The sequence below is a fragment of the Syzygium oleosum genome, unplaced genomic scaffold, assembly GCF_021117445.2.
Source record: "Syzygium oleosum isolate NSW1041296 unplaced genomic scaffold, Sole_v2.1 Sole_v2.14, whole genome shotgun sequence".
NCBI classification, from domain to species: domain Eukaryota; kingdom Viridiplantae; phylum Streptophyta; class Magnoliopsida; order Myrtales; family Myrtaceae; genus Syzygium; species Syzygium oleosum.
In genome coordinates this window covers 10,027,899-10,271,691 of record NW_026607498.1, presented here as the reverse complement: position 1 = coordinate 10,271,691, position 243,793 = coordinate 10,027,899, and the positions used below count along the sequence as shown (strand labels likewise).

Sequence of the window (243,793 nt, the reverse complement as noted above, 5' to 3'; positions counted from 1 at the left end):
ATTCAAAAAAGCTTTACGAGGCGTTCACACGAATAAGGCCCCGAGACAATGTGATCTACACAATAAAACAGCTTGGATCCCCCTGTTCACATCTCAAATCATGCAAATACCACCATCATTTGCCATCAAAGGCAGAGGGAAATAGAGAGGCCATAATGGATCCAGCCTTCGATATAGAATTTGACTCTTGAGGTTTGCAGTTCAAATTGAGTATGATGAGAGAGGAAAAAACGAACAAATAAAGGAGCACAAGCAAGGCAAAGGCGAGGCAGAGAGTGCAAAGATGCCAATGGGCCACCAAGCTCTAAGCAGAGAGAGAATACCCTAGACCTAGTGATGGCAAAAAACCCACTCTGACATACACACACCTTTTTTATCAACCTGAACCTTGAACTGTTGCAATCGCCATCCTCCACCTATGCTATGCGTGTATAGTAATAATTTCATGTTGACAACAACCGATTGAGGAGCATCATCTCTCTCTCTCTCTCACGCGCCCGCGCGTGCGCGCACGCACATTTATTGTCTGCGTGATTCCTGTGCCCAGGTGCACTTGCCGGCATTACTAGAAAGTCACTGCATTTCACCCTTGGAGCTAGAAACATTTCCAGAATTGTGCAATTGCCGAGGATAGAGAACCCCGAGGCATCTGCTGGAAGCTGCAACGATAGTTGACAGTTGCCGTGACAGAGTCACGCAGAAATTTTTTCTCTCTCGCAAAGACAATCAAGTGACAGAATTCGGCGGGTTTTCGTGATAATGCTAGAGCAAGACCAATTTGATACAGTAGACCACAACAAACTAATTGAAGACTCAAACTTAATCCTCCAGCAGATAACAGATGTTCCCAAACTACTACCTATCAATGAATGGATGCTAAAGGCTGGAGATGACGGCTCGACCTAATTTTACACAAAACATACTCACAAGAATCGCTGGTAACTCCTGAAACGGGGTTTCCTCGTCATTAAAAAATATAAAAATAAAAAAAACTAAGGAGAGAGACGTGGTAGTACAGGTAGCCCCAATAACATGGATAGAACCTCAGTACACTTGGTGAGAGCACTGACGACAATGTTTTCTATGTGCCCTTTTTCAGTATGCCACAGAGTCGTAGGGTTACCAACCTGTGGATTGGGACACTGCACCAAGGAGATGAACACTGCAATCCAATTTGTGGGACAACAGGAGCTGGTTGAGATGGATATCATCCTCATGAAATTGCAAATATGCATCAAGAGCTTCACAATGAATATCACCAGACAGCTTTTCACTATCACAGTCTAATGATAAGTCTCTTGCAGAGCTTATTTTAGTATGATGTCACAGCCATTCTACTTTCTATATCACGACCAACAGCACCAATAGGGTGAAAATCTCCATAAGGTCACCTGTAATCAGGTGATGAATTCTCAGTGAACTACAACAAACATGCATAAAGATAGTGCTAGAGATAAATTGACCAACAAATTCAACTTTTAAGCCTGATAGTGCTAGAGATACATTGACTGCTTTAAAAATTAACTTACACAGATATGGCAACTCATTTGTTGTCTTGAAATCACGGCTCGTCTAAAAACCCACTTAGAATTCATCACATCAGAATGTAAACCAGCCATTGTACCTTTAACATTGCTCTCTGTGTCATTCTCCCAAAGCAACAGCTGTATTTTTTAACCTGAACCTGTCATTTGGAGAAAATCCAAGGAGAAGAACAGCTACAAAAGGCTCTTTCTTCCCTTAAGAAGAGAAGAATATATGAGGTTGCCTTTCTCTACTGCCATCATTGCCCAAGAAAGAAAATGTTGAGCAGCCAAGTCCAGACCCTCTCTCTCTCTCTCTCTCTCTCTCTCTCTCTCTCTCTCTCACATACAAACACACAGAGACAGCCTGCCACGTCAGCACACGAGCTCTCCTTTAAATAAGAGCTTATATTCCAAGATTGATTCCGTTCACCATACCCTCTCAATTCATCTAAAAAAATCATCTACTTCGGAACATGTCTAGCGAAAAAATGTGTTCTAACAATGAAGAAATGATGCCTTCTCATTCCTTCCACTCTTTTGACAAAAGGCGACAACCGAGAAGATCGAAAATTCAAGTTCACAGGTTAGCAAGGTATGTTTCAAGTTTAACCATTCTCACAATAGTGTTATATCTTCCTCTTAAACCAACACTATTTGTGCCTTTTTATTAGTCCAGCACTCAAATCTCCCTCTACTGGTTAATGCGGAAACTTACTTGTTTAGCCCTTTCATCAGGAGGAGAGGTGAGCAAAACGTGGAGAAGGACATGGAACTACAGAACTGGAAGCTGTACTTTGTGAACCGAACTATCATTGAAGAGAATGAGAAGTTGAGGAAGAAAGCTAATCTTCTCCATCAGGAGAACTTGGCCTTAATGCTGGAATTCCAGAAAAAGTTCCCTCATCTACGTCACAACCCAGCAGTTGATTTCACATGTGCAATCGAGGGCTGATATTGAAGGATGCACCCTATTATGATAATTAAGCATGGTAGAGGCTGATAAAAATGAAAGATTATGCTATAAAGCAAGTGAGTTAGTGTAATTGTTCAAGGTAGATATGTTATCCAGTCATTGCCGTATGTATGAACCCCTCCCCTTATGCTGGATGCTGCCTCCTGAACTTATAAACTACTCTTAGAGATGGACTTTCACCATAGTCAGAATCTATGCAGCTTGATGTGCAGACAACTGAGTTCGTTGCAGTTTCAATCTGGGGTAATCATGATATAGTTCAGTTTTTCAATTTTCTAATTCATAGATAGAATTTCCATTGAGAAGATATTGAGAAAGATCAAGAATTGTCGCTATCTCCCAAATTGACAGACTCAAATCAATTTAATCAACTGAATAATCAGCCTTAGGAAAATATTCTGATATAATATCATTCAGCAACTACATCAGCGATCATATATCAATCTTTACTATCTTTATCTACTTTCTGCTTTCCATTCATGGCTTTCTGTCAGAAGGTCAGCAATCATGAAAACATAAGCTCGTAACAAGAAATATATATGGAGAAAACACTCGCGAAGGAATTTCAATGTGTGCTAATTTGACGAACAATGCTTCAAAACCTTATAAAAAGAGAGTACTCGCGTACAAGATCAATTGCTATGTAGGTAGATTCCAGATTCCAGTGACGCCTGACATTATCTGAAATGGAAGCTGCTAGTGACAAATATATTAGAAGAAACTCAGAGACCAGTTGTTCCTACTTCGAGACCAGCTAAAGATAATGTGAATTTCAAGCAAATTTCGTGAAGAAGTTTTTGGTACAGAAATGTTGGTTCTAGCCTTGTCATGCAAGTGATTTTTGCTGTCAAAATTTTTTCCATTACTCACCTCAGTTCAAGATTCATAATTTTCCCTATTGTATCTGGAAAGATTTTCTTACTTTAAAACACATGAGGTCATAAGAACACCCAAAAGTCTTATATTACTAGAGTTGTGTAAAAATGAATGAACATATTCAGGCATCCTCCCCACCACAAGCCTTATCTTACTAGAGTTCTATGACATGTAACAATGAACAAACATATTCATGGACATGCTCTTTAAATTAAAGGTCTGGCCAGAGATTATGCGCACACGGCAAGAGCAGACCAGGTGGCTTGTGGATGTGCCTCAGTGAAACAAATAGATGCTAATTACCTATCTCACTTAAAATAAGTATCGCAAACACATGCATCGAACGATACGCAGGATGGGGAAAAAAACATTTCAGGAATTTTCAGCAGTAGGAGTACGCATTTTGTGCCAAATTCCTTCAGTTTACTTCAGTCACTTTCATTTGAGCACATACGTGCAGGAAGTCAACATAATGCTGTTATTGCAAGAACATAATATTCTCTTCTCCCCACCATCCACAAATCTAGTGTAACAAATCTTCCGGCACTGCATTTATGAGGAACAAGACATACTGGACACAGTTGAATTTCTCGCAAGCAAGGTCCAAAATACTCCAAACATATTTGACTAGGATGAACAAATGCATTACAGCATTAACCAGATTATGATTTATTAAGCAAGGTAATCACACGAGACAATGAAGAAGAAATTAGTCAACTAGGATTTATTAACAAGGTAAAAGCAAAACATATTTCCAGATTTACATAGATGTCATGTTACAAGCTGAACCTGATCACACACCGATTGGGAAATGGATTTTTCTCCAATAAGAAATTGGTAAGTCCACAGATGAGGCAACCAGATGACAAATCCAGACTCCAGAGATGCATTTGAATGAAGCCTATTGGAAAGCTGGCACCAATCAATTGATCTATACAAACTTATCAGAAACTTTGAATTAATTTCACTGTTATGAATAAATACGAATACATCATATAAATCAACTCAAGGAAATTTCGAAGGGTCCAGCTTTTCCAGCATCTCTTGCATGATGATTAATTCTATATCAATGTAATCCGTCAAGGACCATCGAACTCAACCTCCACCAGTGAGACGGCTCCTAGCATCATGAAAACTCATGGTCATTCCTGCCAAAGAAGGGTCGTCACACATTCTGCACGTCATCATATCTATCCTTTATAGAAGATTTAAGATGCTCAATAAGAATTCAAAGTTAGAGAATCTAATTATTTATCAGGAGAAGGTTAGAAATCTACTTAGCATGAATGGACCCCCCAAAAAAAGGTCTTATCCAGTAGAGTATGTGATGAAAGGATATGGAATATAGGCAGAAGACCACATTAGGCACATAGGATGTGAAGGTACCATGAAAACTTCACAATTTTCCAGAGCGCTCCTCTGATGCTCTGTATATGCGGAATGCCGCAAAGCACATTGTTGCATTTCCTATCACAGTCAATGCTGCTTGAAGGGCCACCAATACCTATAGAAAATAGAGACAACGTATACTCAGTAATGACATCCTCTAGCAATGTTTAGACAAATTCAACATGAACACCGAGATAATACCTCCAGGGATTCAGAGTTATAAAAGAAATGCCATGTGCATGCACAAAATGCTCCGCCAAGCAACGGTACCTAAATCAACAAAGCAAAAGATATTACAATTACATGGTAAATACAGATGAAATAAGAAACCAGATTATTGCAGAAGTAAGATATTTTGTACAAGAGGAGATGATATTGTGTAGCCACTATCCAAGCAAGTTGATTGACTGTAAGTAGACTATTCAAGAATCTCAACTCCAATCAAAGAACAAAGTGATGTAAATATACTAAAGATGTTCATTAACAAATACAATTAAGAAGTATGATGATAATGTGGTATAGACAAATAGACCAAAATCTCAACATGGAAAAAGAAAAAGAAGATAGCGAGTGGAAAAGTACATCAGATTTTGGTAGCTACAAAGAACAAGGTTAACGAAAATGAAAAAAAGCAAGTTCCTTGATATAGATAAAATATTTCAAACCTTTCTTGTATCGTGTTCATAACCCTGAGACAAAATCTGTACGGCATATGGTTGCTACAATAAGGACCACACCTCATGACACTTTTAGTGACCACTTGAACTTGGCTAATGAAAATTCGTCTAGGTTCATATTAACAGCAGGTCTTTCAGTAGATACACCGCAAAAGACAATCCAGCACAGGGTATCAAAGTCACTCACCATACCCCATGAAAGACCTTTCCAGGACTCATATCCAGACACTTCTCCATATTGCCACACCAATGCCATAGCTGTGATCCTAGAGACAGATTGAACGAAATATCATCGCAACAAATTTGTCCACATAAACAGACGGTATTTCAGTTCAGTTAAGTTGCATCCTCGTCGTATCTCCTATAAATACTAAGGATTAACGGCAATGATGACAAAGCATTCAATTCCAAGAGTAGGCAAACAAGACAACTTAGAATAATGATAAGAAATATCGTGTTTTGAAATCTCGAGCTTCGAAAATTCTCTTCTTTGCTTTGCGTACAGATGGGCAGAAGTATGTCGTAATTACACATTGCACGATCAAAGACAATTTCAACATTCTTTACGATTATGCCGAGTCGCTGCCTCCAAAAAGCTCGAAGCTTTAGCTGCCTCTATTCATAGCATTTGCTTCCAAGTTCCAATGCTGGCCAAGAGCTCGTCATGTCAATTTCGAAAGCCAGAAGCCAGAAATCTGACTAGCGACCAGAGGCCTCCCCAAAACCGAAAAGCTCTTAAGCAGATCCGAACTCGGCACGAAACGCACGAACTCTCTCTACGCTCGATCGAAAAAAATCGCCACGAAATCGATACAGCACGACACGATGCACGCACGTACCATTCGGCGACGCTGGAGACGTGCACGGCCCAAGTAGGCAAGGACAGCGCATTGGCGGGCTCGGCGAGCTGGAGAGAAGGAACGACGAGGAGCGAGGCCGGCTCGGCGGCAGCGGCGGCCGACGCGGCGCTCGCCAGCGCCAGGGCCAAGCAGCCGGCGCCGAGCAGACTCGCCGCGGCCAGCGAGCCCCTCGCGGCGGCGGCCCGGGGGGAGCTCGGCGAGGGGGCGGCTCCGGCGCGGAGGCGAGGAGGCGGCGAAGGAGAACGCGATGAGAGGACGGGACGCGTGCGGCGGAGAGAGGGTAGGCAGGCGAGAGATGCAGCGGTTGATCCCGCCATTATCGCGCTTCGGTGGAAGCTGAAGAAGAAGAGTGCAGGGAAGTTTTCTAGTTCTGCGACGTCGGGAACTGTACGGATGCTCTTCTTTCTTCTGTTTTCTTTTTTTGTTATTTTATTTTTATTCATCGTTAAAAGATTATTAGATATTTGAAATTGAAAAATAACAAAAATACGTGCACCCCAAAATTTAGATTAAATAAAAAAATAAAAGTCTGTCCAAACAGGCCGTTAACTTATCAAAGTTTGAAAAATTTTCTACGAATGATTCATTTTTGCAACTATAACTAATATTCTTGCTCTCTTATACTTCGTCGTTGGAACTTTTTACCTTATAGGTTATTGTGCGTATTCATCCTACTCGATTAAAATTAAAGACCTATTAATAAACACAAAGACACTTTTATCATATACAAGAACATAAATTTCCATATATTTTCTATATTGCTGTTAATTTTACTTGTCTATTATGATCTTAATCGCAAAGAATGAGATTTGAATCTGACACCAGTGAGAGAGAATTATGACGCGTTATTCTATGACCTTAGGCTCTCCTGCCGGATTTTGGGAAGTGGCTCTTCTAAGGTCCATATCATTTGGTATTGGAATCATCCGCCATCTCTCCTAGTTGCAATCAAGCAAGCACCCTGTATTGCAAAGTTCGTTAGGGACTAGCAAAAGGCTAGTGCAAAGCCACCATGACCCGACTTATTGACTTTATCTTGCCGGCGAGCCCCTATAATAAATAAATCCCATGTTGGATTTCCGGAGAGAGAAATCGTCGATGGCACTCGAGTGAACGATCTTTAAGAAATGCAACACTCAAGCGAATGAAAAAGAGTCAAAACACTCAAATAAGTATCATACGAAAAATATGACACTTGAGATATTCTTACCCTTAAATTAAACTTTATTGACTAAACTCGAACATCTCTAGTAAGCATCCGAGGCATAGCCAAACATTCCTACAACGGCAGTCTGCAACCATACATAGGTTTTCGACAATATATCAGTATCAAAGTTGGAAGAGAATATCGAAATCAGATTTCACATAAAGGAACATTGCCATCTCTACGTCATTTTCCTATGCGTAACCTCCAAAAGTCAATGAGCTTGCCATCCAAGCCTGCAAACTGGAGGATCGAAGTCGAAATCATGGTGAGCATTTCCCAGGAGGATCTGCTTCACTGGCCGGTCGCTCTTCTCCGAGCCCAAAGCATGACGAGGGAGAAGCCCATCAAAGACATCATCACAGTCTGCACATCATAGGAAAAAAAGAAAGGCCACTCCTCAAATATCTGCATGTGTCATCAGAAACGCAGGCTGCAGGAATTCTTTGATCAAAGAGGGACGCGACAATGCAGGAACATTGACTTATCATACTCCACTTTCTTCAGGAATCAATACAGAAGTTAGCTCGCATTTGCTATGAGATGAGTGACATTAACTTATCAAAAAGGATAGAAATAAACTTCCGTTGACATGTTCACTTACAGAGATAGCTGGAGGCACAGCCACAAGTGGATCTTGAAAGAATCTGTTAGCTAGAGCGAGCGCAAGAAGGCTGCTCTGCATTCCTGCAAACGATACTTGCTATTAAGCGGGAGAAAAAAGAAACCCCTCTCCTTATTTCGGATGGATAAAGGAGGCACCTGTCTCAAAGGATAGTGTTCTTTGCAATGCCTTTACGTCAGGAGCCTTCTGGAAGATGAAACCGGGAAGGAAGTATCCAATGACGAATGCAGACAGATGAAATGCTATAATGAGTGACAAGATCATCAAACCAAATGAAGACATGATGGAATGAACGTTTATTGCAAGAGGTGCTCCAACGCATAGAGCCGTCACAAAGACGGAGAGTGGCGGCAAAAGTGGCCGTATGGCATTACAAATCCAAGGGACGAACCTAAAAGCAAACTATGAGAAATTAAACTACTGAAACTCCCTAGCAAATGTCCATATAGCAAAGCTGAGTGTTTAACCTATTCAGGAGCAACCCTGCAGTGATGGGTGCAATGACAATCTGCAAAATGCTGGAAACCATTCCTTTCACATCGACCGGCAATCTTTTGCCAATGAGAAGAAGTGACAACAAAGGGGTCACAAAAACAGCCGTAGCGGTAGATAATGATGTCATGACAATACTCAGAGGAGCCATTGATGGGTCAGTCAGAAAAGTAGCATAATTAGAAAGCTGAGCCCCACTCACACAAGACACCAGCATAATCCCAGCACCTGAAGTTTAGGTTCAAAGAAAGTCAATTACCAGTTCACTGGCTTTAGAGAGGGAATGGAGACTAGTACTTACCAACGGATGTTGGGAGCGAAAACATTGTTACAGACATCATGCCAAAGAAATAACCAAGAAGAGGCTTCACAATGAACTGGCCAATATAGCCAGCAAAAATAGCAGCGGGTCTCTTAAACGCTTCAAGAAAGTCCCTCTCGCTGGAATTAACCCCCACAGCAAACATCAGAAACCCTAGTGCAGGTGCATAGTACCTGAATGCAGATTCGATAACACCCATTGAGCATCTAGATATAAATTTATAGCCAAGCAACATATCTGGAGAAGATCTAGCAACCTGTTGGTGAACCAAGTGAAGGACGGCGGATATATAAGAGCCAGCAACGTACTTGCAAGAACAACATGAGGCAGAAAAGAATTTGCTTTCTTTAAGATCTCCACGATAGAAAACTGCTCCGTTGGCACAGATGGCTTAAAAAAAGACACCGAGCATCTGTTGTTATTGAGGGTTTCACATCTGCCTCAAAAGAACTACATAACACATGATCGTACTAACAGCCGCTGAACAAATAAGTAAACCGAATCTGCATTAAATATGAGGTTCGCAGACTCTTTTGGATGATGCAATTAAAATAAACAAGCCCTTCACTTGCTGTTCACATCACTCCAATATGAGGGGCGTTTAGAGAAGAACTAAATGCACCTGCATTGATTCAGATGACGACTCCCGACCCAGCTCCAGCTCGAGAGACTCCGAGAAATCCCCTGACTTACATTTGCTCGAGCCGTGTCTTCTGCTATGAACTACCAATTAGCACAAAAGAGGCTCACGCAACAATCCACAAAACTAACCACCAAGTAGAAAAAAAAAACCAAGACCCAAGAACCCAAAAACAAACGAAACAGCTTGTGATGTCGGAAGCAAATGAGGAGAACACCACCAACCTGAACAAACCGGATTCAGTGACGCCGCAAACCCTAGGCGACCCAAAAAACAAGAATCGAATCAGACCATCGCCATCACGGACCCAGAAACAACAGACGAGCGTACACCGCAAAAACACGGAAGAACACTCGAAAGAGCGCTTACTTGAGGACGAAACAGGCGAGTTTCGCGGCAAGATTGGGACTTGACAGCGCGTTCGCGTGCGGAGCGAGTCTGGGCAAGAGTCAAGGGAGGCGAAGAGCGAGGATGGGGTCTGTAAGTGCCTCGAGATCGAGTTCATGGCTTCGTCCTCGAGAGTTTTTCAAGAACGCAGACGGGACCACGATCAAGAACAACCTTAAAGCTTCCGGAGATATTTGGGAACAGAGAGAGAGAGAGAGAGAGAGAGAGGTTGTGGGTTTGACTTTGGACTCCAGTGGCAGTTCCTCGTTGGTTGGTTGGTTGGTGCTGCCGGCCTGCTTAGGAGTGAGATTATCTTTGCTTAATTTTTTTCTTAATCATTTGACTAACCAGTGAATTCTTCGGAACCTTAATTTGTCGTTTCAGTTGTTTGGAAAAAAAAAAAATGATCATTAAAAATCCTAAAACTTGTCACAAAAATATAATTGAATCATAAAATTTACAAAAAATATAATTAAATTCTAAAATTTGTCAAATTAGTTTAAATGAGTCCTAAAATTAACACTGTCAAATTTACTAATGGAAAACGCTGACATGGCGCTGACGTGACTTATTTTAATATTTTCCCTCTCCTACGTGGCTAAAACAACGTTGTATAGCTCAAATTTAATTTTTAATACTAAATTTATTTAAATTAAATATAAAAATAAGCAAAATTAAAAAAAAAAAAAAGGGAGGAGGACAAGCGGAGAAGGAGGGCTTGCCCTCCCTGCCGCCACCCCACCATCGCCAGGAGGGGCCGGTGGAGGGACAGCAGGTGGGGGTCACCGATGAGGCTTGCTTGATCTGAAGGTCATGTGTTCGTTTAATTTTTCAAACTATTCTCGCCCCAAAAAAAATCCAACATCCACCTGCACCTTCCCCCTTGACCCCGAGAGGCTTGCTCGATCTGAAGGTCTTGCGTTCGTTCCACGCTCATCGCACCATGATAGAATAATCAAAGTTTGAACCATGCTTTTATTGGAAAAAGTATCAAAAAAATCTTAAACATATTATATTAGTATCAATTTAGTTCTAAACCTTTCAATTAGATCAATTTAATCCTAAACCTTTTCACATTTGTACCAATTTAGTCCATTCGGCTAATTTAGGTAAAAAATTGCTCACGTGGACGCCGGCGTTCTTACATGGCACTGCCGACGCTGACATGAACAAATTTTATAATTTTTTTATATTTTTTTAATGTTTTTTATTTTTTCCTTTCCCAAAACTAGTTGCCGTCGGGCACGGGTGAGGGATGGCAACCCTCGCCTGGTCTAGTTGAGGGCCCCCACGCCCTCGCCCAAATCCATGCGAGGGTCGCCGCGCCCTTGCCGGCCATGGGGGAGGGCATCAAGCCCTCGCCAAGACTAGCCTGTGGCCGACAATGGTCAGTCGGTAACCTCGCCGGCCAACCAGTTCTGGGAAAAGAGAAAAAAACATTTAAAAAATCTGAAAAAATTATAAAATTTGTCTACATCAGCGTCGGTAGTCCTATGCCAGCGATTTCTGGTCTAAATTGATTGGATGGACTGAATTGATACCAATGTAAAAATGTTTAGGAGTAAATTGGTCTAATTGAAAGGTTTAAGACTGAATTCGTACTAATACAATAGATTTAAGACTTTTTTGGTACTTTTCCCGAATTTAAATCTCTTTAAGCCCCATTTGTCTCCCCAATTAAATATATCTAGCTTAGTATTATACTTAAATTTTTTAAACAATTGGCAGTGATCCTACTTATCCCACAAAATCTCACACTGTCGATCATCGTGCTCGCCCAAGTCTAGACCAACTCGAGGTCAACAATCTCAATTTTGGCAACAATCGTGGTCGAGCTTTTGCTAAATAGCTTGCGGCTAGCCGCACCCCTCATGAGCTTGAGCTTAACCTCCTCCATGATTGCAAGCTACGGGCTCAGACCGAACTCGCATGGCCTTGTCATTGTGAGCTATGAACGATCTCGTCCATTGCACTCATCACTTTTTAGCACTGGACAAGCTAATAATGTTAGTATAATAAGGGGTGATTGATTTCCGGACGGTTTGGTTTCCACCCAAGAACCGAACCGAACCTGGTGGGCCTATGAAATGTTTAATTTTTTGTTATTTGTCGTTAATGTTTAAGACGAAATTGGATAATTAAGGCGTCTTTACAATCGGCAAGTTACGTGTAACATTGTAAGTTTTACAGAAATTTTTCCAATTCATGGTAAAATTTGGTTGGAATGAGTAGCTACTGCTGTGTTTTGATTTGCTCTTATCATCTTTACTAAAGTGCATAAGTAAACATAATTGCTCCACCCTCGAAGGGCTTTCCTTTTTGAAATGAGTATATTAGGATTTCTTTTTACAGATTTTTAAGAAATAAAAAAGTTAAAAAAAGATGGTCCAAGTGGGCAATTCCACATCGAAAGCCAAAAAATCGCACCGAAATTCACCGGTTCCAATTTTATGAAAACGTGTACTGAACCGGTGCTCCCAAGAACCACTCAGAATTAGCCGATTTCAATTTTATGGAATTGGAAACTGGACCGATTTCCCTAGGAACTACTCATAACAGGCCCTTTTTTAGGCGGTCCCCCACCCCCATTATTCCTTTTTGGTCTGGCCCCACCCCCATTTGCACTTGACACCCTCACCCATGGTCAGTGACGGCGCGGCGGTCCTCACCCAGACCAGGCAAGGGTTGCTAGCCCTCACCTGTGGTCGGTGACCTCGCCGGCCAACCAGTTATGGGAAAAGAAAAAAAGAGAGAAAAAAAAGAAAAAAACATTAAAAAAATCTAAGAAAATTATAAAATTTGTCCACGTTAGTGCCGCGCGATCTTACGTTAGCGATTTTCTGCTTAAATTGGCCGAATGGACTAAATTTGCATCAATGTGAAAATGTTTAGGATTAAATTGGTCCAATTGAAAAATTTAGGACTAAATTGGTACCAATACAATATGTTTAAGACTTTTTTTGTACTTTTCCGTCTTTTATCTGATGGCTTAATTTTTTTAAACAGTTGACAGTGGCTCCACAAAATCTCACATAATAACATAGCAAGATTCCCGAGTTCAACTCTCTCTAAACCTCATTTGCCTTTTCGATTAAATATATCAACGCTTAGTATTATACTTAAATTTTTAGAACAATTAGCAGCGATCCTACTGATCCCATAAAATGTTACACCGTTGATCATCACGCTCGCCCAAGTCTAGACCAACTCGAGGTCAACGATCTTGATTTTGGCAACAATCGTGGTTGAGTTTTTGCTAAATAGCTTACGTTGCTCGCGACAGCCGCAACCCTCATGAGCTTGAGCTTAACCTCGCACGGCCTCCACGATTGCAAGCCGCGGGCTCAGACCGAACTTGCGTGACCTCGTCATCTTGTCCATTGCACTCATCACTTTTTAGCACTGGACAAACTAATAATGTTAGTATAATTAGGGGTGGTTGATTTCCAGGCGGTTTGGTTTCCACCCAAGAACCGAACTGGATCGAGTGGGCCTATGAAATGTTTAGTTTTTTTTTTTCGTTAATGTTCAAGGCGAAATTGAAGATGTTTTTGATAATCAAGGCATCTCTACAATCAGAAATTATGTGTAACAATTTAGGTTTCACAGAGATTTTTTCAATTTGTGGTAAAATTTGATTGGAATGAGCAGCTGCTGTTGTGTTTTGATTTGTTCTTATCATCTTTACTAAAGTGCATAAGTAAACATAATTGCTCCAAGCTTGAAGGGCTTTTCTTTGTGAAATGAGTATATTAGGATTTCTTTTTACATATTTTTAAGAAATAAACAAAATAAAAAAAATGGTCCGAGTGGGCAATTTCACACCTAAAGCCGGAAAATCGCATCGAAATTCACCGGTTCCAATTTTATGAAAACGTGTGCTGAACCGGTGCTCCCAAGAACCACTCAAAACTAGCCGGTTCCAATTTTATGGAATCGGAAACTGGGTCAGAACCGGCCCTTTTTTAGGCGGACCCCACCCTCATTTTTCTTTTGTGGTCCATCCCCATCCCCATTTGCACTTGTCACTTTCTACTAGCACGGGGACAAACTACTAAAACGGCTAGTGGCAACCTCGCCAATATCCTCGTGCGCACAAAAGCCCCCCCTCTACCTGTCGGACGCCGGAATTTGTCCCCCCTCCGAAATCGAGCTCGGAACCCGACGCCGTTGCCCCTCCCGTCAACGACACCGGTGGAAGATTCCGAAAAGTATTCTCCACCCCACCGTATCGCATCGCATTTTGACTTTTCCGTCCCCGGACGCCCATTTGAATTTCAAATGGGCGAACGGTGGGGATCGAGGGCCAGTTTAGTCATTACGGCGGGGAAATTAAAGGGCTATTTTTTAATTTTAATCTGGGGAGTTCGAGAAATGACGATGGTTTCGAGAACCCGCGATGAGAAGCGGGACGCTTCCACGTGTCCGATCCGACGGTGACGGTGTCCCCCGTCCCGATGCGTTACGGGAAAAAAAAGGGTGGATTGGCGACACTTGAAGGGTGTTCTTGGGCAAGAATTGAGGTTTATGAGGAATGTTGCGATCACGTAACCGATTGTTGTGTCAAACTTTCTTAATTTCCAACACAAAATTGGATTTTCAAATCTCAAAAGGGAGGGCGAAAAAAGATGTTCGTTTGATTTGTTGGACTTAAATCTAGGCATCGAACGTGCTGGTCTGCGATCGTATAGCATATTGAAACGAGACCTGCCAAACTGATTGGCCCTTTTTTTGATTGCTTGTGGTTTGCGCTTTTTACGTACTTTTATGTTTTATAGTTTTGAAATATATGATAAGACGGACGACCATCGTAATAAAATTGAAATGAGATTCGCTAAAGTAATCGACCCATTTCAATTGCTTGTGATTTGGGCATATTTTTATATTCTGCCGTAATAAAATATAGGCAATGTGTTAGAATTGGCATATCGTACGTGATGTGCTTTTATTTGTTTTTCCCTTGATAAATGGAAAAATGCTTGTATAGGCTTATCCCACATTTATGTGCACTGGATTCACTAACTTGTATAGCCCTCATTTAACATTTCATTATTTTCTTAGGATTGGAGTATTAACACGTGCATGTGGACACGTGTTGCCCGTATGCAAGGAATTGATATTTGAAAGATTAAGCAGAATCACTTTACGAAATAGCCGAATCATTAAATTATGAAAAAGAGCTATTTACAAAACTACACGATACATAACGAAAAAACCGTTGTAATTACACGTGGCGCGAGCAAAAAATACCACAAAACTTGAACATTTTCAGGAAGGACGATATCAAACAGAAAATGTCTGGATAATCGAAATATGCGAGAGATATAATAGAATTATCAGCTCACATATATGGTAATCGTGGTCTCTTGAAAATAGAAAAGTTCATTTTATTTTCCGCAACAAAATAGACAGTATAGTAGACATGGCCACGGGCCGGTTTTGGCCCGGGACCGGCCCGTTGACCGGGCCCGCGGTTCAAAACCGGAACCGGCCCGTGGCCTACGGGCCCGATTCCGGTTCAAAAAAAAAAAAAAAAAAACTGCTGCTGCAGCCCCACGTTCCCACGCCCACCTCCTCCTCCAAATCCCTCCTTCCCCCCTCTCTCCTGCGCCTCCTCCGGTCCTCCCCTTTTCTCCTCCGCCCGCCCCCCGTCTTCCCAAATCTGACCGTCGCCGCCGTCGCCCCCGCCCATGGCCGCAGCTGCCGACGCCGACGCCCCCTCCTCCTCCCCCCTCGCTACCTTGTGCCTCCTCCCCTTTTCTCCTCTGCCCGCCCCCTGTCTCCTCAGATCTGATCCCCGCCGCCGCCGCCCATGGCCGCAGCTGCCGAAGCCGACGCCCCCTCCTCCTCCCCTCCTCCCGACCCCGCCCAGCACCCGGAGGAGGAGGACCCCCCGCTCCTCCTCCCCGTCCCCGTCCCCGTCCCCGTCCCCCTCCCGGCCCCCTCCTTCTCCCCCTCGCCGCCGCCCCCGTCTCCCGCTTCATCTCCTCGCCGCCTTAAACCCCGCCTCCGCCACCGTGGCCAAGGCCGCGAAGCTCGAGCGACGACCGACGGAGGACCAGGCCTCTAATTTTTATTTTATAATTTATTTTATTAATTTTTAAATTATGAACCGGAACCTGTCGGAACCGGAACCGGCCCGGAACCGTCGGTTCCGAACAGGAACCGGAATCGGCAGTTCCTGAACCGTGGCCATGTCTACAGTATAGATCCGTTTTCCGAATTATGAACAAGAAAAGATTATAAATTAAAAAGGGATAAATTAATTCAGGGCCCCCCGAAAATTCCCATCGTTACATAGATCGATTGAGCGCCCTCCCTCCTCGGAATACGCAAGCCGGGGATCGCGAAATACCGAGAAAGCCCCTGGCCCGGGCCGTTGCTGCTTCCCCCATCTGCGTCGTCTCCTCCGTCGAACTCCTCAGAACAGAAACCCGCATTTCCAGGTTAGGGTTGTCTCCATCACAGTCGCAGAGAGAGAGAGAGAAAGCTAGAGAGAGAGAGAGAGAGAGAGAGGAGAGAGAGTGGCCTCTTTTTGAACCAGAACGGCTTCTTCTTCCATAGAGGGAGAGGGAGGGGGGCGAAATGGAGGAGGAGGAGGGCGTGGAGATGGAGATGGAGGTGGAGATGGCGGAGGAGGAGGAGGGGGAGGTGTTCGTGGTGCGCGAGATCGACCCCGACTACGAGTACGATGCCCCCCAGCACTTCGACTTCTCCCGCGAGGAGTCCGCGGCGGAGGCGCGCGACGCCGAGCTCTGGTTCGAGTCCGCCGGGAGCTACCCGCCTTCCCGTGAGTCCGCCGCTCGAAATCCCCGCCGACCGAACCGTGCGGCGTTTCGGATTTTTTACTCGCTCGTTTTGCTCCGCCTGTGATTTCCGCCACCGAACTGTCTGATCGCGCCGAATGTGGGGCGCGGGGAAGATGAGTGTGAATGTTCCCTTTGAGCTTTCGTGGCATATACTCTCTCTCTCAACAATGTAGAATTTCTGCTGGAAAGTTTGCGGCTTTATTCGATTTCGAGCATTTTAGCAGCTGCTTAGTTCTTTTCTCGTGCTTTGCTTGGGGAAAAGAACAGCCTTTTCCCTTTTCCTTTTACCGTTTTTCTGTTGTTATCATACTGCCTGGAACTACTCGGCCCACTGTTGCTTGTTCGGGAACTGAGACCGTTGATTTATATTGTCCGGGTGTAAACTTCGTCGGAAATGGAATGATGCCAAGTTGAGGTTTTGTCGACATTCGGAGAGTCTAATTATAGGCGAAAAAGATTTGTAACAGCTCTGAATCTGGGTCCTCTGGGCTTGGTTCATACTATTCGCAGCATGCGACGTGGAAAGGAGGGCAAACTTTGCTTTTGATTGCCTTCTTTTAGTAGCGACGGCAAATTTATCGGCTGCTCTATGGGATTCGTTACCCCTGCCGTAATTTGTATCGCGAATTAATGATACGAGTGGATTCTCTTTGCTTGTGTGATTTGTCATGTTAAGGCGTGGTCATAGTTGTTGTTGTTTGTATATTGTTGATATACTACTACAATTAGGAGCTTTTTACTCTTCTTCTTATTTCCGTACACAGATTTGAACTGTGTAATGAAGTCCTTACATGTTCCATCTTTCTTTTTGTTCTTCCTCCGAAATAGCTTTTGTGGTGAAATTGATTCTGAGAGATGAAATCCTGTCAAAGAATGTGAACATCTCTCCGAAATCCAAAATGATGGAGACTGATTCTCATGTCCGATTCGGCGAAATTGATGCTGGCACTGAAGAACTCGAAGCTGTTCAACCAAATAGCAAAGGTACGGTGAAGAATCTTTCCTTTGATGGTTTTTTTAAAAAAATCAATATTTTTTATAAAGCTCAGTCTTTCTTGTGTCGCATATCATCAATTATATTCTGATCCCCGATACCCCTAAAAAAAGTTGGTTCTGTCTTATATATTTAATTTAGCCGTAATTCGGGAACTATTCATTATCATCTACTCTGGTCGAGAAATGCCAATGTAGACCATAATTAATCTGCCCAAATCATGACACGTGCTGCGAGATAATTTCTCAGAAACAATGATCTTGATTCTTTTCACATTTTCTTTATTTGGCAAGTTTCCTAGTTTTCAAAAAGCTGACACTTCATGTTGTTTGGTTGTGTCTTCTTGTTCTTGTGACATGCATTTGGGATCTAATGAAAGTCTCTAGGCACGATCCATTTTTAGGCTATCTCATACCATACTGAATGTGACAGACTCTGGCTTTTTTTTTTTTTTTGCTAAGAACAGATTCTTTTCATGTGAAGTGATGCTCGAAGCATTTTTCTCAAACATTGTACTGAATCCTTAATATTACTTAGTTTTGGATAACTAAAAAAATTATAGTTTGTTATCAAGGGGTTACAGCCCCTGTTACAAAAAAGGTTTCTACAGCTTCGGTGATAATCATGGAATTGGGGATTTTTTGAAGTCAATTATTTTCTGCAGTTGCAGACTTGCGTTTTTATCCTGCACCTGTCATAGCAAGTCCTGTTGTTGATGCTGAAGAGAAAAATCTCAATTCAAGATTGTTCATGTTTTTCTCCCATGAAATCTGATATACAAATGTATTCTTAATAGCTCGAATGCGGAAGATACACATAAAAGAATCATGTTAAATCTAGAGCAATCTGTGCTGACAGTAAATCGGCTTTATTGTCGTCTAGATTGCGATGCGATGGCTAAAGGAAAAGGAATATTCACCAAGTTTCAGATTGAAAATCTACAGAAACCTGAGAGGCAGCCGCTAGGATTTTCTGAAGGTGATCAAAGACCCACAATGAATTTATTCTTGCAGGCTTAAAGTTGAACTATATGAGGTTCTCAAGTACTCGGTACTTTGTGCTTTACTGGGTTCGTCTGACTGATGTGTATATGCAACAAACTGTTCCCCAAGTCTTTTGAGGTCTTTTAAGTGGAGAACCGGTGTTATTATTTAGAAGCATGTATCTGTCTTTCATCTCCATAAAGATTCAGAATTTGGTTCTTCAACTAGTTGAAATATCCAAAATATGTTTTTTAAGGAACTTCCAGATGAAAACTCTCAAAATTTTGTTAAGTTTGGGCAAATTACCGACAGTTTTTTTTTTAACTGTAACCCCCTGAAATGTTTGTACTTATATGTGTATTAGTGCTTCATGCATGCAACATGATACCTCTCTTTTTTCTTATAATTATTTATTGCAGGACTGAGATCTTATAATCACATATCATGCAACACGATAAAAGCTAAATCCAGGACATCAGTCAAGCCTTGTCTACCAAGGAGCTCAACATTAATGAAGCCAACTGCAAGTATGTTGGCCAAGCAAAATCAGCCATCTCAAGTTGCGAGCTCCAGGTAAATGCTATTTTTATATAAGTTTCTTATACTCTTGTTTGCTTTGCCATGATTTTACCACCTTATTTATAAGTTAAGAAACTGATGACTAATTGAAGACCTTTAATTTCCACTTACTGTGTAAGATTGTAAGCTCCTAAGGTGACTTGGTCAAATTTATTCCTGAAAAGATTGTCCTCTGTCTTTGCAAACTACATGTTTCTCCAAATGTTGGCATTTGGTATTTTAGCTAGCTACGTTGTTTACATGCACATTTATGTTAATGTTGTAGAAAGTAAATGTGCTATTGCTTTCAGTATGAGTAATTTTTGATAACTTTCTTTCATTGGTTCTTAGATTTCAGGTGCAAACAAGTCAGATCAGTGGGAAGAGCTTGGGTGGTTCTTCTGCTGGTGAGGGTCAAGCAACTAAGAGACAGAAGTTAGATGGGGGTCATTCGCGGAAGGTCAGGCTACATCATCTTTGTGTTCTTGGTCTGCTTAAAGCCTTCATTGTGATTAATTCGAGTTAATGAAAATATAGGTGACTGTTGTAAAGTGCAGATTTTTGTGCTTAAGTATAAAGTAATCTTTTTAGAAAACGAGCTGTTTTGCTAGAATCAGATCATGAGTGGTTGCTTCTGAACTAGATCATTAGAGGACTTTGGTTAGATAATCAACTTCAATGAGGCAACATTTTGGTTCTGGGCAATTTTCAATGATAGTAAATTGACATAGGCCTAGCTTAGAGCTGGAAACTCCTCTTGTCTGGAGTTTATATGCTATCTAGTTGTTTAAGAAGACTAAATTCAGCCTCATCATCTTGTGACAGGTTGGTGAAGTAAAGCAGCAGACTGATTTTGTCCACAAGGCACCTAAAAAGGTACCGTCATGCTTGACATTGCTCTTGAAACCTGATGCGGAGATTTACATTTTAATATTGCCAAGCGCTGGACAGCAGTAATAAGCATTTAGAATTTTGGCGGGTGTTGCAGTAGTATGTGATGTGGCATGAATCTCTGGATGAATTTGCAGGATGCAATAGTCGAGAAGAACCCTCATTCAAAGCTGAGGCTTACCATTCCTCGGGAGCCGGAGCTTGAAACAGCTCAAAGGGCACAAAGGGCGAGGTTCAATATCACTGTGGATCTATCTACTGATTTCTGGCGTTTGACATTGGTAATGTGTATACGCATTTGAAATCTTTTGAATTGCAGGCCAAGAAACACAAGTGATGAGGAACAATCAACAGTGACTGTACGCAAATTCAAAGCAAGACCTTTGAATAGAAAAGTCAGTGCGCCTTTCTGAAGTGAACTCCAGTCTGTTCCTTATTGTTCTCCCCTTTGACTGGAATTTGCTTCTGTAATATTCAGATTTTCGAGGCTCCTTCTCTGCCACTTCCAAAAAAGAGCATTCCGAGAATGCCGGAGTTTCAAGTATTCTTTGGCTCTTCTAATTTTTGTACTTCTATGTACTGTGTGCTTGATAATTGATTCACACACTCATTTTTCTCGACTTTTATTTGTCATTTTCTTCAGGTTTTCCACCTGAAGACCCTGGAAAGAGCTATGGAGCATAATTTAGGTGCTACATCGTCCTTGTTGCATGAATCTGATAAGGTAATGACATTGTCCTTGGAATAGAATGCTATTCTATCTAAAGTTACCCGTTTCTTCAAACCGTTAAAGAAATACTTGATGTGATCACATGATTGTCAGGTTTGCCAGTTTCCTGTTCTAATTCAACTTTTTCCTCGTAGGAATTGCTGAAATCCTGTCCAGTTGCAGAAAAAGAACCCAGGAGTCCTCGAAGGTAATTGTTACAAAATCTTTTGATCAGTTTCTCCCATAAACTGGTTGGAAGTGAAGTTCGTATCAAATATCCCTGGTCACCCTTTTGGTCTCATGCATGATCTGTTTATCCTGACGACCTCTAGGATTACTTGGTTGGATTTGTATAGTACTAGTGTTTTATATTACGTGTCTTAATCTGATAGAAAAATCTTTATTTCATGTATCCCTTGTTGGGGGACCCAGTAGTTCTCTTTTTTTCTGGCTCTCTTTTACCTGCATTTTCTTTTGTTCTTTCCTTTTGGGGTTTGGGCCAGGGGGAATCACCTAATATGAGTTTGCCTTGCTAAAAAAAACTGCCGCCACCAAGGAGTAAAAATGCTTTCATGTTCGGTTGTGTAGTAAGAGCTGCCAACTCTGGGTGATTGTTGGGAGCAAAAAGTTCCAGCATCAATGTTCAGATTCCGGATTGTACACGCTAACGTTTCTCCTGATAAATAGCTTAAGGCATCAAAGAAGTAGCGTATGCTGATATTGCCTCATTTTGATTATTGTAGTACAAAGAGAGAACATTGGAAGCATTTAATTATCAAGATAGAAAAGCTAAGATGACTCTGGTGTTGCTTTGGTAATTTACAGAACCACTGGTGTGGATGCTTCCAGGCTGGATGGAACCTGCTCAATGTATGCTTTTAAGGCTCATCCGCTCAATAAAAAGGTGAATATAGTCAGTTGTTATCTGCCAGGAATGTCATGTTAAATTTTCAGATACATAATCTGTATGAGGTCTGCAGATTCTTTCAAGTAAAGGAGACATTGGGGTCTTCAGAAATAAAAAGCGGGAAGCAACGGTGCCTATGGTATTCATTACAAGCCTTGAATGTTTCTACCACCTATGTTGTTTCTCTTACACAAACTAAAACCAAATGTCAATACAGGAATTTAAGTTCAATAATGAGAAAAGGATTCAGCATAATCCGCCGACGGAACTTTTTAGCAAGGTAGAGAATGCTGAGTTGTGTTTGCGAAGCATCTCTGGAAGCTGAAACTTATGATATCAATAAATTTCTTCAGTTATTATTCAATTTGTGCTTTGTCATCTCTTTTAAGAATAATTCCTTGGTTTTTTGTCAGCTGTCCCTAAAACCTGAACTCCAGCCCAGTAATGGATCTTATTCTCAGCGAAAATCATGTCAGCCCCCCCGTGTCTCCATGAAGGTTCTTGCGCCTTTTAATTGATTACACACTGCTTTTCGGCCTCTATGATGTTTGACCTTCGTTATTATTGTATTGAGTTACTCACTTCTCTTTGTTAGGGTCCGAAAGAAAATAGATTCCATACTCTACAGCAAAACCTTGAGGTAAAAAGGGAACTTACGCTATTTGGTCCCTTGATGTTGTGCTGCTGCTTCTGCTCAGTCTTATTGCATGTCTTGCAGGTGACAAATTTGGTGAAGGAGAGAACTCCCTTTGGGGAAAAGCAATCCCAATATGGAAATGGAATTGCCACTACTGAAGCAGGCACCAGATTTAGTGCGAGGTACTGAAGGTTGTAAACGTGCTAGCTTATATTGTTTGACCTTTTGATGTTTACTGTAAGACTTTTGCTGCAGGAGTTTGGGCATTCGCTGATGGCTGAGAGGATGTTGCCACATTGGTTATTTGTTGATTCTTGCGCCGTTGAAGGATGGTTACATATTGGTCCATGTTAATGCTCATCTTCATTATTCAACTCCCATAGGAAGTTTACTCACGATACAGCTGACCTCGACATCAAAGAGATGCACTCCCAAAAATTGAGCTAACCCCTGTTTTACCTGAAGTAAGCCTGAGTCAGCCATACCCGAAATAAACACAGCAGCAGGTACTGACTGTACAGAATTTCATAAAAACCTTCTCACAGTCTGAACCATCCTTGTCCACACTGTCCTGTGGCAGTTGTTATTACCCATCTTGGGCTACTAGATTTGTGAGAAGCATGTACAAAACATCATCATATTGAGGGTGATGATCAAGTATATTACAGGATACTTTCTAGAGCTACATCTGTACTTTCGCAGCATGAGCTGCTATTTTTTGTAAGTTCGTTATGCGGTGGAAAGAAGCTATTATATTTCCAATTGCACACTTGTGCTTCTGCTTCACTTTTCGTTGGCTATATCAAGATCAATCAAAATTTGTGCCAGACCGAGACACCAAGAATTGCTTCCTGCACGGTTGCGGCTTTTCCTTCAATGAGCTCTGCATATGCGAAAGTCCCACTTTATTTTGCGTGGGAACCCCAAGATCACCAATCCTTTTCTATCCCAGTTAACTTTCACAGCTCCTCTATTTGTGTCAGAAGTAATTCGTTCCGGGAATGTAAGGTCCTAAGCAATAGTCACACTGCCTAGTTTTCCTATTTCGAAATCAGGAAACGCTTACATGGCTGGTCAGTGTTAGGTTTTGATGGCTTCGCCCAATCTCTCTTCAAATGGTTCCACCAGCAAGTCTAGCTTTTGCCTTATTCGAACCCATTTTCGTAGCTTCCATATGTCTGGCAGCTAAATTCTAAGATGGCGGATTTGTCGTCACATGATTATTTGAATTAGTCCTAAGCATTCCATCTTTCATTCTCTAAATGTTGTTAAGTTATTTTATCCGTTCTTAATTTTTTATGCACCTGTTGAATCAGTTTGGCCGTCTTCGGCCGAATTGCATTTCATTGACTTGCGTTGACATCAGTCTTAACTTGATACTATAAATAGCCTGAGAGCCTGCACTTCATTGCAAGCCCAATAGTTCCTACGAAATCTCTACTGCCTCAAGAAAAATTTCTGAAGTGTTCCTTTGTCTTCTTTCTTTTTTGCCCACCTGAAGCATAAGAGAGCATCGTCAACTTTTTCAACCATGGCATCGTCCATTATCTTCATGACCTTAGCCTTAGTTGCAGCATCTGTTCCTGCATCGGTGATGGGCACTGATTTCATGGTCGGAGATGACAAGGGCTGGACCCTCAACTTCGACTACCAAGCCTGGGCCGAGGGGAAGCAGTTCTACGTTGGCGACAAGCTCGGTACGAACCATACTCCTCCCGTTTTTATCGCCCATGCCACTCGAAGCGTGCGGCGCATTTGAGCAAACATGCGTACTTGTCCCACAATGTTACTGTGAAAACCTGCACAAGGTTGCCCTAGAGAAATTTTGATAGGTTAAATCAATTGAAATGCAATACTTCTTCCTCTTTGTTGCAGTTTTCATGTATGCGGAGGGCGTGCACAATGTCTTGAAAGTCAATGGGACTGGTTTCCAGCAGTGCGCGGCGCCGGCGGGCACCGTGGCTCTCACCACCGGGAATGACGTCATTCCCCTAGAAACCCCTGGAAGGAAGTGGTACATCTGTGGCGTCGGCAATCATTGTGCGGTTCGCAACATGAAGTTCGCCATAACCGTGCTGCCCAAAACGGCATCGCCCGCGCCCGTGCCCGTGCCTACAGCACCTGAAGTCTCGGCAGCCGGAGGAAGCGTCGTGCCTCGATATTATGCCTTGATCACGGCCGTTGTCAGCGTTATTGCAATGGTCATCGTTTGATGTACATTAAATCAGTCATTCATCCTGTTCGTCCTTTCACTCGGTGTTTGATTTATTCGTTTGTAATCTTTGCATTAATTTTCAAAGTCTGGTCTGTGAAGGTATTCTTTCATTACGACATAGAAAATACATTTGTTTTAGCCATTTATGCTGTTATTACTCAAAGGCGTATCTATTCCAACCGATATCGCAATTCGAAACTCTACACGATTTGTCATTTGGGTTCTCTCCTCATTTTCGGAGGCTTGTGTTTGAGGTATTAGCCGCCTAGACATGTCTTCTTCATAACATGTCGTACCTCACAAAAACTTAATGATTTTCGATGAACGATCAAGATTTGTTCTTCCGTGACCCAACGGTTGCCGATCTTCGAAGAACGGATTCTTGTGGTAGGAGATAGAAGAAGAGAGAAGAGGACATGGAAGAACCAAAGAACAAATGTGCATTGATATTGCAGGTTGGCAGCAACAAAATCTTTCCCATCAGCATGTCCATGCATCAACTAACGATTATGCATTGGAATGGACTTGATCCATGGATGAATCTTGGCAATACTTGTGTCTATGTGGCCATGAGAATCGTCTGAAATTTCTTGAAATGTAACTTGAAGAGCCACATGCCAAGTAATTTTAACTTCCTAAAACGACTAGACGTTGATCCACGCGTTGCGCGGATTGTCATACAAAAGTATAATTATGATGGAGCTCGAAACATTTCGGCATAAATATAACATTATTTTAACGTATCATTACTTGTAAAAGGTGCACGAAAAACTAAACAATCAAAGTAAAAAAAAACAACTAATTAGTATAAAAATAAAAGCTCACAAAAATTATATTAAATATTACATCATGAATATTATACTAAACTCTTAAATGCATATAAGCAATAGGCACTTCTGTTTACTAACTTATATTAAAAAAATTTAAATTATGTTATTATGCTAAAATAATTTTTTTTCTTAGATGCAAATATATATTACCATTAAATAATGTAATAATGAAGAGAGAAGAGAAAAATGAGGGTAAAAAATTAGTATGTAAGGTTTGCTATTTTGCGGAGAAAGCACCAAAACCTTTTCTTGCAACGAGGAGAGTCCATTTATAACGATCTACAGTTCCAGTTCTAGGCAGCAAACTTAGAGGCAACATTGGTTTTCCCTTATAGATATCATCAATGAGGTTGTGGTCATCACATTGCGTTATCCAAATGGTTTTCCTTTCGTAAACGGTTGCTCCTATCGATTTGTTATTGAAACACAAGCGTAAATTGTATCAGAAACAGTCCAATATCGAAGAAATGATGTGCCGCGGAGTAGTTAATATATCTAAACCGACCCACAATTCACGATTTCGAAAAAATCACGGCGTAAACAAAATGAGCGCCGGTAGCGTCATTTCCCCGTACTAGCACGGCAACTTCCACAGGTGAAATCTAGCCTTTCGCCTTATTCAAACACATTTCCGCGGCCTCCATATGTTCGGTAGCTAAACATCGGACGGACGGTACCGCGGACGTCCGCGGAGAATTCCAAGATGGCAATGGGGTCAGTCACAAAAATTTCTTTGAATTAGTCCTAAGCATTCCATTTTGTCATTTTTCCAAATCATATTACACAACATTTCATTCGTTTTTATGTATTATTTTTCTCATGCACCTGTCGAATCTGTTTGGCCTGTCTTCAGCCGGATCGCATTCACTTGATCCTATAAATGTAGCTCGAGAGAGCCGAGTCTCTCCTCATTGCAACCCTAATAGTTTCCCAAGGAATCTCTTCCACCTCGAGAAAATCTCTTGAACTGTTGCTGTGTCTCCTATCTTTTCTGCCCTCTGAAGCGTTAAAGAGCGTTCTTAAACTTTTTAAAACCATGGCATCGTCCATTATCTTCGTGACCTTGGCTCTAGTTGCAGCAGCATCTGTTCCTGCGTCGGTGATGGGTACTGATTTCATGGTTGGAGATGACAAGGGCTGGACCCTCAACTTCGACTACCAAACCTGGGCCGGCGGGAAGCAGTTCTACGTCGGCGACCGGCTCGGTATGACTTGTGCTCCTCCCTATTTTTCTCGCCCGTGCCGCTCGAAGCGTGCCGCGCATTCGAGCAAACATGCTTGCTTGTCCCACAATTTTGCACCAAAGAAATTTTTATAGGTCAAATCAATGAAAATGCAATGATGTAAATGACTTTTCGTACCGTGACGGGGGCATCGCCTCGATTAGTATGGGCATGAAAATTTGTCTAGAATGGGTGTCATGCTTAGCTGATGCTAAGAGGGCTATACTTCCTCTTTGTTGCAGTTTTCAAGTATCCGGAGAGCGTCCACAACGTCTTGAAAGTCAACGGGACCGGCTTCCAACAGTGCGCGGCGCCGGTGGGCACTGTGCCTCTGGCCACCGGGAACGACGTCATTCCTCTTTTGGCCCCTGGAAGAAAGTGGTACATCTGCGGCGTCGGCAAGCATTGTGCAATCGGCATGAAACTTGTCATAACCGTGCTGCCAAAAACAGAGTCGCCTGCACCCGCGCCCGTAGCAGGTGAAGCCTCGGCTGCCGGAGGAAGCATTGCGCCTCGATATTGCGCCTCGATCATGGCTGTCTTCGGCATTATTGCAATGGTAATGGTTTGATGTATCTTATGTTAGTCGTTCATCCCGTTCGTCCTTTCACTTGATGTTGTTTAATTATTTCGTTTGTAATCTTTGCATTAATTTCAAAGTAGAGTTTGTTGAGGTACTCTTTCATTACGACTTGGAAAGTACATCTGATTTAGCCATTTACGCTTGTACACTATTATTCAAGGGCGTGTCTATACCAACCAGTATTGCTGCTGGGAATGTCCTCGATCGATTGCTAGCTATACAAAATTTATGACGAATGTATCGATGGTTGAGATTCATTAAGGTATTAACTCATCGCATGTGGCGGGGCTGGGCGGATGACGCCAGAAGGAGAGTTTCTGTGGCCTCTCGAGAGAGCGACTCACCTTTCTAAGCGCGTCGTACTGCCAAGTATATTGTCCTACTTTCTGCCTCAAATGTCGTATCTCAAAAAGACTTCAAAAAATTTCAATGCCCGAAGAACGGATCTTCGAAAATTTCTCGAAGATAGAAGAAGAGAGAAGAGGAGACGGAAGAAAGATATATGACTAATGGGGGCCAAAGGCCAATGTGCATTGATATTGCAGGTTGGCAGCTACAAAATCTTTGCAATTAGCATGACTTGTATCAATTAACGATGATGTAAAATAAGTTTGGATCGAATGTGATCAATGGATGGATATGACCAATAAAGCTGTGATTTGTGAAATTCCTCGTGAATTGGTGGGGAAAAAACTTTTAATTGAAGGCACAGTTTATTTCGTGGAAAATGAATGATTTAAAAAATGTTTTCTAACAAATGATCGCTTATATTCCTCGCAAAGATGAATAAACGAAAAGTATTTTTATTGTCCACGAAAATATTTAGACATAAATTTCTATCGATAACGAAAATATTTTTTGTTGGCTGATTATTTAAGCGATACAACCAATAACTTTTAAGAAATATTTTTCTAATAATTTATTTTCCGTAAAACAACGAAGCCAAAGAGCCACATTAGCCTACATAACTTCCTAACGGACTAGATGTTTATCTGTCCCTAGGCCCAAAAATACTTCATAAAATTTGGTAATTTTTGAAAATATATAGGCCTAATACCCTAAAAAATTTCGAACTTTAGCTTTTGTCTCAATTTTACCTTTTGTCTCATAAAAAACCTCCAACTTTAGGTCCTGTCCCAATTCTACCATAAACTTTTTTTTGTTCTATGAAAAACCCCTCTAACTTTAGGTTTTGTCTCAATTTTAACACCCAGTCTCCATTTTACCCTAAAATTTTTACAGTCTTATAAAAATTCACAAACTTTTACTTGAATCACAAATCTGTCCACGTTAACTCTCATTCCAAAATTTCTTGTTGGAAACTGAGAGATGGAAAACTCTCAAGCACAAGCTGTTCAAGTGTCCCAAGCATGAGCTATTCGAGCGTCCCGGGTGTGAGCTCTCCGACCACCAGAGATGGAACATTCCCAAGCATGAGACACCAACGAGCGCAAAATCACTATGGACGATTTTGACGAAGGGTCAATGAAGAGTAAATTTGGGACTCAAGTAAAAGTTGATGATCTTTTTATAAGACAAAAAATAATTAGAGTGAAATTAAAACTTGACCTAAAGCTGAAAATTTTTACTAGACAAATAAAAAGTTTAGGATAAAATTGGTACCGAATCCAAAATTGAGGGTTTTTTATTATACAAAAAAGGTAGGGTAGAATTGGGACTGTATCTAAAGTTGTGGGTTTTTTAAGGGACAAAAAAAGTTTAAGGTAGAATTGGGACATAACCTAAAGTTAGAGGTTTTTTTTACAAGACAAAAGGTAAAATTGGGACAAAAGCTAAAGTTTGAGGTTTTTTAGGGTATTAGGCCAAATATATATGATATATATCAATTTGAATATTTTGTCGTGCCCCAAACTTTTAAATTGGGACAAAAGCTAAAGTTTGAGGTTTTTTAGGGTATTAGGCCAAATATATATGATATATATCAATTTGAATATTTTGTCGTGCCCCAAACTTTTAAATTCTCGGCCTACATGCAATAAAGAGAAGAGGGGCTTTGCTGTCGTAACCGTTTTTGGGCTACTGTTATCCTAACAACATGTTGTGAGTCATAAATTTTTGAATGAGTGGATCCCACAATATTTTCTAATTATTTGTTATTTATTTATTTATGACTCAAAACAAGCTGCTATTCTCACTATAAATTCAGGATAGTCACATAAGTATTTCTCAAGAGAATATATTATGAGATGGCAACAATGAACTTGTCCTATCAAGAATAGCTCGTGGCCACACGACAAAAAAAAGTAAGAAAGTGGATTCCTCTTAGCCGAACTACGCAAGTCCACACTCAACATAAATTGCTCCTGGCATCGATAAAATTAATGATCCTAGTTCATGTGACAAAATATATATAGATTGGAAACAATGACGATTACAACCATCTCTTCATCAAAGCTATAGCTTTTACGTAAACGTTCCTCTTATCATAGAGACGCATACATGGCTCTCTTTTGGAGAACTCTAGTCGTCGTGACTTGGTTTCTTTGCATTTGCATCAACGTGATGGGCGATTCCGATACGACTATCATGTACAGAATAGGTAACGGGATCAAGTTCAGATTCGGAAGCACCTACGGCGATCAAGTAGATAGCGTCCTTCAGGATTTGGTGTATAAGATGGCAGATAACGGTTTCAATTACTATAGACAATCGACGATCCGGGATCAAGGCTGCTATGGCCACGCGGCTTGCAACGGAGCTCTTTCGCACTATGACTGCTTTACATGATTAATATCGGCTAGGTACGATATAAGAGATGGTTGTCCTGAAAACACCGGCTCCCAAGTGCAACTTAAGGATTGTAGGATTAGGTACGAAAACTATTATTTCATTGAGGATTAATTGAAGCGTCAAGAATGTCGTCTATTTGGATTAAGAATTCCTTGTCTGTTGACTATACTTAAAGGTATTAATCTTTTCTTTATGACATGCCCTATTCGGATACTCGGACCAACCAATCTCTACACAAGTGCCTATTAATTTCGGGATTTTTTATGATACAATATTGTATTGCGCGGCTCTTTTATTTGGTTTATGGCATTTTATACAGACTATGAGGAAATGCCACAATCTCGTAAAAATTTAAAAAAATCGAAGTTACAATGAAATGACATATCGAGACCAAAAAGCATGTATATGATAAGTTATTCGAACCATTATTTATGGCTCAAAAAGATACATGAGAAGTACATTCATATCAAAGCACATCGAAGTAGAGTAAAAGCTCAAAATGCTGCAAACCAAAATCAAATCTAGAAAACAAGGAGGATCAATAAAGCATTAGTAGAGTTAAGCACATGCTCGTTGTACACAAACGAATTTGTCAAGCAACATAATCGGCGGTCGATCACTGAATCTTGTTTCCTTGTAAGTGATGAGCATATACCGCAAATTTCTTCTCCAGTAAATACGGTGTTATCAATTGGCCTTGCGGGTTTAGGTTTGGCTTTCTCTACACCATCGCCATACGAAGATAACCAAAATAGGTTGAACGAACGCAGATCTAACATTTGGGAGAACAAATCTCTATGGTTTAGCAAAACGTTAGAGCTCTAACGATTACCATTGAAGCTGGAGGTAGATGACTTATATACGGACAGAGCATAGGGGCATCGAATTCCAGAAAGCATATTCATTAAACTCCCAGATTTAGATCGGAGAGGATAACTCTCAAATCTAGAATTAAATCGGAAGAGTTCAAATTTCAGATCTAGAACTATATTGAGAGAAGAGAGCTCCCGGATCTAAATGGGAAGAGAAGAAAAAACAAGAAAAAAATATAAAATTACAAACAAAATCAACAAGAGAGGGAGGGAAGGGTGAGACTAGTTTAAAACCTCCCCCATGGCTACATGTTGGAGAAGACGATGGAGAGAGAAGAGAGAGTAGAACATATATATGTACAATTAAATATATACATATATAATATTTCAATTTGAGTATTCTGTCGTGCCTCAAAATTTGAATTCTGGGTTTGGATGCAATAATGAGAATATGCTACGAGAAGGCAACAATGGAATTGTGCTATGAAAGTGGATTCCTCTTAGCCGAACTATGGAAGTCCATACTCAACACAAAATGCTCGTAATATCGATCATTGACAAAATTCGTGACAAAAACTAGGTAAAAACAACACGCACACACACAAATCGATATAAGCTAGGACATCGTAACATATAAATAAATCGGAAACAACGAGGATTTGTAAGTTATAAATTACCGCCTCCTCTTTGTCAAAGTTATATATTTTATGTAAGTCATTTCTCTAATCATAGAGAGGCATACATGGCTCTCGTTCGGAGAACTCTTGTCATTTTAATGTGGTTCTCTTGCATCTGCATCAACGTGATAGCCGACTCCGATACGACGATTGTATACAAAATATGTAATGGGATTAAGGTCGGATTCGGAAGCATCTACGATGCGGAAGTGAACGACGTCCTTCAAGATCTGGTGTCCAGGACGGCAGATAACGGTTTTAATTTTTACAGGCAATCGACCGACTTGGGTCAAACTTGCTACGGCCACGCGGCTTGCAATGGAGCTATTTCGCATTACGACTGCTTCACATGCTTACAGGCGGCTAGATATGATTTAACAGATGGTTGTCCGCAGAACACCGGCGCTCAAGTGCAGCTTAAGGATTGCAGGATGAGGTACGAGAATTACCCTTTCACTGAATGAAAGGGCATCGATTGCAGCATCAAGAGTGTTGCTAGTTTGGATCAAGAATCGTTGGAGCTCATTGCCAGCGTCCCAAAAAATTTTCCCTTCATGCTCAGTTTGGTGAAATAAATGCTTGTGGAACTAAAAGCTCGATCAGAGGGTCCTCTTAGTACAGATACCCAACGCATCTATTTTCTTCTATGACATGCTATGTACGAATACTCGGATTGACCAATCTCTATGCATGTACCTATTACGTTTGGGATTTTATACGACACAGTGTTGTATTACATGACTCTTTTGTTTGGTTTATGGCTTTTTATACTTGACTATAAGAAAATGCTATGGTCTCATGTGGAAAAATCGAAGTTACAACGAAATGGCGTATCGAGACAATTTTTTTTTTTTAAAGTTTACAATGATTTCAACGAGTGGCTACGATAAAAGGATGTAATGTTGGAACATAAAATTATACTCATTGTATGATTTCGCACTTGGTTTCGACGAAAGATTGTACATAAGAAGGTCACATTTTATGACATCTTCTTGTTTAAGTCATACCAAATAGAAAAAAAATATCACAAAAATATAAATTTTCTTAATTTTTATGATGTTATGATGTAAGGGAAAAATTCCATATTTTTTTTTTCATTTTACCACTTTACGAAACTTTTTGGTTGATATTGAACTTCATATGATGTTTTTTTTTTTTTGGTAACCGAGGTGTCCGGGCCAGCTTTTATCACGACCAAATACAAAAAGCGTTTTGGTTGAAGGTACAATAGTGTACCATAAAGATTAAACTCCCGTTCGATTCAGTTACATCAATACTAAATAATCCAACAATTTGTGATAGACAAGGAAATATATTATGGTAAACAAATGGGTTGTACTGTAAAGATAATTAAACAATGTTAAAATAAAGAGACCTGATCATGAACCGAGCGGCTCGATGGAGATTTCTCGAGCCTGTGAAGTCTTGTGCAATTGGTGAAAAATAATCCATAAACCACATTCTATGAAGTTAGTGTTTGAGCCGTGAATTCTTGTGGTAATTCTATATTACTCACCTAGTGAAGTAGGTTACATTGAAGCGAATCACTTAAATTCGATGTCCGATTTATTTTCTTGTCTTGCTTATTATTGTATTCGATTCTTCTTTTCAACATACTTATTAAATTCGAGATTCTCCATTATATAACATTGTATTTCACGACATAACTGTTAAATTTGGGATTTTCCATGACACTATTTTAGATGATTGTGAGGAAATACAGTAACCTTGTAAGTTTTCAAAAGTTCCAAGTTACACCGAAAATGTCATATCGCAACAATTTTATTTTATTCACAATGTTTCCAATTAGGGATGAGTGGCTTCTGGGTGGGTAGATTTCAGATCTTGAACTTGGAACCTACCCTATCGGGATTGGAATCTAGTATTCGAAACTTAGAACTTACCTTATAAACCTTGAAATCGACTTGTCGATTCGATCTAGTTTTAGAGTTTTTTTTTATTCCTTGAAAAGACAAACTTGAACAAACATTACTCATTTTCAATCGAGACAAATATGAGTTACAACAAAATAGTATAGCAACAAAAAGCGAGAAGTACAGTAAAAAAATTATAGATATATAAAGCAATTGGGAAGTGTCCTACTCATCTCTTAGCCAAGCAAAACGAAAGTTAAAATAATGACAGAAATTCTCATCCGTCAAAAGCAACACGTAGCATAAAAAATGAACACGTAACACAAAAACGTGAACTATAAAACTTCATTCTGGCCTCATGCCTGTATAATATGGATTTTCTGATCCTATTTGCTCAAAATATAGATCTCGCTTGTGGTCGTGGCGCAAGTACTTGAGTCTTGTGGTCCATAAATATGATAAAACGATTGGCTCTTGACTGTGTTCAATTATCCTTCTTTTGCCGTGACTAATGCTTGATATTGGAAGTGACGTCTCGCTACGGTATTGATGAACAACTTACCCCGAAGTTCCACTCAAAATACAATAATTAGGGTTTCTCGGTTAGGACTGGTTTCCCGGTTTGGTCTGGTTCCGCACCCAAAAACAGGAACCGGATTGGTAATAGCCGGTTTCAAAAAAAATTGAAATCGAGAACCGGATTAAAATCAGCTGGGTAAGGTCGGTCCGATCCAATTCCAAGGTCTATCATAAATCAGTGCTCAACCTTATTTTCAGCATGTCAAAATGTTGTAATTTCAAAACGTAAAAAATTCGCATCATATGACTCTATACTTGGTTTTAACCAAACATTGTAGATAAAAAAAATCACATCTTATGCCATCTTCTTGTTTAAGTCACAAACAAATATAAAAATGTCATAAATATGTAATTTTTTAATAGTCTCTACGACATTACGATGTAAGTGAAAAATTCCATAAATTGGATTTTTTTTTTCATATTAGGGCCTTACGAATTTCTTCGTCCATATGACGTTTTGTCACGACCAAACACAAAAAGCCATTTTGGTTGTAGGTACAATAGCGTACAATATATATTAGAAAAAATTCCTTTAAATTCAATTATATTGATGCAAAGTAGTCAAACAATTTGTGATAGACAGCATTCAAGTGTTGTACTGGATATATGGGTTGTCATGTAAAGATAATTAAACAACATTAAAGCAAAGAGACCTTTTCATAAAGTGGGCGACTCGATGAGCCGCTTTTAGTCTTTGGCTATTAGCCCGAAATTTCCGTTTTGGATCGTCTCCGCTTGACCCAAAAGTTTGGTATTTTTTAAATTATGGATAGGTCCGAACAATGACTTTTGAGTTCGGTATACAACCTAGCCCGTCAAGGCTCGCCATTAGTATGGTCTATTAACAAATTCAATTATATAGCTATTATAAGTTCCAAGTCCTCAGTTCTAGAAACAGAAGTTATATCAAAAGAGAAGGAAGGGAGTATTTTTGATCTGTTGTTATTTTCTAAATTTGATCAAAAACAGAAAAAAAGCAAAGTAATTACTTCCCAAGCAATCAAATAGACTATATATAATAAGAAAAATGTCATTTCGCAAAAGGAATAATGACATAAATGGTCCCTAAACTTTGGCACAATATTCAATACGGTCACTGAACTTTTAATTTGTTCAACGTTATTTCTTAACTTTGGTCAAATGTGTAATTGGTTTTTGAACTTTTAATGTGTTTAATATGGTTCCTGAAATTTTAATATCTACTTCCCTGAACTTTTAATACACATTTAATTTAGTCTCTGAATTATATGAAAATGTCTTATTCAATTTAGTCCATAAATTATACGATAATGTTATAAAAAATTCAACGACCATATCGAATAATTTAACAATTTAAAGATTACGTTATAAATTAGGTTAAAGGATAATATTAAGAAAAGTAAATTTTTATGGTCGACATTGTATATGGAATTAAAATTGAGGGACCTCTCGTTCTCCCTTACGCAAAAACACTCGTCCACTGCCTAAAAAGTTCCACTTCGACGAGGACCAGTGCAGCGTCCCCTAGAAATACGAAAAAATGACTCATCTTCATCTTCATCTTCTTCAACCTTCTCGCACTCTGATCTCTTTCGCCAAGAAAATCACTTCCCCATCGTCGTCGCCCCACTGGAGGAGACCTCCGTGTTGCAGAATGTCGAGCGGCTCAAACCCATCATCGTCACTCTCTCGCACCCTCGCTCTGCCTGTTCAGCCCAGCGAACCCGTCCACATTGTCGCTGCCCCCGGAATCTCTGATTCCCAGTTCAGGTCAAAAGACTTTCCTTTGGTGTTTCTTCCTTCAGTTTTGCAGCGAATCCCATGTTGGGTTTTGGCCGTTCGCCTTAATTGTCTCGGTGGGTTTCTGCAGAAGTGCCGTTGACTCGTCTCTGTTCAAGCAGTGGCTCAAGAACTTGCAGAGCGAAACTGGGATTTTGTCTAGCGGCGCTGCGACGCTGAAGCGAGTGCTTATCCAGGTAGTGTTTTTGCCTAATTCTTGTTCCTTTCTTTGCTTCGCGTTGCAGACGGAGAGCTTTGCCCTATTTTGTGGTCAACTGTAGTGAGTCGAGCAAGAGCTACTTGGTTTTAGGAGTTGCTTTGAAGAGTTTTGTAAAAATGGAGACTTTCTATGGGGAAATTTTTTTTTGGAATCATGCTTGGATGTGTAATTTTCCAACATTTAAAGAGAGATATGTGAAAACCATTAAGCATGTTTTGCTCCCCACAACCCTATGCCCACAAGATGTTATTTCTTCTCATCTGTAAATGTTATAAACCGGCAAAAAACATTGAAGAATTCCTTGGCAACGATCATGGATATTTCGTTTGATGGTCATTACGAAATTGAATTATGTTTTACAATGACTCTTACCGAAACACCAATCTGTATTGATGAAGGCCATAGAACTCTTAAGGAAGTGTGTTTTCTTATTGTGTTATCGTATGTCCGCTATTTTCTCTGGACTCGAGAAGTAATGATCTTTATAATAGGGCGTGGATATGTTTGGAAGCCGCATTGGGTTTCTCAAATTCAAGGCAGATATTTTTGACAAAGAAACTGGGAAAAAGGTATGTTAATCAGTTCTAAGCATCGATATCATTCATGTGGAATCTCTCTCTTTCTAATTAAACATGTGGCCTGTAGAGGAGGTGATTCAAGGAAGTACTTTTGCATCGCATTGTGCTTGTGCTCTAAAACACTTTAATTTTCTTTAGAGTCATGGAAATAAAATATTATTAGGTGCCAGGTATAGTTTTTGCTCGAGGACCAGCTGTAGCTGTGCTGATACTGTTGGATTCGGATGGAGTAACTTATGCTGTTCTTACTGAGCAGGTATACATTCTGCATTGATGTCTCAGGTGGTATTTTTTCCTTGATTTTTTCCTTCTAAACATCTTATTTAAACGCTGAAAATTAAATTTTAAGCTGAAAAGTACAAATGATGAAAAGTATTATTGAATCCAAAAATGATCTTATAACTGTTTCTTCAAGCTGAATATTTGTGCACCTCGCAGGCTAGAGTTCCTGTGGGGAGGTTTGTTTTGGAATTGCCTGCTGGAATGTTGGATGATGACAAAGGCGATTTTGTTGGCACAGCAGTTCGTGAGGTCTTGATCCTCTTCATTTCTCTTTCCTTGAATTTCAATTTTTCTACACATTCAATTTTCATATTCTCTGATTCTGTAAGTGCTCTTGTAGATTATTACCCTGGATTTTGATTCTTGTCGTGATGGTACCGAATGAATCCTGGCTTATATAGTAAACCAACTAGGCACCACCAATACTGACTGCAGCACTTGCACTCTTGCTTTTTGTTTTTTTGGCTTTTTACTGATCACGATGACTCGTTAATGTAACAGGTCGAAGAGGAGACAGGCATCCAGCTGAATCTGGAAGACATGGTTGACCTGACAGCTTTTCTCGATCCATCTACTGGATGCAGGGTGATTCCTTCTCCGGTATGGCGACCTTTCAACATTTGAAGTTTTTCTGATTAAACATTCATTTAATGTGAATAATATGTAGAAGTTGCTCTAGTAAAGAAAAAGAGGAAGAAAGATAAGTGTGTCTGAGAAACGTGCTGCATTAGGTTGACGTTCAGGAGCAAATTTTCTTTTGTGGCCTAGGATATGCTTAAAATCTGCCTTTGATGTCTTGGACCTGTGCTTCTCATTTTCTACGAGGAGCTTTTGCAAGAAGTTGTCATCTGTGAACTCTCTCTTACAATTCTTTGAAGGGTGCATTCATATCTATCTTATCCCATCTCAATTAAACCAAGCCATGGTCCTCTTAACGGCTTGTGATTTCATCAGGTAAGGCAAGGAAGAGTAGGGGGTTTCGCTAATAGAACTATGCAAGCATAACAATTTTTTCATTGCTGGTTGACTTCTTTCATATGCTAAAAGAGCACCTCATGTCCTTTCGTACTTGGGGACATGTACGTGGTGATTTTGTCATCATAAGGGTGGAAAAAAATGAATCAACATCTTAGATATGATAAAGGCTTGCACATCATGGAACTAAGTCGATCTACATTTGAAGTGTATCTTTAGTTATTTTGATATTTTATAGGCATGAAGTTCATGCTTGGATGCTAATCCATGTGTAGGGAGGTTGCGATGAAGAAATAGGCATCTTCCTATTCAGAGGGAATGTGGACTCAGAGATCATCAAGCAGCTGCAAGGCAAGGATACTGGTCTTCAAGAGCATGGCGAGCTCATTAAGGTTCGTGTCGTACCTTATGAGAAACTGTGGCGTGCAACCGGTGATGCGAAGGTTCTAATGGCGATCGGGCTCTACGAGATGGCCAAGCGAGAAGGTCTCCTTCCTTTGAAAAGTCAACCTGCTTCTTCAGCGAGACACTGAAGCTTTCTCTCGTTCCATGAAAGGGCTGGTCAATCGGTTCAATTATGTCATGTTTACACTTTAGAGCCAGATTTTGCACATCAACATTGCATTTTTAGGGTGGTTAAAGCTGGTCATCCATGTTGGATCAGGAGATTTGCACGAAATTGTTTTTTTGACCTGACATCAACCGATGCAGCTGAAAAGCATACGAAGGGCTAAGTAACTTGTCTGTTCATTTCTTATCAATAGTAACAAATTGAACCCTCGTGTCGATACATGCCTCTCTAATAATATTTTATGACTTCTGAGATCTCATATGAATTTAGAATTTGCTGTTGACGAAATCACTATTACTCAACTCCCATATGGTGGTCCCGTCGCATGAACAGAGCTTCTTGTAGTTCTCTCCCACACCGGCGCTTCTCGCAATTACAGCAGCTGCAGTGCCTGTGTCCGATTTATCTTCACTTTCATAGACTGCTACAGAGCGTCCGATGAGATCAGCAACTCGTAGCTTTGCCTTGACACCGGAGAAGAAAGCCTCACCCTTCTCATCAGCATCTAGTGTTCCCAGGTCGCCAAGGGGCTGGAACACAAGAATTGGAACAGCAGCTCAATGCGAACCACATTAAAGAAATGGAACAACAGCTCAATCCGAATCACATTAAACAATCAGCGAGACAGACCGCAGGTGATATCACAACAAAAACACCTCGGCAGACTCATGCTAGGACACCCAGAAACACAAAAAGGTTTCATGTGATATTAAATTATGCCGGGATGAAATGCATGAAATGTAAAGCAAGAGCAAAAGTTACAGATAATCAAGTAGCAAATCAGCAAAAGCACATTATATAAACCTTTGACTGGTCAACAAGCATATGTAACATAACTATGTACGAAGCACTTATGCAATCCAGGATGAACAGAGGACACCAAGACAAAGTTCATGCTTAAAACACTCAGACTATCAACTCTAGACACATGCAGTAGGAGGACGGACACGTAACCTGTGAATCCAAAATTACATGCAAAGAAATGAAGCTTGAAAAAAATCGCAGCTAATTTCGAGACCCGCTCTCTCGCCAAAGCCTCTTAGCATTCATTATTCCAAGCACTAAGTATTCCTTGTCTGCTCAGATGCATCAATCCGTGATGTACCAGAAAATACAACATTATACAACGGGTACACAGATAGGGCTCAATAAATCTATTTATGTTACGACATAAGATGCATTGCATGCAAGTCACATATTGTGCACTTACTTCACCACTTGTTTTTTATTTTAGAAATCTTATTTAAGCTAGTCTTAGGCTTTATTAACAGAAAATATGAAGCAAAAGCAAAAACAACCCGTCATCATCCCCCATACAATATGCTCATAGTGAGAAAATGGGTCATTAGAACGAGCAAACTTGAAAGGAAGTATAGGTGAGCAAACCTGATCTGCAGTTGCTTCGGCAGTCGGATTGAAAATCTTCCCAGTGCTTGCTGCCCCTTGGGTCAAATCACCATATTCGTTGATAGACCAACCATGTTTCCCGGGAGACAACCCACTAAAATTGGCTTCAATCCTAGCCAATTCCATGCTCACTTGAGCTAAGCGAACTACTCCAAAAACATCTGGACCTTTGAATTCCGCTACAGCGGCAGATATTAGAAAATCTGCACAAGAGCAAGAACAAATTACCACCACATGTAGGCTGAAAAAAGTGTGCCCTGGTTCTTTTCACATTGTCGAATAATCGACCATCTTTCACATGGATATGTGCAATGCAGAAACTCTTTACCAAGACATGGAATAATGAGCTTGAACAGATGCAGGTCTTGTAAAAATCGAATTCAACTTTTTGTAAGATTGGACGGTCCGTGACCATCATCAATGCGAATACAACCTTTGATTTGCAAGATGAAGATATTTCAATTTTATCAGCATCCATTTGTAAAAGCATTAAAAATTCTATTGTCAACCAGCTATGAGCAAGAGATAACATTATTTCAGCAAAAGAAGCTCGGTTGTGATGGCATCAATAACCTAATTATCCATTCAACTGTCATAGAGGCGACTTTACCCCTAAATCGTTTTCCAGACAATTAGGTTTTGAAAGAAGATGAATGACAAGAGGAACCATAAAAATCAATGACCTTATCGTATATGTAGATAATAATCACCAAACCGGACACAGAGGTTTTAGAGACAGGATAAGGTATGCAGCAGACGATGGCTTTATATATCAATAGCCAAATGACTAGCTAGATTGCACACTTAGTGCTGTAGCAGGCCACCCAACAGCAATTAGAACAAAGCACTCACAAATTGTACTTTTCATTCTGTAAATTCATGAAAATGAGAACTATCCTACCTTGTTAATTTACTCATCTACCTCAAATTTTCAGACTGCATTGCATTTCATGGATGGTGCTTACTTATGCACCGTTTCTTCACATTTGAAGTTCAATCTACTTTCAGGCATCCCTATCAATCATCACTTGCAATTCTGATCTACAATGGACTCAAAATCAATAATAAGCATTTATAACCTGTTGGAGCTTCTAATTAGACTGTCACAGTAAAGCAACATACTTTCTATATGCGGTTAAAGTCTCCAAAAAAGAGAATCGCACAGTGGAACTGCATCAATCATAGTAGAATAGTCGACCCACCTTCTGGTACACCTTGGCCTATCAAGCGGGCTTTACGACCTGTCTGCTCCAATGCTTCAGTCAAAGTCTTGACAGGTGAATTACCCAAAACCCTAACCACTTGATTGCTCAAGTCCACCTCGATGTTCTTCACTCCTAGATGAGTTTCCATCAGAAGAACAGCACAACAATTCAGTAAAAATAAAGAAAGATAAGAAATTAGAGAAGGCAAGATGATGAACATAATGAACCGCCCTGAACGAAACAATTAATGGACTATAAGCACTTACCCTCGACAGTCTGCAACTTGTTCTTCACAGCATTAACACAGCCTTCACACTTCATATCAACCATAAACTCAGTCTGTAGGGGAAAAATTTAACAACATGTAAGCTTCAAAATTAAATCGGATGAAACTATTAAACCCAGCAACACCAACCAAAAAACGATGTAAAATCATATCAACCTCCATTACCAGCGACAGAAAAGCTCTTATTTCACAAATCATTGAAGGGTGGCAATGTGAACTTCTCTAGTTACATAGACCAAGAGCTAAACCATCATACAGATGCCATTGATAAAAGAAGGGATCAATTCAATCCCATATTTCCAGCAACACCAACCAAAACCAAATACCTATAATCGACAAAAAGAAAAAGAAATTCATGAGAAGGAGGATTGAAGGACTCACAAGTAGCTCCGGCAGGACAGCACCATTCTGCAAAGATCGAAAACCACCGGAAAATCAAGAACCGCCCAGAAATCATATGAAAAAGAGAAACAACTTCAAAACAGACGACCCAGATCAAGAGCATCCGAAATCAAGAACCTGGGAGGTGGGTTTGATATCGGAGGTGGGCACGTCCATGTGAAGAGCCGAGGGAGCGGGATCGAGGCCTCTGACAGTCGCCGGAGAGCCCAAGTGGCTCGAAGAATGGGAGAGAGACAAGAAGCCCGGATTCTGAAACTTGGGGAAGCGGATACAGCAAGAACAGGTGGAAGAACTAGAAGAGGGAGAGCGACGATGGGAAGACAGGGCGAAAGCCGCAGGGACAGCAGAAGCCGCGACGGCTGCTTTGATGGTGGTCGCTGACCTTAGCAAGAAGAACCCCATTTGTTTTTCCTCCTCCTTCCTCTCCTTCTTATTATTTTTCTTTTTCCGCTTTTCTTGTTCCTATTGCAACCACGGACGAATGCAAAAAAGAGTCTTCAGTTACTCCTCAGTGTCTCGTCAAACCAGGGTGGACAGTTCGCTCGTTCGTTCGCACTTTCGTTCTTCCATCTGCGACGACGAAGTCCTGACCGGGCCACTCGCGGTGAACGTATTTTCACGGCGGGAGGAGCATCGTGTCTGTTTTTTACTGGCTTTATGAACTGGTTTAACATGATCATTCGTCATCCAATCTTGTCGGCTGCGTTTTCTTTTGTACCACCTTCGCTCCCACCGACTCGCCATCTGACTATTGATTCTTCGAGTTTGAGCAAGCAGCTGATGCCAAAGTGACGTGCGGAGAGATTCTGGAGCATCGGGAAACCTGCTCTCATTCTTTACGGGGATTATAATACAAATAGTCCATGAATTTTGATTTAATGTATAATTTAATCTATAAATTTTTAATTTATTCAATGCAGTCTCTGAACTTTAGTATAATGTTTAATTTGATCCATAAATTTTTAATTTGTTTAATGTTGTCCATGAACTTTTTGGTATATATTCAATTTAATCCTTGAATTATATGAAAATATTCAATGTAGTCCAAGAACTAAATTGAACATCTACCAAAAGTTCAAGGATTATATTGAATAATTAAAAATTCAGGGACCAGATTGCACATTGGATTAAATTTCAACGACTGCATTGAACAAATTAAAAGTTCAGAGACCATATTGTACATTGAGTCAAAGTTCAGGGACTGTTTGTGTCATTTTCCTTTCTTTGCAACTTCCAAGAGAAATAGGTGAAGTGAGAACCAAAGTAAAGTCATGCTAACCAGTGCCTCCATTATTTGCTAAGCACTAGTTCCAAGAGTTTGGTGTTCAATAAGGTTACATATAACTAGTGTTTTTTGATGATTTTAGGAGTGTCTAGATCCATATGAAAAACTATATTCAATAAGTGTTTCGTGAGTATTTATTTGCAAACTTCATATAGGGAATGACCGATGACTTCACAAATTTTTTAAATTTCTATCTTTTGCTTAATGTTGCGCTTAAACTTTTCTTTTGTTCACTTTGAACGTTTAGATTATGGTGTGTTTGTGGCTCCTATGTTAATATCTTGCCTTTAAGTGTCATGTTAGTACCGACCGGATCAATTTACATTGACATCGACATACAAAGACTTAAAAAAAAATCTAGTACAAGACAAAAAAGCACATAAGATCCCTGGTTTCTTTTAGAATGTGGCGACTCGTGGATTCGACACAGCTTTGGCAAGGGATTTTGGGCCTTTAAAGGCCTTTGTACCAAAGTTGAGGTATTTGGCAAAGACAATTCCAAAGGCTAACTAAAGGTAGCATTTCCAAAGTCTTTAAGTTCAATGTAAGTCTCATCCAGCAGGCTTTGAACATTTTTAGAATGTTATTATAGGGGTTAATGAAAATTTTCCCCCAAATTTGCCATATATAAACTAATAAATTCCAGTTTTGCCTCACCACCTTTACTATGCATATCTAATTGGCATCCCGCCGTTGCTGGTAAGCCCATATCTAACTATCGGTGAGCTAGATCTTGCACCGATGGCCCTCGCTTGAGGTCGCATGGTCTTTGGCGAGGCTCAAGGTGTTATGACCTTGGGGTGGCGTTGCTAGAGGTTGTGTGACCTCCAGCGGCCCTTGCCGGAGCTGGGTGGCCTGATCCGTGGCCCTCAGGCGAGTCATCACGTCTCCCTCTCTATGTATCTCTCTCTTTTTAATTTTGGTTTTGGATACGGAAGTTCGTGAAAAAGTGTTCACCGAACACTATTTACATATCGTGAAAACTCATTGATCTAAAATTCTTTGCATTTATACAAAGACTTTTCCCAAATGCTCTTCCGCACACACCCGACCTCTCGTAGCTCAAGCTTCAAGTTCTCGGCGTCGCTTCCATCGCATCCTTGTGATGCCAAGACTTTCAAGAATGACATTGACCCCAGAAACGAAAATCTCTAAATGCACATTTAAGCTCATCTCATTTGTTTATATGTCCATTTAATTGTCGAGACACAACTCTAAAATCAATTTTGAATCGTTGTCTTTTATAGTCTCTTCAATAGTACAGAAAACACAATTATCTAAAGCTCAAAAAATATTTAGGAGTTCCCAATATATTAAGGATGATTGATTTTACGATGAGTTGATTTCTACCCTGAAGCTGGAATCGGACTAGTAAGATCGGTTCCTAGTTTGTGGAATTGGAAATCAGCCCACCTGGTTCTGGAACCGGACCGGATCGACCGGTCCGATTCTAGGAGGCAAAGGCTTATTTTTGTTTTCTTTTTTCTCTATTCATTGAATGACGAGTGTCTCTTCTCTATGCATGTTGTTTTTGTTCTCTTCTCCAGCATTTTGGCAACCGAACAACAGCCAATATGACATGAAATAGATAGGAAAGTTGGAGAGAGCGCTTTACACTTGTCCTTGAAATTTGCACCAAAAGTGACGCTTAAATAGGTTAAAGGGTAAAGAACCCGTATGCTATCCCAAACTAGAAGGTATCGAGCTGCTATTAGTTGGCTCATAACTTATTAACTTAAACTTTTAAGTGATTGTGATGAATGTGATTCCAACTAGATATGTTGACGGACTTAGGCTCTTTTGGTGATATCCTTGCTCGAAGGTATCGAGCTTTTATTGCATGCTCCCAACGTGATGGACATTGTGGTATAACAGCGTGGTCATGATGACATATTACCTAACACTGAGCTCACACGTGAGGAGCACGCTCCTAACACTTTGTTCATAAAAAATTGCACACTTGTATAGTTTGAGACAAACCAAGAAAGGAGATGATGGAGCGTAAAACAATGCACAATCTGTCTAATCGATCTAAACTATAAAAGCTAATCTCAACCTGTTCTCCTTGTAATATCATTGCGGTCAAGGAAAGCCGGACAGACGATAGTTTCCAGAATGTCAGCATTAATATATACAATTGTCCCGATCAATGTGGGTAAAAACTTAACATTGTCCTCGACGCCATAAACGGAAGCTTCGCATCCGATTTCTTCTTCTTGAGTCTTCACATAACTCCAATGATTGAATGATAAACCAACATTTGGTTGAGTACATAATCTAGTTGTTTTGTTTGAAACTAGTGAAATCTACACATACATTCGTTTGGTCGAATGGAATAGATTTGCGGAGATCGCCATGACCCAGTTCCTTCTCTTGGACTCTTGCAACCAAGCTTACAGTTGAAATTCAAAGAAGCCGCGACAAACTGAGCTTAACTACCTTGATTATCATGATTCCACCGCCGAATGCCGGTTAGCGTCCATCGAAACCTGTAATTTCCCAATGTAGTTCACCGTCTCGCTTCTGCTATATAAGTGCGCTACAAGTTCGACACGGTCCACACAGAAGCACAAAGCGTTCTTCTGTTTCTTCTGCCAATTCGAGATGGAAGACCGGAAATGCAGATTGTCTCCAAACACCACGGTGATTTTCATTCTCGGTCTCTCTAGCATTCTAAGCACTCTACTTGCTAATGCTGCTATCGCAGTAGCTGATACAAGTAGCTCGTTGTCGACTTATATTATCCAAGTGCGGAAGCCGACCGACAAAGATCTCGCTACTTTGGAGGATCTCGATACTCTGTATCGCTCATTTTTACCTACCTCAGCAGCCAGCTCCGACCAAGAACAAAGAATGGTTCACTCATACAGAAATGTACTATCCGGGTTCGCAGCCAAATTGACCGCTGAGGAAGCTAAAGCCATTCGAGAAAAGGACCGTGTTCTGCACGTGCGTCCGGAGAAGGCGCTCTCTCTACACACAACTCACACCCCCAACTTCTTGGGATTGCACCAAGGAGTCGGGCTCTGGAATGACTCGAACTTGGGGAAGGGTGTGATAATTGGAGTATTGGACACAGGGATTTTCCCCGACCACCCTTCCTTCAGCGATGAGGGGATGCCTCCGCCCCCGGCCAAATGGAAGGGCAGGTGTGACTTCAACGGCACATCCTGCAACAACAAGCTCATCGGTGCGAGGACGTTCATCAGATCGAGCACGACTCCTGTGCAGGTCGTTCCGCCGTATGATGATGAGGGCCATGGCACGCACACTTCCAGCACGGCTGCCGGTGCTTTTGTGAGGGGTGCCAGCGCGCTAGGTCATGCCAAAGGCACGGCTGCAGGCATGGCGCCCCTTGCGCATTTGGCAATGTACAAGGTTTGTGAGGCAAAAGGATGCCTCGAGACCGACATATTAGCTGGAGAAAATATTAGGTGGTCCGGGACCTCCACGTCAGCGTGGTCCCGAACCACTCATGAAGCGCCACGTGATCCACGTGGCGCTTGTGGGGCCGACTCGTTAGGAGGAACTTTTTGCACAAAAATTAATATTATTTCTCTCTCATTAGCCATTAGCCCTGCACGCTAATTGCTCCTTCTCTTCAAATTTTTGCCTCTTTTCTCTCTCTTCATTAATTGCTGGCCTTCTTCTCCCTTCGTTCGCACCAAAGCCCTCTCGCTCCCTCTTCAATTATATGACACTCTCTCTCCTCTCTCTTCTGCATCTTCTGAGAAATAGAAGAAGCCCGCTCTCTTTTTTTCCAAAATACTTTCCCCGCCTCTCTCTCTCTCTCTCTCCCTCTCTCGCTAACAAGAGCCCCGCGGTCGCATCCCGAGCCCAGACCCAGCGCCTCGGCACGGCGCCTCCGCCTCTGCATCCGCCGTCGCCTCCAGAGCCACTCCCTCTTTGTCGCTTCGAAGAGCCCTCGTCGATGGCATCCCGTGCTCATATCCGACTGCGGAGCCCAGACTCGGCGCCTCCGGCACGTCGCCTCCGCCTCCGCATACGCCGTCGCCTCTAGGAGCCACTCCCTCCCTCTCTCTCGCTCCCAAGAGCCTCTTCCGGTCGCATCTTGAGCTCAGCTCCGCCTCCGCCATCCCCTGCCGATTGTCGCTGCCGAGTCTCGAGCTCATATCCGCCTCCGGCACGTCGCCTCAGCCTCCGCCCTCCTTTTGCATTATTCTCTTAGATTTCCCGAGCAGAGGGCCCGAGATTTGGAAAATCCCGTCGTGTAATTGTGTAATAGTTTGAGGTTGATCCTCATGATCATTTTGGTTTTTTGCGAGGAATTCTCAGTTTCTTTTGATGGTTTATGTCGTGCTCTTGTTGGTCGGAATGTGATACTTTGAAGAGAGAAGATATATTTGCGCAGTTATTGTTTCTGGGCTTTTTTCTCTTATCAAGGTTTGTTCTACTTGTCATTGCCATCTTATTTTCAAGTTTGATCTTTAATATTGAAGGAAGCTCGGGACAAGCAACTGGATTCTTTGATGTTATAAGGATATCCAATGCAAATAACTAGGCTGTCAAAGTTATTCAAGAGTGGGTTGCGATTTTTTATTTCGTCATACTGAACCCGCTAAAATTTACAAAGAAAGGGGACAAAAAGAGCCAGTGAACTTTATCCTGCTTATAATTGGTTCTGCTAGTACAAGAAGCAGCAGGAGTCAACATGCTCTTTACAATGCTTTCCAAATATCATAACATCAAAAGTTTTCCAGTTTTAGCTTAGCCTTTTAGTTTTACAAGGGCAGCCAAGGCCTCATCTATGTGTGGTCGGTTTGCTAGATCTGGAGAAGTGCACTAATGAGCCAGTTGGAAAAGCTTTTCTATGTTTTTTTGCTGTTCCTTGGAAACATTCGAAGATAGCAAAGGGTCCGAGATTTGGCACATCCAGGGGCTGCCTTGCAGAGGACAGCGCACCAAGATCGATTGCCGGACACTGAAGGGCAATGAAGCAAAGCAAAACAAACACAAGTTAACAGTGATAATGCTTGATTAAAAAACAAACAATGTACAGCCTACCTAAACTGAAGGAGAACTTTTCGACCAAAAAAAAAAAACTGAAGGAAAACTTCGACAAAAAAACAACTGACGAGAACCGGTTGCACTCCGGCACATCCTACATATAGGTAGGTTACAAACACCACACTCATAAACCCAAGTAGAACAAACGATACACTATTTTCTTGCAAAACTAGACTAAACTGCAAATACAAATGAAAGTTCCCAAGTCCATGCGCTTCCATTTCACCTAGACTTCGTCTCATCTGCCGCCGGGGAGAAAACGAACACACGAGAAGGAGAACGCTCAGCTCAGTTATGTGCTAAACCCAAAATGCCATGGCGGAGACGGATCTGAGCTTGGGATGCGACCGGCGGGGCTCTTGGGAGCGAGCAAGAGGGAGGGAGTGGCTCCTGGAGCAGAGAGCGAGCGAGCGAGCGTCGGATTTTTTCAAACGAGCGCCGGAGCGAGCGTCGGAGCAGGGGCGGCTTAACGTGCTTCGTCGGCGACGGCGGGGAGCAAGGAACGCCGAAGCAGCAACAACGCCATGGAGCAAGGGCCGGAGCAACCAGGAACGCCGAAGCCGAGAGTGAAATTTGAGAGCGAAATTACAAATTCAAAATAATTTGAAAGCCTGGAGAGAGGAAATGCGTTGGTTTTCTTCTGATAATGAGTAGGAAAGAACGAAAGAGTGGAGCGAGGAGAGAAAAGAGGTGAGGGGCTAGCCTGCAGGCCTAAGGAGGGAGAAATAAATTAATTTTTGTGCAAAAATTCCACCTCAGTTGAATGGGCCCCCACATACCCACGTGGCGTTTCATGATTGGTCCGGGACCACGCTGACGTGGAGGTCCCGGACCACCTAATATTTTCTCCAAGAACAGAAGTCCACTAGTAGGGATCTTGGCTTCTCTATGTGTTTGTGTCCTGAATAATCATTGGAGCTTTTATAGTACCAGTTATCGTAAAACCACGTCTTGGTCCGGTTCATGATGGACTTAACGGGTTAAATCGTTGAATCTGAAAAGCAATTCACACATTCGAAACTCGAATTTCGCTATATCTTCACCAGAGTTAATCTAGAATTTCGTTCGGTCAAAGTAATTCGATCAAGCTTTGATTTATGGACATTGCCACGGTGGAGTAGAAACATTGGATGGCCATGCTTGAGATTATCTTGTATCCCCATCATATGGAAAAACCTAACCTAATTCTTCTAATCTAGAGTTAGACAAATTCACCGCCGCCTCCTCCTAGTTAAGAGTGTTCGGGATAAGATTAATCATATATATATATATATATATGTATGTATGTGTGTGTACGCACCTATAATAAATGTGTCATGAACAATTTACCTTTTTAATTCATTTAGGACATGTTTAAATTTAAGTAAACCGGTTGATCACAACACAAAACGTTTTGTTAAGTTTAGAGTCAATTTGGTATTATTATGGTTAAAATTTAGTTTATGATGTGCTGTGATTGCATTGTGAAGAGATATAACTTGTATGTTTGCTCATTGGTATGTTCTAGAGTAGGGCGAGGCAACTTTTTAGTTGCGACTTTGGAGGTGCTTGCAAAAGACCTTATAGATGCTGCGGCACGGCTTTTCACAATTAAAGTTGCCGCGGGAAAATTATATCGAACAATTGCTTAAATCAGTTAGCTATTATGCAAGGGGAGGAATGACATTTTGAATATTTACTTATTTAAAAATCCTTATTTGCAAATTAAAGTGTGTTCTCATTTGCATATTTAGGCATATTTAAGAGGAAAATTGTCCATCTTAAATCTAAACCTTTAGTCGTAAAACTTTCAATTATGCCAATTTAATCCTAAATTTTTTGACGATTTGCTAATGTTGTCCTTCCGACTATCTTGGCAGGAAATTACTAACGTGGTGATCTAGTCATGTTAGCTGTCCTACGTGGCATGACCGGTGCTAACGTGGACAATTTTTGCATTTTTTAGAAATTTTCTAAATTTTTCTTCTTCTTTTTCCTTTTCTTTCTCTCTTTTTTTTTTTCTATTTCCCTTCGCCGGTTGCGAGACGAGAGCCACGATGCCCTCACTAGGCATAGGCGAGGGTCTCGCTAGAGGCAGCAAGGGTGGCCCTCACCAAACCTGGCAAGGTCGAGTGCCATATCCAGCGTAGGCAGGCCTTGCCTATGATTGATACGCGGCCATGGCCGAGTACTAACCATAGGCAAAAGGAAAAGATACAGGGAAAAAAAAGGGGACAAAAATAGAAAAATTTCAAATTGTCATGTCACGTAGGACGGATGGCATTCACATCAGTAATTTCCGGAAGGACTAAATTAAAAAATCATAAAAAATTTAGAATTAAATTCACACAATTGAAAGGTTGGTGATTGAATTGACCGTTGTACAATATATGTTTAGAACATTTTGGACAATTGTCCACAGATCTAAGGTTTTGCATATTAGAAGTGGGTGGTGTATTATATTTGCATCATCATAAATGCCAAGTTAAAAAATTTGGAGTGTTGCAAGCTTGGCGATTATCACTTTGGCTTATTATCTTATTTTATAGTCTTATCATGCTTGGGAAAGAGGGGTTTCTTCTTCTTTTGGCATAAGCGTACTAAATTTCTATCTTTTGTAATCAAAGATATTTGACATACAAATGATAGGACACCCCTTGTAAAATTGTCTACTGTGTTGATCTCAGTCATTTCTCGTTAAAGAATAAGGTTAAAGTACGTGAATAGCAATATGCAGCATGCTGATGATATTTCTCATGGCTCGGTTTTGCAAATGTCCAGCCATATGTAAACAATTTGGCCTCGCTGAGTATGACGAACTAAAATTAGGTTAGAATGAATCTCTGACACATGAACGTGAATTAAATCGAATTGCGAATCTCGTTCTTTCACTCTAAGCGATGAGCGTTGACGAAGTGAAAATGGGAATGGTTATCATTTTATGATCGTAGGATTTTTGAACTTTTTGTCAAGTGGTTTTTTTGTACGTGTTGTTTTGATCTTCAAGGTGTTAAGACTCGAGTCAGCCCATGCACAAGCATTAGGGCTTCGGCTCAAAGAAATTAATTGAACAAAATATGTTTAAGCTTTCCAAAAGACGGTCAACCATTCTGCCTTTGCATGGAATGGTTTAATTAAGGAAAGCAGATTGTGCTTTAATCGTGTTTTAATTACATAGTCAAAATTGTACCCTACCTCATAAACGCAAACTTCGCATCTGATTTCCTTCTTCAATGTCGTCAACGCAATGGAGTTCTTCGTTTTGCTTCTCCTACCTATGTATATGCGCCCTTCAAGTTCAAGTTTTAACACAGAACTCAGAAGCACAAACCGTTTCTCTGTTTCTTCTGGTAATTCGAGATGGAAGACCAGAAATGCAGATCGTCTCCGACCACCGTGATGATTTTCATTCTCGGTCTGGCTTGCCTTCGAAGCATTCACCTGCTGATGCTGCTATTGCAGATGTTGACACAAGTAGCCCTTTATCCAGTCATATCGTCCAGGTCCAGGTACGAAAGCCGACCAACAAAGATTTCGCTACTCCGGAGGATCTCGATGCTTTCCATCGGTCATTTTTACCAACCACAGCAGCCAGCTCAAACGAAGAGCACAGAATAGTTCACTCATACCAAAATGTAGTATCTGGGTTCGCGGCCAAATTGACCGCTGAGGAAGCTGAAGCTATACGAGAGAAGGACGGTGTTTTGTACGTGCGTCCGGAGAAGGTGCTCTCTCTGCACAGAAACCACACCCCCGACTTTTTGGGATTGCACCAAGGAGTCGGGCTCTGGAAGGACTCGAACCTCGGTAAGGGCGTGATCATCGGAGTTTTGGACTCGGGGATTTCTCCCGACCACCCTTCCTTCAGCGACAAGGGGGTGCCTCCGCCCCCGGCCAAATGGAAGGGCAGGTGCGACTTCAACGGCATGTCCTGCAACAGCAAGCTCATCGGTGCGAGGTCGTATACCGGTTCGCCGCATGATGATGTCGGCCATGGCACACACACTTCCAGCACGGCTGCCGGTGCTTTCGTGAGGCGTGCCAGTGCGCTCGATAATGCCAATGGCACGGCCGTGGGCATGGCGTCTCTTGGGCATTTGGCAATATACAAGGTTTGCGATGTCTACGGGTGCCTTGAGAGCGACATATTAGCTGGGTTTGAGGCAGCCATCGAGGACGGTGTGGATGTGCTTTCCCTCTCTCTAGGAAGAACATCCCGACCGTTCTACATTGACGTGATCGCAAAGGGTGCATTTGCCGCCACCCAAAAGGGCATCTTCGTCAGCTGCTCCGCGGGGAATAGCGGGCCGTCCAGTACACGTTGTCAAACGAGGCACCATGGATTCTCACCGTGGGAGCGAGCAGCATCAACCGCAACATAACGGCCTCGGTGCAGCTTGGGAACAGGCAAGAGTTCGATGGGGAGACCCTATACCAACCCAACGACTTCCCTCCGAAGCTACTTCCCCTTGTTTATGCGGGAAAAAAAGGGAGATCCATCCTCGGCTCTCTGCCTCCCCGGATCACTACGAGGTCGCTCAGACCTCATAGGGAAAGTGGTTGTGTGTGAGATCGGTGACGGAAGAGGGCGAGTCAACAAAGGTCAAGAGGTCAAGGATGCGGGCCGCGCGGCCATGATCCTCGTGAACGGTCCCCCGGAGGGATACACCACATTGGTCGATGCACATGTCCTACCCGCAGTCCATGTGACCTACGTCGCGGGGACGGTGATCAAGAGCTACCTAAGCACGGTGCCAGCGCCGATGGCCACGATCCTATTCAGAGGCACCATGTCGGGGGATTGGCTGCCCCGGCTGTATCATTCTTCTCTTCCCGCGGCCCCAACATCCAAAGCCCCGGCATCCTCAAACCGGACATCATTGGCCCGGGCGTGAACATCCTTGCCGGTTGGCCATTTCCTTTAGATAAATCCACAAGCAAGGAGAACCCATTCAACGTGATCTCCGGGACCTCTATGTCCTGCCCCCACCTCAGTGGCGTGGCTGCGCTGCTCAAGAGTGCAAACCCCGACTGGTCGCCGGCTGCCATCAAGTCTGCCATCATGACCACCGCCGCCACCTCCAACATGGAGCACCATCCCATCGTCGACCAGATGCTCCATCCGGCGGACATTTTTGCCACCGGCTCAGGACACGTCAACCCATCAAAAGCCGTCGACCCGGATCTCATTTATGACTTTGGACCGCAAGATTACGTCGCTTATCTTTGTGGGCTTGGCTACACTGACTCGGAAATCGAGATCATAGTTCCAAAGAAAGTCACATGCTCGAGCATAAAAAGCATACCCGATTACCAGCTCAACTATCCGTCGATCAGCGTGATGTTCGAGGGTTCGGTGACGAAGGTGAACATGACAAGGACGGTGAGGAACGTTGGACCCGCGAAGTCGCATTACCGGTCGGTCATCGACCCGATCAAGGGTCTGGACTCAATTGGCGTGTACCCGGGTGATCTGGTGTTCACGGAGGCGAACCAGACAGCGAGTTACAGGGTTGACTTTACAAGGAGAGTTGGCTGGAAGGCGACGGCGACGACCCCGTTCGCTCAGGGGGCGATCACGTGGGTCTCTGCTCGGCATTCGGTTCGAACGCCTGTCGTTGTTGTGTTTTAATTGCAGGGAGTGTCTGAGAATTCTATGGTTCAAGAACTGAAGTTGACGAGGAGGGAGCTTGTGGAGTGATATGATGTGTGATTACTTTGGCTTCTCTCGTGTATTTTGTGTCCTGAATAATCTGTAGCTTGGTTAATCTTAAAATCAAAAAGGAAAATAAATATTCATTAGAGAGTTTACGGTGGTTTTCATTGTGGCTTTACTAGTATATCTGTATTTTAGCCGCCGTAAGAGTAATAATATGTTGTGAACCAAAAATTAATGAAAGAGTGAACCCCACAACCATTTATAATTATTTGTGATTTATTTTTTGTGATTAGGAACATGCTGTTAATCTCATAGTATATTAAGGACCGTTGCTTAACCAATTTTTGGCATACTCATCATATGCAAAATTCAACCTGATTCTTTTGATCTACAGTATATACATATCAACTCGATTACCTAGTTAAGAGTGTTTATTGTACGGTGGTCAATTTAGTTCTAAATCTTTCAATTATTCCAATTTTATTTCGAACATTTTGACAATTTACCAATATAGTCATTCTAACCAATTTTGGCAAGAAATTATTGATGTGGTATGGCCGGCGCTGACGTAGACAAGTTTTGTATTTTTTTTAAATACAAAATTTTTCTTTTTTCCTTTTTTTTTATTTCTCTCTGCCGGTTGTGGGCCGAGGGCCACGACGCCCTCGCCAGATCTGGCAAAGTCGAGTGTTGCCAGATTCAGTGAGGGCAACCCTCACCTGTGGATGGTCGCCGGCCACATGACTTGGAAAAGAAAAAGGAAAAAGAAAATAAAGGAGAAAATTATGAAAAACAGAAAAATTTAAAGAATTCCAAAAATCCTCCATGTCAATATTGATCATGTCGCGTAGGATGGACGGTGTCCGTGTTAGCAATTTTCAGCCAAAATTGGATGGAATGATTAAATTGACAAATTATCAAAAGGTTTAGACTAAATTGACACAATTGAAATGTTCACTTCTAAGGGCGTGAATGATAACCATTCTATCATGGAATATATTTCTGGCTAGAAATAGATTTTTCTATTTCTATTTCCTGGACGAGATTTTGAATAAAGATACGCGTTTGATAATGATACAAAATTTCTTTTCCTGAAACAAAATTTTGTTTGATAGACCTTTTTAAATATCTCTCTTATGCTTTTTTCCATTCATCGATGGGTGGCGGGTGGTCGGCAGGGCTGGCAGTGGTCGGTGGGAGGTGGCGGTAGGCGATGCAAGGTGAGGTATGAGAAGACAAAAACCTAGAATATTGTAGAAGGACATAAAAAAATGTATTTTGAAACATGCATTAATGACCAATTTCGAGGCTCAAACAAAGCAAGAATGTGCATATCATGTATACATTATGCTGGCACTCCCACTCTACGATTTTGAACTCTCTAGAAATGCAACAGAGACCTCTGATTTGACCATTGACGAGACAACTATCTATATATTGATAAAATTTATAGCCATTTACTCAAGAGAGTAGGGTTGATCAGTTTTAGAGTGAATAGGTTTTAGACCTGAAACCTGAAACCTATCTTATTAGAATTGGAACCTACCCTGTTTCTCCGGTCTAGTTCAAAGGTCCACTCGAGAACTGTTTTTCTTTTGTTCCTTTTTTATTTTATTTTTACAGCAAAATAATATGAGTAACAAAATAATTCAAAATAAAATATGAATGATGGCAAGCGAGCAAAGGCGAGTTAGGTACGAGTGATAGTCGTGAGGCTTGAATGAGCAAGGGCAAGCCACAAGCGAGTGAGGAGGAGGGTGAGTTGTGAGCAAGAGATAGAGAGTAGTGAAGTGTGTAAGTGAGATCAAAGAAAAGAGAGAAAAAGAGAGATATAAAGAAAAAGATGTCAAGAGAAAAATTAAGGTTTTTAGGCTTTATAAAACTAGTTTCAAATTCGTTCTGGTTCTCAGGTGGCTCTTCACTTGGAATCGGGAATCGGACCGATTCCCACCAGTTCCAACTTTTGGAATTGGGAACTTGGAACTGAATCGGTTTTTAGGGCAGTCCGGTCTGGTTCGTGGATAGAACCGGTTTGGTTGCACAACCCTACAAGAGATGATTTGGAAATAGTTAGTCATTGCTCAATTGCAAAGATAGTCTAGAGTTAGCCCAAAGTTATGGATGAAACATAACACAAATGTCCAATATCTCGAGTTCATCTTGTGATGCTTTCGAACGTCACACGCGACACAAATTTTTTTGGCTAAAACTATTATTACTATTAAGCATGCATAAGCATAATAAGCACATCGCATAAGAAAGGTAAGTTTGACAAATGTGAATTCATTTTAGCTTTATCTTCCCTCTTCCAAATATTAATACAAGTACAAAATGAAGCATAATACAACGCATTAACTCTGGGAAGGAGGTTTCGACCCAAAAAAAACAAAACCTTTGGGATGTAGGTCAGGTCTTGTCGATACTACTCCATAGTCAAGAACCCAAAAACTTTCTTATACAAAGTCACGCTACTAAACTATGAATTGACAATCTCACCCATCGACATGCCATTACTATAGAAACCAAGGGGACCATCGAAGCCTCCAAGTGGTCCAACCAACTCCCCGTCAATGTTGAAGTACCAAGCAACAAATTGATGAGATCTACCATGGTATCCCCACATCGATTCATATCACAAAACTACACCTAGTATAAACTATCGTTGATTCAGGTTCGAATACGTCTTAGTATTTCACAGTCAAAATATAAAAGAACTCCAAATCGTAGTGGTGGAGGGTGATCCATTCTACAAATCCAAAAAAAGGAAAAGAAAAGAAAAGGGATGAGTCAAAGCCCAGTAAATGAAATATCTAAGTTTAAGGTAAGAGATCATCTTACCACTTAACTTGATATCTACAAAACAATGTTAAATCAAGACTAGTACAAAACTGCTATAAGAGGTAATTTGATGAATAAATGCACTATTTTTCCTATTATAATATGCCATTGAAAATCGATGAATAATGTTGCATAAGATTATTCACTTCATTGCAAGAGGATGACATCATATATTATGATGCACAGTTACCATTAATTAGTTTATTAATAGATAGGTTTGAATATATGTGTTTATATATGCACATATACATGTATCATATTTGTTACTTCATTTCATCCCGAACACTCTCGGGCATCCGAACACACGGAGTATCTCCCATCTGAGGTATTTTGAACACTCCTGGGATATCCCAACTCATGGGGCATCTCGACTCCCGAGAAATGCCAAACACTCTCAAGGTATCCCGACTCACGGGACATCCCGACACACGGGGTATCATAACCACTAATATATGGGTTACGGAAATATAACATAATACTTTCCATATATAATAATATAGTAGCAGTGCATATGATAATATTATAATTATATAATCTCCATTGCATCAACAACAAAATCAATGTTAAGATGATCTCCTACTATAATCATATAGTATGAGATCACCTTACCAATTAACTTGGTATCCACAAAATAATGTTAAAATGAAGACGAGTACTAAATTTTTATAAGAGGCAATCGGATGAATAAATGCATAATTTTTCCTATCATAATATGCCTATGAAAATCGATGAACATTGTTGCATAAGATTATTAACTTCATTGCAAGAGGATGGCATCATATAATGTGATGCATGACTACAACTAATTAGTTCATTAATAGACAAGTGCGAACATATGTGTTTATATATGTACATATACATGTATCATATTCGTTATTTCATCTCATCTCGAACACTCTCGACGCATGCTAACACACAAAACATCTTCACTCTGAGGCATCCTGAACACTCATTGGGCATTCTGACTCATGGAGCATCTCGACTCCCGAGGCATCCCAAACACTCCAAAGTTATCCCGACTCGTGAGACATCCCAACACACAGGGTATCATTACCACTAATATATGGGTTACGAAAATATATGACATAATACTTTCATATATAATCATATAGTAGCATTGCACATAATAATATTATGATCATATGATTTCCCTAGCATCAACAATGAAATCAACTCTCATTTTGGAGAATTGACATCCAGTACACAACATCTTTTCATGCAAATCATTTCCAAAATACAATTGCCTTGCCCTTTAAATGATCACATGTGTGGGTAATGATAAAGACATGATTACCTCATTTCATTTCTCATGCAAACAATGTTAACATACTCATAAATGGGTAATTCATATTGAAAATCAAAAAGTTATATGATCAATAACTCAGAGAATCGGCAACATGCACACCAACAATCGACAACGTGAACATCGATAACGCAAACAATCGACAACGCGAATATTGACAACTTCAGAATATTTGCATTTGCTTTCTATTTACCTTAAAACCGGGGATTGTTTAATTGTTTCAAGTTATTATTTTCTTGCCTTTTACTATTCAATTATTTACTGCTTAACATACATTTTATGAAATCGGTAACGTTTTAAATGTTTGATTTATTACAAAAAATGCATGAACATTTAGATGCATGTTTAGGAAATAAAAACCACATGAAAAGTTTTCCTTATAAGAGGAAAAGGTACCAGTCTATGAATTAATATTTGCATTGCATGTTTAATACGTTACACAAAAGTCATAGATAGCATGTTGTAAGCATTAATTATATTCAAGACTTGCTTGATCGGGACATGTTTAATAAAGTTACATGTTTACATTAATGAGGTTTTTCTGTGTAAGGAATTGCATTTTGAATGTTTACTTACCTAGAAAAGTTCATATATGTGAATTTAAGCGTGTTCTCATTTGCATATTTTGGCATATCTAAGAATTTGCATAGTTTTTGGCAAATTAGGGAAAATTACCAATACAGTCCTAAACATATTGCCCTTGTGTCAATTCAGTGTTAAACTTTTCAATTTAGCTAATTTAGACCTAAACCTTTTGACAATTTATCAATTGAGTCATTATAGTCAATTTTGATCGGAAATCGCTGATATGGATGCTAGAAGTCCTACGTGACACAGCCGGCGATGACTTGGACAATTTTTGTAAATTTTTTAAAAGAAAATTGAATTTTGAATTTTTCTCTTTGCTGTTTTTTTTTCATTTTGCCGGCAAGGTTCATTGGCGACCCTCGCTGGCTACAGGTGAGGTGGCCCTCACCCAGTCTGGGTAAGGCCTCTTGCCAGCCACAATGAAAAAAAAGCAAGAAAAAATAGTAAAAAATAGTAATTCAAAAAACAATTAAAAAATCATAATTTTTTTTTTAAATTATCTACTTTAGTGCTAGTCATGCCATAGAGGACGATCGGCATCCACATTAGTGATTTCCTATCAAAATTGGCCGGAAGGATTTAATTGATAAATTATCAAAATGTTTAGAACTAAATTGGCCAAATTAAAAGGTTTGGTATTGAATTGGCACAAGTGCAAAGTTTTAGTTATTTTTTGGTAATCGAATTACATTTGCATCATCAAAGATGTCATTTTACAAAAAGTAGAAACTTTCATGAATTAATATTTCACTATTACAGGTAGATCGTTTAGATTGTATTTTAGTTTACATGCCTTAGGTCCATGTCATAACAGTAGAAAAAAAAATATAATCTCTTTCATATTAGTAGTTTTACATTGCATCTTCATAGAAGATCACATAAAAATAAATTTAAGGTTGCATTTTTATTAAAGTTAAATCTACATCATTATGAGTTGATTTACTTTCCTCTTGTGCACAATTTGAGAGTCATAAAAAAGCATAATTACCATTTTACGTTAGAAAATTTGGATTGCATTACCCGTAGGAATTTGGTCCGATTTTATCTTCATGTTCAGAGGTTTATTTGAGGAAAGTAATTTATTTATGGCGCGTTTTTGTACAGCACGTTCAATCTGCATGTTTATATTTACGTTGATACAATAGTCTATTTTAGTAAATTTGCGTGGACGGTGCCCTGTCCTTGAGGGTTATAACAGGTCTTATTCAATTCTTACATGGAAATGCATACGCAAGTTAGGAAATAAAGATGCAAAATCAAATTGCACTACCGTTAGGATTTTGGTTTGATTTTATTTTCATGTTTAACAGCTCATTTGAAGAAAGTAATTTACTTAGGGTACTTTTTATGGATCACATTACAGTGTGACATTCAAATTTTTTATCTAAATATTTGTAGAGCTTTGTATTAGACATTAGGTTGGTTTTTCTACCTATAAAGAATTTTATTTAGGATTTACAAAGCTAATTCGATATTTGGCCTCAATTGAATATTTTGTCTAACAAAAAGCTTTTTTTTTTTGTAATTTTAACCATTTATTATGATATGACAGATAAGTGCATCGATGAGGAAGGTAAGAATCCCCGTATAATAAAAGCATATTAAAAAAAAAATTCTTTGTATAGCATGTAAGATACATATAATCACGTATTAAATAGGCCACCAATAAGTTTGCTCGATTTATTATTAGGGGATTGGATCGTATCACGTTTTATTAGGAAAACATGAAATTCTGCCCCTTTTCTGACCCAAATAAATCTGCATATTTATATTTCCTTTAATGAATTAGTCTGTTTTTAGAAAATCTGCATGGACAGTGCCCAGGTCTTATTCAATTATTACACGGAAATGCATATGCAAGTTAGGAAATAAAAATATTTTCCTTCAAAAGAGAAAAAGCGTACCAATGTTCGCTTCCGGAGGGTCATATATAAACGCTACTAGTTCTACTATCAACACACAACTCGGAAGCGAAAAGCATTTCTTCTCTGTTTCTTCCGCAAATTCGAGATGGAAGACCAGAAATGCAGATTGTCTCCGACCACTTCGACGATTTTCATTCTCTGTCTCGTTTACATTCTAAGCATTTCCACTGCTAATGCTGCTCTTGCAGAAGCCGATACAAGTAGTTCATTGTCCACTTATATTATCCAAGTACGAAGGCCAACAGACAAACATTTCTCAGCTTCAGAGGATCTCGATACTTTGTATCGGTCTTTTTTACCTACCACAGCAACCAGCTCTAACCAGGAGCAAAGACTGGTTCGCTCGTACCGACATGTGATATCCGGGTTCGCGGCCAAATTGACGGCCAAGGAAGCTAAAGCCATTGGGGAGAAGGACGGTGTTTTGTACATGCGTCCGGAGAAGGTGCTCTCTCTACACACAACTCACACCCCCGACTTCTTGGGATTGCCCCAAGGAGTCGGGCTCTGGAAGGACTCGAACTTCGGTAAGGGCGTGATCATTGGAGTATTGGACAGTGGGGTTTTCCCCGACCATCCTTCCTTCAGTGGCGAGGGGGTGCCTCCGCCCCCGGCCAAATGGAAGGGCAAGTGCGACTTCAACGCCACGTCCTGCAACAACAAGCTCATTGGTGCGAGGTCTTTCATGGACGATGGACCGCCATATGATAGTGTGGGCCATGGCACACACACTGCCAGCACAGCTGCTGGTGCTTCTGTGAAGGATGCTAATGTGCTCGGTAATGCCAATGGCACGGCCACAGGCATGGCGCCTCTTGCGCATTTGGCAATTTACCAGGTTTGCAATAATATTGGGTGCAGTGAGAGCAACATATTAGCTGCGTTTGACTTGGCCATCGAGGATGGCGTCGATGTGCTTTCCCTCTCTTTAGGAGGAATTTCCCAAGCGTTCTCTGTGGACTTTCTTGCAATGGGTGCATATACCGCCACCGAAAAGGGTATCTTTGTCAGCTGCTCAGCGGGGAATTCTGGGCCAATTACCAAGACATCTTCAAACGAGGCACCGTGGATTTTCACCGTTGGAGCGAGCAGCACCGACCGCAGCATAAAGGCCACGGCACGGCTTGGAAATGGGCAGGAGTTCGATGGGGAGACCTTGTACCAACCGCACGACTCCCGTCTGGGGCTACTTCCCCTTGTTTATCCAGGAGCAAATGGAGATACAGCCTCGGCCCGCTGCAAACCTGGTTCACTAAAACAGCGCTCGGACATCCGTGGGAAAGTGGTTGTCTGCGACAATGGAGGTGTGCGAGTTGCGGAAGGTCGAGAGGTCAAGGATGCAGGTGGTGTGGCCATGATCCTCGTGAACGGTCCCACTTCGGGAGACACCACATTGGCCGATCCACATGTCCTACCCGCTGTCCATGTGACATATGAGGCGGGGAAAGCGATCAAGAAATACCTAAGCACGGCGTCAGCACCAACGGCCACGGTTTTATTCAAAGGCACGCAGATCATCGGGAGATCGGTCGCCCCGGCTGTAGCATACTTCTCTTCCCGAGGCCCCAACAACCAAAGCCCAGGCATCCTGAAACCGGACATCATTGGCCCGGGCGTGAACATCCTTGCCGCTTGGCCACTTCCTCTGGACAATTCTACAAGCAAGGAGCCCCCATTCAACATGATCTCTGGGACCTCCATGTCCTGCCCCCACCTCAGTGGCGTGGCTGCGCTGCTCAAGAGTGCACACCCGGACTGGTCGCCGGCCGCCATCAAGTCTGCCATCATGACCACCGCCGCCACCTCCAACAAGGAGGGCGGACCCATCGTGGACCAGACGCTCCATCCAGCGGACATTTTCGCCACCGGCGCGGGGCATGTCAACCCATCGAAAGCTGTTGACCCGGGTCTCATTTACGACATCGCACCGCAAGATTACCTTCCTTACCTTTGTGGGCTCAAGTACCCCGACTCCGCAATCGAGCTCATAGTTCAGAAAAAAGTCAAATGCTCGAGCATAAAGAGCATACCCGATTACCAGCTCAACTATCCATCGATCAGCTTGAGGTTCAAAGGTTCGTTGACGACGCTGAGTGTGACGAGGACGGTGAGAAACGTAGGACCTGCAAATTCACGTTATAAGTCGGTCATCGACCCCGTCGTGGGTCTCGACTCAATTGTCGTGTCTCCGCGTGATCTGGTGTTCACCAAGGCGAACCAGACAGCGAGTTACCGGGTTGACTTTACACTGAAAGCGAGGTCGGCGACCCTGTATGGTCAGGGGGCGATCACATGGGTCTCTGCTCAACATTCGGTTCGAACCCCTGTCTCTGTCGAGTTCCAGTAATCGCAGGGAGTGTCCGCGATTTCTGTGGTTCAGAAAACGAATTCGACAAAGAGGGCGCTTGGGGAGTGAAGTGACGGGTGTTTTGTTTGGCTTTTCTCCCTATGTTTGCGTCCCGAATAATCTCGAGGGCAATGAATGATACATTTCACCCCTTGAATTTGCCTTCGAGAACTCTGTCATTTTTCACCTCGAATTTATCTTCCTCCGCGAATAGGGAGAGGAAGGGAGAACAGCTAGTAGGGATAAGAGGAATTAGTAGAGAGAGAGAAATTGGGTCTACAAGTAGAGGAGAATTAGCGACGAATAACAATTCGTCGATAATTCCGTCGCAAAATAACCACGGATTTTTTTCTTGGTAAATTTCGTCGCAAATTAGCGACGACATTTATTTTTTGTCGCAAATTAGAAACGGAAAAACATTCGTCAGCAATTTCGTCGCAAATTAGCCACGAATTTTTTTTCGTGGCAAATTCCGTCGCAAATTAGCGACGAATGTTTTTTCGTGGCATATTCTGTCGCAAATTAGCGACGAATTTTTTTTTGTGGCAAATTCCGTCGCAAATTAGCCACGAATTTTTTTTCGTAGCAAATTCCGTCGCAAATTAGCCACGAATTGTTTTTCGTGGCAAATTCCGTCGCAAATTAGCCACGAATTTTTTTCGTGGCAAAATCCGTCGCAAATTTTCCACGAATTTTGTTTCCGTGGCAGATTCCGTCGCAAATTAGCCACGAATTTTTTTTCGTCGCAAAATTCGTCGGAAATTTGCGACGAATTATTTTTCGTGGCTAATTTGCGACGGAAAATATATTCGTTGCAAATTGCGTCGCAATTAGCCACGAAAAATAATTCGTGGCTAATTTCCGTGGCTAAATCTTTGTTTTTTTGTAGTGGCGGATTGTCATACAAAAGTATAATTATGATGGAGCTCGAAACATTTCGGCATAAATATAACATTATTTTAACGTATCATTACTTGTAAAAGGTGCACGAAAAACTAAACAATCAAAGTAAAAAAACAACAACTAATTAGTATAAAAATAAAAGCTCACAAAAATTATATTAAATATTACATCATGAATATTATACTAAACTCTTAAATGCATATAAGCAATAGGCACTTCTGTTTACTAACTTATATTAAAAAAATTTAAATTATGTTATTATGCTAAAATAATTTTTTTTCTTAGATGCAAATGTTACCATTAAATAATGTAATAATGAAGAGAGAAGAGAAAAATGAGGGTAAAAAATTAGTATGTAAGGTTTGCTATTTTGCGGAGAAAGCACCAAAACCTTTTCTTGCAACGAGGAGAGTCCATTATAACAATCTACAGTTCCAGTTCTAGGCAGCAAACTTAGAGGCAACATTGGTTTTCCCTTATAGATATCATCAATGAGGTTGTGGTCAATCACATTGTGTTATCTAAATGGTTTTCCTTTCGTAAACGGTTGCTCCTATCAATTTGTTATTGAAACACACGCGTAAATTGTATCAGAAACAGTCCAATATCGAAGAAATGATGTGCTGCGGAGTAGTTAATATATCTAAACCGACCCGCAACTCATGATTTCGAAAAAATCACGGCCTAAACAAAATGAGCGCCGGTAGCGTCATTTCCCCGTACTAGCACGGCAACTTCCACAGGTGAAATCTAGCCTTTCGCCTTATTCAAATGCATTTCCGCGGCCTCCATATGTTCGGTAGCTAAACATCGGCCGGACGGTACCGCGGACGTCCGTGGAGAATTCCAAGATGGCAATGGTGTCAGTCACAAAAATTTCTTTGAATTAGTCCTAAGCATTCCATTTTGTCATTTTTCCAAATCATATTACACAACATTTCATTCGTTTTTATGTATTATTTTTCTCATGCACCTGTCGAATCTGTTTGGCCTGTCTTCAGCCGGATCGCATTCACTTGATCCTATAAATATAGCTCGAGAGAGCCGAGTCTCTCCTCATTGCAACCCTAATAGTTTCCCAAGGATTCTCTTCCACCTCGAGAAAATCTCTTGAACTGTTGCTGTGTCTCCTATCTTTTCTGCCCTCTGAAGCGTGAAAGAGCGTTCTTAACTTTTTTAAAACCATGGCATCGTCCATTATCTTCGTGACCTTGGCTCTAGTTGCAGCAGCATCTGTTCCTGCATCGGTGATGGGTACTGATTTCATGGTTGGAGATGACAAGGGCTGGACCCTCAACTTCGACTACCAAACCTGGGCCGACGGGAAGCAGTTCTACGTCGGCGACCGGCTCGGTATGACTTGTGCTCCTCCCTATTTTTCTCGCCCGTGCCACTCGAAGCGTGCCGCGCATTCGAGCAAACATGCTTGCTTGTCCCACAATTTTGCACCAAAGAAATTTTTATAGGTCAAATCAATGAAAATGCAATGATGTAAATGACTTTTCGTACCGTGACGGGGGCATCGCCTCGATTAGTATGGGCATGAAAATTTGTCTAGAATGGGTGTCATACTTAGCTGATGCTAAGAGGGCTATACTTCCTCTGTGTTGCAGTTTTCAAGTATCCGGAGAGCGTCCACAACGTCTTGAAAGTCAACGGGACCGGCTTCCAACAGTGCGCGGCGCCGGTGGGCACTGTGCCTCTGGCCACCGGGAACGACGTCATTCCTCTTTTGGCCCCTGGAAGAAAGTGGTACATCTGCGGCGTCGGCAAGCATTGTGCAATCGGCATGAAACTTGTCATAACCGTGCTGCCAAAAACAGAGTCGCCTGCACCCGCGCCCGTAGCAGGTGAAGCCTCGGCTGCCGGAGGAAGCATTGCGCCTCGATATTGCGCCTCGATCATGGCTGTCTTCGGCATTATTGCAATGGTTATGGTTTGATGTATCTTATGTTAGTCGTTCATCCCGTTCGTCCTTTCACTTGGTGTTGTTTATTTCGTTTGTAATCTTTGCATTAATTTCAAAGTAGAGTTTGTTGAGGTACTCTTTCATTACGACTTGGAAAGTACATCTGATTTAGCCATTTACGCTTGTACACTATTATTCAAGGGCGTGTCTATACCAACCAGTATTGCTGCTGGGAATGTCCTCGATCGATTGCTAGCTATACAAAATTTATGACGAATGTATCGATGGTTGAGATTCATTAAGGTATTAACTCATCGCATGTGGCGGGGCTGGGCGGATGACGCCAGAAGGAGAGTTTCTATGACCTCTCGAGAGAGCGACTCACCTTTCTAAGCGCGTCGTACTGCCAAGTGTATTGTCCTACTTTCTGCCTCAAATGTCGTATCTCAAAAAGACTTCAAAAAATTTCAATGCCCGAAGAACGGATCTTCGAAAATTTCTCGAAGATAGAAGAAGAGAGAAGAGGAGACGGAAGAAAGATATATGACTAATGGGGGCCAAAGGCCAATGTGCATTGATATTGCAGGTTGGCAGCTGCAAAATCTTTGCAATTAGCATGACTTGTATCAATTAACGATGATGTAAAATAAGTTTGGATCGAACGTGATCAATGGATGGATATGACCAATAAAGCTGTGATTTGTGAAATTCCTCGTGAATTGGTGGGGAAAAAACTTTTAATTGAAGGCACAGTTAATTATTTCGTGAAAAATGAATGATTTAAAAAATGTTTTCTAACAAATGATCGCTTATATTCCTCGCAAAGATGAATAAACGAAAAGTATTTTTATTGTCCACGAAAATATTTAGACATAAATTTCTATCGATAACGAAAATATTTTTCGTTGGCTGATTATTTAAGCGATACAACCAATAACTTTTAAGAAATATTTTTCGAATAATTTATTTTCCGTAAAACAACGAAGCCGAAGAGCCACATTAGCCTACATAACTTCCTAACGGACTAGATGTTTATCTGTCCCTAGGCCCAAAAATACTTCATAAAATTTGGTAATTTTTGAAAATATATAGGCCTAATACCCTAAAAAATTTCGAACTTTAGCTTTTGTCTCAATTTTACCTTTTATCTCATAAAAAACCTCCAATTTTAGGTCATGTCCCAGTTCTACCATAAACTTTTTTTTGTTCTATGAAAAACCCCTCTAATTTTAGGTCCTGTCTCAAATTTAATGCGCAGTCTCAATTTTACCCTAAAATTTTTACAGTCTTATAAAAAATCACAAACTTTTACTTGAGTCACAATTCTGCTCACATTAACTCTCATTCCAAAATTTCTTGTTGGAAACCGAGAGATGGAAAACTCCCAAACACAAGCTGTTCAAGCGTCCCAAGCATGAGCTATTCAAGCATCCTGGGTGCGAGCTCTCCGACCACCAAAGATGGAACATTCCTAAGCATAAGACACCAATGAGCTCAAAATCACTTGACCTAAAGCTGATGATTAGGAATGTTCCATCTTTGGTGATTTTGAGCTCGTTGGTGTCTTATGCTTAGGAATGTTCCATCTTTGGTGGTCGGAGAGCTCGCACTCGGGACGCTTGAACAGCTCATGCTTGGGACGCTTGAACAGCTTGTGTTTGGGAGTTTTCCATCTCTCAGTTTCCAACAAGAAATTTTGGGACTCTCCATCTTTGGTAGGAAAACTTCACTCTAATTATTTTGACGAAGGGTCAATGGAGAGTAAATTTGGGACTCAAGTAAAAGTTGATGATTTTTTATAAGAAAAAAAATAATTAGAGTGAAATTAAAACTTGACCTAAAGCTGAAAATTTTTACGAGACAAATAAAAAGTAGGGTAGAATTGGTATCGAATCCAAAATTGAGGGTTTTTTATGATACAAAAAAGGTAGGGTAGAATTGGGACTGTATCTAAAGTTGTGGGTTTTTTAAGGAATAAAAAACAGTTTAAGGTAGAATTGGGACATAAAGTTGGAGGTTTTTTTACAAGAGAAAAGGTAAAATTGGGACAAAAGCTAAAGTTTGAGGTTTTTTTGGGTATTAGGCCAAATATATATGATATATATCAATTTGAATATTTTGTCGTGCCCCAAACTTTTAAATTCTCGGCCTACATGCAATAAAGAGAAGATGGGCTTTGCTATCATAACAGTTTTTGGGCTACTGTTATCTTGGCAACATGTTGTGAGTCACAAATTCTTGAATGAGTGGACCCCATAATATTTTCTAATTATTTATTATTTATGACCCAAAACAAGCTGCTATTCTTACTATAAATTCAGGATAGACACGTGAGTATTTCTCAAGAGAATATATTATGAGATGGCAACAATGAACTTGTCCTATCAAGATAGCTCGTGGCCACACGACAAAAAAAAGTAAGAAAGTGGATTCCTCTTAGCCGAACTACGCAAGTCCACACTCAACATAAATTGCTGCTGGCATCGATAAAATTAATGATCCTAGTTTATGTGACAAATATATATAGATTGGAAACAATGACGATTACAACCATCGCTTCATCAAAGCTATAGCTTTTACGTAAACGTTTCTCTTATCATAGAGATGCATACATGGCTCTCTTTTGGAGAACTCTAGCCGTCGTAACTTGGTTTCTTTGCATTTGCATCAACGTGATGGGCGATTCCGATACGACTATCATGTACAGAATAGGTAACGGGGTCAAGTTCAGATTCGGAAGCACCGACCTCGATCAAGTACGTAGCGTCCTTCAGGATTTGGTGTATAAGACGGCAGATAACGGTTTCAATTACTATAGACAATCGACGGTCCCGGATCAAGGTTGCTATGGCCACGCGACTTGCAACGGAGCTCTTTCGCACTATGACTGCTTTACATGATTAATATCAGCTAGGTACGATATAAGAGATGGTTGTCCTGAAAACACCGGCGCCCAAGTGCAACTTAAGGATTGTAGGATTAGGTACGAAAACTATTATTTCATTGAGGATTAATTGAAGCGTCAAGAATGTCGTCTATTTGGATTAAGAATTCACTGTCTGTTGACTATACCTAAAGTTATTGATTTTTTCTTTATGACATGCTCTATTCGGATACTCGGACCAACCAATCTCTACACAAGTGCCTATTAATTTCGGGATTTTTTATGATACAATATTGTATTGCGCGACTCTTTTATTTGGTTTATGGCATTTTATACAGACTATGAGGAAATGCCACAATCTCGTAAAGTTTTAAAAAAATCGAAGTTACAATGAAATGACATATTGAGACCAAAAAGCATGTATATGATTAGTTATTCAAACCATTATTTATGGCTAAAAAAGATACATGGGAAGTACATTCATATCAAAGCACATCGAAGTAGAGTAAAAGCTCAAAATGCTGCAAAACAAAATCAAATCTAGAAAACAAGGACGATCAATAAAGTATTAGTAGAGTTAAGCACACGCTCGTTGTACACAAATGAATTTGTCAAGCAACATAATCGGCGGTCGATTACTGAATCTTGTTTCCTTGTAAGTGATGAGCATACGCCGCAAATTCCTTCTCCAGTAAGTACAGTTTTATCAATTGGCCTTGCGGGTTTAGGTTTGGCTTTCTCTACACCATCGCCATACGAAGACAACCAAAATAGGTTGAACGAATGCAGATCTAACATTTGGGGGAACAAATCTCTATGGTTCAGCGAGACGTTAATTCGAGCTCTAACGATTATCATTGAAGCTGGAGGTAGATGACTTATATACGGACAGAGCGTAGGGGCATCGAATTCCCGAAAGCATATTTATTAAACTCCCAGATTTAGATCGGAGAGGATAACTCTCAAATCTAGAATTAGATCGGAAGAGTTCAAATTTCAGATCTAGAACTATATTGAGAGAAGAGAGCTCCCGGATCTAAATGGGAAGAGAAGAAAAAACAAGAAAAAAATATAAAATTACAAACAAAATCAACAAGAGAGGGAGGGGAGGGTGAGACTAGTTTAAAACCTCCCCCATGGCTACATGTTGGAGAAGACGATGGAGAGAGAAGAGAGAGTAGAACATATATATGTACAATTAAATATATACATATATAATATTTCAATTTGAGTATTCTGTCGTGCCTCAAAATTTGAATTCTGGGTTTGGATGCAATAATGAGAATATGCTACGAGAAGGCAACAATGGAATTGTGCTATGAAAGTGGATTCCTCTTAGCCGAACTATGGAAGTCCATACTCAACACAAAATGCTCGTAATATCGACCATTGACAAAATTCGTGACAAAAACTAGGTAAAAACAACACGCACACACACAAATCGATATAAGCTAGGACATCGTAACATATAAATAAATCGGAAACAACGAGGATTTGTAAGTTATAAATTACCGTCTCCTCTTTGTCAAAGTTATATATTTTATGTAAGTCATTTCTCTAATCATAGAGAGGCATACATGGCTCTCGTTCGGAGAACTCTTGTCATTTTAATGTGGTTCTCTTGCATCTGCATCAACGTGACAGCCGACTCCGATACGACGATTGTATACAAAATATGTAACGGGATTAAGGTCGGATTCGGAAGCATCTACGATGCGGAAGTGAATGACGTCCTTCAAGATCTGGTGTCCAAGACGGCAGATAACGGTTTTAATTTTTACAGGCAATCGACCGACTTGGGTCAAAGTTGCTACGGCCACGCGGCTTGCAATGGAGCTATTTCGCATTACGACTGCTTCACATGCTTACAGGCGGCTAGATACGATTTAACAGATGGTTGTCCGCAGAACACCGGCGCTCAAGTGCAGCTTAAGGATTGCAGGATGAGGTACGAGAATTACCCTTTCACTGAATCAGTGAAAGGGCATCGATTGCAGCATCAAGAGTGTTGCTAGTTTGGATCAAGAATCGCTGGAGCTCATTGCCAGCGTCCCAAAAAATTTTCCCTTCATGCTCAGTTTGGTGAAATAAATGCTTGTGGAACTAAAAGCTCGATCAGAGGGTCCTTTTAGTACAGATACCCAACGCATCTATTTTCTTCTATGACATGCTATGTACGAATACTCGGATTGACCAATCTCTATGCATGTACCTATTACGTTTGGGATTTTATACGACACAGTGTTGTATTACATGACTCTTTTGTTTGGTTTATGGCTTTTTATACTTGACTATAAGAAAATGCTATGGTCTCATGTGGAAAAATCGAAGTTACAACGAAATGGCGTATCGAGACAATTTTGTTTTTTAAAAGTTTACAATGATTTCAACGAGTGGCTACGATAAAAGGATGTAATGTTGGAACATAAAATTATACTCATTGTATGATTTCGCACTTGGTTTCGACGAAAGATTGTACATAAGAAGGTCACATTTTATGACATCTTCTTGTTTAAGTCATACCAAATAGAAAAAAAATATCACAAAAATATAAATTTTCTTAATTTTTATGATGTTATGATGTAAGGGAAAAATTCCATATTTTTTTTTCATTTTACCACTTTACGAAACTTTTTGGTTGATATTGAACTTCATATGATGTTTTTTTTTTTGGTAACCGAGGTGTCCGGGCCAGCTTTTGTCACGACCAAATACAAAAAGCGTTTTGGTTGAAGGTACAATAGTGTACCATAAAGATTAAACTCCCGTTCGATTCAGTTACATCAATACTAAATAATCCAACAATTTGTGATAGACAAGGAAATATATTATGGTAAACAAATGGGTTGTACTGTAAAGATAATTAAACAATGTTAAAATAAAGAGACCTGATCATGAACCGAGCGGCTCGATGGAGATTTCTCGAGCCTGTGAAGTCTTGTGCAATTGGTGAAAAATAATCCATAAACCACATTCTATGAAGTTAGTGTTTGAGCCGTGAATTCTTGTGGCAATTCTATATTACTCACCTAGTGAAGTAGGTTACATTGAAGCGAATCACTTAAATTCGATGTCCGATTTATTTTCTTGTCTTGCTTATTATTGTATTCGATTCTTCTTTTCAACATACTTATTAAATTCGAGATTCTCCATTATATAACATTGTATTTCACGACATAACTGTTAAATTTGGGATTTTCCATGACACTATTTTAGATGATTGTGAGGAAATACAGTAACCTTGTAAGTTTTCAAAAGTTCCAAGTTACACCGAAAATGTCATATCGCAACAATTTTATTTTATTCACAATGTTTCCAATTAGGGATGAGTGGCTTCTGGGTGGGTAGATTTCAGATCTTGAACTTGGAACCTACCCTATCGGGATTGGAACCTAGTATCCGAAACTTAGAACCTACCTTATAAACCTTGAAATCGACTTGTCGATTCGATCTAGTTTTTGTCACGCCCCGTACCCCACGAAGCGTGAGCATCCCACCTGCGGTCGATAAGTTGGCTGCGACGTCCCAGGAAGCGTCGCCGACCCAAACCCAAACAGAGATCAAGCACAAGCGGAAGTACGTATATAAATATATATATACACCCTGACAATAAAATACATGAGGCCAAGGTAGCACAACTAGCAAACAACACCTCTGAAAGTATGTATACTAGTAGTACCAAAGAAAACTTTTTACACAATTCATTTAGACAATAGCAGAGGAAACACACAGTCAGTAGCCACTCAGTCAAAAGGGGTCAATGAAAAACACTTCGGCTCCTCAGCTTCCTCGACCATGGCTGCAGGTCCGTCCCCACAAGGGTGCACACTAGATGACCGCTGGATGAACTGCGGTATACCAAAAAGAGGCGCTCTCCTCGGCATCCTACGGCTGGGGGTCTGAAAAGTTTCGGTTTACACAACCGTGAGACGAATCTCAGTGAGTTCAACCCCTAAACCTAGGCTAGGCTAGCATGCAATCTCCTGACCGGAAAATAAATAAGTGAAACCATAGTGCAACAATAATCAATTAATCCTCCGACCCTGCAGGTTAGGCAGTTCAATATATAATAATCACGGCACGTACGTGGCACATATTATCACACGTACGCCAATCACATGCTCATGCACCGAGGCTCACACACTCGCATGCCAGTCCATGCATGTTCATGCATGCAAATGTCGTCGACATGTCACGTGTATTTCCCGGCCCACTGGCCCACACTGGCACACTGACAATCGCCCAATTTATTATTTATTACGACTCGAGTCAACAACATTCACGGCCCGGTGCGTCTAGCCTCGCTTCAAAGTGCATGAGGCGCAAAGAACCGATCTCGGCCCAGTGTCTCTAGCCTCGCTTCAAAGTGCATGAGGCGCAACACTGTTTCTCCTTGCGAACCGTAGCCCGCTTCAAAGTGCATGAGGATGGTCGCCTTCCGGACGTACCGGGCATCGTCCTGCTTCAAAGTGCATGAGGACGGTATCGACCCGAAGGTCATGACCCAACGGTCCTTAGGTGATCACACAACTCATTATTATCTGAACCCAGCGTATAACGCTTCAGGGTATTTTAGGTGATCACATGCTCATGGCAGACACGCATTCTCACGCAAGTTCATCACATGCCTCACTCTTGGCATACGCAATGCGTGTCCATGTTATGCAATGCAATGCACCACGAGCACCAATATAACTCAGACACCCAATGTCACAACACGTGCTTAATTGGCCCAATTAATACCGTGTGGCCTAACGTGCGATTCACCAATCAGTAAATCATTGTAAACCAAACAATGGCCAATCGCACTCCATAAAATCAGCCACACCACATACGACATAGCAGTACGAAATCAATCACAATTAAGCACAATTGACGTACAATCAGTCAATCCGGACATACCCGGTAATTTTCCAACGGGCTCCTAAATTGGTCATTTAATCCAATTAATCTCCCCAATTAATTCTCATTAATCCACTAAATTTCCCAATGATAATTTCTACCAATCCGTCCTCAACCCAGTCTGAAATACACACTGATACCATCTAAGCCAGTCTAAATTGTACCGATAATACCTAAACCAGTCCAGAAAAACGCACTAACAGTCCTAATCCGGGTTTAGGAATTTTACTCACTTAATTTCTGGACCACGACGACGGGGAACGGCGGCCGATCACTGATGAACAGTGAAACCGGCGGCGGAATTCCCGGGCGCGTACTGTTCACGCTGCACTGTTCACTCGGCACTGTTCACGGTGGTACTGTTCACAGGAGTACTGTTCACATCGACTGTTCACCGCGGTAAGGACTTGTACGGACGGGAGGAAAACGGTGGCCGGCGAAGTGCCGGTGACGGCCGCGACGGCGTACGGTCGATATGAACAGTGATCCGTACGGACGCGATGAACAGTACCGTACGGACGAAGTACGGACAGGGCTGGATGGCGACGCACGGCGAGGCTGGACGGCTGGGTGGTGACGGAACAGCGATCCGAGCTCCGGCGAAGCTCCGGCGACCCTTTTTGCCGGACGGGAAAGAGAAAAAGAGGGAGAAAGAGAGAGAAAGGGAGAGAGAAAAGGGCTGGATAGGGGCGAGGCTGAAGCTGGGGGACTATGTGGTCGACGGCGGGGCACGGCGGTCGGCGGCGGCACTCCGGTGGCCGGCGGCAAACTCCGGCGAAGCCAAAACCAAGAGAGAAAATGGAGAAAAAGAGAGGAAAATGGAAGAGAAGCTGCTGGTGGGGGCTGGTTCTGCCGTGAGGGAGGGCTGAGGAGAGAGAAAACAGTCCAACTTGGTCAAATAAAGCAGCCCAAAGTGCCACGTGTCGCCGATCCGTGAAAAATGACCAAAACGCCCCTAATCTAACGGTTCTAAAGAGATAGGCTTAAATAATTGAGAGGCAATTGAGTCTTTGGTGCCAATAATGCAGCTGATAACCACAGTTACTTATCCCAAAAATTTCCCAAAAATTCGGACCCGAAAACGGCCCAGGGGCAAAACCGTCATTTTTCCGGTCCCGGGGCGAAATTCCAATTTTCGCACATACGTGTTTCATATGTGCGTGGACAACATAATATGGCGTCGGATTCGTGAAATTCACTTTCTAAGCTCTCGAAAATCGACTGCGAAGTTTCGGGAATAAAATAATATTATTTTTCCAATTTTTGTCGAAATTCCAATTTTTGGCCAAAACCACTCTAAATGTGCCTGGCCACCCCAAAATGATCTTGGCCGCGAAAAATAACCTCAAACGGCCTCCGAATCCAGCCTCGGTGCCCACAGGGGCAAAACCGTAAATTTTCACCCCTGGACCGAAATTCCACTTTTTGCTCGTACTAACTCCAAACGTGTGTGGCCAGCGTAATATGACGTCAGATTCCCAAAATAGTCTCTTAAGCCTTCGAAAATCAACATCGAAATCCGGGCCCAATTTCGTGATCAAAACTTGCTCAATTTCCAATTTCAGGGTCTCTCACTAACGGGCGGCTGTTTAGGACATACGCGTATCGACCTAGGGTTATTCGAATTACGACGGTCCCGATCATTGAGAGAATGAGAAATTATCATTAGTTCCAAAGATCACGATCGTTAGGTTCAGGTTCAGGACTGGTTGGCCACGTGCACTTTCGGTCTTGCAGAATCACCTGCGATCCGATTGTACATCGTTGGCCTTGGCCAAACCAAATCCATCACCTTTCCTAAGATCGGCCCACGTTGGCCCAAAATATTCACTCATCGTATCTCGAGATCGGTGTCCCGTTCACTATCGAGTCCCTAGTCCACGTACCGTTTCTTAGTTAGCTATACCCCATTGGTTAGTATCCCGAGAGTGATCAGCTCTGGGCGAGACTTACTAAAATGAAATGCGAAATATTGTCAATTTTATTGATCCCGGAATTACGTCGAAATTCGGGCTGTTACAGTTTTAGAGTTTTTTTTTATTCCTTGAAAAGACAAACTTGAACAAACATTACTTATTTTCAATCGAGACAAATATGAGTTACAACAAAATAGTATAGCAACAAAAAGCGAGAAGTACAGTAAAAAAATTATAGATATATAAAGCAATTGGGAAGTGTCCTACTCATCTCTTAGCCAAGCAAAACGAAAGTTAAAATAATGACAGAAATTCTCATCCGTCAAAAGCAACACGTAGCATAAAAAATGACACGTAACACAAAAACGTGAACTATAAAACTTCATTCTGGCCTCATGCCTGTATAATATGGATTTTCTGATCCTATTTGCTCAAAATATAGATCTCGCTTGTGGTCGTGGCGCAAGTACTTGAGTCTTGTGGTCCATAAATATGATAAAACGATTGGCTCTTGACTGTGTTCAATTATCCTTCTTTTGCCGTGACTAATGCTTGATATTGGAAGTGACGTCTCGCTACGGTATTGATGAACAACTTACCCCGAAGTTCCACTCAAAATACAATAATTAGGGTTTCTCGGTTAGGACTGGTTTCCCGGTTTGGTCTGGTTCCGCACCCAAAAACAGGAACCGGATTGGTAATAGCCGGTTTCAAAAAAAATTGAAATCGAGAACCGGATTAAAATCAGCTGGGTAAGGTCGGTCCGATCCAATTCCAAGGTCTATCATAAATCAGTGCTCAACCTTATTTTCAGCATGTCAAAATGTTGTAATTTCAAAACGTAAAAAATTCGCATCATATGACTCTATACTTGGTTTTAACCAAACATTGTAGATAAAAAAATCACATCTTATGCCATCTTCTTGTTTAAGTCACAAACAAATATAAAAATGTCATAAATATGTAATTTTTTATAGTCTCTACGACATTACGATGTAAGTGAAAAATTCCATAAATTGGATTTTTTTTTTCATATTAGGGCCTTACGAATTTCTTCGTCCATATGACGTTTTGTCACGACCAAATACAAAAAGCCATTTTGGTTGTAGGTACAATAGCGTACAATATATATTAGAAAAAATTCCTTTAAATTCAATTATATTGATGCAAAGTAGTCAAACAATTTGTGATAGACAGCATTCAAGTGTTGTAATGGATATATGGGTTGTCATGTAAAGATAATTAAACAACATTAAAGCAAAGTGACCTTTTCATAAAGTGGGCGACTCGATGAGCCGCTTTAGTCTTTGGCTATTAGCCCGAAATTTCCGTTTTGGATCGTCTCCGCTTGACCCAAAAGTTTGGTATTTTTTAAATTATGGATAGGTCTGAACAATGACTTTTAAGTTCGGTATACAACCTAGCCCGTCAAGGCTCGCCATTAGTATGGTCTATTAACAAATTCAATTATATAGCTATTATAAGTTCCAAGTCCTCAGTTCTAGAAACAGAAGTTATATCAAAAGAGAAGGAAGGGAGTATTTTTGATCTGTTGTTATTTTCTAAATTTGATCAAAAACAGAAAAAAAGCAAAGTAATTACTTCCCAAGCAATCAAATAGACTATATATAATAAGAAAAATGTCATTTCGCAAAAGGAATAATGACATAAATGGTCCCTAAACTTTGGCACAATATTCAATACGGTCACTGAACTTTTAATTTGTTCAACGTTATTTCTTAACTTTGGTCAAATGTGTAATTGGTTTTTGAACTTTTAATGTGTTTAATGTGGTTCCTGAAATTTTAATATCTACTTCCCTGAACTTTTAATACACATTTAATTTAGTCTCTGAATTATATGAAAATGTCTTGTTCAATTTAGTCCATAAATTATACGATAATGTTATAAAAAATTCAACGACCATATCGAATAATTTAACAATTTAAGGATTACGTTATAAATTAGGTTAAAGGATAATATTAAGAAAAGTAAATTTTTATGGTCGACATTGTATATGGAATTAAAATTGAGGGACCTCTCGTTCTCCCTTACGCAAAAACACTCGTCCACTGCCTAAAAAGTTCCACTTCGAGGAGGACCAGTGCAGCGTCCCCTAGAAATACGAAAAAATGACTCATCTTCATCTTCATCTTCTTCAACCTTCTCGCACTCTGATCTCTTTCGCCAAGAAAATCACTTCCCCATCGTCGTCGCCCCACTGGAGGAGACCTCCGTGTTGCAGAATGTCGAGCGGCTCAAACCCATCATCGTCACTCTCTCGCACCCTCGCTCTGCCTGTTCAGCCCAGCGAACCCGTCCACATTGTCGCTGCCCCCGGAATCTCTGATTCCCAGTTCAGGTCAAAAGACTTTCCTTTGGTGTTTCTTCCTTCAGTTTTGCAGCGAATCCCATGTTGGGTTTTGGCCGTTCGCCTTAATTGTCTCGGTGGGTTTCTGCAGAAGTGCCGTTGACTCGTCTCTGTTCAAGCAGTGGCTCAAGAACTTGCAGAGCGAAACTGGGATTTTGTCTAGCGGCGCTGCGACGCTGAAGCGAGTGCTTATCCAGGTAGTGTTTTTGCCTAATTCTTGTTCCTTTCTTTGCTTCGCGTTGCAGACGGAGAGCTTTGCCCTATTTTGTGGTCAACTGTAGTGAGTCGAGCAAGAGCTGCTTGGTTTTAGGAGTTGCTTTGAAGAGTTTTGTAAAAATGGAGACTTTCTATGGGGAAATTTTTTTTTGGAATCATGCTTGGATGTGTAATTTTCCAACATTTAAAGAGAGATATGTGAAAACCATTAAGCATGTTTTGCTCCCCACAACCCTATGCCCACAAGATGTTATTTCTTCTCATCTGTAAATGTTATAAACCGGCAAAAAACATTGAAGAATTCCTTGGCAACGATCATGGATATTTCGTTTGATGGTCATTACGAAATTGAATTATGTTTTACAATGACTCTTACCGAAACACCAATCTGTATTGATGAAGGCCATAGAACTCTTAAGGAAGTGTGTTTTCTTATTTGTGTTATCGTATGTCCGCTATTTTCTCTGGACTCGAGAAGTAATGATCTTTATAATAGGGCGTGGATATGTTTGGAAGCCGCATTGGGTTTCTCAAATTCAAGGCAGATATTTTTGACAAAGAAACTGGGAAAAAGGTATGTTAATCAGTTCTAAGCATCGATATCATTCATGTGGAATCTCTCTCTTTCTAATTAAACATGTGGCCTGTAGAGGAGGTGATTCAAGGAAGTACTTTTGCATCGCATTGTGCTTGTGCTCTAAAACACTTTAATTTTCTTTAGAGTCATGGAAATAAAATATTATTAGGTGCCAGGTATAGTTTTTGCTCGAGGACCAGCTGTAGCTGTGCTGATACTGTTGGATTCGGATGGAGTAACTTATGCTGTTCTTACTGAGCAGGTATACATTCTGCATTGATGTCTCAGGTGGTATTTTTTCCTTGATTTTTTCCTTCTAAACATCTTATTTAAACGCTGAAAATTAAATTTTAAGCTGAAAAGTACAAATGATGAAAAGTATTATTGAATCCAAAAATGATCTTATAACTGTTTCTTCAAGCTGAATATTTGTGCACCTCGCAGGCTAGAGTTCCTGTGGGGAGGTTTGTTTTGGAATTGCCTGCTGGAATGTTGGATGATGACAAAGGCGATTTTGTTGGCACAGCAGTTCGTGAGGTCTTGATCCTCTTCATTTCTCTTTCCTTGAATTTCAATTTTTCTACACATTCAATTTTCATATTCTCTGATTCTGTAAGTGCTCTTGTAGATTATTACCCTGGATTTTGATTCTTGTCGTGATGGTACCGAATGAATCCTGGCTTATATAGTAAACCAACTAGGCACCACCAATACTGACTGCAGCACTTGCACTCTTGCTTTTTGTTTTTTTGGCTTTTTACTGATCACGATGACTCGTTAATGTAACAGGTCGAAGAGGAGACAGGCATCCAGCTGAATCTGGAAGACATGGTTGACCTGACAGCTTTTCTCGATCCATCTACTGGATGCAGGGTGATTCCTTCTCCGGTATGGCGACCTTTCAACATTTGAAGTTTTTCTGATTAAACATTCATTTAATGTGAATAATATGTAGAAGTTGCTCTAGTAAAGAAAAAGAGGAAGAAAGATAAGTGTGTCTGAGAAACGTGCTGCATTAGGTTGACGTTCAGGAGCAAATTTTCTTTTGTGGCCTAGGATATGCTTAAAATCTGCCTTTGATGTCTTGGACCTGTGCTTCTCATTTTCTACGAGGAGCTTTTGCAAGAAGTTGTCATCTGTGAACTCTCTCTTACAATTCTTTGAAGGGTGCATTCATATCTATCTTATCCCATCTCAATTAAACCAAGCCATGGTCCTCTTAACGGCTTGTGATTTCATCAGGTAAGGCAAGGAAGAGTAGGGGGTTTCGCTAATAGAACTATGCAAGCATAACAATTTTTTCATTGCTGGTTGACTTCTTTCATATGCTAAAAGAGCACCTCATGTCCTTTCGTACTTGGGGACATGTACGTGGTGATTTTGTCATCATAAGGGTGGAAAAAAATGAATCAACATCTTAGATATGATAAAGGCTTGCACATCATGGAACTAAGTCGATCTACATTTGAAGTGTATCTTTAGTTATTTTGATATTTTATAGGCATGAAGTTCATGCTTGGATGCTAATCCATGTGTAGGGAGGTTGCGATGAAGAAATAGGCATCTTCCTATTCAGAGGGAATGTGGACTCAGAGATCATCAAGCAGCTGCAAGGCAAGGATACTGGTCTTCAAGAGCATGGCGAGCTCATTAAGGTTCGTGGTCGTACCTTATGAGAAACTGTGGCGTGCAACCGGTGATGCGAAGGTTCTAATGGCGATCGGGCTCTACGAGATGGCCAAGCGAGAAGGTCTCCTTCCTTTGAAAAGTCAACCTGCTTCTTCAGCGAGACACTGAAGCTTTCTCTCGTTCCATGAAAGGGCTGGTCAATCGGTTCAATTATGTCATGTTTACACTTTAGAGCCAGATTTTGCACATCAACATTGCATTTTTAGGGTGGTTAAAGCTGGTCATCCATGTTGGATCAGGAGATTTGCACGAAATTGTTTTTTTGACCTGACATCAACCGATGCAGCTGAAAAGCATACGAAGGGCTAAGTAACTTGTCTGTTCATTTCTTATCAATAGTAACAAATTGAACCCTCGTGTCGATACATGCCTCTCTAATAATATTTTATGACTTCTGAGATCTCATATGAATTTAGAATTTGCTGTTGACGAAATCACTATTACTCAACTCCCATATGGTGGTCCCGTCGCATGAACAGAGCTTCTTGTAGTTCTCTCCCACACCGGCGCTTCTCGCAATTACAGCAGCTGCAGTGCCTGTGTCCGATTTATCTTCACTTTCATAGACTGCTACAGAGCGTCCGATGAGATCAGCAACTCGTAGCTTTGCCTTGACACCGGAGAAGAAAGCCTCACCCTTCTCATCAGCATCTAGTGTTCCCAGGTCGCCAAGGGGCTGGAACACAAGAATTGGAACAGCAGCTCAATGCGAACCACATTAAAGAAATGGAACAACAGCTCAATCCGAATCACATTAAACAATCAGCGAGACAGACCGCAGGTGATATCACAACAAAAACACCTCGGCAGACTCATGCTAGGACACCCAGAAACACAAAAAGGTTTCATGTGATATTAAATTATGCCGGGATGAAATGCATGAAATGTAAAGCAAGAGCAAAAGTTACAGATAATCAAGTAGCAAATCAGCAAAAGCACATTATATAAACCTTTGACTGGTCAACAAGCATATGTAACATAACTATGTACGAAGCACTTATGCAATCCAGGATGAACAGAGGACACCAAGACAAAGTTCATGCTTAAAACACTCAGACTATCAACTCTAGACACATGCAGTAGGAGGACGGACACGTAACCTGTGAATCCAAAATTACATGCAAAGAAATGAAGCTTGAAAAAAATCGCAGCTAATTTCGAGACCCGCTCTCTCGCCAAAGCCTCTTAGCATTCATTATTCCAAGCACTAAGTATTCCTTGTCTGCTCAGATGCATCAATCCGTGATGTACCAGAAAATACAACATTATACAACGGGTACACAGATAGGGCTCAATAAATCTATTTATGTTACGACATAAGATGCATTGCATGCAAGTCACATATTGTGCACTTACTTCACCACTTGTTTTTTATTTTAGAAATCTTATTTAAGCTAGTCTTAGGCTTTATTAACAGAAAATATGAAGCAAAAGCAAAAACAACCCGTCATCATCCCCCATACAATATGCTCATAGTGAGAAAATGGGTCATTAGAACGAGCAAACTTGAAAGGAAGTATAGGTGAGCAAACCTGATCTGCAGTTGCTTCGGCAGTCGGATTGAAAATCTTCCCAGTGCTTGCTGCCCCTTGGGTCAAATCACCATATTCGTTGATAGACCAACCATGTTTCCCGGGAGACAACCCACTAAAATTGGCTTCAATCCTAGCCAATTCCATGCTCACTTGAGCTAAGCGAACTACTCCAAAAACATCTGGACCTTTGAATTCCGCTACAGCGGCAGATATTAGAAAATCTGCACAAGAGCAAGAACAAATTACCACCACATGTAGGCTGAAAAAAGTGTGCCCTGGTTCTTTTCACATTGTCGAATAATCGACCATCTTTCACATGGATATGTGCAATGCAGAAACTCTTTACCAAGACATGGAATAATGAGCTTGAACAGATGCAGGTCTTGTAAAAATCGAATTCAACTTTTTGTAAGATTGGACGGTCCGTGACCATCATCAATGCGAATACAACCTTTGATTTGCAAGATGAAGATATTTCAATTTTATCAGCATCCATTTGTAAAAGCATTAAAAATTCTATTGTCAACCAGCTATGAGCAAGAGATAACATTATTTCAGCAAAAGAAGCTCGGTTGTGATGGCATCAATAACCTAATTATCCATTCAACTGTCATAGAGGCGACTTTACCCCTAAATCGTTTTCCAGACAATTAGGTTTTGAAAGAAGATGAATGACAAGAGGAACCATAAAAATCAATGACCTTATCGTATATGTAGATAATAATCACCAAACCGGACACAGAGGTTTTAGAGACAGGATAAGGTATGCAGCAGACGATGGCTTTATATATCAATAGCCAAATGACTAGCTAGATTGCACACTTAGTGCTGTAGCAGGCCACCCAACAGCAATTAGAACAAAGCACTCACAAATTGTACTTTTCATTCTGTAAATTCATGAAAATGAGAACTATCCTACCTTGTTAATTTACTCATCTACCTCAAATTTTCAGACTGCATTGCATTTCATGGATGGTGCTTACTTATGCACCGTTTCTTCACATTTGAAGTTCAATCTACTTTCAGGCATCCCTATCAATCATCACTTGCAATTCTGATCTACAATGGACTCAAAATCAATAATAAGCATTTATAACCTGTTGGAGCTTCTAATTAGACTGTCACAGTAAAGCAACATACTTTCTATATGCGGTTAAAGTCTCCAAAAAGAGAATCGCACAGTGGAACTGCATCAATCATAGTAGAATAGTCGACCCACCTTCTGGTACACCTTGGCCTATCAAGCGGGCTTTACGACCTGTCTGCTCCAATGCTTCAGTCAAAGTCTTGACAGGTGAATTACCCAAAACCCTAACCACTTGATTGCTCAAGTCCACCTCGATGTTCTTCACTCCTAGATGAGTTTCCATCAGAAGAACAGCACAACAATTCAGTAAAAATAAAGAAAGATAAGAAATTAGAGAAGGCAAGATGATGAACATAATGAACCGCCCTGAACGAAACAATTAATGGACTATAAGCACTTACCCTCGACAGTCTGCAACTTGTTCTTCACAGCATTAACACAGCCTTCACACTTCATATCAACCATAAACTCAGTCTGTAGGGGAAAAATTTAACAACATGTAAGCTTCAAAATTAAATCGGATGAAACTATTAAACCCAGCAACACCAACCAAAAAACGATGTAAAATCATATCAACCTCCATTACCAGCGACAGAAAAGCTCTTATTTCACAAATCATTGAAGGGTGGCAATGTGAACTTCTCTAGTTACATAGACCAAGAGCTAAACCATCATACAGATGCCATTGATAAAAGAAGGGATCAATTCAATCCCATATTTCCAGCAACACCAACCAAAACCAAATACCTATAATCGACAAAAAGAAAAAGAAATTCATGAGAAGGAGGATTGAAGGACTCACAAGTAGCTCCGGCAGGACAGCACCATTCTGCAAAGATCGAAAACCACCGGAAAATCAAGAACCGCCCAGAAATCATATGAAAAAGAGAAACAACTTCAAAACAGACGACCCAGATCAAGAGCATCCGAAATCAAGAACCTGGGAGGTGGGTTTGATATCGGAGGTGGGCACGTCCATGTGAAGAGCCGAGGGAGCGGGATCGAGGCCTCTGACAGTCGCCGGAGAGCCCAAGTGGCTCGAAGAATGGGAGAGAGACAAGAAGCCCGGATTCTGAAACTTGGGGAAGCGGATACAGCAAGAACAGGTGGAAGAACTAGAAGAGGGAGAGCGACGATGGGAAGACAGGGCGAAAGCCGCAGGGACAGCAGAAGCCGCGACGGCTGCTTTGATGGTGGTCGCTGACCTTAGCAAGAAGAACCCCATTTGTTTTTCCTCCTCCTTCCTCTCCTTCTTATTATTTTTCTTTTTCCGCTTTTCTTGTTCCTATTGCAACCACGGACGAATGCAAAAAAGAGTCTTCAGTTACTCCTCAGTGTCTCGTCAAACCAGGGTGGACAGTTCGCTCGTTCGTTCGCACTTTCGTTCTTCCATCTGCGACGACGAAGTCCTGACCGGGCCACTCGCGGTGAACGTATTTTCACGGCGGGAGGAGCATCGTGTCTGTTTTTTACTGGCTTTATGAACTGGTTTAACATGATCATTCGTCATCCAATCTTGTCGGCTGCGTTTTCTTTTGTACCACCTTCGCTCCCACCGACTCGCCATCTGACTATTGATTCTTCGAGTTTGAGCAAGCAGCTGATGCCAAAGTGACGTGCGGAGAGATTCTGGAGCATCGGGAAACCTGCTCTCATTCTTTACGGGAATTATGACACAAATAGTTCATGAATTTTGATTTAATCTATAAATTTTTAATTTATTCAATACAGTCCCTGAACTTTAGTATAATGTTCAATTTGGTCCATAAATTTTTAATTTGTTTAATGCTGTCCATGAACTTTTGGTATATATTCAATTTAATCCTTGAATTATATGAAAATATTCAATGTAGTCCAAGAACTAAATTGAACATCTACCAAAAGTTCAAGAATTATATTAAACAATTAAAAATTCAGGGACCAGATTACACATTGGATTAAAGTTCAAGGACTGCATTGAACAAATTAAAAGTTCAGATACCATATTGCACATTGAGTCAAAGTTCAGGGACTGTTTGTGTCATTTTCTTTTTTTTGCAACTTCCAAGAGAAATAGGTGAAGTGAGAACCAAAGTAAAGTCATGCTAACCAGTGCCTCCATTATTTGCTAAGCACTAGTTCCAAGAGTTTGGTGTTCAATAAGGTTACATATAACTAGTGTTTTTTGATGATTTTACGAGTGTCTAGATCCATATGAAAAACTATATTCAATAAGTGTTTCGTGAGTATTTATTTGCAAACTTCATATAGGGAATGACCGATGACTACATAAAATTTTTAAATTTCTATCTTTTGCTTAATGTTGCGCTTAAACTTTTCTTTTGTTCACTTTGAACGTTTAGATTATGGTGTGTTTGTGGCTCCTATGTTAATATCTTGCCTTTAAGTGTCATGTTAGTACCGACCGGATCAATTTACATTGACATCGACATACAAAGACTTAAAAAAAAATCTAGTACAAGACAAAAAAGCACATAAGATCCCCGGTTTCTTTTAGAATGTGGCGACTCGTGGATTCGACACAGCTTTGGCAAGGGATTTTGGGCCTTTAAAGGCCTTTGTACCAAAGTTGAGGTATTTGGCAAAGACAATTCCAAAGGCTACCTAAAGGTAGCTTTTCCAAAGTCTTTAAGTTCAATGTAAGTCTCATCCAGCAGGCTTTGAACATTTTTAGAATGTTATTATAGGGGTTAATGAAAATTTTCCCCCAAATTTGCCATATATAAACTAATAAATTCCAGTTTTGCCTCACCACCTTTACTATGCATATCTAATTGGCATCCCTCCGTTGCTGGTAAGCCCATATCTAACTATCGGTGAGCCAGATCTTGCATCGATGGCCCTCGCTTGAGGTCGCATGGTCTTTGGCGAGGCTCAAGGTGTTATGACCTTGGGGTGGCGTTGCTAGAGGTTGTGTGACCTCTAGCGGCCCTTGCTGGAGCTGGGTGGCCTGATCCGTGGCCCTCAGGCGAGTCATCACGTCTCCCTCTCTCTATGTATCTCTCTCTTTTTAATTTTGGTTTTGGATACGGAAGTTCGTGAAAAAGTGTTCACCGAACACTATTTACATATCGTGAAAACTCATTGATCTAAAATTCTTTGCATTTATACAAAGACTTTTCCCAAATGCTCTTCCGCACACACCCGACCTCTCGTAGCTCAAGCTTCAAGTTCTCGGCGTCGCTTCCATCGCATCCTTGTGATGCCAAGACTTTCAAGAATGACATTGACCCCAGAAAAGAAAATCTCTAAATGCACATTTAAGCTCGTCTCATTTGTTTATATGTCCATTTAATTGTCGAGACACAACTCTAAAATCAATTTTGAATCGTTGTCTTTTATAGTCTCTTCAATAGTACCGAAAACACAATTATCTAAAGCTCAAAAAATATTTAGGAGTTCCCAATATATTAAGGATGATTGATTTTACGATGAGTTGATTTCTACCCTGAAGCTGGAATCGGACTAGTAAGATCGGTTCCCAGTTTGTGGAATTGGAAATCAGCCCACCTGGTTCTGGAACCGGACCGGATCGACCAGTCCGATTCTAGGAGGCATAGGCTTATTTTTTTTTTCTTTTTTCTCTATTCATTGAATGACGAGTGTCTCTTCTCTATGCATGTTGTTTTTGTTCTCTTCTCCAGCATTTTGGCAACCGAACAACAGCCAATATGACATGAAATAGATAGGAAAGTTGGAGAGAGCGCTTTTCACTTGTCCTTGAAATTAGCACCAAAAGTAACGCTTAAATAGGTTAAAGGGTAAAGAACCCGTAATCCCAAACTAGAAGGTATCGAGCTGCTATTAGTTGGCTCATAACTTATTAGCTTAAACTTTTGAGTGATTGTGGTGAATATGGTTCCAACTAGATATGTTGACAGGCTTGGGCTCTTTTGGTGATATCCTTGCTCGAAGGTATCGAGCTTTTATTGCATGCTCCCAACGTGATGGACATTGTGGTATAACAACGTGGTCATGATGACATGTTACCTAACACTGAGCTCCCATGTGAGGAGCACGCTCCTGACACTTTGTTCATAAACAATTGCACACTTGTATAGTTTGAGACAAACCAAGAAAGGAGATGATGGAGCGTAAAACAATGCACAATCTGTCTAATCGATCTAAACTATAAAAGCTAATCTCAACCTGTTCTCCTTGTAATATCATTGCGGTCAAGGAAAGCTGGACAGACGATAGTTTCCAGAATGTCAGCATTAATATATACAATTGTCCCGATCAATGTGGGCAAAAACTTAACATTGTCCTCGACGCCATAAACGGAAGCTTCGCATCCGATTTCTTCTTCTTGAGTCTTCACATAACTCCAATGATTGAATGATAAACCAACATTTAGTTGAGTACATAATCTAGTTGTTTTGTTTGAAACTAGTGAAATCTACACATACATTCGTTTGGTCGAATGGAATAGATTTCCGGAGATCGCCATGACCCAGTTCCTTCTCTTGGACTCTTGCAACCAAGCTTACAGTTGAAATTCAAAGAAGCCGCGACAAACTGAGCTTAACTACCTTGATTATCATGATTCCACCGCCGAATGCCGGTTAGCGTCCATTGAAACCTGTAATTTCCCAATGTAGTTCACCGTCTCGCTTCTGCTATATAAGTGCGCTACAAGTTCGACACGGTCCACGCAGAAGCACAAAGCGTTCTTCTGTTTCTTCTGCCAATTCGAGATGGAAGACCGGAAATGCAGATTGTCTCCAAACACCACGGTGATTTTCATTCTCGGTCTCTCTAGCATTCTAAGCACTCTACTTGCTAATGCTGCTATCGCAGTAGCTGATACAAGTAGCTCGTTGTCGACTTATATTATCCAAGTGCGGAAGCCGACCGACAAAGATCTCGCTACTTTGGAGGATCTCGATACTCTGTATCGCTCATTTTTACCTACCTCAGCAGCCAGCTCCGACCAAGAACAAAGAATGGTTCACTCATACCGAAATGTACTATCCGGGTTCGCAGCCAAATTGACCGCTGAGGAAGCTAAAGCCATTCGAGAAAAGGACCGTGTTCTGCACGTGCGTCCGGAGAAGGCGCTCTCTCTACACACAACTCACACCCCCAACTTCTTGGGATTGCACCATGGAGTCGGGCTCTGGAATGACTCGAACTTGGGGAAGGGTGTGATAATTGGAGTATTGGACACAGGGATTTTCCCCGACCACCCTTCCTTCAGCGATGAGGGGATGCCTCCGCCCCCGGCCAAATGGAAGGGCAGGTGTGACTTCAACGGCACATCCTGCAACTGTAAAGTATGGATTTTAAAGGTCAAAAAGTCAAAGGGAAAAAGGAAAAGAAAAGAGAAGAAAAAGTTTGAAAAGTCAAAAAGAATAAAAAGAAGTATTATAAAAGGGGAATATTGAGACCATCGGCTGAGAGAAGCAAGAGCTCACCGAGAAGAAGAAAGAGAGGAAAGAAAGAAGAAAGAAGGGAGAAAGAAAGGGTTTTTGCACGTGCTCGCCACAGGAGTCTCGCCAAGCCGGAGTTCGTTCGTATCGCCGCGCTCGGTAAGTATTCGCGCCCATTGTTTGTTCAATCGGAATATTTTTCGGGGTTAGGGCTTATATTTTGGAGTTATGAGTTATTCGAGCGGCGAAGTCTGATTTTTGAGTCGTTGAGCTGTGAATATATATAGAATTGGTAGTTTAGGGTGCTGCAAGGCTGTGAGATCTTACGGAACTCGATTTGGACTTTCGGTTTGCCGGATATGAATTTTTGAAGTTGAGCGCGTGCAATGAACAGTGCGCGACTAGAGGTTTTTAGGCTGATTTTCGTCCGTTTTTGGCTCGATTTTGGGACGGCCAAGTTGGGGCTTTTGTAATACTCTGAACGGGCTTTCTTTTGACTATATGTTTGCTAGGATCAGAGTTCGATGGAGAAAGTTATGGCGCGATCAAGTTTCGCGTTCAAGTTTTGCGTTGCGGACGGTTTGGATAATCGTTTTGGATGAGCAATTTGTGAACGCCTTAAAGTTGTCCTATTAGCGTTTAAGCATCGTTTGGCCGTTTTGTAGTTGTCGTAGTATTTTACTTGATTTTGACGTCGATTCTCGTTTAATTGTTAGGGTTACGAGATCGTCGGTTCGAGTGAGTGTCGTTGTGTGATTTTTGGGGATTCCAGGTGAGTGGTGCTATCTCTTCTTCGGTTTTGTAAAACCCATGCCTTGAAATATATATAGAACTTAAAATAGTATTGTTATTGCATAAAAGTTCGGATCGGGCATTTACTACCCTGTTGATTATTTGAAATGTTATGGTAAAGCAATTCTAGAAATGGCTTATATATTGATTATCGTGAAATGAATTGAGAAAATTCTTTATGAAAAGAATTCTTTTGTTGAAGGTTATACATATTGATTTATGAAGAATTATGAAATGGTTATGGAAACATATTATGAAATGTGTCGTGAAAGTTTATATATATGTATTGTCTTGTGAAGCTGGTTTATGAATGATTTGAGAAATGGTATGAGAAAATAGCAGATGGGCTATGTTGTGAAAAGTTAATTGTTTGGTTTATGAGATTGATTTGTAGATTGGATTTCTGGTATTGGAAAATGATTGTTTGATGCTCAATATCGCTGTGAGCCCATTGAGGGGCTTGGGGGTATGCATACTGGGTTTAGGATATCCTTCTGGGCCGAGCCACCGGCTTTGTAGGTGGAGACCTTGCCAAGGGGGAATCTTGGTAGCCTTGTCACAAGGCTTTGTGTCGTGACCATGGTTAGATATTGAGCAATAGATTAGTCGATGGAATGGACCATCGATGTGTGATGTGATATGAGATTAGCCAATGGAATGGACCATCGGCATGTGCTTTTGATGAGATTCATTAATGGAATAGACCATTGATGTGTGATTTGAGATTAGTCAATGGAATGGACCATTGATGTGGTTTTTATAGAGATTGATCAATGGACTTGACCATTGATAGTTTGAATTGTGATGATGGATTTAAACGTATATTTGGGACTTGTATAAAGCTTTGATGAAATAAAATAACTCGTATTTGATTGATGTATATATTATATCTTTGGATTGAAGTACGAGTTTCTGGTATGGCTTTATGTATACATGCATAGTGGTTGCTCGATCTGCTTAGAAGAGATACGCACTGCTTACTGAGCTGTGGTTGCTCACCCCTCTCTTTCCCCAATCTTTTCAGGTTCCTTGGTTAGTAGCCAATAGAGCGAGAGCGATGTCGTTGGGACTTTTTGGGAGTCGGATTCCTTATGGTTTGAGGCTGCGTCCTTCGGGTGGAAGGACGGCCGTGTCATCCCTCATCTTGGTAGGTTTTGGGGTGTGACAGCAACAACAAGCTCATCAGTGCGAGGACGTTCATCAGATCGAGCACGACTCCTGTGCAGGTCGTTCCGCCGTATGATGATGAGGGCCATGGCACGCACACTTCCAGCACGGCTGCCGGTGCTTTTGTGAGGGGTGCCAGCGCGCTAGGTCATGCCAAAGGCACGGCTGCAGGCATGGCGCCCCTTGCGCATTTGGCAATGTACAAGGTTTGTGAGGCAAAAGGATGCCTCGAGACCGACATATTAGCTGGGCTCGACGCGGCCATCGAGGATGGTGTCGATGTGCTTTCCCTCTCCATAGGAGGACCATCCGTACCGTTCTTTGATGACTCGATCGCAAAGGGTGCATTTGCTGCTACCCAAAAGGGAATCTTCGTCAGCTGCTCTGCGGGGAATAACGGGCCGTCCGACGGCACATTGGCAAACGAGGCACTGTGGATTCTCACCGTGGGAGCAAGCAGCATCGACCGCACCATAGCAGCCACGGCGCAGCTCGGAAACGGGCAAGAGTTTGATGGGGAGACCCTCTACCAACCACACGACTTCTCTCCGACGCTGCTTCCCCTCGTTTATGCGGGAGTAAACGGAGATCCATCCTCGGCCCTCTGCCTCCCTGGATCACTAGTAGGCCGCTCGACCATCCAAGGGAAAGTGGTTGTGTGCGAGATAGGCGACGGAAGAGGGCGAGTAGCAAAAGGTCAAGAGGTCAAAGATGCGGGCGGCATGGCCATGATCCTCGTGAACGGTCCCATTGAGGGATATACCACATTGGTTGATGCGCATGTCCTACCCGCAGTCCACGTGAGCTACGTTGCAGGGAAGGCGATCAAGGGCTACTTAAGCACGGCGCCGGCGCCGACAGCCACGATCCTATTCAAAGGCACCCTCATCGGGAGATCAGCTGTCCCAGCTGTATCGTTCTTCTCTTCCCGCGGCCCCAACATCCAAAGCCCCGGCATCCTCAAACCGGACATCATCGGCCCGGGTGTGAACATCATTGCTGGTTGGCCATTTTCCTTAGACAATTCCACAAACTTGAAGCACGCATTCAACGTGATTTCCGGGACCTCCATGTCCTGCCCCCACCTCAGCGGCGTGGTAGCGCTGCTCAAGAGTGCGCACCCCGACTGGTCGCCGGCTGCCATCAAGTCCGCCATAGTAACCACCGCCACCACCTCCAACATGGAACGCCAACCCATCGTTGACCAGACGCTCCATCCGGCGGACATTTTCGCCACCGGCGCAGGACATGTCAACCCATCAAAGGCTGTCAACCCGGGTCTCATATACGATGTTCGACCGCAAGATTACATTGCTTACCTTTGCGGGCTCGGCTACACCGACTCTGAAATCGAGACCATAGTTCAAGAAACAGTCGCATGCTCGAGCATAACGAGCATACCTGATTACCAACTCAACTATCCATCGATCAGCGTGAGGTTCGGGGGTTGGGTAAGGGAGGTGAGCGTGATGAGGACGGTGAGGAACGTCGGACCTGCGAAGTCGCGTTACAGGTCGGTCATCGACTCGATCATGGGTCTTGACTTAATTGGCGTGTCCCCGGGTGATCTGGAGTTCACCGAGACGAACCAGACAGCGAGCTACAGGGTCGACTTCGTGAGGAGAGTTGACTGGAACGCGACGGCAGCGCCGTTTGCTCGGGGGGCGATCACGTGGGTCTCTGTTCAGCATTCGGTTCGAACCCCTGTCGCTGTTGTGTTCGAGTAATCGCAGGGAGTGTCTGAGATTTCTATGGTTCAAGAACAGAAGTCCACTAGTAGGGGTCTTGGTTTCTCTATGTGTTTGTGTCCTGAATAATCATTGGAGCTTTTATAGTACCAGTTATCGTAAAACCACGTCTTGGTCCGGTTCATGATGGACTTAACGGGTTGAATCGTTGAATCTGAAAAGCAATTCACACATTCGAAACTCGAATTTCGCTATATCTTCACGAGAGTTAATCTAGAATTTCGTTCGGTCAAAGTAATTCGATCAAGCTTTGATTTATGGACATTGCCACGGTGGAGTAGAAACATTGGATGGCCATGCTTGAGATTATCTTGTATCCCCATCATATGGAAAAACCTAACCTAATTCTTCTAATCTAGAGTTAGACAAATTCACCGCCGCCTCCTCCTAGTTAAGAGTGTTTGGGATAAGATTAATCATATATATATATATATATATGTATGTATGTATGTGTGTGTACGCACCTATAATAAATGTGTCATGAACAATTTACCTTTTTAATTCATTTAGGACATGTTTAAATTTAAGTAAACCGGTTGATCACAACACAAAACGTTTTGTTAAGTTTAGAGTCAATTTGGTATAATTATGGTTAAAATTTAGTTTATGATGTGCTGTGATTGCATTGTGAAGAGATATAACTTGTATGTTTGCTCATTGGTATGTTCTAGAGTAGGGTGAGGCAACTTTTTAGTTGCGACTTTGGAGGTGCTTGCAGAAGACCTTATAGATGCTGCGGCACGGCTTTTCACAATTAAAGTTGCCGCGGGAAAATTATATCGAACAATTGCTTAAATCAGTTAGCTATTATGCAAGGGGGGGAATGACATTTTGAATATTTACTTATTTAAAAATCCTTATTTGCAAATTAAAGTGTGTTCTCATTTGCATATTTAGGCATATTTAAGAGGAAAATTGTCCATCTTAAATCTAAACCTTTAGTCGTAAAACTTTTAATTATGCCAATTTAATCTTAAACCTTTTGACGATTTGCTAATGTTGTCCTTATGATTATCTTGGCAGGAAATTACTAACGTGGTGATCCAGTCATGTTAGCTGTCCTACGTGGCATGGCCGGTGCTAACGTGGGCAAATTTTGCATTTTTTAGAAATTTTCTCAAATTTTCTTATTCTTTTTCCTTTCCTTTCCCTTTTTTTTTTTTTTTTTTTTTTTTATTTTCCCTTACCCCGGTTGTGAGACGAGAGCCACGATGCCCTCACTAGGCACAGGCGAGGGTCTCGCTAGAGGCAGCAAGGGTGGCCCTCACCAAACCTGGCAAGGTCGAGCACCAGATCCAGCGAAGGCAGGCCTTGCCTATGATCGATACACGGCCATGGCCAAGTACTAACCATAGGCAAAAGGAAAAGAAATAGGGAAACAAAAGGGGACAAAAATAGAAAAATTTTAAAATTGTCATGTCACGTAAGACGGATGGCATTCACATCAGCAATTTCCGGAAGGACTAAATTAAAAAATCATCAAAATGTTTAGAATTAAATTCACACAATTGAAAGGTTGGTGATTGAATTGACCGTTGTACATTATATGTTTAGAACATTTTGGACAATTGTCCACAGATCTAAGGTTTTGCATATTAGAAGTGGGTGGTGTATTATATTTGCATCATCATAAATGCCAAGTTAAAAAATTTGAAGTGTTGCAAGCTTGGCGATTACTACTTTGGTTTATTTTCTTATTTTATAGTCTTATCATGCTTGGGAAACAGGGGTTTCTTCTTCTTTTGGCATAAGCGTACTAAATTTCTATCTTTTGTAATCAAAGATATTTAACGTACAAATGATAGGACACCCCTTGTAAAATTGTCTACTGTGTTGATCTCAGTCATTTCTCGTTAAAGAATAAGGTTAAAGTACGTGAATAGCAATATGCAGCATGCTGATGACATTTCTCATGGCTCAGTTTTGCAAATGTACAGCCATATGTAAACAATTTGGCCTCGCTGAGTATGACGAACTAAAATTAGGTTAGAATGAATCTCTGCCACATGAACGTGAATTAAATCGAATTGCGAATCTCGTTCTTTCACTCTAAGCGATGAGCGTTAACGAAGTGAAAATGGGAATGGTTATCATTTTATGATCATAGGATTTTTAAACTTTTTGTCAAGTGGTTTTTTTGTACGTGTTGTTTTGATCTTCAAGGTGTTAAGACTCGAGTCAGCCCATGCACAAACATTAGGGCTTCGGCTCAAAGAAATTAATTCAACAAAATATGTTTAAGCTTTCCAAAAGACGGTCAACCATTCTGCCTTTGCATGGAATGGTTTAATTAAGGAAATCAGATTGTGCTCTAATCGTGTTTTAATTACATAGTCAAAATTGTACTCTACCTCATGACGCAAGCTTCGCATCTGATTTCCTTCTTCAATGTCGTCAAACGCATGGAGCTCTTCGTTTTGCTTCTCCTACCTATATATATGCGCGCTTCAAGTGCAAGTTTTAACACAGAACTCAGAAGCACAAATCGTTTCTCTGTTTCTTCTGGTAATTCGAGATGGAAGACCAGAAATGCAGATCGTCTCCGACCACCGTGATGATTTTCTTTCTCGGTCTCGCTTGCCTTCTAAGCATTTCACCTGCTGATGCTGCTATTGCAGATGTTGACACAAGTAGCCCTTTATCCAGTCATATCGTCCAGGTACGAAAGCCGACCGACAAAGATTTCGCTACTCGGGAGGATCTCGATGCTTTCCATCGGTCATTTTTACCAACCACAGCAGCCAGCTCAAACGAAGAGCACAGAATAGTTCACTCATACCAAAATGTAGTATCCGGGTTCGCGGCCAAATTGACCGCTGAGGAAGCTGAAGTTATACGAGAGAAGGACGGTGTTTTGTACGTGCGTCCGGAGAAGGTGCTCTCTCTGCACACAACCCACACCCCCGACTTTTTGGGATTGCACCAAGGAGTCGGGCTCTGGAAGGACTCGAACCTCGGTAAGGGCGTGATCATCGGAGTTTTAGACTCGGGGATTTCTCCCGACCACCCTTCCTTCAGCGACAAGGGGGTGCCTCCGCCCCCGGCCAAATGGAAGGGCAGGTGCGACTTCAACGGCATGTCCTGCAACAGCAAGCTCATTGGTGCGAGGTCGTATACCGGTTCGCCGCATGATGATGTCGGCCACGGCACACACACTTCCAGCACGGCTGCCGGTGCTTTCGTGAGGCGTGCCAGTGCGCTCGATAATGCCAATGGCACGGCCGTGGGCATGGCGCCTCTTGCGCATTTGGCAATATACAAGGTTTGCGATGTCTACGGGTGCCTTGAGAGCGACATATTAGCTGGGTTTGAGGCAGCCATCGAGGACGGTGTGGATGTGCTTTCCCTCTCTCTAGGAAGAACATCCCGACCGTTCTACGATGACGTGATCGCCAAGGGTGCATTTGCCGCCACCCAAAAGGGCATCTTCGTCAGCTGCTCCGCGGGGAATAGCGGGCCGTCCAATGGCACGTTGTCAAACGAGGCACCATGGATTCTCACCGTGGGAGCGAGCAGCATCAACCGCAACATAACGGCCTCGGTGCAGCTTGGGAACAGGCAAGAGTTCGATGGGGAGACCCTATACCAACCCAACGACTTCCCTCCGAAGCTACTTCCCCTTGTTTATGCGGGAAAAAAGGGAGATCCATCCTCGGCTCTCTGCCTCCCCGGATCACTACGAGGTCGCTCAGACCTCATAGGGAAAGTGGTTGTGTGTGAGATCAGTGATGGAAGAGGGCGAGTCAACAAAGGTCAAGAGGTCAAGGATGCGGGCCGCGCGGCCATGATCCTCGTGAACGGTCCCCCGGAGGGATACACCACATTGGTCGATGCACATGTCCTACCCGCAGTCCATGTGACCTACGTCGCGGGGACGGTGATCAAGAGCTACCTAAGCACGGTGCCGGCGCCGATGACCACGATCCTATTCAGAGGCACCCATGTCGGGGGATTGGCTGCCCCGGCTGTATCATTCTTCTCTTCCCGCGGCCCCAACATCCAAAGCCCCAGCATCCTCAAACCGGGCATCATTGGCCCAGGCGTGAACATCCTTGCCGGTTGGCCATTTCCTTTAGATAAATCCACAAGCAAGGAGAACCCATTCAACGTGATCTCCGGGACCTCTATGTCCTGCCCCCACCTCAGTGGCGTGGCTGCGCTGCTCAAGAGTGCAAACCCCGACTGGTCTTCGGCTGCCATCAAGTCTGCCATCATGACCACCGCCGCCACCTCCAACATGGCGCACCATCCCATCGTCGACCAGATGCTCCATCTGGCGGACATTTTTGCCACCAGCGCAGGACACGTCAACCCATCAAAAGCCGTCGACCCGGGTCTCATTTATGACTTTGGACCGCAAGATTACATCGCTTATCTTTGTGGGCTTGACTACACTGACTCGGAAATCGAGATCATAGTTCCAAAGAAAGTCACATACTCGAGCATAAAAAGCATACCCGATTACCAGCTCAACTATCCGTCGATCAGCGTGATGTTCGAGGGTTCGGTGACGAAGGTGAGCGTGACAAGGACGGTGAGGAACGTTGGACCCGCGAAGTCGCATTACCGGTCGGTCATCGACCCGATCAAGGGTCTGGACTCAATTGGCGTGTACCCGGGTGATCTGGTGTTCACGGAGGCGAACCAGACAGCGAGTTACAGGGTTGACTTTACAAGGAGAGTTGGCTGGAAGGCGACGGCGACGACCCCGTTCGCCCAGGGGGCGATCACGTGGGTCTCTGCTCGGCATTCGGTTCGAACGCCTGTCGTTGTTGTGTTTTAATTGCAGGGAGTGTCTGAGAATTCTATGGTTCAAGAACTGAAGTTGACGAGGAGGGAGCTTGTGGAGTGATATGATGTGTGATTACTTTGGCTTCTCTCGTGTATTTTGTGTCCTGAATAATCTGTAGCTTGGTTAATCTTAAAATCAAAAAGGAAAATAAATATTCATTAGAGAGTTTACGGTGGTTTTCATTGTGGCTTTACTAGTATATCTGTCTTTTAGCCACCTTAAGAGTAATAATATGTTGAGAACCAAAAATTAATAAAAGAGTGAACCCCACAACCATTTATAATTATTTGTGATTTATTTTTTGTGATTAGGAACACGCTGTTAATCTCATAGTATATTAAGGACCGTTGCTTAACCAATTTTTGGCATACTCATCATATGCAAAATTCAACCTGATTCTTTTGATCTACAGTAAATACATATTAACTCGATTACCTAGTTAAGAGTGTTTATTGTACGGCGGTCAATTTAGTTCTAAATCTTTCAATTATTCCAATTTTATTTCGAACCTTTTGACAATTTACCAATATAGTCCTTCTAACCAATTTTGGCAAGAAATTATTGATGTGGTATGGCCGGCGCTGACGTGGACAAGGTTTGTATATTTTTTTTTAAAATACAAAAATTTTCTTTTTTCCTTTTTTTCCTTTTTTTTATTTCTCTCTGCCGGTTGTGGGGCGAGGGCCACGACGCCCTCGCCAAATCTGGCAAAGTCGAGTGTTGCCAGATTCAGTGAGGGCAACCCTCGCCTATGGACGGTCGCCGGCCACATGACTTGGAAAAAAAAAAGGAAAAAGCAAATAAAGGAGAAAATTATGAAAAACAGAAAAATTTAAAGAATTCCAAAAATCCTCCATGTCAATATTGATCATGTCGCGTAGGATGGACGGTGTCCGTGTTAGCGATTTTTAGCCAAAATTGGATGGAATGATTAAATTGGCAAATTATCAAAAGGTTTAGACTAAATTGGCACAATTGAAATGTTCACTTCTAAGGGCGTGAATGATAACCATTCTATCATGGAATATATTTCTGGCTAGAAATGGATTTTTCTATTTCTATTGCCTGGACGAGATTTTGAATAAAGATACGCGTTTGATAATGATACAAAATTTCTTTTCCCGAAACAAAATTTTATTTGATAGACCTTTTTAAATATCTCTCTCTTATGCTTTTTTCCATTCATCGATGGGTGGCGGGTGGTCGGCAGGGCTGGCAGTGGTCGGTGGGAGGTGGCGGCAGGCGATGCAAGGTGAGGGCGAGCTATGAGAAGACAAAAGCCTAGAATATTGTAGAAGGACATAAAAAAATGTATTTTGAAACATGCATAAATGACCAATTTCGAGGTTCAAACAAAGCAAGAATGTGCATATCATGTATACATTATGCTGGCACTCCCACTCTACGATTTTGAACTCTCTAGAAATGCAACAAAGACCTCAGATTTGACCATTGACAAGACAACTATCTATATATTGATAAAATTTATAGCCATTTACTCAAGAGAGTAGGGTTGATTAGTTTTAGAGTGAATAGGTTCTAGACCTGAAATCTGAAACCTATCCTATTAGAATTGGAACCTACCCTGTTTCTCCGGTCTGGTTCAAAGGTCCACTCGAGAACTGTTTTTCTTTTGTTCCTTTTTTATTTTATTTTTACAGCAAAATAATATGAGTAACAAAACAATTCAAAATAAAATATGAATGATGGCAAGCGAGCAAAGGCGAGTCAGGTACGAGTGATAGTCGTGAGGCTCGAACGAGCGAGGGCAAGCCACAAGCGAGTGAGGAGGAGGGTGAGTTGTGAGCAAGAGATAGAGAGTAGTGAAGTGTGTAAGTGAGATCAAAGAAAATAGATAAAAAGAGAGATATAGAGAAAAAGATGTCAAGAAAAAAATTAAGGTTTTTAGGCTTTATAAAACTAGTTCCAAATTCGTTCTGGTTCCCAGATGGCTCTTCACTTGGAATCGGGAATCGGACCGATTCCCACCAGTTCCAACTTTTGGAATTGGGAACCTGGAACTGAACCGGTTTTTAGGGTAGTCCGGTCTGGTTTGTGGATAGAACCGGTTTGGTTGCACAACCCTACAAGAGATGGTTTGGAAATAGTTAGTCATTGCTCAATTGCAACGGTAGTCCAGAGTTAGTCCAGAGTTATGGATGAAACATAACACAAATGTCCAATATCTCGAGTTCATCTTGTGATGCTTTCGAATGTCACGCGTGACACAAATTTTTTTGGCTAAAACTATTATTACTATTAAGCATGCGGAAACATAATAAGCACATCGCATAAGAAAGGTAAGTTTGACAAATGTGAATTCATTTTAGCTTTATCTTCCCTCTTCCAAATATTAATACAAGTACAAAATGAAGCATAATACAACGCATTAACTCTGGGAAGGAGGTTTCGACCCAAAAAAAACAAAACCTTTGGGATGTAGGTCAGGTCTTGTCGATACTACTCCATAGTCAAGAACCCAAAAACTTTCTTATACAAAGTCACACTACTAAACTATGAATTGACAATCTCACCCATCGACATGCCATTACTATAGAAACCAAGGGGACCATCGAAGCCTCCAAGTGGTCCAACCAACTCCCCGTCAATGTTGAAGTACCGGGCAACAAATTGATGAGGGATCTACCATGGTATCCCCACATCGATTCATATCACAGAACTACACCTAGTATAAATTATCGTTGATTCGGGTTCTAATACGTCTTAGTATTTCACAGTCAAAATATACAGGAACTCCAAATCGTAGTAGTGGAGGGTGATCCATTCTACAAATCCAAAAAAAGGAAAAGAAAAGAAAAGGGATGAGTCAAAGCCCAGTAAATGAAATATCTCAGTTTAAGGTAGGAGATCATCTTACCACTTAACTTGGTATCTACAAAACAATGTTAAATCAAGACGAGTACAAAATTGCTGTAAGAGGTAATTTGATGAATAAATGCACTATTTTTCCTATCATAATATGCCATTGAAAATCGATGAATAATGTTGCATAAGATTATTCACTTCATTGCAAGAGGATGAAATCATATATTGTGATGCACGGTTACCATTAATTAGTTTATTAATAGATAGGTTTGAATATATGTGTTTATATATGCACATATACATGTATCATATTTGTTACTTCATTTCATCCCGAACACTCTCGGGCATCCGAACACATGGAGTATCTCCCATCTGAGGTATTTTGAACACTCCCGGGATATCCCAACTCATGGGACATCTCGACTCCCGAGAAATGCCAAACACTCTCAAGGTATCCCGACTCACGGGACATCCCGACAGACGGGGTATCATAAACACTAATATATGGGTTATGGAAATATAACATAATACTTTCCATATATAATAATATAGTAGCAGTGCATATGATAATATTATAATTATATAATCTCCATTGCATCAACAACAAAATCAATGTTAAGATGATCTCCTACTATAATCATACAGTATGAGATCACCTTACCAATTAACTTGGTATCCACAAAACAATGTTAAAATGAAGAGGAGTACTAAATTTTTAGAAGAGGCAATTGGATGAATAAATGCATAATTTTTCCTATCATAATATGCCTATGAAAATCGATGAACATTGTTGCATAAGATTATTAACTTCATTGCAAGAGGATGGCATCATATAATGTGATGCATGACTACAACTAATTAGTTCATTAATAGACAAGTGCGAATATATGTGTTTATATATGTACATATACATGTATCATATTCGTTATTTCATCTCATCTCGAACACTCTCGACGCATGCTAACACACAAAACATCTTCACTCTGAGGCATCCTGAACACTCATTGGGCATCCTGACTCATGGAGCATCTCGATTCCCAAGGCATCCCAAACACTCCAGAGTTATCCCGACTCGTGAGACATCCCAATACACGGGGTATCGTTACCACTAATATATGGGTTACGAAAATATATGACATAATACTTTCATATATAATCATATAGTAGCATTGCACATAATAATATTATGATCATATGATTTCCCTAGCATCAACAATGAAATCAACTCTCATTTTGGAGAATCGACATCCAGTACACAACATCTTTTCATGCAAATCATTTCCAAAATACAATTGCCTTGCCCTTTAAATGATCACATATGTGGGTAATGATAAAGAATGATTACCTCATTTCATTTCTCATGCAAGCAATGTTAACATACTCAAATCGGTAATTCATATTGAAAATCAAAAAGTTATATGATCAATAACTCAGAGAATCGGCAACATGCACACCAACAATCGACAACGTGAACATCGATAACTCAAACAATCGACAACGCGAATATTGACAACTTCAGAATATTTGCATTTGCTTTCTATTTACCTTAAAACCGGGGATTGTTTAATTGTTTCAAGTTATTATTTTCTTGCCTTTTACTATTCAATTATTTACTGCTTAACATACATTTTATGAAATTGGTAACGTTTTAAATGTTTGATTTATTACCAAAAATGCATGGACATTTAGATGCATGTTTAGGAAATAAAAACCACATGAAAAGTTTTCCTTATAAGAGGAAAAGGTACCAGTCTATGAATTAATATTTGCATTGCATGTTTAATACGTTACACAAAAGTCATAGATAGCATGTTGTAAGCATTAATTATATTCAAGACTTGCTTGAGGTTTTCTGTGTAAGGAATTGCATTTTGAATGTTTACTTACCTAGAAAAGTTCATATATGTGAATTTAAGCGTGTTCTCATTTGCATATTTTGGCATATCTAAGAATTTGCATAGTTTTTGGCAAATTAGGGAAAATTACCAATACAGTCCTAAACATATTGCCCTTGTGTCAATTCAGTGTTAAACTTTTCAATTTAGCTAATTTAGACCTAAACCTTTTGACAATTTATCAATTGAGTCATTATAGTCAATTTTGATCGGAAATCGCTGATATGGACGCTAGAAGTCCTACGTGACACAGCCGGTGATGACTTGGACAATTTTTGTAAATTTTTTAAAAGAAAATTGAATTTTGAATTTTTCTCTTTGCTGTTTTTTTTTCATTTTGCCGGCAAGGTTCATTGGCGACCCTCGCTGGCTACAGGTGAGGTGGCCCTCACCCAGTCTGGGTAAGGCCTCTTGCCAGCCACAATGAAAAAAAAGCAAGAAAAAATAGTAAAAAATTGTAATTCAAAAAACAATTAAAAAATCATAAATTTTTAAAAAAAATTGTGCACGTCAGTGCTAGTCATGCCATATAGGACGATCGGCATCCACATCAGTGATTTCCTATCAAAATTGGCCGGAAGGATTTAATTGATAAATTATCAAAATGTTTAGAATTAAATTGGCCAAATTAAAAGGTTTGGTACCCAATTGGCACAAGTGGAAAGTTTTAATTATTTTTCGGTAATCGAATTACATTTGCATCATCAAAGATGTCATTTTACAAAAAGTAGAAACTTTCATGAATTAATATTTCACTATTACAAGTAGATCGTTTAGATTGTATTTTAGTTTACATGCCTTAGGTCCATGTCATAACAGTAGAAAAAAAAATATAATCTCTTTCATATTAGTAGTTTTACATTGCATCTTCATAGAAGATCACATAAAAATAAATTTAAGGTTGCATTTTTATTAAAGTTAAATCTACATCATTATGAGTTGATTTACTTTCCTCTTGTGCACAATTTGAGAGTCATACAAAAGCATAATTACCATTTTACGTTAGAAAATTTGGATTGCATTACCCGTAGGAATTTGGTCCGATTTTATCTTCATGTTCAGAAGTTTATTTGAGGAAAGTAATTTATTTAGGGCGCGTTTTTGTACAGCACGTTCAATCTGCATGTTTATATTTAGGTTGATACAATAGTCTATTTTAGTAAATTTGCGTGGACGGTGCCCTGTCCTTGAGGGTTATAACAGGTCTTATTCAATTCTTACATGGAAATGCATACGCAAGTTAGGAAATAAAGATGCAAAATCACATTGCACTACCGTTAGGATTTTGGTTTGATTTTATTTTCATGTTTAAAAGCTCATTTGAAGAAAGTAATTTACTTAGGGTACTTTTTATGGATCACATTACAGTGTGACATTCAAATTTTTTTTATCTAAATATTTGTAGAGCTTTGTATTAGACATTAGGTTGGTTTTTCTACCTATAAAGAATTTTACTTAGGATTTACAAAGCTAATTCGATATTTGGCCTCAATTGAATATTTTGTCTAACAAAAAGCTTTTTTTTGTAATTTTAACCATTTATTATGATATGACAGATAAGTGCATCGATGAGGAAAGTAAGAATCCCCATATAATAAAAGCAGATTAAAAAAAAAAGTCTTTGTATAGCATGTAATATACATATAATCACGTATTAAATAGGCCACCAATAAGTTTGCTCGATTTATTATTAGGGGATTGGATCGTATCACGTTTTATTAGGAAAACATGAAATTCTGCCCCTTTTCTGACCCAAATAAATCTGCATATTTATATTTCCTTTAATGAATTAGTCTGTTTTTAGAAAATCTGCATGGACAGTGCCCAGGTCTTATTCAATTATTACACGGAAATGCATATGCAAGTTAGGAAATAAAAATATTTTCCTTCAAAAGAGAAAAAGCGTACCAATGTTCGCTTCCGGAGGGTCATATATAAACGCTACTAGTTCTACTATCAACACACAACTCGGAAGCGAAAAGCATTTCTTCTCTGTTTCTTCCGCAAATTCGAGATGGAAGACCAGAAATGCAGATTGTCTCCGACCACCTCGACGATTTTCATTCTCTGTCTCGTTTACATTCTAAGCATTTCCACTGCTAATGCTGCTCTTGCAGAAGCCGATACAAGTAGTTCATTGTCCACTTATATTATCCAAGTACGAAGGCCAACAGACAAACATTTCTCAGCTTCAGAGGATCTCGATACTTTGTATCGGTCTTTTTTACCTACCACAGCAACCAGCTCTAACCAGGAGCAAAGACTGGTTCGCTCGTACCGACATGTGATATCCGGGTTCGCGGCCAAATTGACGGCCAAGGAAGCTAAAGCCATTGGGGAGAAGGACGGTGTTTTGTACATGCGTCCGGAGAAGGTGCTCTCTCTACACACAACTCACACCCCGACTTCTTGGGATTGCCCCAAGGAGTCGGGCTCTGAAGGACTCGAACCGGTAAGGGCGTGATCATTGGAGTATTGGACACTGGGGTTTTCCCCGACCATCCTTCCTTCAGTGGCGAGGGGGTGCCTCCGCCCCCGGCCAAATGGAAGGGCAAGTGCGACTTCAACGCCACGTCCTGCAACAACAAGCTCATTGGTGCGAGGTCTTTCATGGACGATGGACCGCCATATGATAGTGTGGGCCATGGCACACACACTGCCAGCACAGCTGCTGGTGCTTCTGTGAAGGATGCTAATGTGCTCGGTAATGCCAATGGCACGGCCACAGGCATGGCGCCTCTTGCGCATTTGGCAATTTACCAGGTTTGCAATAATATTGGCTGCAGTGAGAGCAACATATTAGCTGCGTTTGACTTGGCCATCGAGGATGGCGTCGATGTGCTTTCCCTCTCTTTAGGAGGAATTTCCCAAGCGTTCTCTGTGGACTTTCTTGCAATGGGTGCATATACCGCCACCGAAAAGGGTATCTTTGTCAGCTGCTCAGCGGGGAATTCTGGGCCAATTACCAAGACATCTTCAAACGAGGCACCGTGGATTTTCACCGTTGGAGCGAGCAGCACCGACCGCAGCATAAAGGCCACGGCACGGCTTGGAAATGGGCAGGAGTTCGATGGGGAGACCTTGTACCAACCGCACGACTCCCGTGCTGGGGCTACTTCCCCTTGTTTATCCAGGAGCAAATGGAGATACAGCCTCGGCCCGCTGCAATCCTGGTTCACTAAAACAGCGCTCGGACATCCGTGGGAAAGTGGTTGTCTGCGACAATGGAGGTGTGCGAGTTGCGGAAGGTCGAGAGGTCAAGGATGCAGGTGGTGTGGCCATGATCCTCGTGAACGGTCCCACTTCGGGAGACACCACATTGGCCGATCCACATGTCCTACCCGCTGTCCATGTGACATATGAGGCGGGGAAAGCGATCAAGAAATACCTAAGCACGGCGTCAGCACCAACGGCCACGGTTTTATTCAAAGGCACGCAGATCATCGGGAGATCGGTCGCCCCGGCTGTAGCATACTTCTCTTCCCGAGGCCCCAACAACCAAAGCCCAGGCATCCTGAAACCGGACATCATTGGCCCGGGCGTGAACATCCTTGCCGCTTGGCCACTTCCTCTGGACAATTCTACAAGCAAGGAGCCCCCATTCAACATGATCTCTGGGACCTCCATGTCCTGCCCCCACCTCAGTGGCGTGGCTGCGCTGCTCAAGAGTGCACACCCGGACTGGTCGCCGGCCGCCATCAAGTCTGCCATCATGACCACCGCCGCCACCTCCAACAAGGAGGGCCGACCCATCGTGGACCAGACGCTCCATCCAGCGGACATTTTCGCCACCGGCGCAGGGCATGTCAACCCATCGAAAGCTGTTGACCCGGGTCTCATTTACGACATCGCACCGCAAGATTACCTTCCTTACCTTTGTGGGCTCAAGTACCCCGACTCCGCAATCGAGCTCATAGTTCAGAAAAAAGTCAAATGCTCGAGCATAAGGAGCATACCCGATTACCAGCTCAACTATCCATCGATCAGCTTGAGGTTCAAAGGTTTGTTGACGACGCTGAGTGTGACGAGGACGGTGAGAAACGTAGGACCTGCAAATTCACGTTATAAGTCGGTCATCGACCCCGTCGTGGGTCTCGACTCAATTGTCGTGTCCCCGCGTGATCTGGTGTTCACCAAGGCAAACCAGACAGCGAGTTACCGGGTTGACTTTACACTGAAAGCGAGGTCGGCGACCCTGTATGGTCAGGGGGCGATCACATGGGTCTCTGCTCAACATTCGGTTCGAACCCCTGTCTCTGTCGAGTTCCAGTAATCGCAGGGAGTGTCCGCGATTTCTATGGTTCAGAAAACGAATTCGACAAAGAGGGCGCTTGGGGAGTGAAGTGACGGGTGTTTTGTTTGGCTTTTCTCCCTATGTTTGCGTCCCGAATAATCTGGAGAGCAATGAATGATACATTTCACCCCTTGAATTTGCCTTCGAGAACTTTGTCATTTTTCACCTCGAATTTATCTTCCTCCGCGATTTCACTATTTCTTTACGATGGTTAACTTAGATTTTCGCTCCGTCTAGGAAATTCGATCAAATTTTAAATTTTAGACATGGCCACGGAGAAGTACTAAAATTTGGGTCGTTATCCTCGTCATATGAAAATTTTGAAAAGTTTAACATGATTCTTATTATGTAGAGTTGATAATTTTGAACACCACGACCTAGTTAAGAGCTTTAAGTGTACGATTCATAATGTATGTATTAGAAACAGATCAACTCGTCTACACATGAATAGTAAATAAATGTGTCATGCACACTTCATTCTTTTTAACCCATTTATGACATACTTAAAGATATTTGCGTAGCAACTGTGGTTAAAATGTAGCGTATTTGTTGTTCTGTAAGTTGGGTATGGGTGAGGCAACTTCTTGGCTACAACTTTTGAGGTATTTGCACAAGATCTTATAAAAGCCGTTGTACCCATATTTACGGGAAAGGTTATTACGGAAAAGTTGTACCAAATATATTTAATCCATTTCTGCATATTTATACCTGAGAGCTCTTTTTGTAAATTGCCTTGTCGTACAATAAGGAGTTCAATTTTGAGTTCCAATGTTGTGATGATTAATGAATGTGTCGGGTTTGATCAACCAGAGGAAATTGACAAGACGATAAGGTTTATATAAAGAGCTCCTCTTTCATATATATACACTCATGCTACATATGAACTTAATTGCCTTAATCTGGCTTCTAAAGTAATCTTAAATCATATAAACCAACGACTAACTCCTTGGATAAATGGTAATATAATTGGGGTGCACGTCAAGAAGCATGAAGTCTCTCAATTGCGATTTTTACTATGCGACCACAAAGAGCTAGGCAACAAAAAGAAAAAGGAAAAAGTAGCTTCTTGTGAATCTCCGTTGTCATCGGAGGTGGTGCACCTTTCTTCGATTTGGGAAGGTGGATTTAGTCTTACCTATAAAGGCTGGATAAAGAAAAAGCAAGGCTCAAACCCGACGAGTCGTGCAAGAGTCTTCATCTAATTATGTAAGCAACAATTTTAGTCTCCTCTGAAAATATTCACCTCTTGGGAAAGAAGGTGCATGCAAGCAATATTATTATCGTCCGATGGATCAATGTCGAAGTGATCTATACCAGTCCAAGAGAAATATACGAATGCATCACTCCTTTCTATCTGTAATGAAGTTGAAGCAAAGTGATCTATACCAGTCCCTCTTGATTTGTAATTAATCCTGATTAGATGACCATTGTCGAGTAAATATTCCAATAATGAAAGATTAAGAAATATTCTCACATATGTTAACAATAAAACACTAAGTACCAACACTACCAAAAAACATGATTTTTGCGATGAATTTTGCGACGAAAAATTTGGAAAAATCTGTCGCAAATCGAATTTGCGGCGAATTTAGCGACGGAAAAAATTCCGTCGCTAATAGGTCGTCGCAAAATTTTGCGACGGAAAATTTCAATTTCCGTCGCAAATTTGCGACGGAATAAAATTCGTCGCAAAATTTGTCGCAAATAATTCGTTTCAAAATTCGTCGCAAATTAGCCACGAACACTATCCGTTGCAAAATTCGTCGCAAATTAGCCACGAACACTATCCATCGCAAATTTCGTCGCAAATTTCGTCGCGAAATTCGTAGAGAAATTCGTAACGAAATTCGTCGCAAATTTCATCCCAAATAATTCGTCGCAAAATTCGTTGCAAATTTCTTCGCAAATTTCGTCGCAAAATTCGTCACAAAATTCATCGCAAATAATTCGTAGCAAAATTCGTCGCAAATTAACCACGAACTTTATTCGTCGCAAATTTCGTCGCAAAATTCGTCACAAATTTCGTCACAAATTTAATCGCACATTTCGTCGCAAAATTCGTCGCAAATTTCATCGCTAATTAGTCGTCGCAAAATTCGTCGCTAATTTGCCAAAAAAAAATTTTTGGTCAATAATTTGCGACGAACTTATTCGTGGCAAAATTTGTTGCTAATTTGCCACCAAATTTTTTGACATTTGCCAACAACATTATTTATGAACGAATTTAGTGACGATTTTTTATTAATTCTTTAGCAACGAACTCTGCGACGATTATCGTTTAGGGACGAAATTAGCGACGAAATTTTATTTTTGCAACGAACTTTTGTAATTTGTGATCGCACGATAAAATCATTTATTTTATTTTTTGATTTTAAACCTAATTAAAAGAGAAATTAATTTTTGGAATTTATATTTAACATTGATTAAGCACTTAATAACATCAAAATATTATAATAATATGAAAATGAAATACATTCATCTACATTTTCCACAAGAATGACATAAATATTTTTCTTTATAGTACACATAATGAGAGAATAAATAATCTTGCACAATAAATAATGACAGATTTGAGTCAAAAAAGAATATCCTGCTTTTAGCGACAATCCCCATCATATAAAATACTGAACAAAACTAAAGACACGGTCCATGTGAGATGCTCACTTCCTGCTCCAGTTTTAACAAATGCCGGTTGAAATGTTGTTGCAACCTCTCATTTGCATAACTTATGCAGAATTGCTCAAAGCTGTTCTTCTACAAAACATAAATTGTCTGGAATTAGACACAAAATTAGTGACATTGTTTCCACATTAAATGTTAATATATTCAGCTTCTAAAGGATACATAATGACTGTGAAGCAAGCAATCTTAATTAAGTAAAGCAACGAAGGTAAATGAAATATAGAGGAAAAATGTTGAAGTTCACTTCCAGTGATAAATCTAATAGAAGTAAAGAAACAAAGGTGCAACCTAGGTGTTCCAAATTGGTTCACTGTCCACAACTGCACACTTCCACCACAAAAAAAAAACATTTATGTAAGTGAGATGAACAAAATAAAGAATGATATTGGATGCTATTTATCTTTTAGCTACCACAAAATACCTGACAACACTGCACACTTCCACCACAAGCGGCATAATGAAGTGGAGTGCTTCCAGCATCTGCAACGTGCAAAGAACAATACACATGACTTTCCACAAATGCATGATTCTAAGCAGGTATCACTGCATTCAAATAACTAGCTTTTTCAATGGCTCAAGTAGAGGGGACGTAGACAGCACGAGTAAAAGAGACGTAGAGGGGGCATAGGAATACAATCTGTTCAAAAAAGTACCAAAGAGTGAAAGTGAAGTCCAATACAAAGTCAGTTAGGCAAGTAGCACCTCCACTCCCCACAGAAGACAAGGATGATTAAAAGGTAAACTCAAAACAACATTTCCTTTTGTGCTGTTTCAAGGATAAAAAGCAGTCTAAGATAGATAAGCGACAATAATGTTAATACCAAAACATCTCCTAAGATGGTATTGACTAGGAGATGAATACATTGCGAAAAGAAACATTAGCATAGCTTTTTACCTGCTTTTGAACCATCGAACTGCATGACAAGAAAAGCCAACAAATCGACCAGAGATATCAGATTCGAACTGAGTAAAGCAGCTGGAGAGATCATGAAAGAAAATGAAGTTCCATTAGAGAGGCAAGTAGTAACATTATAAGAAACCCCTGGGGGAATCATGTTCATCATGATAACCCACTCAAAGCAAACACCGACTTGTTGTGCGGTTTCTCTACTCCTACTTCTCTGAGTGAAGTGTTAAATAAATTACATGCACAACCAATTACTCCAGAAACTTAGCTTGTTAGAGTACAGCGCAATATTAAACTCACATCTTGAATTATTAAAGGTTGCTGCATCATGCGTACAATTGACCAAAACCTAAAACATTTAGGATCCCATCGACCAAAATAGATCATTAATAACTCAATCTCAGGACCTTTATTTTGCTTATTCCTTCAATACCATACTATATATGTGCAGCATGATCGAAATGACAGCCTAAAACAACCGAGTCACACGGAACAGATACACTGTCCATCATCACACCGAACAGATACATTACTATACCTATGCATAAGCACACAACGATTAATAACTAATCCCCCGTATAACCAAAAACGATCTCAGTGAATCTCTGTTAGTGAACACAACTACGTCGCCATAACCTTGACCTTGTCATCCCAGAGCTGCCATGCACCATCACCATCAAAATTCTCGGGTAAACTTCGACAAGACGGTACCTGTCAAAAGAAGCATCGGCAACACAAGTCCATTCGTGATCTTCCCCATTGCCAAACCCCTCTCAGTCCGCAGCCCGTCCGGCCGAAGAAGTCAGCAGAGGAGATGAACGAATCACCACCGCAATCAAATGTTGCAATCAGTGTCGGACCTGAAGGCTAATCAGGACCACCCCGTGCGAACCGAAGGTCCACGACGGACATGATTTCACGAATAACGATCAAATCGAATCAATCGGCAAGTAACGGATCCGAAAGGCCACGCCAATCAATCGGGGGAGGGGGAGGTACGTACGAATTCGCGGACGATGCCCTTGTAGATGAGGAGGGGGAGGGCGACGCCGAAGATGCCGACGAGGGCGAGGTTCTGGCGAGTCCACCGGAAGTTGTGCTCTAGGTTCTCGCGCGCCGTGCTCCAGTCCTCCTTGCCCTCGACGGGGGGAGGAGCCGCCGCCCCTTCGGGCTCCGCGGCCTCTAGGGCTCCGGAGGCCATGGGCGAGGAGGAGTCGCGGGAGGAAAAGGAGAAGGAGAAGCGGAAGCAGATCTGATACGATCGAGAAAGAGGGAGAGAGAGAGGGAGAACAGTGAGCGAGAGAGAGAAGAGAAATTGGGGGTGAGGGCGCGGCTTTGGGGCGCTCTTTTTTTAATTAAATTTGCGACGAACTTTATATTTCGTCGCAAATTTTAGCGACCAACCTTTTAAGTTCGTCGCTAATTTGTGACGGATTTTGTTTTCATCGCAAATTTGCGACGGATTTTTTTTTCCGTCGCAAATTTGCGACGGATTTTTTTTTCCGTCGCAGATTTTGTTTCCATCGCATTTATTTTTCCGTCGCAAATTTGCGACGGAAGTGATCTTCGCGGCACATGGTGCCCATTTTTTCAAATCCGTTGCTAATTTGCAACGGAATTAGCGACGGAAATGTTTATACTGACCAATTTTTCAAATCCGTCGCTAATTTCGTCGGAACCTTGAGTAGATATGCTTCTACACTTTTACATATAATGACACATTACTCATATTTAACGAATTAGTAAATGTCATGATCTAATTCGTCTAAGGGCGGCAAGTCTGGTAATGTTTTTTTTTTTTTTCATTAGAGCAGCAGAGGAATGTCAAATAACTACGGGAGGTTGTTGCAAAATGGGCCGATGTGACTAGCATTACGAACACTGTGGAGAAACATGACTGATGTGGATGTCGTTGTTACAAACAGACTCGATTGACGCTTTCTCAAATAACAATAGGGCTCTGATACCAAGTCAAGAATGTGATAAAAAAAATTAAGAGCAATATATATATATATCATTGTCAAATGAAGAGTACACGAACCTATTTATCGGTTTTATAGGATGACTATCTAAAAGGGAAAATATCAATTACAATCAATTAAAGGAAATATAGGGAATCTTCTAAATATTTCTCTAATAGAATGCATGCCCTCTATTCACTCATCATTCCGATGTAACCCTTTAGGAGTAATTCATCTAATTGGTTAGATCAAATTGGTTAGGTCTAAATAAGAATATCTCTTTTATATGATCTCCTATAGATATCCCCATATAGATACATTGACTTTACATTTCATACATCCACCCGATTCCGATCTATTTGAAAATTGCTATAATTTATTTACCCATATATTTACGCATACATAAGAGCTACGTGCGGAGGAAATCGCCATATTCAACTAAATAGATATCTGTGTTATCTATATCTAAGTCTTGAAAAAAAATAAGATAAGATTTGCACCTATTGAATCTAAAAAAGCTTATTTGAGACGAGAACATTTTAAGAGATTATCTAATATCTTGAGTTTATAATAGATCTTCTTATCTAATTTGAATTTGTAATATATAATCTCTCTTAGAATTGGACGTGTAGCAAATTGTCCAATCTCTATTGAATTTGAACTTGTGACAATCATACAATTTAGTTTGAATTTCAATTAATAATTGTTAGTTTGCATTAGATTGATTTCATTAGGCAATATTTAGTTTGTCTTGTGATGGAGTATATTCCTTATGTAGTCCTCATCTTTATCACCAGAGATTGAGACATGGTAATCATCGTGATTAGACTTAGAAGAACTTAGGTTTAGTTTTAGAACACTACAAAAAAACAAGGTTTTAGCGACAAATTTTGCGACGAAAAATTTGGCAAAATTCGTCGCTAAACGAATTTGCGACGGAAAATAAATCCGTCGCAAATTTGCGACGGATTGGAAAATGCAATACAATTTTTGGAATCCGTCGTAAAATCCGTCGCAAATTTGCGACGGAAAATCAATCCGTCACAAATTTGCGACAAAAAATAAATCCATCGCAAATTTGCGACGGAAAATAAATCTGTCGCAATTGCGACGGATTGGAAAGTGCAATATAATTTTTGGAATCCGTCGTAAATTTGCGACGGAAAATAAATCCGTCGCAAATTTGCGACGGATTGGAAAATGCAATACAATTTTTGGAATCCGTCGCAAATTTGCGACGAATTTTTATTTCGTGGCAAATTCCGTCGCAAATTAGCGACAAATAATTTTCGTCACTAATTTGCGACGGAAAAAAAATTCCGTCACAAATTTCGTCGCAAATTAGCGACGAAAAATTTCCCGTCGCAAATTTTCGTGGCAAAATCCATGTTTTTTTGTAGTGCAAATACTAGATGACATTCTCGAAATATTAAAAAAAGCATCTCTCTCATTCGCTCACACACACACAACAAATAGACATCTATTACAAATTTAAAATATTGCCAAATTTCCTCTCTTTTTTCTCCTTTCCTTTTCTTTCCTTTTTCTTTTCTATTTTTCCCCTATTCCCTTTGGCTAGCTATCGCCGAGAAAAAATAAAAAAAATTCATAAAATATTGTAATAACATTCACGTCAGTACCGACCGTGCAACGTAGGATGGCTAGTGCTAACCAAATCGTCATATTAGTGATTGTTGACAAAAATTAACTGGAATAGATACATTGGTAAATCGTTTATAGCTTTAGGACTAAATTACAAAATTGAAAAGTTTAAGACTGAATTGGCCGTACTAAATAAGTATGACTTTTTGGACAATTTTTCCCATCATTTGAGTAGAATAAATTTCCTCTTGCTCACAAATTGAGAGTCATAATATTACTAAGGGCGTAAATAATAACAATTCTATTTCTATAAACAATTTCTAGCCATAAATAGAATTTTATATCCATTCCCTAAACGAGTTTCTGAGCAGAGGAACGCGTTTGATAACTACACAAAATCTATGTTCCCGGAATAGAAATTCGTTTGATAATTACATAAAATTTCTATTTTCTAGAAGAGTAATTAGTTTGACAACAACACAAAATTTCTATTTTCAAGTCTTCTGCATCACCACCACCATTGTCATCTCCTTCCGACACTACATAGTATTCTGCATTTTCTGTTGCATACTACTCGGTAGTATATGTATCACCAAATAAAATACACAAATCAGGATACTGAGGAAACCCACCTTCCTGAGTTTAGCCTATTTGCTATTATCCTGCAATTTTCACAATAATGACATACGTCAGTAACATAATCAAAGCTTACATTCATAATAAGAACAAAATGACCCAATTAAAGTGATACCTTCATGTGAGACTTCCATACACTTAGATCTTCCACAGGAACCGTTTTGTTTATATTATCCCATCCAAATGTAGATTGTGAAAGAAGATTTTTAAAACTACTAGACTGTCTCTTCAATTTGTTTACCCTGTTCTTCAACTGAACTAGACTAAAGTGGAGTCATGCCGATTTATTGAATTTGGCATGTATGTTATTCCATCTTGCTTTGTTTTAGGTAGAGGTGGTGCGATTTCCCTTTTTTTACCTCTTCTACTAACAAATTTAGGCAAAAGGACACCGGAAGTGTCAAAAGTTGGGGAAATTGTCAAATCAGTCCTAAACCTATTGTACGGCGGCCAATTCAGTCCTAAACCTTTTAATTTTGCCAATTCAGTCCTAAACCTTTCTAATTCTTGCCAATTCAGTCCTTTTGATCAATTTTGGCCAGCCGGCGCTGACGTGGCAATTTTTTATTATTTTTTTAAAATTTTTTAATCTTTTTTTTTTTTTTCTGATTTCTTCCTCTGGCCGGTCCGGCGACCGGCAGCCGGCCAGAGGGAGGGCCGGCAATGTCGACCTCACCGCTCCTGAGGCGAGGCCGACCTCGCCGTCGCCTGGTTCGCGACGGCGAGGTCGAGCCTTGCCCGGTCTGGCGAGGCTCGACCTCGCCCGTCGCGACCTAGACGACGGCGAGGTCGGCCTCGCCGGCTGCCGGACCTCGCCTCGCCCGGCGGCGGCGAGGCCGACCTCGCCCGACGCTTGGGTCGCGACGGCGAGGTCGAGCCTCACCCAGATCTGGCGAGGCTCGACCTCGCCGTCGCAACCCAGGCGATGGCGAGGTCGGCCTCGCCGCTACTGGGCCTCGCCTCGCCGTCGCCTGGTTCATGACGGCGAGGTCGAGCCTCGCCAGGGTTGCGACGGCAAGGTCGAGCCTCGCCGCTGCTGGGCCTCGCCTCGCCCAGCAGCGGCAAGGCTAGACCTCGCCGTCGCGAACCAGGCGACGACAAGGTCGGCCTCGCCTCAGCAGCAGCGAGGCCGGCGAGGTCGACCTCGCCGGTCCTCCCCTCTGGCCGGCCGCCGGACCGGCCAGAGGAAGAAATCAGAAAAAAAAGATTAAAAAATTGAAAAAAAAAATAAAAAAATTGCCACGTCAGCGTTGGCCGGACAGCCGGCGCCGCCCGGCGACCACGTCAGCGCCGACCGGCCAAAATTGGCCGGAAGGACTGAATTGGCAAGAATTAGAAAGGTTTAGGACTGAATTGGCCGCCGTACAATAGGTTTAGGACTGATTTGACAATTTCCCCGTCAAAAGTTATATACGACGCTCACTTTAGTGCCAAAAGTTTTTACTGGCTCACTTAGGTGTCAAATCGGAGAAAAATGATCACTTAAGTGCTTCCGATGATAAATTCCAGCGATTTATCTGATGTGGCATTTTTGATAAAATTTTAATTCTTACTTGACTTTTCTTATGAAAAAAGAAGGCCAACATGGAGATGACTTGGCCCTCATGTTAAACTTATCTTCTCTCTCTATCTTTCTATCTTTAGACTTAGTGGCTCTCTTCTTCTCTCTCTTTCATACCCATAACGATTCATTCAAACTCAAAACCCAGTTGAAGAAATTTTCAATCGGGCAACTGATGCACCTCAAATATTTTTTAATTTTTCAAAATAGAAAAGTTGGATAGAATCGTTTTGTCCAAAACAGAAAAGTTAAGAGTTGGTGAAATTCAAAAAAGAAAAATTCCTCGCCAAACTTGATAAACATAAACTTTCCAAGGTAGAGATAGATGATAATGACCCAGCTGAAAACTTGATCAAAGGTTTAAAATTTCAGAGAAACGAAGTGGCAATTCGTGTGAACACAAAAACCCATGACAATCAGCAAAGAGGGAAAAGAAGAGGGACAATAGCATACCTTAGTGCTCGAGCAAATTGGCAGCATTATGATAGTACGTGATCTTTTTGTTTTTGGGTTTTTCTCTTAAATGGCATCCACACCCTCCTACAAATCAAATCAATCGTACACATACTTCAAAACCCCTCAAATCGAGCATCACCTCCACTTCAATGGACTCAAATTTGCACAACCTGAGTAGAGAGCACTCAGTCGAAGTTAATGGCCAAATCCGCGGCTAATTGAATCGCGAAGAGAAATCTATTTCGTCTTGCATATTGACCCGGACAAGCAAACTTTTTGGTCCGCATGGAGTTTGGGTACTGCGACTTCAACCTTGATGGGGTCACTCTGTCCAAAGAGCAAGATCTCGACGTGTTCTACAAGAAGTTCGTGGAGTCAAGGATCAATGGGGTAAAGTTGGGGGTGAGCCCTTATTTGGGAGGTCGGAGCCTAGATTTGGCTTCACTTGGGGCGGCGGCACAAGAATGGGAGTTGACGACGATGGCAGCACTACGGGAATCGGGATAGAGGTCGGCATGACCAAAGATGGAGGAGGAGAGAGAAAGATTGAGGGATTAGGGTTTGAAAAACAAAACGAATTTATCCCAAATTCATTAATTTAGGGCAAATAAATGAGAGAAGACGATGTTTAGCTTTTAAAAATTCATCTTCATCTTCATCTTCAACCTCTACTTCCAAGTCTTCATTGCCTTCCTCATCTTCATCAGCACCTCATCATCTTCAACTTTCTTCTTCTTTAATTGTAATTATCTGCAAAATGCAAAAGGAAAAAAAATTGACATCCATTGTGGACAAAAATAAAGTCCATCATAATATTTAGGTATGACGTGGCTCTCTCCGGCTAGCACATCAGACTATTTATTATAAAATAATAACACGTTGGATTTTCCGACTACTTAGATCAGCGTCAACACTTAAGTGATCATTTTTTTTCACAAAAGTGGCACTTAAATGATTGCTTGAAAACTTTTGGCATTAAAGTGAGTGTCGTATGAAACTTTGAACACTTTTAGTGTCCTTATGCCAACAAACTTACAAACAAATTGGTCAAATGCTCAGTCCACTTTGCCATAAATGCCTCTTTGTGGGATATTAATTAACCTTAAGTGGTTGAGCATCAAATGAGCCAACTCATCAAATGCAATTACAATAACATCAAAGGCAATCAAAATGACCATAAAGTATCACCAAAGTATATCAAATTCATCTGTAATCAACAAAGGTCAGCCCCCATTGCAGCGAATATAGGCACAAATAACTCACTCTTTGATCATATAAATGATAGACCAATGTTGAAATGAATAGAAGAATTGTCACCAATTAGCACAATTAACCAATTAGCAATTTCCGTCAGCGCCGGTCATGCCATGTAAGATGGCTGATGTCCAAGTTAGTTATTTCCAACCGAAATTGGCTAGAATGACTCAATTGGCAAATTGTCAAAATGTTTAAGACTAAATTGATCAATTAAAAGGTTTATGACTAAATTAGCATAAGTGCAATAGTTTTAGGAATTTTTTGGTAATCATATTATAATTGCATCATCATAAACGCCATGTTACAAAATGTAGAAACTTCCATGAATTAATATTTTAGTGTTATAGATAGTTTGTTTAGATAGTATTTTGGTTTACATGCCTCATTTCCATGTCATGAAAATAGAATCTTCATAGAAATTCTCATAGAAGTAACTTTAAGATTGCATTTGCATTAAAGGTAAACTTGTATATCTACATCATTTTGAGTAAATTTACTTTTCTCTCTTGCACAATTTGAGAGTCATAAAATGCAAAATTACATTGCATTACTTGTGGGATTTTTGGTTATATTTTATTTTCATGTTTAGAAGCTCATTTGAAGAACGTAATTTATTTAGGGTGCGTCTTTGTGTAGCATGTTAAATCAATATATATATTTCCTTTAAAGAATTAGTCTACTTTAGTAATTTTACATGGACGGTGCCCTGTCGTTGAGGGTTATAACAGGTCTTATTGAATTTTTGCATGTAATTGCGTATGCATGTTAGGAAATAAAAATCAATATGGATAGTTTTCTTCAAAAGAGAAAAAGTACCAATATTGGCTTCTGGAGGATCATAAGAACAATGCATTTGTTCATTTCGCTTCTCCTACATGTATATGCGCTACATGTTCAACTATCAACACATAACTCAGAAGCAAAAAGCATTTCTCGGTTTCTTCTGCAAATTCGAGATGGAAGACCAGAAAATAGAAAATAAAAAATACATAATCTCTTTCATATTAGCAGTTTTAAATTCCATTTTCATAGAAAATCACATAAAAATAACTTTAAGATTGCATTTGCATGTAAGGTAAAGTTGTATATCTACATCATTTTGAGTAGATTTACTTTCCTTTTGTGCACAATTTGAGAGTCATAAAAATGCAAAATTACATTGCACTACCCGTAGGATTTTGGTTAGATTTTATTTTCATGTTTAGAAGCTCATTTGAGGAAAGTAATTTACTTAGTGTACTTTTTATGGATCACATTACAGTGTGACATTAAAAAAAAAAATTATTTAACTATTTGTAGAACTTTGTATTAACCCTTACACCTTAGGTTGGTTTTTCGTCTTGTAAAGAATTTTATTTAGGATTTAGAAAGCTAATTCAATATTGGCCTGAATTGACCATTTTGTCTAAAAAAAGATTTTTTTTTTCAATTTAACTATTTATTATGTACGATATAACTTGAGTGTACCCATGAGGAAAATAAGAATTCCTATTGGATAAAAAATATAAAAAAAAATTCTTTATATAGCATGTAATCTGCATATAATCATGTATTAAATAGGCCACAAATAAGTTTGCTTCATTTGATATTAGGGGATAAGATTGTATCACGTTTTATTAGGAGGGTAACAACGTAATTTTCGGGCTCTATCCGTTATCCTACCAAAAAATAAATCTGCATATTTATATTTCCTTTAATGAATTGTCTATTTTAGAAAATTCGCATGGACGGTGCCCTGTCCTTGAGGGTTATAATAGGTCTTATTCAATTCATACATGGAAATGCATATGCAAGTCAGGAAATAAAAATCCTTTCCTTCTAAAGAAATAAAGTACCAATGTTCGCTTCCAGAGGATCATGAGACCAACGCCATTTCTTCATTTCTCAACAAACAAATTTCTCTGTTTTCTTCAGCAAATTCGAGATGGAAGACCAGAAATGCAGATTGTCTCCGACCACCTTGACGATTTTCATTCTTGGTCTCATTTGCATTCTAAGCATTTGCCCCGCTAATTCTGCTATTGCAGTAGCTGATACAAGTAGCTCATTGTCAACTTATATCATCCAAGTACAAAAGCCGACCGACAAACATACCTCTACTTCAGAGGATCTCGATACTTTGTATCGGTCATTTTTACCTACCACAGCAACCGGCTCTAACCAAGAGCAAAGAATGGTTCACTCGTACAGACATGTGCTATCCGGGTTCACGGCCAAATTGACCGCCGAGGAAGCTAAAGCCATTGGGGAGAAGGACGGTGTTTTGTACGTGCGTCCGGAGAAGGCGCTCTCTCTACACACAACTCACACCCCCGCCTTCTTGGGCTTGCACCAAGGAGTCGGGCTCTGGAAGAACTCGAACCTCGGCAAGGGCGTGATCATTGGAGTATTGGACTCGGGGATTTTACCCCACCACTCTTCCTTCAGCGACAAGGGGATGCCTCCGCCTCCGACCAAATGGAAGGGCAGGTGCGACTTCAACGGCACATCCTGCAACAACAAGGTCATTGGTGCGAGGTCTTTCATCGGCTCGAGCAACACTGTTGTGCGGGCCGTTCCGCCATATGATGATGACGGCCATGGCACACACACTTCCAGCACAGCTGCCGGTGCTTTTGTGAGGGATGCAGGCGCACTCGGTAATGCCAAAGGCACGGCCATAGGCATGGCGCCTATTGCGCATTTGGCAATTTACAAGGTTTGCAGTGCTTCCGGGTGCCTTCAGGGCGACATATTAGCTGGGTTCGACGCGGCCATCGAGGATGGTGTTGATGTGATTTCCGTCTCTATAGGAGGACCATCTTTTCCGTTCTACAATGACGTGATCGCATTGGGTGCATTTGCCGCCACCCAAAAGGGCATCTTCGTCAGCTGCTCTGCGGGGAATTATGGGCCATCCAACAGCACATTGGCAAACGAGGCACCGTGGATTCTCACTGTGGGAGCGAGCAGCATCGACCGCAGCATAAAGGCCACGGCGCGGCTTGGGAACGGGCAAGAGTTCGATGGGGAGACCTTGTACCAACCGCACGACTTCCGTCCGACGCTACTTCCCCTAGTTTATCCGGGAGTAGACGGATATGAATTCTCGGCCTTCTGCGATCCTGGATCACTACAAAACCGCTCGGACCTCCGGGGGAAAGTGGTTGTGTGCGACTGGGGCGATGGAAGTGGGGCAGTCGGGAAAGGTCAAGAGGTCAAGGATGCCGGTGGTGCGGCCATGATCCTTGTGAACGGTCTCATTGAGGGATACACCACATTGGTCGATAAGCATGTCCTACCCGCCGTCCACGTGAGATATGTCGCAGGGAGAGAGATCAAGAGCTACATAAGCACGGAGTCGGTGCCAATGGCCACGATTCTATTCAAAGGCACTCACATCAGGAGATCGGTCGCCCCGGCTGTAGCATACTTCTCTTCTCGTGGCCCCAACATCCAAAGCCCAGGCATCCTAAAACCGGACATCATCGGCCCGGGCGTGAACATTCTCGCCGGTTGGGCATTTCCTTTAGACAATTCTACGGACAAGAAGAACGCATTCAATGTGATCTCCGGGACCTCCATGTCCTGCCCCCACCTCAGTGGTGTGGCGGCCCTGCTCAAGAGCGCGCACCCTGACTGGTCGCCAGCGGCCATCAAGTCCGCCATCATGACCACTGCCGCCACCTCCAACATGGAAGGCCGACCCATCGTGGACCAGACGCTCCATCCAGCGGATATTTTTGCCACCGGTGCAGGACATATCAACCCATCGAAGGCTGTCGACCCGGGTCTCATCTACGACATCGAACTTCGAGATTACGTTCCTTACCTTTGTGGGCTCAACTTCAACGACTTCCAAATGGAGCTCATATTAAAAAAAAAAGTCTCATGCTCGAACATAAGGAGCATATCCGATTGCCAGCTCAACTATCCATCGATCAGCGTGAGCTTCAGGCCTTCGGTGGCAAAGGTGAGTGTGACAAGGACGGTGAGAAACGTCGGACCCGCGAAGTCGCATTACCAGTCAGTCATCGACCCGATTAAGGGTCTAGACTCAATTGGCGTGTACCCGCATGTTCTAGTGTTCACTGAGGCGAACCAGACAGCGAGTTACAGAGTTGACTTCATGAGGAGAGTTGATCGGAAAGCGACGGCACCGCCGCCGTTCACTCAGGGGTCAATCACGTGGGTCTCTGCTCGGCATTCAGTTCGAACGACCGTCGCTGTTGTGTTTGAGTGACCGTAGGGAGTGTCAACGATTTCTAGGGTTCAGAAAATGAAGTCGACAAAGAGTGCGCTTGGGGAGTGACACATTTCTCTCTTGAATTTGCCTTTGAGAACTTTCTCATCTTTCGCCTCTTATTTATCTTGATCTGTGGTTTCACTCTTTCTTCGCGAGAGTTGGCCTAGATTTTCACTCCATTAGGGAAATTCGATCAAACTTTAATTCATGGACATTGATGCGGAGGAGTACAAAAATTTGGATGGTTATCCTTGTCATATGAAAAAATTTAGCATGATTCTTCTAAACGTAAAGTTGATAAATTTCAACACGACCATCTACTTAAGATTGTTCAGTATAAGATTCATTGATATCTCGAAGAATCTTCGTTAATTAAGAAAGATCGCAGAGACTTGGATCAACCCAGTTTGACAGGGATTGATCCGGCCCGTTAGGTCCCGCCGGATAGAGTTCGACCCTGGACCGCATCTTTCTCTTTACAGCGAAATTTTCCGCGCCACATGACGCATCTTAGTTGGCCCAAATCTCCATTATTGCAAGCTCGCCACTTGTCAGCATATCAATCTAGTTTATTTTATTTTGGAGGAGAAAAAGAGGGGAACAAAAGAGGAAGGAGGTAAGGAGCGGCAAACAAGACAGTACACAAAACCCGTAACAAAAGGGTTTATAGGGAGAAAGTAGACGGACGCAAAGAGGGACGACCGTCTTTTCTTCCGCCCAACCATTTTTCATCGTATTCTCACTTGATACCACGATTCCTCGCCGTCATAGCCGGGATTCACCCTCCATTCTCACCATTCTCATCCGCCCCAGAACCTTCTTCTAAGCATCACAGAGCAAGAGCCTAGGTTCCGAAAGAAAATATTCATAGGAAGTTTGTCCTCTGAGGACTGCTGGTTGTCTAGGAGGAGGCCGCCCGTTAGCCGTCACTGCTTGCTCAAGTCCCGAAGGATTGCAGGGCCGGCTCCGTCCAACCCTGTTCTGCAGCCATAGACCTCCTAGCGACGAAGTCTCGCTTGAAACTCGTTTGCTGACCGTGATTTTGAACACCGGCACTAGTAGGAGCTCTTGTTGTTGATTTGGTCTCCGATTATAGCTGCATCCTCGCTTGTCTTCCAGGTAACTTCCGATTCCCTGAGTTGCCCTGTTTTAGTTGAAGTTGAATTTCTTTCGTTAACACGTGTTGGATTGGGCTGGGATGTTTTTTCACTGATCTTGTACTTTATTTGTTATCCTCGTTCAAGTCGGGCCGTGAATCTGATTTTCAGTAGCACATAACCTGCTCGACGAAACTTATGAAAAACTCAGTGTAAGTTAGTTTCGTTTCCTGTTGTCATCTGAAAGCGATTACGTCATGATAACTTGATGGAATGCGTTTTGTATGCCATCCACTCCATTTAACGTTTCTTGTCTCGTGGCTCCTAATGGCGGTCTTTTGGCGAGGTGTTGATGCTGAATCCAAGATTTGAATGATGATCATTACACATAGCGGTACCGATTCATTTATCGATTCTCCTTTATCCATTCGCTTTACTCATATTATGGCTGAAGTGGCAAGTGGTTGGTGAGATGATGAAAATAGCTGACGAGGAGGTTCGGTGATAGTCGACTGATGCTGGGTTCTATGATAAATATGGGCAATGGGCAATCGATAGCTAGTATATTCAATATACCAACATAGCGGCGTGAGGAGTTTTGATTGATAATGCCATAGTGTTATGAGTTTCAGTTCTGTTTTTACGTTTTCTGAGTGTGTGAGGTTCAGGGGGAAAATGGGATGAAAGATTTTTAAGGAATAGGGAAAGAATAAAAAAAAAGTTCTAGTGGGTTCATATGGTGTTTTTTAAGTGGAAAATGTTTTCCTTAACTAGTTTATTTTTCATGGTCCGAATGCTGGAAAATTCGGAAAATGATTTCTTAAAAATTGGTTTTCATTAAACAAATGAAGCCTTAGATTGGATTCTTTCATAGTGGGTTAGGTTCAGGGGCATGATATAATGGCCCAATTTTCGTGACCATAATTTGTTTGTTAATTTCTTTTCTAGAATGGTTAGGACTAATTCATATCCATAATGAACCCATCAAACCTATCAAGAACGTCGCGGCTTTGATATTCTAAGATCATATTTTGGCGTGATCACATGCTATCATAGCATTCTTATCGCATAAGTTGTTTTATTCAATATTTCGATTGTACTTACGATAACTGTAGGAGTAGATTTAGGAACCATAAGGATGTCCTAGGTTTTGGGGTTTATCGATAAAGATGAGGATAAAGATGATGATTATTTAAAACGTCGTATTTTAGGAATTTGAGACGATTTATAAAATCAAGAATATGTTCTATATCAAGAAGTAAATATTCAATGGTTAGAAATAATATGAAACTAAATAAAAGAATGAGCATTAAGATAAAAGGGTAAAATGGTAAGAAGACCAATCACAGGCGGTAAAACCTGCCGATTGTGGGGTACGTAAATTAAATTATTGTAATATAAATTGTAGTTAAGAAAAGATTAAGCAAGGATTAAGCAAATTACTCATATTTAAATAATATCGAAAGATTACAAGTGGAGATATAAAAAATACATGTGCAAATTACAGAAAATAAAAGCCTTTGTATCCTCAGATCATGAACAAGATTCGAAACATAAAAGTGTTTCAGGGATGATATGTGAATATGAAACTTACTGAATTTTGGATTTCAGGAAAAGGAGTGAAGATATTCAAGAGGTAGGATCCAGGTATGAGATGTGGAAAGTTTTGAGAGTAATATCTTATTTTTCCGGAGAGAAGAGAGAGAGAGACTCTGGGAATATATGAAAATTTGATGTGAAGAATGATCGGTGCCCTTTCGGATGGAAGAGGTCCGTTTTTAAAGGCGTCTAGGTTACTGTAGAAAAGGTTCACGGAGTCTGACTGTAGTAAAGAGTAAAAGGTGAATAGTGAAAAGTGTACAGTGATACAGTGATCAGTGTATGCTTTTATAAAAGCTGACAGACATAATTATGAAAGTTGACAGTCATAAGCATCTTTCGGCTCCTTTGCTGTCTTTTCAAAATTTGTACAATGATTCTGGAGGATTCTCTTCTTCCTCTTCTTCTTCGTCCTTTACATCTTCCCATCGGATACCGGATATGCTTGGTATGCCATAACAGTTATCTTCATTAGAGTTTCCGCTATGATGAGAATGGAAAGAACTTGAATCTTCCAATTGAGAAAGGGCTATTTTAGCATCCCTGCCAGTTGCTGATGGGATTTAGCATATGCTAGTTTTGATAAAACAAACCCTTTATCATGGAGGAAATGAGTGATATTGTCTGAATTAATTGGGTAGAGCTTCTGTTATTTAGCCAATCTGTGACTACTTGTTCAGTAACTCTATTCCAAAATTTAAAATGATCCTACCATTTGACCTTAAATTTTCTGATGAGGACAATGGTGTTTGGATCAACAGATTTTCTATAATCAAAGTCCTATGCCATGACCAACGATACTCCGAAGTATAGAAAACAGAGCATCAGTTGAGGGAATCTGATTTACTATGAAAGTGGTGTGAACTGGCTAGAGAACATCTTGTAACTGGGTTGCACCCATGGGTGTAAGATTTCAACAATGGAACCAAAATGTTCCCACCATCTAATAAACTAGAAAGGCACTTGGCAAATATCAGAATTTTCAAAGAAAAATAGCCAGGTATGAGTGTTGTTGGCATTTTTCCTGAAGAAAGTGTTCTGCCAAGTTTGTTGGTAATCAAAATATGAATATAAAGATCTGTATGGAAGTGGTTCGGTGATTTTGACATCAAATTTCACTATAGTTGTAGGATGCGGTTTCCATTGGGAAGGATAAATGATTTTATGGATCCTTGCCGTAAAATAATTGATGTGGGTTTTATTAGAGAAATGTTTGATGGTGGCAGACTTTGTTTCTGTCAAGATTCTCTTATAAAACTCATTTGTTTTATAAAAATCATGAGGCACATAATTAAATTTTTCAGAAAACAAATTTTTATGGGTTTTCATGGAAAAATCCGTTTTCGAGTGTACTTATATTTTGAAATACAGTTTTTGGAATGAAAACAGATTTTTGTTTTTGAGGGGCTACCTTGATTGGCTGAATGACCACCTCACTATAAAATCTTTTCCCTATTGCCTTTTGACCGTCTATAGGAGAGGGATCTGCACTTACCACTGATTGTTTTGGTGGCTGACTATTGAAAGCTACTTCAAGAAGTCTTAGTGCTTCTTTGTGAGATAGTTTAGTAATATCAAAAGAAGTGTTTGTAGATGGAGAGGCGGGTTTCATTTTGTCAACCTGGTTGGAAATGGTGATAATATTAAAAGGTGGTTCAGCAGATTGAACTACTTGAAGCCAGGTCCTAATATTGGTTAGGCCCGTGGGTTTTGTTATGAGGATTCAACAATTTCTTTGCCTTTGTCTCTTCGAGTGGGTTTATTGGGAGCCATTTTCCCTATAAAAATTCTCTTGTGAGAAAATCAGGTAAAGAATTTGAAGCACCATTTATGAATTCCATATCAAAATAAAAAAACGGATAATATAGCTTGCCATCCGGCAAAAATCTGTTTTGAGGCAATATTTTGAACATTCTTTTGCAAAACATCTTTGGCAGACTTACAATCAATTATTAATAAAAAATTTTGGTTCAAAAGATCTCCCTAAAAATTGGATATAGAGAAAACAATAGCAAGAATTTCCTTCTTGATGGTGGAATAATTCTTTTGACAGTCATTCCAATGTTTAGAGACAAACTGAACAACTTGTTCTTTGTTGTCTATTGACTGCTTTAGAATTCCTCCATATCTAATTTATGAAGCATCTGTTTCTACGATTTTGAAGGCAAAAGGATCAGCAAGATGTAAGCAAGGAATTTCTTTGATACTATGTTTGATCTTTTTTACAGTATCAGTATGAGCTGGAGTCCAAGGTGGAGGATCTGTTTTTGAGTCTTTGGTGAAGAGGTTTGCAAATTATATTGATATAAGGGAAGAAATCTATAACATAATTTAAACTTCCAAGAAATATCTGCAATTGATTTTTATCTCTAATTTCATTAGGAAATTTTTCCAAAAATGCTATTGATCTTTCAATAGATATAATAGTTCCTAAATGGATATAATGTCCTAGGAATCTGACCTTTGTTTTAAAAAGAGATATTTTAGTAGGTGAAACTACTAAACCATGCCTTTTTACAACATTAATGAAATGACCAATGTGCTTAAAATGCTGATCTATATTTGTGAAAAATATTAAGACATCATCTATATAAACTATGATATAGTCAGAATACGGATTAAATATGTCATTCATAATTCTTTGAAATTCAAAAGGGGCATTTTTCAAACCAAATGGCATTTATTTGAATATGTCATTCATATTGTCCAAACGGGACAGTAAAAGTAGTTTTATATCTGTCCTTTTCATTAATTTGAATATGCCAGAATCCAGATTTCATATCAAATTTGGAAAATATTTTCGCATTATGAAGTCTATTCAATAAATCCTTTTTTTTAGGGAATGGATATCTTATCCATTTTAATGTTGTATTTAAAGGTTTAATAACCAGTCTTGGAACTCCTCTTTCTAGCTCAGCATTTTTGTTGACATAGAAAGCTGAGCAATTCCAAGGCGACTGACTTTTCCTAATGAGACTTTTATCAAGAAGTTCTTGGATTTCCTTTGACAGAAACTTAAAACTTCATAATTCATTGGGAAGGTCTAGCCTTAGTAGGGATATTTTTCTCAGAAAATTCTAGTTCATAAGGTAGATCAACTATGTGACATTAGTTGATCTTAAAGCATTAGGAATAGTTGAACATATGGAATCTTCTATATGGGTTTTGAAATCAGCAATTTTTTTCGAAGATTCGTTTTAGAAAGATTTTGCTCAATCTTCTTGTGTTCAAGATCTTCTTTTAAATATTGAAGATGGGTTTCTCTGTCTGGGATGATACAATTTATTTCTGAAATAAATTGTTCTTAGAGAATATTCAAATTTCTGATTCTATATCGGATTTGTCTAAAACATTAATCTGATCAGGGGTATCTTTTACAACAAAATTGATCAGGGCTATGTGTGTGTGCTCGCGCAAGACAAGAAAAATTGAGTTGTTCATAATGACATCTTTCATTTTGTGCCCTTTCTCTTGGTATCAGAGCAAATATCGATCCCGGTGTAGTTTCTTCTTCTTGGCCGATCAAGACATTTCCATTGTCTTTTCCAAGATTGATGTAACTTCTCCATATTTTCTTCACTCAAGTGATCATTCGAATGCCCCTCAAGTCTCTCCCCCTTTAGATGGAGACAATTATCCAAAATGGCATCGTGTCATGCTCATGGCCCTTGAGGAGAAAAAATAAACTGTCACATCCCGATTTTTGGGCCTGGGAAGCCGCAGGTAAATTGTAACATCCTCAATTTTAGTCCCTGGGAAATGGCTATGGGTTAAGTTTGGTGGTTTTCCAATCATAACTAAATTGTTTTCTCTTGTTTTGGAAAACCCAGTTTTGGATCCTTTCTACCCCTTCGTTTTGTTATTTTTGGGGAGACTTGTGTGATCCGAATTTCCAAACACTTTCTTCTTGAAAGATGTTCCAAACATCTTGAAGTTTTACATACTTTAATTTCAGAATTTTTGGACTTGATATGAGTGGTACGATGGCCTGATTTTCGGACCGAGTAAAACTGCCCAGGATGGGTATTTCGGTGATGTTCACACTTGAATTATTTTCTACAAGTTTTTCTGGGACGATTTTGGAACAGTTTCCTTCACGAAAGTTGTTGAGAACTTCCTGTTTTATAACGTATATAAATTTGGGAATTTTTCAAGATGATTTGGATTCTGGACAGAGCTTACTTTGAGAAACAAGAATTCTGTTCCAGCGAACTGTTTTTAGTCTGTCTTTGAGCTAATAAAAATGGTGTTTACAGAGAGATTCAGATTTCGTGTTCTTGATGAAAAATGTTTTTTAAGGTCTTGTTTATGACATATTTAAATTTGATAATTTTCGGAGTCCATTTACTATGTTTTCAAGTCCGATTTCGTGAACAGTGCAAAGCTGTCCGGTTTTGTCAGATTTCAAAGATTTATCGATTTTTATATGAGAATGTTGGAATCTCGACTTGATGTCTTTTGGTGATATTTAAGGACATATCCGCACCGAACCTCGGGTTGAATGAGATTATTATACGTGTTTTGCCGTGGAAAAACCCTCGGAAATTATGGAATTGATTATGGCGCAGGTTGTGATTTTTGTGCCAATTGGTCTACTTCGTGTGACCCGATTCGCCCGAATCATTTGCGTGAGAATTCAGTAAATCCAGAAGGTTCTAGGGAGTACACGGTTCGGGAAATTGGTAGAAGAATCTAGACGATAAGGCCTTGACCGAGTCAAAGCTTATCCTCCAAGCTTCATTATGGCTTTCATTTATTAAAGTTGGACTTTGGTGGCCTTCATCATGACGCGCAATAAATGAATGAAGACTTTGAGGCCCCTATCATGATGACATGCATTTATGGACTTGAGTGGGGAGCAAGTTTGGGCTTCTATAAATAGAAAGCCCCCCCTTCTCTTCTCTCACGCCACTCTCTCTCCCTCTCACGCCTCCCTCCCCTCTCTCTCACGTCTCTCTTTGTTCTCACGCCAGAGTTCCCGCACCACCAATCGGCCAACTTTCTCTTGCTTCTTTGCTTCTTGTTCATACTGAGAAAGAGAAAAAGAAAGAAAGAGAGAGAGCTCACCGACTAGCCCGTATCTCTCTTGTGGTTCGATCAAGTGAGGAAGCCACGTCCAAGGCCGTGTGTTCGTGTTCAAACTCGAGAACCGCCGAGACTTCCGTGTTCCTTTCTTGTTCTTATTTTTATCGTTGTGTAAGTGAATTCCCTAATCTCGGGAAAGGATGATGAGATGCGTTGTGACGTGGTTTGCTTGGACCGTGTTCGGTCTTGATTGGTTATCTCTTTGGCTTGTTTATGTTTTGTGTTTGACGTTCATATCTCGATATAGAAGCCAGAATTTGGCTAGTGATGTTCACGTGTTATAGCCATGCTTAGAGTTCTCTAGTATTTGTCGGCATGAACTTTGCTATTGATTTGCCATCGACGCCGGTGCGGTAAGGGCCGACTCATGTTAACGGCGATCGATTTATCCTCACTTGACATTAGTGTTTTCACTTTCTGAGTCTCCCCGACTCATCCCCCGTTGTTTTTCCCTCTCAGGTCCATAGGATGGTCGAACGGACGGCGGCGACAGGGGGAGTTTGAGCTATGTTGGAGTTCGAGGATAGCTAGGAGCTGTGAATCCGAAGTAGTGGGCTTAGGACACCCAAGCCATAACGTTTGTTGTGTAAATGGCTAAAATCGGCTAAGTTGGCTTGTAAAATATGTTTGCTTGTCCTGTAAACATAAGGTTTGTTCATGATGCTGTTTGTCTTAATCCCGCTATTTGTTCTGAATGTGATTGTCCCGAGATATGCTTCCGCTTGTGTGTAACGAAAGATAATAATGAACGGGACGTCACGTGAAAGACCCCGAGGTGGGGCGTTACATAAACTATGCCTTGTTGATAGATCCTTGCCGCGTCTTGGTTCAACCTCTTCAGATTATCCCCTATGGATACGTTGCAATAGCATGGTGAGGTCCTAATTGATTCATTCTACAGTACCAACGATCTCACATAGCGTTCTCTAGCATGACTCGACAAATGATGTCCGAAATGATCTTTGCGAGTGCTTCTCCCCTTGTAATGCTCCTTGGATTTTCAGATCAGTAGGGCTTTGTCTACACATCAACAAGGTACAACAATACCATGATTAAATCCTATCAAGATGAATTATTGTCATATTAAGCCTTGTCAATTTGCAGTTGTGGAGCAATGTCAACCCTTCTACAGTTTCTTGAAACAGATTCATTATTAGATTTCCTCCAAGGCCTTAAGGAATCTTATGCCACGGTTCGGAGTCAGATCCTCTTTATGGATCCACTCCCTACCATCAACAGAGCATATACCTTACTCTTACAAGAGGAACAACAACGCACCATTCAAGACAGTCGCACCGTTGTTCCCGATCCTGCTGCCATGGCCGCGCTTCGTCTTAATGATGCTCGCACTTCTCTATCTACGGGTTCTTCCAAACCCATTTTATATTGTGCTCACTGTGGAAGGAATGGACATCTTGAAAGCAAGTGTTTTAAGAAGAATAGATATCCGGAATTGTAGAATGACCATAATAGGCACCCCAACAATGATTCTGGTCGCTAACAACGTTCACGCCTAACTGGTTCTCTGACTATTGCCACAACTACCACCTTTGATTCCTCCTCTCCACCTACCCTTACTGTTGCACAGATAGAACTACTCCTTCATTTACTTCCGGCTGGTTATACTACACCTTCTTCTCACCATTTGGTGAATTTAGTAAATATTTTTATTTGTTTAAATTCCACTTCATCCTAGATCCCAGACTCTAGTGCAACAGATCTTATATTTTGTGATGCAACCTTGTTTTTTGAGTTTAAATGATAATACAACTTCCAACCCTGTGTCCCTTCCTGATGGGACTATGATTCCTGTTTGACGAATCGGGCAGATTTCTTTACGACTAGATCTAACTCTTGATCGTGTTTTATTTGTTCCCCAATTTCGATTTAATCTTCTTTCAGTTAGTAAACTTACTACTGCTACTTCTCTCACCTCTGGTACTTGCTTTTATAAGGACCCAATCTCAATGATAACTTTAGCGACGGTAAGCTGCATGGTGGTTTATACTACCTTTCCATACACCAACCCACTTCTTTGACATCCACCACCACACCAGGCACACACTTTGACCTCTGGCATCGGCCGTTGGGACATCCGAGTCCATCCTCTCTTTATCATCTGCAAGCTTTAGACAATAGCATTTCATTTTCTAATACTTTTCTTTGTAGTGTGTGCCCACTTGCAGAGCAATCTCGCTTACCATTTCCTTCTAGTACAATTTCTACTATTTTATGCTTTGATTTAATTTATTTGGATGTTTGGGGCCCATATCAAACCCCCTCTTTAACTGAGGCACGTTTTTTTTTCTCACTGTGGCTGATGATTATTCTCATAGCACATGGCTTTATTTAATGTCTTCTAAAGCTGATGTAAATCGTTTTATCATTGATTTCTTTTCCATGGTAAAAACCCAATTCAATAAACAAATTCGTTGCATCCGCTCTGACAATTAAAAATAATTTTTCAATCAACTTTTACCATTTCTTTTCTAGACTTTATGGGTGTTGTTCATCAATCGAGTTGTGTCCACCCCTCAACAAAATGGGGCGGTGGAGCGCAAGCACCGACACCTTCTAAATATTAATTGCCCATGCCCTTATGCTTCCAATCCAACCTTGCCATTGTTTTTTGGGGTGAATGCATCTTCATTGCCGCCTACATCATAAACAAACTTCCCACTGCCGTCTTGACTGGGAAAACTCCATATGAGGTTTTACAAGGTCAGTTACTGAATGTCACTCACCTTCGAGTATTCTATTGCTTGTGTTTTGGGTACAACACCTCCATTCAAAATAAATTTGATGTTCATGCTACTCCGGGGCTTTATTGGGATATCCCAAGGGTAAAAAAGGGTATGCCATTTTTTATCTCCTTGCCAAAAAGCTATATGTGAGTCGAGATGTTGTGTTTCACGAAACAATTTTACCTTCTTCGATGCTCCCCAACCTAACCTTGTCAGGCTCACCTATATCACCATTACCTATCACACAATGTGACGAGATAACCCAACCTCCACCTACAAATCATACACCACCACAAACACCCTTACTGTGACATCTCCGAATTTGGCCTAGGAGCCGAGGGCAAGTGATCGATGAATGAACGGGTAATTCGAGCCAAGGGTCGGGAATGGAACGGACAGTATGGTCGGAACGAGTGTACCGAGGGTTGGTCATGGTTCGATCGAAAGATTATCCATGAATGGACCTAGGGATTGACAATGGAATGACTACCTGATTACGCAAGATGATTAGAGTAATATGACCGTGGAATGACCCTTCGATCATACGGGCTGTTAGTGAAACGGTCCGGGATAGCTATGGATCAGTCCGATGTCGGCATGTATCGGTCACGGGTGATACCGCACGGCCATGCATCGGTCACGGAGGACCATGAGTTAATTCCGGAGTACTGGATTCCACAATGCCACATGACAATCGAGGATCGACCATGGGTCGTTGACACTCGAACGTGGACCGATCACAAATCGACCACGAATCATTACGCCAAGTCAGGTAGGCAATAGACGAGCCATATGCCAGGCCACGAGCCTAATGGCTTGGTCGCGGACTAGGCTATGTGCTAGCCGCGCCGGTTAGGCCGTGTGCCTGGACATGATCGGCCATCGTGCCCGTCAGCTAGGCCACGGACTGGCTACGTACCCGATCGTGTGTCAGTCATTGTGCTTGACCCTTGTGCCAGTCAACGTGCTCGTTAGATCTGGTTTCGACCTAGTCCCGTGCCCAAGAAATATGGCCATGAGCCGTGCATTGTGCCATTCATGAGCCATTGTGTGTGTTTGGCCGTGAACCGATCCCTCGCTCGTGTGACCAGGCGTGGTGCTCGACATGTTGCTCGTGCAATCGGCATTGTGCTTGTGCAGCCGGTGTGGTGTTCAGCACGTCGCCCGTGCAGCTCGGCGCAGTACTCGTGCGGCCCGGCCATGTGCCCGGGTGGCCCAGTCGTGTGCCCGTATGGCCCGACAGTGCGCCAGGCCACGCGCCCAGTCAGACCCGGCCACGCGCCCAGCCAGCCGGTTAGCTTGGGTTTATTCCATTTTACTTGGGCCTTGGTTTGGTTGTATTATGTGATATTTGAGGACATTCTCGCACCAAACCTCATGTCGAACGGGTATACAAAGCGTGGAAAACCCTCGGAAAATTAACGGAATAAGTATGATGTGGGGTTGCGAATTTAGTATCAATTAGTCGAGTTTGTGTAAACCGATTGGCTCGAGAAGTTTGTGTGTGAATCTAGCATGCTCAGGAGACTAACGGTTCAACTATGGAGAGGATAAGAAGACAAAAAATTTTGACCAAGTCAAAGGCTCATTAAAAGCCATTTAAGGTCACCATTATTGAACCCCCTTAGGTGTCCCTCTCCTTTATTGCCTGGCAGGTGAGATGTTTAGCCTTATTAAGGCTGCAAGATGACTCATGGTCATCAATTATTGACACAAAACAAGGGGGGATTTGGCCAAGTGAAGATGGAGCCGAGAGAGGAAATCGGCCAAAGGAAAAAGGAAGAAGCCGAGAGAGAGAGAGAGAGAGAGAGAGAGAGAGAGAGAGAGAGAGAGAGAGAGGGAGAGGGAGAGAGGGATAAGGCCACATTTAAGTTTCTTAATGGCCTTTCATAATTCTTTTTGGCCTTAGTTCATTAATGCATTTTAAGGCTTTCTTCACTTTAGAGGCATGCATTAATGGCTTGGCTTCTTTTCCAAGCTTGGCTTGTTTAAAAAATGGAGAAGCCCTCACGTGAGGAAGCCTCTCTCACGCCCAAACACATACACTTCTGTGACATCCTGAAAAATTAGTCCATTTGGGATTTATGAAATACTGGATTTTATGAATGTACTCGTGGTCAGTTCTCGCCCGGAACTGATCATTCCTGGGATGCTAACCATTAGGGAAAGGCTAATAGGGGAAATCAAATTCGCGCGACTAAAGAAAATTCGATCGTGAATGGATTTCGACCATTAAATCGCGAAAGTGATATTTTGAGCCATTGTTGGCCGATCCAAGAATAGTTAGGGGTCGGTTCGCCACTGTCATAGTAGTGGATCGCGGGTGATTCCGCTGGACCACGAAACGACTTGACGAATAATCCTGAACCTATACCGAACGATCGTACCCTTCGGATCAAGTGATTGATCTTCGCGATTTTAATGACAGCCGTGGTCGTCACGTACCGAACAAATTTGCACGTGACTCGATTCAGTATCAGTCATGAGTCGATTCAGCGAATTTCCCCAGCAAGCTGCCCGTTAGCTCGAGTTGCATTTAATAGAATTTAATTATTGAATTTTTGCCCAAATTGGACACCGAAAAATTAGGAAGTCACGTCGAAACATTAGGACGACGTTGCACGTGACACGTGCGAATTTTTGGTGCGCTTAAATCCTTCGGAAAAACTCGATTTGGACAAGAAACGGAGAAAGTGACCAAAATACCCCTAGGATTTACTAAAGGACAAGCTTTAAGGGTAAATGGCATTTTGGTAATTTTACCTTCAAATTTTGATTGGACAATTTTACCCTTGGACTTTTTGAGAAATTTCAAAATCGCCCTTGGATATTTTGGATGAGATACGATCTGGGTCATCGATTTCAGGATAAGATCGAATATGGACCGTCGGATCAAAAAGATTAGAGAAAAGGATATTTTGGTAAATTACCACTTTGGTCCAAATTTGACTATTTAAGTCAAAATTTCTCTCTCCTCACTCATTCCCCTCCCCCACGGCAGCACACCCCCCCAAACCGTGAACTCTCTCTCTCTCTCTTTGGGCCGATCATCGTCCAAGTCGATCGTCGGACCGCCGCGGCTCCATCGCCGCTTGCTTTCGCCACCACCAAGCCGCACCGCCGTCCCCGCCGTTCGCCGCCGCGCTACGTTCTAGCCGCTTTAGTCTAGAACCAAGTAAGTTGTAATCTAAACCTCGCCTAGGACGTCGGGTATTTTTCGGACTCGTGTGGGTGCGGTTTAGGGGATTTAGAGGTTGATTAAGGCGTTGATAATGGTTATTGGTGGTTGAGTATGGCTGTTAGTGATTGTTGCGGGTTGGATTAGACGTCGGGAAATGAGTTTTGGCGGTTGGAATTCGGTAGAAATCGGTTCAGGTTTGAATCCGTGAGGTTCGGGGTGAATCGCGCATTCGCGGTTACTGTACCCGCCCGATTTGCTATTTTTGTAGAGAATTTTGTGGGCCGAATTTGAGGAAGGTTTCTTCATGAAAGTTGTTACCAACATCTTGAGGTATAACATACTTTAATTTGGGAATTTTTGGAGATCATTTGAGGCCATTCGGAAGTCCATCTTTGGACCGAAATAAAACTGCCCGATTTACTGTTCACCCGACCTTTGGGTCTGTTCGAATTTTTATAAATTTTTCCAGGCCTATTTTCAAAATAATTCCTTCACGAGAATTGTTGGGGACATTTGTGGCTATAACATATAAAAATTTCAAGGCTTTTAAAGATGATTTGGGTACCGAATGAGTTGTATTTTGATGGCCTGAGGGACTGTTCGAGCGAATCGGATTTTGTCTGACTTCAAGTGACCAAAAGAGGTATTTCCAGTTGGAACTGAGTTTCAAGTTCTTCACGAAAAATGTTCAGCAAGATGTTTTACGTAACGTGTCCAAATTTCAGAATTTTCGGAGTTCGTTTACTATTTATTTGGATGGGATTTTGGTCACTGTGTGAACTGCCCAGTTTTTTTTACCCGATTCTTTGGATGTTTGTTTTGATGGGCGGAATGGAGTTGGTGTCGGGATTGAATTGTTGATGCCTCGTGACCAGAATTTAGGCTTGAATGTGTGTTATATGAGATGATTTGAGGATGAAATGAGGATGTTTCGAGGCTGGAGTGAGATTGATTAGAGTGTCGGATATTGTGGGATGGAATTGGCGAGCTTAGGGCTCGATTTAAGGACAAATGGTGTTGGTTTGGTGTGTGGTAGTATAGCTGGATTGTGGTGTTTAATATGCTCGGAAATGCCGAAATTATGCCTATGAACGTGGCTGTGTTTGTGGGTCCATGAGTGGCCTTGTGTGTTTATTGAACTGTGATTTGATGGGTTGAAATGTGTTTGATTATGTGCACGCGTGGGCCAGATTAAATTAATTGTTGAAGTTGGCCATGTCGAATGCTGAGTGAGCATGTTTTACGTGTTAATTGATGCGTGCACGGGCCACGTGTGATGGGCCAGTTGGGTGTGGTATATGCGTGTCGAGCATGCGCATGAGTAAGAAAGAAATGTGGTGTGGCATGTGATTATGAAATTTATGTGAAGGTGTGGAATTGCGAGTATTGGGATCGGGCCGAGTATCATAAGCTCGGGCAGTGATCACGTAGGTCTGTTGCATTTGGCACAGGCTGAGGCTTGAAAAAAGCAAGGTTGAGAATAGGTCCGAGGCACGATCAGCTCGGGTGAGACCGGGATTGGACCGAGGCATCATAAGCTCGGGTTCCAATCATGTAGGCCTGTCGCATTTGGCGCGGGCTGAGTTGGGATCGAGCTTGGGGCGTGTGATGCTCAGGTCGCGATTGGGGCCGGAGGCGTGAACGGGTACGCGGGCTGGATGTGGTGAATGATCGCAGTGTGCCTGAGGCGTGTACTTCAACGCGGGTCACTGGCGAGTGTTGTGGAAAATGAATGGTCGCAGTGTGCCTGAAGCGTGTACTTCAACGCTGGTCACTGACGAGGAATATGAAAGAGGAATGAGGATGGGAGGAACAGTGGGATGAGAATGGTACATGCGCGTGTTTGCATCTGATGTAATTGTGATGGAGTGTGGGTGTGCTCATGATTGAGCCTGACCATATTAATTGATGTGTCTGCTTTGTGATTACTTGACGTACGTGAATGTGTGATTGCGTAATTGTCTGGAGGTACGTGATAGCCTAGGTAGGGTGTAGGTTGCAACTTATTGAGAAGTGTCTCATGGTTGTATAAACCAAACCATTTCAGATAACCCGCCTGAACAAGGAATCAGTCACCACCACCACCGTCAGAATGTTTTGGTACAGTCATGCACATCGAGGGTAATTTCGTGGAGTACATCCTGAATGGATGCCGTACCAAGGACGCAAGGACTGGTGAGGAGGCGATGAGCTAGTGTTCGTGTAGTACCGCTTTTGGTAGATAAGGAATTTGCCTCTTTAGATGTATGATTTTTAAGGTAATCGCAGTGGATGTGCATGTAAAATTTATGGACCCAGAAACATCGGGAAGGTGTAAGTATGTTCATATGTGGATAATGTAAGGTTTGTAAGTGTTGGCGGTTGGACGTGCAAGTTTAATTATGGTGTTCTCCAATTTATTGTCCGGGTTTAATTATTTGTTTCCGCTACGATTGACTCTGATGCGAGACCGTTGAGTCGGCGACGTATTCCTGAGATGTCGCACCGTTCGACTCATGGAAGGGAGATGTGGAAAGCATTGGATTTGAGTCGGGGCGTGACAACTTCCACCAACCAGCGATCATCTTCTCCTTTTTTGTCCTTGATTCACGCCCAAAAGAAGCCCCACCAACCTTTCTTTTGTTCGGCCAACTAGGAAGCCACGTTAGAAAATCGCCCGAGGCCCCGTTTTTCCCGAACTCAAGCTTTTTCCCATGCTCAAGCCCAAGCCGCCAGTCACTTGTTTTCTTTAGACTCTGATATTCTAGTGTTTCGTTGAGTAAGTGAATTCTCTAATATCGGAAAAGGAAGTTGCGATACGTTGTAACATGGTTTGCTTGGCCCGTTTCTTGGTCGCTTGGTCGATTATAGCTTGTTCTTTCTTTGAGAAATGATGTTCACGTGTGACAATCATGTTTGATGTTCTTTGTTGTTTCGTAGCACAAACTTTGCTATTGATTTGCCATCGATGCCGGTACGGTAAGAGCCAACTTATGTGAACGGCGATTGTCTCATCCTCGCTTGCTATTAGTGTTTTCACTTATTGAGTCTCTCAGACTCACTCTCCATTGTTTTTCCTCCTTTCAGGTCCGTAAGGATGGCGTCTCCCCCGACCCGGTTCGGAAATCTCGTAGAAATGAGAGCCGAATTACTCACGGTAATAGACGCCCGGGAAGGTCGTGCTTATTGTCGTATCACAACGTATGTGATGGTTGATGAAGGCCATGAAGACTTAGTTCCCCACCCATACGAGGCACGGTATCGCCTCGCAAATGGAGAGTGGGTTGGACCCCTTCGTGGGTTCAACGGGCCGTTCGGTGGACCAGGCGGGCCGACTTCGGGGCAAACCATGGGCGGGGCGTGAGACGATCGGACGGACGGGGAGCGGGAGGAGCAAGAAGCAAGAAGTGAAAAGCCGTAGTGAAGATATGGACCCCAAGCCAAAGTTTTGTTTATTCGATAGTTGGCTTGCTTTGCGAAATCGCCATTGAAATGGGCATGTAAAATATAAGAGTGGCTTGTCAGTGGCCGAAAGAAGGGCTTGACAAAATAAGCACGTATCATGTAAATATAACGTGCAATGTTTGCTTATCTTACTCGTGTTGTCTCGTTTATTTCTGTTTGCTTCCGCGTGCGCATTGATTAAAATGAACGGGACGCACTAATACATTTCCGCGAGTCACGATTCCGTTCGGGTCATGTTCGGTCATTAAACATCGATCGTGATTCCGGGTCAAGACGTGACACTTACCTCCACCACCTGAACAATCTATTGGACCTCAACGAATATGTCAACCTCCTCGTTACCTCTAGGACTATTGTTGAGTGCTTACTCAAACGTTAAGTTCCGCCGAAGATAATGGTCTAGGTATCTCTTACCATGTCTAATTTTCTCTGGTACTCATTTTAAATAACCCCATTAGGCATTTCTTACTTTTTTGTCTACTATCAATGATCCATCCACTTGCACTGAGGCAATGGGGCATCAAGAATGGAGAGATGCCATGCAAGCTGAAATCAAAGCTTTCTCATAATCATACATGGTCCCCCAAACCACTTCCACCTGGCAAGAAGGCCATAGGGTCCAAGTGGGTCTATAAAATTAAAAGAAAATTTGATGGCAGTATTAACCGATATAAGTTGAAGTGAAAGACTATCGTGATACCTTTGCACCTGTTACCAAATTAGTTGCCATTCATGCACTTTGGCCGTTGCCCCAACTAAGGGATGACCTCTTGAACAAATTGACATTAACAACGCCTTCTTATGTGGTGACTTGGACGAGGAAGTATATATGAAACCTCCCTTTGGTTTTCGGCATGAAGGGGAGGATCTTATGTATTGATTTCACAAATCTCTATATGGCTTAAAATAGGCATCCCGTCAATGGTATTCCAAGTTTTCTATTGCCTTATGTGACTTCGGTTTCACACATTCTCAGGCCGATCATTCCCTCTTTGTCTTACACAGTGGCAGTAACTATGTGTTTGCGATACTGTATGTTGATGATCTAGTCATTACTGGTACTAATGCTTCTTTGATAGATTCAATGAAGACTATGTTACATAATCAATTCCACATTAAGGACCTCGAGCCTCTAAAATATTTTTTGGGTATTGAGGTGACTCGATCTCACTCTGGTCTTTATTTATGCCTGCGAAAATTTACCATGGATATTCAAGAAGATTGTGGTTTTAATGGAGCCCGACCAACTAATACTCTCATGGAACAGAATATAAAATTGAGTATTGATACATGCACTCAATTGGAGGATCCGGGCCAAACATTGCTCATAGTGTCGACATCCTGAGTCAATTTATGCATGCACCACGCCATCCACATTTGGATGCAACACACAGTCTCCTATGATATCTAAAGGCTACCATAGGCCAATGGCTTTTTTAACCAACTAAAAATGAACTCCAACTCACATCTTATTGTGACTCGGATTGGGCTAGTTGACTATGATTGGGTATTGCATTTTATTAGGTTATAGCCCAATTTCTTGGAAAGCAAGAAATAAATAATGGTCTCACGCTCTTTTGCTGAAGCGGAATATCATGTAATGGCAGTAACTACATGCGAAATTATGTGGTTATCATACCTCTTACGAGACATTGACATGCCTCTCCAAGCCCTGGTTTCCTTACACTGTGATAACCAGGTTGTTCTCCTCATTGCCGCCAACCTAGTTTTTCATGAGCGAATGAAACATATTGAAATTAATTGCCATCTTGTTCGTGAAAAAATACAAGCCGACCTCATTGCTCCATTGAAGATTGGTATAGAATCACAACTAGCTAACGTGTTTACCAAACCACTAGGCTGAGATCAGTACATGCGGCTACTTTCCAAGTTAGGCGTCCATAACCTACACGCGCCAACTTGAGGGGGAGTCTTAGCGTGATCATATGCCATCGTGGCATCATTATCCCATGATTTGTTTTATTCAATCTTTCTATTGTACTTACCATAATTGTAGGAGTATATTTAAGAAATATAATTGTGAATGATGTATATATATATATATATATATATATATATATATATATATATATATATATATGTACATTTAGAATCAAAGAAAAATTGAATCGGTTCACATTGGGACCTTCCACTTTGTGTCTTTCCCATCATAAATGGTAAAAAGAATGAATGATCACTTAGACAAACAACCTTCCAAGTTAATGGTACCGAAAGGGCTCTAATAGACATTAGCGTAATCAAGTCATTGAGCTAGAATCTCTGGTTACGTAGAAAACGAGGCAACACTCCCACTCGTTTGGTTTCTAGCTAACCCCAAATGGCTAGCGGCGACTTCCATTTCACATAGAATGCTATAGGCTAAATTGAACTAAAAAATAATTCCAATTTAGCACGAGATTAGGGCTTGGAAGAGCCTGCACCTAATTGAAGGTCGTTGGCCTGCCTTTAGGCATTACCTATAAAACCTAGTCCTTTTCCCCCTCAAACAGAAAAGGGAGATCGTGTCATGTGTATCATAAACGAATCAACCTGTCTACACATGAATAATAAATGTGTCATGTGTACTTTAATTTTTAAATCCATTTGACACAATTAGACGTATTTGAGTAAACCGGTTGATGCCAACACGATGTGATGAGTTTAGACCCTATTTGATTCAACTGCAGTTAAAATGTAGTGTATTTGTTATGCTATAATTGCATTAAGAAGATATCTAACTTGTATGTTTGGTAATTTTGATAAGTTCTAAAGTCAGGTATGAGTGAGGCAACTCCTTAGCTACATCTTTGGAGGTATTTGCAAAAGATTTTTTAAAAGTTGCAGCACCCATTTTTACAAAAAAAAAAAAGTTACTGCAAAAAAGTTGCATCAAATATGTTTGAATCATTTCTACAATGAGAGCTCGTTTTGTAAAATGTCTTTTCCTACAATAAGCAGTTCATGTTTGAGTTTCAACGATATGATGATAGATGAATGAGTCAGGTTTGGTCAACCATAAGAAATTGACTAGAGTATAAGGTTTCTATAAATAAGAACTCCTTAATATATACTAGTTCTAAGCTCATCCTACATATGAATGTGCATTTGCCTTTATCTGTCCGGGTGCAAACACATGATCAAACAATTGATGGTCTTTTTATGGTCAATATATATTGCAAACACATAATAAAAACTTGTTTTTTTCTTTATGTTCAACATGATTGTGAATATAGGCGTATACTATCAAGGGAAGATACCATAAATCTCCTTAAGTGGTGCGTGCTTCTCAAAGTCCCTTCAGAGGAGGCCATATTTCAAGTACCTACAGCTCTCAATCGCTTTGACTTAGTAACTCCCATGAAATGGTGTCCATATCTCGAAGATCCTCACAGGCTTGACTTCGTTTCAAAAAACCCCGTGAACTTCATCACTTTGAACCAATACCCCTCGTAAGCTCATCGCCGTCGAGGATAATGGTTGGGTGACGAACTTGTGCTCATTACGTGCACATTTTGCACCTTTCCCAAAGACATTTTGGTCCAAAAACCACTATAATCCTAAAACTCTAAATTGAGTAAAATAAACCTCAATGATCCTTTGCGAAAGAGTGCCTAGTTGAGTTGGCTTCAGTCCACCACATTCTCATTACAATACTCCTCTTATGTAGTGCTGCAATTTTTCGATCTACACTCTAGAAATCCTACCCCTTTCTTATTGATCAAATTTAGGGCCTTTTAATGTTCTTGATGTGTTCTGACCAAAAAAAAAAACATTCTTGATGTGCATGGGAATGGCAAGGGAGAAATGTGGCTTTTTAGACTAAAGTGCCCCTTGAAAAGGGGCGAAATGTGTATGTGAAAATCAATATTATTTGGTCGGACATTATCTTTAATGGGAATGAACTTGGGGGAGTTATTGCTCAAAGTGATATAGTTCAGGCTGTAATTTGGACCAACGTGAAATCTGGGAGGAATTTTGAGAATAGGCACCAATTTAGAGGGTATTTAGGAATGCTATTTATTGATAAATTATCTGCTCAATTTGGTGATGTGAATGTTAAGTAATTTACTATAAGTACAATTTTCCTACTTCCTGAAAATTTAAACTTTTGGGATAAATCGCAAATTAATATGGTACTCGAGCATATAGGTCAAAGGCTCAAATTATGATACTTCCTCTCACACTCATTAAGCGTCATGGATTCACAACTTGAATCCTATTTCATAATATCGAGTCTAGTCCTGCACGAATGAGGGTACTGCTTAAACAATATGAATGTTAAGTAATTTGTTATTAATCCATTGTTGGCTGTTTTGCTGATTAACCGTTTAAGTTTTGGAGAAAACCGCCAGTACGTTAACAATTAATTCTTCTTGGTGATCTTTAAAAGCAATAGATGGGATGGAGTTTAAAGCATAAGAAAACATTATTCAAAATACTTGTTCATAAATTTTTCTCCATTATCAGAACCTAAAGTTACATCATCATCTTTTGATGTGGAATGAATCAACTCCTTTTTTATACAAGAAACACGTGATAACAGTAACGGACTTTAAAAAAGCTACATGCAATAATATATACACACACACACTGTCACATCAATAATTCATTGCGCTAATCAAAACAATAGCATGGAATATATTGGAGTGAGCATAAGTGTAATTTATTTTTAGTTAGGTGTAATTTTAAGTATAACTTGATCCGTTTAAAATGTTAAGCATAACTTATTCCATTTCGGATCCATGTAAAATAAACTCGAATAAAATTTAAAATAGTCAGAAACAAAAGTTATAGTATATTTAACAGAAGTAGATTAATTTTCATATATTGTATTTTCTGCTCTGGAGTTATATTTATTTATATTATATATTCTTCTGTTATATATGTAAATCTACTCAGATAGGAAAAAGGTAAAATAAATCATTTTAACCGCTAAGTTAAACTATAACTTTTAAATTGACATCAATCGAAGACAAGTTTGACTTTCGACCAAACTAAAAAACAAAAACAAGTTCGACTTTTAGCTAATTTTATAGTATCAATTAAGTTTTTTTTATAGATAATCAATTATTTTTGTCAGAATTGATAATCATTCATATGTATATTGAAAATAGATTTTTTTTTTTAAATAACTATATTAACATCACTGAAGTTCCCACATATAAAGATCTGATTCCACTGGTGGTGAACGGTATAATGACTCCAGTTTTTCTCCTCATTAAATTATCCACCAACCGTGAAGTCCAAATTCCACCGCCGGTTGAATGAATTGGGACACTTCAACTAGTTGATTAAGTTGTCAAAAATAATTACATTCAAGTCCTTTGATAAAATTCTTCTTTTTTTCTAATTCATACATGATATTTACTCGTTTTCCTGATAAGAAAAGTGAATAAGTTGCCAACTGTATCAGTATCGTTCAAAATTTTCAGTACAACAATAATGATGAAATATGTTTGCATAGTCAGGATGTCAAATTTTGAAATTAAAATTTCTTCCTAAGGGGTTAAATAGTAAATCCAAAACTTTATTGCCTAGAGACACATGGACATTTGTTAGAGAAATTACATAGTTGTAATGATAGGTATGCAAGTACATGATTGAATGAGATATGAATTAAGTTTGGTCGATATCCTATCAAAATGAAAACACACAAATTTTGTAATAAAATAATTATACATGTCACGCCCCGCACTCCTCGGCGCGCCACATCCCTCGCCAAGGTCGATTCGTGTGCGACGTCCCAGGACGCGTCGCCGACCCAACACCCAACACAGAGATTTAAAGCACATGCGGAAGTAATTAAAACCACCCGTACATTAAAATACACCTGACCAAGGATAGCCATACAACAACCAGCACGGATAAATATACCCTTGCTTTGACATCGGGAAACATATACAATATTCATATACAGCCCACACTCAAAAATCAAAAGCGGGTACGTGGCTCGGCGATCAAACACTATATCTAGCCGGGGCTCCTCCCAAAACGTTTCAATACGCCTGCCATCCTCAGGGCCGGGGGTCTGAAAAATTGGTTTTCAACAACAGTGAGAATAAATCTCAGCGAGTAATTCCCTAAACCTAAATTAGGCTAAAGTGCACCTCCTGACGAGTACTAAATCAACACACCAAGCAAATCATAATTGACTTAAGCCCTCGGGCCCAAATCCAACACTCACCTTGCCCTGCAGGTTAGGCACTTACAGTTCAAGCATAAAACATAGGACCTAGTCGCAGCACATGTACACATCATTTGATCACAACGCATGTCATGCTTATGCTCGTGCTCATACGCGTGCTCACACCTCATCAATGCATTTTCGCACGCTTGCACTCTAGCATACTTGCCATTTATCAATTTCTCCTCCGACCCGCGTTAAACGCATCAGGTCCGACCCGCGTAAAACGCATCAGGTCCATCACTATCCAACACTTCCTGGCCCGCGTAAACGCATCAGGCCCAGTGTCTCTAGCCCGCGTAAACGCATCAGGCGCAACACCGATCTCCATATACGGACCGAACCCGCGTAAACGCATCAGGTTGGCCGTCTTCCGGCAATCCGGGCATCGTCCCGCGTTAAACGCCTCAGGACGGGTTCACTACCCCGCGTAAAACGCATCAGGGTTTATTGTGATCACACATTCACAAGCACCAATTTTCATCTGAACCCCGCGTTAAACGCATCAGGGCATTTTAGGTGATCACAATGCACATGTCACTCGAGCACACTTGTAAATGCACATGCCGTGCCAATGCTCGTGATGCAAACTCATGGCTATAACGTTCACATATGGGCATTTACTTGCACCGCACCACTTACTCAAATCACGATGCAATCATGCGCATTTGCACCACGCATATTCAATTTCATAAATCAACATGCCCAATCAGACAATCAATTCAAATCAGCCATGGCATCAACTTGACACACAATCCATGCACAATCCACACAACCGGGATAACAAGAACCCTCGCATTCGAGGCCCGCCAAGCTATTCCATTCTTAGTCCCGCTAAACAAGCAACATGGCATCCTAAAATCAATCACAACAAGACTCATTTAGCTAGTCAATTGATCAATGCGATCATTCCCGGTAATCACACAATTAACCTCCAAATTGATCGCTCATAGACCAATTCAAACCCGGTATGGACAGCCACCAAACAGATCGTCCTAGGCCAACAAATGTCCTCAAAACACTCCATTTGACTCCCAAAAATATCACCCAAATCAGCCACCATGAGGACCAAATGAGGCGTGCACTATAATCCACATTTGAACCCGAAATCAACCCCAAACTCGGGCCGAATCATTCCAATACTTTCAGCCTTCATGCAGCACATTCCAAGTCATTACACCTCATTAAAATGATCCCGTTAGACCACCAAAACCGCCATGAAAACAGCCGCTATTCGGTCTTCAATTTACACCCGCCAAATTCACAATTTCGCCCAATTTGAGGCACCTATGCACAGCCACTTCACAGCACTATACGGGTCATTAAACCTCAACTAAATCATCGCACTAAGCCCGTAAAATAGCCACAAGATCAGTACGAAAACAGCCACCATTTAACCTCGCAAATTTCACTCGCCAAAATCACAATTTTTGTCCAAATCACAACTCTCATGATCAGCCACCACGCAGCACGTTATGGACCGCCAAACCTCAGTCAAATTATCAGTCTAGGTCACCAAATGCGCCACAAAACCAGCCCCTAACAGCCTCCACCGTTTAACCCCTAAATTAACCTAATTAACCCCTAAAACCCGTCTAGAAATGCAAATTGTCCTAATTAGGGCTTAGGGTCAAACTCACCGGGTGTCCTAAGCTTCAAACCGAGCCGAACGCGCGGCAATGGCGGCTGGACAGCGGCAACGCCTCGCTGGAACAGTAACGGCAGCGGCGGTTCCGGCGAACGGCGCGAGTCTAGGCGGAGGGGTGGCTGGTCGCGGCGGTCGGGAGAGAGAGAGGACGGACGGTGAGGCGGTGAGGCGTGGGATGGTGGTTCCGGCGACGGCTCCGGCGGCGGCGGCGCGCTCCTCCGGTGAGGTGCTCCCACGGCCAAACAAGAGAAAGAGAGGGGAGTGATGGCTGTGGGTGGAAGGGCTGCCGGCGAGGAGAGAGGAACGGCGGCCACGGTCGGCGCGACGCACGGTCGAGCTGGCGGCGACGGCGCGGCACGCCAGCCGAGGCGGAGGGCGGCGGCGACGGCTTCTGTCACGCGCGCGTGAGGAGAGAAAGGTAACGGTCGGGCGGCGGCTGGTGGTCAACGCGACGGTGGTCGGGCTTGCTTGGTGGCGGCGGCCGGCGGAGTAGCGTCGGGCGGAGGCGGAGGGCGGCCGAGCGGCGGACGGCGGCGCGTAACGAAACGAGTAGAACCACGCGGGCGAAGAAGGAGGAAGAAGAAGAAGAACAAAGGAAGAAAGGAAAAAAAGAAAGAAAGAAAAGAAAAGAAGAGAGAGAGAGCAGGTGGGAGTGGGTGAGCTGAGGGGACGTGGGCAGGGAGAGACGTGCGCGGAGAGGACATGCGCGGCAGAGGAGAGAGAGAGAGAGAGAGAGAGAGAGAGAGAGAGAAACAAAAAAATAAATAAATTTCATTCATATAATAAATGCGATCCGATGGCCCAAATTCAAAATCGAAAGTGGTCTACGGGTCCAAAATAAGCCTCGCACATAAAAAGGGACAAAGGCCAAATTAATTAGACCAAATCATAACGAGGGAGGTCTACCAGTCCAAATTCGCACGTGGTCAAAAACTCTCATTTTTCCATCATTCCTGACAATCTCAACGTTGACCCCTACCATATCGACACCGTCCAATTTATTTCGTCCCGAAACTCCCGGAAATCGACTGCCAAGTTCGGGGTCCAAATAACGGCCAAATTTGATCGAGTGCGATTCTAGCGAAATCTCTAATTTAAAATGATAACCGGGAGTGATCAGTTCCCGGGCGAGATTTTACTATAAGCACACTGACAAATTACGCGTTTTATAAATCCCAAAAATGGGCCAAAATTCGGGATGTCACAACTCTTCCCCCCTTATAAAAATTTCGTCCTCGAAATTTACAATCCAAACCCGACTACTCGAACAAATGGGGGTATTGGTGTCGCATCACTTCCTCGCTTTCCCATGTGGCGCCTTCCGTCCCGTGATGTTCCCAGACAACTTTGACTAACGAGATCGTCTTGTTTCTCAAAACTTGCTCCTTTCTGTCCTCGATTCGCACTGGCTTTTCCACGTACGACACCCTGTCGTCCACGTCTACCACCTCATGATTTAGCACGTGGGTCGGGTCCGGTTCGTATTTCCTCAACATCGACACGTGGAAGACGTTATGAACCTGCGACAAATTCGGCGGCAAGGCGAGACGATAGGCCAACGTCCCAATCCTTTCCAAAATCTCGAACGGGCCTATATACCTTGGACTTAGTTTCCCTTTCTTGCCAAACCTAGATAGTCCTCTCATCGGCGAGACCTTAAGAAATACATGGTCGCCAACTTGAAACTCCAATGGTCTACGCCTTCGATCCGCGTAACTTTTCTGACGGCTCTGAGCTGTTCTCAACCTTTCCCGGATAGTCTTTACTGTTTCCACTGACTGCTGAACCAACTCTGGACCCGTTATACTTCTTTCTCCTACCTCATCCCAACACAACGGTGTTCTGCAAGCCCTGCCATATAGTGCTTCGAATGGTGCCATTCTGATACTCTGCTGGTAGCTATTGTTGTAGGCGAATTCGACCAAATGCAGCTGTTCCTCCCAACCGCCCTTAAAATCCAAAACACATGCTCGCAGCATGTCTTCCAATGTCTGAATCGTCCTTTCAGACTGGCCGTCCGTCTGAGGATGATAGGCCGTACTGAATTGCAACTTAGTCCCCATGGCCACTTGCAGACTTTTCCAAAAATTCGCATGAAACGGGATCACGGTCCGATGTGATTGATACCGGTACTCCATGAAGGCGAACTATCGACGCACATATAATTCTGCCAACCTTTCTAGCTCGAAGTCTTTTCGCACCGCCAGGAAATGCGCTGACTTGGTCAATCTGTCCACTATCACCCAAATAGAGTCGTGTCCCCTCTGGCTTCTTGGCAGTCCTGTTACAAAATCCATTGTAATGTGCTCCCATTTCCATTCTGGGATTTCCAACGGCTGCAACATCCCACCAGGCTTACAATGCTGTGCCTTCACTTGTTGGCACGTCAAGCACTTAGCCACATGCCTGGCCACATCCGCTTTCATTCCGTTCCACCAATAGTGTTGTCGGAGATTCTGGTACATTTTTGTGCTGCCCGGGTGAATACTATAACTGCTCCTATGAGCTTCCGATAGAATCTCTTCCTTAAGTCCCAAATCATCGGGCACGCATAACCGTCCTCGAAACTTAAGAATTCCGTCCTCGGACACTTGGAAGTCCGGTTTCCTATTAGTGCCATCCATCTCTAGGATCTTCTGAATCTCAGGGTCCGTAGACTGCAACGCCTTAATCTTGGCTTGCACTTCTGGTTCAATCCGTAACGTCGCCATCAGACTGGAGAGGTGTCCTACCTCGAATTTAAATTCTGAGTCCCGCGCTCCTTCCAATAAAATCCACTCTTTGACCAGCAAATGCGCGATGCTCGATTTCCTGCTCAAGGCATCCGCTACCCGATTGGCCTTCCCGGGATGATACAATATGTCACAGTCATAGTCCTTCAATAATTCCATCCAACGTCTCTGTCTCATGTTCAATTCTTTCTGCGAAAACAAATACTTGAGGCTCTGATGGTCCGTGTAGATCTGAAACCTTTCTCCACATAAGTAGTGCCTCCAGATCTTGAGTGCGAAAATAATTGCTGCCAGTTCCAAGTCGTGGGTCGGGTAGTTCATCTCATGAGGCCTTAACTGTCTCGATGCATAAGCAGCCACCCTTCCATTTTGCATTAGCACACATCCCAATCCTTTGAGCGAAGCATCGCTATAGATCTCATACCCGCCCGATCCTGAAGGAATCGTCAACACTGGCGCCGTCGTCAATCTCTGCTTCAGTTCCTGAAAACTCTCTTCGCACTTTTCCGTCCATTCAAACCTCGTTTCCTTCTTAAGCAGCTTCGTCAGCGGAGTGGCTATCGCTGAGAATCCTTCCACAAATCGCCGATAATATCCCGCCAGTCCTAAGAAACTCCGAACCTCAGTAACTGTCGTCGGTCTCGGCCAATCCATTACTGCTTCAATCTTTGCCGGATCCACGAAGATTCCTTCTCCGGAAATTATATGCCCAAGAAATGCAACTCGATTCAGCCAAAATTCGCACTTGCTAAACTTAGCATACAATGCGTGCTCTCTTAGCGTCCGTAAAACTCTTTCCAGATGTACCTCATGTTCCTCGGAGCTCTTTGAATACACTAGAATATCATCGATGAAGACAATGACGAACTGGTCCAAGAACTTTTTGAATACCCGGTTCATTAAGTCCATGAATGCAGGGGCATTCGTCGGTCCCAAACGGCATCACCGTGAATTCATAGTGTCCGTACCTCGTCCCGAATGCCGTCTTTGGGATATCCTCCTTTTGGATCCTTAACTGATGATACCCTGTCCTTAGGTCGATCTTAGAAAATACCGAGGCTCCCTGCAACTGGTCGAACAGGTCGTCTATCCTTGGGAGGGGATACTTATTCTTAATCGTCACTTGATTCAGCTGACGGTAGTCGATACATAGTCTCAACGACCCATCCTTCTTCCTGACGAATAGGACTGGCGCTCCCCATGGAGACGCACTTGGTCGGATAAAACCTTTGTCTAGCAATTCTTGCATCTGAACCTTAAGTTCTTTCAATTCCGACAACGACATCCTATACGGCGGCTTCGAGATTGGCTCAGTCCCGGATGTCAACTCGATAACGAATTCCACTTCTCTTTCTGGTGGCAATCCCGGCAATTCCTGAGGAAAGACATCGGGAAAGTTGCACACCACTGCTATATCCTCTAGCCGCACTTCTCCTGCCGTCGAATCAACTACGCTCGCTAAATAACCTTGGCAGCCCTCATCCAACAATTTAGTTGCCTCAACCGAAGAAACCCAAGGGATCGAGGTTCCTCCTCGACTCCCTACGAACTCGAATCTAGGGTATCCAGCCGGGCTAAACCGAATCACCTTACTACTGCAGTCCATTACGGCATTCTGCTTAACTAACCAGTCCATGCCCACAATTAAATCAAAATCATACATTGGCAAAACCGCTAGGTCTATCCTGCTTTCTACGCCACCAATCACTATCTCACAATCCGGACATCCTAACGATATGCATATCTTATCCATTAACGGCGTAGTCACACACAACTGCACTTCTAGCAAAACAGGGTTTAATCCAGCCAACTCAACAAACTGAGCAGATATAAACGAATGCGATGGTCCCGGATCAAATAATGCATACGCGACATGACCGCAAAGAGAAATCGTACCTGTGACCACGCCCGGCGCATTCTCAACTTCTCTTCGCGCCATGGCGTACACCCGTCCTTGTGCCGGCGGCCTGTTCACATTAGCCGGCAGTAGATTCCCAGCCTGATTCCCAATTCGGGGTTGATGTTGCATCAGGGGTCCTGCGGGGCGCTGCTGGGGACAACTCCTGATTTGATGGTTCATACTCCCGCATTTGAAGCAAGCCCCAAACCTGTTCTGCTGGGGATTCGGCTTTCCAATGTTCTTCCTGATCGGTGGGACGAACCTCCTGTTTCCCGCCATTGGTTTCTTCCCAAAACGGCGGTTGTCCTTAGCCGGGGCGAACCGCGATCCAGATGCGGCCGCTCTATCTACTTGCTCTCGCTCAATAGCCTGAGCTCTCTCATATAAGTCCTCATAGGTCTTTAAATTCACAGGTATCAGCTGGCCGCGAATGTCGGCTTTCAGCCCATCCCGAAACCTTCGCGCCTTATCCTCAGGGTGTTCCACCATCCTTGGCGCGAACCTCAACAGTCTCGCAAATTCTGCCTCGTACTGATCTACGGTCATCAATCCCTGGCGGAGCCTCATGAATTCTGCCAATTTCCTTTCCCTGGCGCTCTCAGAAAAGAATTTTCCCAGGAAAGTCTCAGAAAATACGGTCCAAGTCGGGGCGGTCCCTTCGGGAAATACCCTTCCTTTGGTGGCCTTCCACCAATCATCGACGTTGTCTTGCAGTTGATATACCGCCAATGTCACCTTTTCGGCCTCGGTACACCCTAGCACTTCGAAAGCCTTCTCCAACCCCTCAATCCAACGGGGTGCGGCCTCAGGGTCACCTTTCCCATTGAACTTCGGCGGCTTTAATTTCAGGAACTGCTCTACTAACTTGGACATCGGCCTGCCCACATTCACTGGTGCTGGAATTGGATCCTCCTGATTCCCCTGATTCCCATCATCACCATCGTTTCCATCATTCCCATTGGCCCCATTGGCCCCATTGGCAGCAGCAGCCATGGCGGCCTCAACAGCAGCAGCTATAGTGGCATCTCTCTCTTGGGCTAGTCTACCTCCCAGAATTCCAGCTTCCTCGAGAGCTCTTAAAATTCCATCTACCCTCGGATCCTCGGCAGCCCTTACTTGCGGTTCTACAGGGTCCTGCTCACGACCTCGGCCTCTGCCTCTACCACGGCCTCGGCCTCTACCACGGCCTCTGCCTCTACCACGGCCTCGGCCTCTACCACGGCCTCTTCCTTGGCTACTCATCTTTCCAACTCGCACGCTCACCTTCCTGCTATAATTCCATTCAGGAATTAGAGACCTAAACCAAGCTAAACCGGTCTAAGGTCCTAGGCGGTATATACAAGAGAAGAATCAAGCAACCAAAGATGCGGTCTTACACAAACAAAGACAACATCTCAACCAAGGAGATTCGCGTACTTACCTCGGGTCCTGCCGCACCTGCACTTTACGGTCAACTAAAACAAGCACTCAATCAAACACAAGCAGTCAGGAGGTACACATAGCACACGAGGTCACCCTACTGGCTACCCAAGGTCACCGCTCCTTATCACTCCAGGCTTCGACCTAATTGGATCGAGCTGACCTTGCTCTGATACCAAATCAAACGGGGATGTCACGCCCCGCACTCCTCGGCGCGCCACATCCCTCGCCAAGGTCGATTCGTGTGCGACGTCCCAGGACGCGTCGCCGACCCAACACCCAACACAGAGATTTAAAGCACATGCGGAAGTAATTAAAACCACCCGTACATTAAAATACACCTGACCAAGGATAGCCATACAACAACCAGCACGGATAAATATACCCTTGCTTTGACATCGGGAAACATATACAATATTCATATACAGCCCACACTCAAAAATCAAAAGCGGGTACGTGGCTCGGCGATCAAACAATATATCTAGCCGGGGCTCCTCCCAAAACGTTTCAATACGCCTGCCATCCTCAGGGCCGGGGGTCTGAAAAATTGGTTTTCAACAACAGTGAGAATAAATCTCAGCGAGTAATTCCCTAAACCTAAATTAGGCTAAAGTGCACCTCCTGACGAGTACTAAATCAACACACCAAGCAAATCATAATTGACTTAGGCCCTCGGGCCCAAATCCAACACTCACCTTGCCCCGGTGTAGGCACTTACGGTTCAAGCATAAAACATAGGACCTAGTCGCAGCACATGTACACATCATTTGATCACAACGCATGTCATGCTTATGCTCGTGCTCATACGCGTGCTCACGCCTCATCAATGCATTTTCGCACGCTTGCACTCTAGCATACTTGCCATTTATCAATTTCTCCTCCGACCCGCGTTAAACGCATCAGGTCCGACCCGCGTAAAACGCATCAGGTCCATCACTATCCAACACTTCCTGGCCCGCGTAAACGCATCAGGCCCAGTGTCTCTAGCCCGCGTAAACGCATCAGGCGCAACACCGATCTCCATATACGGACCGAACCCGCGTAAACGCATCAGGTTGGCAGTCTTCCGGCAATCCGGGCATCGTCCCGCGTTAAACGCCTCAGGACGGGTTCACTACCCCGCGTAAAACGCATCAGGGTTTATTGTGATCACACATTCACAAGCACCAATTTTCATCTGAACCCCGCGTTAAACGCAGCAGGGCATTTTAGGTGATCACAATGCACATGTCACTCGAGCACACTTGTAAATGCACATGCCGTGCCAATGCTCGTGATGCAAACTCATGGCTATAACGTTCACATATGGGCATTTACTTGCACCGCACCACTTACTCAAATCACGATGCAATCATGCGCATTTGCACCACGCATATTCAATTTCATAAATCAACATGCCCAATCAGACAATCAATTCAAATCAGCCATGGCATCAACTTGACACACAATCCATGCACAATCCACACAACCGGGATAACAAGAACCCTCGCATTCGAGGCCCGCCAAGCTATTCCATTCTTAGTCCCGCTAAACAAGCAACATGGCATCCTAAAATCAATCACAACAAGACTCATTTAGCTAGTCAATTGATCAATGCGATCATTCCCGGTAATCACACAATTAACCTCCAAATTGATCGCTCATAGACCAATTCAAACCCGGTATGGACAGCCACCAAACAGATCGTCCTAGGCCAACAAATGTCCTCAAAACACTCCATTTGACTCCCAAAAATATCACCCAAATCAGCCACCATGAGGACCAAATGAGGCGTGCACTATAATCCACATTTGAACCCGAAATCAACCCCAAACTCGGGCCGAATCATTCCAATACTTTCAGCCTTCATGCAGCACATTCCAAGTCATTACACCTCATTAAAATGATCCCGTTAGACCACCAAAACCGCCATGAAAACAGCCGCTATTCGGTCTTCAATTTACACCCGCCAAATTCACAATTTCGCCCAATTTGAGGCACCTATGCACAGCCACTTCACAGCACTATACGGGTCATTAAACCTCAACTAAATCATCGCACTAAGCCCGTAAAATAGCCACAAGATCAGTACGAAAACAGCCACCATTTAACCTCGCAAATTTCACTCGCCAAAATCACAATTTTTGTCCAAATCACAACTCTCATGATCAGCCACCACGCAGCACGTTATGGACCGCCAAACCTCAGTCAAATTATCAGTCTAGGTCACCAAATGCGCCACAAAACCAGCCCCTAACAGCCTCCACCGTTTAACCCCTAAATTAACCTAATTAACCCCTAAAACCCGTCTAGAAATGCAAATTGTCCTAATTAGGGCTTAGGGTCAAACTCACCGGGTGTCCTAAGCTTCAAACCGAGCCGAACGCGCGGCAATGGCGGCTGGACAGCGGCAACGCCTCGCTGGAACAGTAACGGCAGCGGCGGTTCCGGCGAACGGCGCGAGTCTAGGCGGAGGGGTGGCTGGTCGCGGCGGTCGGGAGAGAGAGAGGACGGACCGGTGAGGCCGGTGAGGCGTGGGATGGTGGTTCCCGGCGACGGCTCCGGCGGCGGCGGCGGCGGCTCCTCCGATGAGGTGCTCCCCACGGCCAAACAAGAGAAAGAGAGGGGGAGTGATGGCTGTGGGTGGAAGGGCCGCCGGGCCGAGGAGAGGGAACGGCGGCCCACGGTCGGCGCGACGCACTGGCCGAGCTGGCCGGGCGACGGCGCGGCACGCCAGGCCGAGGCGGAGGGCAGCGGCGACGGCTTCCTGTCACGCGCGCGTGAGGGAGAGAAAGGTAACGGTCGGGGCGGCGGCTGGTGGTCAACGCGACGGTGGTCGGGCTTGCTGGTGGCGGCGACTGGCGGAGTAGCGTCGGGCGGAGGCGGAGGGCGGCCGAGCGGCGGACGGCGACTGGGCAGAACGGAGTAGAACCAGTCGCGGGCGAAGAAGGAGGAAGAAGAAGAAGAACAAAGGAAGAAAGGAAAAAAAGAAAGAAAGAAAAGAAAAGAAGAGAGAGAGAGCAGGTGGGAGTGGGTGAGCTGAGGGGACGTGGGCAGGGAGAGACGTGCGCGGCAGAGGAGAGAGAGAGAGAGAGAGAGAGAGAGAGAGAGAGAAACAAAAAAATAAATAAATTTCATTCATATAATAAATGCGATCCGATGGCCCAAATTCAAAATCGAAAGTGGTCTACGGGTCCAAAATAAGCCTCGCACATAAAAAGGGACAAAGGCCAAATTAATTAGACCAAATCATAACGAGGGAGGTCTACCAGTCCAAATTCGCACGTGGTCAAAAACTCTCATTTTTCCATCATTCCTGACAATCTCAACGTTGACCCCGACCATATCGACACCGTCCAATTTATTTCGTCCCGAAACTCCCGGAAATCGACTGCCAAGTTCGGGGTCCAAATAACGGCCAAATTTGATCGAGTGCGATTCTAGCGAAATCTCTAATTTAAAATGATAACCGGGAGTGATCAGTTCCCGGGCGAGATTTTACTATAAGCACACTGACAAATTACGCGTTTTATAAATCCCAAAAATGGGCCAAAATTCGGGATGTCACAATACAAATGGTTCCCAAACTTTGGTTCAATGTGCAATATCGTGACTGAACTTTTGATTTGATCAATATAGTCCCTTAACTTTTTGCATAATGTGTAATATCATCCCTGAAACTTTTAATATTTTCAATGTGATCCTTGAAATTTTGGTAAATGTTCAATTTAGTTGCTAGACTATATGAAAATAATCAATACTATCGTTTCATTAATTGAGTTAATGAAATTTTCAGATTTGGCTTTCAATTCGGTAAAGTTTGAATGGTGGACAAACAAATAACGTTACAAGTGGATTCCAAGTAAGATATTCAACTAAAATCACATAATATGGGCAATTACATATCATGTGATTTTTCTTACTAGGAAATTGGGTTTATATCACTTTCTTATTTCCCTATGATCAAAATTCTTAAAGATATTGAATTTATTACCCCAAATCTTAATCAAGAATAAAATCTCTTCTTATTTAGCTACCGCCGTATGCTCCTCACGTCATATTCAATAAGCTGGACCAAATTTTATGTTCTTGCAGGTTTAGTCTTAAGATAATTCAATTAAGCTCAGAGCCTCCCTACTTAAGTCGGTCCACAATTATAATGGTGCCTATGTGGGCCTAATTAAAATGTTCCTAATATACAAATGCAAAGTAATAATGTTTTTAGGGATTAGGGTCGATCCCAAATTTTCTTATGCAATGAATGATTAAATGGGTTGTGTAAAATAAGACCTTACAAAGAAAAACGGCATCTTCAAATTTTTACTAGGAATCAAACAAAAAGACTACTTGAAAGTAATTAAAAATAATTGGCTTTTGGACAAATGCAAAATACATTATATCAAAATGAAGTCATTTGCAGTGTTTCTTTGGTGTGAATAATGGCAGTAGAAAGAAGCCTTTCAATGGAAAGAGTTGTTTCAAAAAGCCAAATACTATTTAATTTGACCTGGAAATAGAATGCGAGGGAAAAAAACCATTTAGACTAAAATGAAATGCTTCAAAGCGTGAAAAGTTTAAGTTATTTTTACAGAAATCCAAAGTAAAATATAACATTTCAAAGAAAAAAAGCACTTTTTACAAAAAATGACGAGTCCCTGTCACCAAGATCTTTAATTTTTTTTATTATATAAAAATGTAACTAAAAAAATGCCAAGATGACTTGAAAGGGAATTATAAAAATTGGCTTTTAAACAAAATACAAAAATTTACGTATCAAAACGAAGTTCCCAGCACCTACAACTGCATAAAAAGTCTTTTGAGGTGAAAACTCATAGTAGAAAGAAGCCTTTAAATGGAATAAATTGTATAAAAAAGCCATGTATTATTTAATTAGCCCTGGAAAGAGGATGCGAGGAAAAAAGAATGCATTTAGTCAAAAATGAAATTCTTAAAACATGAAAAGTTAAAAATTATTATGGAATAAGTATCTTGTAAAATATGACCTTTCAAAGAAAAACGGCATCTTTTTACAAAAATGATGAGTCATGTCACCGAGATCTTGGATTTTTTACGAAGAAACGTAACAAAACGATGCCAAAAATTACTTGAAAATGGATTAATAAAAATTGAGAAAATACCACAAATAAACCTCAAATTATGCTCACTGAGACACAAATTCCCCCAACTTTTTTTTGTATTATGAAAAAACCCAAACTTATACATGTGTGACATATATATCTTTTATTTCAATTTCATGCATAGTATATTTGTCACACTAGTAAAAGTTCGGGATTTTTTACGATAACAAAACTTTAGAGTATTTGTGTCATAATTGGTAAGTTAAGGATTTTTAGTGACAAAAAAAATGTTTTGGGTATTTGTATCAGAGTCGGCATAGTCTAGGGTTTTCTTATAATATTAACCCATAAAAATTTGCTTTTGTAGTACATACCAAACATTATATATCAACAAAAAGTACTCTGCTGATGACTGCATAAAAGTCATTGGCAAGAAAACTCGTAGAAAGAAGCCTCAGTGAAAAAGATGTTTCCACAAAAAAACATAAATTATTCAAATTGACCTGGAAATAGAATGTACCAAAACAAAAAAACCATTTATTCAAAAACGCAATGCTTTTTTTCGATAGAAAAAGATGAAATGCTTCAAAAGGTGAAAAGTTGCAGTTATTTAGGAAGGAGTCTTGTGTGTCCTTTCCGAGAAAATGGCACTTGTCGCAAAAATAATGAGTCTTGTCGGTGAGATCTTCAATTTTTTTTTTTTAGAAACTTGATAAAAAGATGCCAAGATTACTTGTAAGGGATTTATAAAAATTGCCTTTTCAGCAAAATACCAAAATTATATATCAAAACAAAGTCCTCAGCACTGAGAATTGCATAAAATGTCTTTGGTGTGAATCTCATAGTAGAAGGAAACCTACAGTGGAAAAAGTTGTTCCAAGAAAAGCCATATTGCATGTCAAACAGCAGAAGGCACATATCCAAAAGACAAAAAACTAACCAACCGATCAAAATGAAAATGAGATACGTCTTTGGGTTAAAATCAAACGAACCACATGATTTAAAATATGGTTATCTTCTCAAAGTATCTAAATAAAGTCTCTTGATTCTCTAAAAAATGAAGTTGAACTAAAAAATACCCGTCCTTTCGGCAAGTATTCACACCATTCAAAGTAGTTTCAAGAAAGCCATATAATATTTAATTTGCCCCGGAAAGAAAATGTGAGGGAAAAAGAACCATGTAGTCAAAGAAAAATGTCACTTTTTACAAAAATAATGAGTCCTATTACCGATATCTTGGACTTTTTTTTTTGAGAAATTGAGCAAAAAGATGCCAAGGTTACTTACAGAGTGTTGACACCTAATTTTGCCCACTTTGTTAAATCGATGCTTAAAATGTAAATAGGCCAAATCAGTGTAGGGAAGAGATAAAATATATATAAGTATATAAATTAGAGAATGGCTGGGAAGGCCGGTCCGCCTCGGCCCAGCAACTCCGACCCCCCCCCCCCCTAATTTTATTCCCTCTTATTTTTATATATCAATTCAACCCCCCTTTTTTATTAGTTTTTCTTCATTTTTCCCCACTAGAGCTCGGGAATGCCTATTTTGGCCCGCTTGTGCCCCAGCGAGTGCCTATTTTTGGCCCGAAAGACCAGGCCTACGCCCACTTTTGGCCCGCCTGTGGCCTGCTCTCGCCTGGTCATCTGGTCCAATCTCCCAGCCATTAGGCCCTATTTTCGACCCAGCCCCTACTTTTCTTTCCCTCTTCCTCACACTCGATCACAAAAGCGATAGAGAAGACAAAACAAGAGAGAAGACAAAAAGAAAGAGGGGGAAAAGAAGCAGAAGGGGGGGACGCACAGCAAGGGGAGGTCGCGCAGCGGCATGGAACGTCGTGCAGTGCTAAGGATATGAAGCGCGTACGATGGTCCCAAAGGAAAAAAGAGAGAGCGAGAAGGATAAGAAGGGGAAGAGAGCTGGAAAAGGGTAGGGTTTCGAGGCTGGAAAAGGAGGAACAGAGAGCAATCGAAGAAAAACTGAGTGAAAAATGGAGGATTGAGGGGTTTTGGAGGAGAGTGTTCCGGCCCCTTGATCGGCAAGGAGGTGGCCAGGCGAATCTCTTCCCCCTCTCCACCGTACACTGAGAGTTCGCGAAAACCAAATTTGAACATTTTCTTCTACATTTTGTCCGGGCTCCTCACAGAGAGAGTGAGTTCGAGAGAGTTGAAGGGTGAATCCGAAAGGGGAAAGCTTGGTTCGTTTGCCAATCGTCCACCCTAGTCATTGTCGGTCCCGTCAAGCCTCCTGTCATCGATCTTCATCCCGGTTGTTCATGAAACAGGTGAGTCGCAGTTGCACATTTTGCTCTGTTTTGGCCCCCCTTTCCCTGCCTCTCGGGTGCCAGGCACACCGAGCCTATTCAGTGGTCGTCCAACCCCGTAGATGGATGCTCGTGCTCGTTTGACATTCAAAGAAGCAATTTTAAACATTTCACACCGAGGGGTGAGTCAGCGACGGCTGTAGTGGCCAGAGGCAGGATGTGAGCCCCACATGGGCTGTCGACATTGGCAGAGCCCGTCAGTGGCCGGTGAGTGAGCGACAGTGGCATCCCGGCACGACCTCAGTTGAAGGCGTGCAACCTCGGGCTTGAAGGAAAGTAAGGATAAAAGACACCATTGTAAAACACAATTCCACAATATCTACGGCCACCATTACAAAATCCAGCTCCACAATATCCACAGCCACCACTACAAAATCCAGCTCCACAGCATCCACAGCCAGCAGCACAGTATTCATTACCACAGCCAATCCTACAACCACCAATACCTCAATATCAGATACATCAGCTTTTGCAATAAAACGCACCACAAGTGATACCTCAGGTTGTACAGCCGATACAAACAGTCGCATCACCAGTTGTGATCCCAACAGGACAAAATCAATACACAGTTGATCCAATATTGCGACAACACGGTGGTGAACCAAGAGCTTTTAAGCAAGTATACAGGAAGCCATACCCAGAATGGATGGATGCAGTTCCGTACCTAAGAGGGTTCAAGATGCCAGAATTTAGCTTGTTTACCAGCAAAGATGATCAGTCAACACAGAAGCATATCAATCGATTCACTGCTTTATGTAGAGATGCTACGTATGGAGATCATTAGAAGCTGCGTTTGTTTCCATTATCATTGTCCAAAACTGCTTTTACCTTGTTCACATCTCTACCGCCTCATTCTGTAGTCTCTTGGGATCAAATGGAAATGATGTTTCATAGTCAATTCCAAAGGGCGTGCCAAAATTATGTTTCATCGGAAATGTTCTCGCGACGAAATATAATTTTACCGAACGTCGTTCTTCGGCTTTTAATGAAAGGAGGCTGGGTTCTAGATCCAATTCCGGACAGGAGCAATCCAGGAGTAAATAAAGAACTTGATTTTTACAGAATATTCAGACGAAACCGTCCAATTACTGGCGACGTCCAAAGTTCATGGACATGATATAATAAAGCTACTAACTAATGACCTAAACATCTACAGCTATGGAAACTGAAAGTGCGAAACTGAAAAGGATAAAAGACAGCATTTGTTTTTTTTTGTACCGGGAGGGGGGGGGGAGACTTCTGTTGATAATCAGACGCTATTTATAACACAGACTTGGTAACCATTCTTGGCGTTTTATCCGATACCCATCATTGATTTCATCTTTATCGTTCATTTAATGATACCTGTTTATCAACTGCTATTGATATTATCTTTTGTACGAAGTGATAACCGCTCTTGAGCTTTCTCTGTGCTGATATTTGTTCTTAGTATAATAACTGTCACCGAACCCCTTTTATCTTCTGAAATGATAACCATCATCGAGCCTATTTATTCTCTAGAACGACAACCGTCATCGAACTTTTATTTATTTGTCACACGTTCTTTGGGGTGGTAACCGTTATCGAGCTTTTCTCCGTTTGACACCTATCTTTCAGGATGATGACCGTCATCGAGCTTTCTTCCGTTTGACACCTGTCCCCTAGGATAGTAACCATCATCGAGCTTTTCTCCGTCTGACACCTGTCTTTCGGGATGGTAACCGTCATCGAGCTTTCCTCCGTTCGACACATGTCCTCTAGGATGGTAACCATCATCGAGTTTTTCTACGTCTGACACCTGTCCTCTGGAAATAGGGACCTTCGTCGAGCTCTTCTGACTTGACACCCAGCATCCTTTTTATCGATGTCCTCTATGAAAAATACCTTTGGCACTTTTAGTCCAGTTTTTCCTGGTTTGACACCTGCTCTTATGGAGCAAAGGCCTTCATCGAGTCCTTCCTAGCTTGGCATTCACTCTTCTCCTTGTCGACGTCCACGATGAAAATACCTTCGGCACTTTTAGTCCCCATTCATCTGAATTTCAAATTTCCCGCTTATGACTGCCAGGACTTGCCAGCTATCTTACATGAATCATCTTAGTACGGGCGACGTCATCTCTTGTAGTTTTATTCATCTATCCTAAGCGTTGACAACTCTAATTAATTTCATGTGTCAACATATGCTCCATTTTAAAAGAATTAATTCTTTTTATTTAATTCTTTTAAAATAAATTGACCTGAATAAACTTAATCTTAATGCCTCGTAACTTGTATTTGCTCATCCTTCTTGAAACGCTTCGCTTTACTCTGACACGTCATCTCAATCATTTATGACCTAGCAGATCTTCATGATAGCAAATCACTTGAAACGTCGTATCCTGGCGAAAAAAATCGTAACTTTTGATCTTCCACCTTCTTCAATTCTAGGTTTTTTTATCAATTTTACACTCCTTCGTTTCCTTTCAGATTTCCCACTCAATCCGCATTCATGGCCCGCAAATATACTCCCAAATCATTTATTGAGAAATTCAATCAACTACGTCATGATCAAGAGTCTCCGAACTGTGACTTTCGACTATTGCATTTGGTCAATGAATCCTCCGACCAACTTATTCCGGGTCCTTATTTTCACAATCATCACCAGATTCCCACTTCTCTTCGTCCATGTTTTCCAAAGAGAATAGGAGAACTTCTTCCTGTTCAGAAGTCTTCGGTTGCAGACATCTGGTTTCCAGAAACCTCACGATTTCGGTGGTTTCCTTATCTTGAAATGGGTCTTCACCGTTAGTACGTGAGATTAAAGGGAGACATAACCACTCGCCTTGCTTGGATGAGAGCTGGCATTGATATCGCTCTAGAGGTCAGCATGCTGTCATACGATTTAAATCTAGGGCTTTTGGGTGCTGCCATCAGTTTCTGGTCCCCTTCGACCAATTATTTCCTTTTTCCCTGGGGCCCACTCTTTTAGACATGTACGCTATTACTAATTTTCGTCCGATTGGGACCCCCGTAAGTGACATGGCTTCGCTATCAGTACCCTTTATCCCTGATGAACATCTTGTTTATGGTAGATTTCTAGAAACATATTCTCTTAGTGTCAAGCCAATAACCCCTGACGAACGTACTTGTTTCCTCCTCTTCTGGCTGTCTAAATATATTTTCTTTGCTCCCACACTAAAAATTTCCAAAAACTTCTTACCACTCGCAGCTAATCTTGCCGCTGGTAAAACACTCGCTTTGGCACCATTAATCCTAGCTACTCTGTACAGAGAAATAACTCATGCATCTTTATCAATGACGTCCAAAGATGAAGGTACTTTATTTGGGCCATTCTGGATACTCTAATGTTGGATGGTGCATTATTTTCCTTTTCTTTCCAATCACACCTTTCATCACCATTCCTTTCCAGAATTTCAGCCACCAACACCTCATCCCTTTTGGATGTCATTTACTTAGTTATTCCTCATTAAGTATCTCGGAGGATCTTTCTCCTTTTGCCTTTTACCTCGATAAACTCTTGACAGTTGACCCGAATGAAATTGAATTTTTTGCTTATGATGCAAATGAATTCAATTGCTTGTTTGATTCGATAGCTCACCGTAAGTGTCAAGCCAATAACCCCTGACGAACGTACTTGTTTCCTCCTCTTCTGGCTGTCTAAATATATTTTCTTTGCTCCCACACTGAAAGTTTCCAAAAACTTCTTACCACTCGCAGCTAATCTTGCCGCTGGTAAAACACTCGCTTTGGCACCATTAATCCTAACTACTCTGTACAGTGAAATAACGCATGCATCTTTATCAATGACATCCAAAGATGAAGGTACTTTATTTAGGCCATTCTGGATACTCTAATATTGGATGGTGCATTATTTTCCTTTTCTTTCCAATCACACCTTTCGTCACCATTCCTTTCCAGAATTTCAGCCACCAACACCTCATCCCTTTTGGATGTCATTTACTTAGTTATTCCTCATTAAGTATCTCGGATGATCTTTCTCCTTTTGCCTTTTACCTCCATAAACTCTTGACAGTTGACCCGAATGAAATTGAATTTTTTGCTTATGATGCAAATGAATTCAATTGCTTGTTTGATTCGATAGCTCGCCCTAATTCGACTGATTTTTGGCTATGCATCCTTACTCCTGTGGGACCTTCCTTTAAGGCTATCCCAAAAAGGCAAATTTTATCATGGCTTTGAAATTTATTCTCTTCAGTACTGCGCCAGGCAATTTGGTTTAGTTCAGGCTATTCCTATGCCAATTCCTTATTCTCTTGACTTTCCAAACACGGCCAAACAAAAATATCCTTTTAAGAAGGATGCCCCTTCGTATGCTGTGCTGAAATTACTCGGCTTGTGTATGCCAAATTCGCTCCTGATGTTGACGATTTCGAACCTAAGCCTGGATGCACTCCTGCATGGACTTCTTAGTGGCTCTCCTTCTGTCTTAAAAGCCTTTATGAGGAGGCTACTCAAACCATGTTGACTCGCATAGCAGGAGGTGTATTTAAGTCAAGGAATAAAGGTAGGAAGGGTAAAAAAGTCATTTCCGTATGACCGGATGCTCCAAATTCTAAATTAGGACAATTGCGGATAATTAAGAGGACACAAATCAAAATTTTTAACGTCAAGTCGACAATTTCTGGATCAAAGCCATAAACAACTTCAGTCATACTGTAAAGGAAAGGCAGACTAACCTTCACGCCTTGGTTGAAGAAATATCTGGACTCGATGAGGAAGAAGTTATTCTTGAGAAGCAGAAAGCGGAGATTAAACAAAAACTGGCCTTTCTTCGAGATACTCGAAAATTCAAACACACAAAGACTTCAACTGGAGATGGACTTTGATAAAGATATTACCATTCTCAATTAACTCAAGCAAACTGAGCATCAACGTCGACTGGCAGTCGAACCTGAAAATCGGCGTACCAAAAACAAATATATAACTGAGAATGGTCAATTTGACCGTAGTATGTTGTCTTTTCAAAGTGATGTAAAGAAACTGTTGTTCCCCAAGAAAAATTCTTATCAATAAAGTCACCTCCATTTTCTTTTGAATTTATTTTCTCTGTCCTTTATGGACTATGATACTAACAACGATCACATTATACTGGGTCCTTATCTTAAATCCATTCCAGCCCCTCCTATGTTCACTGAATGTTTCCCTCGCCATTATCAAGAGATTCTTCCCATTAACAGTGGCCGTATTCATGCTCATACTTGGCTGACCTCCAATTATAGGTTTAATTCTTATCTCAATTTTGACAAGAGATTTTTTCAATGGTATAAACGCTTGCAGAATGTGATGAAGTCGAAATGACAATAAGCTCGAATTGACACAGCTCTGATGTTCTGTTGCATGTCTATCAATCCAATGGAGTATGGTTTCATTAGCTGCCTCTATACCTTTTAGTCACCTTTTTCGCATTGTTTTTTCCTTCCTGTGGTCTAGTAACCATCACTCTTTTGGATATTTAGGCCTTAACGGGTCTTTCACCTTTTGTCGAGTTCCAGGGTCAGGAGGTCTTTGAATGTTTGCCTTTTCAGAACTCAACCTCTCTTAACATTTCCTATGATGAATTTATGGATCAATTTGCTAAGTCCAAATGAGAAATTCATTCCGACAAGCATATTGCATTTCTTTTATGTTGACTTTCACAGTACATCTTTTGCCCACAAACCTTATTAGTTTCTTCCGAGTTCCTCAATATTGCTCACATGCTCTCTCATGGTCTTGATGTTGGTCTCGGTCGAATTGCTCTTGCTATTCTTTATCGATCTCTTACAGATGCACAAACCTCTCTTTCCAATGCACATCCCGATCCTTTCTTTGGCCCTTTATGGATGGTGCACGGGTGCACCTCTCTTTGATGTAAGAATACCTCCTGTTCATTGGTATGAGACCGACCTTCCTCCTATCGAAAAGGAATTTAGATTTTGGAGACTCTGTCGTCCTCTAATAGGAACTTCCCTTTTTGAAGGTTTCCTTCAACATTTGCTTTCGTCGAGGAACTTTGTCTTCTATATAATCTGCGTCGATGTTCTTGAGGTTAACCGTTCCTATGATTAGCCTGATACCTGTATTTTCTGGAAAAGCATTCTCATCCCTTGTGATCTAATTGTGGACTTCTCGATCAAAAGTTGTTTGATCGCACAGAAGCATAGGAAAACCCCCACTAGAAAGTTCTAGTAGTCTCAATAGTTTATCTCTGACCTTTTCAATGGCCATCTGCCTTGGGAAAGCTACATTTGAAGTGAAACCCAATATGTGAGGAGCGTCTAGCATGCGCCTGATTTTCAAGAGAAATTATGGAGAATTTCTTTCCTCGGTATAAGGAAGTAAATGGCTCGAAGAAGATTGTGTCGTAGGAACAGCAGTACTCTGTACTGGGATAAGAGCAGTGGCCAGGGACAAAGTTGAACTAGAAGGACTGACTTCAGTAAAGTGGACAGGGGAACCGAGTATAATGTGGCTATCGATGGATTGAGTACTGGCAATTGTCCCACGTTCTGAAGTTGCTAAGTTTTGGTGGTACCAAATCGTTTATTTGGTAAGATTTGATGGTACCAAATCGTTTAAGGATCTTTAAACGATTTGGTACCACCAAATCTTAGCAACTTCAGAACTTGAGACAACTGCCAGTACTCAACCCATCGATAACCACATCAGACCTGGTTCGCCTGTCCACTTTACTGAAGTCAGTCCTTCTAATTCAACTTTGTCCCTGGCCATTGCTCTTATCCCAATACAAAGTGCTGCTGTTCTTTCGACACAACCTTCTTCGAGCCATTTACTTTCTTATGCCGAGGAAATAAATTCTCCACAATCTCTTGAAAACCATGCGCATGCTAGACGAGGCTTCTCACATATTGGGTTTCACTTCAAATGTAGCTTCCCCAAGGCAGATAGCCATTGAAAAGGTCAAAGATAAACTATTGCGACTACTAGACCTTTCTAGTAGGGATTTTCCTATGCTTCTGTGCAATCAAACAGCTTTTGATCGATAAATCCACAATTAGATCACAAGGGATGATAATGTTTTTCCAGAAAATACAGGTATCAGGCTAATCATAGGAACGATTAACCTCAAGAACATCGATGCAGACTTTATAGAAGACAAAGTTCCTCAACGAAAGCAAATGTTGAAGTAAACCTTAAAAAAGGGAAGTTCCTATTAAAGGACAATAAATAGGACGACAGAGTCCAAAAACCAAATTCCTTTTCGATAGGAGGGAGGTCAGTTTCCTACCAATGAACAGGAGGTATTCCTACATCAAAGAAGAGATCAAGAAAGTACGTAATCTCATACCAATGAACAAGAGGCATTCCTACATCAAATAAGAGATCAGGAAAGTACGTACGTAACCACCCGTGCACCATCCATAAAGGACCAAAGAAAGGATCGGGATGTGCATTGGAAAGAGAGGTTTGTGCATTTGTAAGAGATCGATAAAGAACAGCAAGAGCAATTCGACCGAGACCAACATCAAGACCATGAGAGAGCATGTGAGCAATATCGAGGAACTCAGAAGAAACTAATAAGGTTTGTGGGCAAAAGATGTACTGTGAAAGCCAACATAGAAAAAATGCAATATGCTCGTCGGAATGAATTTCTCCTTCGGACTTAGCAAATTGGTCCATAAATTCATCATAGGAAAGGTTAAGAGAGGTTGAGTTCTGAAAAGGCAAACATTCAAGAACTTCCTAACCCCGAAACTCGATAAAAGGTGAAAGACCTGTTAAGGCCCAAATATCCAAAAGAGTGATGGTTACTGGATCATAGGAAGGAAAAAACAATGCGAAGAAGGTGACCAAAAGGTGTAGAGGCAGCCAATGAGACTATACTCCATTGGATTGATAGACATGCAACAGAACATCAGAGCTGTGTCAATTCAAGCTGATTGCCATTTCGAATTTATCACATTCTGCAAGCGTTTATACCATTGGAAAAATCTCCTGTCAAAACTGAGATAAGAATTAAACCTATAATTGGAGGTCAGCCAAGCATGAGCATGAATACGGCCACTGTTAATGGGAAGAACCTCTTGATAATGGCGAGGAAAACATTCAGTGAACATGGAAGGGACTGAAATGAATTTAAGATAAGGACCCAATATAATGTGATCGTTGTTAGTATCATAGTCCATAAAGGACAGAAATACGGCCTCTTGTCTCGTAGGATTGAAGATCATCAAGACGATTCAAGAACATAGAAGAGCATGAGAAAAGAAAGGAAAGTTAGATACCATGTTTGGAGCAGATAAAGTGAAAAATGGAGGTAGAAGGGTATAAATAGACCCAACATGGTAACCAACTTCACCCACGATGAGGAACGCGAAGAAATTTAAATGAAACAGTTCCCGCTGAAAATAATTTATTGAAAGGAAATATCAAAATAAAGAAAATAAATTCAAAAGAAAATGGAGGTGACTTTATTGATTAGAATTTTTCTTAGGGAACAACAGTTTCTTTACATCACTTTGAAGAGACAACATACTACGGTCAAATTGACCATTCTCAGTTGTACATTTATTTTTGGTACGCCGATTTTCAGATTCGACTGCCAGTCGACGTTGATGCTCAGTCTGCTTGAGTTCTTTGAAAATGGTAATATCTTTATCAAAGTCCATCTTCAGTTGAAGCCTCTGTGTGTGTTTGAATTTTTGAGTATCTCGAAGAAAGGCATGTTTTTGTTCAATCTCCGCTTTCTGCTTCTCAAGAATAACTTCTTCATCGAGTCCAGATATTTCTTCAACCAAGCCGTGAAGGTTAGTCTACCTTTCCTTTATAGTATGACTGAAGTTGTTTATGGCTTTGATCCATAAATTGTCGACTTGGCCTTAAAAATTTTGATTTGTGTCCCCTGAATTATCCGCAATTGTCCTAATTTAGAATTTGGAGCATTCGGTCATACGGAAATGGCTTTTTTACCCTTCCTACATTTACTCATTGGCTTAAATACACCTCCTGCTATGAGAGTCAACATGATTTGAGTAACCTCCTCATAAAGGCTTTTAAGACATAACGAGAGCCACCAAGAAGTCCATGCAGGAATACATCCAGATTTAGGTTCGAAATCATCAACATTAGGAGCGAATTTGACATACACAAGCCGAGTAATTTCAGCACAGCATACGAAGAGAGCATCCTTCTTAAAAGGATATTTTTGTTTGGCCATGTTTGGAAAGTTAAGGGATTAAGAAATTGGCATAGGAATAGCCTGAACTAAATCGAATTGCCTGGCACAGTACTGAGGAGAATAAATTTCAAAGCCATGATAAAATTTACCTTTCTGGGACAGCCTTAAAGAAAGGTCCACAGGAGTAAGGATGCATAGCCAAAAGTCAGCTATCGAATCAAACAAGCAATTGAATTCATTTGCATCATAAGCAAAAAATTCAATTTCATTCGGGTCAACTGTCAAGAGTTTATGGAGAAAAAAGGCAAAAGGAGAAAAATCCCCCGAGATACTTAATGAGGAATAACTAAGTAAACGACATCCAAAGGAATGAGATGTTGGTGGCTGAAATTCTGGAAAGGAATGGTGACGAAAGGTGCGAAAAGTGTGATTGGAAAAAAAAGGAAATAATGCACCTTCCAACATTGGAGTATCCAGAATGGCCCAAATAAAGTACCTTCATCTTTGGACGTCATTGATAAAGATGCATGAGTTATTCCTCTGTACAGAGTAGCTAGGATTAATGGTGCCAAAGCGAGTTTTACCAGCAGCAAGATTAACTGCGAGTGGTAAGAAGTCTTTGGAAACTTTTAATATGGGAGCAAAGAAAATATATTTAGACAGCCAGAAGAAGAGAAAACAAGTACGTTCGTCAGGGGTTATTGGCTTGACACTAAGAGAATATGTTTCTAAAAATATACCGTAAGCAAGATGTTCATTAGGGATAAAGGGTACTGATAGCGAAGCCATGTCACTTACGGGGGTCCCAATCGGAGAAAAATTAGTAATAGCGTACATGTCCAAAAGAGTAACAGACATGGCCCTAGGGAAAAAAGAAACAATTGGTCGAAGGGGACCAGAAACTGATAGCAGCACCTAAAAGCCCTAGATTTAAATCATATGACAGCATGCTGACCTCTAGAGCGATATCAATTCCAGCTCTCAGCCAGGCAAGGCAAGTGGTTATGTCTCCCTTTAATCTCACGTACCAACGGTGAAAAACCATTTCAAGATAAGGAAACCACCGAAATCGTGAGGTTTCTGGAAACAGAAAAAGAAACCCATTAAAAAAAAAAGAAGAAACAAAAAGAAAAGAGGGAAAATATAAAATATAAAAAAAATCGAAAAAGAAATAGGAAAAAGGAATCCGAGCGGGTCAGAGAAAATCCGAGTTAGGCAATCGGGCGTATCGGGTCAGGGGACCCGGTCCAAAATTTTATTTTATTAACAAAAATATCAAAATTTTAAAAAATTTTAAAAATTTCAAAAAAATTCGAAAATGTTTAAAAATCCAAAAAATATTAAAAAGTTTGAAAAAATTGAAAATCATTAAAAAGTTTTAAAATTTTAAAGTATAAAAAATTAGAAAATTTTAAAATAATTAATAATAATTCAGAAAAATTCCAAAAAAATTCTACAAAATAAGAAAATGTTCGTAAATCAGTTTTTGGCTTAATTTCATTAGATCTTAGTGTTTAATTTCATTCTAGACTTAGTTTAAATCTTGTAAAAATTGAGAAAACCCTTTAAATATCTTCCGAAAAATCGGATAAGCCATTAGGACTTTACTTTAGGGCTTTTGATTGCCTCCTCTTTTAGAGATAATGCTAGGTCGCTGATTTATTTTCATCATAATTATCCGGTTGCGCACCTTTAATACATTGATTGTTATTTTCTATTTTTAAAATGGTCAGGTGAAACCCTAAGCTTTTTCGATAGATTGCCCGGTACATTAGTTTGCGAGCAATCAAATTTAGGTACCAAAAGGGCACTAGTTGAATCACTAATGTAATCAAGTCCCCGATCCTTATAATCTCTAGTTTTCGCATGTATCGAGACGACGCTCCTGCGTCTCGATTAGAGTTTATAGTCAACCCTTAATCATGACTAGTGGCAACTCCAATTGAATGTTTAGTTTAGACAATTCTCGTCGCATGAGATATGAGGCTTAAAAGCACCTCGATCCTTAGATTAATGAACTATTTGATTTGTCCTTCAAACGAGTTAGTTAACGCTCACATCCTTCGACAAATACCTCTTGGCCTAATTAATCGGGACGAGTAAGTCGCGACAAAGGGATTAGTAAAAATTCGATTTTGTTGTAAATACCACGATTAATCAAACAAAGTCCTTTGCTCTGATGGCTGCATAAGAAGCCTTTGGTGTGAAAACTCGGTAGTAGAAAGAATGTTTTCCAAGTAACAAAGTTGTTTCAACAAAAGCCACAAACTTTTGCACTTTCTATACTATCCAGAACTTCTAGTACATTTGTACCGTTTTTTGTTGAGCAACTTAACCAAAAGAATCCCCAAGATTTGAAAGGGATTCATAAAAATTGGCTTTTGAACAAAATACAAAAATTATATACCAAAACAAACTCCACTGCACTTAGGACGGCATAAAAATTCTTTGGTGGTGAAGGTTCCTAGTAGAAATAAGCCTTTCGGTGGAAAAACTTGTGTCAAGAAAAGCCATAAACTATTTAAATGCCCAGGAAAATGAGCGAGTAATAAAAACAATTTAGTCAAAAGATAAAATGCTTCAAAACATTAAAAAATTGCAGTTATTTAAAAAGAAGACTCGTGTAAAATATGACCTTTCAGTAGAAAACAGAACTTTTTACAAAACTAATGATTATTGTCACCGAGAGCTTCAATTTCTTAATGAGAAATGTACGAAAAAGTTATCAAGATAAATTGAAAGGGATTTATAAAAAAATTGCCTTTTAAACAAAATACCAAATTATATATGAAACAAAGTGCCCTGCATTGACAACTGCACAAAGTCTTGTGTGTGAAAACTCATAATAGAAACAAGCCATTCAGCAGAAAAAGTTGTTTCTAGAAAATCCATATACTCTTCAATTGTCGTGGAAACAGAATGTTAGGAAAAAAAATTCTGTCAAAATCAAATGCTTCAAAAATTACACATTTTACAAATAGTCTTGTCACCAAGGTTACTTGGAATGAAACCCTTCAAGGTACCAAGTTTACTTGAAAGGTAATTTAAAAATTGGCTTTTGAGCAAATACAAAATCTCTAGGTGAAAACTCAGTAGAAAGAAGCCTTTTACTGGAAAAAGTTGTTTTGAAAAAGGTCATACACTAATCAATTTGCCATGGAAAGAAAATGTGAGGAAAAAAGAACAATTTAATCAAATAGGAAATGCTTAAAATGAAAACAAGACGGGAGTTATTTTGGAATATGTCTCGTGTAAAATACAACCTTTAAAAAAACATCACTTTTTACGATAATAATGAGTCTTGTCATGGATATCTTTTTTAAGATGCCAAGATTACTTGATAAAGTGGTTAATAAAAAAATTAATTTTGTAGTAAATTACAAACTTATATAGTCCTCTGCACAAAGTCCTCTGAACAGATGATTGCATAAAAAGCCCTTGGTGTGAAAACTCATAGTTGAAAGCCTTTGAAGGCAAAAGCAGTTTCAACAAAAGCCATAAACTATTTGGATTGACCACGAAATAGAATGTAAGGGATAAAAAACCATTTAGACAAAACTGATGCTGCAAAAGATGAAAAGGTGCAACTACTTTGTCAAAAGTCTTGTGTGACCTTTCAAAGAAAAACGGCACTTACTACAAATATAATGAGTCTCATAACCGAAATCTTCCATTTTCTTATTGAGAAACTTAACAAAAAGATGCCACGATTACTTGATAAGGCATTCAAAAAATTGAATTTTTCGAACAAATAAAAAAATGATATATCAAAACAAACTCCTCGGCACTCAGGACTGCATAAAAAGTCTGAGGTGAAAGCTCGTAGTAGAAAGACCGCTTTCAGCAGAAAAATTTGTCAAGAAAAGCCATATACCATTTAAATGCCCTGGAAAAGGAATGCGAGTAAAAAATACAATTTAGTCAAAAACAAAATGCTTCGAAACGTGACAAATTGCAGCTATTTAAGGAGTCCGATGTAAAATGACCTTCCAGTAGAAAAACGGAACTTTTTACAAAAACATATGACTATTGTCACCGAGAGCTTCAATTTTTAATGAGAAATGTAAGAAAAAGGTGTTAAGATTACTTCAAAAGTATTTATGTTTTGAACAGCATACCGACATTATATAACAAACAAAGCCCCTGCACCATATGCTATTCAATTTCTGTGGATATGGACTCTGAGAAAAAAAAATTTGTGAAAAATGAAATGCTTCAAAACGTGAAAAGTTGAGAAGTCTCGTGTAAAATATGACCTAAAGAAAAATGGCACCTTTTACAAATAGAAAGAGCTGTCACCAAGATCTTCAATTCTTACCGGAGAAACATAACAAAAAGATGCGAAGTTTACTTGCAAGGTACTTTAAAAATTGGCTTTTGAACAAAATACAAAAACTATATATAAAAACAAAGTCATCAGCATTGGAAAAATACATAAAAAGCCCTTGGGTGAAATCTCGTAATAGAAAGAAGCCTTTAGTAGAAAAAGTTATTTCAAGAAAGGCCATATACTACTTATATTACCATGAAAAGAGAATGTGAGGAAAAAAGAACCATTTACTTAAAAATGAAATCCTTAAAACGTGAAAAAAAAGGGAGTTACTTTGGAATAAGTCATGTAAAATATGTCCTCTCAAAGAAAAACGTCACGTTTTACAAAAATAATGTGTACACGTAACAAAAAGATGCCAAGATTACTTGCAAGGGATTAATAAAGATTTGCTTCTGTAGTAAATACCAACATTATGTACCAAAACAAAGTCCGCCGCACAAATGAACGCATAAAAAGGCTTTGGTGTGAATACTCGTATGAGAAAGAAGCCTTTCAGTGAAAAAGCTATCTCAACAACATCCATTAACTATTCAAATTGACCTGAAAACAGAACGTAAGGAAAGAGTGACTCGATTTAGTCAAAAATAAAATGCTTCATCAGGTCCAAATTTGCTGTTATTTTGGAAGAAGTCACGTGAACTTTCAAAGAAAAATGCTTCTTACAAAAATAATGATCATTGACACCGTAATATTCAACTTTTTATTAAGAAACTTGAAAGGGATTAAAAAAAAATTGGCTTTGGAACAAAATACCTAAATTATACATCGAAACGAAGTCCCCTGTCTTTAAGATTGCATAAAAAGTTTATGAGGGCGAAAGCTCATAGTAGAAAGAAGCCTTTCCATAGAAAATTTGTTTCAAGAAAAGGCATATATACTATTTTAATGCCCTGGAAAATGAATGCGAGTAAAAAAACCCATTTAGTAATATATGAAATGCTTCAAAACGTGAATGTGACCTTTAAAAAAAACATCACTTTTTACAAAAATAATGTGTAAACGTAACAAAAAGATGCCAAGATTACTTGCAAGGGATTGATAAAGATTTGGTTCTGTATTAGAAAGAAGCCTTTCAGTGAAAAAGCTATCTCAACAACAGCCATAAACAATTCAAATTGACCTGGAAACAGAATGTAAGGAAAGAGTGACTCGATTTAGTCAAAAATAAAATGCTTCATCAGGTGAAATTTTGCAATTATTTTGGAAGAAGTCACATGTGACCTTTCAAAGAAAAATGCTTCTTACAAATATAATGATTATTGACACCGTAATATTCTACTTTTTATTAAGAAACTTTAAAAGAATTCAAAAAAAATTGGCTTTGGAACAAAATAGCGAAATTATATATCAAAACAAAGTCCTCTGTACATAGGACTGCATAAAAAGTTTGAGGGTTGAAGCTCATAGTAGAAAAAAGCCTTTCCGTAGAAAAGTTGTTTCAAGAAAAGGCATATATACTATTTTAATGCCCTAGAAAATGAATGTGAGTAAAAAAACCCATTTAGTAAAATATGAAATGCTTCAAAACATGACAAGTTGCAGTTATCGGTGAAGAAGTCTAGTGTAAAATATGACTTTTCAAAGAAAAATGGCTCTTCTTACAAAAAAAAATTATTATTGTCACCAAACTTTTAATGAGAGACACCAAAATGCCTTCAATTTTTTAATGAGAGACGTAAGAAAAAGATGTCAAGATTATTGAAAGGGATTTATAAAAATTGGCATTTGAACAAAATACCAAAATTATTTATCAAACAAAGTCCCCCACATGGACGACCGCACAACAAGTCTTTTGTGTGAAAAATCAAAGTAGAAAGAAGCCTTTCGAAAGAAAAAAGTTGTTTTAAGAAAGACCATATACTATTCAATTGCCCTGGAAAGAGAATGTGAGGAAAAAAGAACCATTTACTCAAAAACAAAATGCTTAAAACGTGAAAAAAAAGGGAGTTACTTTGGAGTAAGTTTTGTGTAAAATATGACCTTTCAAAGAAAGGTCATTGTTTACAAAAATAATGTGTAAACGTAACAAAAAGATGCCAAGATTACTTGCAAGGGATTAATAAAGATTTGCTTCTGTAGTAAATACCAACATTATGTATCAAAACAAAGTCCGCCGCACAAATGACTGCATAAAAAGGCTTTGGTGTGAATACTCATATTAGAAAGAAGCCTTTCAGTGAAAAGCTATCTCAACAACAGCCATAACCTATTCAAATTGACCTGGAAACAGAATTTAAGGAAAGACAGACTTGATTTAGTCAAAATAAAATGCTTCATCAGGTGAAAAAGAAATTGAGGAAAAAAACCATTTAGTCAAAAATGAAATGCTTCAAAATGTGAAAGATTGCAGTTACTTTGAAGAAGTCTCATGTAAAATAAGATCTTTCTAAGAGGCACTTGTTACAAAAGTAAAGAGTCTTGTCACTGAGATTTTCAATCTTTTATGGAAAAACTTAACAAAGAGATGGCAAATGCCAAGATTACTTGAAAGGGATTTATAAAGATTGTCTTTTGAACAAAACACGACAATTATATATATCAAAACAAAGTCATCGGCACTGAGGACTGCATAAAAAATCTTTGTGGTAACACTTGTAGTTAAAGAAGCCTCTCAATAGAAAAATATTGTTTAAAGAAAAGCCATGTACGATTTAATTGCCCTGAAAATAGAATGTGAGGAAAAAAAACCATTTAATCAAAAATGAAATATTTCAAAATGTGCAAAGTAGCAAATATTTAGGGAGAAGTCAGGTGTTAAATATGTCCTTTCAAAGAAAAACAGCACAATTTACAGATATGAAGAGTCTTTTCACAGTGATCTTCAAAAAAAAAATTGACAAACGTAACCAAAAAAAATGCCAAGATGACTTAAAAGGTATTTAAAAAAATTGTCTTTTGAACTAACCACACACACACACACACACACAAAATTGTCTTTTGAACTAACCACACACACACACACACAAAATTGTCTTTTGAACTAACCACACACACACACACACACACAAATAGGCTCGTGTAAACTATAACCATTCAAATGACACTTTTTTCAAAAACAATGTGTTGTCACGAGATCCTCAATTTTATTGAGAAACTTACCAAAAAGATGCAAATATTACTTGAAATACCATAACTATATATCAAAACAAAGTCCTTTGCACTAAAGGCTGCATAAAATATCTTTAGTGTGAAAACTTGAAGTACTAAGAAGCATTTCAGTTGAAAATGTTGTTTCCAGAAAAGCCACATACTATTCAATTGACCTAAAAATAGAATGTGAGGAAAAGAAAAACCCTCAAATGAAATGCTTAAGACGTGAAGTTGCTTTATTTGGACAAAGTCTCGTGTAATGTATGACCTTTCGAAGAATAATGGCACTTTCTACAAAAAAAAACGGAGTCTTGTCATGTTGACATTGCCTCTTTACCCAAAAAACGATTTTTTTATGTGCCCGTTAGACTCTCATTGTCAAAATATCATGTCTTTTTCAAAAATTGAAAAAAAAAACACACAAAGGCATAAGGAGAGAGTCAGAAAGTTGGCAAAAGAAAGATATCTTAGAAAAGTACTGCAACTTCGAGAGGATTTAAATAATTTAGTTTAAGCCGACATATTACGGAAAAGAAAACCTACTCATTCTCAAAGCGAAATTCTCAGAAAAGGCTTGTTAGAAAAACCCAATTTGAAAGACTAATTCTAAAGCTTCAGAAGACAATCATTGAACCAGGATAATAGAACATAGTTTTAAGAGACGATTTTCAAGATATACATCCAAGATGGCTGGGAAAAATTAAGAAAAGTCGAAATGTAGATGGTTCAACCACTTCTATTGCACAGTACTAAAATATTTTGGGCAAGCTAATTGGTAAAAAAGTAGCAGAGTCAAGAGATTTTTTTAAAGACAACGAATGGATTAAATTTGAGGAAGTGTAGCATCAGGAACAGCACAAGAAAGATGGCAAGAGAAAGACATCTTAGAATAGTGTAACTTTGAGCGGATTTACATAATTTAGTTGAAGCTGATATATTAACAGAAAAGAAAACCTACCCATTCTCAAAGCGAAATTCTTAGAAAAGAGGCTTGTTAGAAACCCAATTTGAAAGACAAAAAAGCCACAGAAGACGAACATTGAATCAGGAAAACAGAATATAGTTTTAGGAGACAGTTTTCAAGATATACATCCCAGATGGGCGGTAAAAATTAAGAAAAGTCGAATAGCAGATGGTTCAAGCACTTATATTGCACCGTACTAAAATCTTTTGGGAAAGAAAATTGGAAAAAAAAGTAGCAGAGTCGAGAGATTTTTTTCAAGAAAATGAAAAGGTTTAACTTGAGGAAGTGTAGCATCAGAAACAACACAAGAAAGATGGCGAAAGAAAGACATCTTTGAAAAGTAGTTCCACTTCGAGAGGATTTAAAAAAATTAGTTTAAGCTGATATATTAACAGAAAACAAACCCTACCCATTTTCAAAGCGAAATTCTCAGAAAAGTGGCTTGTTATAAACCCAATTTGAAAGACTATTTCAAAAGCTACAGAAGACAATCATTTAACCAGCATAACAGAATATAGTTTTAAGAGAGTTTTCAACATATACATCCAATATGGCTGGGAAAAATTAAGAAACGTCAAATAGCAGACGGTTCAAGCACTTCTATTGCACTGTACTAAAATCTTTGGGGCAAGAAAATTGTTAAAAAATAGCAGACTCGAGAGATTTTTTTAAAGACAATGACAAGGTTTAACTAGAGGAAGTGTAGCATCAGAAACAGCACAAGAAAGATGGCAAAAGAAAGACATTTTAGAAAAGTAGTGCACCTACGAGAGGATTTAAAAAATTTAGTTTAAGCTGATATATTAACAGAAGAAAACCTACGCATTCTCAAAGCGAAATTCTCAGAAAAGTGGCTTGTTAGAAAGACTAATTCTAAAGCTACAGAAGACGATCATTGAATCAGGATTAAAAAAAAATTATGAGACAGCTTTCAAGATACAAATTTGAGATGGCTGGGAAAAAATAACAAAAGTGGAATAGCAGATGTTTCAAGCACTTATATTGCATTGTACGAAAATCTTTTTGGAAAGAAAATTGGTAAAAAAGCAGCAGAGTCAAGAGATTTTTTGAAAGCCAATGACCGGGTTTAACTTGAGGAAGTGTAGCGCCAGAAACAGCACAAGAAAGATGGCAAAAGAAAGACATCTTAGAAAAGTAGTGCAACTTCGAGAGGATTTAAAAAGTTTAGTTTAAGCTGATCTATTAACAGAAAACAAAGCTTACGCATCGTCAAAGTGAAATTCTCAGAAAAGTGGCTTGTTAGAAACCCAATTTGAAAGACTAATTCTAAAGCTACAGAAGATAATCATTGAACCCGGATAAAAAAATTTCAAGAGACAGTTTTCAAGAAAAATTCGAGATGGCTGGGAAATATTAAGAAAAGTCAAATAGCAGATGGTTCAAGCACTTCTATTGCACAGTACTAAAATCTTTTGGGCTAGAAAATTGGTAAAAAAGTAGCAGAGCCGAGAGAATTTTTTTAAGACAATGACAAGATTTGACTTGAGGAAGTGCAGCGTCAGAAACAGCAAAAGAAAGATGGCAAAAGAAAGACATCTTACAAAAGTAGTGCAACTTTGAGAGGATTTAAAAAATTTAGTTTAAGGTGATTTATCAACAGAAAAGAAAACCTACGCATTCCCAAAGCGAAATTCTCAGAAAATTGGCTTGTTACAAACCCAATTTGAAAGACTAATTCTAAAGCTACAGAAGACAAAAATTGAACCAGGATAAAAAAAATTTTAGAGACAGTTTTCAAGATATACATTCGAGATGGCTGGGAAAAATTCAGAAAAGTTGAATAGCAGATGGTTCAAGCACTTCTATTGCACTGTACTAAAATCTTTTGGGTAAGAAAATTGGTAAAAAAGTAGCAGAGTCGAGAGAATTTTTTAAAGACAATGAAAAGGTTTAACTTGAGGAAGTGTAGCGTCAGAAACAGCACAAGAAAGATAGCAAAAGAAAGACATCTTAGAAAAGTAGTGCAACGTCGAGAGAATTTAAAAATTTTAGTTTAAGTTGATATATTAACAGAAAAGAAAACCTATGCAGTCCCAAAACGAAATTCTCAGAAAAGTGGCTTGTTGGAAACCCAATTTGAACAACCAATTCTAAAGCAACAGAAGACGATCATTGAACCACGATAAAAAAAATTCAAGAGACAGTTTTCAAGATATATATTCAAGATGGCTGGGAAAAATTAACAAAATTCGAATAGAAGATGGTTCAAGCACTTTTATCGCTCTGTACTAAAATCTTTTGGGCCAGAAAATTGGTAAAAAAGTAGCAGAATTCGAGAGATTTTTTTGAAGACAATCACAAGGTTTAACTTGAGGAAGTGTAGCGCCAGAAACAGCAAAAGAATGATGCCAAAAGAAAGACATCTTAGACAAGTGGTGCAACTTCGAGAGGATTTAAAAATTTTAGTTTAAGCTGATATATTTACAGAAAAGAAAACCTACGCATTCTCAAAGCAAAATTCTCATAAAAGTGGCTTGTTAGAAACCCAATTTGAAAGACTAATTCAAAAGCTACAGAAGATGATCATTGAACCAGGATAACAAAATTTTAAGAGAGTTTACAAGAAATACATTCGAGATGGCTGGGAAAATTTAAGAAAGGTCGAATAGCAGATGGTTCAAGCACTTTTATTGCACTGTACTAAAATCTTTTGGGCTAGAAAATTGGTAAAAAAGTAGCAGAGTCGGGAGATTTCTTTTAAGGACAATGACAAGGTTTGACTTGAGGAAGTGTAGCGTCAGAAACAGCAAAAGAAAGATGGCAAAAGAAAGACATCTTAGAAAAGTAGTACAACTTCGAGAGGATTTAAAAATATTTAGTTTAAGCTAATAGATTAACAGAAAAGAAAACCTACTCATTCTCAAAGTGAAATTCTCATAAAAGTGGCTTGTTATAAAACCCAATTTGAAAGACTAATATTCTAGAGCTACAGAAGACAATCATTGAACCAGGATTAAAAAATTTCAAAGACAGTTTTCAAGATATACATTCGAGATGGCTGGGAAAAATTAAGAAAATTCGAATAGAAGATGGTTCAAGCACTTCTATCGCTCTGTACTAAAATATTTTGGGCAAGAAAATTGGTAAAATAGTAGCAGAATTCGAGAGGTTTTTTCAAGACAATCACAAGGTTTCACTTCAGGAAGTGTAGCGTCAGAAACAGCAAAAGAATGATGGCAAAGAAAGACATCTTTAAAAAGTGGTGAACCTTCGAGAGGATTTAAAAAATTTAGTTTAAGCTGATATATTAACAGAAAAGAAAACCTACGCATTCTCAAAGCAAACTTCTCAGAAAAGTGGCTTGTTAGAAACCCAATTTGAAACACTAATTCCAAAGCTACAGAAGACGATCATCATTGAACCAGGATAACAACATTTTAAGAGACAGTTTACAAGAAATACATTTGAGATGGCTGGGACAATTTAAGAAAGGTCGAATAGCAGAAGGTTATGGCACTGTACTAAAATCTTTTGATTTACAAAATTGGTAAAAAAGTAGCAGAATCGGGAGATTTTTTTTAAAGACAACGAAAAGGTATGACTTGAGGAAGTGTAGCATCAGAAACAGCACAAGAAAGATGGCAAAAGAAAGACATCTTAGAAAAGTAGTGCAACTTCGAGAGGACTTAAAAAAAATTTAGTTTAAGCTAATATATTAACAGAAAAGAAAACCTACGCATTCTCAAAGCGAAATTCTCAGAAAAGTGGCTTGTTAGAAACCCAATTTGAACGACTAAATCTAACCTACAGAAGACGATCATTGAACCAGGATAAAAAAAATTTCAGAGACAGTTTTCAAGATATAAAATCAATATGGCTGGGAAAAATTAAGAAAAGTGGAATAGCAGATCGTTCGAGAACTTCTATTGCACAGTAATAAAATCTTTTGGGTAACAAAATTAGTAAAAAAGTAGCAGAATTCGAGAGATTTTTTGAAAGACAATGACAAGGATTAACTTGAGGAAGTGTAGCGTCAGAAACAGCACAAGAAAGATAGCAAAAGAAAGACATCTTAGAAAAGTAGTGCAACTTCAAGAGGATTTAAAAAAATTTAGTTTAAGCTCATATATTAACAGAAAAGAAAACCTATGCATTCTCAAAGCAAAATTCTCAGAAAAGTGGCTTTTTAGTGGCTTGTTAGAAACCCAATTTGAAAGACTAATCCTAAAGCCACAGAAGACGATCATTGAATCAGGATAAAAAAATTTTAAGAGACAGTTTTCAAGATATACATTCGAGATGGCTGGGAAAAATTAAGAAAAGTGGAATAGCAGATCGTTCAAGCACTTCTATTGCACTGTACTAAAATCTTTTGGGCTAGAAAATTGGTAAAAAAGTAGCAGAATTCGAGAGATTTTTTTAAAGACAATAACAAATTTTAACTTGAGGAAGTGTAGCGTTAGAAACTGCACAAGAAAGATGGCGAAAGAAAGACATCTTAGAAAAGTAGCGCAACTTCGAGAGGATTTAAAAATTTTAGTTTAAGCTGATATATTAACAGAAAAGAAAACCTACGCAGTCCCAAAGCGAAATTCTTAGAAAAGTGGCTTGTTAGAAACCCAATTTGAAAGACCAATTCTAAAGCTACAGAAGACAGTCATTGAACCAAGATAAAAAAATTTCAAGAGACAGTTTTCAAGATATACATTCGAGATGGCTGGGAAACAATAAGAAAATTCGAATAGAAGATGGTTCAGGCACTTCTATTGCACTGTACTAAAATCTTTTGGGTTAGAAAATTGGTAAAAAAAGTAGCAGAATTCGAGAGATTTTTCTAAAGACAATGACAAGGTTTAACTTGCGGAAGTGTGACGTCAGAAACAGCACAAGAAAGCTGGCAAAAGAAAGACATCTTAGAAAAGTAGTGCAACTTCGAGAGGATTTAAAATATTTAGTTTAAGCTGATTATTAACAGAAAAGAAAACCTAACTCATTCTCAAAGCCAAATTCTCAGAAAAGTAGCTTGTTCTGAAACCCAATTTGAAAGACTAATTCTAAAGCTACAGAAGACAATCATTCAACAAGGATTAAAAAAATTTCAGAGACAGTTTTCAAATAATACATTCGAGATGGCCAGGAAAAATTAACAAAATTCAAATAGAAGACGGTTCAAGCACTTCTATCGGTCTGTACAAAAATATTTCGGGCTAGAAAACTGGTAAAAATGTAGCAGAATTCGAGAGGTTTTTTTGAGACAATGACAAGGTTTAACTTGAGGAAGTGTAGCGTCAGAAACAGCAAAAGAATGATGGCAAAAGAAAGACATCTTTAAAAAGTGGAGCAACTTCGAGAGGGTTTAAAAAATTGAGTGTAAGCTGATATATTAAAAGAAAAGAAAACCTACACATTCTCAAAGCGAAATTCTAAGGAAAGTGGCTTGTTAGAAACCCAATTTGAAAGCTAATTCAAAAGCTACAGAAGACGATCATTGAACCAGGATAACAAAATTTTAAGACAGTTTACAAGAAATACATTCGAGATGGCTGGGAAAATTTAAGAAAGGTCGAATAGCAGATGGTTCAAGCACTTTTATTACACTGTAGTAAAATCTTTTGGGCAACAAAATTGGTAAAAAAGTAGCAGAGTCGAGAGATTATTTTAAAGACAACGAAAAGGTTAGGCTTGAGGAAGTGTAGCGTCAGAAACAGCACAAGACAGATGGCGAAAGAAAGACATCTTACAAAAGTAGTGCAACTTCGAGAGGATTTAAAAAAATTTAGTTTAAGCTAATATATTAACAGAAAAGAAAACCTACGCATTCTCAAAGCGAAATTCTCAGAAAAGTGGCTTGTTAGAAACCCAATTTGAAAGACTAATTCTAAAGCCACAGAAGACAATCGTTGAACCATGATAAAAAAAATTTCACAGACAGTTTTCAAGAAATACATTCGAGATGGCTGGGAAAATTTAAGAAAGGTCGAACAGCAGATGGTTTAAGCACTTATATTGCACTGTACCAAAATCTTTTGGGAAAGAAAATTGGTAAAAAAGTAGCAGAGTCGGGAGATTTTTTAAGGACAAAGACAAGGTTTGACTTGAGGAAGTGTAGCGTCAGAAACAACACAAGAAAGATGGCAAAAGAAAGACAATCTTAGAAAAGTAGTACCAACTTCGAGAGGATTTAAAAAAATTTTAGTTTAAGCTAACATATTAACAGAAAAGAAAACCTACGCATTCTCTAAGTGAAATTCTCAGAAAAGTGGCTTGTTAGAAACCCAATTTGAACGACTAAATCTAAACCTACAGAAGACAATCATTGAACCAGGATAAAAAAAATTAAAGAGACAGTTTTCAAGATGTACATTCGAGATGGCTGGGAAAAATTAAGAAAGTGGAATAGCAGATCGTTCAAGCACTTCTATTGCACTGTACTAAAATCTTTTGGGCTAGAAAATTGGTAAAAAAGTAGCAGAATTCGAGAGATTTTTTTAAAGACAATGACAAGGTTTAACTTGAGGAAGTTTGGCGTCAGAAACAGCACAAGAAAGATGGCAAAAGAAAGACATCTTAGAAAAGTAGTGCAACTTCGAGAGGTTTAAAAAAATTTAGTTTAAGCTGACATATTAACAGAAAAGAAAACATCCGCATTCTCAAAGCGAAATTCTTAGAAAAGTGGCTTGTTAGGAACCCAATTTGAAAGACCAATTTCTAAAGCTACAGAAGACAATCCTTGAAGCAAGATGAAAAATTTTCAAGAGACAGTTGTCAAGATATACATTCAACATAGCTGGGAAACAACAAGAAAATTCGAACAGAAGTTGGTTCAAGCACTTCTATTGGACCGTACTAAAATCTTTTGGGTCAAAAAATTGGTTAAAAAGTAGCAGAATTCGAGAGATTTTTTTAAAGACAATGACAAGGTTTGACTTGAGGAAGAGTGGCGTCAGAAACACCACAAGAAAGATGGCAAAAGAAAGACATCTTACAAAAGTAGTGCAACTTCGAGAGTATTTAAAAAATTTACTTTAAGCTGATATATCAACATAAAAGAAAACATACGCATTCGCAAAGCGAAATTCTCAGAAAAGTGGCTTGTTAGAAACCCAATTTGAAAGACTAATTCAAAAGCTACAGAAGAAAAACATTGAACCAGGATAAAAAATTTTAAGAGACAGTTTTCAAGAAATAAATTCGAGATGGCTGGGAAAAATTAACACAGGTCGAATAGTAGTGGTTCAAGCACTTCTATTGCACTGTAATAAAATCTTTTGGGAAAGAAAATTGGCGAAAAAGTAGCAGAGACGAGAGATTTTTTTAAAGACAAAGACAAGGTTTAACTTGAGGAAGTGTAGCGTCAGAAACTGCACAAGAAAGGTGGCGAAAGAAAACATCTTAGAATAGTACAACTTCGAGAGGATTTGAAAAAATTTAGCTTAAGCTGATATATTAACAGAAAAGAAAACCTACACATTCTCAAAGCGAAATTCTCAGAAAAGTGACTTGTTATAAACCCAATTTGAACCACTAGTTCAAAAGCTACAAAAGACAATCATTGAACCAGGATAAAAAAACTTTGAAGAGACAGTTTTCAAGATATACAGTCGAGATGGCTGGGAAAAATTAAGAAATGTCGAATAGCAGATGGTTCAAGCACTTCTATTGCACTTTACAAAAATATTTGGGCAAGAAAATTGGTTAAAAAGTAGCAGAGTCGAGAGATTTTTTTAAAGACAATGACAAGGTTTAACTTGCGGAACTGTGGCGTTGGAAACCGCATAAGAAAGATGGCAAAAGAACAACATCTTAGAAAAGCGGTGCAACTTCGAGAGGATTTAAAAAATTTACTTTAAGCTGATTTATTAACAGAAAAGAAAACCTACTCATTCTCAAAGCGAAATTCTCATAAAAGTGGCTTGTTATGAAACCCAATTTGAAAGACTAATTCTAAAGCTACAGAAGAAAATCATTGAACCAGGATTAAAAAAATTTAAGAGACAGTTTTCAAGATATACATTCGAGATGGCTGGGAAAAATTAAGAATATTCGAATAGAAGATGGTTCAAGCACTTCAATTGCTCTGTACTAAAATCTTTTGGGCTAGAAAGTTGGTAAAAAAGTAGCAGAATTCAAGAGGTTTTTTCAAGACAATGACAAGGTTTCACTTGAGGTAGTGCAGCGTCAGAAAAAGCAAAAGAATGATGGCAAAAGAAGACATCTTTAAAAAGTGGTGAACCTTCAAGAGGATTTAAAAAATTTAGTTTAAGCTGATATATTAACAGAAAAGAAAACCTACGCATTCTCAAAGCGAAATTCTCAGAAAAGTGGTTTGTTAGAAACCCAATTTGAAAGACTAATTCTAAAGCTACAGAAGACAATGATTGAACCAGGATAAAAATATTTTAAGAGACAGTTTTCAAGATATACATTCGGGATGGTTGGGAAAAATTAAGAAAGGTCGAATAGCAGATGGTTCAAGCACTTATATTGCACTGTACTTAAATCTTTTGGGCAAGAAAATTGGTGAAAAAGTAGCAGAGTTGGGAGATTTTTTTAAAGACAATGACACGGTTTAACTTGAGGAAGTGTAGCGTCAGAAACTGCACAAGAAAGATGGCAAAAGAAAACATCTTACAAAAGTAGTGCAACTTCGAGAGGATTTGGAAAAATTTAGTTTAAGCTGATATATTAACAGAAAAGAAAACCTACACATTCCCAAAGTGAAATTGTCAGAAAAGTGGCTTGTCAGATACCCACTTTGAACGACTAATTCTAAACCGACAGACGACAATCGTTGAACCAGGATAAAAAAAATTTAAGAGAGTTTTCAAGAAATACATTCGAGATGGCTGGGAAAAATTAAGAACGGTCGAATAGCAGATGGCTCCAGCACTTCTATTGGTGTACTAAATTCTTTTGGGCTAGAAAATTCGTAAAAAAGTAGCAGAGTCGAGACTTTTTTAAAGACAATGACAAGGTTTGACTTGAGGAAGTGTAGCGTCAGAAACAGCACAAGAAAGATGGCAAATGAAACACAACTTAGAAAAGTAGTGCACCTTCGAGAGGATTTCAAAAATTTAGTTTAAGCTGATATATTTACAGAAAAAAAAACCTACGCATTCTCAAAGCGAAATTCTCAGAAAAGTGGCTTGTTAGAAACCCAATTTGAAAGACTAATTCCAATTCTACAGAAGACGATCCTGGAACCAGGATAAAAAAATTTTAACAGAGTTTTCAAGATATACATTCGCGATGGCTGGGAAAAATTAAGAAAATTGGAACAGCAGATGGTTCAAGCACTTCTATTGGATTCTACTAAAATCTAATGGGCTAGAAAATTGGTAAAAAAGTAGCAGAGTCGGGAGATTTTTTTAAAGACAATGACAAGGTTGGACTTGAGGAAGTGTAGCGTCAGAAACAGCACAAGAAAGATGGCAAAAGAAAGACATCGTAGAAAAGTAGTGCAACTTCTAGAGGATTTAAAAAAATTTAGTTTAAGCTAATATATTAACAGAAAAGAAAACCTACGCATTCTCAAAGCGAAATTCTCATAAAAGTGGCTTGTTAGAAACCCAATTTGAACGACTAAATCTAAACCTACAGAAGACAATCAATGAACCAGGATAAAAAAATTTCAGAGACAGTTTTCAAGATATACAATCAATATGGCTGGGAAAAATTAAGAAAAATGGAAAAGCAGATCGTTCGAGAACTTCTATTGCACTGTACTAAAATCCTTTGGGTAACAAAATTGGTAAAAAAGTAGCAGAATTCGAGAGATTTTTTTAAAGACAATGACAAGGATTAACTTGAGGAAGTGTAGCGTCAGAAACAGCACAAGAAAGATGGCAAAAGAAACACATCTTAGAAAAGTAGCGCAACTTTGAGAGGATTCAAAAAATTTAGTTTATGCTGATATATTAACAGAAATGAAAACCTACGCATTTTCAAAGCAAAATTCTCAGAAAAGTGCATTGTTAGAAACCCATTTTGAAAGACTAATTCTCAAGCCACAGAAGACAATAGTTGAACCATGATAAAAAAATTTTAAGAGACAGTTTTCAAGAAAAACATTCGAGATGGCTGGGAAATTTAAGAAAGGTCGAATAGCAGATGGTTCAAGCACTTATATTGCACTGTACTAAAATCTTTTGGGCAATAAAATTGGTAAAAAAGTACCAGAGTCGGGGGGATTTTTTTAAAGACAATGACAAGGTTTGACTTGAGGAAGTGCAGCGTCAGAAAGAACATAACAAAGATGGCAAAAGAAAGACATCTTAGAAAAGTAGTACAACTTCGAGAGGATTTTAAAAAATTTAGTTTAAGCTAATATATTAACAGAAAAGAAAACCTACGCATTCTCAAAGCGAAATTCTCAGAAAAGTGGCTTGTTAGAAACCCAATTTGACCAACCAACTCCAAAGCCACAGAAGACAATCGGTGAACCATAATAAAAAAATTTTAAGAGACAGTTTTCAAAAAATACATTCGAGATGGCTGGTAAAATTTAAGAAAGGTCGAATAGCACATGGTTCAAGCACTTCTATTGCACTGTACTAAAATCTTTTGGGCAAGAAAATTGGTAAAAAAGTAGCAGAGTCAGGAGATTTTTTTAAAGACAATGACAAGGTTTGACTTGAGGAAGTGTGGCATCAGAAACAGCACAAGAAAGATGGCAAAAGAAAGACATCTTAGAAAAGTAGTACAACTTCGAGGGGATTTAAAAAAATTTAGTTTAAGTTAATATATTAACAGAAAAGAAAACCCATGCATTCTCAAAGCGAAATTCTCAGAAAAGAGGCTTGTTAGAAACCCAATTTGAAAGACTAAATCTAAACCTACTGAAGACAACCATTGAACCAGGATAAAAAAAATTTAAAAGACAGTTTTCAAGATATACATTCGAGATGGCTGGGAAAAATTAAGAAAAGCGGAATAGCAGATCGTTCAAGCACTTCTATTGCACTGTACTAAAATCTTTTGGGCTAGAAAATTGGTAAAAAAGTAGCAGAATTCGAGAGATTTTTCTAAAGACAATGACAAGGTTTAACTTGAGGAAGTGTAGCGTCAGAAACTGCACAAGAAAGATGGCGAAAGAAAGACATCTTAGAAAAGTAGTGCAACTTCGAGAGGATTTAAAAAATTTAGTTTAAGCTGATATATTAACAGAAAAGAAAACCTACGCATTCTCAAAGCGAAATTCTTAGAAAAGTGGCTTGTTAGAAACCCAATTTGAAAGACCAATTCTAAAGCTACAGAAGACAATCATTGAACCAAGATAAAAAAATTTCAAGAGACAGTTTTCAAGATATACATTCGAGATGGCTGCGATACAATAAGAAAATTCGAATAGAAGATGGTTCAAGCACTTCTATTGCACCGTACTAAAATCTTTTGGGTTAGAAAATTGGTAAAAAAGTAGCAGAATTAGAGAGATTTTTTTACAGACAATAACAAGGTTTCACTTGAGGAAGTGTGGCAGCAGAAACAGCACAAGAAAGATGGCAAAAGAAACACATCTTAGAAAAGTAGTGCAAGTTCGAGAGGATTTAAAAAATTTAGTTTAAGCTGATATATTAACAGAAAAGAAAACCTACTCGATCTCGAAGCGAAATTCTCGGAAAGGTGGCTGGTTATGAAACCCAATTTGAAAGACTAATTCTAAAGCCACAGAACACAATCGTTTAAAAAAAATTTAAGAGACAGTTTTCAAGAAATATATTCAAGATGGCTAGGAAAATTTAAGAAAGGTCGAATAGCAGATTATTCAAGCACTTATATTGCACTGTACTAAAATCTTTTGGGCAAGAAAATTGGTGAAAAAGTAGCAGAGTTGGGAGATTTTTTTAAAGACAATGACAAGGTTTAACTTGAGGAAGTGTAGCGTCAGAAACTGCACAAGAAAGATGGCAAAAGAAAACATCTTACAAAAGTAGTGCAACTTCGAGAGGATTTGGAAAAATTTAGTTTAAGCTGATATATTAACAGAAAAGAAAACCAATGCATTCTCAAAGCGAAATTCTCAGAAAAGTGACTTGTTAGAAACCCAATTTGAAAGACTAATTCTAAAGCTACAGAAGACAATCATTGAACGAGGATAAAAAAATTTTAAGAGACATTTTGCAAGATATACATTCGAGATGGCTGGGAAAAATTAAGAAAAGTGGAATAGCTGATGGTTCTAGCACATCTATCGCATCGTACTAAAATCTTTTGGGCTAGAAAATTGGTAAAAAACTAGCAGAGTTGGGAGATTTTTTTAAAGACAATGACAAGGTTTAACTTGAGGAAGTGTAGCGTCAGAAACAGCACAAGAAAGATGGCGAAAGAAAGACATCTTAGAAAAGTGGTGCAACTTCGAGAGGATTTAAAAGATTTAGTTTAAGCTGATATATTAACAGAAAAGAAAACCTACACATTCTCAAAGCGAAATTCTCAGAAAAGTGGCTTGTTAGAAACCCAATTTGAAAGACTATTTTTAAAGCTACAGAAGACAATCCTTGAACCAGGATAAAATAATTTACGAGACAGTTTTCAAGAAATGCATTCCAGATGGCTGGGAAAATTTAAGAAAGGTCGAATAGCAGATGGTTCAAGCACTTTTATTGCAGTACTAAAATCTTTTGGGCTAGAAAATTGGTAAAAAACTAGCAGAGTCGGGAGATTTTTTTAAAGACAATGACAAGGTTTTACTTGAGGAAGTGTAGCGTCAGAAACAGCACAAGAAAGATGGCAAAAGAAAGACATCTTAGAAAAGTAGTGCAATTTGGAGATGATTTAAAAAAATTTAGTTTAAGCTAATATATTAACAGAAAAGAAAACCTACGCATTCTCAACGCGAAATTCTCAGAAAAATGGCTTGTTAGAAACCCAATTTTAAAGACTAATCCTAAAGCCACAGAAGACAATCATTGAATCAGGATAAAAAAAATTTAAGAGACAGTTTTCAAGATATACATTCGAGATGGCCGGGGAAGATTAAGAAATGTCGAACAGCAGATCGTTCAAGCACTTCTATTGCACTGTGCTAAAATCTTTTGGGCTAGAAAATTGGTCAAATAGTAGCAGAATTCGAGAGATTTTTTTAAAGACAACGACAAGGTTTAACTTGAGGAAGTGTAACATCAAAAACAGCACAAGAAAGATGGCAAAAGAAAGACATCTTAGAAAAGTAGCGCAACTTCGAGAGCATTTAAAAAATTTAGTTTAAGCTGATATATTAACAGAAAAGAAAACCTACGCATTCTCAAAGTGAAATTCTTAGAAAGTGGCTTGTTAGAAACCCAATTTGAACGACCAATTCTAAAGCTACAGAAGACAATAATTGAACCAAGATAAAAAAATTTCAAGAGACAGTTTTCAAGATATACATTCGAGATGGCTGGGAAACAATAAGAAAATTCGAATAGAAGATGGTTCAACCACTTCTATTGCACCGTACTAAAATCTTTTGGTCTAGAAAATTTGTAAAAAAGTAGCAGAATTCGAGAGATTTTTTTAAAGACAATGATAAGGTTTCACTTGAGGAAGTGTGGCTTCAGAAACAGCACAAGAAAGATGGCAAAAGAAAGAAATCTTACAAAAGTAGTGCAACTTCGACAGGATTTAAAATTTTTAATTTAAGTTGATATATTAACAGAAAAGAAAACCTACTCATTCTTGAAGTGAAATTCTCAGAAAAGTGGCAGGTTATGAAACCCAATTTGAAAGACTAATTCTAAAGCTACAGAAGACAATCATTGAACCACGATAAAAAAAATTTAAGAGACAGTTTTCAAGAAATACAATCGAGATGGCTGGGAAAAATTAAGAAAGGTCAAATAGCATATGGTTCAAGCACTTCTATTGCACTGTACTAAAATCTTTTGGGCTAGAAAATTGGTGAAAAAAGTAGCAGCGTCGATAGATTTTTTTAAAGACATTGACCAGGTTTAACTTGAGGAAGTGTAGCGTCAGAAACTGCAGAAGAATGATGCCAAAAGAAAACATCTTAGAAAAGTGGTGCCACTTCGAGAGGATTTGAAAAAATTTAGTTTAAGCCAATATATTAACAGAAAAGAAAACCTACGCATTCTCAAAGCCAAATTCTCAGAAAAGTGGCGTGTTAGAAACCCAATTTGAAAGACTAATTCTAAAGCTACAGAAGACAATCATTGAACGAGGATTAAAAAATTTTAAGAGACAGATTTCAAGAATTACATTCGAGATGGCTGGGAAAAATGAAGAAAAGTGGAATAGCAGATGGTTCTAGCACTTCTATTGCATTGTACTAAAATCTTTTGGGCTAGAAAATTGGTAAAAAAGTAGCAGAGTCGGGAGATTTTTTTAAAGATAATGACAAGGTTTGACTTGAGGAAGTGTATGGTCAGAAACAGCACAAGAAAGATGGCAAAAGAAACACATCTTAGAAAAGTAGTGCAACTTAGAGAGGATTTAAAAAAATTTAGTGTAAGCTGATATATTAACAGAAAAGAAAACCTACGCATTCCCAAAGCGAAATTCTTAGAAAAGTGGCTTGTTAGAAACCCAATTTGAAAAGACCAATTCTCAAGCAACAGAAGACAATCACTGAACCAGGATAAAAATATTTTAAGAGACAGTTTTCAAGATATACATTCGAGATGGCTGGGAAAAATTAAGAAAATTCGAATAAAAGATGGTTCAAGCACTTCTATTGCTCTGTACTAAATCTTTTGGGCTAGAAAATTGTTTAAAAAGTAGCAGAATTCGAGAGATTTTTTAAAGACAATGACAAGGTTTAACTTGAGGAAGTGTAGCGTCAGAAACAGCACAAGAAAGATGGCAAAAGAAAGACATCTTACAAAAGTAGTGCAAGTTCGAGAGGATTTAAAAAATTTAGTTTAAGCTGATATATTAACAGAAAAGAAAACCTACGCATTCTCAAAGCAAAATTCTCAGAAAAGTGGCTTGTTAGAAACCCAATTTGAAAGACTAATTCTAAAGCTACCGAAGACGATCCTTGAACCAGGATAAAAAAAATTTAAGAGATAGTTTTCAAGAAATACATTCCAGATGACTGGGAAAATTTAAGAAAAGGTCGAATAGCAGATGGTTCAAGCACTTTTAATGCACTGTAGTAAAATCTTTTGGGCTAGAAAATTGGTGAAAAAGTAGCAGAGTCAGGAGATTTTTTTAAAGACAATGACCAGGTTTGACTTGAGGAAGTGTAGCGTCAGAAACAGCACAAGAAAGATGGCAAAAGAAAGACATCTTAGAAAAGTAGTGCAACTTCGAGAGGATTTAAAAAAATTTAGTTTAAGCTAATATATTAACAGCAAAGAAAACCTACGCATTCTCAAAGCAAAATTCTCATAAAAGTGGCTTGTTAGAAACCCAATTTGAAAGACTAATCGTAAAGCCACAGAAGACAATCATTGAATCAGGATAAAAAAATTTCAACAAACAGTTTTCAAGATATACATTCGAGATGGCTGGGAAAAATTAAGAAAAGTCGAATAGCAGATCGTTCAAGCACTTCTATTGCACTGTACTAAAATCTTTTGGGCTAGAAAATTGGTAAAAAAGTAGCAGAATTCGAGAGATTGTTTTAAAGACAATGACAAGCTTTAACTTCACGAAGTGTAATGTTAGAAACAGCACAATAAAGATGGCAAAAGAAAGACATCTTAGAAAAGTAGTGCAACTTCGAGAGGATTTAAAAAATTTAGTTGAAGCTGATATTTTAACAGAAAAGAAAACCTACTCATTTTCAAAACGAAATTCTCAGAAAAGTGGCTTGTTATGAAACCCAATTTGAAAGACTAATTCTAAAGCTACAGAAGACAATCACTGAACCAGGATAAAAATATTTCAAGAGACAGTTTTCAAGATAAACATTCGAGATGGCTGGGAAAAATTAAGAAAAGTCGAATAGCAGATGGTTCAAGTACTTCTATTGCACTGTACTAAGTCTTTTGGGCTCGAAAATTGGTGAAAAAGTAGCAGAGTCGAGAGATTTTTTTAAAGACAATGACCAGGTTAAACTTGAGGAAGTGTAGCGTCAGAAACAGCACAATATAAGGTACTTCACCAGAATCGCTACTCATCGAAGCGTCTGAAATTGGGAAAAGCATGTGAAACTTCACACGGCAGAGATATAATTTGCAAGAATCTTAGTTCTTCTTAGTTCCTGCGCTAGTTTTCTTTCAGAAGATCACCCACCACAGCCCCACATCATCGCCGTCGTGCACCACAACTAGACAAACTCAAACGATCACAAAAGAACCAAGAAACTCGCGACAAGAATACAACCGCAGAACGCCCGACAGAACAAAGAACAGGCACAATCAACAAAACAACCACCGGCAACAAACGACTTTCATAATGCGTCATCATCGAGGAAAATATAGAAACATTTACGAGCGATCGAGTTTCCAGAGACTCACAGAGCGAACCCACACGCCGTCGCTCAGCCTTGCCTCCGCGGCGCCGCGCCACCGGGTCCCCGAGCCGCAACCCTAGCCGGCTCTCTCTCTCTCTCCCTGTGCCGTCGACGATGATCGGCCGCACGCGGAGCCAGATGGTGGCTCCGCCCTCTTCGATCGGGCCGGATCTGGCACAGCCGCCGCCGCCGGCTCGGCCGCGACGGGGCCTCCGCCGAGATAGAAAGAAGGGAGAGAAGACGACGAAGAACAAAGAGAGAGAAAGCACAGACGAATAAGAAGACGAGAGGGTGGGAGGGAGGGTTAGATCGGGTATTTCCCATCACTTTTCGTGTTGTTCCGAATCTAACCCTTATATAATAGGAAAGTCTGTCCACACGTTGGGGTTAAAAAGGGTATATATTTTTTCAACGGCTATCTCCACGCTATTATCGGTTGCATTCAATCAAACCAAAAATCGATTGGTTTCACTTATCCGAGTGTATGCAAAAATTGCGAATTTTGCTGTACATGTACACTATTCATATTGCACAAGTATGCAATAATTTATTTACAATATAGTTTTCTCTTATCATCAAAAACTCAAAACTATTCCTACTGTAATATAAATATTCTCAACTTTTTTTATGCCATCAAAAATCCTAAAAGCCACTATGACATGAATAACCCTCAATTTCTTTTATCACGAAAAAATCCAAACTTATACGTACGTGATATATACACTCTATTATATTTCCATCCAAAGCATATTTGCCACACTAGTATAAGTTCGGGATTTTTATAACACAAAAAAAAGTTTAGGTATGATAAAAAATAAAGTTTGGGATTTTTGTGTCACAGTGAGTATAGTTTTGGGTTTTTGATGGTATTAACCCATATAGTAATTAATTTCATACAAAAACACATTTCAATTAGATTAATTAGGTAATTTAAAGAATGGATTGTGGATTTGCTTTCTTATTTGAAGAGTTCTAGTCTATCTTTTAAGCAACCAATTTAGTCAGTTGTCGTGAGCAAAGCCCAAGACCATGTTTATTTCGCGAAAAATGAATGATTTGAAAAATATTCTCCTGCAAATAATCATGTGTATCCCTTGAAATAATTAGCCAACAATAATATTTTCGTTATCAATAATAATTTATGTATAAATATTTTCGTAAACGATAAAAATATTATTCAGTTATGAAATTTTGTAAGCAATATATGCGATTATTTTTAAAAAAAAATAATTTCAAATCATCATTTTTCACGAAACAAACAAGGCATAAGTCGTGCTTGGAATGTTTTTGTGAAAGAAATGTAGGATTTAATACCTATATTGACCTGATTGGACTATCGGTTCATCAATGAAAAGGGTGAATTGAATCGGTTTCATGCACTTCAAATCGGTCCGACGATGTAGCAGGCCTCCTCCATGAGTGGCCGTGACCCGAGACTGTTGCATGAAGTTAAACGGGCCTTAGATTTGGGCCATTTGGGAGATGGACTTTTTAGTTAAGTAGCTAGCTACCCCACGTTCATCTAGGGGATATGAAATTGAGATGGAGATGTCATGAAGGAGATTCCACAATGGAAAGGGGAAATTATTGCATCAAGCATATTATAGATCCGACGGTTTAGATTCATTTTAGTACATGTAATAAGTTCATTGGATAATTCCTCTGAAAGATGAGTGGATTTTGGAGCACTCCAATGCCATACTCAAGGAAACAAAAGTTCACTAAGGCTCCGTTCGTTTGGCGGAAAATATTTTTCCGGAAAATATTTTCCAGATTTTCCGGTGTTCGGGAGGCGGAAAACGTTTTCCGTGGGAAAACATTTTCCTTCCCCTCTCACAAAATAGCCTAAGTCTACGGAAAATGACTTCCGCTTCTTCAAAAGCGGAAATCATTTTCCGGAGCTTCTTCTTCTTCTTCTTCACTAAGGTCGCCGGCCGCCGTCGGCCGCCGCCGGTCGCCGCCGGCCGCGATCGCCGGCCGCCGTGGCCGCCGCGCCGGCCGCCGCCAATCGCCGGCCGTCGCCGCCGGACGCCGGCCCGGTCGCCGGCCGCCGCCGGCCGCCGCCACCGCCGGCCGCCGCCGCGCCGGCGCCGGACGTTGGTCGTCGGTCGCCCGCCGCCGCCGCCGCCGCCGGACGCCGGACGTTGACCATCGATCGCCGGAGAAAAATATTTTCCGAAACTTTTTCATATTGATCGCCGAACACCGGAAAATTATGTTTCGAGAAAACATTTTCCAGGAAAATGACTTCCGGGAAAATATTTTCCAAAAGGAGAATATTTTCTGCCAAACGAACGGAGCCTAAAAATCCAAGTCTTCTTTCCATAAAATACAAGTTACACATCGCTTCATTTGTACTAATCGATGCAAGTTGTCAGCAGTGTTAGATTTCATATTTAAACTGGTCCAATCAAGTTGCGCACATTTAAAAAGAAGCTATAGTCCTCTAGACCTATAAGCTATAACTAGGATAGGCAACTACCCACCTTTAGCCTATTTTAAAAAATTTGCAACACCCATAAACCCTAGTTTTCTATTTCGTCCAAAACTCTACTTGACGAAAGTAGGTGGAAAATGAGGAAAAATAATAATAATAAAGATGATGATCTACAGCGATGTGGCTTTTTTTTCGGGCTTCGAGTTACCATGATAAGATTTGTCCTTAATATTTGTCATATCACATCATCGACCACCTCCTCACCATCAATAAAGAACTCCGTAATGACGTTAATGCACAGATAGTTGAAAATCTCAAGCAATATCATATCATATGATTCACTTAATCGAACGCTCAAAATAATTCCTACATCATATACTATAAGTATAGATCATAAGGTCTTATCCTCTTGAGAAGAATAAAGATGGCTGGGTCAAAATATAAATCTGATTTCTTGCTGCTGTAATCGAATCCCAAGAAAGTATCCTTTTGAACTTCTATCATTATTCAGAATGAGTAAAAAATGTGAAAGAAATAAAAAAAATTAGGGTTCTTTTTCATATATTAGTCGTACAAAAAGTAGAGAACATTTGCTTTTACTCCACACTTTGCATTCAATAGTTTTTTTTGAGATATCCCATTGCATTTTGCAATTTCAAGACTAAATTCCAAAAAACTTTACGATTCAGAGTCTAAAGACGTGAAACTCCACATTTTATGGTAAGTTTTTTTTTTTTGGTCAGAATTATATGGTAAGTTTAAGCAATTATGAAATGGTTATGTATGATTTCGCATGTCAAAGGTTAAATATTTCAAAAAGTTCTGAGTGTTATTCGTGAAATAAAAGTCATATTAAGAGAGCCACGAAATTAAAAAAAAAAGAACAATTATAAAGTAAAAATTAACGATCTGAAATTTGCACGCGAATATAGTACTACTATCTGTTTCTCGAAATATGCAGTATTTTTTACGCAAAATTTTTTACATCATTCTAAGGTCAGTTCATTGTGCAAATGATCTCCTGAGATCCCATCTATCTCATTGTCTGCTAAACACATCCGACCCTCACACAGAGAGAGAGAGAGCAACATATGGATACTACTTCATCTACAATCCCATCTGATGAGACTGAAGATCAGGTGTTGCAATCTGCTTCTCCACTCTTGATGATCTCATCTAGTCGATACGGCCGGGACCTCGCTGACCAGCCGGATTATAGGCGACATAAATCTGGATTGTCCAGGTGTGACCTTGAAAAGACTAGTCCGAAGGGCGAAAAGAAGAATATGCACAAAGAAACCGAAAGACAAAGAAGGCAAGAAATGGCCGCTCATCTTCGGTCATTGAGATCGCTACTCCCGCTCAAATATCTCAAGGTTTACATCTAGATCTTTCTCCCAAAGAGAAAATTTTCATTTTGTTCATTGTTGGAAAAAAAAGAGAGTCAGTTTCAATGATTTGTAAGGGGAAATTCTACGCATGCAATGGAGGATTTTCTTGGTTTCTTGTGCACACAGGTCAATTATTGGAACTAATTTTGCAGCTAATTTAAGAGCGAATCTGAACAGAAAAACATCGACTAAAAGTGCATAATTAGTTCCATCTCATCTTAAGTTTTTTGCCATGGAATTAATTAGCTGTTGCAGTATTTGTTTAATGGGGAAGAATGAATCTGGGGTGTGATGATCTTGCAGGGGAAGAGATCGATGGCCGATCATGTTTATGAAGCAGTGAAGTACATAAAGGATATACAAAGCAAGATCCAGGAACTGAGTGACAAGAGAGATGAACTCAAGAAATTGGAGTCGCCCAATTCACGTGGTACTGACACAAATAATTGGCCTACATGCCCCCCTTCTTCTTGTTCTTCTTGTCCCAAGAACATTGTGATTGTCAAATCTTGCAAGACAGGAGTGGAAGTAGCAATTAGTACCGAGCCAGAACAAGGGATGCCTTTAAGGAGAGTTCTTGAAGTTTTGATTGGAGATGAAGGATTGAACGTGATTAACTGCACCTCCGCTAAAGTAAACGGGAGGCTAATTCATCGCATTGAATCCGAGGTAACTCCCAGGACTTCCCGATTCGTCTCACGCATATCAGTTACTCTCGAAGTATCAGCTGAAATATAATTTTCTTTTCCTCTGAAAATTTTCTTTCTCCAACCATTTGTGATGAGCAAATGATTTATGTGGAAGCTCTCCATCTTGATCTTGAAAAATCAGCTTGCCTTGTTCATTGCGCAGATTATTGGCGGGCAAACCATCAATCTGTCCACGCTGCAACAGAAGTTAACGAACCTAGAGTTTGAGGGTAGAGCCCCCGATGGGGATTAAGGATTGTTTTATGAAATGGTAGCACTCCTTTTCTCTCTTAGCTAGTCATAACTTATGGGATATAAGTAGTGTTCAAGATGTTAAAACTTGGGATGATTCTTATAACTTGTGCTCTGTGTATATATGTATTGTGGTATATGATACAATCGATCATTTTCTGCATCCAAGAAGAGCTTGTTGTTTCAGGAATTAATTGCAGGAATGTCTCCTTTATATCTTGGCCACTTCCTCATGTTCATCATCATGAAGGTTTTAAGCTTAGTGAGCTTTATACTGAGACATGATTTTTTTTGTGGTATGAAGCACTCTCCTGCTTCACTAGTCTTGCAAGTGAGCAAATTTTCTATCATAACACTCTCCCAATGATGGCTCTCCCTCATGCGAAAGCCCCATTATCACGAGAGTTGAGTTTACGGCGGTCTCCTCTATACATATAGAGTTCATAATAAGAAGGTTGTGATATTTCAATAATCCTTCTCACATGCAAATCAAAATAAATCATGCGAAAATGCACAATAAATTGGAAGAATAAGTTGATGAAGAGTCTCACAAAGATAAAAGAACCATATTAAAAGGAATTAAATAGTTGAAGTCTAACCCTGATAACATGGTAGACATCTACATTCCAAAGTTTAAGCTTTTGGATAGCTAGAATTGCTACTTCAGTTTTTCTTCCTTTTGAGCGGAGGAAAAAATTGAATATTGCAAGTGACATAAAAAATTCGTATATACTGAAATGCGTGTATGTGTAGGTTTTTTGTGAATATAAACCTAGCAGATTTCATTGTGGACAGTCTATCCTATTGAATAAACTATTGCCTAATGACTATACAAAGTGTTACGAGAGCCCCTTTCATTTACTTTATAATTTTGTATCGTCATTAATTCTATGTATTATATATAATGCTCGGTCGCTTTCCTAATGTCTAAATCTTTCTAAATCTTCCTGTTGCCTACAGTTGATAGTGAGTGCCATCAGTGAGCAATCACCATCAAATAGGCAGATCCGTTTACTATTCCCATGCCTCATTATTAGTAGACACTAGCATGCCTAATTAAATTATTCACGTAAAAGGCTTCCCACGTGATTCCTCGTGGTCACTGGCGTCTGGAAAAGGACCGAGGATCTTAGGCTGCGTTTTGACGAATATTTTTCGAAAAATAATTAATTATGTTTTTTAGAAAAATTAGTTAATAAAAAAATATTGTCATTATCAATAACAATTCATGAATGATGAAAATATTACTCATTTATTCCTTCTTGTGAATGATATAATTAATTATTTTTTGAAAAATATTTTTTATTTCTTGAGTTTTTTGTAAAACAAATGCATCCAATCGTTATATAATTTTTGTACACATAATTAGAAAATCTTATGTAAGCATGAGATTGTTTCTCTTAAGGAATATATTTCCCTCCATTTCTTATGGGTAAAGAAAAATTTTGTCCAATTAAACTTTTGATTAGGTAAGTTATATAACCTATGTAATCCACATTTACCCCTTAAATTTATAAAGATGCGAAGAAATTCAAAAACGTAACCCTACACACATCACCGACACCCTTTCTCCGTCTCCTTCTCTTTTGCTCCCTTCCGACCGCCGTTACACTGCCACCCCCTTAAGACGGGGTCAACCCCTCCGTCTCCAACCACCTCCACCGGTACAGTCCCTCGCCCCTTCCTTTCTCCACTGGTTGGGTCGCAAAGGGCATTGTGGCCACCCCAGCAATCTCAACGGCCGCCATATGAGGTCTTGACCTTAAACCAGTGGTGTACCGGTTGGGCAACCTTAGACCTAAAGTCGCCCGAGGCTATGTAGAGACTGCTCCCTCCACTGGTCGCGATGAGAGAGAGAGATTTAAAAAGATAGCTTACTTAGGTGTAAAAAAGAATGGGAAAATTATCCAAAAGATGTTAAACTTATTGCACTTTTACCAATTAGTCATAAACCTTTTAATTGTACTAATTGAGTCATAAGAATTTTTCACATTTTGACAATTGAATCAATCCAGCTAATTTTGACCAAATATTGCTGACGTGGGCACTTCCCATCTTACATGACACAGTTGGCACTAACATGAATAATTTTTAATAATATTTTATTTTTTCAAAATCTTTATTAATTTTTTTATTTTTCCCTTTTTTTCTTTTCTTCTCTTTTCCTTTTCTACTTTTTTCTTTTTTTTTCGTTTTTTCCTCCACCAGCCATAGTCGGGCCTCAAGTGAGGGTGACCCTCACCCGATTTAGCAATCTTGGCGGCCATCACAAGGCCTGGCGTCTGGCGATGGCCAGTGGAGGGAAAACAGGACAAAAAAAAGAGAAAAGGAAAAAATAGAAAAAAAGGGAAAAATAAAAAATAATAATAAATTCCAAAAAATATTAAAATATCATTAAAATTATCTATATCAGCGTCGGTCATATCACATAGGACGGCCACTATCACGTTAGTGATTTCCAATCAAAATTGATCTGATGGACTTAATTGGCAAAAAAGTGAAAATGTTTAGGACTTAATTGGCATAACTAAAAGATTTAAGATTGAATTAGTAAAAATGCAATAAATTTAAAAAAAATTGAACAATTTTCTCGAAAAAGAACCTATCAAACAAACATCTGTCTCTAACAAAAAAAAAAAACCAAAGATCTGTCGGATCGGACCTACAAAAACAAAGATCCGTTGGAGGAAATATCTACCGGCAAAAGAAAGATCAATACAATACCCATCTTTCAATGAACGAGTACTTACCAGGAGAAAAAAAACCTTGCATGCTTTTTGCAATTTGGTTTTGTTAGAGCTGGGTGCGCATTGTTTTCCTAAAAACTCACTCAATTGGGAAAGCTAGCAGGATGACTTAATCCTGATGCGAATTGGATGTAATTTGTTGAAAATACATGCATGATGACAACGAAACTTAATCTGCAATATTTAATGAGCTTACTTAAGCGTGCAGAACTTCATATTTAAACCATGTAGAAACTAGTTGATACGACATCCTGGGAAAATGGCAACTTGTCTAGTCTAGACCAAGAGTAACTTACGAGATTTAGATTCTACAATCATTTGAGTAAGAGCATGGAACCAAGTGTTGGTTCTACAAATAGTAAGCTGTGCCAATGTGGACTTTCCAGGTATAGAATTGATGAACACTGGGGAGTTCTTAGAATGAAGACCCTGCTCATAACAACTATTTATGATATTTTGACATTATTCTGCCAAAAATCATGGACAATTGATTGTGCCTGAAAAAGAACTCGCGGTGAAATTGATGAAATGGCTAGGTAAGAACTCGTCGTTAATCGAAACTTTGAGTTTACCAGAAAAAGAAGAAGATTTGTGTGACATCATTAATTTTGTCTCTTTTTCTTAGAATATCTCATTAAATCTACTAATATATCCATCAAAAAGTTTACGGGCAAATATGTACTACCTTCAAAGTAAGGAATTTTGATTAATATCCCAAAAAATCTATTACTTCGATGGCAGAATCCTTTACGACGTACGAGAGAGACGAGGGCAAATGAGCATTATTCTCGCATCTTATCTTATCTTATCTTTTTTTTCTTTTTTAAAATAAAGTTTCTGGTCTCTCCCTTGAAGACCTTTAAAAGTAATTTATTATAGGCTTAGACCTTACAAATATATTTTCTGTCCCCTGTATCGCCAGATAGAACCTGCCCGCACGTCCACAAAGACATTGCACAATATACGTACAAAAAGAGGTAACCACGTTGCTCCATACTTAATTCCATTGTCGTCGTAAACCCTCCGTACAACTGCTTGCCACATTTGGTAAATTTGGCCGGTCCAATAATCAATTCTAATCTTAATCATATCACCATTTGACTTCCAAGAAATCATGCAATCGCTCCCCATCTTCGTGAGAGTCACGAAGGGCAACCGCAATGTGTGCATATATATATATAGAAGTGGAAATGTCTCATTTGAGAGGCTTGAGGTTAGAAATTGAAGCTGCTGAGAGAAAGAAGGAAAGGCCCTCTAATCAAGCATTTTAGTGGCGGCGGTGGTGGTGGCAGCGGCAGCGATGGCTTCTGATTTGCTTCGTTCGTGGAGGCTGGGCCTCCTCTGCCTGCTGGTGGTCGTCGGGAGATCCGCCATGGCCGTGGCGGGCTCTTACAGCAGTTCGCCAGCAGGGTTTAAGCCGAGCGCTTGGTCCCTAGCCCATGCCACCTTTTATGGGGATGAGACTGCCTCCGAGACAATGGGTATGTATGCCTTTTAGTGTTCATTCTTTCCCTTCTTTCTTTATCGTGTTAAGAGTGATTTTTTTTTCACTTTTGACCTTTCGTTCTGCAACTTTAGATTTACATCCACATATATATGACTAAGCTTTTCAATTCTGAATGTCATGCATAGGGGGAGCTTGTGGATATGGAAACCTCTTCCAAAATGGCTATGGGACGGACACGGCCGCTTTGAGCTCTAAACTGTTCAACGATGGCTACGCGTGTGGGCAGTGTTACCAGATCAAGTGCGTCCAGTCGCCCTGGTGCTTCAAAGGGGTTGCGTTCACGACGGTGACGGCGACCAACCTCTGCCCGCCGAACTGGTCCCAGGACTCCAATGCCGGTGGGTGGTGCAACCCCCCTCGAGCCCACTTCGACATGTCCAAGCCCGCGTTCATGAAGATTGCTCAGTGGAAGGCCGGCATCGTTCCCGTCATGCATAGGAGGTACGCACCTTTGTGTACATTGTTAATGGCATACACATCGATTTTTACATTAGGCTCGACTTCTCCTGGCGATGGAAATTGACTATTCAAAATCAATTCCCCTAATTTCGACTTTTGATGCTCGAACTATTCAATTATATAGTTTGTCAAACCGAACTCGGGCTCGAGCTCATCAATACACTGCTCTATATAGATTTGTGAGCTTAATCCAATCTTCATTATTTTTTATTAAAACTACTTAATAGTTATTAAGAGGGAAAATGACACAAATAGTCCTTAAACTTTAGCCAAATGTGCAATGTGATCATGAACTTTTAATTTATTCAATATAGTCCCTGAACTTTTGGTACGTGTTCAATTTAGTCCCTAGACTATATGAAAATATTTAATATTGTCCATGATCTTAATTCAATGGAAGGACTACATTGAACATTTTCATATAATTCAGAGACAATATTGAACATGTACCAGAAGTCCAAGGACCATATTGAACATTAGGCAAAAGTTCGGGGACCACTTTGAATAAATTAAAAGTTCAGAGACCATATTGCACATTGTGTTAAAGATCAAGGACTATTTGTGTCATTATACCTTATTAAAATAGATATAAAAGTCTTTGAAATTGTGTGATATACCCACGGTACAGAGTTACAGAGGGTATATATTCAAGTTTGATAAACTTGATTGAGCTCAATTATTACTCGGCCGCAACCGAGCTGAGCTCCGAGCATTTTGATTTTCTATTCGAGCCGAGCTCGGGCAAGAAATTCAACACTTGGTCGAGCCCGAGTCGAGTTTTGAGCATTTAGTGCATGAGTTGAGCTGAGCTCGAGCCACACACTCTATGGAGACTCCTCGGCTCTATTATCCCCTAGCTTGCCCTATCTACCTTAGATTTCTCCTTTAACTAACTATGGAAAATCTGTTCCTATACATAAACTTTCAACTCATCCACTTCTCTGAAATCATATCATGCTTTGATCGAATCGACAGAGTCCCGTGCGTGGGGACCGGTGGGATCCGGTTTCAATTCCAAGGCAACGGGTACTGGCTCCTGGTGTACGTGATGAACGTGGGAGGCGGTGGCGACATCGCCGGCATGTGGGTCAAGGGGAGCCGGACCGGGTGGATCAACATGAGCCACAACTGGGGCGCCTCGTACCAGGCCTTCGCCACGCTCGGCGGCCAGTCTCTCTCCTTCAAGCTCACCTCCTACACCACCAAGGAGACCCTCGTCGCCTACAACGTCGCCCCTCCCAACTGGAGCGTGGGCATGACTTACAAGGCCAACGTTAACTTCCATTGATGCGCGTGCATGGCTTTACATTACATACTTTCTCTTTCCCTTAATCGCTCATGCGGTCCCGACCCTTCTTTTGTCTTGTCACTTTTTACCCTAATGAGAATATATTCTACTTATTTGAAAGCAAAGAGCATTAAGATTAATGTCCCGGCCTAAGACTGAAGTTGAAAGGACAAATCTACACAACCTCGCACTAAGAAAGGACAATCTTTCTAAAGCTTTATTCACGGGAGAACTACTTCTGCTGATTAAGATGGTTCGTCTTATTTCAATGCCCTATCAGGACGCCTAGAAGAAGCTCCAGTTCACGTGGCTCAATGCCAAACCAAGAGTCCAACCAAATCAAGCAAGCAAAAGAAAGCACAAAGTCCAAATCCATCTTTATCAATTCCCTCTATAGTCGTTTCACATCACACCAAAATGGCCACTGGACAGCGACCCAAGACTTTGCTTGGGAGAAATTCATTCAACAAATTGGCTTCTTATATACACAATTTCATGCATTCATTTACAAAGCACACCCATCAGACAAGTAAAGGCAATAGCTGACCAATAGGCAGATACAAGGTTTGTCGCTTTGGGCTTAGCTTTGCTGGCCCGCACCCTCCTGGGCCCCGTACCCACCGGCCCCGCTCTGCCGGGGAAGCTCCTCCGACCAATGTATCGAGCTCATCAGAGGGAAGCAACACTCGCACTCCGCGCGGCACGCCTCCGGCAGCTCCCACTCGGTGGGCGGCATCTCTGTCTCAACCTCCTCCCCCTTGCGGGCCCCGGCCGAGGAAGGGGCGGTGGCGTCCTTAAGTGGGCCCCAGCACTCTACCTTGTTGAACTCTGGAAGGTTGGAGTGGAAATACACCCAGACCAGAGCCTCCTGCAGCTCTGGGTGCTGGTTTAGAAGATGCCCATCCCCATGCACGAATGCCCCCAACACCTGTGTTTTCATTTAAAGTATAATCTGTTCGGTCAATTCGATCGTTTCCAAGATAAAGATTAGATCAAATTGATTAACCAAAACTAATTCTCTTGATCTGTGATACAAGAAATGGTCGATCTGAATAGGGTGTATAGAGTTCAAGTTGATTAATTAGTGGGTCATTAGTTAGGAGTTACCACAGGGAGCTCTTTGCAGAAGATGAAGTATCTGAGCTTGGCAACCAAGTCCAGGAGGAAGTGGCCTCCACTGATGTGGCAGTGGACATGCAGAGACATCTTCCCCTTCACTTTCTTCCATTCTGCCACAACTTCATCTCTCTGTAATCTGTTGTACCATCCTTGCAGCTACAATAACCGAGATCTTCAGTTAAATACATGAAATGGAAATAAATTTTTGAAAGAGGCAATTTGCAATAGATAAATATGATCTCTTGTGCTAACTGTTAACCCTATCTTTTCTTTCTTGTTTAAGGAAAAAAAAAGTAATCCCAGCTCGGATTTGCCCAGAAGTACGCGATGCTTCTGTGCTCTGTTTCCCCTGTTTTGCTTTCATTAAATTCTCCCAGCTTCTCACGCAGTTATGCTATTCAGTTCACGACCCAAGAATAAAAAGCAAGAGGAAACTCTCATGACGAAGAACAAACATAGTTTTAACAGAATCTCATGCAACGTCAGATTCTGGATAAATCAAGATTCAGGGTGGGGTTGGTTGGTTACCTGAGAGTTGTTTATGGTCTGAGATATAGCCAGAGTGAGCTTCGAAGTGACATCACTGTGAGTGAGGGTGTAAGTCCTCGGAAGCGTCCCCGGATGCTTCTTATCATCCACGCCCAAGAAGAGAACCTTCAACTTGGACGCTTCGAAGATCGCCGGCCCAAATAACCTCGCAACCTGATCCAATCCAATCAATTAAACAAATATGCGTGACCAAGATTCTTTCTAAAGAAAAGTTACGAAGCAACCCTTAATTTATTTTCCCCTTTCCGAAAAAGGAAATTCCCAGAACAGAGCGTCTAGAGTGCACAACTCAGAAGCATGAGCGGAATAAAGAAAGAGAAACTCACGGGGACTATAGAGAGATTTTTCTTCTTGGTAGATCTCCTGTAGTGAAACAGAGACCTCTGTTTCTGATAAAGAGAAGGAGATTCCAACTTCGAAGGGACGAGAGGAGAAGCAGTCAGAGTAGCCATCTCTCTCTCTCTCTCTCCCTGCAAAGGCAAGAGACGTGCTGCAGCCTCCAACCCCAACCCCTCCACCTATCCTCAACAAACAAAAAGACCCGGACACTCCATTATATTCTAGAAAAGAACAGAGAAGGAAGACTATCATTAGAAGCAAAGCAAGTACTCGATATTTTCCTCAGGCCCTCTTTTTTCTCTTTATTCTCCTCTCTTTTGCTTTTACTTGGGAGGACGCGAAGGCTTTTGCTTGTGGACTTCAACGTTGGAAAGCGAGAACCGAAGCAACGCTTCGTTGGTTTGCCCAGCAAGTTTTGGGTACGTGATGGAAATGGAAGTAGGGCCGTGTCTGTATTCGAACCTCTCTGTTTCGGCGTTGATGAGGGGGGTTGCTTCGAGGGTTAGGCCTCTCCTCTAGGGGGAAAAGACACTTCCTTCTTTTGGGCCGACAGCAACAGCAGCGCAGCGGTGGCTACCGAATCCGGCGACCTTGCTTGCTTATTGTACTGTGCAAATGGGCGTGCCGAACTTTAGGTGAGCGTGTTTCGGCCGTAGGATCGCCCACTATCCCATCTCGGCCGTTCGTTCTGTTACTGTTTCTTGAAGTCTTGTCCTTTGCGGGGAGGTTCACCGACCATCCCCCATCTCAGTTGATGAGAAATGGTGACCATTTGATCCCCACGTGGGACCCACTTCATCCAACGGCTGAGATGGATTGAGCTCATGTGCATTAAGGATCACGTGAATTATGTGCTCAAAATTGATAGTGTCTTGTGTCGAGCAAACGTGCAAAATAGAAAAGAAAAAGAAAAAAAAAAGGTAAGGCCCCATGCTAGGACAGTATGAAAGATCTAAACGTGAAATGGAGTCTAGATGTGAAAGAATTTACACTTTAACGTAACCTAATTGAAAAGAACTTACACTTGATGATGATAGAATCGGACATATATGCTTGTGCATGACCCATAAGAATTGTGTTCCTCAATTGCTAAATTACCAGCAAAAAGGTGGGTAGAATCAATTTACGGTTGGCGTGGGAGATAGATACGATTATGAAAATCGATTGAGACTTGGGAGCAAGGTGTGTCGTGGGTCTATTAATAATTAAGCAGATTCTCATAAATTATGATGTACGATCTTATGCCTAATTATCAGCACTTTGTCAACATGAAGAAAGCCACAACATGAGTTCGAGTGATGTTTTTCCAAAGGAAGCATGATTTTCCAATCTTCTCCAATCTGTCTGGGTATGTTGCTGTTTCAATCCCTAATCTCTTGCCAATTATTCATGCCTATCTCACCCTTGGAGCCATGTGACATTCGTGCGCAAGCTGTTATCATGTTATGTCAAGCAATTCCAAAGAAAAACGTATATTCAATTAAAACATTGCATTAAATTATTCAAATGTGATCTTAATTGAGCATGAGCAATAACTTTTTGTGGGCGACCTTAGTAAATCTGGTCCAAAATATTAGGCCACCTAACTTGATCAATGAGTCACTTTCGAATTCGGCCCCCTTTTCCAACCTTGGTCTTAACTATAGGCCATCATATTTGGCCATCGCATGTTCTCTCGTATGCTTCCATACAAATTGCAGAAAATTTGACCTTCGGTTGGTGGTAGAACATATATATATATATATATATATATATATATATATATATATATATATATATATATATATATATATATTGATGACATCATCCGGAATAAGTCAATGAATTAATTTCTTCGTTGGACTCCGTGTTTTGTGGAGATGAATGTTGAAGATTCACGAACGCCTTTTCACTCCAAGCCTATAGAAGATGCCGGTTCAATTTAGATATATTTCAGTGTTGATTTGCATCCAAGTCAACATCAATAGGACATTTGCGAAGTAACAATGTAGGAAAGTGTAATGATATTTATGCCACACAATTTTCTAGAGACTGCATGAATTGAAGTGTTGAATCATTGCATAAATTGAGTATGACAGGAATGGAAACTGGCCCGATATAACATACTTGACGATATTCACCGGAATTCTCGACTTTTATTTAATAGTGATCGTATGGAGCCACGTCATACGGAACAAACATCGGAATAATTCGACGTTAATTAAAAAGTTTAGGGTACAAAGTACGACAATCGCGCAGTTTGAGGGGGGATAAGGTTTCCAAGTGTAACAAAAACGAAGGAAACGAAAACAGGTTTATGCCACTATCTGCGAAATCAACCCTAGTTTACCTACCAACTGAAGGTTGCTATCAATATGAAAGAGAGCACGCATGAATCTTGAAAGTATCTTCAGTTCATACAAAGTGAGCCAAGAGTCCTCAATTTTTTTACAAAAGTCAACGAAATTTTCCAGCTTTTCCTGGATCTGTTTCTGATAAAAGTCTAGCGAAGGCTGGTTGTTTTGGACACGGCACTGCGTTTGTGGTTAAGCACACGATTAGAAGAATGCGATAGCATAAGTCCAGAGTAGAGTCCCAAGTTTTTCGTCTTGAGTCCCTTCTGTTGAACAGCTTCTTTGCCTTCATTTGACCATTTGCGAGAGCTTAGGAAGACGAGCAAAGCATTAGACAGATGAAACTTCGGGACTCCAAGTTCAGCTTTCTTGGGCAAAACAATTCCAGAAAAGAGGAACTTCAATTATTAAGAAATTAGAGCTATCATCCTCTGGTCTTCCAATCTTTCCTTCTTTTCCTAGTCTTTGCTGCGGATGGACGTGGCTCATACCAATGGGACCATGTTTCTGTCCTGTCTATTCGGATAACTTCCGAAGAAATAAAGGTAACAAAATCGAATCTTTGAGAAGGTACGGCCCGCGACAGGCGAGTGCGATCCCCCCAAGTCATTGTACAAGACATAAAAGCCTCTACGACACATCCAAATCCTTATACGAACACATACACGCGTAAACACCAGGGGCATTATTTATATATGAGTAGCAGCTACATGCTCCAAAGTACAAGGAGGCAACAAATTGAAACCCTCCCTCTTCCCATCATTTGGGTAACAAAGCCGCTTTAGACAGATATTATGAAGTCGATCACGAAAAAATTACAACGAGAGAGAGAGAGAGAGAGAGAGAGAGAGAGAGAGAATTCCGAGTTATGGTCAAGCTCGTACCAGCTTTTGAACAAATGGCAACTATTATAGCTAGTGTATGCTCAAACCATCTTCATGTGGATCGATGTTTAACCTGTGTCTTCGAGGGCATCCTATGGATAATTCAGTTTCCACGTCCAGTCCCCGTCCTCGAGGAACTTCTGGATGCACGGTCACAAATTGCAGCAGCTCTCGCATGCCGTTCTGAAACAAAAAACTTCGACGGTAAGATCATAATTCAAAACTTGAAGTTCCAGGTAGCGTCCACTGACTAAAAGAAATTGAGGGGGAGGCAAATCACCCTATTCTGCAACTTTTTGTTTTCGTCCGACAACTTTTTCTCCTACAATGGACCAAAGAAAGATTAATCACATAGGAATTAGAAATCACAAGTCGATGAATCTAGCGAAACCAGCAGAAGCACATGCGATCACAAACGCATGCGCATGGATTTACAGTTTAATTACCTTTTGCTTCAGCTGCTCAATCTGCTCCTGAAAGAGCTGATTCTGCATGAGCATGAGATCGACAAGTAATTAATTTAACATCGTGGCAATTTGTACATACTCCCTTTTCTTTTTTTGGGGAAATTGTAGAATCAAAACATGAGCGATACAGCTAGAGGGGCAGCTTGCATATACCTTTCTTGCCCTGGTTTTGCTTAAGCTTCTCTCTAACTGGTTCTGCAGCGATTGTAGCTCCTCAACCGAACATGTATCTAAAACTTCTCCTGAGAGCTGTCTACACAACCATTCGCAATAATGCAATCGACACGATATCGGACTGATTAATAAAGATCTAAATATTTTCCAAAAAAGTTACGAGGGAGATCACTCGGACCTTTTCGAAACTTCGAGAAGTTCAATCTTCTTTACCATGTCTAGAGAGTTCCCCTTCAGATTCTGCATAAAAAAAACAGACACACTTAGCTCCATTCAACTTGAATGATGTCTTGAGTTTGTTCTCTCTTTGTTGTTCACATCCTCAAGCGAGAGACGAAGGTCATTATTGCTGGACAACTATGCAAAACATTTTTCATAAGCAAATAGCACGATTACTATTGTATTTTTCTCGTAATGGTGAACAGATATGCATTTGTCTATGATTTGAATTGTTTTCAACAAGCTAGAGCCAAATATGTGTTCCAAGAAATTACTCATCCAAAATTAATCGCGAGTTTAAGAAGAGACATCCGATTTCAGAGATGACACATATAATCCGCTTCATTGATGCACATAAATGACTGGTCTAACTTGTGAGAGTGGACGCGATGTTTTTGCCTGTCTTAGGCAATCTTTCTTTTCCCTGCTAAATTTTTTATGCAAATTAGAGACTCGACATTCCAAGGACAATATGTAATCATCGTAGTCACGGCAATAATTAATTAGAATATGATAAATCCTGACAGTATCAAAAGGCGAACCTGCTAAGAACATGCTAGCTAGAGAATATATTAATATTTATGCATGAGATGACGTGGGATAGATGCTAAGAACATGATCAGTATCAAAAGGCGAACCTGAAAATCGATTTCGGTAGTTTTCGCGCTGCAGCCCGGGTCCTTTGTTTTCCTTTGATATTGTTCTATTATGTTGCTCATGCTGAAAATTACCATTGCCATATCAGCATTTATATGACTTGCATGTGTCCTAGTGGAAATGACCAGAGCTATACCAGGCCAAATGCTTAATGAAACATATTGAGACAACGATTAACGATACACACAAATACTCTGATACATATTTACCCTTTAGCTTTGCTATCAAAGTAATAATTCCTTTCCAAGAAGAAAAGCAAACTTGAAAACCGAAAAAGCATATATGCATGGGCGTGTCGCTTCATACATGTTGCTTGGATGCTCAGCTGAAGTTTTTTGAACTGACAAGCTCAGTGGTGAGTCTACTAGAGGGATATGATTGATGATCTAATCAACAGTTAAGGAAAAAAAAAACTGAAGGACCAATTTTTGCAGCAATTCATAAATTTTAGCACAACCTAACCCAGGAAAGAAGGGCAACTCAATAACTATGGCAAAGAATTAGTTTGATGAAACGAACTAACATCTTATTCTACTGTCATGCTATAATTAAGTGCGTAACCGTTTACTCTTAAAGTTTTAAGTGATTAGAGAGCAGCAATTTACAGTTTATATATATATATATATATATATATATATATATATATATATCTCAAGAGCACGTTTTCTACAATTTCAGCCATCCTTATTATTAACGTACAGCACCGGCAGGATGACTCGAGAACTGGGATTTCTCTTCTCTATGTCTTCATTCCTACCTAATCACTCAATGGTAATTTAACTATTGAATAAAGGCTGCAAGTTGTGATTAGTATAGAGAGACAAATTCTATGTAATCTCGGCTCCTGTTAATTAATGGAAACCACCTTTTAGCAAGAATTAGGTCGCAAAGATCCATTTTTTTGGCTGATATAATAATTGATGCTTGGGCATGAAGATGAAACATGGAGAGTTCATCAGGTCCTTGACAAGCTTTGGTAGCAAAGGAATTCTAATTTGAGAATTTTTTTCTTATCCATTCTTAGATGAATGTCTTCAGCTAGTTTGGTCACCAAAGACACAAGAGCCTCTAGAACATTATGTTCAGTTTCTGATCAATAGATAGGATTCCTATCTTCTTTGAAGAAACATATATAGGTAACTAATATTCCAAAATTTTGGAGTCTTGAAGTATTTGGCGCCATGTAATAGAAATTATATATCTCAGGGCTTAGCAATAACTTGGCTGAATGACGAGTGCTTTTCATTGTCAATCTTACTATATACAACATGTTAAAGTATCCCACAGCGATTGTTTAGGATTTTAATGGACCTTATATTAATGTAGTGTCCATCCATCTATCAATTTAAGCTTTTGGATTGGACTTTCTAATAATGAATAGGAGTCAAGTTCCACCCTGGATTTCTTTACCGTGCGAGGCTCCCTATCTCACATTGCTTGCTTATGGGGTTTCAATGAACCTTATATTCATTTAGTGTCTCTTCACCTATTAGCTTAAGTTTTTTAGTTGAATGTTCTAACACAACATAATCAATGATATGATAGATCATAACTTTAAGTAATCTTTAATAGAGTGCCAAGGTACAAGATACAGGATTGTTCTTTATATTACCAATCATACTGTAAATATGACCTCTTTCCTCTTGGTTATTAATGTAATAGCAAATATATATCTCAGGACTTAGCAAGAACTTGGCCGAATGACGAGTGCTTTTCATTGTCAATCTTACTATATACAACATGTTAAAGTATCCCATAGCAATTGTTTAGGATTCTAATGGACCATATATTAATGTAGTGTTCATCCACCTATCAATTTAAGCTTTTGGATTAGACTTTCTAATATAGAATAGAAGCCAAGTTCCACCCCAGATTTATTTACCATGTGAGGCTCCCTATCTCACATTGCTTGTATATGGGGTTTCAATGAGCCTTATTCACATAGTGTCTCTTCACCTATTAGCTTAAGTTTTTTAGTTGGAGGTTCTAACACAACATAATCAATGATATGATAGATCATAACTTCAAGTAATCTTCAATAGAGTGTAGAGGTACAAGATATAGGATTGTTCTTCATATTACCAATCATACGGTAAATATGATCTCTTTCCTCTTGATTATTAATTTATCACTAAAGCACATTCCACTCTTATTGAGAAACAAACATTTTTTTTCTCTTTTCAACAACTTAAACCGGCAGGTAATAGGTGAACACCGAGTACATTATATATAGTATATTTTATTTCTTATCGTGGGTAAATCGATCTTTGGACGTGAAACACATGATGTGGTTTTAACTGCACCAAATCTACAACCACTGCAAGTTAGGAAAATAGGCACAAAATCTTGAATAACAGATTCGATAAAGCTGAGATGAAATGTCAGGATTCAATCCTGTACTGCAAAGTGGTAAATCGATCTTTCTCCTGAAAAATGTAAGCTCCGATGAAGTGGACCAAAAACAATTGTCTAAAATATTTATTAACCGGTTCATCATATTATATATCCCATTGCGGTAAGAGTATAAATGTGAGAGGAAGAGGAGAACGAGTGTCTTTGCTTTTAAAGAGAGAATAATATGATTTTAACTAGGACTGAATTGTACCGTATAGATTTTCTGTTTTAAGTACTAAAACTGGGAAATCCTAACTCTTGCTCTTAGTAGGGGATTAGTTTTCCATATAGATTGAGTACTAGATTAGCATTCTTTCCATGCATACGTTGTCCCCATCTCCTTCACTTAACACTTTCAAGAAAATACATAAACTATATATATGAATAACAGATATTGAGTCCAATGAACCACAAAGATCATACAAACAGTAGCTAAAAAATAATACACTTAGTGACCATAAATCCAATCTTTCAGAATATATAGCTCTTTTACAAATCAAGAACTAAGGGAGGCAGATTTGAGGTAATTAACTCCTCTCACAGTGCATACAATATTGAGAAAGAGATATACCATCTTCCTCTACCATAGATGATTTAAGTGTGATCATTCTCGGCAAGATTGAGTTTATCTTTGTCAGTAAGTCTTTCCAAGACAACACTAACGAACGTTGGTTTCTATGGTGGTCAAGGTAACCAAAATGTATTCGATGGTAACCATTAGACGAAAAAAAAAATTAAAAAATGATGTCATCCAAGCCACGCCAACCATTTTGTGGGTGGGTCAAACAACATGCGGATGGGGCGAGTTGCGTGAATCCATAAGGATGAGTCAAGTCACAAGGTATGAATAACCGTCTTATGAAAATATAAAATGAAATAAAATAACTAGTTCACAGTTGATTAACCAGTATAGAAGCAATTATGTTTCAGTGCCTGCAGTAGAAAGTTTTTATTTCATGTCAGCTCCTATATGTGCAACTCTAAAATGGTGATGACCATGTATATGTCAATGAAGAAGTAAAAATTCAGACATTTGAGAATAATCTAAACATTCGGCACGTTAAACTATATTCATATAGATCAAAGTTATGTTGACACAAAGTATGGTTTAGAAAATATTGTGCATAACATGACCAACTTATTTATATAAATACCCACTTAAAATTTGCCATCAGACTAATTATATGAGGAATTATATTTGACCCACCGTCGAGAAATCTTTTACACGTGCCATCTTGCAAAGAAAACATTCGCCTTCCATATAGGTATATATTTACTTACATAAAATGAAAATTTACACAGGCCACTATGGTTTGACTGTACTATTTGCAAATAGAATCTTTTCTTCCATGTGCGAAATAATATTTTCTATATTTCGTACTCCAAGCTAGTACTGCAGAGATTATGCAGATCTCAATCTGGGAGCAAGGACCATAATATACGGAAAAAAAAATTTGACTAAATACTAATTGCCGTGCAAGACTGTAACAACAGAAGATAAAGAACGATCTGATTACAGGGAAGAAAGATAAAGGAGAAGATGATAGTTACTTGCCTATTTGGTTAAAATCATAGGCATCTCAAATTTTTTTTATTAATGACGGTGTCATCTGTACTAAAATTAAAATGAATAGAATACGTACTAATTCCTACCAGAAAACTTAATAAGAATTACAGGGTTTTTATTCTTTTTATTGCTTTTTTGCAGTCAATCTAGTCGTGACTGAAGACAGCAAATCAAGAAACAGCTAATAATTATAGCAACGAAAGTAATTGGTTCACTAACCGAAGTACCTTGAACTGGAGAACTCGTAAAGCCTTCCCGAAGGAGAGAATACGATGGCAGCGACTTGAGCATCACAAAGAACCGAGAGCTCAAAGGCCTTCTTGAGCAGCCCGCTCCGACGCTTCGAGAAGGTCACCTGCCTGCTCGTGGTGTTCTCTATCCTCTTCATCTGCGTCTTCCCTCTCACCATTTTTGGTTTCTCGCGCTTGAGAGATGAGATGAAAAGAAGCAGCCAAAGAACTCCTAGAAACGACTATATGATGCCAAGAAGATGGGAACTGAGAAATGACAGTGTATCGAGAGCCAGCTTCCTGAGTGAGTGAAGGAGGTTACCGGATCTGCAAGACCATGATTAGGGTTTCCAAAAATAGAAAAGGAGTGACGAGAATCTGAACCGTATGAAACCAAGCCAATAAAAGGAAAAGGGCTTGTTGGGCGAAGGGGGAAAATATCAGATATCTTGTTGCAAGATCATTTATTATAATCTAAAGGAAAAGAATTCAGAGACCCAAGAAAGATAAATCAGAGAACCCTAGCCTTCCAATGGCTAACCCTGGGGAGCATTCTTGAAATGATCAAAGTAAATGGATGGATGAATAAAGAACGACGGAGACCAAATATCTTTCTTGTTTTGGTAAGATCCTGGAGAAGACAGGCACCGCTCAAAGAAGGCTAAAAATTAAAGGGAGGGAATAATAAATAAACGGATGGGTATATGGAAATTCGACACTACCTCATGAAATGCGACACGTGGCGCTAGGGGGGGAGTGGGGTCCTTGTCCTTCCCCCCATCTAGTTTCGATAACAATGCCTAACTCATTATTATGTTGACCTAAGAACATCAAGCGTCCGATGCAAGATTCTACGACGATTTGGTTCGCTTTTGAATAAAGAATTTATCCATAATTTATATCACTTGCCCCATAATTCCAATCATGTTGAATAAAATAATTGAATTTTCCGAATCTTCATGTCGTTATGCGTAAAAATAATATTTTAAGAGTCCATTTGCTTGAAAGAAAGCTCTCTCAAAATTATTTTCCGATTTTTCAAAATTTGAATGATAGAAAGATAATCAATGTACAAAACACGTCTCCCGAATCTCCGTGTCTTTATGTGTAAGATAATGATTAAGGGTCCATTTGTTTGAAAAAAAAGTGTCTTTCGAAGATTGTTTTCCGTTTTTAGTATCTGAATGACAGAAAGCTAATCAATGCATGGAATATATTTCCTATCGACTAAAAAAAAACAAACTTAGATCGGAGGATAATAACTTCCCTTCTAGTAAGAAGAAATCACCTTCTTTAAACTACCAAACAAACCATGCAAAATATCTTCCTTTATCAAGAAGTTTTCGGTTGTTAGCGATATTAGAGATTTTAAAGATTTTCTATAAAATATTATCTTATGTTCAAGACAATTATGATATTACCATTGATTATCCATATCTCTTAATATTGCACGTAAATCTTTCTTGATTGTGCATATCTACGGACATATCTTAATTGATATATATAAAACCTTAGATGGTTGTCTCGTAAAGTCTAATAACAGTCAAATGTAATCTTTGTCGTGATATATTGAATACATAAATTTCCCATTTTCACTATTCCACATATTAAGATTCAACTAGTATTAGAGCTCAGGTTGCCAATAAGTCTAGACCCAACAGTCATATGGGAGAGATACGGATTGTTCCGGCTCTGACCCAAGCCCGATGTGTGAGGGAGAGATGTTGAGGTTGTCAAACATTGGTTGTGGAAGGGGCCCTGGTTAGTTTATAAGTGCGAGGAAAAGTCTCACCTTTGAGCTAGCTTTGGGGGTGACAGACCCAAGATCATTTAACAACTTGCCCGTCAAGCCCTTTTCATGTAGCTTTCTTTCGATGTTAGCCGCACAAGCCTCATCCCAATCACTATTTTTCGTGCAAGCACATCCTAGTAATTATTTCTAAGCGGCCTATTCTAAGCCAGCCATATAGGCCGCTTGATGCTACGATGCCAAGTCATGTCGCTTAGTTATTATTTCGCAAGCCTATTTCAAGAAGCCGATACCACCACTAGACTCACCGCCCTCAAATGAGCTAGATTTGGAAGACGATGCCTAACACATCGCCCCACCGCGGATCGACAAGCCCAACTGCGGATTGACTAGCCCGATTCCACACGGCATCATTGGAGAAACAAGTTTTCGTGGCACTATTCTGACAGGTTCAAACTCTAGTTGACTTCTTGAAGTCACCTTGAGTTTGAGGGATGTTAGCAATATTAGAGATTCTTAAGTTTTTCTATTATATATTATCTTATATTAGAGATAATTATGAATTTACTATTGATTATCTAGATCTCTCACTTAATATTGCACATATATCTCCTTCGATTGAGCATATCTTGATTGATATATATTACCTTAAATAGTTGTAATAGGCTGATGTAATCTTTATCGTAATATATCAAAATACATAAATTTTCCATTTTCTCTCTTCCGCATATTAACATTTATCTTCAGTGAAACAAATACACCCTAAGCCTAAATATTGAAGGTTTGGCTGAGTGGTCAAGTACTTAACCTTAGAAGTCAAGTTTGAGCCTCCTCAGTATATACGAGATTAGTCCAACCGAGTATTTATAAATTCCATATTAATGCCAGAGCCACAAAGTACAAATTGAGCTAGGTTTTGCTAGGCCATAAAATAGTGACCTATTTCAATAGTTTAGATTCGATTATGTGGTCCTTCCTTACCATAGAGAATGGCTTTCATATATTGTTTGATCACCTTCGATTTAACTTTGTAACAACAAACATGATCTCGTTGCCTCGTATTTTAATTTTGCAACAAAAAGTATTTTTTTTATCTCCATAATATTGTCCGTAGAAATCTATGTTCTTTGTAGCTATTGTAATAGTTCTCTCTCTCCTTATTTCTTTCAAGTAATTACTAAGTGTGAACATATGTAAAACAGAACTCGTGATTGTATTTTAGCCTTTGTATCTTGGATTTTACCGACCCATTTTTAAAAAAATATTAGTTCTTTTCATTGAATATATTATTCTTGCTAAAACATAAGCAACAATATGCTAACCCCAAAGCCTAGGGCTCCAATTTCTATTTGGAGAAATTTCCATATATAATTTCTATTCAATTCGCACTGACCAAAGGTTTTAAATGATAAAGAAAAAAAAGTGGTGGAAAGAAAAAAAAATTTATAGATGGCCACATCACCTTATTCCTTTAGTCAGCAAACCATTCATTTTAGGGAAAATTCTAAAAATGGCTCCGAAGTGGAGTCATTTTCTCAAATAAGGGCTTGAAGTAGATCTTGTCTCAAATAAAGGCTTGAAGTGAATCTTGTCTCAAATAAAAACCTGAAGTGACCATATCAGTCTAAAATGACAACCTGACCTCACTGGCCAAATGGTATTTTTGTCTTTTACTTTTTTGAATTTTTTTTTCCTTTTTCTATTTTTTCTTTTCCTTTTCCTTTTCTTTTCCTTATCTTTATTTTTTTCCTCTCTTCCCTCTGTCGGTCATCGCTGGAGCTGGCGGAGGTCGCTGGCCTCAGGCAGAGGGCGCCCTCGCCTGAGCTAACAAGGGTCGCCCTCGCCGGCGTCGGGCGAGGGCCGCCCTTACTTGAGCTAGCAAGGGCGAGGCTAGCCCAGGAGAGGCGACCCTCGCCCGACGCTGGTGAGAGCTGCCCTCACTTGACGCCGGCGAGGGCGAGGCCAGCCCAAGCGAGGCAACCCTCGCTTGGCGCCGGCGAGAGCCACCATCACTTGACGCCGGCGAGGGCTAGGCCAGCGCCGACGAGGGCTAGGCCAGCCCAGGCGAGGCGACCCTCGCCCGACGCCGGCGAGGGCGACCCTCGCTAGCCCAGGCGAGGGCGGCCCTCGTCGACGCCGACGAGGGCAACCTCGCTTGAGGCCGGCAACCTCAGTGAAGGCTGGGAGGGAAGAAGAAGAAAGGAAAAAGAAAAAAGAAAAACGAAAAGAAAAAGAAAGTAAAAAAAATCAAAAAATATACTTATAATGTTTTTGACTAAAATACCCCTTTTCCGGTGACGGACTAGTCACCAACCGGCCAAAGGTCCTTTTTGAGACGATTTGGCCACTCCGTGCCTTTATTTGAGACGATTTGGTAACTTCAGGTTGAGATAATGTTCACTTCAGGCCTTTATTTGAGAAAATGATTCCATTTTGGGCCCTTTTTTGGAATTTTTCCTTCATTTTAAGTATACAGAAAGCCCTAATTTATATAAAATATATAAATATTGAGTATAAAATCTTCGAAATTATGCGAAATGACAATCTCTCATAATTTTTTATTAGTAACTTGAATGATTATCACATGCTCAATAGGTCATTAATTTACGAAAATCTTGTGATGGAATTAAGGCCATGTCTTGTGGTTATCATCCCACCAAGACATGTCCGAGTAGAGAGCGAGGGGACAGGATGGAAAGCGTTTGATGCGATAGATAGGAACCTGTCGGGTGATAGTTTTTTTTCCCCTACTGCTGAGCTGGATAGGAACCGGTAACGAGCTGCCACATCACCTAATTTAGATCATCGACCAGTGAGAATGTGCCACATGGCTCGACCACGCTTCAGTCAATTGGTATAGGATGGGTGGGCTACTCCAATCCGTCTCTCGACTTGCTCCGTGAGAGGGCTAAAAAAATTTTAGGACTAAATTAACACAATTAAAAAATTTAAGATTAAATTAGTCAATTATTAAAAAATTTTGAACTAAATTGGCATAATTGAAAAGTTTAGGAATGAATTGACCGCCGTATAATAAGTTTAGAATTTTTTAGACCATTTTTCCTTAAGTTATTCGTATTTGACTCCGATCGATTACGTACAGTTTGAAAACCCCGAGATGGACTCGATTAAGCTTTTGATGAGCTCAAACTCGACTCGACTCGACTCGACTCGATTCGATTATTATGTATATTATGGAAATCCGCCTATTTGATTAGGCTAACCTGGTTACTTAAGTTAAACATTTCATGCTTTAGCTCAAACTCAAAGAATTGAGCACTGTTAAAAAAATCTTAGTTGAGATCAAATAGCTCGTTGAGTAGCTTTCCAGGTTTACGTAGTCATAGGCTGCTGAGCTTATCTCTCGAGCATTGAATGCTCTAGAACATGATATTGTGTACATTTTTTTATAACCGTCACGTGAAAAGTCACAAATTAGCTTCTCTATTTTGCGCCCCCCTAGGTCTCATTGGATGTGCGCAATGAACTAATTTACATATCTGAAAGGTTTTGCCTTATCATCAGCAGGCGATTTGAGATTTCACTTCAATTCTCTGTTGTTTTTTATAATCTAAAGGTACAACTGTGGTTAACCAGCTATCTCGAGAAGAACTAGCATAGCAACCCACCAGCTCGCCCCTCCACTTAAATCTAAAAGCACAAACCAAAAGCTGCAATTCATATTCTTTATATTATAAAATACTATCACCATGTTTTTTTTCATAGCAGAGAGTTTCATTGCACTTTACTTAATCATTTCAATGCCATAGAAGTACAAAAGAAAAAACAAACAATCTCCACAATAATAGTTAAACAAAAAGTGTCTTTGCCACACCGTTAACAGAACTCTTTATCTTAATTTTAATTTCAATCACAATGCATTTTGCCCACGTTTTGCCCATCCAATGAAGCACTAGCATCAAATGCATAAGAAGAGTAAAAGATCGCATCCACGTGCAAACATTAAGAGGATAGAAACAAGGTAATTGTTAGGAGTCAAAAAGACAATAATTGCAAAGGTTGCTTTGAGGATCCAACATGAAACTCGATGTGGGTGATGTCTCCCTTTCTCTTAGGAGAGGGGACTTTTAATTTATACAATATGATCCCCAAACTGTGGTATAATGTTTAATGTGGTTTATGAACTTCTAAATATTTTCATATAATCTACAGACAACATAGAACATTTACCAATAATTCACAGACTACATTGGACAAATTAAAAATTTATGGATGGCATTGCACATTCGGCTAAAATTCAAGGACCATATTGCATAAATTAAAGGTTCGAGGATGACATTGTACACTGCAACAAAGTTCAGGGATCATTTGTGCTATTATCTCTCTTTTGGCTTAAGCAATTCAGTGAAACTTCTGGTTGAAAGGAGGGCCAGTGTGGTGTAAGGGGACCATCAACAACTTGGAGTAAATAATCAAAAAGAAAGAACAAGAGGAAAAAGAACTTTGGGAAGCCAGAGAGTGCTCAACAAAGGCATTGAAATTTGGCTAATACAACACACTGTTCGTAAGCACCTGTCTTTAGCTGTGATCCCTTGCATAATCTTTTTTGTTTAAACCTCTACTCCCATTCCCGCAATATTCCTTATCGGCGCGATTCAATTGCTACTCAGCATCACCTCGGATTAATTCTGGATATTGCGGAACATGCTCGATCCTGTTCACATGCCGGTTGAACTCTCGACTCTGCTCAATGTTGTGGCATCCGCAATACATGAGAATAGAGAGTATCCTCTTCGACTTCATACAACTAGCAGATAGCATGTGGATATTGAAAATTCCATTATCTGGATGAAAAGGAGCATTTAGAACCTGTGTTAGGTAAACAGAAGCAAAGAATTAAGCTAACTCTCAGTCTCTCACAGCTGCAGCAGACCTACATTTACTTGATGATTATCGTGGTAAAGGTAAGATTTCTTTACGGCGAAACTCCAAAGTAGTAATTTAAGCAGGCTCCCTAACCAATCAAAATAAGTGATCCATGCAAAGAAAGGGAAGGCATCACAGATTTTCGTATTGGTCCGATCTTTGTCAGCATATCTCAGACAAGCAGAAAAAGATCAAGTACATTACCTTCTGCTGAAACTACTTTACCCTAAACTAGGGCTAAAAGAGCCGTATAGGAGCCTAAGGTGACAAACTATAATGAGTGTCAAGAGTTGTATCTAACTGTTCTCTGGGCATATATACAATTCAGATTTCTTCAAGGCAAAAGGAAAATTGAGTTTCATTACCAAGATTATGTTTGGCAGAAATAAGAGCAACTCGGAAGGATCTAATAGCTTTGCAGCTGGAAACTTCAATCTCTACCCTGCAAAGAAGCGCACATGCATCCCATCAATCAATAAGTGGACAAAACTGAGTGAAAGCAATACATGATGTGAAACTGACACCATTAATCGCTCTTTTATACGAAAAGAAGATTGCATGACAGACAAAATAGTAGTATAGAAAAGCTAACCTGGTCAGGAGCGAAGTTAAGTTGTGGAGTTCCATTTGGTCTGCCAGTTCTCATCTGTTGAAAAATCTATGTCAATATTTCAATGACCGATCATCTTCCCTGGTTCGAGTTTCAGCTCTATAAGACAGATTGACCAAGTTAACAATGTGCGAAAATGCAACTACTAAGGTATTCGTTTGCTGATTTTTGGATATGCAGTATGACTGAAGTAGTTGGGGACAACAGCACATTCCTGATGTAACTAGCTACAATTTTAGGTGATTAGTTATAGAAATAGAAACAGCAACTCTCTTGTAAATTATTTCGTAATTGTGCTTGACATATCAATGTATAATTGAATCTCAGATTTAAAGAACCTCTCACTGGTGGCATCTATGCAATGGAAGGCAAAGGAAAATGAAATCAACAGAGTAAAAGAGAAGGGAATATCTCGATTGATCTGAAACTTCGATAAACAACCTATGCTAAACAAGAAATATTTTAACTCAAGAAGATATATATAGAAAATCGATCAAAAACTCTAAAGAGAGCACACAACCAGTCAATCTGATGCCATGTAGAAATGGTGAGATTGTTGCAAACTTATCTAAAATCTTGAAAAATCTTTATACGGGAGTTCTTTTTATTTTCATAACTAATAGCAGTACTGAATGGAAAGCAGATTTTACCACCTATCAAATGCAAAATTACATACTACTGCTTACTGACAGAAACACAAGTGCACAAGACGATTACATTAAGTCGGACAAGTCAAGACTGCACCTCAACATTTTAAAGTCGCGCGGCTTTAGCAATCCAACTTGGTGATTCTCTCTTTGATGAAGAAATCTTGGAGATATCACTCCCACTTGACTTAGCTTGAGTACATAGGTAAGACAATGACTGCAACCACGAAACTAATGTGGGTTTGCGGGTAAGATCATCAGACTCTGCAACCTGTGCGTACAAGTCATTGAGCACCATGTTCTGGCCATCTTTCGGTAACTGGACTATCATCTGTGCCAATAACTTCATCAAGTCTGGCAATACCTGAATCATCATATTAAAAGTTCAACCCATCAAAGAAGATATACTATCTCAGTTGCAGAAGTCATTTCTCTAACAAAATGAGTTTCTTATTAAGCTCTGCACCACCGTACTAAGTTACTTTGCCCCAATGTGAAATTCTTGTCCTTCAGTTACCACAGTAACAGAAGCAACTTCCTATAATGATAAAACTAAAGATAAATGCGGTTCAAAAGTGGTACGAGCACCCAGGCAAATAATCACCGAATATATAGTTTGGCTAAGAATTATCTTACTGCAGGGCATAACAAACAAGCGAGTAAGAGAACTCACTTGAATATCAACAAGAGACAAAAGGCGCAGGAGCAACTCCAGCAGATTATTGCAAGGTTCTGACTCTCCTTGCCATTTCATGGACATATGACCATCCTGAACGAACTCTACACTGCATAGCTTATTTGCTTTTTCAGCAATACTGTGGATGCAGTAGAAAATAGCAGGACTACCAGCAGGAAGATGTCTAACAATGGCTGCCACTCCAGATGCCAAACCCTCAAAAGGAGTGATGGCAGGAAATGCCTGCAACAGAGGAATTACAACATTGAGAACAAACTTTTAATGAAGAAAATGAAGATTGATTTTTCATGCATAGCCATATCACTAGATACCTCTAAAGATCTCTGCATGTAGTAGTACACAAGTTGCTCCTTTAGGGATGCCCTTTGATCCTCAAAAGAATCTATACCAGAAGATACAAATGCAGCAAACAAAGAGTGTGCAGCTCGAGCTACTTTTACATTTGGGTGTCCCATATATCTAATTGAAGCTTCATTAAGGATGGTAAGACACACAACTCAGATATCATAAGGAACAAAGATCCTTGGTTAAGGATACAGGAACATAGTTGGAGCCACAGATTTCCTAAAGACAGGGCTCAATAACCGTTCGATGCAGGTTGGAATAACCCGTAGGTAAAACAATATGCGAGCAGTTTGCACGTCATCTGTGGACCAACAGTACTCTGATCCTGACGAAGGAATAATTGCAGAACAAACACGGAAATTTATCAATTACAATAATCCATATATAGCTATCAGAAGTACTGTTGCTAGGCGCTTAGCGCACTCATAAGTAGAACAGAAGATAATTCTTACCTTGCCCAACAGTTAGATCAGCATAAGAAGGAATTGACTCTACAAATGATACACATGCAGACTCATTTTCCTGAACACTAGGAAGGACCGCCCTGACAGTATCCAGATACTCGGCCAACCTCATATGCCGAAAATACTCTAAACAAGAAAATGCAATTAATATCTGCACCGACACCCCCATCTGAGTTTCCTTGCCGTGTTTAGGAGTTAACTTTTGCTTTGTTACTGCCAATGCATACATAACAACCATTAGAAAAGCAGATTCGGCAATTTTTTCCAAGTCACCGAGTAAATTATTGTCTCTGCCCTGAAGCACTAGAACGACTTGTCGATGACTCAAATACAAATCACAACAGTAACGCCAGAAGAGATTCTCCACAAGAGCTTTGTTTTGGTCATCTGCAGAAGCATAAAGATTGCAGAAAATGCCAGTTACGGCTCCTCCTTCTTTAAATAGAACACTTTCCACGTGTTCTCTAACCTCATTGTGCCTTATTCTAGCTGAACTGCTAAGAGAACTATCAAGTATCTTGGCATATAAGCGCCTTAAGGGAAAAATTTCACTGATCAACGCAGAAGCAAGACATATAAGAAAGGGGGCTCTTGAAGATAATGAGCCACTTCGAGCGAATGATAAGGCTAAACACTGTAAAAGGAGTCTATCCATGGGATAGTCAAGACAATTCCCAGGATCTTCCATTCTGGAAATCAATCCACTAGCAAGATATTCCATCTTGTCTTCTGCACTAATTGTCAATCTAAGAATCTCCAACCCTGCACCACGAGATGCAAGTCTATTGGAAGCTCTTAATACTCCACCAGCAGCCATTGAAAGAGCATAAGGAACATACTTCTCCTCTGAATTTTCCAGAGCAATCTGCGAAAAAAATCTAATCTTTTCGAAAGAACAAGAATTGATGTATCCCGAGATCACCCATTCAATCAAATGCAGAATCATAAGTCCATTTGGAATACTACTCTCAGGTCCATCCTCGCTCCCCCAAACGCCCAACGAAAAGCTCACAAATTTATCGTAATGAACATTGACAGGACAAGATAGAGCATATCCAATTCCTGCAAGGACGTTCGCTATGACTCCTTCAGACAACCTCATCAATGCACCACATTGTTCCAACAGCCTGCAAATAGACTCCAAGCACAGAACTTTTGAGGCATCGGAGGCAGCAGGCACAGCAGAGAATGCACCCAGAACAAGAACACCCTCAGCGAACACCAAACGACCCCAGTCGGAATCGAACCTAGCCGAAACAACAATTCCACACACAACCTCCACAGCAGAATCAACAAGCGCGGGATTGGGTCTGAAGGACTTCCTTACCCAGACATAGAGGAGCCTGAGAAACATGGGATGCGATTCCCGAGGAGGACAGAAGTCCGGAGAAGAGAGGATGGAGATCAAAAGCTTGGCTTGAGGGTCTGCAACATGGAGGGAGGCTTGGGAGTTGAGGAAAGTCTTCAGCGATTGGAGGTGGTGGGGTTGAAAAGACTGGTGCTGAAGACAATCTCTGAGCTCAGCCCATGCTTGGATTATTGCTCGAGCAGATGATGGGGAAGCAGCGTTTCCGGTGTTGCCGATACTGCCGCCGCCGCTGTTGCTTCTCAACCAGTCCTCAAGAAAGAGGGTATTTGCTTGTTTCGCCATAGCCACTGGTATGAACTAGCTCCGAAATTCTTCTTTACTTTCAGCCAAATTGTTGAATCAGACACGCACAGAGACTTCCCAACGAGCTCGAACTTTCCCCGGCAAGCACTCACGCTCGAAAAGTCCTGAAATTTAAGGTTTCTTCGCCAAGGTTATCTTTAACCGTTTTTGAAGAGGATTCTTTCATTCCTTACTACCGTGAAAGACGACATTTTCCGCCTAGGCGTGATCGGTTCCCGGTCCGGTCCGGTTCGGTTCGGTTCCCGGGCGGTCCAACGGAACCGCTCGCCGATTTCAAGAAGAGAAAAGATGTCCCCAAATCGACAAGCTCTCTTGCAATTCATGTACTGTGAACAAACTATTCGCAAGAAATGAGGCGGAGAAGGAGGAGACTTGCCTGCGGGTACGAGAGGGTTCTCGGCGCCGCCCACTTGCCGTCGGAAACGATTACCGTCGGCCGGCGTCGAGCGAGGCTGGAGGCGTGCGCGAGAGGCGAGGGACAAAGAGACGATCAGGGTTAATTGTGAAAGAGGAGAGGGAAAAAGAGCAGATAAAACTATTATGGGCAGATTCTTGCGGTGAAGAGGGTAGTAGGCCTTCTTGACCAATCGCTGTTGCCAAAAAAGACTCTTCTTTTAAGCTGTTGCCGTCTTTCTCATGCTCTCTCTCTCTCTCTCTCTCTCTCTCTCTCGAACCAGAGCACAAAAGTATTTCCTGCCGCATTCGTTCATCGAATTTTGCCCACCTTAAAGAGCACCCAGATGGTCTTTCTTGAGGATTGGGGACAATCATCGAGTAACATCAAATGGACGAATGTATATGGTGCCACATTAGAGAATGAAGAAAGTACACCTATTTTGAAGGTCCTAGGCTTTGGGCTCCAACATTGAGGGGTTAAAGCAGATTTGGACCCTGTGCTCTTTGGTGGTTCTACAGAACTTGGGTACTCAGCATGTCTCGGTCTGCTAAATGATTGGTGAAGCTCGCGCCATCGACAATTGGGGGATTCGAGGACTTTCTTGTGGGTTTTTTTTGACCTTTTTCTTATGAAACGAAGAGGATTTCATTACCCAAAATTGCAGCTGCTATTCATTGCAAACCAAAGATCATCTTTGAAACATCACACTCAGGTTATCTCAAACAGCTAATGTCATTGATAGTATGCTCTCCATATATGTCTTTTCTTCTTGTGGATTAGATCTGCTCTGTATATATTCTTTTTGTCTTTTTTTATGCAACTTGTCCAGCTCCAAGGGAAGGAAGCCCCATTGCAACTGCCACTAGTGACTAGGCTATGGCCAAAATGAAGTTTTCGACTTAGATGACCACTCTCGCCGTCTATAAATAGTTGTATCACAGCAAAATCTCCTGTTTCCCTCATAGGAGAACAAAATGATAAAGGCGGGGGTACTTAAGCTGCATATTGATCCTGAAGTCGCTAGACAGGCCCTGTGAATCTTGTGTGCGATATGAACTCTGGGCTGAGGTTAGATAGCCTCCCCTGGTCATACCAATTGCTAATACTTAAAACAGAGTATGTTTATCTCCCAAAGTTAGCAGAATTTCTTTTAACCACAAGTTTGAATTGGAATGACTGTTTTTTCTATCGTTTTCCATGGCCTGACATCTCAGTCAATTCTAGATCAGAAACTAAGCAGTTCAAAGATTACCTAGTTACTCTTGTCCTGGCTAATCAGAACCTATAATCTGTTTTCTGCTCTGTATGAAAGAAAACTTCTGAGTGTTTGTCATAGCAGCCTCATAACAAAAGTACCCTCCTGTTTCTTCTAGCTTTGCTAGTTCTAACAATGTCTTTAAACCTCTCTCAGTATAGTCAATTAGGAAAAACCAGATGAACCAGTATTTCTTCGGCACCTCCGGAGTTGAAGTATTGTGAAGATGAGGTGTGAAGCACAATATGGGGTGAATTGATTGTACGAAAACAGAAGTGACGGAGACTTGAGATATGCGATCGAAATTGTTAATTCTTGTTGTCCACCAACTTCTGGTCCCTTCCGACACCCTGAAACACAAATTTTAGTGCGCCTTTTTTCCATTTTCGTGCAAGATAAAAACGCTTTTTAAAAGTTAGTGCTCCATCATTCTAGTGTAAATAGGGAAACCCTTTGGAACGTCAAATGAAGACAAGAAGATTGGGAGAAAGGAAGATCAATCAGAATCATATACAAAAAGTAAACTGCACAGGGTGCGCATGACAATCATTCTATGCCGGGAACTATTTCTACTCAGAAATGATTCTTTTTGATTCTGTGCCAGAAAACAATTTCTGAGCATTTGAAGACGTTTGGTAACTGTCCAAAATTACTATTCACGTTTGATAACTATACAAATTTTTGTTTTATTAATAATATTTTAATATTTTTTTTCTTTCTACCCTTCCCTTCTTTGGCCATGGCCGGTCGCCGGCACCGGCGACTGGCCACAGGCCAGGGCGTCGCTGCCCTCGCCGCCTGCCTCACTGCCGGCCTCGCCCAAATCAAGCGAGGCCGAGCCTCGCCGTGGGTCGCGACGGCGAGGCTCGGCCTCGCCGTCTGGGCGAGGCCGACCCACCGTGGGTCGCGACGGTGAGGTCGGCCTCGCCCGGATCGCGCGAGCCGAGCCTCGCCTTCGCGACCTACGGTGAAGCCGACCTCGCCGTCGCCGCGACGGCGAGGGTCCACCCTCACCCTCGCCGGCGAGGGCCGTGACGCCCTCGTCGGCCCGGGCCGTGGTCCGTCGCCGGCTGGCCGCCGGCCGCCACGACCGGCCAAACTCCCAGGGAAGAACAACACAAAGAAGAAAAGAAAAAAAAGAAAAAGAAGAAAAATAACTCATTCTCAAAATTTTGCCAAGAAACAAGAAGCAACTTTTTTTTACTTCTTGTTTCTCTTCCAAAACTGTTTCTGGGCACAAATTTTTGCAAAAATGTGCCCGGAAACAAAAAGTTTACCAAACGCATTTCTGTTCCCAAACTATTTCTGGGAATAAAAGAATAAAAATTTTCACTGTTTGACACGTTACCAAACGGGCCCTAAGAGTACCAAAAGAGAGTTACCCACGGATAGAAATCATATAACCAGCCAAGAACCAATCGTTCACAAATCATGTTATAGAAAATGCAAATTAAGAATGAAAGCGGCTAACGGGAGTTAAATATCCCGCAAAAAGTAAAATCCAGCTTCGTTAATGCTTCATTAGGCAACTTGCTGTCTACTGAGAATGATCTCTTGGAGCTGACATCACTGATATAAGTAGGCAAACTATTCCATTTTCATATTGTAACAAACGATAAGGCTTTCTTGCAGATAGAAAGACATCCATGACAGTGAAGCATATCCAATGGTGTCTGTTCCATTTTAGGAACCTGCTCAAATGATCCAAGGAACTGCTCTTATTAGTAGTTATCCGGCTTTTCAAATTTTCTTTACACTGATCACAGAGAAGTTATTGCAGGGCTCCATCCAATAGACTTGATTATTTGCAGACGAGAAAGCATGTTGAACCTGCATTAGGAAGCCATACGAACCAAATCATGGAACACAAGTTCTCTGAATTGTAATTGGCTATACCTCAATATGGAATTGCATACTCAACATTGCTTTTGTCATGCCATTATACAAGGGTCGATGAGAAACTACAATCCCTTGCCAGTTCTCTGTGATTAATTCTTCACACGAAAGAGTGACGAGCTTAAATTGTTCTACTTTGTCACAGTACAGCATACAATGAAACATGGAAGGTTACTTGCTTGAAGGTCTCAAAACCCATTTTTAATTAAAATAATCTCGCTTCTTAGGGAGTTAGGTCAGCCGCCAGAGCCATTTTGGCTCTCCTGTACCTGTCTATGCTTTAAAAGCTACAACTTGGGAGTCTCAGCCAACTCTTGCATAATCAGTGAGGCTCTTGCACTAAGATTGCCAACATTCCTCTCCTGTGGCAATAACTTAGCATGAAATATCATCCTTCTAGTTTTCTCTGCAACCCGCTCTTTTCTCAACCAATCGACGAGTGAAATGTACATGCGGAAGATAATGATTTTTTTTTGGTCGCTATGCAGAAGATAATGTCCATAGGGACCTTTGTAAGGCATTTCTTAAGGAGTTGAAACTTGAGATTCCCAAGATTTTCTATATGATAGTACTGAGTGGTTCATACAATAATGGATGTATAAGAAGTTCAACACTTTAAGCACTGTTTTGAGTTTTGACAGCATGGTTTCTACTTTTAGTTGCTAATGGTTGCATGGGCTAAGTGTTTAATGACCAATATAAAGTTATCTTATATTATCATATAATTACTGTTCTTGATCAATTTGTCTTTTTTTTTAATAGCCAGCAAAATGCACTGATATATAAGCAATCACCTACCCCTTAATTAGTAGCCTCACTAGATGGATTGGTGCTCATTTTCTGTGTCTTCAGCGATATTCGCAACCTTGTATTTCCTTCTCTCAATGAACACCCAACTTGCAGCACACAAAATCCACCACAATCACCACCATTTTGGAACATCAGTAACTGTAAGGAAGGACCTCTGCTTCTCTAGATTCCATCCTAGATTAAACCCAAGTAGTACTCCCGACATCAAGCTCCTGGGGAGTGCAACAATGTCAGATGACAACGGTATTATCCAAATTCCTGACCCATCACCAGCCACTAATCGTAGTTATCAAGCAGGTAGAGCCGTTTATAACTGTCCCATTCGTATGTTTGAACCTGTAACCAAGACCCTGGCTTCCTTCAAAACCACTTTCTCCTTTCAGTTCAGAGCCTCCATGTTCACATCCAATGCTACTGATGAGTCATCCTTAAGCCGTGATCAAGGCGGGAGAGCCGGACCCTGGCTCGGCTTACTTAATGACGCATGCGACCACTACAAGATTTTTGCAATCGAGTTCGATAAGAGTCATGACACAGAGTTTGGCGATCCTAACGATGATCATGTCGGAATCAACCTTGGAACCATTGTTTCCATGAAAACGGCCGATCTATCAGAAACCACAGTTTCCCTCCATGATGGTTCTGTTCATCGAGCATGGATCAATTATGACAGTTGTCGGAAATGGATTGATGTTTATCTTGGAGCTGACAATGGTCACGTGCCGAACCTAACCGTATTATCATTGCCTCTGGATCTCTCGGGTTTTCTCAACGAATTTATGTTTGTTGGATTCTCGGCCTCCACAGCCAAATCAACACAAATCCACAGTGTTCTATCATGGAACTTCTCTTCTGCAATCGAAGCCTTTCCTCAAGTTCCCAGCGAAAGAACTTGCAAAAGAAACCTCATCCACCAAGTTTCCAAGTACTCTAAAGTCCCTAACTCAAGGGCACCGAGCAGCTTTCTGATTTTGTCCCTGTGGTTGGGCTATGCACACTAGCTCTTGTAGTCCTCTATTCCAAAAGCAACCCCCAAAAGAGCTCACCTTCTTATAGTTTTCCCAGTATCAAGCGGAGGCCGACACCACCTAGCAAGCCTCACCCCTTCACGATCCTTGAAATTTGCAGAGCTACACTCAAATTCAGCAAATCAGAAGTGCTAAACAGCGACCCGAAAGGCGTCCTATATAGAGGAACTCTTCCCAATGGCCGTCATATTGCAGTTAAGTGGTTCTCGCAGCACTTGGAGAGTCAGACCATTGCATCGAGCATTCACGCCCGAATAATGAAAAGAATTAATGGCTTGAACCAATTTTGCCATCCTAATCTGGCTCCTATCAAAGGGCGGTGTTACAACAGTAAGGAGATGATCGTCATCTATGATTATTTCCAGAATGGGAGCCTCGACAAATGGCTTTTCAGACTCGGTGTCCTTCCCTGGACTCGCATGTTCAATCTCATTGAAGATATAGCAAAAGCATTAAGTTTTCTCCATTCTAAGGGCACCATTCATGGAAATTTGAGGACAAGCAGCGTGTTTCTCAACATTAGCTATGGAGCCGTTCTGGCGGATTATGCATTACTTACCGTCGTGGCCAAGTCAAACAGAGGCGAGAATGGATTCATCGGTAAGAGAAAGGATGTGTTCAGGTTCGGGATGCTGGTACTAGAGATCGTTGCCAGGAAGAGAAGTGTGAGCGTGGGTGAGAAAGAGGAGACAGGAGTTTTGGAATTTGCATGGAGCATGTACGAGAGAGGAGAGAAGGACTAAGACGTGGACGAGCGGATGGGGTTGGGAGGAGTCAGGGAACAAGCTCTTCGCGCCTTGGACATTGGTCTGGTCAGCACTTTGAATGAAGCGAATTGCAGGGTTTCCATGGAAGACGTGGTGCAACTTCTGAATATTAAGGCACTTCCCGAGTTGCCCCAGAAGAAACCAGCCCAATTGTTTTAATCTCTTTCTGTCTCATATAATATGACTTGAAGTATCAATGTACTATGATGTACTATGTAGGCATACAGGGGTATGTTAGTATCTGATAAACTCTGTGCAAATGGAAGCATATGATTGATAGTGTGTTGTAATCAATGTCGCTCGAGTCTCAACCTAAATCCAAGTCCTAGAATGGTGTCTGAGGAGATGTTTCCGGATTAGTGTGATAAAATGCCCTCGTTCACTGCAAAAATCTATGATTCTTGTTAATACAAAGAGATGGTCGTGAATGGTCTATCTGAGCATAGCGACTTTAGGCCCTCGTGGGAACAGCTTTCCCAATGGAGACAGAAGACTCGAGAGAGCCAATCGTCTTTTACTTTACACATACCATAAAGAGCAGCAACATAAGACAAACCGATTGGAATGGCGTTAAAATGAGCTAATGCTGCATTATCGCGAGTGAAAATGATATCCATCAACTAAGCACACCAAATTTTCAGTCAATAAACATGTCTGGTGACGCTTGGCCACTAAGGTTGGAAGATGCAACACTTTCACAGAAGATAAGCTCCCTGATGTGAAACCATCTTTGGCGGTCCCCTTTTTGGACTTCAAAGCGTTCGCTAGTAAATTTGGCATGCCCTAACGATGCATGCCACGACCAGGATAGTGACGTTGGGGGTGGTACAGACGTCGAAATACTCTACAGAGCGCGCGAGTTCTATTACTTGACCCACCAAGAGGACTTTTTTTCTTGAGTGAACTAGAGAGAGAGAGAGAGAGAGAGAGAGAGAGAGAGAGAGAGAGAGAGAGAGAGAGATTTCTCGTCTCAGGGACTGACAATAGAGAGAATGGAAGTTGCACAAATGACATTTTAAGAGCAATTAGACAGCAATATGGAAAGAATTTGCTGCACTCTAACCAGTAATAGTTCACACAAACCAGACCTTCCCAGCTTCAATTCCCAAAGGAAATGGCTCCAATAATACAATCAAACTCTCTTTGAGTAAGTGAATGAAGAACTCTACGTTGGAGACGAGTAAAAACATTGACAGATACTCATCAGAATACTTCCAGCAATAACCATTAAATTAAACAGAGAAAAATATCTGGACATACTACTGCGCAGAACACGAGCTGGCTAAATGGTGTTACAGAAACAGGGAAGATAGTGTTGCTTCCCGAAACTGCCAAACTCGAAAAAGCGAAAATCCAAATTTGTGCTTCTACAGGAATTATCTTATTCATTTCAGTGACCAGCCAAACTTTTCTCGCAACTACCGTCCTTGGTTTTCTTGGCGTAGAATCTCCTGTACATGGAGTCGACTTCAGTGAGATAGTATGTACCGGGAGATAGGAGAGTACAGTCCTTGCTTGTCGTGAAGTCCTTAGCCCCATATCTATGCTCCATAAGCTTCAAGTTCTCGACAAATTTTTCAGGAGGGAACTGTAAGAAAGCACGTTTCATCATTAGTCCATCATCCACCTAATCAATGGTAAGGTGACAGTTCGCTCCACTTTTTCTCATCGCAAGATGATTAGATTTTCTTGTCCTCAGACTTTAGTAAATTGAATACTAATACCACTGGACACGTAGCAGTTGACACAGAAGCAATACAGTCGAGCAAGCTGAAATTTACAAAAGCGTTAGGTGATCACAGGCGGACATTTACAGAGACGTCTTAACTGCTGCCGCATATATATACTTCCAAATACTGGGTTCAAGCACTTTGAAGTAGCATGAGATTTCTACCATTAAAAATTATGCATATTAGTGGAGTATGAGAAGTACCTCATGCCTTGACTTCAACTTCTTCTCGACATCCATAACAGATGCCATCTTAGAGAGGCTGAAGGGATTTTGGCCATCACGAAGTCGCAATGAGAACATTGTAGCAGTTAAACCACTTCCATATGAGAACAATATGATGCGTTTGCCTCCCTACAGAAATTGAAGAACATAAACTTGAGATGCAAGATCCAGATGGTAGGTGCAAGAACCATTCCGTAAAATATGTCCAAAAACTTATACCAGTGTGGCATGCTTGTTGTGAATAAGAGAAGCAAATGCGGCATAGAGAGATGCAGTGTACATGTTGCCAACTTGTTTTGGTATCAAAGTGGTTGGTTGCACTTTTTCATCATACAAGGGCTTTGCAACTTGTTGGGATACCTAAAATGAGGGGGGAAAACAACACTATGAGCCACAAGTTTCATCCTTTTATTGTATTTGGATGTCGGCTTTGGAATGACCTTCTCAAGATCACGGCTTGAATAGCTTTCATCACCAGATAAGCTTGAAAAAGGAGCCAGCTTTTCTTTGGAAAGTTCATCAACAGAGCTGCCCGTCAAATGGAAGTAAAATCAATCATCGAGTCAAAGTATATATGTTACAGAAGTTTTTAAAGCTGTAAAGCAGGAAGAACATAAAACCTGGCATTCCTCAAGTAGTCATTGAATACTAAACGAGCAAAGCTTTTCTGTACAAGCTGCAGTTGGTAGTATGTTTTAGATTTAGTGAAGTTGAAGAATACTGAAATAAGCAGTTGCTTGAGAGTTGAGATGAGGCGAAAATGGCACCTTGTTATAAGGAGAGTGGAAAACGAAATAGGCGGCATCAGATATTGAGAATTGCTTTGCTTCTAACTTCTCGTATCTATGGAAAACCAAAGTGCAAGAATGTAGAAAGCATGTAAGATTCTTAAACATAATAGGGAGTAAAAGGCATCTAGCATATTGATAGCAACTTACTTGTGACAAAAATGTTTATAGCAGGAGTCAAGAGCCATCAAATAGCATGTTTGTGATAGTTTCCCATCAACAACCTAGAATACGTTCAAGAAACAGGGTAAGCAAATAGATATCACAGAGAAATCAGGACTAATCGGAGCGCAATATTGTAGAAGGAACCATCTAGTCTATACCACATACTATGTAGTGAAAAAAGCCAAGTGCATTTATTTTTGTTGTCAGCAACCAAATAGCTATCAGGTTTACATTAAGAGAGCAGCATTCAACTTCATCAAGCTAGGTCCACCATGACTTTGAGGTACTTGGTTTGACGTAAACATACTTGCTTGACGAAGGTTTCTGATAACACTAGGTATGACATCTTGCTCTGCTGAATTATACATGTCATAAGGGCTTGATTGCTGAAAACCCACTAGCATCACAAGCATTATCTCAACTGTTTTTTAGGATGTTTTCGACTAATCTATTGAACTAATTTTTGGTCTTGGTGAAACAGAATACTTCGAATTTTTTCGCAATTGCACTAACAGACTCTACTGTCCCTCTTGATAAAGAAAATTTTTTCTTCATATTTCGCTTTCTCAACCCAAAATCTTTTTGACAGATTTATTGTCATCACAGATCCCTTTGAATAACAAATCACTCTTCCTCATACTACAATATGTATATTATTTGACCATTTTCGCTAGAGGACTTCGCTAATGCCCAAAATTTTATTCCATAAGAAGCTAAAGTCAAAACGAATCCTTATATATTCTCTGTTCTTTGTAACTGTTCAAATTCTAGAAAACTTTCAGGGTGCATTTTACCATCTTCAGAAAGTTCGAATTTATCAAGCTGAATGTGGCAGAAATAGCACCAAAAGACAATCCCTTCATTCAATTTGTTGCAATACTCTTGGAGACTTCTATCGACTATACATTTAGCAATTATCTGCAATACTTGCTGTAAAGAGCTTATATACAGCCGCACATTTAGATGCAGAAAAGAATCTAAGACAAGTATTGAACCCAGGGAGAAATCATTTGACCAATTAAGAATGTAACGTACAAGGACAGTTACCGGATATTCACTTGCAAGATTAGGCTTGTAAAAGTCATAGGCATGAGACATGTGACTCCCCCTAAATTTGCTTTCAAAAACGACCGGTGCATCAGGACCTATGAGCATTGCAATGGCAGCTGCTCCTCCTGTAGGACGAGCCGGTCCTTCAGCATACACCTGATAAAGGAAATCTCTCGCAATAAATCAACACGATGGTTACTCCAGCATACAAACTGTACATGATACGATCTAAGACACTATTAAAGACCATCTGAGTGCAGCCGAAAAGGCGCTTTCAAACTGATATTCCTCACCTTTGTCAACCACAAATAGAAGTAAAAAAAGCAAATTGACAAATTATATGGGGAATGGATTTACAAAAACATCCATTCGGCATGAGTAGCTATGAACATAGACAGATATATGTATGCGCTTTGGCCAAGGAATTAGAGATAACTTGAGGTAACAGTGAAATACTAATAAGAATCCATACCGCACTATCAGTGCATACAACAAGTCCATAGCGTCCATCCCATGAACTACTCTCCACCCAGTTGACACAGTTGAACAAAGCTGCAGTTCCCCCATAGCATGCATTAGTTGAATCAACGCCTTCAACATCAGTATTTCCACTTGCCTGTTCGTTTTACACACAAAAATTAACCAAAGCAATCATTTCTCTTGAGGCAATTCGGTAGAATAGCCCAAAAAAAGTCCCCCAGAAATATGCGTCATTTTCTTGGCAACAACACTAATGCACCACTTGCCACAACAATTACTAGACTCCAAAATATGTGGGAGTATACCTCAAAGATTGGCATGAGGAAGGTTTTGATGGACTTGCTCTTGTCAATGACAGTCTCACTGCCTACCTCCAGACGACCGATTTGTTTTGGATCAATTCCATATTTCTCCAAAAGGGAAGTCACGGCTGTTAAACTGAATAATCAATATTTAAGTAAATTGTCATGTCCGCATAGGCAAATGAGTGGCAAACTTAACATGCCATATGAGAGGCGAAAGGGCTGTGATTATTTCACAGATAGCCCGAAATCATGGTGAGGCAGACCTCATCGAGATGACGTCTTCAACCTCCGTACAAAAGGCCAGGCAGTCCTGTCCTAGCCCAATAGTGTACTTCCCTTTGCTTACTCCATCATGAGCCTCCAGGGCTTCCTATCCACGCAGAAATGAGAAACTGGGTTAATAATTCAGATGCGATGGCAGATGTTGTTATGGACGTAGAGCTGCGTAAATTCACAACGATCAGCCTCAAATCCATTCAAAAGAAAGGATCGTCGTCGAAGAGCAACCGACACGGCGCCACCGGGAAGCTCCCACAGCATCACGAGTCAGTCCAAGCGGATATTTATTTCGGATGAGGAGATTCGTCATAGCAATTACGGAAGTAAATGAAATGCAGATGCCGACTCCATCAGCAAAGTATTGAATCCATCGTCCAAGCGACTCTGCGGGCTCCATCACCGAATGCCATGGGATCAACGCTCGTCAAAGCCAGCCACTTGGATCACCATATACTACAGGCAATTTTTCCATCGCGTGACGAACTTAGCGCTCGGGTTCAGAGCCACACTCAGATTCCGAAAGATCTTTTCCTCCGTTTTCTCTCGTGCATTGAGAACGATACCGCCACGACGGGGACAGAGCGGAGCGGGAGGAAACGCACCTGCTGCACGCAAGTAGGAGGGAAGTAGACCTCCATGGCGAGAATCCCCACGTTCTTCGCCATTTCCGCGCCTCGAACGAACAAGAAACTATCGCTCGAGACGCGAAGAAGCTCGCAGCGGAGAATGAGGAGACACAGGAAACAGAGGACGATGAAACCTCGCTCTTCTCCTCCTCCGACCTCGAACGTAACTCCTGTACAGGGGAGGAGAGAGAAACCAGGGAAGTCGTAGAGAGAGAGAGCAAGTGACAGATGAGGGCTGGAACGTAGGCGCTCTGGCATATTTATACGCATCGACATGCCATTGCAGAGAGAGACTTTGTGAGAATTTGCCAGATGTGACGATGCACGTAATACACGCGATCCATAAGGTCCATCGATGATGGGATGTCTGATAAGCCCGTCGATCATGTAAGTCGAGCGTCATGTGCTCACCGACGATGAGTTTCCGGTGGGCAGCTTTCCGGCGAAGCGCATGACACGTGGTGATGATCGATTGACTCGAACCGTGCGTAGAAATTAAAGACCATTGCTAAGAAATATTCATCGATCGGGGAATAACCGTCGCTAATGTATGGGATCGGTTTCTCGTCATCCCTAGAGCAGCGCGCAATTCAAAGACGGTCAGAGAGGAAGATCAAATTGCATAATGAACAGCGGGCCAACCAACTCTCTTTGCGCAATTCGATCGGCGTCGAATTTAACAAATCAATTGCCCAACATCGTCCGATCGGACTTTACTTCCTAACCGATGCGCCGCCTAAGAGGCTAAGACATTTGATCCACGGAGCACCAAACTCTTTCATAAGAATGAATATCTTGTAATACTATTTTAATTGCTAGACGACCAATTTCGACTGCGGCAACAATAGTGGTTGGTGGGGGCATTCGTTTAGTCAATAAAAGACACCTAGAAAAAATTTTAGCAAAAAAAAACAGACACCTAGAAAATTACGCACACTAGACTAGACTACGGTCATAACAAGAAATATTAAATAAATATAGTGTGTGTATATATATATATGTAAAAAATTATCCGAGGAATATACATAAGCACAATGCTTTTGACTTTCCGCTCACATTTCATGTATCTAACCTAATGAACATATAAATAGATAATAAACTATAAAATGAGACATAACTAATTGGCTATACCAATCTTTTTACCATACATGAGATTGAATATTCGCTTGTCATTTCTAATGTTATAAATATAGAGTTTTTTTTTTTACAACATCAGAAGACATTACCACTGTGCCTTTGAGGTATGTGTTTAACGACACGAGATTAAGCAATTACGATTCAAAGATGCTCACGCGTGGAGCATCACCTAACACACCATCATAGTTAGTTTTACAGATTCACATAAATGAGCGACAAGACAAGTGATTCAAACCCCGATTGATGTAAGAAAAAGAAATTCGATGTGTATCGTTTAACCCAATGTGGATGTTTCAAAAAAAAAAAAAAACCCACGTGGGTGTCTATCGATCAATAATCGAGTAACAAATACGATTGAATTCATCTCATGTTGTAGGTATATGGACATCTTTGATGATCTGCTTGAGAGTATCATACCGATGAGATTTTATAGGATCATTATTAATTATTTTAAAAGCTAAAGTTATTGGATCAATGCGTAGTTTAATATTTAAATATTCTATTAGTCCACCTCACGCTTAGTCTAATCTTTTTATTTAGTGTTAGTGGACATATTTAATTGAAAAGGCAAATGAGATCTAGAAAGATTTAAATTCAGAATGCTTTCTCTCTCTCTCAGGTTAAGTTGTTATCGACCACCTTTGCTATGAGGTCGACGACCTAACATGATTTAGGACCGATGACTGTATAAGGGAGATGTTTCAACGGCTGCAGAGGCTATACTAACGTACGATATTCCGCAACTTATCATGTAAGTTGAGAAGATGTCAATCTTTTTGAACATGCTAAAGTACAACATACCTTTCGAATGTTTCTAAGCAACGAGGATGTTTTTCTGTCACTTTGACTTTTGGGTTTTGTGTGAATTGATTGCTTTAAGAATTAGTCATCGAACCTTGTAAGTTTCCATAGACTCTCCTCTAAAAGAAACTTAGAATAGTGCCCTGAAGTTAATTTATTTCGAAGATTTGACAAATTGGTATCCAACGGCATATCGTGACCACGACTAGACCTTCGCTTTTGTCACACAGCCGAAAAATTGACGCCATGTTTCCCAATTACCAGATCATATGGTCTTGCAACAATATTACAAGTATAGCAAATGTAGGTTACATAATAAATCTCACTTACTTAAAAATTCATTCAGCTTAAATTTTTTTATTTTTTTTATTTTTAGTATATATTATCTTGTTACACAAATAAATTTCACTTTATGAAAAACGTGCAACGTATGTTTATCAAAGTGAAATTTAAAAGTTCATTTATTTATAGTTAAGTAATAGCATTAACTGAATAAGCTCCACTTTAAAGGTACATGTTATTTGTAAATATACCATGGCTGATTAAAGCATAACTCATTTCGTTCGTGTAATTTCATTCATTTTTTTTGTTGAGTAATTTCATTCGTTATAACACAATTTATTCAATTTGTTTCTTTTGACTATGAAATAATTTAATGGAATAAATAACTCATCGTTCCTTTTCTATTACAAAAAAAAAATTCAAACTTACAATCAAATACGTTAAATTAAAATAAGATTAATTACAACTTATTTAAAACATAGAGCAATTTTATTTTTTAAAATCTATTTTCTACTTTTTTGAATAGACTGATTTCAACAATAGCTTCCATCATTGGATGCTAGAGATCACTTTTTTTTTTCTCTATTTTGTGTCCTGGGTGTTTACGTCTTTTTTGCCACACGTTAGTCTTAGACCTCCATAAGGCATGATATTCTTCTAGAAAAATATATATGATAATTAAATAAATAGCATCTTTTATCTTACAATTACACCTTATTTAATTGGCTTAGTAAATATACAAAAATATGCAAATAGACGTGCCTGCGCAAAGTGATGGCTAAGGAACTAGTTTAAAGTAACTTCGACTTTGAGGCCACAAGCGCCACCTTTTAGATCAATGATTTTTTATGCACACGAACCAAACAATTTAATTTTTGCTTGGTGGGAGGTAGCATAGGAAAACAACAATTCATATCAACGAACAAAAATATTATTTGGAAATTTAAAAAAAAAACTTGATATTTACTTTTTCTCAAAAGTCTATACCGATTACTCCTCGCGATTTTAATCAAATACATTGTCGATCAAATTCGTCCTTTCTTGTTAACATATATGTCGGGGATCGAGATTAAAGTTGAATCACAAATAGAACATATATATATATATTGGAAAAGCGAGGTCGAGAAAATAATAATTCTAAAGTTAGAGGATGATGAAGAAGATGGAAATTCACTCTTACAATTCTTTGCCTTAAAATGAGATGTAATGATTGTCAAGCACATCCCTTTGTCTTTTGGGAGAGTGCTTGTTTATGTCTTTGCTTTTTTGTTTCTTTGGACCCGACTTTGTATGGGCTTGGACACCCTTTAAATTGGCCGATCAGCCCCCCGCTGCAAAATTTGGCTTGGAGTTGCTAAATTTCATCCGTAACTCTCAGCTAATAGCAATCTGCCATAAGAATTTGAATCGATGGTGTCGCGTAATTCCTTTAATGGATTCGATCAATGTGTTATACAACTCATATGGTGTAATTCGAACACTGTTTCCTAAGGGTTAGTTGGAAATTGGAATTAAGCAGAGAATCGAAATTTCGAGTAGCAATATCAGTGAACCTGACTAAATTTAGAATGATCCACCCATATTCATTTCGTGAACCTGACATGGCTTTTACTGACAAAAAGAAAACAGTGAATGTGTTCATCAACTCTTACAATGACGGTAATAAATTTCTAAAATAGGAAAATTAATGTAACATATTGGCGGATTAATTTATATGTTATGACAGAAAAGTTCTTCAAAGTACAAGTTTATAGATCAACAAATCAGACCTGGCTGCCTACAAAGCATATGCTCAGGAGGAATGATGAATCAAAGAATGGAAGAATGAAGAACAAAAAATGTTTCCAAGAGTTGGAGAAGATTCGGACAGAACTCTGATTTCACACTTCGACCGTCTGTTGGTTCAGGGCCGTGTATCTCCACCTCTCTTTCTCGACGAAATCCGCGTCCAAGAACCTCGAAACGAATGCCCACAGCCTATACACATCCTCGAAATTGGTCAAGAAACCGAGTGAAGCCGTGACGACCGATATACCGCGGCGGTCGTCCCTCTTCCTTCTTGATTCCGTCCCTTTCGCCACACTTGTTCTGGTCTCCAACGTCCTCTCCCACTCCTTATCCTTGTCCGCAAACCATATATGTTGCAGAAATCCACAAGTGAGGGAAATGTTATTTCTATCGGCGAGTTTTTGCACGAGCACAGGATTGATCTTCTCCCCTTTCCAGTCGAACACATTGAACGCGACCGCCGGTCCTCGTTCGAATTTGACCTTTGGCCCATAAATCATGACCAGGGGAAGTAGCTCGGTGTCTGAATCCGGATGTTTCAGGCTCAGCAACGCATTCACAAGCCAGTTGATCAGGTACCTTGCTCTGCAATTTATAAGTATTATGCCCAATCTATCTGCATGATCAAGGCCTCGAAACTCGATCTCCAACCTCCCATCAAAGCTGGTCTCTGTAATTCTTGATCTGACGGAATCAAAGGGTGTCTCTACTTCTTCAATCTCAGTAGATGACACTACTTTAATCTCAGTAGATGACACTGCCTCTGGTGTTACATTGTCCACTTCAGATGAATGCAACTCGGGAGATCCGTAATGCATTTCTTTAGGCGCCATTCCAGATATAATATCATTTTTTTGCAACTGAAATAATGCTGAACTTGGTCTCTGACTGATGCCTTCTTGAGCAGATTCCTGAAAATGACGAAAAGATGTTGTGATGGGGGAGAGACTCACAATCCCTATACTTCTAGCTGCATCCGAATCCCGTAGGATCGAAGCACTCGATTTCTTGACGAACAAGCAAGCGAAACCAGATGGGTTGTCCCCGAAAACCTTGTAGAACGAGCAAATGAGGAAGTCGGGCTTGAAGATAGATAGGCCAAAAGTGTCCATGTCCTTAGGTCTCAAAGCAGATGCATCGAGCAGAACATGCCAACCTCTTTCCTGTGCCATTCCCATCCATGAGTATGAATATTGAGCCCCGGTGATTCTTGATTGGAGCGGGAAAACGAATAGCCCTCTTCTTCTCCTGTTCCTCTTATTACCAATTATCATCTTCCTCAATTTTTCTGACCAGATTCTCATCCTCGGATACGAGAATTCAGCTGATCTGGTGTGTGCACCCCTCTTCCTCGCGCTCTCTAGCATCAATTCTACTGCCTCATTTTCATGGTCATACACTGTCAGGAGATTAGTATTAGAATGGAAGGAATATGACTCTGCAAGAAGCTTAAAAGCAGATGACTGGTTAGCAGTGAAAACCATGGCATAATCAGATTCCGAAACATTCATGAAGGCCATAATTCTTTTCCTGATTCTGGATTCGATTTCCGATTCTTGGACACCATGAAGTATCTGTGACCTCAAGTTCACTGATTTGTATGAAATCACGAGGAAGGGCGATTCCAGCGAGGACAAATGCGATGGCGGAGGATGAGAGGAGGAAGAGGCTATCGAAGTCGCAGGAAGATGGCCGATCTGCTGTGAGTAAGAGAAGAGGCCAAGACCTGTGTAGTCAAGACAAACATAGTTAGCCGAAGAGAGATGATGATATTCATTGGCTCGGATCTCATCGGCCTTATCCGTCTGTTCATATTGGGGAAATGCATTTGCAAACAAAGAAGACGATTCGTGCAATGAAGGAAGGGACTCGTGGTTAGTGAATTGTGAATTTGGGTGGAGAGAGGAGGTGGTGGCAATAAGGAAGTCATGCCGGAACACGGCGGCGCCGGTCAAAGACTTCTCGGCCGGAGCTCCTGGAAGGCCAGCAAAGGGGGAGCAACCAAGAAAGCATGCTTCTGAGGCCTCCCTGAGGCAAGGCGAGTTCATACTGCTCCTTGCTGTTCCGACCACATTAAATCATCTTTGGTTTTCTCTCATTCCTCCTCCTCGTTTTATCTTATCTGCTTCTGTA

The 243,793-nt window shown here is 40.4% G+C and overlaps 25 protein-coding genes, 2 long non-coding RNA genes and 3 pseudogenes across 40 annotated transcripts in view; 19 read left to right on the top strand and 11 right to left on the bottom strand.

Annotated features, from left to right (window-relative positions):
* Positions 1-733: 733 nt before the first annotated feature.
* Positions 734-1,977, bottom strand: LOC130139820 (uncharacterized). The gene is made up of 2 exons (XR_008817884.1): positions 1,530-1,977; positions 734-1,391 (listed from the first exon to the last, which is right to left on the bottom strand). It is a non-coding gene; the product is annotated as an uncharacterized LOC130139820 (long non-coding RNA).
* Positions 1,978-1,983: 6 nt separating this feature from the next.
* On the top strand, positions 1,984-2,778 carry LOC115686489 (protein LITTLE ZIPPER 2-like). Of its 2 annotated transcripts, none has more exons than XM_030611808.2 (2): positions 1,984-2,118; positions 2,262-2,778. In XM_030611808.2, exons 1-2 carry the CDS (start codon positions 2,000-2,002, stop codon positions 2,476-2,478), a joined length of 336 nt encoding a protein of 111 aa, XP_030467668.1. In that variant the 5' UTR covers positions 1,984-1,999; the 3' UTR covers positions 2,479-2,778. The 2 variants fall into 2 exon arrangements, with proteins under 2 accessions (XP_030467668.1, XP_056173511.1); XM_056317536.1 differs by having other exon boundaries at positions 2,250-2,778.
* A 1,306-nt stretch (positions 2,779-4,084) lies between these two features.
* LOC115686490 (uncharacterized) lies at positions 4,085-6,704 on the bottom strand. The gene is made up of 5 exons (XM_030611809.2): positions 6,281-6,704; positions 5,629-5,707; positions 4,966-5,034; positions 4,762-4,879; positions 4,085-4,523 (listed from the first exon to the last, which is right to left on the bottom strand). The coding sequence occupies exons 1-4, from the start codon at positions 6,616-6,618 to the stop codon at positions 4,772-4,774; spliced, it is 594 nt and encodes a 197-aa protein (XP_030467669.2). The 5' UTR covers positions 6,619-6,704; the 3' UTR covers positions 4,085-4,523; positions 4,762-4,771.
* An 802-nt stretch (positions 6,705-7,506) lies between these two features.
* On the bottom strand, positions 7,507-10,205 carry LOC115686488 (probable sodium/metabolite cotransporter BASS6, chloroplastic). Of its 3 annotated transcripts, none has more exons than XM_056318102.1 (9): positions 9,954-10,205; positions 9,751-9,841; positions 9,567-9,657; positions 9,201-9,334; positions 8,924-9,117; positions 8,598-8,850; positions 8,268-8,521; positions 8,110-8,192; positions 7,507-7,871 (listed from the first exon to the last, which is right to left on the bottom strand). In XM_056318102.1, the coding sequence occupies exons 1-9, from the start codon at positions 10,087-10,089 to the stop codon at positions 7,800-7,802; spliced, it is 1,308 nt and encodes a 435-aa protein (XP_056174077.1). In that variant the 5' UTR covers positions 10,090-10,205; the 3' UTR covers positions 7,507-7,799. The 3 variants fall into 3 exon arrangements, with proteins under 3 accessions (XP_056174077.1, XP_030467666.1, XP_030467667.1); XM_030611806.2 differs by having other exon boundaries at positions 9,567-9,667; positions 9,809-9,841; positions 9,954-10,203; XM_030611807.2 differs by having other exon boundaries at positions 9,253-9,334; positions 9,567-9,710; positions 9,809-9,841; positions 9,954-10,050.
* A 6,114-nt stretch (positions 10,206-16,319) lies between these two features.
* On the top strand, positions 16,320-23,140 carry LOC115686552 (protein TPX2). Of its 3 annotated transcripts, none has more exons than XR_008818005.1 (18): positions 16,320-16,761; positions 17,609-17,764; positions 18,657-18,752; positions 19,177-19,330; positions 19,667-19,775; positions 20,141-20,191; positions 20,344-20,438; positions 20,526-20,601; positions 20,685-20,747; positions 20,850-20,930; positions 21,071-21,123; positions 21,741-21,819; positions 21,896-21,961; positions 22,040-22,102; positions 22,236-22,319; positions 22,428-22,462; positions 22,541-22,641; positions 22,715-23,140. XR_008818005.1 is itself a non-coding variant. In XM_030611893.2 (18 exons), exons 1-18 carry the CDS (start codon positions 16,557-16,559, stop codon positions 22,731-22,733), a joined length of 1,596 nt encoding a protein of 531 aa, XP_030467753.1. In that variant the 5' UTR covers positions 16,532-16,556; the 3' UTR covers positions 22,734-23,140. The 3 variants fall into 3 exon arrangements, 2 of the variants coding, with proteins under 2 accessions (XP_056174115.1, XP_030467753.1); XM_030611893.2 differs by having other exon boundaries at positions 16,532-16,761; positions 22,418-22,462; XM_056318140.1 differs by lacking the exon at positions 18,657-18,752 and having other exon boundaries at positions 16,325-16,761; positions 22,418-22,462.
* Positions 23,141-23,366: 226 nt separating this feature from the next.
* On the top strand, positions 23,367-24,816 carry LOC115686503 (blue copper protein 1a-like). Its single transcript, XM_030611822.2, has 2 exons — positions 23,367-24,156; positions 24,335-24,816. The coding sequence occupies exons 1-2, from the start codon at positions 23,991-23,993 to the stop codon at positions 24,670-24,672; spliced, it is 504 nt and encodes a 167-aa protein (XP_030467682.1). The 5' UTR covers positions 23,367-23,990; the 3' UTR covers positions 24,673-24,816.
* Positions 24,817-26,540: 1,724 nt separating this feature from the next.
* Positions 26,541-27,298, top strand: LOC115686504 (blue copper protein 1b-like). The gene is made up of 2 exons (XM_030611823.1): positions 26,541-26,709; positions 26,970-27,298. The coding sequence occupies exons 1-2, from the start codon at positions 26,541-26,543 to the stop codon at positions 27,296-27,298; spliced, it is 498 nt and encodes a 165-aa protein (XP_030467683.1).
* A 4,317-nt stretch (positions 27,299-31,615) lies between these two features.
* Positions 31,616-32,014, top strand: LOC115663714 (antifungal protein ginkbilobin-like protein). The gene has a single exon (XM_030585698.1). The coding sequence runs from the start codon at positions 31,616-31,618 to the stop codon at positions 32,012-32,014; it is 399 nt and encodes a 132-aa protein (XP_030441558.1).
* Positions 32,015-35,485: 3,471 nt separating this feature from the next.
* On the top strand, positions 35,486-38,606 carry LOC115663716 (nudix hydrolase 14, chloroplastic). Its single transcript, XM_030585700.2, has 7 exons — positions 35,486-35,752; positions 35,853-35,958; positions 36,473-36,550; positions 36,723-36,815; positions 36,998-37,090; positions 37,343-37,441; positions 38,092-38,606. Exons 1-7 carry the CDS (start codon positions 35,523-35,525, stop codon positions 38,347-38,349), a joined length of 957 nt encoding a protein of 318 aa, XP_030441560.1. The 5' UTR covers positions 35,486-35,522; the 3' UTR covers positions 38,350-38,606.
* LOC115663715 (copper chaperone for superoxide dismutase, chloroplastic/cytosolic) lies at positions 38,545-42,375 on the bottom strand. 2 transcript variants are annotated; one of them, XM_056317883.1, is made up of 7 exons: positions 42,244-42,375; positions 41,805-42,149; positions 41,667-41,693; positions 41,266-41,338; positions 40,997-41,131; positions 39,774-39,997; positions 38,545-38,917 (listed from the first exon to the last, which is right to left on the bottom strand). In XM_056317883.1, the coding sequence occupies exons 2-7, from the start codon at positions 42,087-42,089 to the stop codon at positions 38,654-38,656; spliced, it is 1,008 nt and encodes a 335-aa protein (XP_056173858.1). In that variant the 5' UTR covers positions 42,090-42,149; positions 42,244-42,375; the 3' UTR covers positions 38,545-38,653. The 2 variants fall into 2 exon arrangements, with proteins under 2 accessions (XP_056173858.1, XP_030441559.1); XM_030585699.2 differs by lacking the exon at positions 42,244-42,375 and having other exon boundaries at positions 41,805-42,190.
* A 3,201-nt stretch (positions 42,376-45,576) lies between these two features.
* On the top strand, positions 45,577-53,611 carry LOC115665108 (subtilisin-like protease 1; annotated as a pseudogene).
* Positions 53,612-60,377: 6,766 nt separating this feature from the next.
* Positions 60,378-62,842, top strand: LOC115665611 (subtilisin-like protease 3). The gene has a single exon (XM_030587466.2). It carries the CDS (start codon positions 60,378-60,380, stop codon positions 62,637-62,639), a length of 2,262 nt encoding a protein of 753 aa, XP_030443326.2. The 3' UTR covers positions 62,640-62,842.
* Positions 62,843-64,726: 1,884 nt separating this feature from the next.
* On the top strand, positions 64,727-65,484 carry LOC115667151 (blue copper protein 1b-like). Its single transcript, XM_030588768.1, has 2 exons — positions 64,727-64,895; positions 65,156-65,484. The coding sequence occupies exons 1-2, from the start codon at positions 64,727-64,729 to the stop codon at positions 65,482-65,484; spliced, it is 498 nt and encodes a 165-aa protein (XP_030444628.1).
* A 4,428-nt stretch (positions 65,485-69,912) lies between these two features.
* Positions 69,913-70,350, top strand: LOC130139859 (antifungal protein ginkbilobin-like protein). Its single transcript, XM_056317655.1, has one exon. The coding sequence runs from the start codon at positions 69,913-69,915 to the stop codon at positions 70,348-70,350; it is 438 nt and encodes a 145-aa protein (XP_056173630.1).
* Positions 70,351-77,202: 6,852 nt separating this feature from the next.
* LOC130139958 (nudix hydrolase 14, chloroplastic-like) lies at positions 77,203-80,371 on the top strand (annotated as a pseudogene).
* LOC130139957 (copper chaperone for superoxide dismutase, chloroplastic/cytosolic-like) lies at positions 80,310-84,139 on the bottom strand. 2 transcript variants are annotated; one of them, XM_056317998.1, is made up of 7 exons: positions 84,008-84,139; positions 83,569-83,913; positions 83,431-83,457; positions 83,030-83,102; positions 82,761-82,895; positions 81,539-81,762; positions 80,310-80,682 (listed from the first exon to the last, which is right to left on the bottom strand). In XM_056317998.1, the coding sequence occupies exons 2-7, from the start codon at positions 83,851-83,853 to the stop codon at positions 80,419-80,421; spliced, it is 1,008 nt and encodes a 335-aa protein (XP_056173973.1). In that variant the 5' UTR covers positions 83,854-83,913; positions 84,008-84,139; the 3' UTR covers positions 80,310-80,418. The 2 variants fall into 2 exon arrangements, with proteins under 2 accessions (XP_056173973.1, XP_056173972.1); XM_056317997.1 differs by lacking the exon at positions 84,008-84,139 and having other exon boundaries at positions 83,569-83,953.
* Positions 84,140-87,325: 3,186 nt separating this feature from the next.
* On the top strand, positions 87,326-91,686 carry LOC115686534 (subtilisin-like protease 1). Its single transcript, XM_030611868.1, has 2 exons — positions 87,326-87,904; positions 89,971-91,686. Exons 1-2 carry the CDS (start codon positions 87,326-87,328, stop codon positions 91,684-91,686), a joined length of 2,295 nt encoding a protein of 764 aa, XP_030467728.1.
* Positions 91,687-94,222: 2,536 nt separating this feature from the next.
* LOC115686505 (subtilisin-like protease 1) lies at positions 94,223-96,490 on the top strand. Its single transcript, XM_030611825.1, has one exon. It carries the CDS (start codon positions 94,223-94,225, stop codon positions 96,488-96,490), a length of 2,268 nt encoding a protein of 755 aa, XP_030467685.1.
* A 6,710-nt stretch (positions 96,491-103,200) lies between these two features.
* On the top strand, positions 103,201-105,696 carry LOC115686539 (subtilisin-like protease 3; annotated as a pseudogene).
* A 2,395-nt stretch (positions 105,697-108,091) lies between these two features.
* Positions 108,092-110,234, bottom strand: LOC130139864 (myosin-1-like). The gene is made up of 3 exons (XM_056317668.1): positions 109,815-110,234; positions 108,618-108,676; positions 108,092-108,268 (listed from the first exon to the last, which is right to left on the bottom strand). Exons 1-3 carry the CDS (start codon positions 109,861-109,863, stop codon positions 108,149-108,151), a joined length of 228 nt encoding a protein of 75 aa, XP_056173643.1. The 5' UTR covers positions 109,864-110,234; the 3' UTR covers positions 108,092-108,148.
* Positions 110,235-118,500: 8,266 nt separating this feature from the next.
* LOC115690309 (subtilisin-like protease) lies at positions 118,501-120,798 on the top strand. Its single transcript, XM_030616630.2, has one exon. It carries the CDS (start codon positions 118,501-118,503, stop codon positions 120,796-120,798), a length of 2,298 nt encoding a protein of 765 aa, XP_030472490.1.
* Positions 120,799-134,331: 13,533 nt separating this feature from the next.
* On the top strand, positions 134,332-136,949 carry LOC130139974 (uncharacterized). The gene is made up of 2 exons (XR_008817987.1): positions 134,332-134,501; positions 136,555-136,949. It is a non-coding gene; the product is annotated as an uncharacterized LOC130139974 (long non-coding RNA).
* Positions 136,950-196,606: 59,657 nt separating this feature from the next.
* Positions 196,607-198,141, top strand: LOC115690312 (transcription factor bHLH120-like). The gene is made up of 3 exons (XM_030616634.2): positions 196,607-196,891; positions 197,210-197,575; positions 197,759-198,141. The coding sequence occupies exons 1-3, from the start codon at positions 196,607-196,609 to the stop codon at positions 197,846-197,848; spliced, it is 741 nt and encodes a 246-aa protein (XP_030472494.1). The 3' UTR covers positions 197,849-198,141.
* A 3,522-nt stretch (positions 198,142-201,663) lies between these two features.
* On the top strand, positions 201,664-203,848 carry LOC115690308 (expansin-A18-like). The gene is made up of 3 exons (XM_030616629.2): positions 201,664-202,075; positions 202,227-202,542; positions 203,536-203,848. Exons 1-3 carry the CDS (start codon positions 201,895-201,897, stop codon positions 203,846-203,848), a joined length of 810 nt encoding a protein of 269 aa, XP_030472489.1. The 5' UTR covers positions 201,664-201,894.
* A 430-nt stretch (positions 203,849-204,278) lies between these two features.
* On the bottom strand, positions 204,279-206,461 carry LOC115690270 (protein STAY-GREEN homolog, chloroplastic-like). The gene is made up of 5 exons (XM_056318116.1): positions 206,021-206,461; positions 205,843-205,986; positions 205,496-205,669; positions 204,956-205,123; positions 204,279-204,776 (listed from the first exon to the last, which is right to left on the bottom strand). Exons 1-5 carry the CDS (start codon positions 206,105-206,107, stop codon positions 204,429-204,431), a joined length of 921 nt encoding a protein of 306 aa, XP_056174091.1. The 5' UTR covers positions 206,108-206,461; the 3' UTR covers positions 204,279-204,428.
* A 2,389-nt stretch (positions 206,462-208,850) lies between these two features.
* On the bottom strand, positions 208,851-215,399 carry LOC115690271 (MADS-box protein SOC1-like). The gene is made up of 7 exons (XM_030616573.2): positions 214,778-215,399; positions 210,571-210,652; positions 209,892-209,953; positions 209,693-209,792; positions 209,519-209,560; positions 209,353-209,394; positions 208,851-209,255 (listed from the first exon to the last, which is right to left on the bottom strand). The coding sequence occupies exons 1-7, from the start codon at positions 214,957-214,959 to the stop codon at positions 209,103-209,105; spliced, it is 663 nt and encodes a 220-aa protein (XP_030472433.1). The 5' UTR covers positions 214,960-215,399; the 3' UTR covers positions 208,851-209,102.
* Positions 215,400-220,876: 5,477 nt separating this feature from the next.
* Positions 220,877-226,766, bottom strand: LOC115690267 (uncharacterized). 6 transcript variants are annotated; one of them, XM_056317841.1, is made up of 9 exons: positions 226,283-226,765; positions 224,169-225,956; positions 223,909-224,041; positions 223,683-223,830; positions 223,348-223,593; positions 222,772-223,038; positions 222,010-222,126; positions 221,783-221,859; positions 220,877-221,335 (listed from the first exon to the last, which is right to left on the bottom strand). In XM_056317841.1, exons 2-6 carry the CDS (start codon positions 225,829-225,831, stop codon positions 222,781-222,783), a joined length of 2,448 nt encoding a protein of 815 aa, XP_056173816.1. In that variant the 5' UTR covers positions 225,832-225,956; positions 226,283-226,765; the 3' UTR covers positions 220,877-221,335; positions 221,783-221,859; positions 222,010-222,126; positions 222,772-222,780. The 6 variants fall into 6 exon arrangements, with proteins under 6 accessions (XP_056173816.1, XP_056173820.1, XP_056173818.1 ...); XM_056317845.1 differs by having other exon boundaries at positions 222,010-222,108; positions 224,169-226,766; XM_056317843.1 differs by having other exon boundaries at positions 220,877-221,360; positions 221,622-221,859; positions 224,169-226,765.
* A 3,671-nt stretch (positions 226,767-230,437) lies between these two features.
* LOC115690307 (L-type lectin-domain containing receptor kinase S.4-like) lies at positions 230,438-231,981 on the top strand. The gene is made up of 2 exons (XM_030616628.1): positions 230,438-231,135; positions 231,339-231,981. Exons 1-2 carry the CDS (start codon positions 230,438-230,440, stop codon positions 231,979-231,981), a joined length of 1,341 nt encoding a protein of 446 aa, XP_030472488.1.
* Positions 231,982-233,009: 1,028 nt separating this feature from the next.
* On the bottom strand, positions 233,010-238,173 carry LOC115690268 (hydroxymethylglutaryl-CoA synthase-like). Of its 2 annotated transcripts, XM_030616571.2 has the most exons (12): positions 237,629-238,173; positions 237,011-237,117; positions 236,748-236,880; positions 236,435-236,578; positions 235,960-236,118; positions 234,898-234,971; positions 234,727-234,802; positions 234,580-234,635; positions 234,400-234,487; positions 234,179-234,319; positions 233,939-234,088; positions 233,010-233,593 (listed from the first exon to the last, which is right to left on the bottom strand). In XM_030616571.2, the coding sequence occupies exons 1-12, from the start codon at positions 238,037-238,039 to the stop codon at positions 233,396-233,398; spliced, it is 1,737 nt and encodes a 578-aa protein (XP_030472431.2). In that variant the 5' UTR covers positions 238,040-238,173; the 3' UTR covers positions 233,010-233,395. The 2 variants fall into 2 exon arrangements, with proteins under 2 accessions (XP_030472431.2, XP_056173967.1); XM_056317992.1 differs by lacking the exons at positions 234,580-234,635; positions 234,727-234,802 and having other exon boundaries at positions 237,629-238,172.
* A 3,383-nt stretch (positions 238,174-241,556) lies between these two features.
* LOC115690315 (molybdenum cofactor sulfurase) overlaps positions 241,557-243,793 on the bottom strand; it is a 2,617-nt gene continuing 380 nt past the window's right edge. The window contains exon 1 of the mRNA XM_030616636.2: positions 241,557-243,793. This exon is cut by the window's right edge and continues 380 nt beyond it. Within this exon, the coding sequence (XP_030472496.1) occupies positions 241,753-243,708 (1,956 nt within the window). The 5' untranslated portion in view covers positions 243,709-243,793 and the 3' untranslated portion in view covers positions 241,557-241,752.

Excerpts from the sequence above, each read along its gene's own strand:
- LOC115686503 (XM_030611822.2), top strand. The coding sequence starts at position 23,991 with ATGGCATCGTCCATTATCTTCATGACCTTAGCCTTAGTTGCAGCATCT. Across the intron at positions 24,157-24,334 it reads CTACGTTGGCGACAAGCTCG|TTTTCATGTATGCGGAGGGC; the intron begins GTACGAACCATA and ends TCTTTGTTGCAG.
- LOC115686504 (XM_030611823.1), top strand. The coding sequence starts at position 26,541 with ATGGCATCGTCCATTATCTTCGTGACCTTGGCTCTAGTTGCAGCAGCA. Across the intron at positions 26,710-26,969 it reads CTACGTCGGCGACCGGCTCG|TTTTCAAGTATCCGGAGAGC; the intron begins GTATGACTTGTG and ends TCTTTGTTGCAG.
- LOC115690268 (XM_030616571.2), bottom strand. The coding sequence starts at position 238,039 with ATGATCGACGGGCTTATCAGACATCCCATCATCGATGGACCTTATGGA. Across the intron at positions 236,579-236,747 it reads TCCTCATGCCAATCTTTGAG|GCAAGTGGAAATACTGATGT; the intron begins GTATACTCCCAC and ends TAAAACGAACAG. Across the intron at positions 233,594-233,938 it reads AGTTGAAGTCAAGGCATGAG|TTCCCTCCTGAAAAATTTGT; the intron begins GTACTTCTCATA and ends GCTTTCTTACAG.
- LOC130139859 (XM_056317655.1), top strand. The coding sequence starts at position 69,913 with ATGGCTCTCGTTCGGAGAACTCTTGTCATTTTAATGTGGTTCTCTTGC.
- LOC115690271 (XM_030616573.2), bottom strand. The coding sequence starts at position 214,959 with ATGGTGAGAGGGAAGACGCAGATGAAGAGGATAGAGAACACCACGAGC. Across the intron at positions 209,793-209,891 it reads CTTCTCGAAGTTTCGAAAAG|ACAGCTCTCAGGAGAAGTTT; the intron begins GTCCGAGTGATC and ends ATGGTTGTGTAG. Across the intron at positions 209,256-209,352 it reads ACAAAAAGTTGCAGAATAGG|AACGGCATGCGAGAGCTGCT; the intron begins GTGATTTGCCTC and ends TTTTTGTTTCAG.
- LOC115690307 (XM_030616628.1), top strand. The coding sequence starts at position 230,438 with ATGTCAGATGACAACGGTATTATCCAAATTCCTGACCCATCACCAGCC. Across the intron at positions 231,136-231,338 it reads CTCATCCACCAAGTTTCCAA|AGCTACACTCAAATTCAGCA; the intron begins GTACTCTAAAGT and ends TGAAATTTGCAG.
- LOC115686505 (XM_030611825.1), top strand. The coding sequence starts at position 94,223 with ATGGAAGACCAGAAATGCAGATCGTCTCCGACCACCGTGATGATTTTC.
- LOC115686552 (XM_030611893.2), top strand. The coding sequence starts at position 16,557 with ATGGAGGAGGAGGAGGGCGTGGAGATGGAGATGGAGGTGGAGATGGCG. Across the intron at positions 17,765-18,656 it reads TGTTCAACCAAATAGCAAAG|ATTGCGATGCGATGGCTAAA; the intron begins GTACGGTGAAGA and ends ATTGTCGTCTAG. Across the intron at positions 20,748-20,849 it reads CGAGAATGCCGGAGTTTCAA|GTTTTCCACCTGAAGACCCT; the intron begins GTATTCTTTGGC and ends CATTTTCTTCAG.
- LOC115690267 (XM_056317845.1), bottom strand. The coding sequence starts at position 225,831 with ATGGCGAAACAAGCAAATACCCTCTTTCTTGAGGACTGGTTGAGAAGC. Across the intron at positions 224,042-224,168 it reads TGATCTAACTGTTGGGCAAG|GATCAGAGTACTGTTGGTCC; the intron begins GTAAGAATTATC and ends TTCCTTCGTCAG. Across the intron at positions 223,831-223,908 it reads GTGGCTCCAACTATGTTCCT|ATATATGGGACACCCAAATG; the intron begins GTATCCTTAACC and ends AGCTTCAATTAG.
- LOC115690309 (XM_030616630.2), top strand. The coding sequence starts at position 118,501 with ATGGAAGACCAGAAATGCAGATTGTCTCCGACCACCTTGACGATTTTC.
- LOC115665611 (XM_030587466.2), top strand. The coding sequence starts at position 60,378 with ATGGAAGACCAGAAATGCAGATTGTCTCCGACCACTTCGACGATTTTC.
- LOC115690312 (XM_030616634.2), top strand. The coding sequence starts at position 196,607 with ATGGATACTACTTCATCTACAATCCCATCTGATGAGACTGAAGATCAG. Across the intron at positions 196,892-197,209 it reads TCCCGCTCAAATATCTCAAG|GGGAAGAGATCGATGGCCGA; the intron begins GTTTACATCTAG and ends ATGATCTTGCAG. Across the intron at positions 197,576-197,758 it reads TTCATCGCATTGAATCCGAG|ATTATTGGCGGGCAAACCAT; the intron begins GTAACTCCCAGG and ends TTCATTGCGCAG.
- LOC115686489 (XM_056317536.1), top strand. The coding sequence starts at position 2,000 with ATGTCTAGCGAAAAAATGTGTTCTAACAATGAAGAAATGATGCCTTCT. Across the intron at positions 2,119-2,249 it reads CAAGTTCACAGGTTAGCAAG|CCCTTTCATCAGGAGGAGAG; the intron begins GTATGTTTCAAG and ends TTACTTGTTTAG.
- LOC130139864 (XM_056317668.1), bottom strand. The coding sequence starts at position 109,863 with ATGGGGAAGATCACGAATGGACTTGTGTTGCCGATGCTTCTTTTGACA. Across the intron at positions 108,677-109,814 it reads GCCGATGCTTCTTTTGACAG|ATGCTGGAAGCACTCCACTT; the intron begins GTACCGTCTTGT and ends TGCACGTTGCAG. Across the intron at positions 108,269-108,617 it reads GAAGTGTGCAGTGTTGTCAG|AAGAACAGCTTTGAGCAATT; the intron begins GTATTTTGTGGT and ends TATGTTTTGTAG.
- LOC115663714 (XM_030585698.1), top strand. The coding sequence starts at position 31,616 with ATGGCTCTCGTTCGGAGAACTCTTGTCATTTTAATGTGGTTCTCTTGC.
- LOC115690308 (XM_030616629.2), top strand. The coding sequence starts at position 201,895 with ATGGCTTCTGATTTGCTTCGTTCGTGGAGGCTGGGCCTCCTCTGCCTG. Across the intron at positions 202,076-202,226 it reads GACTGCCTCCGAGACAATGG|GGGGAGCTTGTGGATATGGA; the intron begins GTATGTATGCCT and ends TGTCATGCATAG. Across the intron at positions 202,543-203,535 it reads GTTCCCGTCATGCATAGGAG|AGTCCCGTGCGTGGGGACCG; the intron begins GTACGCACCTTT and ends TCGAATCGACAG.
- LOC130139957 (XM_056317998.1), bottom strand. The coding sequence starts at position 83,853 with ATGGGGTTCTTCTTGCTAAGGTCAGCGACCACCATCAAAGCAGCCGTC. Across the intron at positions 83,458-83,568 it reads ATATCAAACCCACCTCCCAG|AATGGTGCTGTCCTGCCGGA; the intron begins GTTCTTGATTTC and ends CGATCTTTGCAG. Across the intron at positions 80,683-81,538 it reads CCGAAGCAACTGCAGATCAG|CCCCTTGGCGACCTGGGAAC; the intron begins GTTTGCTCACCT and ends CTTGTGTTCCAG.
- LOC115686534 (XM_030611868.1), top strand. The coding sequence starts at position 87,326 with ATGGAAGACCGGAAATGCAGATTGTCTCCAAACACCACGGTGATTTTC. Across the intron at positions 87,905-89,970 it reads GCACATCCTGCAACTGTAAA|CTCATCAGTGCGAGGACGTT; the intron begins GTATGGATTTTA and ends AGCAACAACAAG.
- LOC115667151 (XM_030588768.1), top strand. The coding sequence starts at position 64,727 with ATGGCATCGTCCATTATCTTCGTGACCTTGGCTCTAGTTGCAGCAGCA. Across the intron at positions 64,896-65,155 it reads CTACGTCGGCGACCGGCTCG|TTTTCAAGTATCCGGAGAGC; the intron begins GTATGACTTGTG and ends TCTGTGTTGCAG.
- LOC115663715 (XM_056317883.1), bottom strand. The coding sequence starts at position 42,089 with ATGGGGTTCTTCTTGCTAAGGTCAGCGACCACCATCAAAGCAGCCGTC. Across the intron at positions 41,339-41,666 it reads CTGTCCTGCCGGAGCTACTT|ACTGAGTTTATGGTTGATAT; the intron begins GTGAGTCCTTCA and ends TTTCCCCTACAG. Across the intron at positions 39,998-40,996 it reads AGGCCAAGGTGTACCAGAAG|ATTTTCTAATATCTGCCGCT; the intron begins GTGGGTCGACTA and ends GCTCTTGTGCAG.
- LOC115686488 (XM_056318102.1), bottom strand. The coding sequence starts at position 10,089 with ATGAACTCGATCTCGAGGCACTTACAGACCCCATCCTCGCTCTTCGCC. Across the intron at positions 9,842-9,953 it reads CTCGCCTGTTTCGTCCTCAA|GGTTTGCGGCGTCACTGAAT; the intron begins GTAAGCGCTCTT and ends TGGGTCGCCTAG. Across the intron at positions 8,851-8,923 it reads TTCGCTCCCAACATCCGTTG|GTGCTGGGATTATGCTGGTG; the intron begins GTAAGTACTAGT and ends CCTAAACTTCAG.
- LOC115663716 (XM_030585700.2), top strand. The coding sequence starts at position 35,523 with ATGACTCATCTTCATCTTCATCTTCTTCAACCTTCTCGCACTCTGATC. Across the intron at positions 35,753-35,852 it reads ATCTCTGATTCCCAGTTCAG|AAGTGCCGTTGACTCGTCTC; the intron begins GTCAAAAGACTT and ends GGGTTTCTGCAG. Across the intron at positions 35,959-36,472 it reads TGAAGCGAGTGCTTATCCAG|GGCGTGGATATGTTTGGAAG; the intron begins GTAGTGTTTTTG and ends TCTTTATAATAG.
- LOC115690270 (XM_056318116.1), bottom strand. The coding sequence starts at position 206,107 with ATGATAGTCTTCCTTCTCTGTTCTTTTCTAGAATATAATGGAGTGTCC. Across the intron at positions 205,670-205,842 it reads AAAATCTCTCTATAGTCCCC|GTTGCGAGGTTATTTGGGCC; the intron begins GTGAGTTTCTCT and ends GGATTGGATCAG. Across the intron at positions 204,777-204,955 it reads TCTGCAAAGAGCTCCCTGTG|GTGTTGGGGGCATTCGTGCA; the intron begins GTAACTCCTAAC and ends ATGAAAACACAG.
- LOC115686490 (XM_030611809.2), bottom strand. The coding sequence starts at position 6,618 with ATGGCGGGATCAACCGCTGCATCTCTCGCCTGCCTACCCTCTCTCCGC. Across the intron at positions 5,035-5,628 it reads AAGGTCTTTCATGGGGTATG|GTACCGTTGCTTGGCGGAGC; the intron begins GTGAGTGACTTT and ends TTGTTGATTTAG. Across the intron at positions 4,880-4,965 it reads ATAACTCTGAATCCCTGGAG|GTATTGGTGGCCCTTCAAGC; the intron begins GTATTATCTCGG and ends TATTTTCTATAG.